Source organism: Lathamus discolor, chromosome 2 (assembly GCF_037157495.1).
Source record: "Lathamus discolor isolate bLatDis1 chromosome 2, bLatDis1.hap1, whole genome shotgun sequence".
Taxonomy (NCBI): Eukaryota; Metazoa; Chordata; class Aves; order Psittaciformes; family Psittacidae; genus Lathamus; species Lathamus discolor.
In genome coordinates this window covers 18055927-18344284 of record NC_088885.1, presented here as the reverse complement: position 1 = coordinate 18344284, position 288358 = coordinate 18055927, and the positions used below count along the sequence as shown (strand labels likewise).

The following is a 288358-nucleotide window of genomic DNA, read 5'->3' as shown; positions in this document are numbered from 1 at the left end:
AATGCTTTTTCTTTGATCCGTAGAGTTTGAACTGCAATGTAAACCAGATGGAAAATTCCCAGCAGAGAATTTTCCCTTCTTTTGACCGTTGAGGGCCATCAATCCAATCACATGAACTCAGAGAGCCCTTGAACAGCTATAGCATATTTACAAAATGAGTTGGACTGAGAATTTCGTTGTTTGAACCCAGTGGCTGCATGGAAATAACTTAATGTTGTACCTATCATATTGTCTAAGGAAAGGCTGAATTGTGTAAGAGACCTTTCACTCTAACATGGATCTGAGACAGGGTGAATGGGGCCAAGAAGTCAAGAAATTTGTGAAATCTGTAGTTTGATATGCTTTATTTTCAGTTGCTCTAAACACTACAGGCAGCTCAGTGCTTCAGCGTCTGCTGTACTTCACAATTTTGTCTTACCCTACTGCAAACAATCTTAATAAAATGTGTATTAAATTAATCCCAGTTTTACCAAAGCGGTTTCAAAAGAACATAAAACAAATTGTAAACTGAAGTGGAACAATCCTGAAATACAATCAGCTTGTAACAGGCTGTTTATCACACACATATGTTCCACCTTTCAGTTTTATGTGCTGTGTAGAGTTTGTATAGATACATCTATGCTGCAGAAAAAGTACGGGTAGAGAAGAAAAAACATACTGATATGTAAGCAGGGTATGTAAATGCTTACATCACTTAGTGAGCATTCTTTAAAATGTCTCCCTTTAAGACTGGTGTACACTGGCATTACTCCTGCTTTCTTAGCTCTTTGATTATCTAGGTATACTTTACTGCACTGATGCTAAAATCTGTAGCAGTGTTCTCATTGTCAGTCACCAGTTAATAGTGAAGAGCAACATCTTAGATTTGCTTTGGTTGTGTCCAGGATCTCTCATACACCCTTTCTACCTCATCAGGCATGAGCATCCTAAAATCGGGCCCTGCTGAGTTTATAGAAAACTTCTGTATAATGGGGTAGTTACTCCAAAGCTGATGATGCCTGGTCTGTGTCTGCTTTAGCTGTCTGGCCCCACCTGTAATTTTCTGATTAAAGATTCAGCCAGTAAAGGCACTGGCTCCATTGCAGTAGCAGGTCCGGATTTCTGTCGGTCTCAGTAGTGACCAGCAAAGGAATGTGACCTCTGTTTTAATAGATGAGTCCACCGGAGATAGGCAGACTAGGCTTATGCTGCTGTATCTCCACAGTTATTAATGGATTTATTACAATACTGGCAGGAAGCAGAGCTGGAAAAGATTCAGGGCCAGACACAATCCTGCATAATGAAAATACTTCAGTGTGGTCAAACACTTTCTGTAGTATGGCTGTTTGTTGGCAGCACATAGACTTCAGACCTTGAAGAGGTGATCACATGCAGGCAGATGTATCACATAGAAACTGCCATGCTTGGCACTTCAGAGTAGCATCTGTTGTCTTTGCAGGAGAAAAAAATCTTCGCTTTGATAAAGCTTTCTGATGATAATTCTGTGGAAAGCTTATTTACCTGGAATGGCTGCTGCATGCTCCAGTGTTAAACTTGTCAGTGCAGGGACAGCTGCATTCCTGCATACAAGCACATAAGATAACTCATCTGCCTTTAAAGCAATCTTGACATTTATTTTGGAGACTCATTTGATTCTGCGAACACAGGTGTTCTTAATGCTGTCATTCTCAGCTCTTCAAAATTCTCATTAGTGCGTGGATTGCAGAATTTGACCTTTTTCATTAACAAACTAAATTTGTCCTGCCTAGATCCTCATAGATATTAAAGAAAGCAGCCTGTATTCCTATAAACCCTGTTCTGTTTAAGTAGATGCTAATGACTCTCTAGCAGGTGGCTTAGTGATCCAGTACAGCCAACATTTGCATACCTATTTTGAGCTAAGTTACTGCTTCGTGACTGCTCTTGTCCTTGCAAGTGAGTTACAATTATAAAGATGCTGCATATGAATGCAGGACTTTTCTCAAAATGTGCCATCTAACTGATTTATTAGCTTGGCAAACACGTTAACAACTTGTTCGGTCCTTTGGAGTGCAAAAACCAGACTGAAATAGAGATGTTTTCCAGAGAAAACCATGGATAAATTTAGAGCTTGAAAAATAAGCTTAGGACCGTATTTGTTATTGAATAGATGAGTGATACCACCAGCCCACTGGAAGACAAGGCAACTGCACTGTGTCTAATTTCATGAAAGATATATGCTCATATGCCTGCTTGGCAAGACAAAGTTAGTTTTGAACAATAAGAGAGGATGCAGAATAATGTTAACTTCCATTTCAGTCATGGTTTCTGCAATTGGTACCATAAGGCTGAATTGCAAATTGTGAAGTGCTTTGCCCAGGTGTTTACGTGAGAAAAGTGTTAAGCCTGCTAGTAGTTTTTCCATGCTGGAATTACATGGAAAATCTCCGTTTGTTTATTTTTCCCTTGCAAAATCCAGGTATTCCCGGGTTTGCTGTGAAGAAAAACAGCAGTTCAACTGGGCTAAAAGAACAACTTCAAGCGTTTCATCTGGATTGCCAGAGAGGTCAAAGAGAGGAGACAGCTGTGTACCACGAGCGAAACGTGTAAGATTTCCCATACTCTCTCACCTTTTTTTCAGTGTTTCATTCCGTTGTTCCCCATTCTTCTTGTTCACATCTGCATGATCTAAACACTACAGGTTTGGTACTCAGCAATGTTACGAATGTCATGATCAGACGGGTTTTGAGGTTTGTCAGAAAGCTTTTGGTGGCTTTTCTCTTTGAAGTTATAAAGCTATAGTACACGACAATTTGTTGGAGACTGAGGGTTTTGCCCAAGTCCCAGACTATATTGCAGTTCAGCCCAGGGAGGCTTTGAGATTAGTTGCCATATCTTTGCAATTTTCTTTCTGTCAACACCAACTCCCTAAACTGCAGCTCATTTCTTACCCTTCCCATTGCTGCAGCACCAGATTCAATTGACAGTTATAAGGGGACAGTTTAATGAGTAGTGACCATTGCAAGATCCTCTCCACTGCATTTCAGTTTTCTCAGTTGTTTGGGTAAGGATAAAGGCATTAAAGTATGGCAAAGAGACATGGATTCTACTTCTACTTCTTTGCTACCAAAGTGTCACATGATTTTGGATAAGCCACTTCACTCTCTGTGCTGCCCTCTTATTGTTTACAAAGTGGAAATGCTGATCTCCACTTTTCTTTGGAGAGTGCATCGGAAACCACAGATACCGGTTTCTGTACAAGAGCCCTGGATGAACAAATAATTTGCTTTGTGCCATGTAATATGATGATCTTAATAATCCTGCTTTTCAAGAAAAAAATGAAAAGAAGGTAAAGGTAGTTCATGCTTCAGAGCCCCTCCTCCATTGGAGCATCTGCTCTCCAAGGTTTATCTCCAGCACACTACAACTGCCTATAAAAAAGATCCAACCAGTGTAATTTGAAATTCTTGCTTGCTTTGATACAACTGTAATATGTGATGTTAATATGTGGGTAGTTCTAACCAGCCCCAAAGTATTTATATACTCTGAAAGTGGGTTTGCTTTTGACTAGTTACAGTGTACTTACAGGAAAGATTTCTCATCCAGGAAGATATGTTTGTAAGACTGGTGCTTGAAATGAATGTCTTCCAAGTCCTGATTCAAATTAGGGTTGCTCTGCCACAAAGAATGCATGTTGTCCCTCTCCTCACTGACCCATCCCCTGCTGAAATTTTTGAGTCTAACCTGTTCAACACCAAGATGATCCCTAAGACCGTGCCAAGGATAGGATATGCGAGTGTGTTAAGTGTTTTGTAAAGCAGCCCAATTTAACAACTTCTAATACAGTAGCTGAGGCAAAGTCACCGTGTGGAATAATTTTAGCAAACGCAAAGATAGAAAATCTCAGTTAGGTTTCCAAAAGGCATTTAGTGTTGGGAAAATAGGCTCAGGCTGTCGCTCTGTTGAAGAATTCTTCCTCTCACTGAAGTCCTAGAAGAAATAGAGGTGGATTTGGGGAATCTCTCTTTCTAACTGAAGATCCATTTGTCTTGTCCTGCACCTTAAAAAGTGAGAAAATACTTATGACACCAATATTTTTAATACACTGGTTATATTGCTGCAAAGAAATGTATATTTTTTCCTATTTCACCTGGTCATTTTTTATTGCATACATGGCCTTTTTTATTCTTTGAACAACTACAACTAGGGAGCTTTTATTTCCCCTGTATTTTTTGATTCAAAGATTCCCCCACAAGTTAGCCAAGCATTTGAGAATTCACTGCTTAGGTACTCCGTGTATTTTATTCCTGCTTCAGTTTCTCTTGATCTTCTTGTTGTCTTTGTCAGCTTGTGATCAGCTCTCTCTCTTTTTTGATTTATATGTTTATTTTTTCTTTCTTTCCCCCCTCTTTTTTTTTTTTTCTTTTTTCAACCCAATTTTATGGCTTTGTCCTTTCTCTTAGCAGTAGATGGATTTCGGAGCATTTTTGCCAGAGTGCTGACTGTCCTTCATAAATCAGCCAAAGTCACTGGCTTTTGAGTTGGTGCAATCTGCAGAACAACCACAGGACCAGGAGTAAAATCCAAAGCAAAATATTCCCTTGGCATGGTAATTTTCTAATATGTATGCAGGTGTAATTTCGGAGTGCAAGTCAGTGGTGTGGCCTATTAGATATTGATTCAAGAGAAGGCTTCAAAATGTGTAAAGATTTTAATCTTCCTTGGAAAAATAACTTTCTTTACAATACTATTACCTGCATCTCAATTTTCAAGTGTATCTTGGTCTATCCTATAGCTTATTTGTAACATAATTTCAACATAAAAGCCAAGTCTTTGAGCTGGAGTGTAGTGCTGTTGGTGCTGGTCAAATCCAGAACAAGAAAATCTTCTTGCTTCAAAAACTTAAAATTCTATTCTCTTCAAAATGAGTATAATAGATTACTGTACTTTGTCTTGTTTTCCAATAAAGTACAGGGCAAGTGGTGAAGAAACAATAGAAATACATCTGTAGTGAGAACTGAGAGGCAAGAAAATTGTATGTGATAGGATGTGCCAGCCTGTACAAGCCTACCATGCCAAGCAGTTCCTTTAAAATCAATGCAGTACATCAGTATAGATCTACAGATCTGGTTGTTAAACAGCAATTTTATCAGCAGACCTTTTACTACCACAAAATACCCCCATTTTAAAAGCAAATTTTTAAATAACATTTTTTGCAGAGTAATTTTTTAAAAATGCTTGGATAATGGTAGAAAATAGCTGAAATATGTAATTTTTCCTATCTGTGGTAAGAGTAACTGTAATTCTGAGGTTGTGAGTAAACAGGAGAATTTATCCTAAGAAAGTTAAAAGAAGCTGAAGAAAAGGAAATACCAAAGCAATGTCATGGCTCAATCCTAGTCACAAATAGAGGAAACGGATAGTATGCAAAAGCCACTTTAAATACATGTGAATGTGTGTGTCCATTAAGTAGATATTTATGCACATTTATAATGATATTTTTGTACATGCTTTAATGATTCAAGCATGTAATTTAAAGCTGTGCACAAGACTTTCCAGGATCTAAGCAACTTAGACCTTATTTTCAGCAATAAAGCTGGCACTCGTGAGCCCTTACTTCCTTGAAAGTTAATGGAGCATACAGTCCTAGATGTTTGGAGCATTAACATTTGCAAAGAGAACTTTTAATTCATGCTTGTTTAAATGCTATTTAAAAATGAATGATGTATCAAAATGTACATGCATGAAGAAGCAACATTAAGAATGTCTTTTACCCGAGAGCTGCCTCCTCCATATATCAGTGGTACAAAGCAACCTGAACACGGTCGAGACTGGGGAACTTAGTCTCTTGGGTCCATCCCTTAGGCTGGAGGCAGATTAGATGTCCGGAGCCACAGATCTGGAACCCACTGGAAATGGTGCAGCTGTGTGATGGTGACACCTTTGCTGCATACTTTGTCCTTTGTCATTTCAAAGCAATTCAGGAAATACTGTGGAGAAATACTGGGGACTGTGAGCCAGAGTTCATTTGGCTGTTTCTGCTCTGGTGGCTTTGCTGAGAGCTGCTCAAAGAACCAGCCCTCAAAGGGGGGCTGCCTAGTGCTTTCTGTTCTTTTTCCAAACTGTGCTATCCATTTACTTCCACTGAATAAGCATGAAGAGCATAGCCCATCCTTGATTTCAATGAGAAATGTTAGCAACAAGGTTTAGAAAATACAAGTGCTAAGGCCCTTAACAGATCGTCTGCTGATCACCAAGTCCATTTGGAAAGTGAGGGCACAGACACCCCACTCAGGAATACCTACTGCTGCACGGATTGCTCTGCAAAGCGCACCATGTCAGTGGCAGTACACTTTCTGTGGGAGGGGAGCTAGCCCTCGAAGGTCACACAGGAGGTCAGTGTGCAGATATTCCCACTGTGCATCAGGGAAGACCAGGGCAGGGGTGGTACCAATGCAGCTTATATTACTAGCATGCTGTGTCCATAGCAATGGTCAATAAAATTATCGAGAAGTGCATCCTCCCCAGTTTTACAGACAGGGTTGTGGCAATTGCATAGATGAGATGGTTCAGACTTGTCTGCCTGGTGACTTCGGAATGCAGGGCTGCTCTACCGCTGCAGCAGTGACCACAGCATCAGCCTAAAACAGATTCTGGCAGACTGTGTGCCACATTGTCTCTCCTCCCGTATGGCATGAGAACCCCACACAGTCCCTTCTGAACAGCACCAGGCTCACCAGTGCCTGGGATGTGAGTGGCAGGAGCTTAAGTCTCTACCACCTACACTCTGCTTCAGGAACAGAGTAACTGAGAACTCACCAAACTCAGCCATGCATGCAGGAGGGGCAGGCACTGGTACCTTGCTTATCAAATCTACGTCAACTGGATTAAAAGGAACCATCAGTGAGATGGTGTGGCACACCTTCTTAACTTCGTTGTTGTCTTTCTGCCAAATTTCAACTTCCTGCTCTGAATCTTCACAGTGATCTGCGCAAGTGGATGGGGAAACCTGCCTTTGTTGCTAGTTTTTGTTCTGGAAAGCATCTGAACTTTCAGGGGTATGTTGTAATTGACCTTAGGCAAAGAACAAGCATGGAAGACTTCAGACCTTTAAAATTGAAATCTGACAAAGTTACAAGCAACTGGAAACAATGGGTATGATGGAAAGTATTAGCCTGGTATAACAATGGATAGAGCAGTAGCAGCACCTATGACTGTAAGTGACAAAACAGAAAGGCAAACTATGTTCCAAGGGATTTAAAAGGTTGGGGATTTTTTTAAACCTGGGCCAGATTGCCCCTCCTGTGTTAAAACCCACAGGAGGGGATTTCTGCTTCAAAACTGCTACATGGTGATCTGCAGATCAACTCATCCCAGAGGAGGAACCTCTTTCTGCTCTCCAAAGGATGCAGATTTTCCCTTCAGAGTGGACATAGATTCTCAAGCTAACTTTGTTTCAGGACCTACCCTAAGGGTCTTTCTCACCCCTCACCTCACCCTTACCCCCAGTTAGCCTATATTCTTTGGAGATACCTTTGTAGCTGTCTTAGTTTGTTGGGAATAGTCTCCAGAATGGAAAAGGGAGAGATACAGAAAATACGCAGCCTCTGGCCTCTAAGCTGCACAGGTTATACAGAGAAGGAAATGGACAGCAGCGATGGGTCTGGTTGGATGCAAGGAAGCATCTGCACAGTGTGAAGAATACTAATACCTGGCTGCTGGCTTGCTGTTTTCTTAAAATATTACAACTGCCCTTCTGAGGTTGCTAAAAGACCTAAATAAAACAGCACAGTGCTATAGCAACACTTTTTCTTTTTTATGGTATGATATTTTTAATATAACTTTTGGCAACATGTGCCAGGAAACAGAGATTTGCACTGAAATGTGGGACCTCAGGAGAAAGCCTGTTTGTCCCAAAGAGGCAGGTTGTTTCATGACCTTTCACAGATGTTTCATGAATTTGTCATCCTGAGCTACAGGATTGCTTTTGTTAGGATGTAGAAATAGCTCTGTACTTGCAGAGCTGTTGGTGACATGACTCACAGTCCCACTGCATAGACTTGGACTAGTGCAATAGCTGGAGAGAGGGAGGGATTTATTATTTTTTGCAGTCTGTTGTGGTAACAGAGCAGAGGAATTGCAGTAACCTTTGCTTTCTCCCTCTCCAACCGGTAGTAAAAGTCTTAACTATATTCATAAGAAAAACGAGTGATGATCTGTAGTAAGGATTTATTACCTTACCAGTTACTTGAATTTCTCCCTTAAGATTACACAAATGGCAATTAGAGGGGTTTTTTTTTTCTCATTTGTAGAGAAGGGTCTAGGCAAAACCAGGTAACAAAAAGCAAAGCTCAAAACAAATGACAACACCATGAAAGAATCTGCCTTCAGTCGCTGAAGAGTCCTACACAATCATCTAGTTTATCACAAAGGCACAGTCTGGGATTTATTACCCAACAAATGTTTATTATTTTTAATATCCAGTCGGTGTTTTTCAGATACATGCCCTAGAAAATGAGCAAAATGTTTTTTCAAGGACTTGCTGAAACTGTCCTCTCCTTACTGACAGCAGGGACCCTTTAAGACAGCCAGCTGAGATACTTAAAGTTCCTTTCTTGGCTGTCCAAGTTGCAGGACAGAAATAAAGAGCAGCCCAAGCCACTCTTCTGGACTGCAGGGACCCAGCTGAGGACAGAGTTGAGCACAAGGCTTGGAGGGTGGAGGGACATCTTTAGACCAAACTATAAGGGTCCTCACTGCCTGAAGGCCCCTGAAAAAGGTGCAGCGAGGGAGAGACAAGCTTTCCTCCAGGAGAAAAGTTACCCTATCCTTGTGACAGGCACATCTTTAGTCCTACCTGAGGCAAGGCAGCACTGATATCAACAGCTCCACCACCTTCCCAGCCACATCCTTTTATATCACTGCTAGGTCCCTGTTGTCTTCTCTTTTTCTCTCAACCTGCATTTTGGGGAGGGCTGGGGATCTGACAGCCATTGACACCCTGAGGATAAACACCACCTATGGCAATAGTCCTAAGGAGTCTTCCTGTAGTTACCCTCCATGCTTTTGTTGTTTTGAGCTAGAAAGGTATACTGTACTAATTGTGGCTCTCAATAAAAACAGGCAGAGGCTATGTCCAATTGCCCAAAATTCATGTGGCATGGATTGTGGCACGTTGGTGCTCTTACTGCAGTAGCCAAGGACATTGTGTACTTTAAAGTTCATTTACACTCTCCAAGGTAACTAATGTTGATTTACGTCTTTTCACTGTGAAATCCTAGTCTTGCAGTGTCAAAATGGCAGGCAAGATGCTATTAAGACCAGACATAAGCACAGTCAGCTTGCCACAGTGCACATCTTTCATTTGCCTTTACAACATTCCTACAAGGCAAAGAACAAAGCCTATTCATAGCCTGCCCCTCAAACCTTTTAAAATCCTTCCTAACAAAGGCAGCAGGGCAAGGAAAGCAATAGCTGTAGGAGCCCCATCCATGTCTGTCAGACTCTTTATTATAGAGTCCAGCCTCTCTAATGCCACTAGTCAGCAGAAATCAGTGCAGTGTCAAGCCTGGTGGCTTTTTTGGGAGAGACCTCCTCAGAGCAGGACGGACCCTATTCATCCCTGTTGCCCATAAGGACTCCCTTCCCAGTCCTTGGAGCTGCTTGTTCAGCAGCCATGTCAGATGAGCAAGCTTCCTAGCCTGGGGAACTTGAAGGGGGAACGTATGGGACCATTTTTAGCAGATTTGCTATGCTACGTGCCCCTTGCAGCACTGCCATGAGGACTTGGGCAGCATTGTGCCTGAAGGAATTTTTAATCCACTCCAGCTAAGATAAATCTCTGGGTCTTTTCTCCTTGGTATACAGGACCGCTGTGGGAACAGGCAGTTAAGAAAACAACATAAAACAAGCCATAGGAACTGCCATGGTAGGTCAGACAAAAGCCTTTCTGATGCAAGGAAAGCAAAGATACAGGGAGGCATACGGCAGTGTTTCTTGTGGTATGGGCTCTCAGCTTTCTGGCCGTTGGCCACTTAGGGACATTCGGTTCCTGTCACGCTGCAGCCTGCACCTCCTGGCACCACTTTGGTCACACATAACATTGTTGTTACACTGACTCCTGGGACTGCAAGGATGGATGAGCACTTGGCTGTGTTTACCAGCAGAAAGATTGTAGAAGGCAGTTTTGCCTGTGAGCTTGGCATGCAGGTGTCATTCTCTGCAGCAAGGAAAAGATGGGAAGAGTCAGTGTTTAACAGAAAGAATAGACAAGTCATAGGAAAGGAAACAGGAAAAAAAGTATGTGATTAATTTTGCATCTGTTCTTACTTATGGACTACGTTCTTGTGTTGACTGGGTACCTCAGAATCAACATTCAAATTTAACACATGAATTATTTCTAACTCCAGCCTGGTAAATATCAACTATCTGCTGCTCAAACTACATTAGTAGATAAGTTGCCAGGCTAAAGTGAATTCATTAACCAGCAACAGTAAAAGCATTTACAGGACAGGAATCATGAGAGGAGGAGGGAATTAAGACATCCCAGAGTGCAAGCAAACACACCCTGGCTTTCACTAGTAGAAAAATTAGTCAACAGGACTATGAACTCCTGAACTGGTCTGCGTCCCCTCAGCTTGGCCTCCCTGATTTTAAGCTGGAAGAAGACTCCATTTCAGCCTTCTTTGAGGCTGAAAACCTCTGCTGCACAACAGGAACTTTTCCCTGCACATCCACCCGCCTCCATTTTCCTGATTGCTAATCTTATATGCATTAACTGGAAGTGCAGCTCTCTCTCAGACAGTCTCTGCCCTTCAAGAGAGCTTTATGGGCAAAGCATCTGCACATTCTGCACGTGCCCAGACATTTTGGTGAATGTTATGTGGTGGGCGTCACTCTTAGGTCACCCTGTCTTTTGCCCATAATACATCCTTTGCATTCAAGAGCATCCCACAAATCAAAATAGGCAGTCCCAGAGACATGGCCCTTTCCATAGTCTAAATGTTCTGTAGCATGCTTTTTTAATTAGATGGTAAGGAAAACAAAATGATTCCTTCCTTCTTGCTCATATGGTTCTCCTTAGAGCCACCTTCTTTCCACCATCCCTCCTCCTCTTCCTCCAAAACAAAGAAACATTCCTCGTTTTGCTCAAGGCACCATTTCCAGGAGTGCTGCCTGCTTCCAGAAAGCCACACAGCCCCTCTATTGCGTATTTCAGACTTCTGAGATGGACTAGCTGAGTTAGAACTTTCAAATAGAATTTTTTTCAGTACAAAGAGCAGCATTTGTGTTGTTCCTTGTACTTGCTGCTGCCAGTGGGCTTTGCAGGGTCCCCAGGAGCTGTGACAGCAGGCTGAAGCACTTAAAAGAGCCAGTGGTTTCATTTGCATCTTGCTGCAAGTGTGACTGTTCTGAGTCGCTTCCTTTGTTTACTTTGCCATCCTAGCTGTTCTTCACAGGACAGTATCAAGAATTTTTCTGCCAGCTACACAAAGACTTGCCATCATTTGCCTTTCTTAGGGAAAAAGTACAGCTGAAGATCCTAGCACAGAAATATAATGCTTCTTAGTTACCTTGGGTGGGCGCAGTGGTTCACAGCTGGCTCCCCAGGTGATGCTGTTTCTCAATTAGATTTGTTTAAAAATGAATAGTTTAAGATCACTTCCCCTGTCGAAACCTTGAAAGGTGAGATAGATGTGCTTGGGCTCAGCCTCACACAGATGGATACGTGTCCTTTGGTGCAGCTGGGAGCGGTGCAGGATGGCAGCACCATTCTTGCACGTCTGCTAGGATGCTGATCTGCTTGGCCAGGTGGGAGGAAAATCTCTCAAATGATGAGTTATGGGCCTCTCTCTGGACAGTGATGCCACTCCTGACTTGGAGCACTTGGATCCAGAGGCATATAGTCCAAAAGCAGGCTGGAAGAGGTTTAGATCTGTGAGTGGGGTGGTTCAAGGCTTCCTGTGTGTAAGAAATAAGACCTTGAATATGTTTTTACACAGAGGGAGTTATTCAGATGATGTCTCAGTCCATCTCCAGTTCTCCTTCTGGCTTGAATAGACAAGATCCTGAATTTCAACTGGTCAGATCAAAAGGGTAACTCCAGTCACAGCATTGCAGCTGAGGGTTGAGTCATGCTTTTTTCTTCATCTTGAAACACGTTATTAGAGACTTGGGTGATGATGGAGTCTCCATCTATAACTTTGGAGACTGCTATGATCTGCTATATACTTCTATAACCTCTTCTCCTCCAAAAGCCGCACGTTTTGTCAGGTGCTGGCATTCCTCGTTAAATAGAAGTTCCTCTGCTGCAGGATCTCCTGACAGGTTTTTGCTGCTAATAGGTCAGAAGCTGAGGAAACTCGGTTAAGTGCTTGTATTTCACATATAAGGTCTGTTCCCACTAAAACACCCACTTGATTTGTACAGAATAAAATACATGGAAATAAAAGGGGATGCTAGAGGTGCAGGGGAAATTCTTTGAGTCAGGAAAAGAAATTATTCATTTAATTTTCAAGGGATCTATATGAAGACATGGCCTTTCCTAGAGACAAAGTAGTAATATGGAGCGTTCATTCAAAATGAAAACGGCTAACTTGCTAAAAGATTTTGATTAGCCAAAATTTTATGCTTGGAAATTTACATCATTTCTTAATCCCGTTCCATAAAAATATACTGCCATACGTAAGTGTTTAACATCACATTTGTAGGAATTTGATCCAGTTTCACACATAGTAAATTAGTTACATGAAGGTTGCTTGCTTTATGCTACTCTGTCTGTTCCTAATACTCTGCCTGTCTGACATTCCATTCTGCCCATATGTTCCATCCCTGGCATGTAACAATATAAATTCAAGATGGGAAGATTAGGACCACCCCGGAATATTCTGCCTTTACTCTTTTTTCTTTTTACTACAAATCCTGTATTTGGCGTCCAAGCAAATCAAGAAAAAAAAGAAGATTGTAAGAATTCATTTGCAGATGGCATGAATATGTACCTGCATGGATTTGAAACATGAGTCTCTTTGTGTGGAGTTACAAGGCTCATGGCATGTTTGCAGGGCCTGGCCAAAGAGAAGAGTGATGAGTTTGTTTTTAATACAGCAATCCTGTCAGTCAGAAGTAGAGACAAGTTCCCCAGGTGATCAAAGTACATTTTAAACCGGCTGACTTAGGGAGCTAATATTAATTTTGGGGGTATTTGGGTCAGATATGAAAGGATTTAATCCCCATATAGCTAATCCTCCCAAGAGCTAATTTAAATGGAGACTGATCTGTCAATTACAGCATTGCTTCACTGCACAGTAGAACTTCTGAATTACTGAGGCTTAATTTAGCTTGAAAATTTATTAAAGTACTCTATTAGTAGTTCAAATAACGTGGAAACAAACAACTGAATTGAGAAAGAAGAAACCTAGTTTTGTTCTCCCATCATTGAAGGTGGGAGAAGATTCTGTATGGGGAGCTTGTTCAAGGGTGGATCTTGGTGATGGTTTTGCATTTTTTGCTCAAATGTGACCAAAAATGCAGATTCAAGGCAAAGAAAATTACCTTTGAATTCATCAATTTATAAAGCAAACTTTTTAAGGTGGCTCACATCTAGATCTTCAGTATTTTCTCCTAAAATCTGTTTTTATTTTGAAGTAAAATTTAGTTTTTATACCCAAAGAACACGTTGAAGAGCCTACCACTCCCAGCACTCCCAAATGAGGCATTGCAGATCAGGCTGACCAAAAGAATCTGTTTGACCAAAGACAAAACATTATGGCTATTAATTCCTGCATCAAAACTTAGCATGTTTTATTTGAGGTCCCAACACGTTCGACTTGAGGGTTCACTCATCAGCCCCAAATGCCTGTTATTTGTGCAGCTCCTCTCCAGGAGTGTGACAAGTCAAATGCTGAGATGAGACTTCAGTAAGAGCTGAGCTGTGGAACCGGCCGGACAGATGGCAGAAAGCATAATTCAGTTATGAAAAGTGTTCTCCTTACGTCCAAATTTGGTTAAAATTTGTGACTTTTGAGTCGTGTTCCACACAACAAATGTTTTGTCAGACTCCATAGGGATAACGTAGCAGTGTTTTAATAGCATTAGAGAAGACAATGACATAAGCATCTGCCTTGAATTGCCAGAAGTTTTGCATTCACTAATAAATACAGCTCAGTGTTGGCTGATTAAATGTGGAAGTAATTTATTCAATTGAAATGCTCAGTCTTCTGCCAAGGGTTTTTTGTGTGTGTGTGCTGGATTGATCAAGAGTATAAGGCATGCTAAGATGGGAATCTTTGCTAGGTTTGGGATAGTATTTCTAGTTTCTAACCCCTACTTGCTCCTCTAGTGCTGCCACTTGGCATAAGAACATTTCAGAATGAGATGAAGAAGAGCAGAGTGCAGGGTTTCTCAGCCTGTTGGTGTATTCCGTCTTTTGAGTCCCTGTTTTCTGCTGGTTCTGCCTCATACTTTGTAGCATTGCTTTCTCTGAAAAAAATCTGGCTGCCATGCTTCATTTCTCCTTGGTCAGCTTCAAGTTAGGCATTTATCAAATTCCCCTTCAAAGTGGTGTTAATGTTCCTGTCGATTTTAGTAAGTGCTGGAGCAGATCTTTGTGCTATATTACCCCCTTTGTTTTATGTTGGCAGGTTAGTCTGGGCGCTTGCAAAAAAGATTTTGAAGGATGCCTCCCCCTCTTTTGGTTTCTTTCCTGTGACCAGCTGCGAGTGCCCTATTGGCACCAAAAGGTCTCAAACACATACCTAAAGCATTGCTCAATTATAGGGGACATTGGCTCTCCTGCCCCTCTGGCTGTATAACAGAGAGGGGACCAAGGCACACAAGGCCCACTGAGCTCTTTAGGGAGAGATTGCTGGAGGCACCAGTTTTTTGCTGCTAATAGGAAGCAGCAGCTCTGCAATTGCCACAAGAAGGCCAGAAAAGCCATCAGCTGCTTTAGTATCCCAGTGAGTAAAATTACCAGGCAAAGCTAATGAAGTTTTCTGTCTGACCCAGGGTAGCTGAACATTCTGCTCTCCACTAAGTGCATTAGAGCTTGACTATGGGATGAGGGCATGGCAGCTCTTCTCTGCCTAACTGGGGCACCAGGCCACTGCACATTGCCTCACAGGGCAGTCCTTGCACTGGGGCACAACGCACCTCTCCTTGGGGCCATTAGGAGTTCGACGGGAAGAGCACGCAGTACTCAAATTTGCTCCATGTGTCCCAGCTGAATACACCCTTCTGGCCAAGTACTTGCTATTTGTGTACAAGAACACAAAATTTGCTATGTCAGTCCTTTTCCCCTCTTCCTCCTCCGTATTTATTTGTCTTTTCTGTAGTTTAATGCACTGTAGCCAGTTTAATAAATATAACAGTAAAGATCCAGGCTTGCCTGTGTTACAATTCATTGCTCTTACTTAGCATTAGAAAATTCCTGTGGCTGCTAGACAGATAAAGGACAAAGTGGCTCTGAAGCCAAAGGCGTCATTCTGTATTATCCAATAATTTTTCAAGCTATTTTGCTAGACACGATTGTTCAAAGCAGCACTGCTGGTAAAACCAGCAGTAATGTTTATACCAATGTAAAGCACTGTTAATGATGGACTCTGTTATATAGGATAAACAAGGTTGGTTTTCTTTATTTGTTCCACTTCCTTTAGATAATTTGGGATCGGAGGTTAAGAAAAGCTTGGAACAATACTTTCCCTTTAATCCTTAGACCTCTCAGCTGACTCTACACTTTGTTTTCACGCTGAAGGAGAAAAAATATTTTCCTGGCAGGTTAGGAATGATTTTTCCATTAATCTTCTCTTTTGGAGCCAAGATGCATTTTTTCACAGAGATCTGATGTGACATAATGCTGTACCTGGAATTTCACACTAAAGGGAGTAGAAAAACATTCTCACCACAGCAAGCACTCGCAACTGGGCTACAAACCCTCCAGCAAAACCAAGAAGCCAAAAGAGCAATTTAAAAAGGGGACAGGAAGGGAATATTGGGCATAGTCATTTCCCATGGGGAGGAAAGCTCTGAAATGTCATGCTATTTATTAGACTTTTAAACTATTAAGCTGATAGAATATGGTATGCAGTGGCACAGAGCAAGAGTTATCTTGCTTGAAAGTTATCTTAGCAGTTTGAGATGCTATTACTTAAAAAAGCACATTGGGGCAAAATCTCAAAGTGTAAATGTGAGGAGCAATAAAAATGTTTCAGATTAACGCAATTCAAAGCAGAACAGAAATGGCTTCTGCAATTAAATACATATGTACATGATCTTGGATTTATGAAAGTTGATAGGATCCACCCATCTCCTTATTTTTGGTTTATCAGTGTTTTCTTTCAGCGTTTAAAGTGTTTCCTTCGAAGCCCAGGGCTGGAGCACCTCCAGGCAGTTTAATTGTCCAGATGTGGAGTGGATTTCCTAAACATTTGCAGCATGGGGATGATATGATGGGGTTTGCTTGGAAACCAGTGAAATGAGGAGAAATATTTTCAAATTCTGACTTGGTTTTCAAAAGGACTTGCTGGAATGTATCTTGAAAAATTCCCAGGCCCCAACAGACAAGTACATCTGCCTCAATATGCATCTAATCACGGCTCTGTGCTGAATGTCTGTGGTTATCACAAGACACAGCCATTCCTGGGCTGGTTTTGTACCCATGGTAAAACACAGTAAACTAACTATTCAAAGGACTTCTATGTGAGTACTAGATGGCTGCATTTCTCTTAAGCCTGATAGAGGTCTGTACTGTTTCTTGGTACTAGAAATCCTCAAACAACACTGCAATGGGAAGTAGAGTCAACAAAAAGCTCCTTCTGGCAAATATTTTTGCACCACGAGGAAATTTCTTGGTTGCAATATGCCACAGCTAGTGCTTACCTGGAGTGGGGTTACCCAAGCTCTGCCTTGTCCTCCATGACAGCCAAATCTGCGGTCTCCCAAGAGCAAGCTAGGTATAGGGCACTTCGTGCTTTCATGCTGCACTGCTATTGCAGTATCCTTGCAGTGTCACTTCTGTGTAGGACAGCACCAGAAAAGGCAGGTGTTGCTTATCTTTTTAACAGTGCTCTGGCGGCATCCATCCTACTAGCGAGACTTATTTTGTGGAGAACAGTACTGACTAAAATGATATTCTAGAAATCTTCTAATCACAGGACGTGATGTTTTAAAATCAGTTTCGATTTTCAACTTTACCTCAGTTCAGCTCCCAAATAAAGACTAGCGAGCCCTAAAAACTGTCTCTTCCATTTAGCCCTGATACTTGTATAGTATCTGCTCAAGCCATTGCTTTGTTTAATGCTTCATTTAGCACTTTCAGGTCACAGGGCAGACCCAGCCTTGGTGTAAGTGAAAACCACCCTCTGAAACATTATTTCTACCTGCAAATAACATACCTGAGCTTGGCCTGACATTTCTAGTGACTAGCTCATTTCCAGAGGTTTGGTCCACTGAGGCAGACAGGAGGGTGCAGGTGACTTCCCGGTGGGACAGCACTTAATATACTGGAGATAGTTGCTTATATGGAGATGGCATAAGACTGCTCAGGCATGTCACTGGCAGATACCAAAGAAGGAACCTGGAACCCTGGTTACACAGGATACTCTTTCTATCATAATTACATTTTTTGAGCTATTCAGCCTTGACTGTACTGTGGAAGTACAGAAATTATTGGTCTGTGCTCCATTGCCACCTGTACAGGCAGCATTCTGCAGCAATGGCATGGAGGAAGAGCTACCAGCCATAACAGCTGCTCCTCTTTTAAAATACCCACTGCTAGGTGGGATGCTTGAGGTTTTAAAGGGCTGTGAGCTGTGTAACTGCAAGCCACCATTGCTGCTGTGTGCAGTGCCCTTGTGTGAAGCTGGCCTATAAAGAATATGCATTGAGTCATAATCTTCATCTTATGCTCAAATCTTATACGCTGCTTCCCTCTCCTAAGAAATGCATGCTCACAGCAGGGATGCTGCTGGAAATGCTTCACCTGTATCACGCAATGAAGGGGGCTCAACTAAGCTCCCCTGTCCACTCTAGCTAAGGGAAGCAGCCACTTCCCACATATGAGTAATGACAATGTTTTTCTTACATTAAAATCTCTAATAAATCTCAGCCCTTATGCTGTATGCCCTGGGCTCCATGTAGTCTCACTATGCTTTATTTGTATGACTCTTTGCCGAACTATTTCTGGGAATTTTAGGTATGAAAACAAATAGAAAAGTTATATGTGAGGGAAAATCTACTGCCTGTGTTTGAAATCAGCTCCCAAATCCGTGGCTGACTAAACCTCACCCTGATGTTATTGTGTGGTTATGGGTTTTGGATGTTCTTTTTGCTGGAAGCAACGAAGCCAACATGAACCCGTTCCGATCTGCTAAGGGAAAAAACAACTGTGTACCACTGCTGAATGCAAAAGTCAAACCAGAGGTGGGAGCCTCTTCTGGCAAAATCCATCTGGCTCCACCACTGTTATAGCGGGTAGGGAAACGCTGGGGAACTTGCGTAACATTGCAGCTCAAAATAGGGCCATAACACACAAAAATACTAGGAAGCAAGACAAATATTCCTCAGTAGTCATTTTCCTCTCCCCCCTTCCATCTGTCCTCTCTCCTTAAACCTTCCAATTTTCCTTCCCCTTTTAGCTTTACATCTCTTTTAGTCTAATTTTATTTTCCATCTGGGGAGAAAGCAAGTGATTTTGCTTTGTTCACTGAAAGAGCTGGCACTCTGCTGGGAGTGATCAGGGAGCAGCCTGAGCAACGTGCTTGCATTGCTAGGTATTCTTATAAAGTTAATCATAGGCTCTCTGGTTTCATAAGGATCTTTTAGTTAAGCTATAAAACAAAGGTTGTGTCTACTTTGATCCTTAAAAATCTTTCACCATGACCCACTATCCAGATCAAATGCCAATACTTATTTTCCAGGATCCTGTTGTAAATCATTGTGTGTGGCTAATTGTGACAGTGTTACAAGCTACATTTGACCCCAGGAATGCCAACACTGCAGTTGCAGGTGACAAAATACTCAGTACATAAAATATGTCTGTTAATAAAATAGTGCTATGCCATCCTTGTCTACATTAGCAGCCCTCTAGCAAATGTACTCCTGTGCTGGGAAGACGTAGTGGCCAGCAACAGGCACTCATGAAGTAAAGGACTTTTCTCCCATTTACATTTCCCCTTCAACCCAGCTTCATAAAGGGGCTTCGGTGGCATGCACTGCCTTCTCTAGCTACCTTCCTTTCAGCATTATGTCTGCTTCCAGATCCAATTTATTCATCCATGTTGACTGGCATCTCAGTACCTGTGCCCTGCCCTACAAGCCTGTAACTTCCCTGTGACCACAAGCTGGGTTTATCCCACTCTGACAAACTGCTTTTGTCCTCAGGAGCTGGGTGACATTTCCTCACACCCCTGCAGGGCCTCCATGTAGGTACTGGGTGCTGCAGACCTCTCCCTCTGCAGGTCCCAGAGGCTGAAAACACCTCTTGCAGGTCTGTGCCTGACTTTCCCTGGGCTGAGGGACACCCATCAGGGTCCTGGGCAGGAATTCAGTATTTTCTCTGGCAGCAGGCACAGATGTCTTAGCACCACTTCCACAGCTGAGTCCCTCCCCTTGTCAGAGCTGTTGCAAGTGCTTTTGAAACAACATATTTCAGCCCTACTTCATGCCCACCACACTTTGGCCATGGCTGTCTCATCTTCCTTCTTCCTTCTTCCTAGTTCTGGCCATGTCCTTTGGCAGCTCCTATACATTTGTTCTTCCGAGATGATTAATACAGATTGCTATGGTGAAAGTAGACAGTGAGCTATTATTTTAGTGGATCATTTCTTTGCTCTGTTCAATTTGTCTAGTGAATGCAGTCTGCTTTGGCACTCCCTTTCCACAACAAAAGCAACAGCCTTAATGCTCTGGTAGTTTGCACTGCTCTTATTTCATAGCTACTGTTACTAACGGGCCTGGTGCTTTTAATATTTGCTGACATGACTCTTCACTGTGGCAAGAAGCATTTGTGAAGAAAAAGATTTCAGGATACGCTTGTGAAAGTGTATCTTGAAATCATGTATGCAAGGTTTTAGTCAACATTGATAGCATCATTGTGCAGGAAGAGAAGACAGCGAGACTGCAGGGAGAAAAAGGGGAGTCTGAATCATAGAATCATAGAATAGTTAGGGTTGGAAAGGACCTCAAGATCATCTAGTTCCAACCCCCCTGCCATGGGCAGGGACACCTCTCACTAAACCATGTCACCCAAGGCTCTGTCCAAGCTGGCCTTGAACAATGCCAGGGATGGAGCACTCACAACCTCCCTGGGCAACCGCTTCCAGTGCCTCACCACCCTAACAGGAAAGAATTTCCTCCTTATATCCAATCTAAACTTCCCCTGTTTAAGTTTGAACCCATTACCCCTTGTCCTGTCACTACAGTCCCTGATGAAGAATCCCTCCCCAGCATCCCTATAGGCCCCCTTCAGGTACTGGAAGGCTGCTATGAGGTCTCCATGCAGCCTTCTCTTCTCCAGGCTGAACAGCCCCAACTTTCTCAGCCTGTCTTCATATGGGAGGTGCTCCAGTCCCTGATCATCCTCGTGGCCCTCCTCTGCACTTGTTCCAGCAGTTCCATGTCCTTTTTATGTTGAGGACACCAGAACTGCACACAATACTCCAGGTGAGGTCTCACAAGAGCAGAGTAGAGGGGCAGGATCACCTCCTTCGACCTGCTGGTCACGCTCCTTTTGATGCAGCCCAGGATACGGTTGGCTTTCTGGGCTGCGAGTGCACACAGAAGCCGGCTCATGTTCATTTTCTCATCGACCAGCACCCCCAAGTCCTTCTCTGCAGGGCTGCTCTGAATCTCTTCTCTGCCCAACCTGTAGCTGTGCCTGGGATTGCTCCGACCCAGGTGTAGGACCTTGCACTTGGCATGGTTGAACTTCATGAGGTTGGTATCAGCCCACCTCACAAGCGTGTCAAGGTCCCTCTGGATGGCATCCCTTCCCTTCAGCGTAACAACCGGACCACACAGCTTGGTGTCATCGGCAAACTTGCTGAGGGCGCGCTCAATCCCACTGTCCATGTCAGCGATGAAGATGTTAAACAAGACCGGTCCCAACACTGATCCCTGAGGGACACCACTCATTACCGGTCTCCAAGCCGGACATCGAGCCATTGACCGCAACTCTTTGTGTGTGGCCATCCAGCCAGTTCTTCATCCACTGAGTGGTTCATCCATCAAATTAATATCTCTTCAATTTAGAGGCAAGGATGTTGTGTGGGACAGTGTCAAACGCTTTGCACAAGTCCAGGTAGATGACATCAACTGCTTTACCCTTATCCATCAATTCTGTAGCCCCATCACAGAAGGCCACCAAATTGGTCAGGCAGGATTTCCCCTTAGTGAAGCCATGCTGGCTGTCACCAAGCACCTTGTTGTTTTTCATGTGCCTTAGCATGCCTTCCAGGAGAATGTGCTCCAAGATTTTGCCAGGCACAGAGGTGAGACTGACTGGTCTGTAATTCCCCGGGTCTTCCATTTTCCCCTTCTTGAAAATGGGACTGGTTTCCCAGTCGTCGGGAACTTCACCTGACTGCCATGATTTTTCAAATATGATGGCCAGTGGCTTAGCAACTTCATTTGCCAGCTCCTTCAGGACCACAGATGGATTTCATCAGGTCCCATGGACTCGTGCGTGTTCAGATTTTTAAGATGGTCTCGAACCAGATCCTCTCCTACAGCGGGCCCAAGGTCTTCATTCTCACAGTCCCTGTGTCTGCCTTCTAAGAACTGGGTGGTGCAGTCAGAGCCTTTGCCAGTGAAGACCGAGGCAAAGAAGTCATTCAGAACCTCAGCCTTCTCCAAATCCTGTGTAGCCAGTTCTCCCGAAAGCTTCCTCAGGGGGCCTATTTCAGGCTGGAATTTTGGTGTAGAGACCCCTGTTACAGAGATTACCTCACAGTTTGGTTAGAAAATGAACTCCAGTGCAATTTATCTGTAATTTCTGTAGGGGTTTTTATCTGCCTTATTTTTTACTAAAATGTTGCGCCATTGTTGGCAGAATGGCATGGTTGAAGGAGTTGAAACACTTAAGAGTAATTTGGGGCAGGATGGCCCTTCAGGTAACTTCTTCACTTTAATTCACATACTCAGTTTAGAGATGAGAACATCTAGAGTTTCTTACCCCAAAAAACTTCTCACACTGGGGCTGGGATCCTCGACTTCTTAAATTTAACACATGCTATTAGGTGGAGTCTTCAATCTGCCCTCTAATTCCATGTTTTCCCCAAATACTAACTGCACATTCATTGAAGCTAAGGCTGTTTCTCTGTTGTTCCTGAAGTGCTTTTAATTGCTGTCTGTTTTTACAGGTTTGCAGTCTTTTTATACCCTCCTGATGGATTTATTTTGCTTTAGTCTTTGTTGCTTAGGTCCAAGGCTTCCTCTCTTTATCAGACTGTCAATTTGGTTATTCTTGTACATACGATCATCGCCTCAGCTACTATTTGAGCTAGATACACATACACATGTGCACATATAGTCTAGAATATGCATCCAATGCCTGTGACTTTTGACCCTCACATCTCGTTGACTGCCTGTTCCTGGCTGCAGTTCACCCCAGTTCAGCTAGTGGATTGTGCCCCGCTGGGAGACTCAAAACAGCCTTCTCAGCTACTGTCCTCCAACAAGTTCCCTAGCAGGACTTACAGATCTGCTGTACCTTCAGTAGCAGGGTTTAACTCCAGAAGGACATTCGTAAGACTCTGTGTTTCTTTTCTGTTCCAGAAAATGCCATTCACCATGGCCCCTTTTCATTCTGTATTCAGCTCCATCTGTTTAAAATGAGGCTTTTGGTTTAGGGTTTTCTACAAATGCATATCTGCTCCAACATATGCAGGGTCTTTGCCTGGCTTCCCAAACGAACTTCACAATAGGGATGGCTTTCTTTAGGTACACGTTACCTAAAGAACATGGGTACTACCTATGTTCTACCTGCTTAGTACCTGCATCTGAAGGAGCCCACCTCAAAAAAGTGCCACTCCAGCCCAAGTCTCCCCAAACTTACAGGCATATGCTGTATTGCAAATCTGGGTGTACCACAATGTGCAGCGGATATGACCCCATGGCAAACCCTATATTGGTTGTAGCAAGCCCCACAACCTGCAAGGCTATTACCCTTTCCTGTCTATCTGCTTAAAAATCATAGCTTGATATCATGCCAAGGCTATTCAGCAGGCAGCTAAAAGATCTGTGTGCTGGTCTGTATGAAGACCAGGTGACTTTCAAGGCAACCTCTTTTCCAGGCTTTGCATATCACCTGGGAGGCAGCTGATATTTGTAGTCTTCAGCCTTCTTAAAAGGCCTCCCCATCCTTTGTTTCATAAATTTAAGCCCTTCCCATGAGCTTTTTCCAGGCTGAGTGCTTCCTAACACCTTGCACACAGGTCTCACAACCCAATATGAGCCAGTTCCAATGGCCTCTGCTCTCTTTTAGTGGGTCAGCTCCCACATCTCCCCCGGCATCAGCTCTATGAAATAAATAGATGCTACAGACACAGCAAAGTATGAATGCTTAAGTAATGATACTATATACTTCCCTTACGCTGAACTTCTTTCCAGGGTCTTTTGTATGCTAGCTTGGATTTGATTGAATATAATTGGATGTGTCGTTTGCTCATACATACTTATCCTAGGGAAACAGCAGCTGATACACATTCAAAGGGCTGTGGAGACCACTCCAAACCAGTGGGAGTTAGACACTTGACATCTCTGCAGATCTGGACCGCGAAGAGTGTAACACAGAGTTAATAGCAGGCAATCCCTAGCGCATCATCCCAAAGATGACGTGGTGTGATGCCAAAAAGGTTCATTCATCTTACAGCCATTGAGGAAATACATTAAATGCTAGTGCATAAGAGGATTTAGGGCCTCCCAAGTGTTGGGGAGCCGGTACTTCTCCGGCTGCCGGACTGTGCAGCCCGTGCGCGGCCGGACAGACTCCGTTCCGCTGCCCCCCTCTGCTGTTCAGCGCAGAAAACAGCACACTCCTCTCCCAGTTCCCGGAGTATTTCCTGTTTAGCTGCTTTGCTTCTTTCTTTGACCAGGTCTGGGAGGGGGGGCGGCAGAGGAAGGGAGCCTAGCTGCAGCTCGGTGTGTTTATTGTGCTTGGCAGCTGGCTGCACATGAGAAAGGAAATAATGCCGATTTCCTACGCACGGTAATTCTCCTTTTTGACCTCTTTATAGATAAGGAAGAAAAAAGATAAGTTGCTGGAAAAGCAAAATAAATGGCACACAAAACCCGAATTGTGGCAGGAGAGATACGTGTGCAGCATGTGGAGATGGGGTGAGGCAGAGAAGCTTTAGAGGTTTAGAGTCAAGGTCGAATGAAGGCTGTGGTTCAGTTCAGATTTTGAAATACTAACACATTATCACATCTTGCTTTTTCAGGATGTCAGTTCCTTTTTAAATAAGAATTTCAGATTAAGGCCTTCGTGGGTTTAGATTGGACTGCAAATAAAAAGAATTCACATGCAACTCTTCCCTCTCCTCCTAAAAATCTCTTTCAAATGGTTTGGCTTTGAGAGTTTGGATTCCAGTTTAATTCAAATACCAAGCAGAATGAAGGAAAAGGCACTGCAACATTAGATAATTATAAAGGATAAAGTGGCACCCTTGGAATTTTTAAGCTTGCCAGTTTAAGCAACCGATACAATCATCTAGATTGTATTGACTTGCGTTTCTTTCTTCAAATTAAAACCTGCTGCCAAGTCATGCTTTATGTTAAAAAAAAAAGAAAGAAACAAACAAAATATCCACCCATTTTGCTCTGTGGTCCTGATGCGAATAAACAAAACACACAGCTTGGAAAGAAGGCAGGCTTTGCTTGCTATCTTCATCGTGTTCTCGCTTTTTGCTGGATCAGCCATGGATTCCTGCATTTTTCTAAAGCCTGGCTAGCATTTACAAGTTCTTCACAATGGGCCAGTATTTCTGCAATTCCTGACTACCTCCGCTCCTCCTTTGTTTTGTCAGGAGTAACGCCAAGAAACTTGGAAGGGGCTCAGATGTAAGAAGTTGGTACATCCTCTGCATTAAACCCTTTCAGGAGGACTGTAAACAATGTGATGGCATTTTCTCTGCCCACCCATAAATGTCTAAGACAGTGAGGGTTGCAAAGGCCAGGGCAGTCTGACGTTTGGGCATGAAAAGCAGCGGCATTCCCATCCTGAGCAAATAAATAGGGAGAACTGAAAGGTCTCCTTCTCCGGCTGCTGAGTCAACTGATGAAGTGCCGGCAGGCAGGATGTTAATTTTCTGTGTTCAAGTGCTGTGCCTTTTGTAGCTATCTGCTCCATTTACTATTTTATCCAGGACAGAGGTTAAAAATGGGCCCTAAGATTGCAGGAGGAGCTGTGGAAGGACATGGATTTCCTTTTGGATCATCACACTGAGGGCCATCTTCACAGAGAGAAAGAAGCTGATTTCAGCCTCCTCTCATCCCTGCATTAGGCTCCCATTCACAACTAAAATGGCTGCACCATGACTTAATTTAACTCCTTCAGAAACAAAGAGAACTTGATCAGATTCAAGAAGTTTAACTCCAGATAGGAGCATGCCCATGGGAGTTCAGTGTGGTTAAATGAATCCTCTGCAATTTCACATCTTTGACAAATTTGGAAGGATTTTCCCATATATCCTGACATCCATAAACCTCAATCTAGGGATCTAGGGAGCATTTTGCTACTTGAGGGACCAGGAGGACTTTCCAACACATACGTTTAATGTGAACAATCAATAAAGCAAAGAATTAATAACAATATGGCCACAGGCTGTAAGCAGTGGAGTCATGTATGTTATACTCCCAGGTTTCAGGTATTCCATAATTCATTACTCAGAGTGAAGATCAGACTCAGATTTGTTCTTTGAACACACAGATTGCCGGAAGCAGTGTGAGCAGTGATTGCCAGGCCTCTATTAATTAACGTAGGCTGCATCTTGTCTTTGTGACAAGTTGCAGTCAGCATAATGTCAAAAACCATGCCTGCTGACTGCACGTATTGAAAAGGGAGGGTGCACCCTCCCCTTCCTTCTCAAATCATAACGCTGCCTCTAAGTCAGCATAGCAGGGATTGCTTTCGTTTCTTTTCGAGCCTCTGAGTTTCCTGTGTTCAAGCTTTTCTCAATTGCAGATCAAAAGAGAGAGATGTCCAGTAAAAACTTTGTGATCCCATGATTTGAGGAGCAGGAGCTTTAAGTAAATCGCCACATTTTCATGTGGAAATTGCAATTCTGGGACTGCCTGTGTTCCAAACAAGCCTTCCTGAAGCATTTCATTTAGATAGGTTATCATTCCTTATTATCTACCTAGCACTGACAGTAGCTGTAAAACCCCCAGAAATTGTGGCATTTCCATTTATTCCTGTGTTCAGCTTGTAAAACATACTCATGACATGAAAATACCATAGAAATGCAAGGTAATTATTGTCATTATGTAACTCCTTAGCATTTGGGAGCAGAATGAACAATTTGAGTAGCGCCTATAAGAAAACCAGCATACATTTCAGTAAGCCTGTCATTTTTGATCTCTTAAGTAATCTTAAATAAAACTGCACTGCCTTAGTCAGTGGGGAAAAAAATAGCAAGTTCTCATAATCTTCCCTGTGATGATAATACATGTATTGCTTCATTTAAATAAAATCTCTGAACAGCACCTGGAATTTTATGGAGAAATCCTGCACTGGGGATTTGAATGCAGCACGCTTGCATATGAAATGTCAGAATTGCAAGGACAAGGACAGCAGTGAAATTTAAAAGGTGACAGATAAGACAGATGGCTGAACAGAAGTGGTCTGCATTGCCATGGAGAAAAGCCTGATGCCATCCTCAGCAATCAGTGCTCAAGCTTGCAAGAGTCTGGCTGCTATGGAAGCATCCGAGCCAACCCTGGGTGTTGCAATATGCCAGTTTTCCAAGAAACAGATTGATGTACAATGTGTACTACTTTTTATTTTCTTGAGGGAGGAGGGGAGAACTATCTATGGATTTAGGGCTGTGATTTGGCTTTGGATTTTGTCTTATCAATGCATTTATTGACACCTCGGAAGATTTCTTTGAAATAGAGATGATATTGTGCATATTAGCATATCCTTCTTGGAAATTACTCCTGCTTTTTTCCCCACAGGGAAAGCAGAAAACCACTGTTTGTACAGAATATACTGATTTCTACTCGCTGTTCTGTGTTTAATCTGTGAGAGAGGTCCTGTGTTCCTCTCTTGAGACTTCTAACAGTGTTGACCTCTGCTTTTCAAGCAGTTTCATCACCTTTTGCAGGCTTGCCTTTGCAAGGGAGCTGCACTCCTGAGTGGTCCATGCAACACCCAGTTAGAGCTGATGCCCACACTCTGCAGAGGTTCTTGTGGGCTGGGCTCAGAGCTGTGTCTGATTATAACTGGGACTGGGAGGGAAGCAGTCTGGGAGCCCAGACGTCAGGGTTTGCAGTAATTGCTGAGCAATACAGGGAACCAGGATCGAAAGGAAGTGAGAATACTCCCTGAAAGGAAGTGTGAAAGCTTTCTGCCTCCCAGGGCTGAAATTCTCTGGAAATATAAAGAGCTACCAGAAAGAGTTTAAACAGTGACTCAGTCTGTCTGTAACTGCAAGCAATGGGTGCCCAAATAAAGATAGTTAAGCTAAACTAGCCTAATTTCTAACCATTGCTTTTTCTAAAGCATCTGATGATTGTGAAAGTCTCCATTTAATTCAAGAGAATGCAGCTGGATGTGAAACTGTCTTACAGGCACTTGAGTGGTACCGGCAGCACATGAAATGTGAGCAATATGTTTTTAAGTGTCAGCCAAAAAGGATGTTGAAAGCACAGAAAAGTACACCATTGGCCCAATGAGCCAAGGTTACGATTTTGAGAAGATGTTGAACTCTTGGTCAGAGACGAGGCTGAGTCCAGAGTACAGCAAAACAATAAAGGCTAAACCCTTGACAACATAATTAAAACATAGCCTGAGAGGAAAGTCCCCAGCTGCAGTGAAGCTCATGGAGAGCGGGCAGGTCTCTGAGATCGGGTTCCTGGTAGCAGGCCCGAGGCAGAATGTGGTGTGAATCTCCAACAGGCAGTATATAACAAATGTGAGCTGCGCAGACTATGCAAACTCCCACCCCCAGCCAATGCCATGTGCCTGGGGACCTGCTGTGGGTTGTACTCCCTTGGAAGAGATGGCAGCCCCAAAGGGGTGGCAGCAACACTGTGGGCGACCAAGGGGACTCAGCATTGCAGTGTGCAGAGCGGATAGGATGTAGATTCATTTTCAGTCGGGTGGGAGCATGCAAGCTAGCATGGTTTCAGAAGTAGAGATCTTACAGTACTGGATAGGCAGCCATAAGTGGAAAAAGTATTGTCATACAGTGGTAGGAAAAGCCAAGCCCTTCTAAGAGTCTGATATAGTCAGTATCAGCTCTGGTGACAGATAGTAGAAGGAAAGGCCATATGCTGGAGAGATGGGGGTGGAAATGACATAAACAGCAGCTCAGCAGTATTCCCTTATGTTGCTTGGGTCTGAACTGTTATAGCTGAGGTCACTCCAGTTTCTGGACTGCAGGATGTTGCATCTCTCCCCAGCCCTGAAACTTGCCTCTTCTCCAAGGAGTAGATCCTGCAAGAGGAATATGCTGGGTTGGGGGATGTTTCTCTTCGCTTGTTTTGACAGAGGAGAGAAGACTTTGCCTAAGAGCAGCCCCCAGTCTTGGCTCCTGACCCGGTCTTTAGGAGACCTCTTTGCCTCATTGCAAAGAGAGATGAGGAGAAGTGTCCTCTTTTCTTTACAGCCTCCTCTCTCCTAGAGTAGGACCCCAGACAAATCCAGTGCAGGGCCCAGGAGAAAGACAAAAGAGACTGGAGGAGGTGACATCTCCTATGCAGGAGAGGGGAATGCTGACACAGACAGCCCTTCGGGGCCCAGATCTGGCCAGCAACTGCGATTCTCCTATTGGGACTTCTAAAAAACGTGCAGCTTCAACAGGGAAATTAGTGCTCCAGATGGGAATATGGAGAAGAGAGCTGAGAGAAAAATCAATTACAAATGTGGCATAATCATGCAGTAGTAAAACTTCAGTGTCATTTAATTTCTGTGTAAACAGAGCACGGTTTTGTGCTCATGGTTAGCAGGGGATGGATTCAGGAAGCAGTATTAAATTCTTGGCACTGTTTCTGATTCACTCTGTGGCCTTCAGGAAATGACTTAATTGTGGGGTGTGCAAGGTGCTGAGCACATGCTGAGGAGCATTTCTTTCCTCTGAGGCGAAGGGGGTTTCTGGAGGAGAACAAAAGCTCAGTACCTCAGAGGGTCAGGATGTGCTCATTGAAAAAGCACAAGCTCCTTGTAGCTTGCATAAAATTGGAGTTCAAGAATCCAGGGTGCAGATATCCTTATCATTTGCAAAGCAAAGAGGATGGTTTGCTGGGGATCTGTGAGGAAGCCAGATAAAAAGGGCTCTCACTGAATTAAAGGATGGACTGTCTTTGTTGAAAGAAAGGGGAACAGAGCCACTCAGGCATACAGGCTCACATCATGAAACAAATTACAGGCTGACACATAGGCTAATAATCTGCGCTTCGGTGCAATAGACAGGAATAACTCAAAACCTCTGTGGCTGGCAAAGGCGAACTGAGAGTAATGGGGAAACTGAAGTCCGTCCCACAATGGCTGACCAGGTCATGACCTGATATGGTCCTGTGAACCTTCGTGCTGGTGCTCCCAGTCTGAGTGGCCCAGGTCAGCGCTCATCAGAGGAGGGAATGGAGTTGGCTACCCTGCAAAATGTGAGAGCGCTGCATAGTGCAAGGTTAAGGTCTGCTCCTGGGCAGATCACGGGACTTTCCCTTGTATTTTCACTGCAACTGCCTGCTTTTTTTTAATGGTTTTGCACCCTGGGAAGCTACCTACCATATGCCTCCAGATAAATCCCTGCTGGGCAGTATGGGTCCGTGTTACACATGCTGGAGTCCCTTCAAGCAGAGCTGGGCTGCACTGTCCTTAGATGTAGACAGCAAACGTGAATGTCAAGAAAATATATATATTCAGCTGTGTGCAGGTCATGTTCAGAAGATCAGCCACATAAGTATTGCTAAAATAAATGCCCATAAATGCTCTATAAAAATACAATAAATGGATTTGTTCCAAGACATTTAGTGAGCAAGTAATATTTTTGTTGAAACCCCGGTTACATGTTTAAGATGTGGTGCTAATTTCACGTATGGGTATATATGGGTGTATATATATATGGGTATACATACACATACACACATGTTGGTAGACGTTCTGTGTGTTCATATTAAAGAGGCATAAGAAACTGCTTGCTTTTGAAAATAGAAGGTATATTGCAGCTGAACAGCAAGTCTCCCTTGTCTACGTAAGCTCTGTTGCTCTGTGGTATCTCTGCTCCTGTTTGGCGGGTCTGTGGCGTCTTTCTGTTTTCCTGGCACTCTCCTGTGCACTACCATTACCCTCTGACTTATTTACTGTATTTCCCTGGTTTTTGACACTATCTATCCCATCTTCAAAGTGTGCTGGTGATAACATCTTTTGTGAAAGTGACACCACCATACGCTGCTTAAATTGTTTCATTTTACTGGTTGTTTAATCAAAGAGGTTTGAAAGCATTCATTTGCCTTTTTTTGCTATTAAGCTGTGATGTTCCAGGAGCTCCAGAGACACCTCTTTTAACTGTGCTAGGAGCTGCTGTCATTGAAATAAACAGAGTTAGGCGGATGCAAATGAGAGCAAAATTTGGTCCCATCTGTTCTACATAATCTAATTCCTAAATTGGGAAAAACCAGTCACTAAGAAATGACACCCAGTATTTTATTTTTGTGGGAATTTGAATTTTCACTTCTAAAAAACACTCAAGCTTGTAACACAGGCTGGTGTGCTAAACATGTTGGTTTCATCCAGGATGACACTGGAGACTTTTCTTTCTTACCTTTTTAAATAAGAACGTATCTAAAGCATTAAAATGGTCATTAGTTTTAGTTATTGGAAAACAAAGAGACTGAGAATAAGTAGTCCTGAATGCTGTGAGTTTTAGAGAGGATAATTAAAGGTGAGCAATAAAGAAACAGATGTAGTGCTTAAACACTGAAGAATATCATACTGTTTTAAAGAAAGGAAGAGCAATGTTATTAATGAGTAGACCCAAATCTACCTCCTACCCATGCTGGCTGTCCCTTTCCAGTGCCTGAATGGGCTTCTCATTGAGGTCTGCTCTGTCCTGCTGTGCCAGAGGTCTCCGCTTAGTGGTGAGCAGGCTTCATGTGGCGGTTGCATGTGGCTCACATTTCTCTTCACTTTTGGAGGTGGGTGCTAGAATTGCTGTGATATTACCCAAGTTTGCTAAAAGACTATGAGACAGAAATGTCCACACATGTGAAATTCCTATAGGAACCAAGGGACATGTTAATGGATTGTTAAATAATCTGTTTTGCAGCAGTGGGCATGCAAGTGCTGTTAAAGACAGTGTTCCAGCCACTGGCACCTGGGAATAAGGAACTCTCTTAAAAATCACAGTTCCCCTGTAGTTTAAAAAAACACAGAGATGGTATTAAAATGGCTCACTGGGAGTGGTGGTGTCCAGGCGTGTCCTCCTGGGGTGGTTCTTGCACACATGTAAAGTGCTGGCCAGAATTTCCAAGCCCACACGTATGCATGGAATATGAGCAGCCTAAGTTTTCAGAAGATGCTCTGTATTGCCAACTGCTCTTGAAGTAAATGGAGCTACTGCAGTTTTCTTCAGCAGCAGCAGAATGAGCCCAGCTCTTGTGTGCATGAGGACGTTCGTTCAGGTTCCTCAGACTGACCAAGGTGCCTGGTTACAGGAGACCAAGCATGGATCTCTCCGGTTTTAGTGTTTATCAAATGCCATGAACAAGACAACCAGCACATCAGATTTAGGAATTTTTGGGGGGGGGAATGTAGATTTAAAGGAGTTAGACTGTCACCTGTCACCAAATATCCTCAGGCAGGGGCAGAACTTTATTAACTTTTAAAAGAGGCTTAGAAATTGAATGTCAAATTTGCTATGTAAGGGATAAATTCCTTATCCTTCTGAACTATGGGGCAGATTTAGGACCGCTGCATTTGGATTCCAGAAATGAAAGGCTCAGTTTTGTAATATCAATATATGACTGTTTACACTTCTTTTCAAAGACAAGAGCCTCTCAGAAATGCTCATCTTACTGGAAATTATGCTTTATGAAATGTCAAACCTGTAAGTGAAATTATTTATGAATAATTTATGTTTATAATACAAGAATGTGTTAAACTTCACAGATTCTGGAAGATATTTTCAGATAAAAAATACACGGTGTATTTTAATCAATACTTCATATCCCAGCACCTCTACAGTTTACCTTCAAAAATGTTATTGGAATATATTTACTTCCATGCCAAATTAAACTGGAAGGACTGGGTCACTTCCTGATACTATACGATGATATCCACTGGTCCCTTTAAATTACAACAATCTGATTTTGGATTTATTCGTTAAGTTTCTTTGCACTTAGGAACCCAGTCGTTGAAAATCTATGAAATTTAGCAGCTTGTAAAATGTAAAAATGGCCACTGGGTTATATGGCATTGGGGTATAAGTTCTGGTTTACTTTCAAACAGTCTTTAACAAATAGTGCCCACCTGCAGTAGGAAGATCATTCTGCCCTTGATCTTGGAAACACTTCCACACTCCTACTTAATTTACCAGCATGGTCAGGAGTGCATTATACAATGGGACCGAATCAGACCTGTGTATATCACAGAAAGAGCATGGAGGACATAATTAAGAAGAGGAAGGTTTTTGATTAGAGGGTTGATAGTTGTCATAGGAATTATTGTTTAAAAAAGAGATTGATGCTCTGTTGTTGAGAGATGAAAAGAGAGAAACTGAGGCTCTGGAAGTAGAGATGTGCAGAGTTTGGGCAGTGCCAGGACCAAGGTGCAGTCATGTGTTGACCCTGACTAAGCCAGAGCTCCTGTGGAGATTGAAATATTTCTTATTAAAGTAGCTATGAGGCCCCTCATGCAGAGAAGATTCGTTTGCAAGCACTCAGCATATATGCAGAATATACGCATTATTCTGTTCCTCCATCTTTGTACAGAAAGTAATCATTAAAAACCTTTCTGATATAATTAGTACTCTATCAAATTTTCCAGGAGCTCTCATTGCTCTTAAGCACCCCAAGTAATTACTGTGCTGGGGATGTGCCATGCCCATGAGCTCACCTTGAAATCAAATTATTTATAGTGGGACTGATGCTCATTTGAGGCAGTCTTTAGGAAACTCTGACTGATTGCTTTAAAAGCTACCAATAAAGGAAAACCCACATGCATCAGCCTGCCTTCTTGCAGTAACAGGTTATCTGTTACAGAAAAGATGTGCTCCTGCCCGTCATGTGTGAGGAGGAAACACGCAGAAACTGCAGTCGCTATGTAGAACCCAGGAGAACTTGCAGACATAAAGACTACAGAGATCACACAAAACCAGTTAATGTTACAGCTGGGTGTCTTCCTTGGCTAAACCCCCTCAGTGAGCTGTGTAATAAAGGTGATCTTAATTTACCACTGCCTCTTACCACCTGAGTTATCTTAAAGGACAGTTTCAGCTCCTCAGCCAGGCAATATGGAAATGCAGCCTTTTTTCTGGGAAGATCATTGCATCTAGGGAAGTGTCTGAGTAGCAGCATGTAAGATTTCCCAGACTCATTCATACTGGGCAGTGCCACAAGTGGAGCAGAGAGTGGTCACTAGTGCCAGAAGCTAAAGGCCCAAATATTTGGATATTTAATGAAAGCAAAGACAATATGGCCAAATGCAATGAGACGAGCCTTTACATCTGTCAGGCATCATCTGGGGTCTTCAGTGTGCTCAGAGATTTCAGGTACTCAGCTCCCTGGGCCATCTCTGGACCATTTCTGCATAGCGCAACCCAGACAAACCACTTTGCTTGTCACAGACAGATGGAAGGCAGAAACACTGTGTGGAAAAACTCAACTACCTCTAGATTCAAACTCATCTGGAGACAGAAGGCTGACACAAAGCTGCATCGGTGGGACACAGATGCTTCCAGCTGATTTTCCGAAAGCATGGACCTGTTCCAGTGCTCAGCTTAACAGTTTGCTTCTTAACTGAATCCGTAGAAGCTGAAGACACTTGGCTTTCTGGTTCATAAATGCATGATGCTTACTTTATCAAGCAAAATATTAGCCACAAATTAATGGGCCTGATTTACCTCATTTGGGAATCAGACACACTTGAGGACATATGATGGGTTACATACGCATCCCTTAAGGCCTATTAAAATTGATTTCACAGTTTAAGCACTGAATAGATCTGGGCAAATTATTAGGGCAGATTTTCCATGAAATTAATAAAACAAACACCCTTTGGCAACTGGATCACCGAGTAAGAAGGAGTAATTGGAAGCCTACCATTAAACATGATTGTTAGTATGCTGATTGCACAGTGGCAGAGAATCAAAGATAACTTCTGGGAAACCCTCTGAATTCAGGAAGTGAGTGTGAAAAAGAGCAGGCCAAAACTGTGGACAAAACCATACAGGCTACCCGCCAACAAAGTCTGCAGATCAGCCAGCAAAGCAAAACTGGACATGTCCGGGCCACCAGGGAGAAAAGAGAGGCTGATGCCAATTTTCCTCAGTATTTATCAACACTATTATAGCACTGTAGCAAGAGAAAATCCAGTCAAATGAGTGACAGGGGTTTTTTACATCTTTCTTCCCCTGAAATATATGCCAGGGAAGTGTCAGCTGAGACATCTGGGAACATCTGAAGGGGAAACTCTGCAAAAAGTTTAACCACAATCCATTAAAGCTGGAAAAATCCTGCTTTGAGTGGTATCAAAACGCCAGCAAATGAAGCTGTATGTGAAGCAACCGGCTCCAGATAGCTGGACCTTTCATTTCAGACTTGAGTGACCAAAAAAACCCACAAAAACCAAACTGAAACGAGACCAAACCAAACCAAAAAACAACTCTGAGAGGGAGGCATTTTCATGAAATGCCGTTTCCTTGGCATCAAAAATGCTTTTGGAGGGGCTGGGAGATCCTACACAGCCAGACAACAGCCGGCACTATTGGTAAGAGCGAAAACAGCCTTCTGTGACCTGACATGTGTTTTATTTCTGGTGAGGGAATGAAAGCACTTGTGATGTGCTATGACATTTCTGTCAGTTCTCAAAATGCACTTGACATTCCCACAGAGAACATCATGTTTACGGCTTGCGGGGGGGCAGGAAGGAGGGTCTGTCCCCTCCTCTCTGCGCTATCCCTGGAGCAGAGCTGCAGCAGCATTGCATCCTTCGGGGGTCCCCGGTGGGTGCCAGCAAGCTGGGGTGGCACAGGGTAGCAAATTCTGCTGCTGCTCGTCCTCAGTGCCACCCGAAGTGAGAAGGGATTGGATACAGCCTTCCCTGGACTAGAAACTGGGTGCGCTTGAGAACTTCCTGCAGCGTGTTCTCATCTTGGCGAGAAAGCCTTCTGGCTTTTACATGTGGTCATTTTACAGTCCCGCGAGAGCCAAAGATGCATTCACAAGGGTCAGACCTGCCCAGCACTGCAGCTCCAGCAGAGAGTATGGGAAACAGCACAAGTGGTGGAAAGTGAGCAAAAAGCCTACGCTCTTTTGTGTTGCAGTAATCCCTTCTCCAGCACTGTTCAAACCCCACATACACAGTTTTTGCTAGATAGATGGGGTCAGATCCTCAGCTCTTATCAGCTGGCGCTGCTCTGCCAACCGCAGTGCAGCTGACGCAGCTGGGCTAATTTGCTCTCACCGAGGGTTTGACCTGCTGTTTTCTTCTTGACAGCATCCCTTAAAAGATACATGATGTTCTGCAGGGCCCTGCTAATCTGCTTGAGGAGGAGCATCCATTGTTCAGCCCGCCACCCTTATCACCCTCTCTTGTCAGAAAAGAAGCCCAGGCTGGATGCTAGTGACAGCCCTCTTCAGGCATGGGTCTTGCTGTGACTGTGAGAAGCCTCATGCTGCAGAAAGCCCCCAAGAAGATGGAAAGCAGCAGTGGCTATGAATCACCCTAGAAACAAATGATTCGCTATGGGTAAATTCATGGAAATGGCACAGTACTGTAAAGTGTGACTAAGGCTATTATCTCAGAGCAATGGAAAGTCTTCCAGTCCACACTCCCATCTCCGTACCCTCCCTTCCCCCCATGCCTTCTTAAGAGTGTGTCAGTTATTGCTATGGGTGAGAATACACCACGTCTGGAACAAATTACTCTAACCAAGCAGGTCCATTGCCTTTTCCATGCGAAAAAACACTGGATTGTCTAGAAAAGACTGTTGAAAACATCTGTCAAAGCATCATTTTAGTGTTCAAACTGCTGTGATTCAGCAGTAACCGATGGACTTGAGGGTAGCTGATTATTTAATTAAGGGTGTTTCCCTGCTGGTTTTGCTGCAGTGGGGATGAATACGATGAAGATGGGCAGTCTGGCGGAGCTCTTAGGCTCTCCTAGCTATGTGTTAGGACAGGAGACATGAACTCTGCTGCTCTAATGATCCTTGGTCCCTCAACTGTGAAAAGTGATTTCTTGGCTCCCTGTCAAAAAAAAAACCAGCAAAAAATTGGTACAAGTTCTGTCCCTACCATCATCCATGAGTGGTGTGGGCACTGAGGGCCTGGAAGTTAGCATAGTAACTTAAAACAAACCATTTAGGACTGACTGACAGGCAATGTTGCTGATGGAAATCCCACCTTGTGATGATCCAGCAGTGCTTGGCATCATTCCCAGATCCTTCTGTGTCCCCTCATATTTCAAGAGGGAAAAAATTCTCTCCACAAAATTGAACCAGATAGTTAGGAACATGACTGGAGTTTTGCTCTCTTCTGAACTGTGTGTTTCTGGGTGATGCCATGGGTTTCTGAAACTCAAGTTGATATTGAATCATCTTGCACTTTGCTGTCTAAAAGATGAAAAAGTCTGACATAGGCAAATGAGTCCAGAACTGGACTGCTTCTGCTCATGCTGGCTTTTCTGTTCCTATTTTACGGCCCTGCACTTTCAAGGGCACCCTTCAATGAATCATTTCATTTGTTTTAAGGCCTGAATTGTCCTAATGGGCTGAACATTTATATAGAGAAGCCAAGATGATCACTTCAGGGGGAAAGGTAATGTGTGCATGAAGAACTGGGGTACGCACAGGTTTTCTTTACAAAGGCTAAACACCTTTCTATATAACCTTGAAGCAAGAGCATTACCAAAGCAAGACCTTCACCAATGCCTCCTTAAATGCCTATTAGTAGACTGTATATATGATGTGAACTACAACAACATTACTGCAATTCTGCTTAGCTATTCCAAAAGAGAATTCAGGCCAGGACTAACAATTATACTAATGCAATGTGTTGGTTAATTGAAGGAGTTTATGACACAAGATAAATGTCAGAGTTCAAAGCCAAGTGTGTGCATGTGTGAGAGAGAGAGAATATATGCAGGTAGGGATGTCGTCAGCTGGAGCACTAAATATAAGCCTCTGTGATTTTACATCTGGGAAAATATCCAGAAATCCTTTCTAAGCAATAAATTATATGCTTGTGGGACAGCAATGATATACAAGCAAAGCAGCACCTGTAATGAGCCTGCAACCGTCACTGAGACCTGGGAACGTTAGTGCCAATTAATCTGGGAGGGAAGAGTTAGAATGTGCCAATGAAAGTCTGATACCCACCTTGTCTTCCACCTGAATAAGAGCACAGGCTGTTAATGAGAACACTGGTTTTTTTTCCTATCTAGCTTCCTGGAAAGTATTTGCTTGTCAAAAGTAGTTCACAGGGTCATGGTACAATAATTTTCACTAGTCATTACTGCTTCCATCAGCTCAGTGACAACAACTGTACTGTGAACTTGAAAGTGCATTAAAAAAACTAATGATGAAAATATGTCTTGATCAATGTTGACTCATCAGTTGCTTAATATATGCAAAAAATATTATCATCTTTAATTGTCTCTATGATACTGCACGCTGAGAGGAATATCCCTCAAAGGAAACCCTTGGGAGAAAATGCTACTCTCAGGTTTTATGAGACTAATGTGGCTTGGACTGAATTGATCAAACTCACATTCCACAGAGTAGCTTAAAGTGCCCATTTAGCATTATTTCCTGTTGGCAGTTTGCTCTCTCTGTCTTATAGATCAGGAAAATGTTTTCCTTGGTTTTGGTTTATCCTGCATTTTAGCCTATATTAATATTTAAATTTACTTGGAACAAACAACTTCCCTTTGATGATAACAGGGAAGTTTTGCCAAAACTGAAGTGAGGTAAAGACAACTGGGATTTATTCTTCCATCTTCTGCCTGATACATGTTGGCTTTCTCATTATAGGTCCTATAGAGAAACTCACTGCACAGGTTGGTGTCAAATGCCACATGAGACAATGGCATTGCACTACTTGGTGAAGAAGTCTCTAGTCCAAGGGTTTAATGCAGAAAAGCACTTCAATAAGTGCCTAACTTTCAGCAACAGCAGTAGTCTCCAGGTTCTTTAGTGCTCTGGGCCTGTGCTGCACTTACAGCTCCCAGAGTGCCTGGAGATGGGAAGGGCATGCAACCTCGCTCATGGTCAACAAGGTATGTCTTCATGGCAGAGATTGCCTGGTAAACCCCCCTCTTCTAGGGCACCTAGAAGATGCTCTCTGCCCAGCCCCATCACAAGAGGGCTCTGTGCTCTCAGTGCATGTGGGGCTCAGTTTACAAGCCTCTGGCACGTGAACTTCATGCCTTGGATTGCTTGGACAAGCGTAGGGATTGATACAGGCTTTCCAGCTAACCTGATAGATGTGTGTCCATGGGGTCAGTCTGCTGGCTAGTTCCTCTGTGCATTTCTTACACACTATAGGCATGGCACAAGGAGTATATCTGGTAGTAAAACCGTGCTGGTATTGAGGAGAGGCCAGTCTTGGCAACAGTTGCTCAGTGAAAGGCTTCTCCAACAGTGAGACAGCTCAGGCAGCCCAGAGAGCAGCAAGAGCCGCAGTCTGGCACTCCAAAAAGGTGAAGTCGTGGCACCTCCATGGAGTCCAGGCAGACAGGAGGTCTGCTTGACAGATTTCACGCAAAAGGACAGCAGAGACTATGATCTCAAAACGTGGAAAAGAATCTATACCAGCCTATACTAGGGTCTGTGCATAAACCTTTTCATAGCACATCTTGTTTTCACTCCTACGCTAGATGAGTCCATTAGACACTGCATTAACCGCCAGAAGGTATATAATTTAAAGTGCTTTAATGTATATCCTGTATCTGGGATGCTATTTTATACAACCTATAGCCAGGGAAATAGCTTTTATTATAAAAGGGGTTTGCTAGAACCTGAGGCATATGTAGTTAGCTTTTAGTTCGTAAATTTCTTCTTATTGAGGGAAGGAGAGTTTGCTTTAGGGTAATCAGCAACTTAGGCCAGAAGAGACTAGTCTGGTCTCACAAATAACACAGACCAAGGAATGCCTCTCTCTTAATTCCTAAGCAAAACTCATTAGTCGTGTCTGGTGCCAGAAAAACAACCAGTTATAATGTTAAGCTTTCCAATTGTGGAAAATCCACTACAGCCCTCATTAATGTGTACTTACTTTCATTGATAAACAAAAAAGCCTTGGCTAATTTGTAGTCTGAACTTGTCTGGTTTCAGCCTGTATCTACTAAGTCTTATTATACCTTTCTGTTCCAGAAGTGCCCTTATATATGAAACTGTAACATTAACTAGAGGAAAAAGTGCAAGGATGATATTCCATGGGAAATTAAGGTTTGGGCAGATAATGATGATGCTCCTTCAGTGAATACATGTAGCAACGCATGTCACCTTGCAGAACATAGCCAAGAGCTGCATTTTGGGGTAATATGTGGCAACCTCCTAGTATAGGATTTACATTCTCTACTCAGAGTCTAATGTCAATTACAGTCACTGTCTTTCAATCTGTTGAAACTACAAAAAGGGTCAACATATGAAATATTCATGCTGACATTTCCTTATAGCACATCCTTTCCTGGCTCAGCCATTTCCTTAGCAATACACTCTGTATTGTATTGTGCTCCCCTGCTGCCTGTCTTCCCCTAAGCCCTGTCAATTCACCTGGCCTTGAGGCTCCTTTTGTCTCTTTCCAGGAGACACTGCATGATGTTTCTTATGCTACTGCTCTGCCTGATTTGTTCTCAGCCTGCACAGTCTGCAACCTGTCTGTGTGTCTAAACCTGTGTGATTCAGTCTCTGCCACCCAGCACTATCCTGATCCTCATTCTTGATGTTTTCATACCTCATTGCATCACTTTACCCAAAAATTCTGTCAATAAGAATGCGTTGTACACCAAAGCGGGGTGAAAACCAAAGATCCTTACAGTTTACAGCAAGTGCAGTTATCACAAAGCTTATTTGTGATCACTCTGCCACCTTTCATTGACTCTGTTAGAACTGATGGTGCATTTTTAACATGCATCAACTTACATATAAGAGCAAAAGGCTAATTTCACATGCAAATGTTTTCATTTGAGATGTCTAAAGCATTCCCTTATATCAATGTTTTCTTTCAACAAAGTTACATGTGAAATTCATTTATGTAAATCTTTCTCTTCAAAACCTTTCCCTTTAATAAATCGGCATTTTCCAACAAATATAACAGCACAATGCAACAAAAATAACTGACAAAGAATCTTCCAATCTGATTGTGCTTAATTGTGGTTAACAGTCTTGTGCTGCAGGGTTTTTATTTTTCCCTTTGTCTGCTAAACACCATGTGTGCTTCTGGTGATAGATAAATAACAGCATGCTGAATGAGATGTGACTGCCAGTTCATATGGTGGTTCCTCATTTTAAAGTAGTTCATTTCCTAATGTAACCTTAAGTATCTTATAATGCCATCCATCACTGCAGTATTTCGAGCACTTCCTTTAAAATCACAATATAGAGAGTATTTTCTGAGTGTCTGGCACTTCTCCCTTTCTGAGGTTGAAACTTTGCAGAAGAGGTGGCAGAGATGTTACTAATGATGGTTGTTGTCTGCACTACACATTTCCTCTTCTCTCCTGCTGGATCTGTTGTAGAAGGAAACTTCAAGTCAGAGTTACCCCAAATTCTCTGAATATATAGCTGTCATCTTTCAAATGGTATTCACTCAAGCCCAGGATTTGGAGGGGTTGTAAATGAAGGCTTATTTACCTGGGGAGGGTTATGGAATCAGACCTGGATTTAAGTTGCTCCTCTCTTTGATGGCTGTTTTGGCTAGCTCTTATGTGAATGCTTGTGGGGTGATACCCTGACAGCTGAAGGGCTGATCTGATGTGTTTACGAAGGCAGTACTCAGGCAGCCTGCCCAGCCACAAAGATCTGCACTACATGCCATGGGTGAGAGGACTGATTCCACGTTAATCACCAAAAGTGCAGATGTGATGATTGGGATCAGTGGAAAAGTGGATGCACACCACAGTGCCAGGAAGCCCAACTTCCAGCCTCCACTCAGCCATTAAGCCGATGGATGCTTGTGAGCAAGAACCCTGCACCTTCCCTCCCTCACATCCTCCCTTTAGCCTCCAAGACATAGGGAGATCATCCCCTCTTTGGGGAAGGTGTTTTTACATTCTGTATTGCTAGGAAGACGGTGCCCTGGTTGTGGTGGGGTCTTTGAGGTGCTGCTGAAATCAAAATGATTAAAAACAACAGCCTTGAGCACACCAAAGTGATAAAACATGTTCGTTCAGCACAAGTTGGCTCACAGAGGGATACAGGGATTGTTTGTATTACCCGCAGGTAAAGCATTGAGTGCTTGCATCCTCTGTGCAGAAAAACAAACTGATCCAAATTCCTTAAAATTCCTTTCACTCAAGCAACCCCAGCTGACATCAGAGCCATGTGCCAGCACTGCAAGAAGCAGCATCAGCAGTCCCTTCTCCAGCTTGTGGGGCAGCCCTAACCCTGTTGTTTGCTTCCTTTTCAGCACCATGGGTGTCTTGGCATGATGCTGATGTGCATCGGTGTGGCGGAGAGGGCTGGCCAGGCACTCTGGCCAGCAGACAGTGTTGCTCTCACCTTTGCTAGGAGCTCTGCCCCAGCTCAGGCACATGTCACCGCTGTGATCTAGACTCTGGTAATGCCCATTTCCAATGCCAGTTTCCTCCTGAACTGCTACCCTTTAGACAAACTTAGACATGAACTTGGGACCTGAACACATCCTTGTCCAGCTTACTTCTTTTAGCTAGCTCCAGCAACACCTGATGAGTCACCTGTGTTTGCTCCCGCACACATCTGTGCAACAGCAAAGCCAAGTCACAGGTCTACATCGGGTATTTCCTACACAAAACATACACTGGAAGACACAGCCAAATGCCCTATCACCAACATAGCAAGGGGAAGCCAAACAGCCTGTGTGAGTCATTCTTTAACAGGAAACAGATTTGCTTTCTCCTCCTAGGTACTCACTGAAGTAAAAAGGGAAAGCTGCAGCCTGTGATGCCAGCCAGCCCTGTGGCAGAGTGTCTGAGCTGGTGGCACTTCAGTGGCTTTAGAGGCAGTTGAGAGGCTCTTCTCATTGGTGCCGAGGCTCCCTCCTCCCCAGGAGCAGAAGTGCGTTAATTAAGCCAGTGAAGCTGTGCGAGCCAGGCTGTCAGGCTCTTACAAACTGCCTTGTCTGATCCCCTCAACAAAGGAATTGCCTCGGCACTGTCGGGCTTCTGTCGGTTAACGAGGAACAAAGCGCTCCTTGGCACTCAGAACGTGCTCAGCTCCGCAGCTTTGCTCATTCAGTAAGCAGGTTTCTAGTATTTCTGTCTGAATTTGTCCCAGCAACATAAACAAGTGAGGGGCAGTTGCAAAGCCTGTACATTCCGCTGCAGTTTCTGGGGTTAATTTCTGCATTAGCGTAGGTTTTAATTAGCAGCAACTCTCAACATTTTCAGATCTCAAGATCAGAAAGCAGAAACTGAAAACCAGAGAAACTACTTCTAGCAAATGACCCTAAATGACAGCTTGCAATCACCCAAATGACAGGTTTTGCTTTCAAAATCTTCTCCCGTCCTTTCTGTTTTGTTGCTATTGATGTGTAATCAACAGCTTGATCGTTCAAGCTTTTAACTTGGAGACACCTTTGAATCTTCATTTTTGCTTTCTCAGTACCTCCAAGAACTTCCTGGAAGTATTTAACGCTTGTAAATACAGTCTCATAACATAGAAAATCAGCATACTGTAAGGTGATCAGGCAGAGATCCAGCCGGCTCCATGGCTCATCTCTGACTGTCGGCAATAATGCAAGCCAAGCAAAGAATATAATAGGGCAACCTATGTTTCCCCAAAATACTCACATAGGTGCCAGCAGCGTGCTGTGACTTCTTGACCCATAGAGAGTGCTTTTGCAAAGACTAGCTCTTTCTGGCTATTCTCCTGCATTTATTCAATTCTTTGTAAACTTAGTGAACAAATGTTAGTGTCCCATTGACCTGTGACAGAAAATTTAGTCTTGTTTGTGGCACCCATCAGTGAATGTAGTTTTTTTAATCAGTTTTATCTTTGAAGAGGACTCTTTCTTTGCCAGTTCATCAACACTGGTAGCAGGACCAGAAGGCACTGCACTAGGGACCTGAATCCTGGAAAGGCACTGACGCCGGTGCCACCCCCAGGCACAGTGTGGCCAGAAGTCAGGTAAAAAGTACCTGAATATGGGACTCTGGGTTCAGGTAGGCAGTCGTGCATGAACAGCCGCCAGCAACCATATGTCCAAAGTTGTAAGACAATAGTTGAAAGCCAGTCAAGAAGGAGAACTTGGGAGATATTTGTGTTGACTTACAATGAAGATTGAGTCTTTGGTACACAAGGGTGGGAAAAGTGGATGGGCACAAGGCAAAATGGACGGACTCACTAGACTGTCAGGGTGCGAGAATTGACGGTCTGCATAATAGCGATCCTGCATAAAAGTGTTGAACTGTTGATTTACTGAAACATTGAAGTAGCAGAGGCCACCATACTTGAAAATTACACTGCTGCTTGCAGGGAAGAGCTCCAGACAGTGGTATTGCAGTTGGCCTTCCCCAAAGAAAAATGCATGGAGAGTTAAGTGGCATTACAGAAATGGCAAGAGGAAATGCAGCAGACAAGCTATGGTAGTAAATGTCTGTCCTACAGATAGAGTATCAGTGACCATTGTAGGGATTTCCAAGGGGAGAAGATACCAAGGAATAAAATGGCAGCAAAGGAAAGTGGCCTACAAGCACTCACTGATCTGTTTGAAAGAACTGCCTTGCAGCAAGGAGTTGGTTAACAAAGATCTTGGTTAGAGTGATGCAGGCAGCACCTGGTATCCTGGATAGCTATACATGGTGGGACTACTCTGGTTGGAGGAGACAATCCCAAAGGTATTTGGAGGGAGTGTGAGGACAGGCTGGATGGAAAACCAGCAGTACTGGCTGAAAAGTTGTGAAACTGATAAATGACTAATGTTAGAGAAAGCCTTTGGAATGAGAAGGTACTTGAACCCCATGGATCAAGAGTGACTGAGTTGGAAGGAAGGGGACAGGGCAGTGAAGCCCTGAACCCAGAGACCTCTGTGATATGAAAGCATTCACACTTGAGAATCTGAGACACAGTGTCAAAATAATGGGCACCAAGTCTGGGAAAGAAGTGACAGAGTTCACCAAGAGATGCCTCCTTGGAAGCTCAGTAGAAGATCCTCGAAAGAGGATAAAGGCAGGAGAAAATGTGCAGGTGGGAGGAGTCAGAGTAAGTGCCCTGCTGTGCTTGCTATCACCCAGCTCCCTCTGCAAAAGGGACAGCCCTTGAAGAACATGCCTTTTCCCAGAAATAACCATTTCTCTGTAATTAGAAAATGGGGACACTGGAAGGACCACAGTCCAGATGGGAGGACGAGCATGGGGCCTCCAGGGACAGCGGGGGGAGGAAGCCCACTCCAGCCCAAGCAGGAGGTAGGCTGCGGCTTCTGGCAACTGCCCTGTATAAATGATTTAAAGCTGCGATCAGAGGTTGCAGGGAAGCACCTCCATGTCAGCATGTAAACAGCCATATGATCAAGCACATCTGAGTCTAGCAAATTCCTGATACAAGAACTTCCTGTATACCTTACAGAACTCAGTTTAGACAAGGGACAAAGTAATCAGGCTGAAACTGGCCTGCTTTAGGAGACAGGTAATATCAACACTTCTTGTTTCTTTGAGAAGCAGTTTGGCTAGTGGCTCTCCCACAACAAGTTCATTATCTCACACCTTCATCGCTGTCATAATCAGGTTCTAAAGCTCTTTGCTTTACCTCCATTTCAGTTTGTTAGGGTTAGTCTCTCAAATGTTTCATACACAAGTTCAAAGACTCAGCAATGTTAGTAGCACACAGTTCACATCAAGTATAGTCTTGCTTGTTTTATTGCAACTGATAACAATCTCATTCCAAAGAGTGGAAACACTATTTCTGACTAATCAGGTCACACGAGATAATATGCATGCTTCATTCTGTATATGATTACAGTTAAGCATTACCCCATACAGAGAATATATTCAGCAAACTTATTCAATCCTTGTAATTGTGCCTATAAAAGTGTGTAATGTCCTCATATAGTTGATGCATTGTCATGACCATGGTACTCTGAAGGAGAGAGATTCTATTCTTGCAAACAGCTAATTGCTACAATAAAGCCGATGCCATAAGTGATAAAGTCCTGAAACTACCTTACTGGGATTTGGTCTTCTGTATGTTGCACTGTAAAAATCAACTGAAGGGCACCATATACAGATTCACAGAATGGTTTGGGTTAGAAGAGACCTTAAAGCTCACCCAGTTCCAACCCCCTGCCATGGGCAGGGACACCTTCTACTGGACCAGGTTGCTCAAAGTCCCATCCAACCTGGCCTTTGGGGAAGGGGGCACACTAAATATGTGGTCCAAAAAGGATTGCAGACAATACCACGTAACACTGCAATACTGTGTCAATACTGTTCTGCCACTTCAGTAATATATTTTTGCAGATAAACCCTGTTTAGCAGAGTTTCAGCATTTCTGGATGTGCACTGCAAGCACAAATCAAAAGGGCTGAGTCCTTCCAAAGCTCCTAGGTCATTCCCACTATGCTCTGATTGTGTGGTTGCTTTAGCTCTTTGATGACAAACATTTCACAATTCTTTTAAGACTTTCTGCCAATCATACTGTTTGTTCTTGTAACCCCAAGAAAAGAATTGTTCAAGACCCTTTTTATACTCCAAAAGGCAATTAGTTGCACTCTGCCAGGCTTGCAAACCAATTGGGTAGGAAAGTACAAGCAGAAATAACTGACATACAAAGCAACAGTTTTGTCTGTGTGGAGATGCATACAACAATCCCTCTCAAGTTTAAAACTTGCCATTACACAGCTAATTGTTCAAAGCAGCCTGTACTGAATATTTTGGTGTTGCTTGTCTACTGACTGAACTTGTGAAAACTAGTCCTGATTCTGGCATGTTGAAAACTCTATTGACCAACTAAGAATGTAATTCATTGCTGATAAGACACTATGCAATTGGACATGTTAAAGAGTTTGTTGACTGAGACGGTCTTGTAATGCTTGGCAGGAATGGAATTTATTACCTGGCTCTGGTAGAATAAGCTGCATATTACCAATAAATTATCTTTATTTGTTAAAGGGAAATTTTGTTATGGGGAATACAACCCTTTCCTTTATATGCTCCTTTTTCCTCACCTGATTTTCCCTTTTGAAGGTAGACACACACACACAAAGCCAAAACAGGAAAAGAAAAAAAAAAAGACAAATAGATTGCATGATGACAGATTTATCTCTGGTTGCAATCATCTGAATGTCTTCTTAATGAGAAAACATGTGCATCCAGCCACACTTTGCATTTTGCATAATCACATGCTGGAGTTTTTATGAATTCGTGTGCTAGTGCTTGTTTTCCAGTCTTCATATTGCTTTCCTCAGCATTTGTGCCCTGGGGAGGAAATACACAGCACTGGCTGCTGGACTCCAGGAGCCCTTTCAGTCTAAGGGTCCAAGCTGACCTGGTGCAGCCCCACACACCGACTGCGCTGCCCCAGCCTATCTTGTAGCTGCATCCTCCATAGCATCTGTCAGGTCTAAACATGTGTTTGTATCTTTGCTGCCAAGATCCTTCCAAGCATGGATTATTCCCATTCCTTAATCATGGTTATTGTTTGCTGTTCAGGAATTATTCATGGATAGTGTGTTAGCCCTGAAGACTGCTGAATATACACCCAGGGTGAAACTCTATTAGGATACCAAGCAGTAAACTGCATCCAGAGAAGGCTACTGTGAGGGTATTGTAAGAGGATAATTGTACCCTGCTTTGCCTCCCAGTAGATGCCCTCTAGTTCTTTTATAATGCAGAGAAGTGGCATAAAGAAGAACAGATGGGCTTGGTAAAAAGCCAGTGCTTAAATTGGTCAGTGCTTAAAAATGCCAGTGGAGATAGGGGAGCAAAGGCATTACCACCTTAGAGCTGTGCGTCTGATCTTCTTCAGAGATTACTACACAACAGAGCTGGTGAGAAAAAGGCAGAGACACCTACTCCAAACAGGAACTGCCTGCAAGCCTTTTGTGACCATTCCCATTCAAGGAGACAGGAGCAGGGGGGAATTTTTCAGGAATACCTGGGTGTACATCCCCAGGTGATGAATTTTATTGCTTCTGCTGTGCTAAGCATCAAATTCTCTACCAAAAAAGGTGCACCTTTTTCCAGGAGGGTCATAAGCCTTAAACTACACTCGAACATGAAGCAAAAACTAGATTGGCAAGATGCAGACACTGAAGATTTTTCGCAATGCCTCAGTTTTCATGAGACCTGTAAAGCAAACAAAACTTTTAATCGATTTGCTCTACAAAGATGTGCACAGAAGAAGACAGCAAGGTCAAATAAAACCCTACTTCATACTGCACAAAGGACAGTGGTAACACCATGGCTTTTAAATTAAAGAGCATTGGGTATTAATCAGTTGACTAAAATTTCTGTGTTGGAAAATAGACCAGAGAGACCTCTGGGGAGGTTAGCAATCTGACACAGGCTGGGAGAACAGGCAGCCTGGAAAGCTTTCTAGCTCTATTAGCCTATCAGCCCCAGGCTACCCATGACTTTGAGTCCAGGGTATCCAGTTCAGCCAAAGAAATAACCTAACCAGTGAGCTAGAGAAGGGAATCAAGAAGCAAATGAGTTGGCAAAATTGCATTTCTGTCTCCTCCTCCATTTTTATTCTTGTTTCCTGCTCCTTCCCTATTCTCATTTTGTATGTGCCTCTTGCTAAGAGTTCAGCCTTGCTGTCCAAGGTTAAACCTTTTTAGAACAAAGTTGCGAACTCATGAGAAGAAATGATGTAAAAAAACACTCTTTGCTTAGTATTATATGTACAATTAGTATATATGATGCAATGGCTGATCGGACTGAGCTGAGTCCTTGCTTTTCTTCAGCCCTGACACTGCAGGTAAATGCCGAATCTTTGGAGATCTGTGAAATCTCTGGTACCAGACCAGAAGGGCTGTACAGCCATGGTGCCCTTCAAAGCTACTTAGTCTGCTCGAGAAAGGTTACACTGTATAATGTTGACATGGTTCAGAAGGCGTTGGCTCAAAGAAAAGGTCCTTTTGCTACCTGCTTTCCTTTTCTTTGCCTCTCTTCCAAGTGTTTTATCTCCTCTTTGTCAAGAACGAACACCAAAAATCTGAGTATTGAGCCACTCCCCAAGCCCAAAATAAATCTTTTACGGTCTCCATTACTCCATTACTATCTAAAAAACATTGCACATCCATTATTAAACAGAAATAATCCCATAAAGTGCAAGAAAAAGAGAGAGGCATTAAGTGAAAGGTCAGTACACAGTTCTTCCTCCCAGGACCTTAACTCCTAAATCTTCATTAAAAGTTTCAGTGGATTTGTAGTAGTGGTTGATGATATGACTAAGCAGCTCTCCAGCCTGACTGGAGAGCAACGTGTCCAAAGCACACAAGTTGTGCTGTCAAGCACACATGATGTCAAGTGGCCATCTGGACTGCACTACCACCCTGACACCTGAGAAATACCCCCAAATCCAGACTTTTTGCATCATATCCTGATGTCTGGCAAGTATGCCCACAAAAGAGTGGAGCCTGCAAGTGTTTCGGGCATTCATAACCATCTTTTTGCTAGAGCAGGGCCTGTTGCCAGAATTTGTGCTATCTTCTGCTGGCATAGACCAGTATTTGAATCCAACCCTTGATATTAATTAAGAACAGTATTTGGAGCATCTGTTTGCAAAAGCAGTCAGAGTGTATTAGGATACCAAATAATGAGCACTTGCAGCACGTTGTGAGGCCATACATTTTATCATTTAGAGCTTTCTTGGAACTAAATTCCTTGCAAATATACACAGGATGAATTAGAAAAAGCATGTAAATGTTCTTTCTTCTTATGCCCCCCCAACACAGCAATGACTGTATAGAAACCACACTGCAGAATCACTCAAAGAAAATGTCTTTTAGGCCATATGATAAACCTAAAATTAGAGCGCTAGTTTAGCTAAAGAATTGGCTTAGGAAGTCAAAGCACTTAAGCTGAACAGAAAAGAGTAGAAGGAAAGACGCCAGGACAGTATGAAACAAAAAGTGTAGCTTGAATTATCTTTCCTTATTCATTGTCATAGCCTTGACTTGATGGTTGGGGTTTTTTTCCAAGAAAAGTGGATGATTATGCTTTAAGCTACAAGAACTTAATTATTATTGTATCCAGTGAATACAGTATGTTTTACACTATTGAAGTCCTACTGAAATGTAATGAGAGCTATTTCAAAGCACATGACATTAACCTTACACACTACAGAATAATAGAAACGGCCTCATCCAGATTTTGTTTCTCATTATAGCTTTTGGTGAGCAGCAGGATTTGATGGACTTGTCATTAACCCAAGAATCAGAAATGCTGGTTAATAACAGAATAAACCCTGCTTGCTCCCTCAAATAGCTATTAGTGAATGCACTTTGACATCTAACTTTGATTCTTATGCCCATTCTTTGGGAAATTGTGATGGGGACCTTTTTCGTGTGTTACAGTGCATAACAGGATTGAATAGCTGGTGAATAAGGTAAAAATATGCCAGAGATGAGCTGTAAAAACACTAAATACTTCCAGACAGGTCTTTCAAGAGAAGTTAGTGATAATAAACATGAGATGCAGTAACAACCTTATATTAATGAGAGAGGACAAACCATGATGGGACTTCATAGCGCATTTTATCAGATGTTCTCACAAGGCTAGCAGCATTTTCAACATGCTGCGGGGAAACCAATCTGCAGATACCAGCCATTTCCAGAGAAGTGTTGATGAGGCACAGAATCAGAACATGCAGAAAGACAGGATATAATCACTCCAGCCTCCAGGAGCAGGGAGGGACAGATAGCATCGAAACACAGTTTATCCCCAGGGACAGAATGGAAGTGGTGGGCCAGACCTATGGGGAAGGACAATCCAGGAAGCTATCCTCAGCCATGGGTGTATGGGTGTGGGTCTGGGCAGTTTTGGGGAACATTGGGAAGGGCTCTTTCTGCATCACTATTTGAGCACTGTCAGTGCCTGTTCTTTACCTGGAGTGTACACAGTAACAGCAAGGGACTGCCCAGATGGCTGTGTTGCATCTTCAGCTCCTCCAAGAGCAGGCAGGAGGCTGATAAACTATGTTAATAGCTTTTGCCTCTGTCAATAAATGTCAGGCTGGGATGTGGCATTTAAAGTGCTCTGTAAGAAGGAAGATGGGAGATCTTTATTTTCGATTACATGGAAATGCACACAGCAGTTTTCTTACTTAAACTGGCATATATTCAGGAAGGTGGAAGCACAGGAAACTACATTCCTGTAAGAGGGACAGAGGGCTTGTCTTTAAGGACAATACATAAAGATGAGAGTTCAGGTAAAGTAGCTTAGTCTTGGAGTCCAGGGGAATATCAGCAACATGCAGAGCAACTCTTCCTAGGACTAGATTTCATCTCAGGTTCTTGACTTCCTACAGCCTGAAGAAGACCCCAGATTAGTCTGTGCACATGTAGGCATTCCCTTTTGGATGCTACTGGTTTATATGCATGCTTTGATGCTGGGGAGACATTCCCTTGCACATAAGGCACCATTTTCCAAAATAACGCAGATATCTGGGAATGTAACTTCATGTTCCTATCTCCTCTCTCTGGCTTGAAAGCTGTATTCACCATCAAGGTTAAACTGTTTTTATTAAACCAAATTGTTGCCTGTGTTTCTAAAGATTCATTACATTGCAAGCTTCATTACTTTGCAATGTCAGTATTAGACCTATTTATTATTATTAAAGTTATTTGCTTACCATTTGTGTTTTATTTACACGGGCTATTAAGCTGTATCAGTTATTTAACCTGTTTCTAATAGGTTTCATTTTATGATGTGACTAGCATAAAGGTATGTTATTTAAGGGTACACATTGTGAGATAATGGAGGAAAGTTCACTCATTACTTTAAGATTAATAAAAAATAATTCCCTTAATGTTATCTTAAGAAAAATGATGCACTTTTTTTTTTCTTCTTTTTTTTTGCATAATCCTCTCAGTGACCCTTCAGGCTACAGAAATGAATCTACTGCTGAGCACCCAGCCTCTAACCTTCAAAACTGAAATAAAGCAGAGGCATTCTACTAACAGGGCTCTTGATAACTCACAAATTTCTTGAGTTAGACCACAGCACACTCAGAAACAAATGATAATGAAATGATGGGTGCAATGCTCCACTCCTCAGATAACTTCTAGCCACATTTGCTCATGTATCCCACGAATAAAATGGGTTTAACATGGGAACTAATGTTGCTGGTCAAATTAGTTACAGAAAGGCTTCCCAGCATGATGAATCTCAGAATCACACTGAGGAAGGCTGGAAGGGAATCCAAGAACTCAAGAGTAACGTTTGACTTTGCACAGCTTTATGACATTGTTGATTTTTATATAATTTGTGAGATATTTTAATTGGAAATGGTGCATGTTAATTAGTTTGATTGCAATTATTAGAATTAAATTGGGATAAGTAAACAATGAACACAACAGACTTCTATTTTTGATTGACTTTCTAGTAGGACCTACCACTCTCTGTCCAGTTTTTGCTATTTACAAAGAAAGAATTTGTTGTTACTTCAATACTTGAATTCCTGGAATTTCTAAAGCCTGTGATTTTTTGGTTTCTGTCCTCTTTTATTAGGGTAGATAGTGCCATCATCTTCCAAAGGTCTGCTGTAACATCAAAACCTATTCAAATTTATAATTCTTATAAAGTCAAGAAATATTCTCTTTCATTCCTAAAAACTAAGATGAGAAAAAAGTTATTCAAGGTAGACCAGCCTGTAATATACTTGCTTACAAGTGGCTCCCTATGTGTATTTTACTGTATTGCATCTTGCTGCAAGTGTTTCACGTAAGAGAAAAAGGGACAATTTTTTTCAGTAGGTGTCTAGAAATAAAATGCATTTGGGTTCTTATGTTAAAAGAATCTGAGTCTTTGTAAAACCGCTCAAATACCTTAAAGAATCTGGACCCTAGGGAGATTTTCCAAGAGCTGAGCTTGGCAATTTGGAAGGTCTTTTTAGCACCTGTCAGTAGCCAGGCAGATGTCCAGAGCTATTTTTTGAGCAGTTAGACTGTTTTGATTCTGCTCAGTGCAACGAAGGGGCAAAGCACCAAAAGACTCCTTGTTCATTTCTTATGCCTTGAAGGAGCATTTGGCCCACCCAGTACTGCCTTTTTCCCAGACCTCAGTAATACACTGTACCTTACTTGGCAGATTGCAGAGAATTACCGAAAAATGTATAACCCGGAAACATAAAAATATAAGCAGTAACACTGGATGCTGCAGCATGTATGAAAATAATTGATGCCAATTCTAAATGTCTAATGCAAATTGCCATAACTAGATTTGTAGACACTAAAATGACATCTGTGTCTGACTTTCAAGATGGGAAAATGGAACGACGAGAGGCAAAACCATCTCACAGCAGAAAACAAACTCAGTGTTGAAACCGGTCAGTAGTGCTTTCAACAGTCGCTTGCTTAATTATTTCTTGCTTTCCTTGTGCTGCTGCCAAGACCAAAGGTCATGTTTAACGACTGCCTAAATCATTTGCAGTATTTTTTAGACTTGCCCTAGAGGTAGCTGATGTAGATCCTTTCGTACTTGGTGGGAAAGTCTCCTATGGATTACCCTGTTAAAGAAACATTTTCTCTATTTTTCTTTCTAAACTGATTTGAATCCCTTCACATCTCCAAAATACACACTTTTATTCCTTTTCTGTTTTCCATCAAATGTTGTAGTGACAGCTCCAACAAGGCAACACTGGTTGTTTCAAGATTATAGAGCACTCAGGACACCCACACCACCTTTGAAGTAAATTAGTGGAGCCACAACCACTTTCCTCTGCCAAACATGGAAGAATATATGTCATCATAGCATCATTGTAATGACACACAACCTTAACCAAGAGTCAGAGACAACAGCATGAATCTGAGGACCTTATTCTCCTTAGTCTTGTCTCTCAAGTAGCAAATGTCATGACTTCACCAGTTGGAAGTAATGGTTCTAGAAAGTGAAATTAAACACGACCTGATTGTTTTTAATGACAGGACACTCCTAGTTGTTTGCATTCACTTCTCTTCTTGCTTCTCTCAGGGCCAGTAGTTGAGCAGTAAGCAACAGGAAAGTATGTTATAACACAGCACTTCATGATGAGGTGGAAATAGAAGAAATAACAGAAGAAAACGGAATATTAACTTTGTAATACTGGGGGCAACCTGAGACAGACTGCTGGGTGCCTGCCATCAGGCCCAGAACTGCAGCACGTATGAAGAGCATGCCACAAGAGGGAGGGTTGGCAGTGGAAAGCGCTGAGGCTCAAAATAATGAACTTCATTCCATCTGAGGAACCCGGGTCCTATTACAGAAGTGACCTTGTACTTTCTACAGTTTTTAAAACATCCCAATAGGACACAGGGTGAACACAGGGTTGATGCCTACGCTAGCATTATACTGACATCAAACCAAGTCAGTTTCCCTCCATTTTCCCCTCCCATCAATAAAGATGGTCCTGCCCCACAGAATAAAATGAATCCCACATTTTTTACTGCTTCTTTGAAAACTGGCCCTTGAAATCACAGGCTAACTACTTCAATCTGTCCTGTTTGTTAAAATACAGGCTTTAATATTAGTGTATGATGGTTACTTCTCAACACTGCTGAAATCACAGAATCACAGAATCACAGAATCCCAAGGGTTGGAAGGGACCTAAAAAGATCATCTAGTCCAACCCCCCTGCAAGAGCAGGGTAACCTACAGTACATCACACAGGAACTTGTCCAGGCGGGCCTTGAATATCTCCAGTGTAGGAGACTCCACAACCCCCCTGGGCAACCTGTTCCAGTGCTCTGTCACTCTTACAGTAAAGAAGTTCTTCCTGATGTTAACGTGGAACTTCCTATGCTCCAGTTTACACCCATTGCCCCTTGTCCTATCACTGGATATCACTGAAAAAAGCCTAGCTCCATCATCCTGACACCTACCCTTTACATATTTGTAAACATTGATGAGGTCACCCCTCAGTCTCCTCTTCTCCAAGCTAAAGAGACCCAGCTCCCTCAGCCTCTCCTCATAAGGGAGATGTTCCACTCCCTTAATCATCTTTGTGGCTCTGCGCTGGACTCCTTCAAGCAATTCCCTGTCCTTCTTGAATTGAGGGGCCCAGAACTGGACACAATATTCCAGATGCGGCCTCACCAAGGCTGAGTAGAGGGGGAGGAGAACCTCTCTTGACCTACTAACCACTCCCTTTCTAATGCACCCTAAGATGCCATTTGCCTTCTTGGCCACAAGAGCACATTGCTGGCTCATGGTCATCCTCCTATCCACCAGGACCCCCAGGTCCCTTTCCCCTTCACTACTTTCCAGCAGGTCAACCCCCAACCTGTACTGGTACATGGGGTTGTTCTTCCCCAGATGCAAGACTCTACACTTGCCCTTGTTAAATTTCATCAAGTTTCTCCCCGCCCAACTCTCCAGCCTGTCCAGGTCTCGCTGAATGGCAGCACAGTCCTCTGGTGTGTCAGCCACTCCTCCCAGTTTTGTGTCATCAGCAAAATCTGCTCTCGTGTCCATTATCTCTTAGTCACAAAAGCTGGAAACCAGACTTCCTTTTGTGTTTTAAATGCAAGCTGATATTCTGAAATCATTCTTTGGCCCAGGAGTATGTGCCGGTAACACATTAACCAACGTGAGAACTGGTAACACTGCATCTATACCTAGGCATGCTTTCAGACCTTTCAGTACAGAGGGAAGAGACAACAGCTAAGCTGCGCATATGCTCCTTGTTTCCCTCAACATGACTATAAACCAGCAAATTGTTACACAAACTCACATATCAAGATATTCCATTGAAATGATATACTATAAGCTTGTGACTAGCTATCAACAGATTGTCACTTAAATGCCATCCTTAAAGAGTTATTTACAACGAAATAGCTTTAGTAGAAAATCAAATCACAGTGGGGATGTTTCGCTTGTAGGAACTTGCTGTCCTACTATGTGAGAGCCTGATTTGTTTTTAATGCAGTGGGTAATGACCTGGGTAAAACTTACCCACATGTTGTATCATGGAGACCCAGCAAATGTTAAAACCTTTTAATTAGTCATTTGTACTGAGAGCAAAAATATCCACAATTACTTCTAATAAGCCTAAACTGGAAAGCTGGCTTTCATTCCTCAGGGAATAGAATCATAGAATCAATACCAGATCATGAGAATGAGGAAAAAACTGCTTTCCTGAGCGCAGTCCGCATTTGTTCATTATCAATACAGCTGTCATTCCCCCAAAGCATGACAAAAGATCCAAATGCAAGAGGAAGGCATGGGAGGGAGAGACTGTCAGGGCATGCACTTGCACTAGCCTGGCACTTCCTAACACACATCCATAAGTTCTACTGGTATTAACTAGCATGAATCCTTGATTCAGAATCCGATGCTTTTACTTATACAGGGCTGTTCTGAAGTTTGTTATGCTGTGTCCAGCAATGCCCATTCTCCCAAGGAATGGCTTGCCCATCTCACATCTTTCCTCTGGGGTGCTGTCTCCCCATTGCCAGGTCCTCCTGGCCCACAGCAGGGTACACGTGTCTACTGCAAGGGGCACTATTATCTCAGATAAAAATTGTGGTAACACGTGGTGGCAGCAGCGAGTAGCAAGCAAGGAAGGATGAAATCGCTACTCGAACTTCAGATAGCATAAAGCATGGGCAAATCCCACACAGCTGAGTTCTGCAGATACCTTTACTCCTTCCTCCCATTGTATACCTCTGCATTCTTTGTACGCATCTTTGCAACTCCACGTAGGACATGTGAGGTTTTTCTGAGGGCATTTTATCCAGAGCAGTTCAGATCATACATGCAAACATGATCCTCACAAACACATGAGGATGGGAGGCTGCAGCCTGCAGTGAAATGCAGAGGGAAGGCTCTACCTTGCTATAGTGGGATGTCATGTCCTTGCTTCTCTTTGTCAGATGGAGACATTTCCTCCTGAGCATTCCCTTGGGTACTGACAGCTGTTTGCCCCTTTGCTCTGGAGTCAAAGGCAATGCTAGAGAACACAGCTCTTTTTTTCTAAGCAAATCCTTTGCTTGGAGTATTAAGCAACACGGCAAACATAATTAGGTTAAAATAGAGCTGTATGTAAGACAGAAATACTATTACAGAACCAGTTGAGCAAATAATAAAGGTGTTCGCTGTTGTTTTTTGCTTTGTTTTGGGGTCTTTTTTTAGAAAAACAGGTATTAGTTTTCTGAACACTGCCAGCACTATGTGGTAGTGTCAGTGCCCGGAAACTTCATTTTGGAAATTAGCCTGTCTTTGGGGCATCTGAGCAGCCTAATGGTCAAACATTATGGAACATCTCTGGGCTCTAACTCAAGAAAAGGCAGAGTGAATGTTAGGACAACCTGACAAGATTAGTTTTTCTAGCTCGTTTTGAAACTGTGAAGATGCATTTTCAAGTGGCAGACTGTAAATGACAAGGGTTTAGGAACTGCTTCATGAACAGCTCTGTAGCCTATGGAGTGGGGACAGAGCAGATGATCTGCGGGTCATGAGTTCAAGGATGCCCCACACTGTAGGCTGCCTTTGCCCTTTAGCTAACATCCTGTGAAGTAAAGGAGGAACATCAGCATGGATTTGCAGGCACAACAGAGAATGAAGTCTATCCCCAGAAAAGCCGCCCTCCACTAACTACAGTGCTAATTCCAAACATCCGTTGTTCATCATGGAATTGGTGTCATTAGTGGGATGTCTCTAAAGGCAGCTGAGAGGATAGGAGAACACAACAGCACACAATTGTTTTATAAATGGTTAACATCTGTAGGTTTTCATTGATTTTACAAATGATTGTGGACTGCAATAGTCACGGTCTACAAAGCGATGACAGAATTGAAGGCAGATACATTTGCACCAGTGGTGATTTCAAAGCTGTTTCCATAAGGCTGTAGCATTTGTAATAAGTGTGCATGAAGAAAGGACAAAGGGCTGCTGAAACACTGCAGTCCTGGAACTGTAGTGATGCCAATTGGATTTACTGCAGAAAATAAAACTAGTAAAGAAGGACTTTCCACCGATGCAAGAAGTAATAGCCCAATAATGTAAAGACTGGTCAGTCTTGCATTGTGATTTTCTCTTTTCCTGACTAATCATGTGTAAAAGCTTTTCTTCTTGATGAACCTAAAATCCTGCCTGTGTCTTCTCGTGATCTATGTTAATTATTCCCACCACACACTAAAAGTGTCCTCAGCAGGATCTTATAGTAACCTTACTGATGTTGTTCACATAAGCTGATTTGTACTTTGGCCCATGATGTACTACAGAGATGATTATAACATTGCCAGGCTGTAAAGACATTTCTGTAGTGCTGATGAAAGAACTCTAAACCCTAAGTATATACAGGTCCATATATATATATGTACTGTCCATCTAATATGCAAATGGATATTGAAATTACAGCCTGAGGTGATGCACTGAGGCCACGTGCTCCTACCCTCTGCTGAAATTTAAGTCTTTAGCTTGAGCTCCTTGGCCTCCTGATTGAGGCATTTATTTTGAAGTTATGGCTACAGAAAGCATGTGCAGCTTCTATTCAGAGGGCATTGTAAGGGGGAGAGGAATGTAGGTGTTTCAGTGTGTCAACTTTGAAACCCGCACTTTGTGCTTGAGAAGAAGTTATCCTTGTGCAGAAGCCACTGAGTGAGAGGACACCAGAGAGGAAAAGAGAAACCACATGTGGCTGGTCCTGCCAGAGCCTAAAGCGATGCTCAGCCAAGGCATGAATGACATATTTGTGGACGAGATCTTATCAGCCCAAAAGAGGAAACGGAGCCAGGATATTAAAGATGTGTCTTTGTTTTTCTCAGGGGCATCTTTGACTTTTGCTAGCTTCCTATAGCTTCCCAGTGCCTTCTCCTAGGGATGCAGCAGTGCCACGGAGAGAAACAAGGAGCAAGAAAGGACAGTATAAACATCGTTTACATTAGCCTTGCGTCTTCTGGAGACGTGTATATAGGAAAGGTAGAAAGGTGAGCATAGGCAAAACATTCCTAGATTTTCTACAGTTACCTGTTGCTTGCTTTGCCTTTTTAGGACACTTAGGTTTTAGGCACATTTGGCATCACCTCCACCATGCAGTAAGTTTCAGTACTCTATGCGGTTATATGCTACACAAATTTAGTTGCTGAGTGTAACAACAGTTTTACAGCGCTGTCAGGAGATGGCAAGAAACACGGTCCCATTAGCATAACTGGCGTCCGTACTTATATGGATTCAGCATTACTGAAGCTGTTTCAAAGGGACTGATTATGTGCTGTATCCCTTGGAGCAGTATTTCAGGCGGAGATCCCACTGGGATGGTGCAGACATAAAAAGAAGCCCTAAATTTTATAGTGCTGTGTCAGTATTACTACAAGAAAAATGTAGTATCTAAAGTAAGGTTATCACACATAGACAATTACCAGCTTAACAGATTTACACTGTTCTTTCAGATTTATTTTGATCTGTTTGTTCCCTTCCCTTGATCATCTAATAGGTTTGTTCTTTCCCTAGAAAAAAAACTTCAGCATTTTCTATTACTTCCATGAAAAATATAGTCACTATGTGATCTTGGAAATAAGGTGTAGCAGTACTCTAACCACATTGAACTGTACAGCTTTTATAAACATATATATATAGGTTATATATATTTTTATGCATTCTATGCAGATATAACATCTTATATATGTTTGTGTATTATCCAACAGGGAGTAGTGAAATGATGAAAAATGTCATTTTTGCTAGTGTTACCGTATGTGCTCATGCAGCTGTGTACAACCTGTGAGACCTGAGGGCTGCCAAGGTCCCCTGTCCAGGTTGGGACACTGACTGCGACTGACAATTTACAAGGATGAAATCTAACCCAACGCCGGCTTTTGCTTCCACAGATAGAAACCCAGGCATACGTTCTGGAGAGCAGCCATGACTTCTTTATGGAGAAAGGACTCCAACAGGAGGTCCCTGCCATTCAATTACCCAAGAATTGAAGGGATTCATCCTTAAGTCACAGGGTTTAGCAGCTACAGTATTATACCCAGGTTTGTTATGGCCTACAAATCAATAGATGTGACAGTAATGAAGAGCTAATTGTTTTTCAGCTAGTCTTTTTTTGTCCCTTGCCACCCCCAAGTTAATTTATCCCTTCCCATACCTTGACCATGCAATTAAATTATTTTAATGTATTCCATGTTTTCAAATTAAGGTTTTTTGAGGAAAGGGTGGCTCTTAACCCAAAGGGGACTAGGAATGCAAATATAAAACATAATCTCAGAAAAGACCACAGGCTCCCTTACACCGTCTTTGGGACATATACTGGAGGAGAAAATTGGGTTCTCCATTTTCTTTATTATACTGCTGTTGGAGACAGCAAAGAAAGCATCCCATATTTCTTTTGATATATTATAGAAAGTAAGCTACAGGGTGCTGTAAAACACTGTTAAATGTAAATATATTTTGGGAGGATAATTAGACTTAATAAGAGTATTTAAAAAGAGGCCTAAATATGTCAGTGTGAATGCAAATAGAATACTTTTTATTTTCTAAATTAAACTGATACAAGAAAAAGTATTTACTTTTTTTCTTTAATTTTGAAGAAAGTAAAGAAAAATTAAGTTTATATTACAAAAGGGACAGCAAGGATTTCCTTTTCACTCTCGAGTTTTCTTAAGCCTGACGTTTTGAATCAATGAGTTGAACAGAAGCAAGATACCTCTGGATCCAAAATGAGGAAACACATACACGTGGAATTGGTAATTAATATCACTTTCCTGCATGTTTCAAAGGAAATTAATTGTGTCCTCCACAAAAGTGTTTGTGATACAAACAATCACTCACTATCTCACAGCTTCTTCACGTTGTTTCAGTAGGAAGAAGAATGGCACAGGCTCTGTCTACCACACTCACTGAAGAGCATGTTTAGCAAGGACTGAAGGGCCCTAGTTCAATCAGTGAGCACCCGGAGATGTCCCAGCCTCACTAACGAATGTGCATTACACACGTGCATTTTGGCAGCAGCCAGCAGAAGCAGTCCCATGGCTCTCAGCCCTGTGCTGTCCTTGACCACTGCCAGTAGGATTATTTCTGTGGCTACGCAATGCATTGGCTCATTGGACAAAGCTCAGCTAAAGATCACTCAGGGAAAAAGGGAAAACAGAGTAAAAAGGTGTTTATTTTTCAGCCAGGCTGACCAGGCAGCAGAAGCGGGTGCATGGTGGTGCATCTGGAGATGCTCGCATCTCCAGTGAGGGGTGGGGATGCTTACACCAGTTCATGTGAAGCCAAAGCCTCACTGTGAGACTCCTCTGCTGAGGAATGGGAAAGAGTGAGGGAAGAGCTGGTAGTGCACTTCACACACCCTGGCATTTCTCAATGTGGAAGAGCACCATGCTGGTTCCAGGGACGTGGTGAATGGGGCTGTGTGATAATGGAAATGAGGGTAGTGCCAACCCCAAGAATTCAGAGTCAGGTGGAAGTCATGAGATCTTTAAAACTAAGAAAGGTGGTATCCTTTTTATTTCCCTGCTGCATTCTTAGACTTCAGGATACATGAGTTACTGAACATACACATTCTTAGACTTTTCAAACACAGGGACTAGAGTCTTTCTTTGATACAATCATAAACTGAAATTTTCATTCTGTTCATAAAATACACTCAATCTTATCTCGGTGACTGTTCCTTTACCAAGCACATCTGACACTTGTGTATCAGAAAAATGAAGCTGGAAGATAACTCAACCAACACTTCCCAGGCTGCTGTTGTGGGTGCTGGCTGCCTGGGACTGGCCATGATTCCTTGCTGCCATCCCCAGGTGAGCTGCGTGGTCCCCAAGCTGCAGACATCCATCTACTGATGTGCCATACACACCAGCTTGGATCATGTCCTGCTCTAGATCCTGTCAAGATGGTTATCCCCAGGAAATACTGCTTCCTCCCACTCTGCTGATTTAGTTTTGCAAACCCTCTGAAGATCAAAACCTTCCATGAATAGTAGAAGTTTCAGATAATGGGTATCTCCTCTTGTCTTTATGGTTGATCAGAGTATGCCCATACATACTATTTCTTATTCTGCTGAAGCGTTTGGACAGAGCTTGAAATTCAGCTACCAGGAGACAGTTCCAGCTCAGCATAGCTGATGGTCCAAGAGAAATCACAAGAATGATTGCACTGGGTGAAAATCTGCAGCTTAGCACACGCAGACCTACCAATATATATACACAGCTCTTATATCCTGCATTGAGATATGTGGCTTTTTACTACCATAATTGAAGCACCAACTTTCTTCTTCCCTCCCATTTTCTCCTGTGTGTCCTCACATGGCACAGCCTCATGCAGGCCTGTCCAGAAGTGTACTGAAAGAAAACAAACACTGATTTAGATGAATGAATAGGTGATACCCAGCCAAAATCATTTTGCCTTGCACATTATTTCTGCTTTGCCTTGTGAGTAATCGTACATCCTTGTTAACAATGGGCCATGGGCCCATTTATGCAGGATCTGGCCATGTCAGTGCAGAGGGCATTGCTGGGTTTCCATCCTGAGAGGGCAGTGGTGCAGTGTCCTCAGCCCTGAAGATGTACATGTCTCTACCAGATGTCACGTGAAGGGGTTTGCATTGGATTTTCCATGGAGAAGAGCAAAAGTGTTAGCCAGAAAAAGGCGTCTGGAGCTACATTTCACTTTGATCTGTTCGGCACATGGAGAGGTACAGTTCTAGGTGGTCTCCACAGGTGATGTTATTAATAATCTCTAAGAGCAGATGTGATCAGACAGCAGAGCTGGCTTGTTGCCCCAGCCAGCTGAAATGCCAGGTTAGGGAGCGGCTGGATGCTCAGCAGGACTGGGGAACGTGCACCATGGGCTGAGGCACCATGCAGCAAAACAGCTTGCTTTCCTCCACCAAGAGCTGCCAGGGAGCTGTGGGTTCAGGGCTCTTTATGCCCTGTGATGCTGATGGACGTGTTTATTTTCTGGAAGTGTTAAAAGCATGCCAAGATTAATTCACCTCCATCTCACTGGTTTGACCCCACCACTAATGCTTCAGACCACTGAAATCAGGCCTGGACAGGTCAGCAGCTCTGACCTTCTGCTGGGCAGTGCAGTAGCTATTCCCTCCTCCATCCAAACACCCAGCAGGAGGGATCCCCACAAGCCTTGTCTGCCATCATTCAGGTGCTCCTCCTCCACTGCAGCTGTCTGCAGTTGTGCAGCCCTGCCTGTCATAGTGAGCCCACCCAAAGCTAATCCAGCCATTACCTCAACCAGTCATCACGCCTGCAAGCACCCAGAGCCGCTGAGGTTACCCTTAGCTGACACCAGCCACCACTGCTGTGGCCTACCTTAGGCTTGCAGGGCATGATCTCTTGGAGAGAAAGTGCCCTTTTGTTCTGCGCTTGTACGGTGGCTACTGCTAAAATGGACTCTCTTCAGCTGGAAGTGTGCTGCTTTGATATTTGTAACACGTTGCAAAAGAAACTAATTGCAGGAAATCTTAGCTATAACACTAATGCAAATAATAATTACAGTAAAATCAAAACTTTCATATATAGGCAAATGCCCACTCTAAATGACAGCAGTAAGGAAATAGATACGTTTATGGAGTATAATGGATGTGTGGGTGGGTGAGTCTGAGCCACATTTCAAATGTGAGGAGGATGCTATGTGGCATTGTATCTATGGCAAGTCTAATGGCAATTCTCTGCCAAGATGCGTACTTTGGAAGACATTCAACTTATAGCCTACTGTGATAACACAAGGTATTTTAAATTCCACAGTAACACTGCATGACATCATTCTCAAAAACCTAATAAATTCATTTTTAAATATTTTATATGATTGGAAAACCTGCAGTTCAGAAACAAAAATCCAACGTGTGTACAGCATTTTCAATACGTGTTCATGTTCTGCTTCACTTACTAATAGGCATGTGTGCAAATGCAAGGTCTTTCTCTAAATCAACACTGCACAGACCAGTTGCCTGTGCAGAACCATTGCCAAATATGTTACATGGAACTTTTCCAGGTCTTCAATTTAATTATGTTCTTTCAGTGTATATAGATTTGAATTTACAAAATTCACCTCATGGCAATGTAGAACTCTACAGTCAGTACTTTAGGGAATATTTGGTGTTAATGTCTTCAGTGAAAAAGCTTTAATTACATTCATCTCAGTGCTGGCTGATCTGGAGGTTATTCTCTCCCCTTTTCCAAAGTAAGTATAATACTTTGCTATTTTAAAAATGAAAATACAGGTTATGCAGCATGCCCTACAAGATATGAGACTCAGGCTGTGGCCGGTGAGGAGGGAGAGCATGTTCACCAGTACAGATCCTGAGCACAGAACACACCGCCTGCAGCCTACTTACGCTCAGGGCTCAATCTTTTCACCTACTAAAAGAAAACAAACACTGATTTCAGCGCTGTAGTGGTAGACCCAGCTATCACAGAGCTGAAACGCCTTTCTGATTTCATTTGTCATAGCATATGTTTTAGGGGAGGATGGGGGGAGCAAGTTATCAAATTGTAATTAATAACAACGTTGTAGGCATTTTAATGCATTCTCTCTGTGCATGTCAACTGTCAGGTCCCAAGCAGCTCTAAAATCAGTGCTAATGAAAACCCTCTAACTGCTGCAACTGACAAGAGTACTAACCCTTACCTGTAAGACTCCATGCCTCTTTAATATTTTATATGATGTAAATCCTTTAGCATGAGAATGAAGACAACATAATGAAAACAGGAATAAGGTTGTCTATTAAGATGCAAAGATAAATGCAAACTGTTTGTTTCATTCTCTCTTCTTTGAGTTACAAATTTCTTGCTGTCATGAAAAACCTTTTCATCTTCCGTGAAATTCGTCACTGTGGCACTCGGTTGACAAATATATTCATCACAGTAGTGTATTTCCCAGAGATTCCTGTCTTCTGCCTCAAGCACCTTATTCCTTTGGATGATAAAAGTATTTATCTAAGAGTTTACATACATATCAGTGTGTCTCTGGGCTCTCATATACCATCAAAGTACTCAAAAAAAATCATACTTCAAGAAAAAAGCAGCTTTAAAGACAGATATCCTTCATGACAGAACCTTTATTCCACAATGGATGTAGAGTGATTATCCTTCCACTGTGTTTGGACAATTAAATGCTCTCTGCTGTAGCAATTAAGGAGCCTGTAAGTGTGTTTTATGAACTTCAAAGTTTTATCTGAGGTTCTCAATGTGTGGCAATGCAGCTGCATCACCACATTTGTATGTGTACTCGTCATTTACATAAAGTGGCAGAAGGCAATAAATTATTGCATGAGAACACATGTGTCTAGTTGCTGCATTTTGGTTTATATTGCAGTCTTGAGGGGAGCAAGAGCTCAGAAAGTTGACTATGACTGTGGTATTCATAAATAAAGCTTTTCTTCATCTTCACCTTCTTTGCAGGACACACTGTCCCTGTTTTTGTGGCGCTTACTCCTGCAGTACTGGGTGTGGAAAGGAAATTTGTGAAAGCAGAATCCCTAACTGTCCTTTCTGAGCTCATGTTGTGTTAACATGTAGCTAACTTTCACAAGTCTCATTTCAACTGGAATCTGGCCATTTGAAAAAAATGGTTTTTCCTCCATTCCCACACCGCCTTCCCTGGTGACCACTTCAGTGCTTTATAACCAAATATGTAGACTACATGTATATGTAGACGATACACTGGAAGTACTTTCCCACAACTGAAACCAGACCACTCTGAAATCAAAAAAAACAGAGGACATAGTCAATAAGGCATCTCTAGCTCATCAGGAGAGGAAACTTATGTATGCAGAAATCTTCTCTAAATGAGCAGCTGGCTGGGATATTAGAATTACATCATCCATCATCAGAAAGTAAGGAGTTTGGATGCTCAGAAACGTACTGTTCAGGAGTTAGGAACTTTATTTTGCTTCTCACATGAAAGTCAACATTTCCACTTTAATGCTCCCATTACTTCCACTCACTATTCCATTTAATACTTTGCTAGAGCGCTGGCAAAATGCATCTTTAATAAAATACCCCTGAGTAGCATGGCACATAAAACCTCCCAAGACTTTTACTGTGCATTAAGCTTTTGGCTAGCCAAGATGACTGACCAAAACCCATTCCTTTCTGTGCTTCCCTTTGGGTGTTACTCTTTGAAGAACTGGCCAAGCCAGAAAAAACAATTTGCAAGATCACATCCCACTGGAGTTTCCAGTTAGTCAATACTGTCCATTCTGAGGTGCAATGAGCACGGCAAAAAGACATTTTCAGGGACTTGTTTATTTATATAGACAAACCAGAATATTTTATTACTAAAATATTGATAAAATATTCTGTTCCTGCAAAGAAATATGTAACAAAACATTCTGTTCTATAAACAGTAATTCAAGGTAAGCTGATGTGACAATGTGTAAGGCTGATGACATTCACAGCATTTTAAGAAGGAGTCATTTTGGGATATATTAATACTAGAAAATATGATAATTATGTCTTTTTCTGTTTCTTTCCTTGTCTCAGTTAAGTTTAAAGGTACGCTTTATTTCTTTATTTGATTCATTTTGGATTTACAGATACTCAGAATTAATAGTCTTTTATGATTGCGTTCACAAAGGTGTACAACCTCTTTTCACTAATTTTTGGACAGTTTTGAGAGTTACTAAAAAAAGAAATCATAACAAGATTTGGGATAGAATTCTCCTCTGTGTAAAAGTTAGCCCAGAGCTCAGGGTCCTTTATGCCTTCTTTATGCCTCTTTTAGACTATTATCCTGCTGAAGTAGATAATATTTTCTTTTTTTTTTTTGGGGGGGGGGGGGGAGTTGCATATTATTTACACTAGAAGAAATGTGAACAAGATTTCCAATATGCAAGCCAAAATTGCTGTCTACATAAAAGGCACCTTTGTATCCCCTTGATGTATCATTTACTATTAATACTGGCAATTATGCAGCATAAAGACACCCCAAATATCTTGCAAACACCCCACAACACTTTTTCCATCAACATGCAAGTGATATAATTTCTTACCATTGTTGCCTCACTCTATATATCCTTAATTTTCTGTTTTCTCTCACTTCTACTTGAATTTTCCTTAGAATACCTGACTGATAGGAACTCAGAGCTGTTTGGCAGGTCCCTGCTGCTTGCTGGTTGTGCAAAGGACACTCATATTTTCCCTACCCTCCTCCTGATATTAAATTTGTTCTTTGAATAAGAAGGGCACATGAGTTTCTCTCCTCCTGTCTGCTCCAAACAGGGACAAAATTGGTCAAATGAGCAGCCATAAACATAATGGTGCTTTAGAAATGCCAATCGATGGTATTTGATTGATGATGCCATTATGGTATTCAATATGTTTCCATTACAGTCAGTAACTAAGAACAGCCAATTGTTCAAAATGGGAAAGAATTACAAAACCTTGACTATTTTAGATTTTGATGGATAAAATGTGTCACAGCATGTGCAAAAACCTTTATGGTGACTGTCCCAGCATACCATTATGAGTGTGGCCTCCATTGGAAGACCAGCTCCCAACTAATGCTGATTCATGGTCATAAAGATAAAAGCATCCCTCCATAGGAAATGATAACATTATATTGATTTCAGACACCTTGTATTCTTTGCAAAAATAGACTCAGCTCTCCTTTGATTTAGGAATACAGGACAGTGTTTGGAGCAGGGCAGAGGCAATCAGTCCCTGGATTCTATTCCTAGCACAGCAGTGACTCATGCCATGACCTTGTGTAAGTCTGTCGACCTCTGTGCCTGTTTACCCATGTATAAGAATGAAAAAAGAATAAATACCTGCTTCACCGGGGTTGAAAACCTGTTTAGAAAGAGCTAAGTATACAGGCATTCCTGGCAAACTAAATAAATCATGAGCATGTTACAGATGAGCTCACAAAACATCTCCAGTATGAGGTTTCCATGGTCTCTTCAATTTGATCCCATTATGTATTTCAGTGCAGCACATATGGTCCTATCTTTAAAACACTGGGTAGTGTTACATGCTGTGGGATAAGTTACAGAGTGAAGATTTAACATTAATGGGAGCCATGCAGTTAAAGTGTGGTGCTCTGCTGAAAGTGTGCTCTAAGGAGAGCAGTGTTGCTAATAATTTACAAACTGTCCCATTTAAAGTGCTGTGGAAATTTCTAACCTTGGCGAATGTATATTCTGAACATTATCAGAAGTGCTGTGGCTTTCACTGTGTTTGTCTGGCAATACTCATAGAATTCTGTGAAACATTCTGTTACTGTTCCTATAGGATGCCTCGGGAGTTACCGACCTTCTAACACAGCTGCATTTAAAAGCAGCATAGGTGAAGTTACCCTGGAATATAAGGTAATAAATAAAGCACTCACTTCCTTACAGCACAGTTACATTTAACTTTTGAGGTTTCATTTCTGTTATTTCTATCACTCTACAGTCAAATAATGCACTTTGTGGTACATTAGCAGATCAGACGATATTGTTGGTGATACTGTCATATTTTTTTCCAGTTGTAGTAACCTCTTGGACTGTTTTACGCAAAAGAAGAATAGGACAGTAATTTATATTGTGACACGAGAAAAAGTATCCACATGCAACTGATTGTTACTACGGAAACACCACCCAGAAAATTTCCTACTTCTGTGTTATTCACCTTCATGTACGGAACCCACCTCAGCAACCCCTCGTGCTTAAACTGGATCAGGATCTCCAGGATCAGCATTATAACTTCCATGTTTTACCCCTTAAACTTTTTCATATTGTTTTCGTATTTCATTACTCACAGGGAGGGGGAAACAAAACCAACAATGATCTGGGGTCAGAGTTCAGTTGGTTGATGACATATTTAAGTACAGATGGTAAAACCAACAGGCCTGTCCTTAGCTATAGTCTTGAGTATTGGAGTAAGGAGCTGGGAAACCAATACAATAAAGATGCACCCTTCCCTGCTGAAACAGTGCCTGGCTCCAAGCTGCAAGAGGTGCTAGTGATTACAGGTACCACGTTTTGATGTGATGACTCATTGCATACAAAAACTGCTCTAACTAGCAGGTGAATTGAAAGTAGATGGGGTTTTTTTCTGAGTAACTCCATAAACCGATAAGCTTCACAGGAGGAAGCAGAACTTTATCAGCTCCCAGACATTCCCTTCACTTTGAAAAGGAGCAGTCTAATTTGTGGACAGACAAAAGCAATGTTTCCTGATGTCATTTTCTCCTTCACTGACTGCATTGATAAAATTATCTCTAATTTCCACAACCATCAGCCTCTTTACCACGTTGTTATCACAGTCCTAGACGATTTTGCATAGTGTCAAAATCAACCTGTTTGGTATTTGCATACAGTATGTTCCTATTCACAAACAAGTAGGTAAAAGGCACAAGCACTAAAGTAGGGGGCTATCTGAAATTAACTAAAATATTTACTTACCATAATTACAATTTCTGGACATATCTGGATGTCAGCAAAACTTATTTAGAAAGCATGACAATGTTAAGGCTTTTTCCTTTGCTGGTGAAAAAGGACTGCGATCTGAACTGGATAAAATAAAGTAACATGTTGAGCACACCCCATCAGGCCACTAGTATTCAAAGGTAACGAAAGATGAACCTCAGCTAATACCTATAGAAAACTCTCATTTTCTCATGTTGCCCCGTCATGTTGCACCCCATCAGGAGAGTTTGTTCCTCTGTCAGGCTCCTGCTGGAATCAACAAGCTCATGAATAAGGGAAAAACCTCACAAACGGGCGTTCACACAGAACACACGTAGTTGCTTCATTAAGCTGTCTTCTCCTTGAGGTAATTCTAAGTAGATTTAACTACATGTGGAGTGTTAGGGAGAAGTCACAATCAATTCTGAAGCCCTTAGCGCTGTCTGTAGCAGTATGCTATTCAAAAAAACCCGTCTCTTCAGTTTGTTCTGGTATTTTTGCGGGGAGGGTGTCACATTTCAGGAGCAAACACGCCTTCGACAGCAGAGGCATCTCACTGGGCTGTGCGTTACGTTATGGAAGAGCTGCACTTCACCTAATTTCTGTACTGTATTTTGTACGATGCTTTTTGCTCCGTTCGCAAGCAGCTTTTAAATCCTGATCTCTGAAGGTGTCCATTCTATTTACCGGCCTACCGCCAAGCCTGCAAATTACTTCCCAAAGCACACGAGAATCACACAGGTGACATCTCTACTCATCCTCTACCAGACATGCACATGCAGTACGCAGGTGCGGGCGGGTGACGCCTTTTCCTCTCGGCAGTGAAGGGACTCACCCGCTCGGGGCTGGCAGGCGGTGACCGCACCCGGCAGGGCCGCAAGCAGTAGCCGGACCCTCCCCCAGGGGCCAAGCGCTGCCCCTGGCCGAGGGGTACCGGGGAACTCCTGCCTCGGACCAACTGCCGAAAGAGGCGGCACCGAAACGCCGCCCCGGAGCTCCCTTGTCCCGGCACTGCACCGCGGCCGGACCCGACTCCTGCGGGCACGGCGGCTTCCCCCTGCCCACCTCACGTTATCTCCCCCTGCCGGCCCGCCCCGCCAATCAGCGCCGCCCTTACTCCGCCCAGCCTCTGGCGGGCCAATCAGCACAGCCCTTGGTGGTGCGGGCCGGGGCCGCGGGCGGGCTCCTTTGATGTCTGCGGGCGGTTAATTCAGGAAGCTCGCCGGGAGAGCGAGGAAAGGGGGTGTGGCCGGCCCGAAGGGGGCGTGGTTAGACCCGGCCCCGCCCCTGGCGGTCCGTCCGCGCGCGCTCGGCGCGAGGCCGCGGCGCGGGGTGGCGCCGGCGGTGGCGGCGGGCTCGGAGGGGGGCGTGGCCGGCCCGGGGGGGCGGAGCGGCGCGGCGCGGCGAGCGGAGCCCGTGGTGGCCGGAGGCGGCGGCCGGTCGGTCGGTCGGTCGGTCGGTGCGGCGGCCTCGCCATGGTGTTCCTCAAACTCCGCGAGCAGGTGGGTGCGCGGCGCCGGCTGCTCCCCCTTCTCCCGGCCGCTCCGTGCCCTTCCCCGCCCCCTCCCCGCCGCGGTGTGTGTGTGACAGGCGGCGGGCAGGGCAGGCAGCATGGCTGCTTGCCGCGGCCCGGCGGGGACCGGGCCGGGTGGCGCCCGCCCGGCGGCGGCAGGCGCCATGTGCTCCTGGTGCGGTCGCCGGTGCCCCCTCGGTGGCCCCGCTGTGCTGGCGGGAGCCACCGCCCAGCGCAGGTATCGGGCCTAACAGGTGGCCGCGGAGCCCGCCCGCCCCTGCGCTGCTTTCCCCTCCCGCAGCCGCGGCGGGCCGGCTGCCGAGCGGAGCGAGGGAGGGCAGCGGGCGCCCTGCCCGTGCGGGGCTGCCCCGGCTGGGGTCCCTGCCGCGTTTCGCGCCGGGGGAGCGGGGCAGGCCCGGCAGGGGTAACGGCGCGGTCTGCGTGCTCCCCGCGCCGGTGTAGCGGGAACGGGAAGGTCTCTGCGGGAGCCCGGGCCCCAGCGGCTGCCCGGCGTGAGGGGACCGGCGGGAGCCGCCCGGCTGCGGCGGCTCGGGGGCCGCGGTGGAAGGCGGCGAGTCCGGCAGCGGGAGCTGGCTGCTCTCCTGCGGGACCTGGAGCAGTGCAGCCCGTGGCAGTTTCCCGTGCCCGGGAGCCGCCTGCTTGCCCCTTCACGCACCACCTTTCCCTTTCAGGCCTTTAAGAATCTTTTGTTCTGCTGCTGTGTCTCTTGCCTCCTCCATGGTGTTGACAGACCTTCCCCGAGTACGCGCTCCCCGTCTGAAAGCAAGAAGGTTTCTCGTTCCTTCAGTGGCTGCTTTCATCACATCACACCCTTCTTTGTTTGCTAGCCTCTTCCTTCGGTTTCCAGCCCTGCTCATGAAAAATACTTGTCTTGGCTGCCCTGTCCTACCTATTGTCTCCTGTGCAGTACCGAGATACAAAGGTGGGAGGGTCTGCTCTGCCAGTTTGCCGCCTGTAGAAAGGTGCTTGCTGGAAAATGTGTTTTCTCGTGGTTGCATGTGGGTTAGACCAGATCCGGTGTGGAAGCTCCCTCACCCTGCTGCTGGTGTCCTTGGTACTCCAGGTAACCGACTGTAACGCTTGGAGACACCCCACCCCCCAGAAAAAAAAGGCACTACAGGATAAAAACCCACCTAGAAACTTGGCAGTGGCTGGCAGCTGGTATCCTGTGCCTGGTTATGGTGCTGATCAGTATCAGCCCATCCTTACCTGTTAGTCCTTTCAGCAGTCTGCATCCGCGGCTGTCTCTTTACAGGTTGCATGGTCCCTTTTCATTTTTGTGCTAAAAAATGTTTAGCAATGTAGGTCTGGGATCTTTATGTCCTGATGTATTGTATGCAAACTTAGTGAAGTCTCGTAGTATTTTACAACCTCATCTATGAATGGATCGAAATACACATAGTGTCTTTGAGTTAGGTTTCTTGTAAGGCTTCATTACTGTTCAACATGAGGCTCTCCATAGGAATGAACACTTGTTCACCTGTTAAGTAATTCCTTCTGTTAGAGCCAAGGAATACAACTCTTCTGCAAGTAATCAGTGTGAGATAACTTGCAACCCCCCCCATCTCAGTACGTTAACATGAAATGACTGTATCTTAGAACTCTTCTTCTGAGAAGGGTCCTGCTGTTTGCTGATGCTGAGGTGAGCTACTGCAGTATGTGGGACCACTGGTCTGACAGCGTAGTGCCTGTGAGGATTTTGGCTTCTGTTGTAACGCAGGTTTTAATCCAGAAGTATGAGGTGGACTGCTTTAAAAACTTCATGGACATGTAAAGGTGCATTGATACACTGGGAACTGGAATATTCTTTCACCCAGAGGGGCTGTGCTAGGGGCAGGGAAAGGAGGCAGAGGAGGGAGTGGAGTGCTGGTTTTGAAGAAGCCTTTATAGAGGCAGTGATTTTTTAGTAGCACCTGTATTTCTGCTGGATAAGTGTTGGTTTCTTGATAAATCTGTTCTCACAAACTAAATTCTGTTAAAATTGTTTTCTTTAAAAATGCCAAAAATCACAAGGAATTACCATGAAATATCTCAGTTATGTTAACTGCAGAGAATTCCTCCAGGTCAGTGTTCTGCAGTATGCTGAGAGATGTATTGACTTCAGGACAAGATGCTGCACTAAGATTATAATACCACCTGCTCATTATAAAAACCACTCTGTGATACTACCTGAAAGTAAAGGTGTTTGTCTCTGGTATTTCGTGAAATACGCTTCCTGTCTGCTTGAACCATATACTTTGCTTCGCAGTGATAAGTTCATTTAGAATAACGTAAATTGTCATGTGTGTTTGTAATCCCTATAGTAAGTCTGTCTCTAAAGTGGTGGCTGGGTTTCACATGCGAGTGCAAAGGCTGCTCTGTTGCTTGTACTGTTCAGCTAGTAGGAAGTGATTTGCTAGTTTCCATCTACAACAGCCAGATCAATAACTTTCTGGAACAAAACCTCTACTAAATAAATTGTTACTTTAATATAGTTCTCAAGATGTTTCTTTGTTTTTTTTTTTTCCAGAATCAACAGAAACCTGTTGATTTAGTTCTTTGGTAAGGCATCACTTAGTTCAATGTCAGGATTACACCCAGGAGAGGCAGTTTTAGGGCATACAACCAGCTTGTTATGTTCTTACACTTGATTTAGTTTAGTTTTTGAAGTTACTGCAAGCTGGTATAAAAGCAATGCTTGTGAGCTTACAGTGAGGTGAGAAACTCTGCTCTGAGGGTCTTAGGTGAGCCCAGAGGGTGAAGTCCCGGTTCCGCTCGCAGTTGATTTAATTTACTTAGTGCACTGATAAACAAAACTTTGATCCTGTGGATGCTTAAGGTGTTTGTGAAGCTCAAATATTTGGTTATCTTTGGAGGCTGATCTGATACGCTTGACTTTCAGAATAAAGGTTTTCCGTGCACTGAGAAGAGTAGGTCTTACCTTGGGTTCAACAAACAGCCGGCAGGTACATTACCTACAACTTGCGTTAATGCTGTTTGAGCCTTATTGCTTTGCAACCCTACGAGGTAGGAGTATCTCTCAAAGTTTTGAAGTAATCCAAGGTGCACTTTCCGAAGTGACTTACCTTTGCTTTTAGAGTATATAGGTGTAAAAAAACCCCATAAATCATATTTGCAAAAATTGCTTTTGAAGCTAAGTTGAACTATATCGAGCAAAGTTGCTACCTGTAATGCTGAGCAAACTTTAACTCTGGCATAGAAAGAACAGTCATTCAAGTGTCAAGGCAGAAGCTGTAGACTGCTCTTGTTGCTCTTGGTTGGATGTGCAACTTTGAACAGAAATGTTTAAAAACAAGGCAGTAAACCTGCAAGTGCTGTCACTGAAGGTTAAATTATTCAAGGTAGAGATGAAAAATATTGTGAGATGAAAAATATAGTAAGTGTACCTTATGATTAAGGTATTTGCTCTTCAGTTTGCCTTCCTACTGTCTTTATAGATTGGTGCGTGTATACCAGGTTCTTCTAGATCAGAAGCTGCTTTAACTACTCAAATGCCAGGTGAGAGGGAAGCTGTAGAAGTTTGCTTCTTCCGGAAACACTGTGGTACTCTCCTGAAATCAACTGCCTTGAAGGCAAAGTTTAGGTGAAGGTTCACTGGTGTTTTATCAGGCCTTTTTTTTGGGGAGGGGGTGTGGGTGGAAAGAGGAAAAGGGATAAGTTGTGTGTCTCTGTAACAGTATGCCTTGGTGTCCTGTGTAAAGCCCTCTCAATTCCGCATAGCTAACTGTGAATGGCTAAGTAGTGTCTTCTGGGTTTTTTTCTTCCTATTTGTAGTTTCCAGGTACACCATCTGTTTCCCAGGACAAGTAAATTTTCACTTTAAAGGGTTGTGAGTTAGTCTCTCCTACATCCGAGGAGTAATTGACAGTTTAGTTTTTCTTAGTGAGTAGGTGAAATTTGGATTGCTTAACAACAGAGGGATTTGTTGCTTCTCTCTTACAAACCTTGTCTGTGTATGTGCCTACAGGTTGTCTTCTAGGCTAACATAAGCCTGTATTTCAGTATGCTTTAGCTCTGATCAAAACCGCCTGAATTTTTCTTTAATTTTGCGGCTATAGAACTATTTGGGACAAAGCTCATTGGATGCAGTGTCATGATAATTGATAAAGCTTTGTTTTCTTTTTTCTTTTGGTATATCGTAGTTTTAATTATACATTTCCTGTTTTCTCTGAATCTGAAATACGTAATAGGAAGAAATCTTAGGGCTCACAGTAATGAACATTGGAAAAGAATTTGTATGGGATTTTTCTGTGTGACTAGTAACTCTGCTGGGGGCAATGCATTTATTCCCAGAGTCAGATGTGAGTGGAAAGGATCGACATATGAACAACTACATGAAGATATTAGAGTGACCACTTATCTTGAAAGTCCTTGAACAGTAACAGCACTGGCTTCTTTATTGCCCATTTATATCTTTCGCTTAGCTAAGATGGATCTTGTTCAATTGGCAGTTAAACAAATGTTTGCAGTGTCATAGTGAAGGCTCTGAATGCCTCTATGGTTGCTATTTTCATTACTGCCAGCGTTAGAGTTCATTCTTTTAGAATTCATGCCAAGAATAAATGTCCCAACTAGTTCCTTGTTACACTTAGAGGAGGAATGGTCTCCTGTGGTGATGAAAAGGAATTGCTGCTGTTTGATGAAGGAGGGGTATGGCAGGAATGGAATTATGTGGTATTGCTCTATAAATTCTGCTCAGACATAAGCTAATGAGATATGTGGGTTTGTGTTGTTTTGGGTTTTTATGGGTAGAAGTTACTTTAAAGTTACTGTTCTTTAAAAAATATTTCTTCGGGAAACTTGTTGAAATCGAGAACCGCTCTGTTCTCTGTTCCACATCACACCTTCTTCCTAAAACTTGCACCTAATCTGTTTTAACTGTATACAAGATAAATAAATTAGGAAGTTGTAATACTTACCAAGGTACCTTAAGTCTTACTGTTAATTGTCATGTTCCCAGGCTAAGAGCCCACATGTGCTGACAAGATAAGTTTCTTTAACTGGTGGACAACTTTGAGTAACTTGAGCTCCATTTATCTTGTTATACGAAGTAATTACTAGCCCTTCCATTAGAATGTATTGAGAAAACCTGGTTCTACCCCGTGTTCATTTTGGGGGATCAGATTGCCTGATGGTAACTCGGGAACTTTTGACTTGTGAGCGAGCAGTTCTCAGTCGAGAAAATAAACTTCTTTATTTTAGAATAAAAGGTGGGGGAGAAACAAAGCGAGCCTTGATTCTGCAGCCTGATCCTCAAGGCAGATCCTGTTAACTCTGTGGCCTTCTGTGGGGGTATAAAGGTCTATTCATGTAGATAGCATTGAAGGTTTGTGACCATACGGGGTGGGGGGGGGTGGGGGTTGTGGGTTGGGGAGCAGAATTAGGCAAATGTGCACTTGCCTATGAAGAAGAGACTTCCTTAGCACTCACAAGAAAGTCGGTGATTCCTATAGGAAAGTAACAGTTGTTTAGACTGAGCTAGCAATCTGCTATCTGTGTGGATTGTTACATTCCCAAATTTCTGTCGCTGTTTTCATTCACTGAAATGGGTTGTGGAATAAGATGACTGAAATCAAATATCTTCGGTATTCCACACTTCACATCCTCCGCTTCATTTTTATCAGCTAGTTTGCTTCTCGGATGCTGCACGTTTTATTTCTCTCTGGTCAGCGGGGCCTTCCTGAGGTCAAACTAATACCCGATCATTTGTTTTCTTGCTCCTGCCAACTTCTTTATTTTGTTCTTACCTCTATTCCTCTATTCCTATTTCTGGAAATTGAGTGGGAGACTCGTTGCCTTAGTTACAGCGAATGACTGTTTCAAAGTTATTTATAATGTTTGTGTTTAAATAACCTGTATCATAATACAGATCACAAAACACTTCAGTAAAAAAATAAACAAAGCAGCCCATTGCTGAGTGCTGGGAGCAGTCTTACAGTGCTGAGTGTTGGGGGGCTTGTTTTCCTTTGTTGGAGGTGGAGGACAAGTTCTAATCTGGCATTTGATGATGAATCTGGAAAAAGCTGTCTTGGTGTTATCCTTTGTGCAGATACGGACAGAATCTTAATATCTAAGCTCTGAAATTTTGGGGAATGTTATTCTTCCTGTCCTTTGTAATGGCAGTGTCAAGGGGTGGGTATATACCATTTTAACCGTGTTACTTCAGTTGTGATTGCTCAGGTATTGATAAATCGTACAGCACCGATCCATTTCAGCACAAACCTAGAGCTAATACGAGAGTGGTGGGACTGAGCAGGTGGGAGAGAAAGGAAGATAAGACTGGTAGCCACGTGAGTGAGTGCAGAGAGTTAAACAGGAAGCACCAGCAGTGATATGCAAATGAAACAAGGGCAAAATAGTTGGTCCTTAGCATCCTTGTAGATTGAGGAACTACTTGTTAGCCGAAGCACCTAATGTCTTCTCTCCTGTGATAATGAGATGATCTTTACTGTGAATTGAATATAACCTATGATTTTCATTGATTATTTCTACAGTAATGTGTGTATGTGAATTGGGCGGACTATACTAGTAAACAGATTGCGTACGTGACTAAGCCTCCCTATTTAGGACAGCCCGAATACGTGAATGCTTTTCTCACAAAATTAATGGAACTATATTTGAGAAGTGTAAAGCAAAGGTCTACCTATTCTAACACTTCGCTTAAGCTTATGTTGTTATGGGGATGGAGAAGAAAGAAGTAGGAAAGAATGGCTCTTAATTATAAACTGACTCGTATTAGGAGAACTTAATGAATGCTAGGTTTTGTACATAACTTTGCCGGTTTGTGTGGGTTATGCTATTTCTGACCGAGTCCTGAACTGCTGTGAAGCCATACTAAATATTTAATGTTTCTATACTCTCAAGCAACGAACTATCACTTAATGGGCTTCCTAATTCCAGCTGAGCATTTGCTTATAAGTTATTCTTGGTCATTCTGCAGTCATACTTGAGGTTCACTCTCACTTTGTGCTGAAATCCTGTACTTTCATCCCATACAGAGAAGAAAACACGAGTACATCTCCGTTATTATTTAGTTATTTAAACTTCAGGAAAGCAAAGATAACATTACCTTAAGGAAGGAAGAGAAGGGAGCACAAGCAAGGATTCTAGTCAGCATGACAACATGAGAATGAAATTGCAGTAGTTAAAGCATCGAGGCCAAAATGAGCAGTTTTAATGCTTACAGAAATTCTGGCAATCAGGAGGAATTCAGTGTTTCATTTAAAAATGTTGCTGTTTGTCCTACATTTTGATAGCTCCAGCTGTACTTGTACCTCTAAACAGGGAGGAGGTCGAACCTTCCATTCAGGAGCATGGTCATCCAGCAGCTGGCAGCACAAGAGACCAAGGATCTACCTAACTTATAGCTGAAGGACTTATTTGAGTTATAGACAGCTGAGCTGGGAAGAAAAAAAGAAATAACAAACCAGACCCCCTTTCAGGAAGTTCTGTAGTTATTTATATACTAACATAATCTGTAACTAATGCGTAACGCAGTCATTTAAATCCATTGCTGCAGACACAGTTTTGTATAATGTTAGGGGTAATTGGTATTCTCTCCTTCCATGTCCTTTATTTAGGTCATCTGCTTCTTGTGTCCATTGCTCATGATAGTGGTCAGGTAGTCTGTGCAACGCCTTTCTTTTCATCCTAAGCATTCATGTCTCTTTCCTGTCTCGGATCTCTGTGTGGTGTCTGCTGCTTTTACTCTGCCTCTACTAATACTTCATTTTCTCACCAGCGTCACCCCACAAAGTATTGTTGGTAGGCTAAAATGAAGGGAGAGCATGCATAAAATAAGCAGGTGAAGAAAAACAAAATGCTAACATTATTTTTTTGGTTATGTTATTACTCATTGCTTTGAATTAGTGAAACATCCCAAGTCATGGTTCAGGGACAGTTCAGATATAGCATGTTAATGGAATTCCCTCCCCTTTGCCTCAGTTCCTTTGTAACTACAGAGTTCTGTTTGGTTCTTGCTAATGTTTGCTAAAACATGAGGATCAATCGAAAGTGGTCGTATGCTTAATAATGTGTTGCTGTGCAGTCTCTTTGCCAAATTAGAACCATGCATTGGTACCGTCTGATAGCTTTCATTTCTTTTGCTCCTGTCTCAGTTCCAGGAGCAATATTTTGTTTTATGGCTCTGCAGTATCTGTTGCCTTTATTTTTAATAGTGTTCTTTCATTCTGGGGGAGGTCATTTTCAGTGTTAAGGAGGACTTGTAGAACACTTTTTCTTCTCACTTCTCTGTCACCTGAAAGGCTGCAAATGCCATTAACGTCCTGCATCGTTCCTGATCCCGTAGTAACCACCCAGCTCATCTTTTTTTTTTCTCCCACTTCTACCCCATGATGCTGTGGTCTGTTTCTTTCCCTCCACAAGCACACAGCTGGTGAAAGATTATTGTCTGTGCCCACAAGTAGAATTTTGCCAAAAAATAGGCATGAGCTAAAAAGCTGTTGATGACATCTGTGTAGTTCAACCTAAGGTTGCTCTGAAAGTCTCTTTAGCTGTTGCAGGGGCTGTAAAAAATACCGTAAGTATTTAGGGTATCACACTGGTTTCCTGTCTCGACATCCAGTCCCTTACATGGGGGAGCAGTGAGATACGTTTCCTTCTATAAAGTTCTTCTCTGGAACTTACATAAGCCAAAGAAACAGTATCTGTTCGAATGACAGGAGGAATAGCAATGCCAGCGGTGTCTGTGGAGACTGTCAGAGGAGAAGTTCAGCTCCCCTTCCCTGGAAGCTGGCCATACTGGTATTAGCGGTGCTCTTCTCCATGCTGGTCGGAGGTGTTGCAAAGTTGTTTGGCACTGTCAGTCTGGAGTAGGTTCTATAGAAAACTGGCTCTTTGCTTTCCGAATGACCACGAGCAGAAATAAATCTTCTAGGCCTGAAGCCTGGTCTTGTGGTAGCTGTCAGCACACTTAACTGGACCCAAAGAAAGAATGAATGTGTCTGCAGGAAATGTCTGCTGGAGTTGAGCCTTCTGCACTGTGGGAGCCCTTACTGCCTCTACTGAAGTACGTGTGTTTTAGACATGCTCTCAAAAGCCCCCTACTCACTTGGTTTTTATGTATCATAACTACACTGCCCGCTATGTTGCCTGACACCACTTCTTTCTGGGCAAAACAGCTTGTAAAAGTAGGATGAATGATTCAAGAAAGGAGGGGTTGTTGGAATGATCTCATTTGACCTGAAGATTTCATGACCCGGTCTTGTGTAGAGCGCAGTGACATGGCAGTGTAGCATGGCTGTGAAGCAATGACTCATCACAGGGTGCCTGTTCAGAATGCCAGGTTCTTAGTTTGCATACTGTATGGTGTGGTTGCAGAAGTGAGGTGGCAACTGCTTTGGTGTGTATTTGCACTGTCATGGGGTTTTTATTAGGTAAGAAGCAATGAAAATGACCTGTAACAAGGAAGGTTCAGTGCAGGCATAAACATCAAGATACGTTTTCCTTGTTATTCTGTTCTTCTTTTGCAAGGTTAATTAACAGCCAAAGTGTTGCTAATTATGTGACTTAGAAATTCTTTACCACAGTGAAGGCCAACTGCCAGATAGGAGAAGGAAATACAGATACACGAAGGACTGAATGCCTGTATTTCTGGTAGGGAGTAGGGTAGGACTGTGTGTAAGAAATGGAGTAGTACATTGCCTGAATGAACCTCAGTCTTTATAGTCAGTGGATAAGTACATTTTTGTGAAAGGGCAGGAGCTTCACAAGTTTAGGATGGAGTTTAATGACAAGCTGCTTCTTGGGTTATATTTTTTCATTTGCAAAGTTTCTAACAATAGTGATTGAACCTCCTGCCTGAGGCCACGGTTTGGTACTTGGTTGTAGCTGAGCTTAAGCAGTCCCTCATTCTTTTCTTCTGCAAAGTGGTGAAAAGGGAGAGGACTGATGAATTATTTAGGTTAGCAAATGACTGCAAAGTTATTCCTTGAAAGTTTTGCTGTGTAGGAACTAGAAAGGAGTGTTTTGGCTCAGACAAACTTACCCTAATGTCTTCCTTTGTAACAGCAGTCAAGAGGTGTCTTCTGTGAGTGTCCTTTGGTTTGGGGGCTGGGAGAGGAGTGGGGGAATTTGAATGTGGTCTGCCTTGAGCCTCCCTGGGAAAGTAGCTTCAACACTCTTGGCCTGGAACTTCTTAGAGTGTGTTATGGAAGTCAGGAGTGTGCTTAATTTTCTTGTCTGGTTCCGGATTGTTTTGGGGTTTGAGTGTGGTTGTGAATTCCTCTTTAATTGTGGGAGAACCTAGGGTCTTAAGGATGCCTGCTTCTGTTTAGAACATCTTATGTTGATTACACTGACTGTGAAAACACTGAAACAAGAGAAGTTCTTCTGTAACATACTTGTTTACCACGTGCTGCCTTTCATGGTCCTCGCCTCTTTCCAGTCTCATGTATGACAACTGCATGCCAGCTTTCTTTAACATGCAGCATTTTAAAGTAGTTTTTCTCCCTTATTAGGATAATAATGTGCTCTACTACTCATAGTTTTACATTAGAGCTCTGAAAATTACATCAAAAAGGCTTTTTCTTCCCTTTATCTGTTCTCAAGAGGTTACAGGGGAAGTGTAAGATCGTGTTTGCGTAGTCCAGTTAACTGAAAACTGTATGGCAAAAGTAGTCTGAACTTGCTGCAGCCTTTTCCCTCAGAGAAACATGTATGCCCAGAGAGCCCTTCAACTTCTTAACTCCCTTGTATGCTTCTGTATGTGCAGTTCTAATTCTTGGAGACCATCCAGTGACGGCTTGGAGTCATGCCTGTTGTGACTAGTGATCCCTCTATCTCCCTGCAGGAAGATACATGCTTGGGGCAGGGAAATATCTAGTAAGAAAATACATTTGCAGAAAAATTACTAAGTTGGCATAAACTAAAATAGTAATTAGTCACTTCTCTACAAACAATAATTTATGAAGCATGTCAGCCTAGGAGTAAATTGAAGTCTTCTGTAATGGAAGAAAATATTTCATCTCTGCTCTGTGAGAAAATGAATTATAACCAGTAGTTAAAGTTACTGGTTTATATTCCACATATCACCTAGTATGGTTGTATGGGATACCACAACATAAGCACATTGGCTGTGCAAATATTTTTATCAGCAGCTGGAAAAGATAGTGTTTCCAATTGCCATTAATGAAAACCTTATCAAAATGGACTTCCTCACTTCATTCTGCTTCCCAGTTTGATCCTGCTGCAAAGCTCTTTAAATCAGTGGGGTGCAATTGAGGGCATTCGTGTGTTTGACTCTGGTTTAATTTTCTGGCATAAACAATGATAAAACTACAAAGCTTGGGTGTTTGGTGGTTGGTTTTTTGTTGCTGTTTGTTTTAAATGTCTTGACTGTAAGATTGCACTGGGAATAATTATTTTAGAAAGTAAAAGTATAATGAAATTGCACTTATCAGTCTTCACCAAAGAGTTGTATATGTATCACTTGTATGTTTCTTAGGAGATGTTGTTGTTATAAGTAGTTTTAGTTAAGAAGTAAGCAATACAGGAGGGTTGACTTAGAGCCCTTGGCCTTCATAATTGTTTATTTAGAAGCTGGGAAGACGCAGTGAAGGTCAGGTTACAGCCTCTGCTGCATGCTTGTTCTTGAAACTGCTCCGCAACAGCATTTTTGATTTTTAGTTTTTATGTATTTGCTTTAAAATCATAGTGCTCCAGGGGCTGCTCCATGAGCGGGTCATCTGTGCCTGCTGTGGGCTGTGGAGCAGGTGAGTGGAGGATAATAGTGTTAGTGCTGGCTGTAGCAGGTGTCAAAGCCCACATAGGAGACATAACAGTGTAAAACACACAAATGGAATGCAGTGGTAGGGCAGGCACACACATGACACCAGGCTGACAAACATTCAATAAAGAAGTATTTTGCAAAGTGTTAATTAAAAAAGTAATTTGATATTTAAGAAACCTTACCTAAGTATCCAATTCTATCTTTTCTGTGTCAGAGGAGGGAGTATGACATGATAGCAGAATCTTATTCATCTACGCTGAAATAAATGAAAGCTGTTGAAAGTATGCAAAGTCCTGAGAAGACCTGTGGCTATTAGTGTTTAAAAATCAGGTTCAGTACTGTGAATTACATGGCATTTATGGTAATTTTCTTGCTCTTCTGTACTTAGTGTTCTCTACATTGTGGGAGATACGCTGTGCTTTCTGTTGTGCTTTTTGTATTATTTTGTACAAAGGTTCTTAGTGATAAGACTAGACAAAAGGTTAATCTATTTTCAGTGTGGTTTATTGGCGTGGATTGTGGGAACTTTGAGGGAACGTTCAGTCGAGGATGTAGAGAACAGGACAGGGAAATTTCTAATTTAAAAGTTACATTAGGGAAATACATGACTATAACTTGTTAAGATCCAAGTATACCATCTACTTGTATACAAAGGATTAAAAAAAAAGATGCTTAAATAGTGTATATATTTGTTGCCAAAGGATTAAATTTGAACAGTTTCACGGATGGAAATCATGAGCTAAGCACTTGGAACGAGTTTATGAAAGTTCACTGCTTGAAAGTGGTATTAGACAACAGTAGCCTCTTCTGGAACAAATGGTATTTTCTTTACAATTACTCCTCTTACTTGGTTTGTTCAGTGTTGAAAACCAGGAGAAGCTGGGGAAAAGAAAAGCTTCTCTTACCAAGTTTGGCACAGTTGTGCTTATACTGAAACTGACAGCTTTGTGACCAGCCCCAAGTGATTGATTCAGCTCCCTAACTGTCCATAGTAGTTCCTTCATGTGACTGCTTAACTCAAGACATTTTTTTGAAGCTTTTTAATTAGTGGCACGTGTAGTCAAACCAACTTCAAATATTTTTCATTATTTTCTGGTTTTATCAAATGCCCTTATAAAATCATGCATTTAAGTCTAGCAGATGTAATAAAAGTGAAGTAATTAATGCATTGTAAAGATTGTTACATGCTATGTAAATGCATCCAAAGAGCAAAAATAGAAAACAGGATAATTTACTTTGATTTGGCTGCATCTGCCCTTCATCTAAAAATAGGTAGAAATTAGCTTTTAAAGTGTTAGTATAGAGCAGTCAGCTGTCTGTTCTGAGGAGGGGTACACCTGGTAGGGAGGTGTATTCCTCCCAAGTATTTACTCGTAGTTTGCTTGTCCTTCTCCCTGTGTGGAGGGATTTAAAGAGTCCAGGGCAGAGGGCAGAGAAATTGCTGCAGCACTGCTTCACTGCTGTGGAGAGATGTGGTATGCTTGCTGGAATATTGTTTTATAGGGTGGTTCTTTTGTCCTGATTTTGGTTGTTTTGGATTGCATCCCGTTAAGTGCACATCAGTTTTTGGTTCTGTGTTTGGAAGGTTGACCTTTCCCAACTGTTTCCCATCTGACCCCTATCCTCATCACCCCTGAAGAAGTAGAAAACAGTACAATTCTGCATGGCACCATTCTGCTTGGGTTCCTGTCTGTCAAGGAAAAATCTGACTTGCTTTATTTATTTTAAAGAGTGCAGCACCTAGGTATTCGAGGGTAACCATATGTACTTTGGAAGTGAATTCTGTTTAGTCAAGCGTGAGGCCACTTTAGCTATAAATGAGCAAGGTCTCGGTTTGGTTGAAGTGATCAGCCTTAGGTTGGTGGCATTACTTGGGACTGATTTTCGTGGGAGTGTCTGTGTCTACCCTGCGGGTGAGTTTATCTCTAGCAGTTAACCTGTCTTTTCACACCCCTTTCAGTATTCCATTGTCTGTGCAAATTTAATAGCATTTTAAAAAATGTTTTCTTTACGCCTTAATTTTCCTTGCAAAACCCCCTTTTTCTTGTGTAGTGACTCATACTGCTGAGCTTAAATGTTGTGCCCTTACACACAGTAGTCTTCTCACGAGATAGAGAAGATGACCAGCTTCTGGCACCTGACTTTCTCCCCCTTGCAGGCTGTATTAATGCAGCGGTCGGCTATGCCACTTCTGCATAGCAGGTAACAGTGCCAACTTTGCTCTTGCATTCATGTGGAAGTGACAGTTGTGACTGAAGCTTTAAGCAATTGGCAGAGTGCAGGTAAAAGAGATGTTTGGCTGCTGAGCTCTATATCCTGTCCAAGCAACGGGGTTGTTCCCTGGAGGAAGTCCTGGAGCATGTGGAAGTGTCATCTGCATTTCCCATGGAACCGCACTGAGCTGTAGAACACAAATCACACTTTTTGCTCAGATACCTGACTTGTCATTGACTCATTTGGGCCTCTTGTAAGGTGAAGTGCTGCTACATCCATATGCTGAAATTATGCAGACCTTTTTTAGGGCTTGCATTTTGGGGACATAAAAGCTATAGATCATTGAGCTGTGTCAAAAGCTTGACAGTTAACACCTCTGTTTTGAGAGAAATAGTTGATGTGTCCCACCTTAAAGTCATGTTTTTGTCCTGTAACAATAACCTGGAGGCTGGTAGGACAACAAAACCCCATGTGCATCAGCAGTTCTGGAAATGTTTATATGAAATTGCATACTCGTAAGTTTGTTCCAAGAGCTGCTTATTCCATATATTTTGTTACGGTTTTCTGCCTCTTTTATTTAAAAATATGCCTTTTGAAGACATAGTCAGTAGGATTAAGTTGACAGCTGCTGCTTGGGTTGGTGGCCAAATGACCATAGGCACTGTTACTCCGTATGTGTTAACAGCACTTTCTCATTAAAGATCCAGTGGGGCCATTTCGATGCACTTCTGTTTTTGCTTTCGAAAAATCACTCTAAAGATAGCCTTTTAAAATGTATTAGTTTCCTTTCGGGGGGTGGGAAACTCCATGGAGGTTTTTACCTATGATGATTTGCTCGTGTTAATGCAGGAGCTGAATGTTTCCAGTAGACATTCTTTTTATGCCTATCACTTAATTTCATTTCCCAAGTGCGTATTTTTTGTTTGAAATAGAATGATAAAACATAAATCCTTTCTGATGGGTGTGTAGGTCCACAGTATTTTCTAAAATGCTCCTAACCCTCTGTGTTTTTCCCACCCTTGTATTAGGTTGCCTGGAAATGTTAAAATTCAGATACATGGAAATAAAATAGTGGTGGTTGAACCCCATTAATTAAATACAGAAGTTCTTAAAGGTGATACAACTGGTACAAGGTTCCCTCAGCAACTGCCACCCTGCTATCCTAGAAATACTACTGATCAAGTCTGATCTTTGCTCCTTGGCACATAGCTGAAGTATGTGATGCTTTCCTCCCTCTACCCAATAACCATTTTAACTGTTGTTTTCCAGTGGCTGTTCTAAAACATGTGACAGCTGTGTACCAGAAAGGCACTGTTCCGTTAAAACCTGAGGGGTTTTAACTCTTCAGTTCTCGTGTGTTTTGAGCACTGAGGTTTCTGTGAAGCCAAACTGCGACCTTTTGAGAAGTAACTCACTACGGACAAATGTGTACTCAAATAGCTCTGAACCCGCGTTTTCTTCTTAGATTTTAACATGTGTGAACATCAATTCTTGAATTCTAATCTCCTCTTTGAATGTGACAAGCCTGTTCAGGTTGGAAAGCACGACTCTGTTCTGGTCTTACTAAAGTACAGTGTGTTTGAAAAGTAGCTGTAGGTTCTAAAAAAAAACCTGTCCTGGTTGTGAACTTTCTCGATGGATTGATTCACATCTGAACTGCTGTGACTCATGGCACGCTTCCTTATTTTTATCCAGATAATTACCTTGCTAAAAGATGTGTGAAACAGTATTTTAAGATTTGTTCCCTCAGCTTAAGAAGCAGTGCTATTGTCTACCTTTTTATCAGTCCTTTTAATGTTATGTCAGATCAGAATTCATCTTCTACTTGCTTTCTTTTCTTCCCCAGTTCTTTTTAACTGAAATGCTTTCTGAGGCACTTAAAAAGAGTAGTAAAAATGAAATTGAGGACTGTAAAACTGGTACCTGAGCTGTTGTAGGGTTGGTTTTGTTTGTGTTTAAACTCTGTGTCAATCCCAGGTATATAAGGAACTTTGAAGTTGATAATAATGACTTTCTGTGCATGCAGTTATTGTTCGAAGAGATCCATGTGCACACGCTGAAATAACGTGTAGGTAAAGGTCTCTGGAATCTCTGGAGGATCTTACTCCTCTTCTGCCTTGATCATGTTTGATTTTCAACAGTATTGTGAACATCAGAGGATCAACACGTGTTTTCGCTTAGGTCTTTTGCAATACTTCATACATTCAAGATTCTCCAGGCTTGCAGATTCATTATTTCACCTCTTGTTTTGTGCTAGGGAGCTGTTCTAGCTCAAAGCTTTTTTTCTGGATAGCAAATCCTTAAGTAGGATCCAACAGCAGGAGTGCTCTTAAATCTGGTTTTGAATCTACTTCTGTTTAAAAATGGCGTAATACTTTTGCCGTGATCTCTGACAGTTCTGCCAGTTCATAAGGAAACAGCTTTGAGTTACTGCTTCATTTGCCTGTGAAGCTCCTCTGAGTGGTAGTCCTGGGTAAGTAGGTAGTCACTGAGGAAGTGGTATGGTTATAGCATCCTCCACCCCCCCCCTCACCCCCCCCCCCACATCCTCTCCTCCCCTCAAATCAACTCTGTTCACAGCTGGACATATATTTTAATGATATTTGGTTTATGTTAATGTGCCTACTTGTGAACCATGATTACTGGGGGCAGACATCTTTGTGAATAGCTGCTGCTAAACCTACTGGGAATTGTAAATGCTATTAATATAACCTGCAGAATGCACCACAATAACATGCCTGATTTTACCAGCAAAGAAGTTAGAGGCTAAAGTAGATAAACCAACATGAGTTGGTTTATTTCTTCTTTTCCAGATTTTTTTTTTTTTTTTTTTTTTTTTTAGGATAGTGAACAATTTTCTCAACTGAAAGATGAAGGCAGGAAGAGAAAGTGAGAAGCCATTTTAAATTAATTGTGCTTTTAATGCTCCTCAAAGCCTGGTATAAACAGATTATCAAAAGGGTTTTGGGACAGTAAGTGGATGTCTGTTCTCCCCTCTTCTAGCATCTGAGATGTCAGGAATATCTTTGGGAAAATTTGTTGTCCTTCCTGTATGTATTCTACCTTAAATGTAACCATCATAAATAAGCTATGTCTTTGTGCTATGTTGAAAGTCTGTAGCATAATTTAGTACTGCAGACTCTGAGCTGATGTAAAAAATCATAGAATCGCAGAATGGTTTGGGTTGTAAGGAACCTTAAAGCTCATGTTTCTGAACCCCCTGCCACGGCCAGGGACACCTTCTCCTAGAGCAGCTTGCTCAAAGCCCCATCCAACCTGGCCTTGAACACTGCCAGGGATGGGGCAGCCACAGCTTTTCTGGGCAACCTGTGCCAGAGCCTCACCACCCTCACAGGGAAGAGCTTCTTCCTAATGTCTCATTTCAATCTACCCTTTGTTAGTTTAAATGTCAACTAAATCTAAGTCTAAATCTACCCTCTGTGAGTTTGTATGTTAACTTACGTATCCTGAGATTGAAAGTAAAGCTTAGGTTTGTATTTTTAAATGTATTGTTTTTATTACAACAAATAATGTTCAGCCTTCCATGTAGTTTAGGGACTTTTAAAAAGAAAAACCCAAGCTTTGCACATTTTTCCAGTATTAATAATTTGTTTCATGATAAGCCTTTACACCTTGGTTATGGTTTCCATGAATTCGGGTCCCTCGCCCACACAGCTCCGTTTTGTTGGGATGAGAGCTCTGAGGCACGTTGCTGCAGATGTTGGCACTGGCTCTGTCCGCCTTCACTCAGATACTGCCACGACGCATCTGTTTGGATGAGACCTCTGCCCCCTTTGCTGGAGTTAGTCTCACACAGCATCTTTGCAAGGTCCCTTGTTTCTTCCAGTGTGGTTGTTGCTTTACTCTGATCAGCACAACTCTGTTTAGAAGGCTGCTTGCCAGCCTTGATTCTGTTGGTTATTTTTTTTCCTTTGTCGATGCATTTTGTCTTGCCTTTGTAACAAATGGTTATCTTAAATAGCTTCTCTCTGAATTATTGATGTTGTGGAATGACTTCTTGCTACAGTCTGTTTGCTTTCTACTTTGATCGTCTCTTGCATTATTCTGTGGGATAAATATATTCATATGAAATACAACATTAATCAGCCTCTGCAGTGTCTTTATATGTCAGTCTGTAGTATCTCTGTAGTGCTATAGGTTACTGTGTAGAATTCTACCAATAATTCAGATTCTGAGAATAAGGTGCGCAATGTCTTGTTAATGTGGGCAGTTCCTGTTTTAACTGGTAAGTCTTCCTCTATTCCCCAGTTTAAATGCTTCCATAACATTAAGAGCGTCATACTGCTTTGTGTTCTCCCTGCTATCTTGCCAGACTATCCTTTGAATGTGAGTACAGATGGTATGACTCATTTACACTTGTCCTAGGCAGGCGAGGTACTTAACACCAAGTATGTTCCTCCAGCTTTTGATTCCTGTGAAAAAGAGTGTTTCCCTCCCCCCCGCCCCAAGTAGAATAATTTTGCTGTAAATCAGGTTTTAGTTCACCTTCCTTTCTCGATTGGGCTTGCGGGGATTTTGTTTGCATTTCGTTTTGGTGGTTTGGTTTGGGTTCCCTCCCCCCCTTCCCCCCCGACTAAAATGTAGTTGATTTAATTTTGAAAAGCTGACTTTCATTTTAAAAGGCGAATTCTGCTGATTTTGTGGAGGACACTTTTAAATAGGAAAAATGTAGATTACCTAAGGAAGTTGCTCTACCATTTGAATGTAGCAAATACTCTGAGGTACTGTAACCCTACTGTGCTACTTCTTCAGTACCTTTGAAATACAGGTAACTACCTACCTAGTGTTGGGAAGCTAATACATTCTGCACCTTGGGCCATGAGTAAATAGTCAAACATTCTCCCTTCTCAACTAGGCTGAGCCTATTAGAGCTTCAGTATTAACTAGACCTCATCCAGTAGGTCCTGAATGTGCTGAGAAAAGGGTTATCTCTTCCCTCTCTAGCAGCAGGAAGAGGAGACTTGGGAACTTGTGTGTTTGGTTTGGGGGAGGGTGGGTGTTACTTTCGGTTTTGGTAGGATCGTTCTCCCCTCTTTTATCCATGCCTCAGCTGAGGATCTGCTTTTAACAGGTAATGCAGAGGAGGTTACTGCGTGTTAAGTCACACCTGGCACTGAACAGCAGCAAGGGAGAAGTGAGAGCATGGGATAAAGCACAGGCTGATGTACAGATGAGTGCCTTAATTGTTTTGCTTGTCCCTTTTCATTTCAGTCAGACCCAAAATCAAGCTCCATATGGCAATACAGTATCCTTTTGTACTTCTGAAGGCAGTAAGCTCACTGAGAAAGCCAACCAGGACCACCGTTTTCCTAACTTTTATTTAGTATTACTTATTTAAGTGGCCAGATCTTGGAAGCTGTTGTTCAGTATCCCATAGCTGTGTGTCTCTGTATCAAAACTGTTATAGTAGCTCTGTTTTACAGCTCTCGTTGTTTTGTTGCCGCTGTTTCCCATATATGCTGTTCATCAACAAAAAATGTGGAGGACCAGCCCTCCCTTAAACCGGTGTAGGTGTTCATAATCGCCCAGGAGCTGCATGTCTGCTCTCCCCTGGAAGCTGAATGCCTTTGTTTAAGGCTTGTACTCCCTCTGATGGCAAATGCCGTGCTAATCTTGCTTTCTGTTTGCTTTCATCTCTCGGTCTCCATTTTATCTTTTTGCTGTTATGATGGATGAGGCTGAGTTGTTTCATGTGTGTGTCTGTGTCCTCCGATGAAAGTGTAGTTTTAATAAAGCTGATCAAATTGAAGGGCCATACCAGACTGCATATATACTATATAACAATAAGCTATTTGGTCAGGCATGAGGAAGGGAGGGAAAGCTTATCCTCTCTATTTGAATTTATTTTATATTTTTAAATATCACAGTTGCTTTTCTGTGCTTCATGTGGAGTGTATTTCCTTGTGCTTAGCTTAATGTGATGACTCAGTCTCCCTAATGCTTCAATAATGATAGTTTGTTCCCTGAAATTCTTTGTTTCAGATGTCAAGTATTTGAATAATATCAGCTTATGCACAGCACAAAAAAAAAATCATGATACTATAAATACTTTATTGCTTTTGCATGGGATCATTATTAAGAAATGTTTAAGATCTTGAAATTATGCTGATCGACATTTAATACATAGAAAATACATCTAAAAACTTCCATTTTAACTTGTGTGATAATGATGTGATGGCATATGGTAGTATCTTATTAGCCATAGGTAAGTCTGGCATGTAGGTACAAATAGTGCAAAATCAAGCTGTTTATCATCTATCTGGAGAAATAAAACAACTATTTGCCTGGCTTTGTAAGTGTTGGTGTACAAGATCAGTTTGAGAGAAACTGTTTCCCATGTGGTAAATGAGCCGTTGCTACATTAACAAGGGGACAAGGAACAGCAGATCATTGTGTTCTCATTGCATCTTCTTCCTGCTTCAGTAGCAGTAGTTTCAAACATTTCTTGGATGTTTGTTAAATTATTAAATTATTATGATCTATTATTAATTTAATCTGACCTTTGCTTAGCATAAATTATTTAAATGGGTAAAGACTATCAGTTCTGGTTCGTTGTCATGGTTCATGGTAGCACTGTCAGGTATTTACTGCATGTGGTACTGCCTTTCATATGTAATGCTTGCAATGGTATCAGGTGGTCAAAGAGATGCTGGTAGGAGAAGTTTAAACCACTGTAGGGAGTTTTCTGGTGTGTTTGTAGGCCTTTTCTGGCAGCATGGGGAGAAGGTAGAACCCAAACAGATGGTGCATCTGAATCAGAGTCCCCTATTTAGTTCTGTTTGAATGAAGAGTTAGAACCAGTGGGATGTCAGGCTTTCAAGTTTTGCTTCTGTTTGCTTGCCCATGCTTGCACCTGCTTGTGAATGTTATTTAGCATGCACTTGGCAATGCATGCCAAATCTTGGTGGAGGCAGGTGAACCTGTAAACATTAGTCAGAAAGACTGAAGTAGAGCTCTTTTAATTTTGAACCTTTAGTGTCTTCTCGAACGTGAAGTCACTAGTCTTAAAAATTTAGGTGCCCATGTTAAATCTGTGAACCTGATTAGAGCCTTCCAGGAGTTCTGGCTCTTGTATGAGAGACGGAAAGGAGTATGTGCTGACTGAGCTTTGTGCTCTTGCCCGAGTGTTTCGGTTTTCTTTGGTGTGCTGCCACCAAGTGACAAAACTTGACATTGCTGCGCTTTTTTGGAGTGATTCCCGGCGGTCCTGCTCTTTTTCTGTCTTTCAAACTTAAAAAGTTAAGAGTATTACTTTGCACTTTTTGTACATTCGATGTAATAGTCCAAATTATTATTTGGATTAACAGGATTGTTAATTAATAATTGGACTGCTTGGACAGCCTGAAATTTAAAGGAAACAAAAATCATGAAAACAAAGCTTTTGTGTTTCATCATTCTGTTGTTCAGCTTAGAGATTCTGGATTTCTCTCAGTTGTAGGAAATAATCTACAGTTCAAAGCAGTGTAATGCAAGGACAAACCCGAACACAAAGATCAAGTTAAAAAGTGCAGAGATCAGAAAGCAGTATTTGTGAGATCTGAAAATATGCAGTGTATTACAGAGACAAAGTTTGAATCCTGTTAGACATTTCTTCTCAGGGTATCTTTTGATGAAAAATCTTATAAAAATATTAAGTGTATTAAACTAATGCTCTGACCAGTACTCAGAGGGCTCAACATACTTCATTGTGCTTATCTAAGCAGAAATTGCTTACCAAGTATGTGGGTAACAGGAGAGTGTTGCAGGTGGAGTGAGGGTGGTCGTGCGATGCTGAGGGTGACCTGCTGTCTGTGCAGCTCACACATCTGAGGTGTGCTGTCTACTTTACCTGCTGCTGAGCACTGTATGTGGACTGGAATGATGGGGACTATGTGTGCAGAAAATACAGAAAAGATGATGCATCGTCCCTGGTTAAGTACCATTGATTATGTTGCACTATTTATTGTCTAGTCTTTATAGACTTTTGTTCTGTAATTTCACTGCTCAGCAATTTTTGTACCTTCCTTCTAAGAACGTAAAGAAAGTAAGACTTTATTTACAGCATAATTTGGGAATATGATTAAAAGCCTGAATTACAGATGAGACCAGAAGCCAAGATGCATCTGCACAGATGAGCAAAGTTAACTTTAAGTGCTGTTTGAAAAGACAGTAAATTCAAGCCCATGTTACAAAAGTAGTCTCCCTTAATATCCCTCCTTTGTGAGTTTCCTCGCCCTCCTCTTGCACTGCTGTTCAGCTGATCTTACAGTCACTCACTTTGGGGGCTGAATTCGCAAAAGCATTCTAGCTTTCTGCCAGTTGGGCTTTAATAGGTCAGTTTATGGAACAGAAAGGTAACTGCGGTGGCAGCACAAGGAAAACACTGGGGACATGTAATTACAGCAGTAGTCCCTTTTTGCCCTTGGCTATATCGGGGATCAGTACATCACCTGCTGCTCTGCCCAGTTTGGAAAGGTGACTGAGGATTCTTTTTTGACCTGAGTAAGATTGTTGTAATTATACAGTTATTTTGGAAGATTCCGTACCTGCTTACCACAGCTTTAACCTCTCCATTTGCCCTAATTCGACAAACCCTCTTAGCTATGAAAACTGAATCTTGAGGTTTGCTTCACCCATATCACACACACCACACTCCCCAGGTGTAAATGAGGCATCCACAAAGGCTAGGATTCCTTTGTAAACATCCCAGATAAGAGGAGTAGGGAAAACCAGATTCCTTCATTTTGTCCTCCAAAAAGATTCATCAGCAAAAAGTACACTGGCAGTCAGGACCACAGCTGAATAAGTACATTGAAACTTCCACTGATCTCCTCTCTGGCTTGGGAAATCTCATGCGTTGCTGACTACAGTGCCAGTTCTGTCCTGAGAAGTGCTGGCGTATCAATATGCCACTTGTGCTTCTTATTCTGCAAACAAAAAACAGAATAGCAACCCAAGATATGGGTTTGTTTGCCTCAGTAAACAATAACAACAGTTTTAACATACTTTAAAGCTTTAGTTCTGAGGTGACAGTGGTAGTTTCTGTAAAATACATCCAGCTTGTGATCTGCTGGGTTATGTTTAATCCTAGTGAAAGAGTATTTAACTTCTGATATTTTTTCATGTAAACTAGGAAATAATTTTGCCTTCTGGCCATTTCTACTCCATTGTTAATCTTTCTTTGTTATGTTGTGTAAACGCTACTGCAGCTAGTCATATGGCACTTTTCACTGTAAGGAATTTCTATATTCATTTAAAGCTGTCTGGCATTTCTGCTTTGTATTTCCTTGTTCTCCTGATGTTCTTCAAGTGCTCGGGTTATTTATTGAAATAACATAATAGGAAATTTAAGGAAATCCAGCGTGGGTTGCATGATGTAAGTTTTATTGGTCTCCCTCACAGAGCTGATCTATAAAGGGAATGTCTGAACTGTTTAGAGATCTTGGAGAACTGGAATCATGGACAGACTTATTAATTGAAAAATACCTACTTCCCTAACTCACCAAGTAATAAAGACGTGTAATTAAACAGTGTCTTTATTCCACTTAAGCTAAATGTGGCAAGGTTGCATGTTACTGTAATTCTGCCATTTTCTAGCTTGGTTTAACTGGTGGGCAGCTCAGCCTCGCACAGCGGTTGCTTGCTTCCGGTGGCTGGATGGGGGAGAGAACTGGACAGGTAAAAATGAGAGATGAAGACAGATTAACAGGTAAAGTGAAAGCCACACACAAGCAAAGCAAAACAAGGAATTCATTCACCATTTCGCATGGGCAGGCAGGTGTTCAGCCATCTTCAGGAGAGCAAGGATCCATCATGTGTAACATTTACTTGATAAGACAAATGCCATCACTTCGAACATCCCCTGCCTTCTTCTTCCCCCAGCTTTTATTGCTGTGCATGATGTCATTTGGTTTGGGATATCCCTTTGGTCAGTGAGCCAGCTGTCCCAGCTCTGTCCCCTCCAACTTCTTCCATATCACCAGCCTTCTTGCTTGACGGGGCAGTGTGAGAAGCAGAAAGTGGCTTGGTGCTGTGCAAGCACTATTCAGCAGGAACTAAATCATCCCTGTGTTACCAGCACTGTTTTCAGCACAAATCCAAAACATAGATTTATACAAGCTACTGTGGAGAAAATTAAACTGTACCCCAGCCAATACCAGTATGCTCAGTAACCTGAGCTAGTGTTCGTATGCAGTATTTCTGTCCTTTGCATGTTTGGAAAAAGGTAACTATAGCTAGCTACATATAGCTAGCTATATTTATAAATACAAACAGCTAGCTATTTTGGCATGTAGATAAAATGGGTAAGCAAAATAAAGGTAAAACTTGTCAGGAAGTGATGCCTCTAATTTAACTTTCATAGCCTGAAAACAAGCGAACTGCGTAAGATCTTTTGGTTTGTGGCGAGACTCTTTTGTTGCCTGTGTTTATTTTGATAGTTTCTGGGTTGTGTAAGGCCGTGAGAAAAATTCTTTTAGACCTTGTATTGATATAGCAGGTGGTAGAAGTCTTCAAGAGAACACATATAGACTTACGCTACTGCTGTAGTACCTTTGATGTGTTTCAGCTTTATACCTGAAGTTGCACTTGTGAGATTTTTCTTTTCTTTGCTTCAGTTTCATAACTGTTTTATGTGTCTCCATTTCAAGACTGAGCATCACTGTTCCGTTGGAAAAGTGAGGTTATTCTTTTTTCACTTGGGTCTGTTCTGTTCATTCATGACAGTGACTCTTGAGTGGGACTGTTGCCTTTCAGTTTAGGCTCTAGCTCAGCTACTTCTGTGCCTGGCAAAATCTTGGAGCGCGTTCTCCTGGAAGGCATGCTAAGGCACATGAAAAACAACAAGGTGCTTGGTGACAGCCAGCGTGGCTTCACTAAGGGGAAATCCTGCCTGACCAATTTGGTGGCCTTCTATGATGGGGCTATGGAAGTGATGGACAGGGGTGGAGCAGTTGATGTCATCTACCTGGACTTGTGCAAAGCGTTCAACACTGTCCCACACGACATCCTTGTCTCTAAATTGGAGAGACATCAATTTGATGGATGGACCACTCGGTGGATAAAGAACTGGCTGGATGGCTGCACGCAAAGAGTTGTGGTCAATGGCTCAACATCCAGCTGGAGACCAGTAACAAGTGGTGTCCCTCAGGAATCAGTGTTGGGACCAATCTTGTTCAACATCTTCGTCGCTGACATGGACAGTGGGATTGAGTGTGCCCTCAGCAAGTTTGCCGATGCCACGAAGCTGTGTAGTTTGGTTGATATGCTGCAGGGAAGGGATGCCATCCAGAGGGACCTTGACACGCTTGTGGGGTGGGCTGATGCCAACCTTATGAAGTTCAACCATGACAAGTGCAAGGTCCTACACCTGGGTCGGAGCAATCCCAGACACAGCTACAGGTTGGGCAGAGAAGAGATTCAGAGCGGCCCTGCAGAGAAGGACTTGGGGGTGCTGGTTGATGAGAAAAAACATGAGCCGGCTTCAGTGTGTGCTCGCAGCCCATAAAGCCAACTGTATCCTGGGCTGCATCAAAAAGAGCATGACCAGCAGGTCGAAAGAGGTGATCCTGCCCCTCTACTCTGCTCTTGTGAGACCTCACCTGGAGTATTGTGTGCAGTTCTGGTGTCCTCAACATAAAAAGGACATGGAACTGCTGGAACAAGTCCAGAGGAGGGCCACGAGGACGATCAGGGGACTGGAGCACCTCCCGTATGAAGACAGGCTGAGGAAGTTGGGGCTGTTCAGCCTGGAGAAGAGAAGGCTGCGTGGAGACCTCATAGCAGCCTTCCAGTATCTGAAGGGGGGGGGGCTATTCATTAGGGACTGTAGTGATAAGACATAGGACAAGGGGTAATGGGTTAAAACTTAAACAGGGGAAGTTTAGATTGGATATAAGGAAGAAGTTCTTTACTCTTAGGGTGGTGAGGCACTGGAATTGGTTGCCCAGGGAGGTTGTGAATGCTCCATCCCTGGCATTGTTCAAGGCCAGCTTGGACAGAGCCTTGGGTGACATGGTTTAGTGTGAGCTGTCCCTGCCCATGGCAGGGGGGTTGGAACTTGATGATCGTAAGGTCCTTTCCAACACTAACTATTCTGTGATTCCTTTTTTCCTCCTAGCATGGGAAAATAGGTTGAGACTGTTTGCACTTAAAAGTAGTTCTGAAATTACAGAAAGAGCATTTGTGTCAAGTCCTTCCCAGTGGGAGATTATTGTGTGCTAGAATTGCTAGTGTAGCGTCTATGGATTCTCTGAACAAAGTAGTCCATGTTGGCAAAAGTTGACATTAGAGTTTGCTTGCATAACTGCTTCAGTGGTATAAAGCCAGTGTCCTTCCCAACTTCCATAGTTTTACTGGAAAATTTTTTGACATAGGTCTGAGCTGAAAAGTCAGCTGTTTGTGGTTGAGTTTTTATGCTAGTTTTTGTTGATTCCTTGTGGAAAATTGAAGCCCTTATGGAGGGAAGGATATGTAAACCTGGCATGGTGAAAAAAATCGTAAGAGCTTAGAGAGATGTAAATGTGATCTTTTTCAAGACAATCTAGGAAGAACTGTGTATATGTAGACTGTTTTGATTTTGGAAAAGTGTTGGTTTGTGATGCTTGATTTCAGAAATGAATTTACCTGAGAAGCCAGTGTACATTGCTTCAGACTCTACTGCTGAGTAAAAGCTGAATAAGGCCTTTTTAATCAGCAGGCTGCATGTTCGTCAGTTCTGATTTGGTTCTTGGTTTGGTTTTTATTCCTAGCTGCACTGTTTTGATATTGAAGGAGACTCCTACCCTGAAAGAAGCAGCACTTACATGGGTTTTTCAGTCTTGCTACCACCAGGTTAGAAAATAGGAGGCTGTTTACCTTCAGCCGAGTCTCACCCTGTTCCTCTTACCTTTCACGTGAAATTAGATTAAAAACAGGCACATGTTGATACATACGTATATGACATATACATGAGACATATATATATGACATACATGTCAGCATGTAGGGAACATGCTGAGATTTGCAGAGCCTCTTCCTGCTCCCATCTGTCTATTCAGTCAACCTTTGCATCCTAATTTGGGACTCTTGTGAAACCCAGCCTGCTTAATTTTTAAGATACTTTGTGCCTTTCTTAGGATTAACTTTAAGTTGATCCTTACAGGGAGAAAAGTGGCTGCACTTTCACTGTGTTCCAGTAGTAAAACTGTTTTGTTGAAGTGCCTCAAATAACCTGACTTGACCTCATTTTGCCCAAGAAGTTCAATTAGTCTCTTTCGTTGTATAGTCAAGTGAATTTTGTACCTCTAATCATCCTGTTAAATCTTCATAGGTACATGCAATAATCAAGTGTGTTCTGTTCTGTACTTCTGGTACCAGCTGGATTTTTACAGTTTTGAAGAGCTGCAGTTTCTGTTAGTTCCTTAACCTCATGTGCTAGGAATCTGGAGGCCAAGCTGCTTTGTGGTGTAGATGTGTGAAGGTTCAGGTTGCAGACCTGTCCTCTCATCTGATCTTTACCACTTTTATATGTTTGTTGGTTTTTTTTTCCTCACCTGACCTGTCCTGAACAGGAATCAAACTGGCACAACTTAAAAGCAAATCAATCTGTTAAGGCAAAACATCTTGACTTCCAGGTGGTGGAAAGCAGCATTGGTTTCCCCCTTTCCTCTTTGTCTTTCTTGGGGATGAAGTGCCTGTAAAGGTAATGGTTAATAGTGGTTTAGTTAGAAAACTGAAAGTCATGGTGGCTGATACACCTTATCTTGCTCTTGTGCAAATACAAAAGCAATAGACATCCATGTTTAGAACTACAGTGCTAGCTAAAATAGTACCAAAAAGTGCACTTGATGAAGGATGCGTAGTCTTTGGACAGAGTTTACTAGTCCACTTTTAACAGGTTATGGCTGAAAATTATTCTCTGGGATAAGCAATTCAGAAAACTGGGCTGCCAGACAGCTACAAGCTATCTGAAAACACATGTAGTATGTAGATAAGAGACTTCAACTCAGGGGCATTCGGGCTGATTTTGACAGCCCAATAATAATAAAACCACAAAACGTAAATCCATTATTTGTGTGTAATGGATACCAGAATAGTGCATGTTTGTTTGATCTTCCAAAATTTCATGCAGCAGCTCCTAAATAGTATGGTGCTGTAACTTGAATTGCTATCAGCAATGCTATTGATGAATATAAAATGAATTTTTCTCCTAATCTTAGTAATAGATGATTTATTTTTTATTTTATTGTTTGCCCTGCCTTGTGGTCTTTGATTCTGGCACCTGATGCAGAAAGCCTGCATCTGAAGCTTGGCTCAGTTGCAAAGCTGGATGCGGTAGTTAGTATCATCTTATCAAAGCTTATAGTAGTTAGTATCATCTACCATTACTGCACGTGTTGCTAGCACTCTTTCATATATATGAGTGGAGCAAAATAAGCTTTAGTTTTATGTGCGTTACATTGGATTTTTTTTCTCAAGTGTGTGCTTCAAGATGACCTGATTTTAATCTTTTATAAATGAGAATAGGTGCGGTATTTCCCTTGTTGTTGACCCAGATGGTGATAGCGTTGACTGAAAAGTATACTCTATTTCACAGTGAATGGAATCTACCAGCTGCTGCTTTTTGGCTGGGGTGGAATGGAATGTGTTGGGAAAATATGCTGACTGGCAGTTTGGTTGTTCCATCTCTGCTAAAAGCCAGGAGCCCTGTGGGACAAGGAATTGATGGGATGTTTTTTCTCTGGGATGCAAAGTGAATTTTTCTGTCCTTTTTGGCTTGGTTTTAATGCTACACAAGGTCCACTTGAGAAGAAATGTAAAACAAAGTTTGCATAAAGTAAAGAGTAGATACTTGAGAATCATTTCCTCTTCCCTTAGGCATGGAAAAGAGATGAGGTAAAGGATTTTATTACATTTGGGTTTTATAGTTTTATTTATAAAAACTGCCAAGCCTCACAGATTTTGTCAAAATATTTGAATATTGTGTTTAGGAATGCCAGGAACACTTCAGACGGCAAAATTCAAGTGTTCTGTACAAGATCAATAAATTTGAAGTAGCACATCTAAAGAAAAGACATAATGGAGCTTCTTTTAATTTTCTTAAGAACTAACAATATCCTTTGAAGTAGTTTTGTCTTCAAGATTTAGGTAAAGATAAATATTTCAAAAGAATTAGTTGGGTTTTTTTCCCTGTATATTAATACTGCATGGATGTCTTTAATTAAATTTGCTTTGCAGTATTTTGGAAGAGAAGTAATACCCATAGCAAATAAGCGTTATCAGCCTATTGCATTTATATTACTCTCATGCTTTTCAGTGTTGAAGACTTCATCATTTTATTTAGCAAGGAGTGGTTTGTCAGGGTATCACACTTGACATGTATGATGTGTGACTTGACAATTTACATGGATTGCTACAGACTTTTTCCTTGTCAGACGGGGTTTTGGTTTGGTTTTTTTGGTGGTGGAGGAGGTTGTTTCTCTGTCTCAAACAAGAAGGAAGAAATAGCAGAGGATTGGTTTGTTCTCTTCATACATGTTAGCCTGTTGGGAAAAGTGAAGGATAACACACTTATACTCCAGAACGCAAATCTGTAAGGAGCCTTGCCTTTTGCATATCCTCCTATGGTACAACAGTGCTAAATAAAGCTCCTTGCTACTTGGACATAAATTAAACTGGAAATGGTGAATTTTGTTGACATTCTTAGGTAATCATGCAATAACAGAATGGTTTTGGGTTGGAAAGGTCCCTAGTTCCAGCTGGAGAGAGATACCTTGTCTGTCTGTGTTCCGTGGTTCAGTGTCTGGGGAGGCAGGCCCCCTGCTCATCACAAACAAATGCTAAGTATTTTGTTGAGAGAAAATCAGCAATAGACCAAATGATGCCCTGGATGTTTCTAAAGAGAACAGTGAGACATAAAAGAAAAAGAAGTTATTGGATTTCTAAAACCAGAGAAAGACGGCACCAAGAGAGTAGACCCTAAAAGTTTTTTAAATGTCCATGAGGTGTCAGTGTACATCAAGAAGAAACCTGAGAGATCAACACGGCCTTCTGAAAAAATAGTTGGTTGTCTGTGGGTTTTTGGAGGCAAGGGTGTATAAAAGTTAATCCTCATGTTCTAAATAAGTAATGTAGTGTTCACATACGTTATGTATTCTGTTTTGATACCATCTTTCTGATTCTGTATTATAAGTACTCCTTTATAAAGCATTTTGTTGGCTTCTAGGAGTGCCAGAACTTTGCAAGTTCTCCTTCAGGTGTCATCTTAATTAAATAAATCACTGATTGAAGCCAGTGTTAGGAAGATTTTGGAAGAAATGAACCCAAAAAAATCCTGTTTGGAAAACAAACGAACAAAACCCAACAACAAAAACCTAACATCAAGTTTAGTTTTTAAGTCATTTAGGGATAACTGTGTAAAGCTGTAACTGCCTTGTTGTGCCTGTATGGTGATACATAACTTGTTCATGTGGATTCTGCACGCATAATTGTTTCTACGTGCGTTTATTTAAACTGGGCCCTAAAATTCTCTATCCTGTTCTTATTGCCATGTGCTTTGTAAATTGCTGTTAGCGCTGTAGGGATAGTTCAGTAACATAATCTGTGGCGTCTCTACCTGGCAAAATACTGTTTTGTTTTAAAAAGAAACTTACCAGGGGTGATTTGTAAATCATGGAGAAAAACTTGAGCGCTTCTCGTAAGTGGGTTTTTGTGTATTTGGAACGGATTTCACGAGAGATACGCGTGTTTGTAATAGTGTGCACGTCTGGAGAAGATGAGGTGTCAAGAAGGCTGTTTTGAGGTACTTCCGGGAAAATGGCATGAAGTGGTTCTGATACATTGCTGGGGGAGGGAGCTCAGCTCATGGGTGTGGTTTTGCATAGCAATTGCATCGTTTTCTGTCCCTGTGAGCAGTTTGAATGCTCCCACTGCTCTGTGTCAGCTGTCAGCCTGCGGCGGGCTGGCTCCAATAATTCACCAGCAGAAGAACACAAACTAAGTTTGGGGCGCTTGAATCACAGAGGAGCCTGCGCTGGCTGAGGAAAGGGATATGAATGTGCATGGAGCATGTGGGGAAGGGAGGAGTGCAGAGTCTCTCTGGGGGACAGCAGTTAAAATCAGACTCATCCGCTTCCTCAGATGGCACTAAAAACCCCAAACCTAACATCCAAACCCCAAACATAAAAGAAACAGATTTCTAGGCTGATAAATCTTTAATTAGTGTTATAAGTTAATACTTTTTATAATTTGTGGAATTTAATTCAGTAATGAACTGCTCAGTTTTTTAAGGAGAGTGCCTTTAATCTTCTAAGTAACAGAAAAATTGATAGCAAAAGTAACTTAGGAGAATAAGTGTTGCTTACGTGCTCTTATCCTGAAGGGATGTGTAAGAGCCCTCCTGGGAGCTGCCTTCCTGCTGGGCATCGAGGGGAGGACTCTTTGCAAGGTTTAAAGCAGGCGAATGGGACTCTTGGCTGTGCTGTATTTCTCCTTGCTCAGTTTTGGGAAAAGCCATCCATTTTGGCAGTCGCAGAAGGTTCAGATGAGCTCTCTCATCCTGCAGCAGTGTGCGTGTATGTGTGTGAATGTGTGGATTTTATCCAGCTGTGTTTTCCAGAGTGTTTCCAGTTGCTCTTTCTTGGACATGAGGGAGGTGAAAGGGGATCCTAATAATTTCTAGGAAATTTAGCTTGCCCTGAATCAGAAAATCCTGATACATGAGGCAGCCATTGACCCACACTACTTTAAAGAGAACCAGAATAACTCTTGTACGGTGTTGGTGAGTGTTTACACACTGAAGAGAGATAAAATACATAAATGTGGTGGTATCCGTAGCAACCAGAAATCATTTTGTTTACTTGCATATAGTATTTTGAGTCCCCGGTATGTATGGAAACAAAATCCCACATGTGAGCAATCCAGCTGAACTGTGGCTTCTGTGGCCACAGTCTATTCATATCTGTCCAGAACTGTATTACAAGTATTGCACTGGTAGGAATGGTTTATGCAGTTTTAGGGTTGTACCAGTCAAATATTTCTCATCGTGTTTCGATGTTGTAACAGTTGTGCAAGAGAGGATCCGATTTAAAACATCTTCAACAGAAAACTCTCACATCTTTCAAAGAAAATTAGTCAATGTATTCAGGATGCTCCCCTCCCAAATCCATCCTGGAAAAACACCCTCACCCCCAAACTCCCCCCAGCACAGCCGCTGGCACAGCACTCTTCCCTGGGTGGGACAGGGAGGGGGAGCCTGGGCTGTGGGCAGATTATGCCATCACATGACTGATGAGTAGGAAAATCTGAACAGAAACTTCTAAAGGCAACAATTTTTCTTGTTTTTTTTCCTAAAGTTTGGGAATTTTGGAGCTATGTCGTATTTCAGCCTCTTCCTCCCCCCAGTGTTACTGGCTTCCAAAACTTTCTGCTAGGAGAGTCTCAGTAGTGACAAAACTGGAGAATAGTCTTTTTAGGGAGTACATTCTGTTGTGCTTTTCTGTCTGACAAGATCAGAGCTGTGTTCTGAATGGCACAAATCTCGTAGTCTTCTGAGGAAATACCTGCTGCTATTGCTCTGTCATTCTAAATACAGTGTTTCCTGTTGATAATAGTTCTTAGTGCTTTTATTTATCAGAATGTTATGCATATGAGTGAATAGCAGACATTCAAAGCCAATTTAACTTTCCTTTCCTAAGATGGCTAGACTAGGGAAGTGATAGACAGGAATTGCTTCCCTGCAAAGTGTCTGCTTTCCAATGCCCTTCTTGTAGGGAAAAAGCAGTCTATATTATACTATTGCACCAACTTAGGGTTGTTTTCCTTCCTCAGTCCAACACTTGTTATTTCCCCTCATGGTCATTTAATCACAGGAGGCCAATGACTGCTGTGTAATACTTCTTTGGATACACTGCTGAGCTCTGTTCTTAGCTTTTTCACACGCTGTTCGTTATTCCTTGCTTTTAATTGGTTATATCTTGTTGCCTCTGTGTCTGGATTAACGTTTTGTTAGTACTGGCTGCTGAAATCACGTAACAGTGTGAGCCCAAGCCAAACATGGGCCACGATGAATCCCGACTAATGTGGCTGAAACACAACAGGTAGTGGGCTTGCCGAAGCAAAAATTCCAAGCTCATTTTTGCAAATACAGCTAAAATCAAACTTAATAGGTGCAGTTATCAGCTGGTGGGCTTTCGGACTTTGACCTACAGAGATATGATCCACTGAGCTTCTTGGGGTTTGTGTTATCCTTTGGGGAGGCAAGAAAAACCCCTCAGCCCTTCTCCTTTTATTCTTTCTTTGACAGTTGAATGGTTCTGTTGGAAGCAGATCAGTCTTACTTGTTTTCTTCAATAGTTAACAGCTTATTTTCTTCAACAGTCTAAAGCAATTTGTTACTCGAGAAAAGCAGCCGATTCTGGAAATGTCCTAAGCTGATGTGAGTCATCACTGAAGTTTTTAAATAGTTGAATGTGATGTTTGTGTCCTCCCTTCCATGGCTCGCAACGGTATGAATCACTTTTTAGTGTTTCCCAGATAATAGTCTGAGCGGAAGTGGTATGTGTTTCTGACTCAAGTTCTTTAGTGTTGGAGGAGCACTCCCAACCACTGCTGGTTTTGGCCGTGTGGGAATTCCATAGGAATTTCAGACAAACGTATAAAAGCAAACATTTTGTAACCATGGCAACTTACCCACGAGGATTCATGTGGTTGGTGATACAAAACTGTGAAAGCCCTCTGCTGACTGGCATAACTGACTTAATTTTTCTGCCTAAATTCTGTAAGTGGTACGGGATAAAAACTCACTCGTAAGAATCACTTTTCAAGTTTGTAGAAGGTCTCATAGAACACCAGGGTTTGGGTTTTGTGGCTATCTGCTACTGTTCTTATCTCTCAAAAGTGAAATTTCTCTTATGAACCTGAATCTTTTCTGTCATTTCAATGCTTTAGTCAAATTCAGGTCTCTTTGTTCTTTCTACGTAACATGAAGCACAGTTCAAAAGTGATGTGTACTCCAGTGCAACTAAAACGGTGCTGAGAAAACTTAGTCATCTAATGAATATTATGGGAGGTGGAGAATGGGGAAAAGGAGACTGGCACATCTGCATTAAGTAGCAGTATTGGGAGGAATAACCTTGATGTGATTTGAAATGGAGTAACTGCTTTGTGTTGTTCCAAACTCATCAAACATGCTGCAGTGGCAGCTTTTATGTGTCATCATTTAGCGTGGAGATAGCAATAGGATCAGAGTGGTCCCTTGTAACAGGCAGCAGAGAGAGCAACTATTTTATTTCTATGGATGTGCCTGACTGGTGTTTGCTGCTTCAGAAGCTCAGCAGTATGGCAGTCCAGCAGAGTTTTAATGAGGAAATTATAAACTTGATTCCAGGTTTCTTGGGTCCAGCTAGAATTCCCTAATTTTCAGTCTCAACACCAGCACTGTCCAGTGCTGAACCTGGGTGCCTTGCATTGTGCTGCCTTTCTTCTGAGGGGGTTTCCAGCCTCCAACAAAAGAACCAAAGTTAAGGAAAAAGAAAAGTGAGGATAAAGGTTATTGTCTTGTAGCCCATACAGCTAAATGAGCCTCAGTGGGGAAGCTGACTGTCCCAGTGGACCAAGTATGATGTGTTCCTAATCATCCACTGGAGAAGCAGCAGTTTGTTAAAAAACAAACCAAAAAAAGCCTCTGAAAGCAGGGAAGCTGGAACTTGTTCTTTTCCCATGTAACAATGAATGATCACAGTCAGGGTTTGCTTTCCTGTTTGGTTTGGTTGGGCTTTTTTGATTAAGCAGCTGGTAAGTGAGAATTGCTTCATTTCCGTGGGATACAGGCATAGGGAATTGGTTTCAGTGCATCAGAGCAAGAAGAAACTGCTAAGCCTTTTATGCCATACTTCAGAAGATCTACTAATATTCAGGGCTGCAGCCTCTGAGGGGTGATGACCTTGTGCGTTATAGCACCTGTCCTCGAAGTGCAGACCATGCACTGATCTGCAAGCCCCAGAATACCTCTCTGAAGAGGGAAAAGCAAGCTTACTGTATGGTGAAAGTAGGACAATGTTATACTGACCTTTTATTATGTGGATTTGGATTTAATTTTAATAAATGATGAGCTTGATTCTGTTTGCAGAAGCAGTATTTCAGGAAGAAATTTTCGAAGGGGAAATATATGTAAGATCAGTATTTCCTGTGCTCATCATTACAGTATGACTGTAGATGAGTAGAAAAGTAGATCAAAGTAATTCTTGTTGGTGTATGTGTGTGCCTTTGTGCCCAAAGGGGATTCTCTGAGTTGTTTTACCAGCTGGCCTAATACATCTTATTAGGATTTTAATTTAAGTTGTGGTTAATTTATGAGAGTGTATGCACTATGGGTATAAGCACTTTCAAGGCAATGTGATAGATGGTATAAAACCGAGATCAGGTATTCTGCAGTCATGCATTTGCTCCAGCCAGACTACCTTTATCTGTTTCTTTTCCTTGGGAAGATGCAATAGCATCACTTCCTGAAGCATCAGGCTGTCAGTGCCAGCTGTGACAGTGGGTTGATGTCTTCCAGTGTCTCTGGGTTGTGTTCGCTCCGGTATTGGTGCGTTCCTGTCCAGTTTCACCTCCCAGCAACTGGCTGGGTACTGCTGGGAGAGCACAGTTGACACGTGAAAGAGCAAACAGGGGTTGCTGAGACTGGGCCTTTGATTTTTGCTTTGCTTGTTTCCTTCAGCTCTGCTCTCAGACTGGTGTGCACAGCTGAAATTGCTGCCTTCAGTAATTCTTCCTGGAAGGATACTGTGGTTATTATTGTAATTACAGAATCACAGAATCCCAAGGGTTGGAAGGGACCTAAAAAGATCATCTAGTCCAACCCCCCTGCAAGAGCAGGGTAACCTACAGTACATCACACAGGAACTTGTCCAGGCGGGCCTTGAATATCTCCAGTGTAGGAGACTCCACAACCCCCCTGGGCAACCTGTTCCAGTGCTCTGTCACTCTTACAGTAAAGAAGTTCTTCCTGATGTTAACGTGGAACTTCCTATGCTCCAGTTTACACCCATTGCCCCTTGTCCTATCACTGGATATCACTGAAAAAAGCCTAGCTCCATCATCCTGACACCTACCCTTTACATATTTGTAAACATTGATGAGGTCACCCCTCAGTCTCCTCTTCTCCAAGCTAAAGAGACCCAGCTCCCTCAGCCTCTCCTCATAAGGGAGATGTTCCACTCCCTTAATCATCTTTGTGGCTCTGCGCTGGACTCCTTCAAGCAATTCCCTGTCCTTCTTGAATTGAGGGGCCCAGAACTGGACACAATATTCCAGATGCGGCCTCACCAAGGCTGAGTAGAGGGGGAGGAGAACCTCTCTTGACCTACTAACCACTCCCTTTCTAATGCACCCTAAGATGCCATTTGCCTTCTTGGCCACAAGAGCACATTGCTGGCTCATGGTCATCCTCCTATCCACCAGGACCCCCAGGTCCCTTTCCCCTTCACTACTTTCCAGCAGGTCAACCCCCAACCTGTACTGGTACATGGGGTTGTTCTTCCCCAGATGCAAGACTCTACACTTGCCCTTGTTAAATTTCATCAAGTTTCTCCCCGCCCAACTCTCCAGCCTGTCCAGGTCTCGCTGAATGGCAGCACAGTCCTCTGGTGTGTCAGCCACTCCTCCCAGTTTTGTGTCATCAGCAAACTTGCTGAGAGTGCACTCAGTTCCCTCATCCAGGTCATTGATGAAAATATTAAACAGCACCGGTCCCAGCACCGACCCCTGAGGAACTCCACTAGTCACAGACCTCCAGCTAGATTCTGCGCCATTGACCACAACTCTCTGCCTTCTTCCTTTCAACCAGTTCTCGATCCACCTCACTACTTGATCGTCAAGCCCACACTTCCTTAGCTTATCTATGAGGATGCTGTGGGAGACAGTATCAAATGCCTTACTGAAATCAAGAAAAACTACATCTACCGCTCTACCATCATCCCTCCACCTAGTCACTTCCTCATAGAAGGCTATAAGGTTGGTCATACATGACTTCCCCCTCATAAAACCATGTTGGCTGTTCTTAATGACCCCCTCATCCTTGATATGCCTAGTGATGGAGTCAAGAATAAGTTGTTCCATCACCTTTCCAGGGATGGAGGTAAGGCTGACCGGTCTATAATTACCCGGGTCCTCCTTCTTGCCCTTCTTATAGATTGGTGTGACCTTTGCCATCCGCCAATCCTCAGGCACCTCGCCCGTTTCCCACGACTTACCAAAGATGATGGAAAGTGGCCTAGCAATGACCTCCGCCAGCTCCCTCAGCACCCGTGGGTGCATTCCATCCGGACCCATCGATTTACAGATGTCCAGATTGCATAGCTGATCCCTAACCCAATCCTCATCTACCAAAGCAAACTCCTCCTTTGTCCTGACTCCTTCTGGGGCTATAGAAATCCGGGGCCCTCGGCGAGAGTCTGCAGGAGTAAAGACAGAGGCAAAGAAGGCATTCAGCACCTCTGCCTTCTTTATATCCTCTGTCTCCAGGGTACCCACTTCGTTCAGCAGTGGGCCTATATTGCCTCTTGTGTTAGTTTTATTTGCTATGTATTTGAAGAAGCCCTTTCTATTGTCTTTAACCCGACTAGCAAGATTGAGTTCCAAGGAGGCCTTAGCTGTCCTAATTGCCTCCCTACATCCTCTAACAACTGTCCTATATTCCTCCCAAGCGGCCAGCCCCTCCTTCCATAATCCATAGATTCTCCTTTTCCACTTGAGTTTGCCCAGCAGCTCCTTGTTTAACCACGCCGGTCTCCTAGATCCCTTACTTGACTTCCTACTTATTGGGACGCTCCGATCCTGAGCTTGGAAGAAGCGGTCCTTGAATGCTAACCAACTATCTTGAGCCCCTTTACCGCCTAGTACACTTTCCCATGAGACTTCCCTTAGCAGTTGACTGAAGAGGCCAAAGTTGGCCCTTCGGAAATCCAGAACTGTGGCTTTGCTAGGTATTCTATTCCTCCCACACAGGATCCTAAACTCCACCATCTCATGGTCACTGCAGCCAAGGCTGCCATTGACCGTCACCACTTCGACCAAACCCTCCTTGCTGGCGAGTACTAAATCTAGCAGCGCTGCTCCCCTAGTTGGTACGTCCACCATTTGCATTAAGAAATTATCATCAATGCACTCGAGGAACCTCCTAGACTGTGAATGACTGGCTGTGTGAGTCTTCCAGCAAATATCGGGGTAATTAAAGTCCCCCACGACGACTAAGGTATGTAGTCGCGAGGCTACTTCCAGTTGCCTGTAGAAAGCCTCATCAACTCCTTCGTCCTGATCAGGAGGTCTGTAATAGACCCCCACAACTGTATCACCCGTGCCAGTCAGCCCCTTGATTCGTACCCACAGACATTCCACTTGCTCCTCATCCGACCCCGGACAGAACTCAATACATTCTAGTTGCTCTCTCACGTAAAGAGCCACTCCACCACCTCGCTTTGCTGACCTATCTTTCCTAAAAAGGACATAGCCATCCATGACCACATTCCAGTCATGTGAACTGTCCCACCATGTCTCTGTAATCGCCACTAGATCATAACCTTTAGCCCGCACACAGACTTCTAACTCCTCCTGTTTATTCCCCATGCTGCGTGCATTGGTGTACAGGCATTTCAGGGAGCCAGTCCTAGTACCCTTTTTCCCCTGCGGGACAGGGTCTAAAAAGCTATCCTTTCCCACAAGTGAAACAAGAGATTGATAGTCCTCCTTAGCCCGCCATCCTTCAATCCCTAGCATGTTCCTCTTGGGCTTGTCCCCAACAGGCCCTGTTAAATCCCCTCCCCCCTTCATAACTAGTTTAAAGCCCTGTCAATAAGCCCTGCTAACTCCTGCCCCAAAACCCTTTTTCTTCTCTGGGACTGGTGTATCCCGCCTGTCACCAGCAAACCAGGTGTCCCATACAGCAGCCCGTGACTGAAAAACCCAAACCCCTGCCTTTGGCACCAGTCACGTAGCCATACATTAACCTGCAGAGTCTTCTTATATATCCCTTCACCCTCGCTTGCAACAGGTATGGAGGCAAACACCACTTGCGCTCCAGAACCTTTAACCAGCCGTCCCAGGGCCCTGTAGTCTCTCTTCATCGCCCTTACGTTCCTCGTAATAATTTCGTCACTGCCAACCTGAAAAACCAGCAGTGGGTAGTAGTCAGACGGCTGCACCAGTTCAGAGAGCTTCTTTTTAACATCTCTAATCCGAGCCCCAGGCAGGCAGCAGACCTCCCTGTGGGGTGGATCCGGTCGACAAATGGGCCCTTCTGTTCCCCTCAGAAGGGAGTCACCCACCACAATTACTCTTCTTTTCTTCTTGGTTGTAGAAGTTCTGAGGTATGTGGGTGAGTGACTAGCCCTGGGTGACTCACTAGATAGATTTGCCTCACCATCTCCATTCACCTGGCCCTGAATTTCCAAGACCTCGTACCTGTTATTCAAGGGCAACTGGGAGGGAGGAAGGGATTGTGAGGGTTTTCGCTTACCTCTCCGAGGAGGAACCTCCCTCCATCCATCCTTGTCCATTAAGCTCTCTCCTTCTGTCTGATGGTAGGAGGGAAGGGGATCCATATCTTGTTGAACCACTTCCCTCTGCCCTTGCCTTAGGGTGTGGTTCCACCAATCTATTTCACTTTCACACTCTCTAATGGCTCTCAACCTTTCTACCTCCTCCCTCAGTTCAGCCACCTGCCTGAGCAGGTCATTTATTTGCTCACAGCGAACACAAGCAGTTTCACTGGCTCCCTCCAATACAAGTGCCAGGCTCAGGCATTCGCTGCAGCCAGAGACCTGCACAGCTGCATGTCTGCAGGAAGGCTCAGTCTGGATACCCACATTAGTACTCACTACAGCTTTCGATCGTGTTGTAACCATGATCTATCTGGTCAATCAATCCGTCTACGTCCCTCAGCACTCCTTCCCCCTCCTGTAATCCAGGCGAGTCCTCTCGATGAGGCGGTTGGAACGCTTCCTTGCCCGCTCGCCTGCCCGCTCGAACTGCCGCGCAAACTGCCTCGACCCTCTGCCTCGACGCTCTCTGTTTGCCGGCTCTGTTCGCCGCGCTCCTGGTCGCCGCGCTCCCTGGGAAGGTTTTTTAGCCACTCCCAGCTGGTGCCACTCCTCCTGGCTCCGCCCCCTGTGAGTCAGCCCCTCGCGGGAGCTGAGCTTCCGAGTCCTGGGCAAGTCCTGTTGAGGACTTGAGGCTCCCTCCTCAGTGGCTCTTGTCGCTCTGAGGTGAGGCTCCTGGACGCTGATCTCTCCCCTCTCCGCTCCGGTGTTGCAGGCGTCCTCTCTCAAGCTACTCACCTCAGCAACTGATCGAGAGTGGCTGTTGGTGGCCGGTTTGAATCTGCCACCGAGCCTCCTGGCTCCGCCCCCTTGTAATTGATGCTGTTTTCAGTGCCAGAAAGCAAAATTAGCTGTGGACATGGTCTGAGCTGGAAGGAACTAAGGGGACCAAAAGTATTCCTGGTGTCTGTGGCTTTTTTTCTGCCTTTGCTATGCCAACAGGTGAAAATAATGCGTAAACTATCAGTGAGGCTTGCTTCTTGTATTACAAAAACGTGTTTTAAAAGCTGTCATACTTGCAAAACACCCTTAAGTGTAGAGCTAATAACTGTGGGTTTGTGTGGGTTTAACAAATGCTGAAGTGTTTTGCCTGCTTCTCTCTTTGTGCTGGTATTTTGAGGTAATATCTTCATTTTCCAACAGAAGTTGTCTCCTGTCACTTCTCCCAAAAAGAAAAACTGCTTTAAAACCAACCCGTCACCTGTCCAAACCCCACACCATACTACCTGAAATAGGTTGTCTGTATCTCTTCTGTCTTCATGGATACAGGCTTATCTTAACTACCCATAACAATGTATATGGATAGATGCATTTTTTTTGTGGTCTCTCCTTACTGAAGCAGGAGTTGTTTTGAATTCTAGTTGATTTTACAAGGATGACAATTCCACCATCAGAAATATATGGTTGTTGTTAGGAAAGCTGTTGGGTTTGGTAGCTGCCTTCCATTTCAGTCAAAAGACAGGGAAGTGGCTGCGATTAGATGCAAATGCTGAATCAATAGAAGCCCCCAGCCAGAGCACATACATGTGAAAGCTTAGTGTACAAATTAAGTTTACATCTTAATCTTAAACAGGCATCTTGCATTGCAAACTTTTGTGCTGCTCCAGTAAAGTTAGGATGAATGCTAGACTGTCTTCTTTGTCATGCTTGTGTCTCAGGTTTTGTTGTGATGACTTCATTTACTGGGTTTTGTTAATTGCAAAGTATTAATTTCATGAAAATATCTCTGAGACTTAATAGAAGCTATATACTTGCATCAGAAAAAAGTAAGAACTGCCTGTGGTATCCAGGAAGTGCAAGTAAAGCTATTTTGCTTGTCCTTGGAAGCAGAAATGTGGAGTCTGGAGGTTAAAACTACTCTCCTTTTTCTGCATTCCAGCTGGGTTCTGGAAAAAACAGGGCAAAATTGGGAAGAAAGGTAGTAAATTCTTTTTGCTTTTGACTGTTCCTTTTGCTGACTCCACCTCATTCCCTCAGGAGTGGGGAGGAAACAGCAGAGGAGTTCAGATGAGTGACTCACGAGGCTTCTAGAAGTATTGTAGCTTATATTCATGGTGATGCTGAACACTCATCTCTGTCTATATGTGGGCAACACTTTAGTAAATATTCTAGCTAAATTATATAAAAATCTGCTTTTACTGGGACATGCCTATGTACTTACAGCTGTAGCTATTATAGGCAATCTTTGTCTTCTGAAGAAATCCATAGATTGAGGGTTTTGCCTTGCAGAACTCATAAGGATCGTTTAAAAAATAATTCACAAGACTTGGTTCTGACGTTTGCATTTTTTCTGGCAAGTGACAGAACAATTTCTGTCCTCTCCTAGATCCTTAATTGCACGCAATATAAAATTAAACCAGTTGCATTAATCTCAGCCCAAAAAAGGCCTGGTAAGTGCTGATTGACAAGAGAGAAATCTTTATTTGGGTAGGGTTTTTTTGTTGATACTGAATGTGCTTCAGTGAGGTTTTCAGTGTCATCAGCAGTGGAAAAGGATGCTATATTTAGCCAATTCAGAGTTCATGTTTTTACTGTCTGGTGTAGACATGGCTGCTCTCTGTGTTTTAACCTGCAGATTGCATTCTTGTAACATATTCAGTCTGGATGTAGTACTGATAGGTACTGGGTAATAGGTACTGGAGCCAGAGCAGAAAGGCTTTTTTTTGCAAAAATGCATATCCTCACTATTGTCCACATGAAAATTCCTTCTGTTCTCTCTCCATTGGACTTCTTAAAACTTTAGAGTTAATATGTAAATCTTACTTTGCTAACCATTTGATATTGTGGAGGCTATTGGATAATCACGCTCAAGCCCCAGCAGACATGTTATTTTTTCTTAAGTCAGGCCATTTTCAACCCTTCTTACCTACAACTCATTTAATAAGCTTTCTCATTGGAATTACGTGACACTTGGAGAAGGTGGATGCTGATGAGCTGTCTTCAGTTACTTTTAAGTTTTATGAAGATAAACTGAAAAGTTTTTCTTGGGAGATGCATCGTTCTTTCTTCATACCTTTGCGAAAATTCATTACGATCCCTACATTAGTTTGGGGAGAGGACACTTAAATTAATCCTCTCAAATTTACTCTGCTTTCATTCTCCATTACTGTTATCTCTTCTCCTGCATTGAAAGTTGTGTTTGATAATCTGCTGAAAAACTGAAGCCTTTGTTTGATTTCTTTTAGTATAATTGTGAACTTCAGCTGTTAGCTTTCAGAATAGCTGTGGGGTAACATTAGAAATCTGTATTTTGCACACCAGGATACCTTGGATTATTAGACATGGTGTTCACATTGAGGTGAAAGCTCTGCCTTCAGTTGAAAGGGATGGAAGCAGGGAAGGTTGTTCTTTTAAGTTCTTTTAAGTGCTCTGTCATTGTAACCAAAAGTTTAAAGCTTCTAGAACTGGGTTGTCCTTTAGTTATGGAAGTAATTGCACACATGCACATTCTTAATGTGAGTTGGGGGGGGGGGGGGGGGAGGTTCTGCTTACTTACATGGTTTAGATTGCTATCAAGATCAATGTAATATTGACTCAGTTGTGTTGGTTCTCTTCTAATGCAAACTATGATGTATTGGCTTTTAAGTCTGTGACCTTAGTAATGTCACCATTCAAAATTATATAATGTTATGCAAGGAGCATATTAACTTGTTTTTTGAAATAGTTTTAGTTACATGTAAGATTTCTAGAATAATCATCAGGGTAGAGTCAAATATTAACTCTTCTGTATTTTCACAGTTGACTGTGAAGTCATACACATTTTTAAGGTGACTAGCTGATTTTAAGTGTACTTTGGAACATTAGCTTTTGGAGAATTTGAACTAAATTGGGCATTATTTCTCTCTAGCAACATGTCCAGTTGGTAATTCCAAAGAAAGCATATGAAACCCTTAGCATTTACTTACTATATAAAGGTACTTGCTGGAGAAAAGTGTTCGTTTCACTAAGGATATGATCTTAGCTAGAAGATCATTATCCAACAAGGGCGTGTGTAGTATGAAACCCAAGTATGCATTTTGTCAGTGTACTTTGCTTGTAGACTTAAAATCTGAGGGGTTTTTAATATTTCTTGTTATTTTTAATGAGTGTTTAGTTATGCAACTAAGCTACAGCATCTATTCCTTAGAGCATTTTTCACAAATAGAAGGCAAACTGTTTTCTGGCTTGTGGTTGCTGTGTTCCTGAGCAGGCAGTAGGGTCTTGCAGTAGATGAGCCTTGAGGATGTCCATGGTTATATTTAAACTGGTTTTGCTGTGGCCAAGAACATGAGTTGTCATATGTGTTCATGTGAATCTGTGCTGTTTCTTGTTAATAAATGGTTGAAATGCTAGAACAAAGCAGTGCAGTGTACTAACAATGGGGCTCTATATAAGGAACCAAATACATTTGTAGAAATGTTTGTTAGTCACATGCTATAAATGAGAGCACTTGGGAAATCTGAATCTGAAATTTCATGGTGAATCAGACGCTGGTGCTATATTCAGCCAGGTCAGCAGTCCCCAGCTCAGGAAGCCCAAGGCTAAGGTGCTCTTTTGCATTTATAAATCCCTTCACTCGCATGAAGTGTCAGCAGGTGTGTGTTAAGCAATTCATTATGTTGCAGTGAAGCTATCATAGACATTATTTCAAGAGTGGTGATGTGAGCTTTTCCTGCCTGTGGCCTCCAAAGGTGGGAATTCAGTATGTCTATTAATAGTCAAGCTATTTAATGTACTGCTTAAACCTGTCTTTCTGCTGGGATTTATATGTGAAACCCGAGTACAAATGCTTTATTGGAAAGCTGGGAACTTGTTCACCATTGACAAAATCTGATCTCTCCAGCCACTGAAGGACAAGTGCCTTCATATTGCACAGCAGAAACAAAATCCCTCCCTCTGTTCCTGTAACACTGAAGCTTATCCAGCAACTTTGACAGAAGCCATTTACATAATACACCCACAAGCCAGCACTGTTTAGGCAGATTGAAACTGAAAGATTTATTCAGCAAGTTGTAGGGCTTTATATTATGTTTTATTAGCTTATATTATTATTATATTTAAATCATACTTAATGTAATCTTTGTCAAGCTGAAGGGATGTTTGTCTGTACTAGTTGCAAGTAACCGTGGGTTTGGTCATTAGTAGCTGTCTTTTTAACGGTCAGCCGATTGCATTGAGAGTGATTTTACTTTAATGTTCAGATTATTCGTGTGGGGAGTTCCTTGTCTTCAATGAGTTAAGCGAGGGCTATTTTGCTGCTCTGACCAGTGCCATCTGAGAGCAGTTAAAATGCTGGAGTTGTTTACTGCTCCAATTATTGTTAGTCAGCAGAGCCAGCACACCACATTTCCTTGCGGCTTTTAGTGGAAAATCTTAAGCAGTTGCTCCCAGTTATAGGATTTTTACGTTTTCGGCTGTGTTAGTCACAGGGCTGGCACAGGCGTAACTGCAGAGACTGCCCCCAAAAGAGGGAGAAAGGCGGCTTTTTTCTGTGCCAGAGGAAGTTGCGCTGGGAGCAGTGGCTGAGCTCTCTGGTAAGTGTGACATGTGAGCATTACTAGGCATTTCATCCCGCCAGGCTGCAGTCGCTGCTCACCAGGCTGCTGCTCAGTGGGAATGCTGCTGTGGCAGTGGTTTGTCCGCTGCTCCTGCGGGCTGTTAGTGACCGGCTCGGACGAACAGGCTTTTTCTAAGCTCTGCAAGGCTATCTGCTGATTGTGTAGTTTAACTTGTCAAGCAAACAACCTGATAAGCAGAAGCTCTGACTGAAGAGGAGAAGCAGGTTGGCACAGTGACAGATGTTTGGATAAAGAAGTTGGCTCAGAGAAGATACACGGAGTCTGATTTTTTTTTTTCTTTCCTCTCCCCATCAATCTGAATGAAGACTATCATGGGAACTGCATTCACATGGTGATCAAAAGAAACACTTGAGTGATGAACTGCTTCTGAAGAAGAAGTCTCAGGCAGTAATTCAAGCTTTTGTGTGCAGTAGCTGGCTTGTTTTGCTGAAGCATTCCTCCTCAACAGTATTTCTCCGTAGTGCGTTCTCTGATGGAGCTACTGCCCGGTGAAGGCGAAGCGAGCACTCCGCATTGCTCGTGTCCCTGATGGAGTAACACCGTCTGCGCTGCTGTCGTTTGGGGAGGCTGGATTCCACCGGCAGCATTATTCAAGGAGTTCATTGTCCCTGTGGTCTGACTCATCGCATGTAAATGTACTGCAGCCGCGCTGCACGTTGCAGATCTTTTTCTTGCATGGGAAAGAATTATTTTCCTCTAAGCAGGTCCTGAATAACTGTTGGAAATGAGATGTGTTTTTCTGGCTGGGCTGTTCCTGGCGCTGAGAGAAGGAAGCTGCAGAATGACAGGATGATCAGAAGGCGCGTTTATTTTCAGTCACCAGAAAGGCTGCGACGGTTGATTTAAAACTGACCTTGCGGGAGCGGGTATAGCTGCGGCCGTCTCTCTCAGAGCAATTGTTCCTTGTTCTGTCCTCAATAGGACGGTGTCGTGTCTTCTGCAACAATGATTTCACTGTGAGGGTAGAAGGACACCGTGGAAGTTGTGACATTAACAACGACAAATTTGCCTGTGAGAGGACAGCTGTGTGCGGCAGTGAGTGCTGCTCGGATGGAATTGCATCGTGGGATATTTTTATCAGCCCTTCCACAGTTCCATTTCTGTGGTTTCAATGCCTAGGGAAATCTGATTTTAATGAGAACAACTTTTTTGTGAGCATTGTCTTGAGCATCTCAGGGTGTTTAAATCTGGAAGATGAAGTGTACGGGGGGATTGCAGTGTCCTGTTTTAAATGCTAATGCACCAGCGGTAGCACTCACAACTTTGTGAGTGCATGTGAAACAGGTGAAGGTGTTTCCTCATACGGTCCCTGTTGTGATACCTGCAGTCTGGTTCCAAAAATACCATTGCTGCCATTTTTCCGTTTGCTTTTGCTTCCTCAAACGGATCGAATGAGTCGAGTCTGTATTGTTGTTTTGGAGGAGGAGGAAGATGATTCTCCCACATTCATTTCCAAATTACCTCAGGAAAATGTACCTTTGCGTCCATCGCCCCCTGCAAACGTGCTGGTAAGGCATGTCCTTTGTTGGCATATTTCCTGCTTACAGTACTGTCGCAAATACCAATGGTAATATTAACATGAATGTGCATGATGCTGAAACAAGACAAAATGGTGAAAACTGCTGATACTGAAGAGGGAAAAAGCTGAAACTTAGTTGCAGAGTTAATATTTGCAAGGGCCCATTCTTTTCCATGTAACTATTTATGGTGCAGCAATAACTGTTCTCAGCTCTTGTATAATAGCAGAGGGTTTTCAGAAGGCCTTGTAAACTGTATTTGAAATAAATGGTTTGCCCTGTTCCACTCTCTATTCCTCAATGGTACATTTATGCAATACTACTTTAGAAACTGATGTAACCATTGCATTGCAGTAACATGCTGTGTTTATTTTGAGAACTGATAGAGTATATAATGTACATCAAGCAAGAGCTATTCTCAGCTAAAACAAAAAATAGCATAAGTCAAAATCTTGATGTAACTGATTCAAATTCCCACTTTCTGGAAGTGATCAACACTGGTGACTGTGCTTTTATTGATTTATTTTGTTTTGTCAAGTGACTGACTTGACTTGACTTGCTAGCATACCTCAGCAGCTTTTCTGACTAAGAAACCCTGCTATATTTAGTAGTAGATGTGTGTGAGTGTGAATTTGTTACCATACTGATCTGATGCACTTTGCTTTCCCACTGTATCTGAACAGGTGAAAAACTTTAGTAACTTTAGTCACTTGCGAATGTAAAAGGGGTTTGCTTACTTATATTGTATAGAATTTGCAGCACATAAGAGCCCTAATTTTATTATGAGGAGTTCTGTTTTCACCTGTTATAAGCTAATCTTCTGGCCATTTTTTTTTCCCTCAATATTTCATTGACTTACATTATGTTCATGTATCTGAGGTTTTTGAAACTTGGCATTTCTTCAGTTCTAAATGCTGTTGCTGGTTTCTTTATTTCACTGCCTGGGATGCTTTATTTCGTCATCATCTTGTGTTTGTGTTATGTATCAAAAGAATATGTGTGTATCTCTGAAAGCTGAAATGGGTTATATTCTAAGATGGGTTTTTTCCTTCATTTCAGCCACCGTTGGTTCAAGCTATATTTAATGGAGATCCGGATGAAGTTCGAGCACTGATTTTTAAGAAAGAAGATGTTAATTTTCAGGTAAAAACAAACACTGTTAGCTTTGAATACATTTTAGCTTTGTTTTGATACAGCTTTCTGCTGTACTAATCACTTTAAAACTGCTAATTTGTGAGCCGTAAGTTTTACTGCTTTTACATAACAAGCAAAGTGTAAAGCCTATACCTATGCTTAATACTGGGAAGCAGTGTAGCTTTGTTGATTTGTGTTGATAGTAAAGACCTAATTCTATATTCCTTTCAAATGTTAGTTCTGCAGTGCCTGGGTAACTGAAAAGCTTGTTTATACAGTTGCATCAGACTTCTTAGAAAGTTAGACAAGAGTGATGCTATGTAGGCTTTGATTAAATACAGTGTATAGTATACAGTAGACTAGTATAAGAAAATAGTCTGGGCTTTCAGTAGGTAGTTTAATAGTGGGTTTTAAAAAGGGAAGCCTAATGCTTATGTTAATAAGTAAAAATGAGAAATTATGTGTCCTATTTGCGATGCTGCAAACCCAGACACTGCACTACAGAAATGAAATGGAGTTTATTTCACTGGGTGAACTTCCAAGATTTGAACAACATGCAGTTACTGTAGTTAATTTCTATTGAAATTCTAGTGCAAGTTTGACATTATGCAGGATAATACAGCATAAGCTCTTTGCCTTGATTAGAAGTTGCTTTTATTTATTAAAGCAGACTGACGTAAACTTTTTAGGCCATAAAACTATGGGAATATATGTAGCTGTTTCTCTTTCAAATGCATCAGAGCAAGAGTGGTGCTAAAAAGCAAAGGCCAACGTCCAGGTGCAATGTAGTGGCCAATGCAAGACCATGATAATTCTTTGCATTTTCTTCGTGAGAGATGTAAACCAAAAGAAAATACTTAGTTTGGTCTGCATATTTCGATATTTAAAAGCATTATGCAGAATTTATGTCTGACCAGTGCCAGCTGAAATACAAGAGAGCCCTCACATTATCTTGAAGAACTTGAGTTAGCACCCCCTGTAAGTCAACTTGATGTCAAATCTGAAGTTCTGTTTGATGAGGTTGGACTTCTTTTTCAGTAGCTTTGCATGTTCTGAAGCAAGATAGAATGATGGGTAATAAAGTATCAAAAGACTTGCTCTCATAACTGAACAGCAGATTATCAGTTGCATATCTTTCCAGACTTCTCATATGTTCACTCTGGTCATGTTGCCATTTTTGTTTTTGAAAGCTGGTTAGTCTATATTGTTTCATTTTTGTTCCTTCATGTGTAAGTCAGGTTTAGCATTCATAGCTGTAGTCCCTGTGAACAAAGTTAGGTTAGTATCTCTCTGCTTTTCCGATTAGCTATTACAAAAGCCTCTGCTAGACTTCAGTATGTGCGTGGTAGTGGTTTGGGTTTGGTTTCTGTTTTATCTCAAGTTTTGTCAAATAGTTGCCCATAAAGACAAAGTCAGCAGATGAGTTTAAATAGGAAAGCAGACAGTTGTATGATGTCTTTGAAGATGATTACTTCAGACTAATAGGTAGTTAACAGTGAAGAAAAATGCTGTAGGTAGAAAATTAAAACTCTGGAGGTTATTATTCCTTTCTGTGGATACATGTCCCTTTAACACAATGTGTGTGCATCTTAGGCTAGGAATACCCAAGGTGTGTTTAGAATCTATCCAGTGCAAATATGCAGCCACCTTGTTCAGTTTAGGCAGATGCTTAATCACACGTGACCACTCCTTCCTACCATGGCACTTCTAGTCCTACTACAGTATTTAATTCTACATTCACGTGTATCCCTTCAAATGCTGTTGAAACTAAAGGAGCACATAAATTCACCCATTGTTTGGTAGATATGAAGTAAACTGCCTAGTGGGTTTTGATTTGTGTCTGCCTCTGTGTTTTGTTCTTTTCCTTGGGTTTCCATTTGCTGTATGTACTTGGCTGGAGATTATATGTCCTTACATAGTCTAGATCCAAAGTTGTCCCCTTAGTTACATGTTATGAATTGGTGTGGACAGGAAGGAAAAAGTGAATAAAATGAAGTGGTTATGTATATTTCCTAATAAAGAGAAGGATGGCAATAAACTGCTTTGACAGTTGTGGATTATATTAGAGCAGTGTATATGTTAGATTTTTTCCACTTTGCTATCCAAGTGCTTCGGTACGGTTGTTTGAATTCCAGAGTCATTCCCTCCAATACCTCTGCAGAGTAATTTCCCCCTCTCAGGAGCAACTAATTATTTTGCAGTTTGTATTCTCATAGCTGAGATTCCTTCCTTCCTGCTGTCCCCAGAGCATGGGGTGGACTCTGCAACTGGAGACCTAGCAGGCTTCTGCAAATTACTTTTGCCTGGTAGTGAACTGAAGATAGAGCTGTTGTAGGTCTTTGTTGTGACGGTGACATTCATCTGGAGAAGTTGTTAGTGTCTTGATGAAATGTGGGTGTTTTTTTTCCCTTCTGTTATCCTTGAGCTTCTTTTACCTATTTATTTCCAGGGTATGTTATCATTAACTGCAATTGGCTCAGTCTCTTAAAGCTAAGAGAGCTGAGTTTGTACATACGTCTTCTTAAAGCTAGGCAGTGGCAACTGTTAGATATTATGGTAATATCTAAAGATTGCACCCAGGTTGGGCTGTATTGGAGCATTATTCCTGAGACAGATGATGTCTTCTACCATAGCATTATATTTAGAAAGATTCTGAGATAGGCAGCTTTTCACAGCATGAGTTGCTGTGTGCGACTGTAAGATGACGTACTTATAGCAAACAGGCTTTTTGAGGAAGAAGATTGTTCTCTGTTCATGCCACACCAGACTTCTTGAGTCACTGGCTCAGTCTAGATTTAGAAAGTATGTATTGTATGCCACCCTGCAGTTGTAATCTTTTGAGAAGAAGGAGCTAATGGAGGGTATCCCTAGCTGCTTAAACGGTGGTTCAGAAAGGCTTACCTTCTCTGCAAGTTGGAAGGGAGCAGCATCTTTATAGACATAACTGGTTTATAGGAACTTTGTTCAAACATGTTATTTGGCAAGTGAACTCTCTTGAGGCTTCCATTAATGGAAGAATGGAGGGGAAGGGGTTGTCCCCGTCTCCCCCCAGCTTCCCCAAGAAAGCTTGAGAAACAGTACCTGCTTTTGCTTCATGGATCAGGCTTAAATCACACGTACTGCATATGTCAAGCATGGTTCTTGCTATGCTCTCTGTGTGTATGTATATATGTATGTTATTTATTATTATTTCTTCTTACCATCCTGAGCTTTTTGAGACTTGGCAGTAAGGAAGACCTTGTGTCATAACTGACACATTTCATATCTTATCAGTTAATGGGGTTCGTCAACATTTCCTGCTCTTGCTAATTAGATTAGTGTGGCTGGATTGAATGTTACGTGCTTTTCAGCAGTTAGTTTCAGCTAACTAAATTATTTCAGCACTGCCTTTTTTCAATCAGGATTTGTTTTTCAGAGTTGGAGACCTCTTACTGTTGCAAACTGCTATTTCTGTTCGTAACCAAAACTTCTAGGGTGTAAACTCAGTTTAAATGATCATGAAAATGGAATATTTCATCTCACCTACTTACTGGTAATATAATTCTGTGGAGGGCATACAAGCTTACTGTTAAAAATAGTTTAAAGGTTTCCTATCTGACTACTGAAATGATTGTTCAAAATCAGAACAATCTGTCCTCCTCCTAGACCTATTAGGGTCATATTTCTTGCCATGAAAAGTGACACTTCAGGTAACCCAATATGCAGTTTTTATAATCTGATTGCACTTCATCTTGCTGAGGGGATGAACATCTGATCCTCTCTGGAACTGGTGTCAGGGTGCCCCTTGCTCTTATGCTAAGCCAAACAAATGCTCTCCTTGGAGGAATCCCAAAACCACACAGATCTCACTGGACAGTTCTTACTGCTCCTGTTTAAGATAGTGATATTGACATATGTGATACATAGATTAAACACAGAACACCTGTATCTTACTGCTCATTGTGCTTTGTGAGATGAAAATAAATTTAAACTACGAAATATATTTTAAAGCTGCTTTATGTGAGAGTTGGTGCATTGTTTTTTTTTTTCCAGCATAAGGTATAAGATGGGAAAGTGAAATTCTGCATACTGTACTGAGGACTGTTGGAATCAGGGTTATCTGTATGATTTCTATTGTGGACTACTTGCCATTCAGCACAGCTCTTAATAGCTTTTTTCTATAGTAAGCAACCAAAAAAAATAAATAAAGCCCACCTGTGCTACTGTTTTAGGAAGAAAGGAAAAGAAAACAAAACCATAAACCCAAACAATCCTGTCTGCCCTCCTTCCCCCCACCTGTACTAGATAATGATGAACTGTTGCCCATAAATGACAGGTTTTGTTCCTGGCACTTACAAGGGGTATGATTTGGTAGCACCAAAGTGGCAGGTACGAATAGGAGGGTAAGGGTAAGTATCTGAGTCTGTTATATTGAGCAACAGGGTTGCTGTCTGCTGGCTGTTGTAGTAAAGATGTGGGCTCCATTCCCAGTCCTGCCAAAGTTTGTGTAACTTCTGTGTGTTACTTGCATACTAGGAGAATGTTGCTGCATGTTGGTCTAGGGTAAGATATGACATCTTATTTGATTTCCTGTTGATGTTTTAGCTTATTTTACTCTGGAGGTCATTGCATATACTGAAAGAGAGCAAAACAGGTTTGTTAGTTTGGTGACAAATCTAGGACTTCACAATACAGTATTGGGTGTGGGTACAAGGAGAAATAGATTATTGAGAGTTTCAAATATCCTAGAAACTCAAGAATGAATAATGAAAATTAGAGCACGATTTAAAAAAGCAAGAAGGATTGTTTGTGATGTCAAGTCCTGAAAGAGGTTACATAGGACAAAAACTGGTAGTGTGTGTGAGCTCCTGGCTTTCATCTTAACCTTGTAGGGTTAAAAACTGGGTTTTTTTTCTGCAGACTTGAGAATGCCGTCTAGAACAGGGAATCCTGAATTACTTGGCTGAAATATGGAACATTCAATGTTCTGATCATACATTCAGTACCTATTTAATATATTAAAAGAATTTTTATATGTATCATTATGTGGAAAACTTTAATTGCTGCCTAATTCAGCAATTACGTTGAAATATCTCTCTGTGTCCAGAACCTTACAAATAAACAAAAAGCCTTAATGTCTAATGAAGTAAATGTAATCTTTAGGATTATTTTTACCCTTATGTTATCTTTCTGCAGCCAGTTATTTGCCCAGTGAGTAATGTGGATGTGGTGTTGTTTTTGATAAAAGGTGTGTGTGCATACAGCTACAGATGTAAACTCACTTTAGTTTGAAATACCTATGCTTTTAAAAACCTCTTTCTGCATTAGTTACTTTGCATTATTTGTTTGAATTATACCTTTCTTTTTATCAGTGCCTTTTGTAACTGGAGCCATGTTTGTGTAAGAATTTGCTGGTTGGGACAACTAGAAGTCAGTGCTCAGAGGAGGTTAATACATAATGCTTTTCAGATAGTGGTGGTTCCTCTGCAATACCATGTTTCTGTGCTCTTGGGGGAAGGTTCAGGGAGGCTGTTTTTAACAGGGAGCAGAAATAGCTTTGAAAACACTGGAGTTAGCTTTGACAGTTTTGCACAGAGATTTGCATGGGACAGATAAAAGCAATGGGAATGCAGGCGTGACAAATCTGATTCCTTTGCGCTTCGGGAATACTGTGACTATTGATCAGAAAAAAGGGTTGTGATGCTTCGTAACTGTGATTTGGTAAACCCGGAGAATGCTTGCAGGGAAATAATTTTCCAGGCCAATTAATCTGTAACACTCCTTGTTATTAGGTAAAGCTTTTGGCAGCCAGAGGAAAGCTACCATGTGGCTTTGGTATCCGAACTGGTGAGGATAAATAGGAGTTAAAAACCAGCATAATGCAGCAAAGGCTAAGCAGGAATTGTGCAGTTTTTAACTCTTCAAGCTGTTTCTGAAGAGGTGAGATGTTACGTGTTTGCCAACTAGTCTGTTTGTCCCAGGCGTGCATTGGACCCAGTCTTAGTAGCTATTTTGGCATGATTCTGCAGGCAGCATAGACTGTTTGCAGGACTTTTTTGTGTTGGCAGCTGGAGCTGGCAACAAAAACTTGCACTAACGTATTTGGTAGTGTGGAGCAGCCTCTTACTGTATTCCCTGGCAGGACAGACTGTGCAATCAGCGCTCTTCACTTCTGGTTTGCTGATGTAAATGTGAGGGAGGAATTCAAAAGGCATCCAGAAAACAGTAAGATATTCTGAAGAGCACAGTTTATTTATTCATTTGGTTTAGTTCCTATGTGAATAGGTCGGGCTGTGAAGCCTGCCTTTCTTGAGCAATACTTTTAAAAAAGAAAATAAGTACCTTTTTTTAATGGGTCTTTGCTAATTTTCAATTGCAGGCAAACATTTAATAAGGAGACGCTGTAATTATTGTAACTTGAACTGTCTAGACTGACAGTGTGAATGTGTAGCTGTAATAATGCCTTGGAGGAATGCACAATTTGGACCTATTTAAAACAATCTTAAATTTAAGACCTTCTCTCCAAAAATGTTGTAATATCTTGAGTCTGTAATCACAGCAATGTGACTTTTGATGTGTTAATAAAGCACAGAGAAATATTTGCATGTTCTCCACTATTGAGAACTCTTTTTTCTCGGGGAGATTTGGAATGAGGGCAAATTTTTGTTTCCCATCTTCTCTAATGTGTTAGTTGTAGCTGGTGTGATGCGCAAGATTTATAGCTTCAGGTTTTATCAAGGAAAGATTGTTTTAAAACTGTTTTGTTAATTTTCCAAATGATTTATCTGTTTAAAATTCTTCTCAACTTTCGTGTTGGTTTTGGGGGGCCTCTTTGTTGGTTTGGGCTTTTTATTTTTCCCCGCTAAAAAGGTTTCTGCTTGGTTGAACATTATTTGTGATCTGGTTTTATTTCCAGTTTAGAATGTGGCAGATTTAAGGGATAAAATTACAGGTGTTGGTGAGTTTGGAAGACTTTCCAATATGACGAGAACATAGGATGAATTACAACTCTAATTTGTTACTAGTAATTTAATCCAGTTTTATCCACTGGATTATCAAACACAATGACTTGCTGTGATTTTTCCCTGCAAATAAGAACTACATATTGAAAAGACACATATGTACATGTGTGTGCCTACATAGATACACAGACAAGTTATATATAAAACGTGTGTATAATCATATATGTCACAAAGTATGGTAGCTTATCAGATGCTAATGACAGAAAACATGTAATGAATCGACAGTGGGAACAGCCCTTTGAAATAACTGTAGGAGGTCAGAGAAGAAATAAAATATTCCTGTATAAACAGATGCTAATAATGAGAATCCCTCCAGTAAAATAACATCCATGAGAAGCACAGGCCTTGGCATAGTGCAGCAGTTCCTGCCTGGCAGCCCCTGCCTGGAGCCCAGCTTCAGATGCTGGAGCAGAGAGTCAAGATATGTTGGGCAAGCTGGGGGACAGTGAGACCTCACAGGGAGCAGGTGGAGTCGGGATGGACGTAAATCACAAAACAGACTTGGCCATTTTTATCGTTAATGGCTTTATTTAATTTGGTATGTTTTCATTTTGTGTGAGGTATGTGTAAATACATTTTTTGTACGTATGGGAGAGATAAAAACAGTATGTCGTCTGGGGGACTAATAGTAGTGCTCATCTTCTCTGTCCTGCTTGCTTATGGACTTCCAAAATTTTCTTAAATGTTTCCAGCACTAACAGGAACCCCCGTTTCCTGTGTGAGCAGCCTGGTGAAATGATGAGTCCTAAGGCTCTCCTGCTTTATAAAGTGTTAATTTCAGTGAAAATTCTTTACAGTTGAAGAATGACATGAAAATACTGTGAAGAATCCTATTTTATGAGAGTTTGTAATCCTGTGCAGACAGGAGAAGGTTCCACCTGCACAGAACTTGGAGCCGTACATCAGTCTTAATGTGGTGCTGAAGTGTCTTGTGAGCAAGAAGGTCTAGGAATTGTTTTTCAGAAGGTCACTATGTGACTATCACAGGCAAATCTGTTTGGTGTTTTATTAACAAGATACAGAGTTAGATTGTACAACATCTTGCCACCAAATAATGCTAAAGTTTTAATGAGGTATTTTTAAGGGATTAGATACAGTTCAGCACTACCATATGGGAATGTCCAGGGGTTATTTTGGTAAAGAATTAAATCAGTTCTTAAAAACATGAATATTCATGTTATGTATTTGAAGGGTAAGAAGAAGCTTTGCTGCAAGAAATGCAGGGAAGCTTTTCCTATAGGAAAGCTGCTTCTGCTTCTAAAGGATCTCTTACAAGGCTGTTTGATCCATGGATCTGAAGCCTGACTGATTCCAGAAGTGGGGCTTTGGAGACCTAATTCTTCTGAGTTTTATGGAAACTTGCTGCAAGTTGTATATTGTGAAGACTATCCCCCAGCTAATCAAAGGTTTTAATTCATAATATAGCAGTTATTTACTGTTGCTGAACTTTAAAAGTGGTGGATTTCCTGTTCATTAGTATGGAATGTTTTTTCAAGCATGTCATCTGTAATGAATAATCAGATGTCTTATTTCCTTTTAAGTGGTTTAGGGTGAATCATGTTTTTCAGCCTCAATATCAAGTGTGTCCAAATGGTGTTGAGTTTCTTTTCTGGTGTAGAAACAGATTCAGAGTGCTTTAAATACAATTTTGTATAATTAGGCATTTTTCTTCAGAATTGAAACTCTTACTGAGGGAAACTTGCCAGTCCAAAGAGGAATAATTCCTTGCTCTGTGTTGATAACACTGTATTTAGCCTGTGCAAATGATATTTTCAGATGTATTGAGTGTCTGTTTTTAGTGAGCAAACAAACCTTCAGCAGAATTGTGGGATAATCTGACTAACATCAGGAAGTTGCTGCTTGGTATGGTGAATTCTCTGGATTCTCTTCTCTCTCAAAAAAGTTACCATTGCAAAGGTTAGGACTCTCTGAAAAGAAGAATGTGGTTACTTGGTGTGGTGTTTACCACACCAAGTCTCATTACCTGTACCTGCCTTATACAGGCAATGAGAAATATTCTTTAGAGACTTCGTATGAATTCATATTGGTGTGGTCTGCTACTTAGGCTAATATATCCTCCTTCTCATCAGGTCTAGTAAGCTCGCTGGGTACTATGCTAAGATGGTTATACTGTTCGCTAAACGGGGCAAACAAGCTTGGGTATCTGCATGGCGGTGTTTTACCGTATTGGCTGCGCACTGAACTTGTTTTACAGTAATTGGGGATTTGACAGACAGGTTTTGTTTCAGTCTGTGTTATTTCTTTAACATTGAAAAATTGGCATTGATACAGAGAACCATGAATACTTGGATCAAATTTAAATGTGTTTCAGGTATTTTGTGTCTGGGTCTCCAGTGTGATTCTTAGTGATAATGATTTTGTAGATCATGTCTGATTTGCCGTATTACTTTTAGTGATTATTACTAAAGACTGTAACCTTCAAAGCATAACTGAAGTTCTGCATTTCCTGCTGCTTTTACAAAACAAGCTAGAGGCGAGGTCTTGAATAGTTAAGAGCTTACTGGGGTTACTCCTGGCAGTTGCTGTGCCTGTCGTGCAAAGGATTGGTATTTGAGAACAGAACATCCCCACTGAAAGAGCAGAGGGAAGAAAAAAGCTCAGTGGAGTTAATGTGTGTTAACTTCCAGCATTGACACAGTCCGTAAAGAATGCATTGCCAGTGACAGCAAGATAGGATTTCAATTCACTGATTATTTGCAGTAACTTTCTGCGTGAAAACTCTTAATGCATAGCTTTGAACAAGAGAATTTCTCCACTTTGCAAGTGGTTAAAGCCATCTTGTGTTATCTACTATGGAATATCTAATGCATGATCAGTAAACACCATCATTTCCTTCATCCAGTTTGGCTCTTGTACACAGACACTATGCAAGGCAGAAAAACCTTTTTTCATTTCCTTAAATCTGCTCTAATAAAGGATGGATGTATATCAAAAACTTGGAAAAGAAAGTGTTTCTCATTTACTACATGTTGTAGGGAAGGCTCTTGTTGAGTGTCAGTGATTGTAGAACCTAGACAGGCTTGTGCTGGTGTCGTGTCTGAGACCATATGAACTGGAAGCTCATTACAATGAGGGGTTCTCTGGGTTCTTGCTGAAGAGTGTGCCCCAAAAGTTCAGATACAGTGCCTGTCTGTAATACGAAGTTTGAGGGGGAATTTCTCAGGCCTGTGGTATCATCAGCCTGTACCTTTCTGTCTCCAAAAGCAATGAAATTCTGTTCTGTTTTCAGTCTCTTTTAAAATCCTGCTTTATTATGGCTCCTCCTTATCATTAATTAATTTCAGATTTTATTTGCATGGAATACTAGTTACGTATATATGTGATTATGGTAACTTATAAATCAGTTACATTATTCTGGCTTACTGTCTCAAAGGAGTGCAAATGTCTTGCTGTAGTTGCTCCTAGCTCTTCCTGTAATGACATGTATCTTCTATGCTTATCCCCTATCCACTTAGCTTAAGGAACAGTGTAAGTAAAATACTTTGGTCCTAGCTTACCAGCAGTTTTGGAGGAGTACTGTTCTAGCAGAGGCTTTCTGTTGGGTTTCTTTTCTGATCAGTGAGGGGACTTTATGTTTTGTATTGCAGACACTTACTGTGTGGTGGAAGGATATTTTAACTCTCACTCTTCAGAACAGATTTTTCTTGCCTAACAATTTGTCTCTGTATTAGCACAGACTGTGTTGTCTGCCAGTATGAGTCAGATGATCAGGATAGTTCAAGGATCTCTGAACAGGACTTTGAGTATTGCAGCCAGATGACCTTACTTTATGAAGCTATTAAACATAATGGTTTAGCTTGCTCCAGGAAGAGGTGATAACATTAAACTCACAACATGTTTTCTTGTCACCAAGACAATGCATTTAGTGTAAAGAATACCTGGCTTACATCAGGCAGGTATAGGATTGTCATTCTAGCAGTAGGCTTTGCAATGATAAAGGCAGAAACCCCAGTTTTTCTGAACAAAAGTGTCATGGGCCCAAACATAATGTGGTGGATTTAAATTGTGGTGGAGATGTGCATACCTTACCTAGCGTGGTGTGATCTTTCACTGGAGCATAAACAGAGCCTGTATTGTGCTGTTTTCTCTCTTGGCATCTCCTCTTATTTGTGTCCTCAACTGTTACAGAATAGATGACAGGGTAAGACGAGGCAGTTACTGTCCCTTGTTCGTCCTGCTCTGCAAGCACAGGCTGGGTTATGTAGATGTGCTCCACATCGCTGTACACTCATTATGGAAAGTCCTCTCTTTTACTGCTTCATGTTTCTCAAAAAGAGTTTCAGGGTTATTATTTATTATTTTTCTTACCAGCAACTGCATTCTTATTAAAAGCTGGGATTTGCTTCTGCCATACATGCCAGGTAAATGTTTACAAATCGTTTACTTGGTATTCGGGAAGTGTAAAGCCAAGGGAAAGGTTTTTTTTAATGAGACATTATTGTATCCTTTTTTTTTTTTAAATACAGCATAGTTAAAAATGCCACAGAGGTTTGTGGGTGGGTATTTTTTAAGTTTTAATGATAAGGTTTTTTGTTGTCACCCCTGCCCCCTCTCCACCCCCCAAATGATCTGGTATATTAATAAATAGTCTTGACCCTAAAAATTGTTCTAATTCCTGAGTTAGAGGAAAGAAAATACAAATAGAATATTTCAGCTGCACTGTGAGATCAAGTTGCTCTTATCAAAGGGTAGCAAATAGCTCTTTATTTGTTCCAAGTATTGGGCAAGAATTCATTAGCCTTTATTAGTGATAAATGGGACAAATTCTTGATGCTGGATCCTGCAGTGAAAGATTGCAGCTGACGAAACCTGCTTGGTTATTCAGGTCCTTATCCAATGCTTGAGTTCACTCACAAGGAGTCCCAGCCTTTATAATCTGTGCAAAAGAAGTTATGTAGACTTTTTTATAGAATAAACACCTAGACTCAGCTTTTCTTGCAAGCTGTGCTTGTTCTGTACGCAAGTTTGAAAACCTGACCAGTGAGAATTGCAGCAGTGACAGCGACATTACAGAACCTCCATGGAACATAAAGATTGAAGGGTATGAGAAGATGTGTGTTTCCAAAAAGCATCCTAACTAGTACTTTCAAAGAGAAAAAACTGGAGAGATGTTTTTGAGGTTAATTACTTGGAAGTAGAAGCATACACAGATGCTTGGTTGTTTCAAAATATGTCTCCTGAAATACTCACTACAAGTCTCAAAGTCTCCTTGCTGTGTACCTCTGGTTGTGAGAAATAAAGCTGCAGTGTCTACCAGAATACCTCAACTCCTCTTGTCCCTCATACGTGTTGTTATTGGTGATTTTTGACCTTTAGAAGTAACATAACTTCTAACAAAGGTAGGAGATTTAACTTCTTGTTCTCTTGCCATTGGCAGACAAAAATAAAGGTCTTCCAGTAGCCAAATAAAAAAACACCACGTATTTGACAAAATTTTGTCTGTCTTTCTTAGTAAAACAGCATAGTTTTTAAGATCTAGTATTCCAAAACAGCCTGCTTGAGAACAAGGCATGCTCATGAACTGAATCTCACTGTTTAAACATCTTAACTACATCAAAATAGCTTAGGTTTTCTTGAGTGTACATCTTTTACATGAGAAATATTTTTTGTGTCTTGCCTTTGGTGCCCCTCTTTTAAGCAGGCAGAGTTTCAGAGAGTCACAATTGGATGACGTTTCGTGCCTAATGCTCATGACATAAGACAGCATTTGAGGAGTTAATTTTGTTAAAAGATACTCAGGATAGTGTTATTGAACAATACGAATTCTTGTGAATTTCAGTTTCCTTTTTCATCAGTCTTACTTGTAATGTACTAAATCACAGTCAAGATTACAAGTTGCTATGGACATCAAGTTTTGGGATTCAATGAAAGATAAACCAGCAGATTTTCTCCCATCCCCTTCCTGTCAAGTTGTCAGTAGTGCCAGTATTAAAGACCAGGCTGCCTTTTGAACAAGAGCATCTGATGTTTGCTCATGTAACCTGAACTCTTGATATTATTTGTGTAATTTTTATTAAAGGTATTTCCAAGTGTTACTTCAAAAATACTGGAAAGATACAACTGAGCTACCTTACTTGTTCTTAAAAAGGATGTTTTAGTAAATGTAGTTGAATATAAGTGAGTATTCAAATAGAATATGTCACTACAATATATACATATGAATGCAGTTTTTTTCTCTGCAGACTTAGTTTTAATAGTTCCCACCAGATTACTCTGACTCTTCAGGCATTTTAGAAAGGAGCCAAACTTTTAATGAGCTTTTTATTTGTGAGATTTTAGTTTGTGTATGAACTGTGGGTAATGGTTCAGTGAGGATAGAGTTTTTAATCAGTTTAGTTTTCTTCTGTGAGTAGAATCAAATAATCATTAGCTAAGTAGGAGGTAAATTATTTTCCATGGATTCTGGTACTGTTCTGTGAACAGCAAATTCAGTTGCAGAAATTCAGTATAAAAAATGTCTGGAGGCATCAGAATAAATGAGGATGCTTTTGGGATTGCAAAAGATGTCCAGACAGCAGTCATGCAGCATGAATTCTTCCCTGCCTCCTCCTTTGTGGGGATTCCCATTTATCTTTGTGTCCTGTAATGTGGAATGATGCGAGACAGGCACTGTTGTTCTGCTCTCCTCTAGGTAAAGGTAAAACTCATATGTTTGACCAGCTGTTTTTCTGTAAGACTCCAATACACTTCATGTTAGGGAAGGAATGTGATTGTCTGGGGTGCTCCAATAACCTGAAAAGGAAAGGACAGCTGTTCTGTTATGAAGTGCATTAGTTGGTCACCATTGTTATAGTCTCTGAAGCTCCATGTAAAGGCATACCTGTGATACTTACATTTTTCCCCAAAAAACTCTCATCATGGCAGATACCTTCCTGTCGCATGGGTGGAGGCTTCCTGACCTGGGTTCATTCTCTTGTTCTTGGTCATTCACTTCTCATGGTGGAAATGTGGATATAGCTCAGAAGATTTATATTGCCAGATTTCTAAACCTTTTATCACAGCTGTTAGTGACAAAATCAGAATAAAGAAGATTGCCCAGTTCTGTAGTTTTTAATGCCACTCAACATGGGTTCCTCCTTTTGCCCATTCACCCAGGCCCAAGTTAAATGTCTGTCTTGGCTCTGAAATATGTCCATATGCAGAACCTGAACACCTCTACGGTTTGTCCATTTGCGGTTGCTGAGAGATTCATTTTGAGTTGAAAAACGAAGTTTTGAAGAGGAGAGTTAGTGCCTCCATTGCAATTATGTAGTAATAGTCTTTTCTTCTAACATCCTAAAAGTAGTGTGCTTGCCCTTTGTGTGCCAGTGCAGATCCACTAAAAATTACCTTGTTGCAGGACCTTAAAGATCATGCATTTCCAGCCTCTCTGCCATGGGCAGGGACACCTTCCACTAGACCAGGCTGCTCAAAGGCCCATTCAGCCTGGCCATGGGCAATTCCGGGATGGAGCATCCACAGCTTCTCTGGGCAACCTGTGCCAGTGTCTCACCATGCTCGCAGTGAAGAGTTTCTTCCTAATATCTAAATCTACCCTCTGTCAGTTTAAAGCCATTCACCCTTTTTTCTTTCAAATGCAGTACAAGTGTTTATGCAAACAATACTGTGATCATTAGTTCAGTAATTAACGGTGTCAGCCCTGACAAATCTCTTCATGTCAACTGCAGTGTATCTGTCATCTGGCTTCAAAGGATACTTTGTGGTTAGCTGTGTTATATGTGTTACTTTTGTGGTTAATAGCATGCTTTCCTCCTGGTTTTAAGCATGCAAAAGACTATTATTGTAGCTTGTGAGGCTTGCTTGTGGAGCTGCGTCTTAAATTTGAAACATGGTTAGAAAATAGAACTGTGCTTCTCAAAATTACGTTACTCAACGTTAGTTAAAGTTTGTTAATTTTTTGACAGTGTGATGTTTGTGTAATTGAGTTAAGAAACATTGTGGGGAAGAAAAAAAAATCCAAAGAAATACAGACTGATTGCACTCAAGGTAGGGATACAAAATTTAATTAGTCACAGATTTAAAAGTTTTGAAAGCCTGATATTTAGTCTTTTTCTGCTACTTTCAGTTGACAATCATACAATAAATTTTCAAGTTCTAATTAATATATGTGTAAGATAGCACTTTGTGGTAAGGCACTTCCAGAGAGATAGTGGCCTCCGTTACAGGATTACATACCTAACCTGAACTTCTGTGAAGTTTAAAGTTGGAACTTTAAAGCCAAATAGGTAAATATGTTAATTTAAAAAACAAACAAAGAAATTGACTGCAGTTTTTCTACCTTACAAAATGATAATTCTCAAATCTGTAGCAAAACCTGCAAATAAAATTCAGTGTTCTGGTGACTCTCAGGTGTGGCACTGGGGCTTCATGCTGGGTGAGACCTCTGTGGTTTTGGACACTCAGAGAATCAGAAATATTTTGTAATCATGTTCTTATATGTTATCTGTGAACTCAGGAGTTACAAATCATGCTGGTTGATTAGTCCTATCTCTCTAGCCTAACCGAAAAATACACTGTATGACGTGTTATACTAAAAAAAATAGTTTAACTTGCAAGGAAAGTTTATTAAGCTATTACGGGGTATGCTGGCATTGAAACTCTTTCAAGATTTAGAATTTTGTATTTAGGGTTGATTTCTGAAGAAACAGAACAGATGGTATTGAAGCAGGCAGCTGACAAGTGGTGCAGCAGAAAATACTTATTAAATGATATTTTGTAAGTGTGATCACGAAATAATGAGAGCTTTTTAAGTGTTACTGCAAAATTTGGTTTTGAAGAGCAGATCGCATAAAGAAGGGTTTTTATGAAGGGGGATGTTGCATTCATGCTTCTCCAAAAATACTTTAATTCAGAGATTTCAGATCAGTCACTGTTGAACTATTTGAAGGGCAAATTGAAGTTACAGTCTAATGTACTCATGGAGAAGGCACAGTCAGGTTATAGCAGTCTTACTGGATATGTGAGTGATAAGAGATCTGACTTTAAAGACATCTGGTTCCTTAAAGCTCTCTGTAGTTGCATGTAGTTATTCTAAATCAATTGCTGAGATAGAACCCAAACCAGGAATAAATTATTATAATTCAAAGGATACTTACTACTTTAAAAAGAGGTAGATTTGAATGCTGCATGTTTGAAATAGCCATAGACTAAACTAATGGTTATTAACGGTTAATAAGACAACATAGAAGTTTTGATCCATTAAATAAATGATGAAACAGTTAAACCCCATGTTTTAGGTAGAATAAAACAAGGGTGGCATTACCCTTTTTCTAGGTTAGGGGAGTTCAGAAGAATCTTGTAGCACCACTACCCTGTCACTTTATTCCACATTTGGTTTTAGTAGGGTCATAAGCTCCTGTGTATTTCTCATGGTGTAATCCTTATAGAAACCCCTATGTAGATGAAATGTTTTGAAAACCTGAGAAATAGAAGTACTGAGAATGGAAGGATTATATATTTGTTATGTAATGCAATCCAAAGGTGCGTATAAATATGATGATGGATTTTTTCAGAGCTGCTATTCTGAAAACTGATTTCTTAAAGACCCAGGCCTTTTGTTGCTTTTTTAGTTTATTGACACCAGTGACCAATACCTGGAATTAAAATTTGGCATTCCCTATTAGGAATATAAATTTCTTTGTTGTTTCTCCTGAAATGCCAACATTCTCTTTCAACTGTGTAAAACCTGCCTAATGCAATTAGGGTGATGTGTTTCTATAAGAGCATTGCAGCCAATTTAGAGTTGCAGTAGTCCCATTTGCCATGCAGATTTTTGAACTGGAAAATTAAGATGGCACAACACTTGCTTTTCTGTATTGTCAAATACTGCAGTGACACTGTGATATTTGGAATTAAATAGCACCAGCAGTGCTAGATTTTACATTTTGTGTAACAGTGCCTTTAATGTACAAAACTGCTTCTCTATTAGAATATTTCTTTTAGTGCCATTTAAGTTTATGAAATTAAAGGAACAACACGTAAAGGGTAGGTGTCAGGATGATGGAGCTAGGCTTTTTTCAGTGATATCCAGTGACAGGACAAGGGGCAATGGGTGTAAACTGGAGCATAGGAAGTTCCACGTTAACATCAGGAAGAACTTCTTTACTGTAAGAGTGACAGAGCACTGGAACAGGTTGCCCAGGGGGGTTGTGGAGTCTCCTACACTGGAGATATTCAAGGCCCGCCTGGACAAGTTCCTGTGTGATGTACTGTAGGTTACCCTGCTCTTGCAGGGGGGTTGGACTAGATGATCTTTTTAGGTCCCTTCCAACCCTTGGGATTCTGTGATTCTGTGATTCTGTAATGTTTATATTAGTATGGTCTAGTGTGGAGCTAGATGATCTTAAGGTCCTTTCCAACCCCAACTGTTCTATGACTGTATGATATATCAGCGCTGCAAGATGTCTACTTCCAAGGTTGCTTGTTAAAACTGAAAGCTTGATTAGCATTCTTTACTGTAATGCTGTATATGGAGTACTCTGTATTTGCAGATGAAGTTTGTTCATCACATCGTTACTGTTCTTCAGTAAAAAGTAGTTGGTCTGTATAGCAGTTCTTTAGTGGCATTTAAAATACAGAAATCTCTTTAATTTTTCTCAGATTTAATTTATTAAAGTTCACCAATAAAATGTAACACTTCAGATGGAACAAAATTAGGATTTTGTTTTAGTGGAATAAAAGACTTCTACATACTGCTGATGGCCTGCTGAATGCAGCATTTCTGTTTCTGCTTTTGTAAGAAGTTCTGAAAAACAGGGGTTTTAACTAAACCAAAAACTTTCTCACAGTAGTTAAATTTAAATAGAATTGTTTGGAAGCATCAGAAAGTGCCAGTTGTGAAACTAGGGGGAAAAAAAGAAAGGGTTTATGTCAAAGCACCCTTGGCATGCAGAATACTTGTGGTCAATAGAGACCCTTGGGCTTGGGATTGTTGAAATACCAGTCTCTGGAGTTGACCCAGAAGATGACGAGCTGTGAGCATCCCAGCAGGCATACCCTGGTCCACCAGCCTCCTGCATTCCTACACTCCCAGTTTGTACTCCCTGCTGCAGAAGTGGGAGTTGGGCTTTGAGTATTTTCAGGCTGTCAGTTTAAGAGTAGCATAACAGAAAGATTTGCATGACTGGAAACAGCTTGGAAACATGGGAGTGGTGGAGTGGAAATGGGTGGACTCAGTGATTGTAAAGGTCTTTTCTAGCCAGAACAATTTTATGACTATGTTGCTTGTGTTAGAGCTGCTTTCATATTTGTATCTTGGTGGTCTCAGAGTACCCAACAGTTTCTGTTCGTAGAGGTTGGATTTTTGGAAAAGTGTGGCTTGAATTTACCAGAAATTTGGACCATGGATGTTTCAGGAAAATATATTTGGTGTTTGGTGATTAGTATTTTTCTAGACAAACAGCTCCCTTCTTCCCACCATTTTATTGGATGATTTATGGTTGGTTATATCAGACTAGTTACTTGTGTGACTTCTGTCACTTAGACATTAAAAAAAACTCCAAACTGATCAACAAACCAACAACCCAACAAGCCAAACCAACACTACAATAAATATGATTACTATTTTTACAATAATGAGTTTTTGCTCTTTAAGCAAGGAATGCAGTTCTTGTGTTCCTGAGCAGATACTTTCTCTATGGAGGGACAAACTCATCACCCATCTCATTTTCTTGAATTCTACAGTGAAATTGCAGCCAGTATAATATCATACTTGTTTCTGCTTGTTCCTTACTCGTATGGGTTAGCTCTTTAGCATTATCAAAAAGGTTTAAAAGGGATTGCAAAATGTTAGCTAGCTGTAGTCACTCTACTCCGCCAGACTAGAGGAATGAAAACTGATTCTCATTGCTGGCTGGTCTTAACTGCCTTTGGGCTATAGGTATCAAGTTTTAATAAGTGTATTACATTTTCCCTTGTGCTTCCTGTCTGTCTCTTTATTTTTTATTTCCTTTTTTTCCCTAGATAGCAAGTCCTTGGTGCCAGGGGCTGTCTTTTTGTCACAAATGTGTAATCTGCAATTGAGACATGCTGGCAAGTAATTGGTACTGAGGCATTATGTGGTGTTAGTGATAAGTAGTATAGATTCCTCATTCTGGGTGCATCAGTATCAGGTTTGCACTGCTCAATTTGGGATTACTTGTGTGTAATTCAGAAAATTATGTTAGGAAATACTGATAAAATGGTGACTGTATAACTTTGGCGTTTTCTGAGCAGGTACTAACCAGGTACTAGTTCTCTGGGGCTAGGGATTATGTGTGTGATGTTGTCTTAGGGTACGTGGAAGTGAATGTTGAAGTTCTGAAATTGCATTTTATGTTTTAGAAGTGACTTCTGGGGTCTCGGCTCCAGTTTTACTATCAGATCTCTCCCGCGATTAGCTTTAATTTCCATTTTGTATGCTCCTAGCTCTCAAGTAGGGATTCACTGAAGAAGGGTGTTTTGGCAAGGGAGAGCAACGCTGTTCACAATAAAATGTCAAATAAAATGTGCATTAATTTTGCTGTAGCTGTGAATCGACAGTGGAATTAATAGAAATGTCTTGTGACTTAAAATTCTTGCTGTTTATAATCTTGATCCCTCACCCCCAGTGTATTTGCAACTCTAGCCATCTAAGCAGAGTTTAGGCCAGAACCAGGATGCTGATTGATGGTCTGCCTCTCATTTCTCATCAGTCTTCCCTTAGAGAGCAAACTGGTTGGTTCTTGTCCAGTTTAATCACTTGCTGTGATACGAAAGTGATCTTTTGATTAAGCTATAAATCAGTTCAGAGAAATTGGCACAGATGCTGAAAGAACTGAGGATTATTTTGTGCTACTCTTTCAGAAGTGAGTCTTAGTATATATTGTGTATGGCTTCAGTAAGTTCCCTGCTTGTGTCTTCAAAAGGACCTTAGATCAGCCAGAACTGGTCCATAGTGCCGGGTCTAACTTGCATCCTTCAGCACTACTCTGCAAAATAAATTGCATATCTACCTTCTCTTGGTTTATTTAGAGTATAGAAACCAGTTGAAATTGGATTTAGGTATTTTTGCCCCTGCTCACTCCAACTTCTCTTCTGTTTTATGTTTAGAAAAGTAGCTGCTAAACCTAACTTTAAACTTTCCAAAGAAAATGTTTCTCACTAATTGTTGCATATGAAGGTGACACACCCTTTCTAAAGTGTAGTTCAGCCTGAAGTGCCTGTCTCTAGAGACAAGTAAATGGTGATTTCTAACTGATGGGTTGATCTAAAGATGTGCTGAGCATCTGTCAATCTGTGTATGTCAGGAAAACACTAGTTGAATGAGTAGATATTAGTCAGTCCTAAGGGAGAAGCATGCTGGTCTTAGTTAATATGACTAAAGTCTTTAGCGTAATTGTTTTCTAGAATATAAAATGTACAATATTTGGAAGATGCACTTTTATGCAGTGTTTTTTTCATAACTCATAGAGAATGCTAAACCATACTTTTTTATTTTAAATAAAACCTTTTTTCCCCCCTCTTACCACAGGATAATGAGAAAAGGACCCCTTTACATGCTGCTGCCTATCTGGGAGATGCAGAAATTATTGAACTACTTATTTTATCTGGTATGTTCTGTTCCTGTTAATGGAAAAAAAATAACTCTATGCACATCCAAAGCAATATTTATGTACATCTTAGACTGTGTAGCATTTATTGAGATACTTAATGTAATAGAAATTAAAGATGTTTGTACTGGAATTTTGGGTTCAAAACTTATCAGTGTTATAATACTGTGTAGTCCTGCTCTAAAATATTTCTTTGTAGAAACCTTTCTCACAGCTATCTTTATTTGTAGCTTGATCAGCTTTAGGTAGTGTAACTCTAGTCTAAAGACATGATAATTTGTTCTAGGTAGATGTTACTAGCATTGCTTTTGTTTTCATAAAGATAAAATTGAACATAGAGGATGACATCCAGAGTTGATTGTATTATTTTTAAGTATCCTTTGCTGTTGGCTTAAATGCACAGAATAGAATCAGGAACAGCTGAGTATTTTAAAATTTCACATCTCTTTTCCGATTTAATTGTACTAAGACAAAGCACAAGTTCTGTAAAACAGTATACTTTGTCTTAAAAAAAAAAAAAAAAAAAAGGTAGAAAACCAAGAAACTAACCCAAAAACTTGGAAGCAGAAGTTCATCACTGATATGGATTGGTTTTGATCTTGGATAAATCTGCCTATCAGGTAGCTTGAGGCTGGATTCATGAGATGGAGATTTAAGGTTAAACAGAAAGATTAAAACTTGTTACAGCCCCATAGAACTACTTCAATCTTCAGTCTGCTCAAAGGTGCACCTTACCTGTGCAAAGCTGGCTATTTCAACACCCCACCACTATCCTCTCCATGAACCTTTAATAAATTTTGCTTCAGGGAAATACCACTTTCATGATTGTAGGTGTCACTCCATAGTTTCAGTTGACATTGCTAGGCCCAATTTAATTTTTTATAATTTAGCAAGATACAATTTTCTCATTACATATATTTACTCTAGAATTATATATACTTTAACTAGAATCACATTATGGTTTGGGTTTTTTTCTCATGGAAGTATTCTATAGTAATAACTTGTTGAGAAAATTTCACCTCTGTTACTGAGAAGGTGCTGGTTTTCCCTATCAAGAAAAAAACAAGTTCTGGTGACTCTTGAAAATAGAGACCCCATTCTTCTGAAGAGAGATCGTGGATTTTGCAAGGATATTTCTTTTTGTTTCGGTTTTCACAGTGATTTAAAACAATACCAAATAAAATCCCCAAACAACTAGTCATGTTACAAACAAAAGTTATAGTCGGGTACTTTTAGGAGTGGAGCTTCTGACTGGTTTGGGTGAACAGAGTCCAGTTACCAGAACTGCAGTTGGAAGAAAATAGCTCTCATGGACAAAGGGCATATGGAAGGAGCAAGATTCTAGTTCAGATATTAATGAAACAAGATCCTCATTGGGGGATGGCAGTAAGAGAAGAAAGGTACATCATGCTATTTGGGCACATAGCTTGAGTATAACTGTGACAAAAATAGGAGAACAAAGGAGGGAAGTGAAGAACTAAGAATTAGGGCTGTATGAATAGTCCAAAGTTGAGTTGTTGTGTGATGGAGAGATTGTGGGGTGATGCTGTGCCTGTAGATTTTTCAAGAAGACTGGGAGGCATTGATATATCTCAGCTAAATCTTGATTTTCGTTAAATGAATGTTACTTACACAAAACAACGTGTTAAATAGTTGCAAAATCAAGAGCTTCAAAAGCTGTGGATTGTATAGGCAATATCAATCTAACCTTTGCTCACATGCTGTGCTGCAGACTTCAATTACATGTTTGTGCCTTGCTCTAAAGCACAGCCTCATGAATTTCACAGGGAGGGGCTGTGCTTGGGAATGAATTGGGGTGGTACAGTGAAGGAGGCACAGATGCCAGTTATTGGTGCATCTGTATGTGAATGAAGAGGGGCATTTAATTGCAGGATGAGAAAGTGATGTCTGCATGTTAAAGCTGTTGAGTTTGAAAGGCTGTGCTGTACTTGGCTGCTGATTTGTATATTACCTGCTTGCAAGCTGTGATCTTAGACAAGCAGCTTAAACCAGACTCTTTAAAAAGCAGTTGCCAGTTTAGTCTTCCTCACTTCTGAATGCTAGATTTAAAATCTTTGAGGTTTGTGAAGTGTGAGCGCTCACAGCTGTATCTGAAGTGCTGTACCAGCTGCTTCTCTGAGAAATCAGGTCTAGGTCTTTCGGAATGCACAAGCCAAGATCTTTCTTTTAATTCTCTCAATTGGAAGATGGGGCACAGAGGTTTAGTGTATTTATCCTCTCCATTTCATAAAGATAGGGAAAATTCATCTATTGTGTTTCAGCTGGAAATCAAATACCTCCTTTGAGACAGATGTATAATGTTACATTTTGTCCTAATAGATGAGCATTAGGAAGAAAATAAAGAACATCTGTTACCAGAGCAAGGTTTGAAGAACACTTGCCATGTTGTAAGACCTCTTTTTGAGCGATGAAAAAATAGTTTGTTGAATAAATAACATTTCTGAACAGCGATCTCCTCTGTGCAGTAAGTTTCCATGTAAAAATTTTGTATTTAGCTTTAATTGCCCTATTGTAATATATGTGCACAAGGGAATGAATTAGAATACTTTCATCCTAGCATTTCTTACATTGTGAGAGCTTGGCTTTGCAATTTGTAATATCCTCTAATAGAGTTTTGCTGGAATGTTATCAGGAACCACTTTATAGTTTTCCTGTTGTGCAGGCTATACTACGAAGACTCTTTGCTTTGCCTTTTTTATTCTTCAAACTGGATCTCAAAATGACTGAAGTCAATATTAATCTTTCCATTACTCAGTGGCTTTTGCATGGTTCTTCCTCATTCTCTATTAAAACATGTGTATCCTTTGTTACTTAGACATAGGGCTTTTTTAATTTGATTGGAACGTCTTTCCCATCCCATTCCAGGGGTCCACACTGCTTTCAAGTATGTATTTTGGACCACATGTTGCTGTTACAATATCTTTATATTACTTTGCTACAGACGTAAGCGACCCATATTGCCCATTCTGAAGATAGAGCCGATTCAGCCTTTTTGCCGACTCTTGTGGAATAAGTTTTCAGTCTTACAAGCATGCTTACTTAGTTTCTGAATTCTTGAGATATATTGGCACCAAACCTCAAGGTTGCCCTGTGACCTCTCCTATTGTAGCCTTTCACCTGGGCAAGGGCCCTGAAGATGATGGTTTGGATACAGACTCTGAACAGCAAAGAAAATTGCTTCAGTAACTCCAGTTTGGGGCTGGGACATTTAGATTGCCTGTTGTTTTTCATCTTGAAACACTGATCTTCTCTGAACACTAATAAACTTGTCCTCTGAGGATGTGAATTTCTTGCCAGCAAGTTGTCATACCACTGTGGTCTGTGGAAGTCTAAGTATTCAAATCATATCTCCCTGTTAGATTGTACCTAGATAAGCGATTAGCATTCCTAAATTTGTTAGGTAAGGAGGTGAAAAATAAATAAGAGGCATGAAGATGGTTGTTTATAGTATACAGGTTGGTGGAACAAAGGTTTTAGTCACTTGAGAATCACCATTTTAGAAGCATTTTCTCTTTTGTATTACTCTGTGAAGAGTCGTTACACATCACAGTTCTGTTTTTATGATGTATGCGCAACTCTGCATCCCTGTGCACAAACACATCTGTCTACTTTGCAAAATTGCACTGACTTATTACAAGGGCATGTAGTGATAGGACAAGAGGGGAATGGTTTTAAGCTGAAAGAGGGTAGATTCAGATTAGATACAAGGAAGACATTCTTTATTAAGAGAGTAGTGAGACCCTGGAGTATGTTGCCCAGAGAAGCTATGGCTGCCCCATCCCTGGCAGTGTTCAGGTCCAGGTTGGACTGGGCTTGGAGCAACCTGCTCTAGGAGAAGGTGTCCCTGCCTGTATCAGGGGGGTAGAACTAGATGATCTTTAAGGTCCCTTCCAACCCAAACCATTCTATCATTCTATGATTCTGTGACTTTAATTGTGTAAATAATTGATGGCAAACTACTGAGAAGTAGAAGAGTAAAATAATTAAGAACTAACTGAAGGTCCAACTTTTTGTTCTTCCCAAGAAGTTCTGATTAAAAAATCAAACCCTTCTTTCAGTTAATTTCTGCATGTGAGCTGTTCTGGGGAAGCTTCTAGCTTTATAAAAAGTTAATCTTTCTTTGTCCTATGCTTTCTTCTAATGCCATCAGAGTCTGTTCTGCAGGCAAGAGACACGTGAGGAGCAGGACATGATTCCAGAATGTTTTCTTTTGATTCATGTTTTTGTGCGTGTGTTTTCTTTAAAATATCATGCAGACTGTTACTGCTTTCACTGGAATCAGTGCAGTTCATGAAAATAAACATCTGAATTATCTGCTGTTTTGTTCTGAATAGTTTTAGTTAGTGTATTGCATTGATACTTAAATAATAACACCATATTTCTGTTTATTTAACCAAATATTTTCACTGCGTGGAGCCCAGCATGAATCTGTTGTCAAACTCGCTCTCATTAAGGATTGGCAGCCCATGAGTTTTTGTTGTGCTTTCCTCTGGGTCAGCTGGAAAATGTAAGAATTGTGCTGATGCTGGAAAACTATGATTACAGTAATAACAGATTTTGGAGGATAGTAAAGACCCTTCAGTGTTAACTCCACTCTACCTGTGTTTTTCATCTAATTCTAAAGCTATCCAACTATTAAAGTACATGCAGTGACAGTCATGCACCTCAGCTGATGAAAGGCTGTAACAGCCGCATGAAGCTCCCTTTGTTTGGGTTGCAGATGTACCCACATGCCAAAGGCATTTCACAGGGGCTCCTTTTACACTGGCTGTATCTTTCGGCTGCTTCCTCTTCTTTTGACAGTGGTGTTGGCTGCTGTTTTGAGCTGTCCTGACTTCCTTCTGGCAGCAGTAACAGTCAGTTGTTGTGAAAAAAGTAGCCCTGATGCTCATTGAGAGGGATAAAATAAAGCTGACTTAAGAAATGGTAATAGCTTTCAGTAGCTCAAGGAGTCAGAGAACCTTGTGCAGCAATCTGAAACTTGAGGAGGTGATGGCTGGGTTGTGGCAGAAACTATGAAGTTACGAAAGGAAACAGACTTCTTATATTGACAAGACAGCAAAGTTCTGGAGATTGGCTTTGACTTGATAGTGGTTTTCCTCCCCTTTGGTGGCCAGTGTATCTCCATATGGTTTTTTTGATGGGGGAGAGGGGTGTTTATTTTGTTTCGGTGTGTGGATTTTTTTGTTTGGTTATTTTCTTTTAAACAGTAAAAGTAAAAACTCTTGTTGAAGCATCATTGTGGCTGCTCAAAAAGTATTCCATTCCTCTCCCCCTCAGATTTTTTTTTTCACTCTTCTATAGATCTACTATGCATTTAGCTTATAAATAAGAAGCTTTCTCCCAGTAAGGTCTTATTCTTTATTACTGAAGCAATAAAGTTTTCAGTAGGAAATTGTCTTAGATATTTAATACTGGTTGCTCCAATTTGTCTCAAGTCGTCTTTTCCTTTACAGACTTCTTGTGTGTTTCCTTCTGAATGTTCATGTATTTTTCTGTCTAATGAAAATCTTCTCCTCTTGTTCGTTCTGCAGTGTAGTCTGAGAATTTCTGCTTGCCACTCTGGGTACTTCCATGATCATCATCTTTAGATAAAAAGTGGATCATTTAAGAAAGAAAAAGTTCTTAAGCTAATACTAGCCCGTAATTAAATAGGATTTAATTACAGTAGGACTCCTGGTTATTCTCAGTGATTTAAACCTGAGATCTTCCTAATTTCTGCAAAGATCATTCCTGGAATTATTTCCATATACAAGTTGTTGAGACAAAGTTTGTTAGCTTTTTAAAATATAATCTAAAGATTTTACACACTTTATTCCTAAATAAACATTTCAGAGCTTCAAATACCAATCATCGGGTGTCCATATTGCATGTGTGGATGAAAACACTTCTGCTTTATTTGCTTATATTACATTGTTCAATTACTCGCACATCTTGTACAGTAACAAGGGAAAATACCATCAGTCTAAAAACACAGACTACAAACAGAAGATGAAAAAATGACTTGTCAGTTCTGTTGTATTTCTTTTCTGAATCTATTTCCAACTAGTGACACATAAGAAATGCAGCCACTGCATTCATTAGTCTTTGAGGACCTTTCCAAATAGGAAGAGTTTGGTGCAGAGTTGCTCAGGAAGAGAGTCTCAGCAAAAGTTCTTACAAGAGGAACACTGAGGTGCTGAGACATGGCTATATATAGTCACATGGCACTTTATGGATGAAGGAGGAGGTGTGTGGCAGTTCCTTGCAGCATTTCCTGCCCAGTCATTCATTGCCCGAGTAAGCATCACTGAGTTTTTCAGTAGCTTCTGTAATAGATTTATTAAATAAAACATGCTTTTGTAATTGTCAGTCTTGTGAATTCAACTTTGTCAAAGGAAATGTAAGATTCAAGGGGGAGGGAAGAAAAATATGTAAGCTTCTTCCCTCCTTTTTGCAGAGCAAAACTGCTTTTCGTATACTAGCAAAGTTGGTGATGAAAGGGAAGATCTTGTTTAGTATTTCAGTTTAGTGCACCAGCATGGAAGAATAAGTTGGTCTGGGAGGTGCAATTTGAAGGGAGTGTTATTCACATAATCAGTTCTTAAGTTCAAGTAGTGATGATGGGTATTTGTATTGCAGCATTCTATTTTTTATCTTTGGCAAGCCACCGCATCCTTTTCCTGTGAGCTCTATGACATTAAAGGAAAGAAATATAAAAAAAATTTACATTAAACAAATGAATATTTGAGCAGTTTAAGACCAGGCCCCTGAAGTCTGGAAGAACCAGTGGGGGCGGGAGGGGGGAAGCTTGAGTTTGGTGGGTTTTTTGTTGCCTTTTTTACAAATTAGGGATTGAGGTATCCTGCGCTGTGCTTTGAAAGAGCAAGCGGCTGCATAACTGGCATTTGAAGGCATTTGAAATGTGAGAAATGCCCTGGTTAACACGTCAGCAAGTTGAGCTTCACAGAGATAATGTTGCATCGGCAGTGTTGTACAGTGAATTATGTACATACATGTGTTCAAACTGTCTTCAAGCAAGCCCTGAAGCAAATCATCTTTAAGCAACAGATACTCAGTAAAGGTATAATATATTTTCCAACATTTGTTTCCAAATCTGGAAACAAACGTTGGAAAATCTGGAGTAGAGCTTTAGCCCAGCAGATTAAGGCTGTAACTTCCTCACTGTTGCATGGGAGGAGTATGATATGTTTGAGGGAGCTTTAACTCTCATAGAGAGCATCTTAAGGCAAAAGGAACAATTGTAATATTTTCCCCTAATCACGTGCTAGGGAATAACAAGCAACCTGTAGAGGGATTATGTCCTGAGATACAAGGCTGTCTGGAGAAAGGTGATTTGTGAAATTTAAATCATTCTTGGCAGCATTTCTTGAAGAAATTTAAGGGGGAAGTATGTCTATGTTCATTTAAAATACTGTTTTGTTTAACGTATCTAGAGCTATAGAACTCCCAATTCTCACATTAATAGTTCATACGTGTTTTTTGGTAGTATGCTTGTTCTGATTATTACTTAAAGACTTTGCTTTTCAGTCTAGCAATTTTGGAACTCCTGTAAGAATTTTTTTTGGGGGGAGGACGCACAAGCTTGGTGGTGGTTTCTTAAGTAAGTCTGTCAGAGTTTCAGATCTTTTGTCAAAAGTCAGCTTTGGTTTTTACTTTGTCAAAGAATCGACAATTTTTCTGTGCATTTGAAAAGTTATATTAGCGTCTGTGTATTGCACTAATTAGTAGATGTATTAGACCTAGGCTTTCTTGCTTCTTTGGGTGGAAGATGACTTACAGGGTGGGGAGAAGCTATTGTGGATTTTGTTCTTTTGAGAGGACCGTGCTACTTTTAGATATTGCTTCATATTTCCAGAGGCATTTCTTTGGCTAATGCTGATTTTCTTTCTCACCAGAAACAACAAACACTTTCAGATATTCTTTTCTTTTAGTTGTAGCTGTTTTGATTAATTTACCACTGGGAAGATCTTTTGTGCAGTATCTCTTGTATTTATTCCTGCTTGCTTCTGAGGAGATTTTTAGGCTGTATGTTAAAGTACCGAAAATGTCAGTGAACAACTTAGCTAACTCATAAACACAGGCTGGACCCTAAACACATTCTCACTAGGGGTTAGGTAACTGCTGCTTCTTTGGGGTGAAAATGGCCATTTCTCCCCTTCTGCTGGGCATGGTGCTTCTCCTGTCTCAGGCTTCATCTCCTGAGTGGATCTGACCTGATCTCAAATCTTGCAAATGCATTTTCCTGAGGACAATCGAGATAGTGGTTTGGCTAATGACCTAGGAACTTCTGTAATCCATTTAAAATGCTTCGAAAATATTCGTATCCTAAAATTAGAAGTAAAAATAGGTAAGGCTTTGAAAGTCTTCATTCCTTGGTGTTGGCTGTACACATTAAGTCAGGTGAAGCTTGGAGTACCATTTGGCTCTTATTTTTGTCTTGCCTGCTAAAAACAAGGTGTGGCTAACAACCTTGGAAGACAAGCAAGAATTACAAATACATTTGAAATATTGATTATATTCTCATTTACTAATTATTCAGGTTATTGTCTTTTGGGTTCCCAAGAGTCCTATGACATTTCTGGTAACTTCTAGACTCCTCAAATTCTTTGCTAGATTTCTGTGCAGAATTTTATACTGCACATTATGTTATGGTACCCAGTATGGTGCTGTACACTAGGTCCTTACAATGGCTGACAAAACCAGATATTTGTAATATGTGTCTTAAACTTTTGTTAGATTTTGGGGGTGGTTCTTCAGATGAACTTTTCCCATTCCTTCAAACTTACTTTTCAAAAACTTTTGAACTTGGATAATAGGATGACACCCAAAGCTTCTGAAATTTGGGTAAGGAAAGATGGAAGTCTCTGAAATCTGTAGCCAGTGATTAGACCTCAGGTTCTGTCTGACACTTGGAAGACCTATGGTCAAAGAGGAAGTTTGGATCTAGTGTCAGCTTCCATGTTGTGTTCTCAAGCCTCAAAGGGATGGATTGACAAGAAACTGATTAACTTGGAGAACTGACTTCAAATCTTTGGTTTCCTTAGTATATGCAGCCACAGTTTTATACAGACTGGTAAGTTTCTTGGTCAGGTTCAGCTTGATTCAGCTGGACTGGGAGAGACTTCTTTGCTGGTGCAGGTTTGGGAGACTTGGATTAAAATGCCCTGTCTCTCAGCTGAGTTTCCTGCTGGCAGCCTGTTTGACATCTTGTTGTTTTACTGGCCTTCTATCCTTTTCTGCTTTTTGCATAGAAAAAAAGGTGGTTCTGACACAACAGTATTACGTTTAGCCTGAGAAGTTGTTAATCTCTGACCATGTAGCATGAATGTTACCATGTGATGTGATATATATTGCTCTGTGAACTGTTTTTTCAAAACTATAGAATTTTGTTTAAGTTACCGCATCTCTCTAAAATCTTGACAGTTTTCAAGTAAAGATGGTTAAACTTCCACAGGAGGTATAAAAAACTTCAATTATATGTGTATATATACCCACATATGTCACAGAATGGTTGAGGTTGGAAGGAGCCACCAGAGGTCATCTAGTCCAACCGCCCTGCTCAAGCAGGGTCCCCTGGACCACACTAATAAGGACCGTATGTGTATATATATACATATGCATGTGTGTATATCAGTAAGAAATTGAATCACTGAGCTTAATCATTAGGTTTAAAAAAAAAAAACATCCCCAAATCCTACTTTCCTTTGAAGAGAAAAAGTTAACATCCAAACCCAGGCTTATGTCCGTTACAGATGTTTGTAAGACCTTTTACCTGGTGGGGGAAGAGACACAGCTCTTTCTCAGGTATTCATTTAGAGGCAGAGAGGTGTGGTTGTTGCAGTTGAGCTCGTGAAGGGAGATCCAGGGGGTTGTGAAGTGAGTTAGCTGACCTGGGGAGTAGAGAAGATTCATTCCTAAACTCCCAGTAGAAGCAGCAGCATTATTCTATATAACTGCACTTCAGACCCACCAACCACAAGGAAATTGGAGGCGTGGGGAATATATGTAGCCTCTTTATTTTAATGGAGAATTTCAACTATAGTTGGAAAGTATGAGATTTTTGTTGCTGAATGATGGCAAGGAGCCAATCTTTCTACCCAACAGTGCCTTTGGAAGTGCAAAAGATGGTAGAGGATTACCTAGTGTAAAGAGATGAGTATGCATTGATGGAAAACTATTATGGGTGCAGTGTAAAAACAATTTCCTCAAAGGATGGGTTTCTGCTGGAGAAAAGACTCCTTTCCATTTCTGGCATGATGCTGTGTTATGAACCTAAAATAAGTAGTTTCCAATAGTCCTGTCTCTGTACTTGAACATATTCAAGTTTTTCTATAAATGTATTACAAATTTCTGTTACTCTTATTTTTTGTTACAGGAGCTAGAGTTAATGCCAAAGACAGCAAATGGTTGACTCCTCTACACAGAGCTGTGGCATCTTGTAGTGAGGTATGCTTGGGGTTTATGACTGCTTTGTGTTAAAATAAGGCATCTCAAATGAACTTCTGTTCATTGTTTAGTTTTTACAAAGTGAAACTACTCCAAATGTTTGGAATTGCAGAACTTTTTTGCAAGACTGGTTTTCCTCGTGAGGCCCTGTGTGTGCGTATATACACATACACACACACACACATATACATATATGTGTGTATATATGTAATGTGCCTGAGTTGGAGGAAAGGGGGATAACTCTTACCTTTCCAGTTCATAGCTTTGCTCTCTACCATTTCCCTATCAGAGGGGTGTGCATGAAGTGTTCTCATGTCCAATTTACTTCTCTTAAGATAATTCGAATGGTTCAGCATGAAAGTAGAGATTAAAATCTAGTACAGCTTTTATAGCATGATCTTTGAATTTCTTCATTTTTTACATGCTTGTCTCTTCAGACATTGAAGAAATAAATAGTTCTGTAAAGCCTGCAAACATCTTTAAAAAAAAAAAAATAAAGGAAGTGATTAATAAGTACTGATAGTATTGAGAATCACCCTAAAATCTGTAAATTAAATATGTAGAAAATTTTTTTGAAGTCTACCAGTCACACAGTTGAGAGAATATAGTAATGTAAGAAAAGCCTCTGTTGTTGTTCCTCTGTTGTTGAGGTCCTAATAAAAATTTTAAATGCCTGTAGAAGATAAAAAACAGAGAAATGCTGAGCTTGTTATGTGGAAGAGTTTATGCAAAATTGTCTCCTTAGAGATATTGAGTCAAACCAATGCTCGTTTCAGTATGTATCAAAAAATGTTTTTTTAAAGATTCTGTGTAAATTTTTGTTTGAGAAGACAGATACTTTTGACAAGCATTGGACTTCAAATATTTCATCCAGCAACTATTCAAGCAAGTCTTGTTTCAGTTTTCACTTTTGAATTTCCTGGATAAACTGCAGTATTTTGTCACTAGTATTAATAGCTAAGTTTTGTGGAGACTGTGTTATTCAAAACAGTGTTTGAAAAAGGATCTTCAAGGGCGCCTTATTCCCAAATGCTATTTGTTGTTCTTGATGTATTTTTAGGCTGCTCCTTTGGGAGCTGACCAAAGCATCAAACGCTTCATTCTTCAGAGCTGAGGGACAATAAAAGCTCCTTTTGTCAGTAATGCTTGCAGAGGGGGGTGCTGCAGACAAACTGGACCTAAATTGTAACTCCAGGAACTCCAGCCATGGTCGTATTTTTTTAATTGTAGAATATTTTAAACAAAACGCTAATCAAACCTATAAACCAATCAGACTGTTTACCTAAAAGGCAGTGATAGGTGCTTGTCAGAATTCTCTATTGTAAACATAGTAAGTCGTAGGAGCCCACGTATGTGGTTGATATATGTAGACACTGTTTTCCAGCTGGCAGACATATATGGGGTTTGGGCATTAGATGAAAAAAGCTGTAATGAAAAAACTCTTGATTATTATTTCAGTAAAACAACTGGACTTACTCTTGAAGCAAAGACAGCTACAATTAAACAAGGACATTGAAACATGCAAAATTGTTGGAATTATGGATTTGGCTATCAACTGCACAAGTTGAAGCAACTCCATGTGAATCCTGTCACGCTCCAGGCATCTATATTTGTATGCCTGGTGTACTTCCTGGGATGGTACAATATACCTAGCTATTGTACCAGAGCGTAATTCCAAGTTTCCAGTAATTACTTGTGTTAACGCTTTAAGTTCAAAGTGCCAACTGTTTATTTGTATGCCAAGCGTTTGAGCTGGAAAGTCACTGAAAGCAGTTAGTGAATTGCGGTAAGGTGGCCGAGTTGATGCAGAATGCAGTATTCATCATTATGGTGATATCACCAACAGGTATTTTTTTTAATGCATGCCAATTGCGTGCGCATATTTTAATGGGATTTGTTTATCTTGCTGTAAGAATTACAGTCTTATTTGTCAAATTCTCACAGCTTGTACTTCTTACAAGAGGAAATTAATAATCTTTGTGAGATGGAATTGAGTTCAACATCAGAAACGGTTTGCAAGAGTTTTGCAACAGTATATGTTGAAACTTCTTGTGACCATGCTCTGTTTTATCTGAGGTTTTCTAAATGTGCATATAGTAAGCTGTTGTTCTCTTTGCATTTCTAAACTTTAACAGTTCAAAATTTTTGCTTGGCAAATTGATCAAAATGCATTGTAAGTTCATAGTACTTCACTAATCCTTAGCAATGGAAGAAATCCTAAGGAGGTTTATTGAGCTTTGGAAGTAAGTTGTGATGACAAAACAGTTTACCAGTTAGCTCAAGGAACTGGATAAAAGACCTGGAAATGGTTGATTCAGTTGAACCCGATAGGGAGTGTATTGCTTATGTTTTTGAGAACATGCCCAGATCTGGATTTATGGTAAAGTACAAATCCCAAAGCATAAGATGATGTTCACAGAAGAACAAACTGGAAATCATTCTATTCCATTATACTGTCCTTGATTTAAGGCAGGCATTTCAAATTACTGAGTGGCTTCTCTTTTTGTAAATGCTTCCAGGATGCTGTTCAGGTGTTGTTAAAGCATTCAGCAGATGTCAATGCTCGTGATAAAAACTGGCAGACACCCTTACATATAGCAGCTGCAAACAAAGCTGTGAAATGTGCTGAAGCTTTGGTGCCTCTCCTCAGCAATGTAAATCTGTCTGATCGAGCAGGTAGAACAGCATTGCATCATGCAGCCTTCAGTGGACATGTTGAGGTAAGAGTTATTCTTCTTAGCTTGTTTCTCACTTGTCATTGTGTCCCTCATATTTCTGATGTTTAGTTTCTCAGTTTAAAATCATGGTTTCCCACATCCCTTTGAAATACCCCAGCCCCTATTTTGTATTTGAATTTCTTTTGTATGCAACTGTATACAGAATGGTTGTGAAAAATACTTGTTACATGATTTAGATGGAAGGTTATTACAGCGTTTACCTTTCTTAAGATGGAAGCAGATTTTCTTGACTTAAGTGGAGTTAAACTAATAATAGATAAATTTTAAATGGGAAAAAGAGATATTTTTCTCTCCAGTAGATAGTGAACATATTGTATGTGTTTTCACTGAAATGTGGAGGAAATGCCTGTAAAAAGCTCTAACTCACTAGTTTACAAGCCCTGAAAAATCACTGCGGAGAAATTCCAATTGTAATTGTGTATAGGTGATTGGAGACAAGTTGGCAATAGGCTTGCTTTTAGAGATTAACTTTATTGATTTCCTTGGTAATAGCCTGCCTGAAGATACCAGAAATTCCAGAAATTTGCCATATTTAACTGGGAAGTGTTTCTGTTGAAAAGTTGTCTTCCTCAAGGTTGTGTCATCAGTGCTGCCAAAGTGGGCAGACAGTATCTTTAAGCTTATGGAATACTCAAAAAACAGTACCATGAAATCCTTTGAAAATGAATGTATTTGTTTTTCTCCTATGATTTTCTTTGTCTAACTTAAGCAGAGTTTTCTATTATGAATAAAGGATTTCTTTTCTTTCTATCTCAGATGGTCAGCTTACTGTTATCTAGAGGGGCCAATATTAATGCATTTGACAAGAAAGACAGAAGAGCCATCCATTGGGCGGCATATATGGGTATGTACGTGTTTCAGTTCATTACTGTTGTGGTAGTAAAAAAAAAAAACAGTGTGTATTTAATGGGTTTATATATTTCTGTGTAAATAACAGGTGAAAACTTTTGCAATAATGTCAAATAGAAAGTAAGCAATGAATAAAAGGAGCACCTGAAACAAGTTCATTACATCAACCTTTGGGATTGTATTTTAAAAGAAGAATATTTCATCTCTAAAACTGCAAATTCTTGCCTTGCTATTCTTATTCTAGGAGTGGATAATTCCTGTTCTCATATTATTGATCTGGCAGTACTGAGAATAATGCACTTAATTGCCTTTTACCAGACTTCCATTTTATTAAGTGGTAGGAATCATTTTCTTCAGCATAGCTATAATGAACAGTAGAGTTTTGTATCTCGAGCTTCATTTAAAATATGAGCAATATGAACCATTGGAAGGTGAATCATAGAAAATGCGTATTGAGAGTCCTAGGCTGACATTGACAAAGAGTTCTTTGACTAATCATTTTGTTTCTAAGTAACTCACATGCAGCTTCAGATTGTACTTGTCATTGCAGAATATGTTGTACCTGTTCAGAAGACATAAAAACACAGTGCCTCTTTTAACTTCAAGAGAATGTCTAAAAATGGCCTTGAGCACATGCAACGTGTGTCGTACATGAGCAGTGAACAATTTAAGTTTCAGTGTCAGTTTCAGGAAGAAGCCGGTGGAGATAATGCCATGGTCTTGATTGTTAAGGTGTTTTACCTTATCGCTTTGTAATTTTATCCAGCCAAAGGAGAAGAATAAAAGCAGTAGCATCAGTACTATATGAATCTGTGTGCCTGGGAATTTTTTTGAAGATGAAATGGGCAAACAGGACTTCATTATCTGTAATTTTTTGTTCCTGTTATGTTTTGATACGCCCTTTGTTATGAACCAGAGAATTACTTATAAATAGGCATAATGCTGTACAAAGTGTATATGTGTGGGGTGGCTCTTAAAAATAGACTTAAGGTTACTGCTTAACTCATCCATTATTCTGTGGCACTGAATAACATGTAACTGCTTTGGAGTTGTTACATTTATCCAAGCAGGCTTTCCCAGTCTTGCCAGGAAAGGGCAAATGGAAGCAGTAACTTAAAAGTGGGAATACAATTTTAAACTTAAATACTGAGCAAAACAAATGAGCAGCAGCATGTGGGGCAGTACTTACTTAAATACAGTTGCCAGATACCTTACCGTGAGTTTTGAGTGTTGATAATGAGTTGCTCATTGTATGAAATGTGCTTTGGTCTGAGGACTGAGAATTTGGCCTTTATAAATGCAAACCCACACATTTACAAAATTGGGCTTGTTTGTAAGACCTCAATGGTGATTTTCTCACACCAAAGTGGAATTACTAACTGCTGCCTTTGCACAACTGTGTTTCAGGCCAATTTCACATTAGTCTTATGTCCTTGACAACACAGGTCTGAAATAACCTGATAGCAATGTAAAATAAGGCTGTGAAATCCATATGTGAAATACTAAGAACAACAGAACCCTGCTGTCTTAAAAGGAAAAGTCTTGGATGTGCCAGTGAATTATGAAGTGACTGTCACAGCATTACTGTTCTAACTTATAATTGTATGATACTGCATCTCAAGTACTAGTATCAGTACCTGAAACTAAGAAGTTAAAGACCAATCTTCATTATTGGTTGAAGGTTCTTTGTGATATTTTTGTTAGTATTTTCTAATCTACTTTCAAATGCGAAGCAGTGTCTGTGACATGCTGTCCAGCCACCTTACTCAAGGTGATTATGTAAATTTTGTTGAATGAACTTGGGCATGAGATGGCAGAGATCTGATGAGTGTCGGTCAGAGAACAGAGATGTTTTCTGGCTTGTGCTTAACTAGAGGAGAGCAAAGTCTTCTGTTTTTCAGATAAGCTACATTTTTCAAATTTTAGTCAATGCTGCTTCATAGGCTATTACCAGGAATCTCTGTTAGTGAAGTCTGTGGAAAAAATGTAATTTATCTGATGTTGGTCAACCTAAATATCCTTGCAGACAAAAAGCTTTTGAAAGTCTTCAAAAAAAGAAACGAAAAACAAAACCAAACCAAGTGTGTCTTTCTCTCCCCCAATTTAGAGCCATTTTATACTGCTCCCATTGTTTGAAGAAAGCCTTAAAGCTTTTCCGCCATATAAAACTGACCGTGGAATAAAAAAGAAGTTAGGCTTTCCGTCACTCTACTATAAATAACTTCCTAGGGTTATATCCATTGTTTTCTTTCCTTCCTGCTTTTAACCTGGCTCCATTGCTGTCTTAGCTGCAATGCTGCGACTAAAATGGACTTTCATTCTTGTGTGCTAGCGTTGCCCTCATTAGTGTATCGGGATGTCTCCTCAGCGCTTCCCACTTCAAGTACCTTCATCTTCTGTTTGAGTGTCTTCTACTGATTGCTGCTTGCGTTTTCAATGCAGGTCAGGGATTTTTTGGTTTTGTTTTTTCTTCTCTCTAAAGTTTTTCAGTCACTCTTCTGTTCAGTATCTCTAGTCCTTTCACTGCTTTCAGTATCTTCTGTAATTTTATCTCATATAGGGCTTGTTTTCATTCTTGTCTCCACTATACTTTGTTCAGAAGATGGTTATCATGTTTACATGTCTCTTTCTCTGCTTTCCTACAATATGAAGTAATTCGGAAGATAAATATTTGCAGCACTTCACATTGCACTGGTGAACTCCATGTTTTTTATCGGTATAGCTGGATGAAATGTCGGTTTGTATGTTGTTGGATATGCAGCATAAAATAGGTATTATGGTGACTGACTTTGTATTCCTTTGGGTAGACACTTGCTATTTAGACTTTTGCAAATTCTCTTAGTTACTGAGAAAGCAAAGACCCTCGCTTTTTATAAAGCACTTAAACTGAAGGCTGGTTTTGATACTTCTTACTTACATGTCTAGACTAGATTAGCGGTAAAGTATTCAGTGTGGTCCCCACCCGTTTTCTAACTAAAGTGTCACTTGAAAGGTAAAACAAGTAATCCCACATCTGTCCATATGCATCAGTTACAAAGGTAAAACACTAAATGTATCGTGGTCTATTCAACACAAGTGTGCTCTTTTATTCTGCAGATGTTTTCATGATTGTGTATTTTCAATGATTGCCCTGTTTGGCAGTTAAATTGACAATTGAGCAAGAATGATATTTTTTTTGCTTACTCCATTTTTATGGTTTTTCTCTTAGCATGCGGTGTCACAGCTGCCTTCAGACTAGTGGGGGAGCATGCAGGCAGGGTAAAGGGAACGCTCACTGCCCTTTGCAGCAGTGGTGAGGTGTTGGGGACCCTGGCCCAGCCACAAAGCTGGAAAAGGGAGTGGCTGCCCACTACTTCAGGGTGAGCTCCCTGCCCTCCTTTCCCTTTTCCACCCTCTTATCTGGAACTTCCCCCAGGTCATCCTTTCTCCACAATCCTACTCTAATCTTCCCATTCTCCCAGTGCCTTAAGGGAATAGTTGATGCTTTCAAAAGTTCCTCAGGGAGGTGGGTCAGTTGTGAAAATAATGCTAATTCCTGTATGATTTGGGTCCACATTTTAAAGGCTATGCAAGTAAAGGAAGTTGGATTGGGACTATGTGTGTATTTTTATTTAAACATAGAATTTTTTCATATTGTGTTACTATTTCAGAGTCTATGCTGAAGTTCTTAAAAACCTTAATGGGAGTGTTTGCATTTGAGATGAAGATGGAAGAGTGACAGCCACATTCTCTCTTAAGCTGTTAACAGAAATTTGCAATAAATGTTTAATAACTACAAAGTTATTTCACCTCCCTACTTCTCAAGTCTTAAAAAAATCCTGTGTAAACAGAAGACAAGATCTTATTGTTTTAATATACAAGATTATTATTCTTGTTCATGTTACAACAATTGTACAATTTTCAAGTTTGTAAAGTTGTGCTGTTTAATACAAAATGCAGCTTCATCCTTTTTATCTTTATTCTTTTAGGTCATATTGAAGTTGTGAAATTACTTGTGGCACATGGAGCTGAAGTGACATGCAAAGACAAGAAATCATATACACCCTTACATGCTGCAGCATCTAGTGGGATGATAAGTGTAGTCAAATATCTTCTAGATCTTGGAGTTGATGTAAGGAAGAATAAAACGAAGTGATACTTTTTTCTGCTGTTGTTTGAAATGCTCTTGTTAGTATTGTAGCACGCTGTTTATTTAGGGGCAGGATATGATGTAGTCAAATTAGTGTTTGAAAGATCTCTATTCACATGGGTTTGTGTTTTTTTGTTATAAAACCTCATTCCCCCAAGGAATTAAAGAGCCTTACAAATTTTGCACAATTATTTGAACATAAATTTGTATATAGTAGTTTTTTTGGTTCATTTGGTATGTCTTACTCTTAGCCCATTGTATCGGAACTCAGGAATTCTGTTCCTAGCTTTGTAACGCAATCATCTTTGAACTGCAGGAAATTAACTCTATTGCTTCAGTTACTTATAGAATGTAGACATTACTGACTTTCTTACACCACGTAAGTTTTGGGTAATACAGAAAACTGTTAGAAACTTGCATACTACAGTAAGGAAGGCCAAATTAATATTGAAATGCAAACTAAATTAAAAGGCTGTATGGTACAATACCTGCACGTAGAAAGTATGCTGACAACAGACTGTGAAACTGTAAGAAATCTACATTGTGAATTACATTTTAGCCTTACAAGGCTGCAGGGTGCTGCCAAAGTTCTATCTTGAGAAGTAGATCAGAATTATCTTGTTGTGCTTAAGAACAACTTCAGTACACTTTGCCCCTGCCCTTCAGTCTCTGTTCTTAACGGAAGCCCGCAAAGCTGTTGAAAACTGATAGAGCTCTGTGCTGTGCTTAGTTTGTGGTGTCTGTCCAAATTGCCACTGCTGGCGTTGTTTCCATGTGTGTGTTCTGTAAGGTTGCATACTACATACAGGAAACTGGTGTGGAGACAATTGCAGGAGGTTGGCTCACTTATAAAGTAATTGTACTCTTCCCCAGTGTGCACTTCTCGGTCAAACTACTACATCTAGAACTTGTTTGTAATTTCTGGTGTTGAAGAGTTCCAAAACATAATGAAAAATATATTCGTAACATGAGATTTTTCTTTGTCGTAACTAAATGCTGCTGTAACACAGGTTTTTGCCTACTAACTAATCTTGTTTTTTTGGTTTGCTTTGCTTCTCTGGTAGATGAACGAACCAAATGCCTATGGGAATACACCTCTCCATGTAGCTTGCTACAATGGGCAAGATGTTGTAGTGAATGAACTCATAGACTGTGGTGCTAATGTAAATCAAATGAATGAGAAGGGTTTTACGCCTCTGCACTTTGCTGCTGCGTCAACACATGGAGCGTTGTGTTTAGAGCTTTTGGTCTGTAACGGAGCAGATGTAAATATGAAGGTAGGTGAATCCAAACCATCCATTCACTCTTAAAGTTGCAGTTTGTCTTTGAGAGGTAATTTTTTTTTAAATCGTTGTTATGATAGTGTTTAGAAATTTCCACTGATTGATGGAGTGCTTCTGTGAAAAGCGCTGTAGAAAAATCGAGCCAGTATGTTATTTCAAGGAGCTTGATCTGAATCTGAAAACCTTGATGGGATGTAATAAGTAGCCCAGAAGGGTAAAGAAGAAAGATAGCAATACTTTCTGGTTAGTCTTGGTTATACTAAATGTTAGAATTCCACGTAATTGTCTTTCCCAGTCTTGTCTTCTTGAGTAAGAGCAAATCATGTGGAAAAATGCAAAAGAACGTGATTTTCATATAAATAAGCCACATTAAAAAAAAATCAAGGATATACCAGAGAAATGTGTATGGGAGTCTAATTGCTGGAGCAGTTGAAGAGCTGATAATGCAAGATCCTAAAATTTAGTTAATAAGGGAGAGGCATGACAGGTGTATTACAAATATAAGGATAAGTAGATTAGGCCAAAGTCCTAAACTTCTGGGTTTTTTTTAATTATGCCAACAGAACTTTGTGAGCAGAGTCAATGTATGCTTTACATCTCTGCTTGGTCACAAGTCTTAGGCTGCAGAATATTCCTCAGAATCCAGTCTTAGTGTGGGAAGAATTTCTAATCCACACACATATAAAAGCAAACCAAAACCTGTATCTTTTGTCATGTTCTCTGGTGTGTAGGGTAAGATCTTGAGATGTGAGAGAGGACGTCCTGTTTTGTATTAAGTTGATTTTTACTCTAGTAATAAAAACTTAACTGTATTCAGAAATACTCAGTGGTAGTGTCTGGTGCCTTGAGAGGTTTCAGGCTCTGAGGTAAGTGGGAAATGGGTATATGGCATGAGGAGTCCAGGTATTCCTCTTATAATACTGTTGCCCACATATGGTAGGAAGAGAATAATTTATCCTTTAGTTTCTGAAATAAATGAATCTGTTCACTAGTTAGGCCTGAATTTCAGCACAATCCGGATAAGAGGTGAATATTAGAATAGCTAATATTTCTGTTAAAAACCACAGGGTGTGTGGTTCACTTCACGTAAGATATTCACACTGATAACTGATTTTCAGTTAACTAATTCTAAAATACAATTTTATACTTCCTGTTAGTTCAAAATCTGTAGCTCATTGACAATTTGGGAGCAATTTAAAAATGACATATTTGATGTGGAAAAAAACATTAGATGTATGTTACTGCTCACTTCTATTTAAACATTCAGCTCATTTAATGAAAACAGTCTTAAATTCAGTTGTGGAAAAATTCGTCACCAAAGTGCCCTGGAGAAATAAGGAGCTGTGCTACAGGGTTTATTGTCAATTTGTCCTAAAATACACAGGTCACAGTCCATTTATTTTTATTGCCACCTTTCTGCTCTGCATAATGCCCCAGACTGGATATAGAATCATAGAATCAAGTAGGCTGAAAAAGACCTTTAAGATCATAAAGTCCAATCATTACGCCATGACTGCCAAGCTCAGCCCTAAACCACGTCACTAAGGGCAAACGGATCTCCCCTTGAGATCTCCCCTCATGGCTGCCTTTCATAATCTCCACTCACAGCCACCCCTCATCTGCCCCCTATAGTGGCCCACAGTGTATAGGTGCCGCCCCTACTCCTCATGGCCACCTCTCATATCCCCTCAAGATCTCCCTTCATGGTCAGCCCTCACACCCCATGGCTGCTTGTGCTATCCCCCAATGATGTCCTCTCATAATCTTCCCTCACGACTGCCCCTCACCCCTCAATGCCACCTCAAGATCTCCCGTCACCCTTCATGACCATCCCTCCTCTCCCCTCATGGCCTCCCCTCTTTTCCTTTCACAATCTCCCTTCATGGCTGCCCCTCCTTTCCCCGCACAATCTTCCCTCATGGCCACTCCTTCTCTCCCCTCACAATCTTCCCATACTCCTCATGGCCACCCCTTCTCTCCCTTCCCAGTCTCCCCACATGGCCACCCCTGCTCTCCTCTCATGATCTTCCCTCATGGCCGCCCCTTGTCTCTCCTCATGATCTTTCTGTACGGCTGCCTCCGCCTCCCGCAGACTGCGGTAGTGGCTGTGATCACCTGGTCACCAAGCTGGAGGTGTTTCTGCCCGTGAGCTTTGAACAGCCGTGCTCCAGTTGCACTTCGCACATCTGAATGATGTGAGAATTTTCAGTTTCAAAAGCTGTCCCCTTTACTGCGATAACGAAGAAATGGGAACGCTTGCCTAGCCTGTTCTGTGTGGTGGACGTTATGTTACACCAGTGTATCGCAAGGTTTCTCTTCTCCTCCGTAAGAACCGCAGGCGATGCTCCAGGCTTGGGGAAGAGTGGTTGGAAAGCTGCTCAGTGGAAAAGGACCGGGGGGTGCTGATTAATGGGCAGCTGAACGTGAGCAGCTTGTGCCCAGGCAGCCAAGGCCAGCAGCACCCTGGCCTGCATCAGCAGTAGTGCGGCAGCAGGACGAGGGCAGTGATCATCCCCCTGTACTGAGCACTGGGGAGGCTGCACCTCACATCCCGTGTTCCATTCTGGGACCCTCACTGCAAGAAAGACATTGAGGTGCTGGAGCAGGTCTGGAGAGGGGCAATGAAGATGGTGAAGGGTCTGGAGCACAAGTGTGATGGGGAACAGCTGAGGAAGCTGGGGTTTTTAGCCTGGAGAAGAGAAGGCTCAGGGGGGATCTTACCACTCTCTACAGCTACCTGAAAGAAGGATGGAGCCAGGAGGTGGCTGGTCTCTGCTCCCAAGGAACAAGTGATAGGACAAGAGGAAATGGCCTCAAGCCATGCTTATGCATGTATGTTACTTACACAAATAAGAACAAAAGTGTAATGTTTCCAAGTAAAGCATTGCTGTTTGCTTGTAGACTGGGTTGCAAGGGTTCAAGACTTCGTACATATTTCTGATGTAGAAATGGGGAGGACTTTATCTTAGAAAGATGTACAGCCAAGTAATGATGGTTTTTCTGGCTATTCATGTTCAAATACACCTTAATTGTAGGTTAGGAATGAAAATCAAAAACTTCCAACATTCTATTACGATAATAAAACACTGATAAAATCAGTGTAATCTTTATGTTTGAACTTAAAATAAGAATCTTATGTATGGTGTACACTGTAGTTGCTGAGTCAATTTAGTCGGAACACGAAGTAACCTTAGAAATTGTGTGAAGAATGGCTGATATCTTCAAAGTGACTGGCAAATTCCCCAAATTCTTTGAAGTGTATAATGTGGGTGTACTTTTATTTGGAGGTGACAAAAGATGTTTTAACATCAGAGAGATGTATTGCTGCTTTCTTTTCCGTTCAGTTTGAAGTTACGTGATCCAAAGTATAGATTTGTCAATTTCTGTAACATTGAGGAAATTGTTGGAAGATCTAGTACGGGTAAACCCAGGCTTTCTCTTAAGCTTACTCTCAGATGACAGAATCAAGTAGTGTCATGTAGGGATTTTAAGCAATTGCAGCTTGAAAACAGCATTTATTCCATGTTTCTGCACCAACATGTGTCTCCATTGTAATTCTTTTACGAGCGTTTCTGTGGATTTATACCAATATGGCTGCGTTTGGCCTGTGTATTTGTTTTTTGGGAACAGCCTTACTTTGTATATGAAAACTTACCACTTGCACGGTTGAAAAGTGCGAGAACTGAGGCAAACTAAAATTGTTTCCAAGTCAACTTCTGCTTCCTTGGAAGGGCTTTTAAGGGTAAATCATGGATTTAATCAGAAAAACAATCCCTAAAAATAGCAGAGGGAAATTGAATTAGAATAGCTAAAATAATTGTAGGGTTGAAATGGGATGCTTTTAGAGCATTTTTACCAAGTCTTTATTGAAACCAAGCCTTTTCAGTTTACAGATGCTAAGGCTGAAGCTCAAAGTAGTTCTTAAAATTGTTGAAAGATTTATTTTCCATCATAAATATGTTGCTTGTGTAATTTGATGCAGTAGTTCCCTCCATTGTGCAACTATTTTTGTGGGGTTTAGGGGTAACAGAGTAGGGAATGGATGATAATGTAGGTGTAGACTAGACAGTACTATTAGAGCACTTTCTGCTGTGAATGACCTAGTTGGGGGAGAGCAAAAGGGAAACATCTGCCATCTTACCCTTGATGGCAGATGGATGGTGTTTGTGCATATCTGTGGATGGGGGCCTCATCTCAGGAAGGGATATGTAGCAAAAGATAATGGAACAGTAGAAATATGTTGTATGCTTTTTATCACCTCTGTACACAGAGGGCATAATTTCATACTTGGTTTTGGAGTCTTGTCAATGTCCATGTAGTGCTGTAGAACAGTGTATCCTGTTAAGTACTGCTCATTACTGCAGCACTCTCTCCTCACTATTCAGGATTTCCATGCATGGAAGAGCACGTTGAAATGAGTTCGTAATGGGACGGTATTAATTATTTTATGGGCCCCTTTGCTTCTTGAAAATTCAGTGACCTAAATAGAAAAAAGAATTTTACTTCCTTTGGTGATACTAGAACATAAGAATTGTTGCCAGGGGGAGATTTCACTTGGAGGAATGCTGTGACATGATAGACCCACATTTCCCCTGAACCTCTGTAAAGCTCAGTAGTCTGAGTACAGTTAATATCCGAGTAATCCCTTGGTAAAACACCTTGTCCTGTGTGTTAATTTTTTCTGTCTAACAGCAATTACTATTCTGAGCAAATTTCGTATGATCCTAAGTATTTTGTGGATATGTTTTCTCTAGTGATAGAGGAGACTTGGGTGATCTGTTTCCTATTACTGCACTTAATTGAGTTTCAGTGAAGACAACAGAAGTTATCATTAGCCCATGGCTATTCTGTCATGTGCTCTGATCCTATCTGATCTCGTAAATCAGACTTAGTAGTTAATGTTTAGGTGAACCATAAAGGCATAAAAAAAAAACCAAACTTGAAGGTAGTTTTGAAGATACCTCTTTGCTTATGATGTCCAGCCTCCTGGCATCTCAGGAAATGGTGCTTTGTTTAACAAATAGAGCCTTCCTGTCTCCTTGCGTGAAGAACTCTGGCTACCGGTTCTGATTCTGTATATCCTTCCATAGTGAAGTCTAAGAACAGAATTCTGAATGCAATCCTATGCCTAGCAGTTTCGTTTCAACATGGAAATTATCACCTTCATATAATTTTATGCCTGTTCTGTGTTTTACATTGATAGGCAGTTGTGTGTTATGTTATTCCTGGGTAGTAAAGGAACTGGAGACTGTTAGACTAGAAAGAGGCACTGTGAATAATCAAACCCAATGTCTTAGAAATCTACATTAAGCGCATTTGTAAGTAAATTTGAGTGGAGTGAATCTAAAAATCCATTACTGATTGTACTGTGGTTTTAATTTAAAACTAGAAAACTATTTTTTTGGCTTATTTTGCTGTCCTTTGCAAGATCTTACTCAGGTTGTATTGCAAGGGTTCTCACTTGACTGCCATGCTCCTTAATTTCTAATATTGTTATTTTTATGTCCTCCTAAAATACTTTATTAATGTGCTACTTTATTAATGAGCAATACTTTATTAATGAGATTAATGAGATAACTACTTTCTTCTGCTCCATCTTACTCTTCATCGGCCTCCCTTTGAGATACAGGTTTAGCATATCTGAGCCAGTGAGATTGCAGGCTGCTTTATCTGAGCTCTTAATTTCTTCTGTCTATAATTACTTCACTAATTTATTTCCTTACTTTCTCAGAGTTTCCCCTTTTAAAGTTCAGAACATTAGTCACCAAAGCCACTTTTTAGTCACTCACTACAACTGAGCATATATGATTATTTTCCTTTTAAATAATTCTTTATCTTAAAGAAGGAGAAAAGTAAGGGAAAAAGATGCCAGATTTGTAAAGAAAAATGCTTTAAAGGAGGGGAAAAAATTTGACACAGAGAATATTAATGGTTGGATAAGGAGGGCAGAACTAAACCATGGGGAGAAAGATGAAAGGTAGACATAAGAAGAAAATTCTCTTTGTAAGAAAATCAGAGCATTGAGATTGCTTGGGGAAGTTGTCACTTATGATGTGTTTATTTGGCCTTCAGGCCTCTGCTGATAGGAACTGGGCAATTATTTTGCTTCTCAAGTGGATTTCAGCCCCATTTTCTGTGTTTCTTTGCATCTGCTGTGGGTATGTGGATGTGTCTTTTGGATTCCTTACAGTCAAAGAAATCTGCTAGTTAAAACATCTGGAGATCATAGAATCATAGAATAGTTAGGGTTGGAAAGGACCTTAAGATCATCTAGTTTCAACCCCCCTGCCATGGACAGGGACACCTCACACTAAACCATCCCACCCAAGGCTTCGTCCAACCTGGCCTTGAGCACTGCCAGGGATGGAGCACTCACAACCTCCCTGGGCAACCCATTTCAATGTCTCACCACCCTCACAATAAAGAACAACTTTACTTTTTATCTAACCTGAACTTTGCCTGTTTAAGTTTGAACCCATTGCCCCTAATTACAGTCCCTAATGAAGAGTCCATTTCAATGTCTCACCACCCTCACAATAAAGAACTTCTTTTTATCTAACCTGAACTTTGTTTAAGTTTGAACCCATTGCCCCTAATTACAGTCCCTAATGAAGAGTCCCTCCCCAGCATCCCTATAGGCCCCCTTCAGATACTGGAAGGCTGCTATGAGGTCTCCACGCAGCCTTCTCTTCTCCAGGCTGAACAGCCCCAACTTCCTCAACCTATCTTCTTACGGGAGGTGCTCCAGTCCCCTGATCATCCTCGTGGCCCTCCTCTGGGCGACTTGTTCCAACAGTTCCATGTCCTTTTTATGTTGAGGACACCAGAACTGCACACAATACTCCAGGTGAGGTCTCACAAGAGCAGAGTAGAGGGGCAGGATCACCTCCTTCGACCTGCTGGTCACGCTCCTTTTGATGCAGCCCAGGATACGGTTGGCTTTCTGGGCTGCGAGCACACACTGAAGCAGACTCATGTTCATTTTCTCATCGACCTATACCCCCAAGTCCTTCTCCACAGGGCTGCTCTGAATCTCTTCTTTGCCCAACCTGTAGTTGTGCCTGGGATTGTGATAACTTGGCTTTCATTAGTAGGTGTTTTATTTCTTTCAGTCTGGGTCTGAGAATACAACTTTTCCCATAATTGCATTGTTCTAGGTGGTGTATGCTGCTCTGTGCAGTGGCACAACTGACAGTTCCACATCCAAGTCTGCCTAAAAGGGTCTCCAGTAGACTTTCACAAACACATGTACAGAAGCTTTGTCTTTTGGTTCCAAAGGAAAAGTAAAGATGGGAAGACGCTTTTGCACATGTCAACAATGTGTGATATTTTAATGCATATGTTCATGTCATATTCTTCAAAGCCAGTGTTTAAAAGTTTAAAGATGTGGCATCCATGTACACCCAAGAGTGCTTTTATATTTTGTGAGGGTCGTGTTTGCATTTTCCTATTACCTGTAATAAAGTGGGTGTAGGGGAAGTACTCCTTAAGTAATAATAACGGGGGGGGGGGGGGGGGGGGGGAGCGAGAAAAATGGTTTCCCAAGTGCATTGTGATTGTGCTGTTAAAAATTGAAATTACCTTCTGCCTTACTGTTGGCCTATCTGAAGGGCATCTTTACTGAATGAATGACTTAAGTGCACATTTGATATATCTTTCAAATGTGTAGTACCAACTATGGTTGAATAGTTCTACCCTAGGATTACTTGTGGTTTATGATAAATTGCTTACAAATACGACTTCACAGAAAATTCTGTGAAACACATGATCTTTTTAATGTGATGTCTTCCAATATAATGTGTAAACCTCTACATTAAATACACCTGTTTTCTAAAAAGAAACAAAGAATCACTGTTTTGTTTTAGACGTGGGCAGAAGAAGAATTGGACATAGGTTTGTTGCTAAAGTTGTGTGCTGTCATCATCCTCTTGAGAGTGATTATCACAAAGGCATACCGTGAGTGGGCAACACTGAGTTGTCGCTCACAGCTAGAAGAGTGATTAAGAGCAGCTTGCCATGTCATGCTGACTTGTCACTGCCAGTATGTCTTGCAGAAGTTTTGTGGCTGTTACTGTCCATAAGTAATCATGGACATTTTCTTCTTTTCCAGAGTAAAGATGGGAAAACACCTTTGCACATGACAGCAATCCATGGTAGATTTTCAAGATCCCAAACCATCATTCAAAATGGTAAAAAAGGGGGGGTGGGAGGGGTGGGGTTGGGCACGGCTTATTATTACTAAATACCACTGAAAGGTGTATAGACTTTTAAATCCAAAGTACTCGTTCATGGGCAGTTGTTAATGCAAATCATCATCAGTGCTATGATTCTATTTTTGTGACAAAAGTATCTGTATGCCTACTTAGTAATTACTTTCTATTGTAGGAGCTGAAATAGACTGTGAAGATAAGAATGGAAATACTCCTTTGCACATAGCAGCTAGATATGGCCATGAGCTATTAATCAACACTCTGATTACGAGTGGTGCTGACACTGCAAAGTAGGTAACTTTACTGGCATGAATGCAAGCTGATAGAATTTAGAAATGTATTTATTAGATTAACTAGTATGATTTTTTTTAATATCATCTTCAACTTGAAATAGGAAATACATCATCTGTTAGACAGTAGTGTACTTTTAAGTAGCTACTCAGTACATTGGAATTTGCACAAAAGGAAAGAGAAATGGATTTTCCTCTAATGTGAAATAAAAGCTCTGAAAGTTTTAATAGGCCGTTGCACTGAGTTAATGCATCCTGCTAGCTTAGAAGAAAGTGTTTCATATGTGAAGTTTTCCTAAGGCTTGGTATTCTAATTAAGTGGTTTGCTGACCAAACCATGCATGTGTGCTTTGGGACACAATCGTGTTTGTTTTATTTTAATTGTAATGAAACTGTGATACCTGATTATGGTGTATCTTAGGCGGGGTATACATGGAATGTTTCCTCTCCATTTGGCAGCATTAAGTGGATTTTCAGACTGCTGCAGAAAGCTTCTCTCATCAGGTAGGATACTCTTTAAAATCTTATAGCTGCTTTGTACTATACTTTTTATTCCATAGAATAGCTTTTAATTAGGTCTTAATTTAGTAATAGATAACAATATTTATAGTTTGTTGTGTCTGTGTGTTTTAAGTTGGGCATAGAGGTGTGATGACTGGTTCAGACCAGAACTGAACTTCAAGGACAAAGACTAATGTTCTTTTAAATGACTTCGTGGAGCATCTTCCACTTCCATTCCATGATGTTTTTAGTTTAATACAGGTTAGTCTATTCCTGCATTTGGTGCCTAGTAGCTTTGAAGGCTCTGGACTGCTGCATTAAAAAAAACATCGCATTGGTGGTTTGTTGTTAGTTAAATGTAACCTGAACTTTGCTTTGCTTTCATTGTTGGATTCCTCCCTGAAGTTGAGAGAGCTGCAAGGTTATTACTTCCCTTGTTGTCTAGAGTCTGCTATGGTGTGAATTCTGAGCTCTTAGAAGCACTGCAGTTCTAAGAAAGTAGGTGTGTCTGTGTGGAACACAGGAACAGAAGAAGAAAAAATAAACTAAATGGTTGTACCTGAAACTGAAGGCACTTAATGTGTTTTGAAAAAAGAAAAGTGGGGGACAGAGTGTTGGGGAGAAGGAAGAGTCAGCACTTTCTTCCCCAGCTTTATATTGTATGCTAGGAAAGCCTGGGAGAAGAACTAAAGAAGTGTAACTAAAACTGCCACTGGTAAGGCTTTTTATTTCACTGCTCCGTCATGGACAAGCTTGCAAGGATTTGTTTCAGGGAAGAACTGTCCTGTAGTTTACAGTATTTCAATTGGATGTATTCAAAGTGAGGAATGCTCTGGCTCTTTCTCCTTTCTGCACACAGTGCTGTGCTGGCTGTGCCCTTACTGAAGATTCAGTATGGCAAAGGAAGCCCTGTGGAAGACTTGCAAGTGGTTTCTGTGACTTTTACATGAGTTGGGCAGACTTAGAGGTAAAGGTAGCCTGGAGCAGAAAGGGCTTAAAGTGTATGTTCAGCCTTCAGACTGGAAAGACTTAGATTCTGCTAACAGCTGGTTATTACACGCTGTTGGTGTGGTGATTGGTATCTGCAGACAATGTGCTCTTTAGGTTTTGGGAGGAGGAGTCTCACTTACGTAAATCAAGAATCTCTGATTTTTAAATTCAGTAATACTCATGGGCAGACCTTAAAGTAAAAAAAAATAATAAAAATTAAATAAATAAATAAAAAACCCCCCAGCAAACGTCAATCTGCCCTGTCCCAGTACTGTATGACATATAAGTAGTTAGTGGCATTAGACAAGTAACCTAGGGATGTGGAAAGGCATCAAAGGCTACTCTTCAAATCATAAATTGTTTGCTGTATATCACTGCCTTTTGAAATGGGAGAACAGAGTAGCGCATACAAAATCCATGTCTGGGGGCATATAGAGTAGGAAAAGAGTCTTGAATAACACATCCTGTGTTACCGATTACTTGTCGTTGTTGAACAATCCTTTAAAAAAAAAATTGCATTCCTAGGCAAAAGTACTAAAATTGGAGATTTAATGAGTAAGTTTTGTTACATAAAAGCAAGACTCTTAGGAGAATACGGTAGTTTTCTCAAACCAAAAATGTAGCTTTTAAACCTGACTGAAATAGCAATCTTCATGTCAAAATACATGGTTAGATATGGAATTGCACAATTAAATTTTGTGATCTTAAATTTGAAGTTATATAGTTCACACAGTTGGGGAAGAGAAAGCTACAGTGTTCTCTGAATGGTTTCTCTGTAAGTAATTACTATTTACAGCCTTTGCTCCAGCTTAGCAAAATTCTTTCTTTGGGACTAAAGAGCTAAATTCAGAGATGAAATGTAAGTAGCTTCTGGATTTAGTAATGCTGAAACTCCCTGTTAAATAAATAAATAAATCTCAGCAGAACACTGACAAATTCTAGCATATTCTTAAATTTTCATAGTGCTTCATATATTTTATATTCAATACTAATTTACACAGAGATATTAGGAGGTAAATAGGATAATAAGGAATATAGTCTCTTGCCTCAGTGCAGCTACTTGTGTTTTTTCTTAGCCTTTTCAGTTTTACTTGAATGCCTGTTTTTCAGGATACTGTGAATAGCAAGGATGTGTTGCAAATGAAGTAAATTTTCAGTGCATAAGTGCTTTTCTGCAAGGAGCTGTTAAGCTTGCTGAGTAAGCATTTCTCTTAAGGGTAGATGAGTACAGCTTTGTCAAAGGTGGTCTTACATAACCATTTTACAAAATACTTGATTTGTAGGTTTTGACATTGACACACCAGATGACTTTGGCAGGACTTGCCTTCATGCAGCTGCAGCTGGAGGGTATGTAAAAAAAGCATTCATGCTTTCATATTTAGCATTCTTCTTTTCAATTGCTGATCATTCCTGTTGTTTTTTTCTTACTTCCTTTCTGTGCTTTTCCTGCCCTCTTCTCTTTGAATTTATGTAAACATTAAAATAATTTCAAGATGGAGTCTATCTACAAACAATATAAATAAATATTCAGCTCAATAAGTAATTATTGGAGTGCAGTGTCCAAGCCTTACCTTAGGTTTATGCTTGGGGATTAATGGAATTTTTAGAATTTACAGCATTCAAAGATGGCATGCCCAGCTTAGGTCACCCTAGGGCATGAGGTGGAAAGCAGCAACTTTGGGAAATATGCTTTTACCAAATCCTTAAACAAAAGATCAATCTAACTAAATTAAAAGCCATAATTAAATTCCAGAGTTTAGGTGGCTGAAGTAGTCAGAACTACTTGCTCATCACTTGAGTTGTGATCCATATTGATTATTGTTATTGTATTGTAGGTTTTCTATAGCAGCTACTCAAAATTGCCTGGAAGAATTGGGTAATAAATTTCATGATACACTTTGTGGGACACAAGAACTCCATGATATTGCTATTTTCATTTTTCTGTTTCAATGTTGTTCAAGTAATACTGTTAAGTAATCATTCCAAGTCAAAAGATTCTTGATAGATACACCCCTGTTGCAAATGATATGGGTAAAATGCTATCTTTTCATATAAACCCACATAATTTGTGACACATTCGCTCATTCATCTCCAGTTTAGAAAAGTTACTAAGATAGTGTTTAAACTATAAGAACTATAGTACATGTATTATAATGACTGTATTGAATTGAAAACAAATTACACTAAAAAGTGAAATATTTATGTTGCAACTTCTATTTGGCCTTAACTGTATAGTGAAAACTTGTATCTGTGTTGGAATCCTGGTAGCAAAAAGCATGTGATATGCAGGTATTATTATTTGTTTGTTTTAAAGAATTTACATGTCTGTTGAATTAGGTTAATGTTTCTGTGCTTTATGCATGCCTTTTGACATCAATAGAATTTCTAAATATGGATTTGAAATAATTTATATTCTTTCCTGATTTGGCCCTGCAATTCTGAAATCTATTTTACATAGAGAAATACATTTCTCAAAATGTTCACACAATAGTTCAGTTCCATTAAAACCAACATATGAGATGTGTATGTGTAGCAGTTCTGATGTTTGCAGAGGCCACTATTAAGGAAAAAAAAAATATTTGCAATCAGAAGTAATATTGCATTAATTTAATAGGAATTTGGAGTGCCTAAATCTTCTACTTAATACTGGTGCCGACTTCAACAAAAAGGACAGATTTGGGAGGTAAGACGTTCTAGATTTGTATATTGCTAAGGACTGTTAAAAGTATTACAGAAGTAGCATATTGCTATGAGGGCAAGTCTAATAAACTGTGCTTTAGCATATGTTACCAAAAGTTACAAACATATTTTGTTTACTGTGTTGTATTAAGTGGGTGTTTAGTCTTGTTTTTAAAGACTGAGTTCCATATTAGACTGTAATATTTTTTGAGCCTCTTTTGCTTGTAACATGGATCTAATGAGTTTAAATTGCTCTCATCTAAGGACATTAGTAATGTTTTCCAAGTAATTTGTCAGTCAAATCTATAAATCTGTTTATATTTCTAGGCTTTTTTATTTAAAAAATCCATTATTTTATTACAACTGCTTCACCTTTTCCTTTAATTATATCCATTCCTTTTTGTTTCCTTGGTCATGCCCTGAAGTCTTTGGAATGACATTAATTTCTATTTTTAGTATAGGAATATTTAAGTTTAGATGGCATGATCAGTACTTGTGTAAAATCTCACATCACATCATGGAAAATATGACTTTCCAGGATGTGAATGGCAGGAATAGGATTTGAGGAGAATGTTCTGGAGTCAGTGATGTATTTTGCTTTTAAATTCCACTTCCATTCTTTCCTGAGAAAGGAACAATGATCTGTCACAACTGTTGTCATTGAAAGCTGCTTTTTTGTTGGTTTGGGTTTTTTTTATTTAACATGCATGTTACATAGAAAAATTATTTCAAGAAAGGAAAAAAAATAAAATAGTCAAAACTGGAAAGAAATAGGGAAAAGTAGTTTGAAGGGAGAGGGAAGAGGTAGAACACTTTAAAGTGCTTGACTTTCTCCTCAAAATTGAGATATAGTAGCAATCTCTTTTTAAAAATAGAAAATGGAATTCCGAGTCATCTTTGTGGATTTGAAATTTTATCCAAAGTGGTTTATTTAGAGAATTGTTTATGTATTTGAAGCTGGAATAAGTTTTCACTGAGAATATACATAAGTACTAATTTTTAATAGGTTTTTTTTTAAGTAGACAAGGCATATTTTTGTAAGTTTTCTTTACTAGCATAACAGACATAATGCTGTAGTTAAAAATAAATATGCTTGCCTCAGACAAAATTCGGATCTGTTTGTCAAAAACTTGTCAGTTGTTTCATTTTGACCCTGTTTAGTTACTCTGCAGTTCTTGGATTTGTCCATATTTTTTCCACGTGGCTTGAAATTACTTAACTGTAAAGAATATTTCTAATGTAAACTTGATTTTCCTCTATATGTTTGCACGAGAAAACTCATATAGAGCTTCCCTTAATGCAAAGTTTGTGCATATTTTGGCTGTCAGATAGATCCCCTAGTGGTTGTTTTGCATTATAGATTGGCCCCATTGTTTAATATTGGAATGATGCATTCTTCATCACAAATACTTGTTACAAAATGTGAGGAGGATTTAAGTTTCATTTTGTTTTGCTTTTTCTGTCTCTTTAATATTATTTTGCTGTTATTTACCATTGTACTTTTTATTTAAATGTGTACTAAAGAACTCCACTCCATTATGCTGCTGCCAATTGTAATTATCAGTGCCTGTTTGCCCTTGTGGGATCTGGAGCTAGTGTGAATGACCTTGATGAGAGGGGTTGTACACCTCTGCACTATGCAGCTGCATCAGACACAGATGGAAAGTAAGTGGCATGCTTTGTACTAAAGTCTTTCTCTTTAGAAACCTTTGACCTGTGAATTTTGTTTTTGTTCTGCCTTCAGACTCGCCAAATGCATTTTCTTTTGCATTTTTTTTTTACTTTTTTAAAGATTAAATCTGACAGTGTTGTATATAAAATATTTTTGTTGTATATAAAATATGTAACTAATATTTCTGTGAAAAATTAACCATAGGAAAAATTACTGTAATTTTTTGGTTATGTCCTAATTCAGTAATTCATTGGGAACAGAGTTTTTAATCCCACCTGCTGTGTAGTGGGATATTGAGGAAATATTATTTGTGGGGGGTATTATGACAGTTATGTGCAGTCATTTTGCTTTAAAATTAAATTCTGGTGAAAGATGGTGTATAGGTAGGGTTCTTAATGTTGTCCCAAAATCTGTGCCAGAAATACACTAGAAAACTAGACTGAGTAAACCTACATCAGGTTAGAGATTAACATTTCAATATAAGATGCTTTACCCATTTAGGGTTTGATTAAACTATTCATGTTTGGCATTAAAACTCTTGTTAGTGTAAATTTTTTGGAAGTAGATAGACTTTTATTAATGAAATGCATCCAGAAACTTTCATAAATTTACAAATGTCTCTTGCAAGTGGGTTTTTTCTGCAACTAAGTTATATTTAACATAGTTATCAACTACTTAAATGCTTACATGCAAAGCTTACATAGATAGCACAAAATCATGAGGTTACTTAAGCTCCAGATGTTGTATATATTGAGGAGATTTGGAAAAAGTGCCACTTTGGAAAATGTGTCCACAGTCACATACACAGGTCAGAACAAGCTGGTGTGCAGCATCATGTTTCAAATGCACTCAGTGACACCTTCAGTGGTAAAGAGTGCTGCTTCGTGCTACATCATCTTGTTTAATAAGGTACCTTTTAAAAGGTGAGGTAGCGATATGAAAAAGGTGGCATGTAACTTGCAGATTGAGTTTTGAAAGATGAACAAATAATACTTACATGGTCATTTAAAGTATAAGCCTTTTTATTTCAAACCAAAATTGCTGCTTTTTAGATACACTTTCAATTCCTGCTGGAGTTTGCTGAGACGATCTTACTTTAATTGCCCTCTTGCACGTTGAGCTAGTATTAATGTTAGCTTCACAGTTGCTCTGAAAACCTCCAAACTATAATGGTTTTTCAGATGACATCGTTTTCAGATGACATCGTTTTGCCATCTGTCTTATAAAAGGCACAAGCAAGAATGATGATGGCAATGCTGCAGAGCTTTGGGAAGTAACTCAAAGAATCGTCTCTGGAAGCCACATGGTATTGCCCTTCTGATTCACAATTGTCTTTCTAGAAGACAGGCTGCAAAGCAGAGTGGCCTGAGGAAAAGCTTTTTATTGATGCAGAAAGATGATTAGTAACAGCTGGAAAACCAGAACCGCTCAGCTCATATTCAAAATAGGAATGAAGCTAAAAATGATTACTGAGTTGGAATATAAAGTCTGGGGAAAAAAAGTCAGGAAATTATCTACATAGAAATGCCAAAGATATTTATGGGCATTTTATAGTCTTTGTTCAGACATCTTTAAAGACAGATTTTAGGGACAATGATGGTTTTGTTGAAAATTATTTTCTGGTTTGTTCCTGTTTAGAAGTGTTTCTTTTATGTGTTTAACAAATGCTTCTGATCTGGACCAAACACCAGTGAGCCTCATTTTGGCAAGACTAGGGAAAGAAACATCTTTGCAGAATGAGATAAACTAAGCAGCATTTTAGGGGAGAAAAGCCCACGCTCTGTCTATGTTAGAGTTACTTAATAGGCAGTACACCAGTAAGTAAATGGGAAATAAAATTAACTTATCTGGGCTTTCACACAAAGTTCAGTTATTTCCTTTAAGGAGGCCTGTTGAGGACAGTTAAGTATGCAAAAGATGCAAATTTAATCTCTTTCCTGGATGAGAAGAAACAGCAAAAATAGTTACATGGTTTTCATTGGAAAGAATGGGTACTCAAGGGATTTTAGTAGACTTTGCTTCCTGCAGTATTTAGTGTATTGTATTTTTTTTGTGAGCACACAAATAGAGAAAACAAAGAAATAGAGATTTAGATAGCCAAGGCCAGAAGTGTTTAACATTTATAAATGAGCCATGAATGTTAATACAAAATCACTGATTAAAATTAACAAAGAAAGTTAGATGACTGGACAAATAAAATGTAGGGACAGTAATTCTCGCTCAGTGGGACAAATTGTCGTTCTCTGGACTCTCAGAAATCTCATCCTGTTTCATTTCAAATAAAAACATGTGGGTTCAGTTGCCATTAGTGGAATCCAGGCATTTGTTTACCGGGTGAATAAAACCTGAATTAGTTGGTTACAAACATGCTTTACAAGTAGCTTTTTATTAGGTACATTTAACTTGGTTTACAGTTATTTATATCTTATGTTACGTTTTATATACGTATTTATATGTTATATGTATTTATATACGTATTTATAACGCTATGTTACGGCTACTTTTTTTCACTACCTACCTAAGTCCTTTATGCTGGGCACAAAATGATAAAAATGAGAGTACTCCTCAACTTTGTAATGAGACAGAGTATGTTGTAACTGGACATTTCCTTGTTCATAGTTTTTCCTGCAGCTTTTTCCCCCTTTCATCTTCACTCACATGGTTTGTACACTATTCAACCTATGACTGGAAAAGCAAATGTCAGGTCTTCAGCAAATCACTGTTGTTACACATGAAGTTACCAGGCCTTTGACCAAGTACAGCTGTCTCTTACTCCTGTTGAAATGTGTTTCTGTTTCATCACAGCTGGTACTGGACCTCACTGAGATGATGAACTTGTCCTGTTACATTTGCTGACCCCTTCCTTGAAAAAACTTATACAGAGTTCTGATGCTGCAGGGTCATGCTGTCTTCCTGCCAGCGATGGCTGCTTTTGTAGGATTTCACCATCAAGTTCGGGGTCATGATGATGACTTTGCAGAGTGTTGCTGAAATGATAGCATAAAATTATGAATAAGAAGTGTGATTGGTTGGAGTTGTCCAGTGTGCATACATGGAATCTCTTAGAAAAACAGGGAAAGAGAGATGACTTAATCTTTCATCCTCATGGCTGTCTGTATTTGAAATTGCGATGACCATGTTCTGCCTTATAACTTTGTGTAATGAAAGTAAGGAATGGTAGGATGTAAGTATGCCAACAACTGTTTATTGAGTAAATAAATGGATACATTCCATCATCTTTGGTAAGTCGTGGGAAATGGGCGAGGTGCCTGAGGATTGGCGGATGGCAAAGGTCACACCAATCTGTAAGAAGGGCAAGAAGGAGGACCCGGGTAATTATAGACCGGTCAGCCTTACCTCCATCCCTGGAAAGGTGATGGAACAACTTATTCTTGACTCCATCACTAGGCATATCAAGGATGAGGGGGTCATTAAGAACAGCCAACATGGTTTTATGAGGGGGAAGTCATGTATGACCAACCTTATAGCCTTCTATGAGGAAGTGACTAGGTGGAGGGATGATGGTAGAGCGGTAGATGTAGTTTTTCTTGATTTCAGTAAGGCATTTGATACTGTCTCCCACAGCATCCTCATAGATAAGCTAAGGAAGTGTGGGCTTGACGATCAAGTAGTGAGGTGGATCGAGAACTGGTTGAAAGAAAGAAGGCAGAGAGTTGTGGTCAATGGCGCAGAATCTAGCTGGAGGTCTGTGACTAGTGGAGTTCCTCAGGGGTCGGTGCTGGGACCGGTGCTGTTTAATATTTTCATCAATGACCTGGATGAGGGAACTGAGTGCACCCTCAGCAAGTTTGCTGATGACACAAAACTGGGAGGAGTGGCTGACACACCAGAGGACTGTGCTGCCATTCAGCGAGACCTGGACAGGCTGGAGAGTTGGGCGGGGAGAAACTTGATGAAATTTAACAAGGGCAAGTGTAGAGTCTTGCATCTGGGGAAGAACAACCCCATGTACCAGTACAGGTTGGGGGTTGACCTGCTGGAAAGTAGTGAAGGGGAAAGGGACCTGGGGGTCCTGGTGGATAGGAGGATGACCATGAGCCAGCAATGTGCTCTTGTGGCCAAGAAGGCAAATGGCATCTTAGGGTGCATTAGAAAGGGAGTGGTTAGTAGGTCAAGAGAGGTTCTCCTCCCCCTCTACTCAGCCTTGGTGAGGCCGCATCTGGAATATTGCGTCCAGTTCTGGGCCCCTCTGTTCAAGAAGGACAGGGAATTGCTTGAAGGAGTCCAGCGCAGAGCCACAAAGATGATTAAGGGAGTGGAACATCTCCCTTATGAGGAGAGGCTGAGGGAGCTGGGTCTCTTTAGCTTGCAAAAGAGGAGACTGAGGGGTGACCTCATCAATGTTTACAAATATGTAAAGGGTAGGTGTCAGGATGATGGAGCTAGGCTTTTTTCAGTGATATCCAGTGATAGGACAAGGGGCAATGGGTGTAAACTGGAACATAGGAAGTTCCACGTTAACATCAGGAAGAACTTCTTTACTGTAAGAGTGACAGAGCACTGGAACAGGTTGCCCAGGGGGGTTGTGGAGTCTCCTACACTGGAGATATTCAAGGCCCGCCTGGACAAGTTCCTGTGTGATGTACTGTAGGTTACCCTGCTCTTGCAGGGGGGTTGGACTAGATGATCTTTTTAGGTCCCTTCCAACCCTTGGGATTCTGTGATTCTGTGATTAGTGGCTGGTATTGGAAGCGTATGTGTGTGTGACTCATGGATACCGACCATGAAGAACTGAGCTATTGGTTCTCTTCCTTCTACATTAAGTACAGAAAAATGTACTGCTACAGAAAAACATACAAAAATGGTAATCATTTATATTAACAAAGGTAACTGCAATTGTAATAGCGAGGAGGAAAATAGCCATGAGATACTAGCTTTAACGAAGTCAGATAATTCAGAGGATGCAGGATGTCTGCAGAAAAGGATTTGTTCAAATTTTGGAAGCTTTGTGTTTGACCTTAAGACTTGGTGTAATGAGTTAAGTGTTTCTAGCTAGTATTGTACATTAAATCAGTGTTCTTGTGTGCTGTATTCTGTTTTCCAGTTGAATTTCAATAATTTGACACTTAGCATAAAGTTGAAATTCAACATTTAGATATATGGTTTTGCTTATGTCAATTTAAATAGGTGCCTGGAATACTTGCTAAGAAATGATGCCAATCCAGGGATCCGAGACAAGCAAGGATACAATGCAGTACATTATTCAGCTGCTTATGGTCATCGCTTATGTCTTGAATTGGTAAGAAGATATATCATAGATGAAAGCTGTAACAGCTGCTCTTACATAGGATGATAGAGGCCAGAGGATTCCTCCACCTTGATTGTTCATTTTTAAGCTAGGTCAAGAGTGGTTTTCAGCCCCTGTGAAGATACTTAAGCACTTGGTACTGTTAAAATTAAAAGGGGCAAGATGAGGAGCTAAAAGATGCTGGACACTGGTCTAAAAAGGTAATACATTGAGATAAAGAGATAACTAGTTGAGTATGTGGGATATAGTTTTATTTTGTTCCTTAACTCAGAATATACTGCTAGTTTTTTTCCTTATGGCTGAAATACAATAACCAAGTTTGTCCCACTTGGGAAGTGTTACGAAATTTCACAAATGTTGTTTGAAGGAGCAAATAAAAATGTAAGGAATACCTGTAAAGTAAGGGTGCCTTTTGAAATACTTCACGTAGTGACAGAATGGCCACATAATAGAATTTTAGATAATAAAGCCTCAGGTAGATATTATAATAATCCCTTTGTAAAATTGTGTATGTTATTTGATATGCTAATTTTATCTCCTCTGTTATACAACTTAGTGTTTTTATACAAATATACTTTTATATTGAGATGTATTCAAACTGCATTCTGAATGTTTTTAATTGCAGATTGCAAGCGAAACGCCTCTAGATGTTGTAAGTGTGCATTATTTCTCACTGTTAAAGTACTACTGTAACATGTGATTTTTAAAATGCTATTTATTTTTAGACTTATTCAACATTCCTTCAATGCATAGATGTATTATTTCATTTCAGTTGCAGTTTAGATTTAATTGCAATCCAGTATTTTAAAATAGGAAATTATTTTAAAGCTATTTATTTTTTTACTTAAACATTCATATGGCCATGTCATAAAAGTGTAATAACGGTAACATAGTGATCTGAATATATCTGGTGTTTTTCAAATGCTTTTAATTTTAATTCTACTAGTGTACTAATTGAAATATGGTCTTGAAAAGAGCAATAATTAAAACTTTACAACATATCTGAAAGTAACAAATAGAAATTTATATGCTTAGATATTTTCATCCTATTTTATAATGCTTGTGTCTTTTTTGCAGTCCATTTATTCTCTTTGGGAAATGTTTTTCTATTTGAGAAATCAGTCCTGCCTTCTGGCTTTTCATATTGTTTTCTCGCTGTCTTTTCACCTAATCTAAATGCTTACTTTTTTGGTTTTGTGGGGTTTTTTTTCTACTACAGCTGTTCTCACCTGTCCTTGTTGTCCCTTTGTATGCATTTTATCTATATTATTTCATATCACTGCTTCAGGAGAAGTAATCATTTTACATTAGTTTCTGATTTAATTATTGCATTGGTATGCAAAATTAAACAACAAATCTTGGGAGATGAATATGGGGGGGTTGCAGTCATTGCAGTTCAGACTCTTAAAGATTGAGGGAGATCTAGAATTGCTAAGGAAACTGTAATCCTATATTATTGTTTTTCATTTTCTTCCTTTATTTTTTCAATATGGGTATGCTGGAAACTGTAGCAATTATGCTAAATGTTTTTAAAGATATGGGGGGTTTTTCACTTACTCTGACTTTCTCTCTCTGCTAAGCTGATGGAAACATCAGGTACTGACATGCTGAATGATTCAGACAACAGAGCACCTATAAGTCCACTGCATTTAGCTGTAAGTATTTCATTCTTTAGTGATGATAGCTCATCTAATTGCACACAGTTGTTGACAGGTTTATTCATTCTTTTTTTTTTTTTTAATAGATCAATAATAATAAATGAAATGCAGAAGTATGTGCTACTGTTCCTGAATGAGCTCTACAGGACAGTTTTTGCATTTCACTTCAAACTTGCTTCACAGAACAGCTTTCACTGTTTCCTTTCTGTAATCCTGGTAAGAAAGGTTAAAATGAGAAGGACAGGAAAACTGAAGCATTTTCTTACTCTTGTAGGCCTATCACGGCCACCATCAAGCTCTGGAAGTGCTGGTACAGTCACTGCTGGACCTTGATGTGAGGAATAATAATGGCAGGACACCGCTGGATCTTGCTGCCTTTAAGGGACATGTGGAATGTGTAGATGTGCTCATTAACCAGGGAGCATCAATCTTGGTGAAAGATTATGTTGTAAAGAGGACCCCAATACATGCTGCAGGTATGCGCTAACCTCCAACCTCTAAAATACTGGCTTTTCAAGTGGATCATCTTTGTATTTAGAAGTCTCATTAATGTTCTAAGAAGTTGTGTTTAGGAATGTCCAGTGACTTTAAGGTATATGCTATGCTGAGAAAGGTGTAACAAAGCCATTGCAGGTACAAAACAGTATTAGCCATTTTGGTTGCAGGAGTGCTGTTCCACACTGCTCTCTGGAAGGGTGCATTGTTCTTGCCAATTCAGCTAGCTAGGCTAGCTGTGCTGACAGGTCCCAGTGACAAGTTGCTGTTTCCTCATCTTTTGCGCAGCCCAAACTGTAGGCCCAAATTTAGGTATATGAATTGTGTTGCCTGTCTTGGCAGTAAAATGCTTCTAAATATGACTGGAGTCTTGGAGAATTTTGCCAGTTTGAGAAGAGACATGAAAACTATCCTTTGGGTTTTTTCCAAGGATTTAAATGACTGCTGAGTGTTTTCAAAATAACAGCAATCCTTTACAATATTTTCGTGCTGGGTTTCCTAGAAAATGTTTATAAGCCTATTTTTCTCAAAGTCTGGCATTCATGATACATTCTTTTTTTCCGTCTTTGAAAATAGGCTTATTTAAATTGATATTTTTAGTTATAGTGTTTCAGAAATGTGGCAGTAAAAAGAGCATTATGTACAAAACATCATCATTCTAACCACTGAATTTATTGTCCATGAGTACAAGTTGTATTTTTCTATTTGATTTAGACTCTCCTAACTTCGGTTAACATTTCTGTCAGCTAGAGAAGCGCGAATTGTCACTGTTATGTGGACTGAATACAGCAGCTGTATGTCAGAAATAATTTCCCCTCCAACGAGCAATCATTTATCTTTCATGAGTTGCATTTAAATGTGATTTCTCAATTCTTAGTTTCTTTTCTTTTCCTTTTTTTTTTTTAACTGCTGGGTTAATTACTTCTGTGCATTACATTTCCTTCCCCTCTTTCTAAATGTGGTTTCAGTTAATATTTCATAACTATGCAAATGCTACACTCACTAACAGAATCTGTGTATGATTGACTACCTATGTGTTTACCTGTGCCTTAAAACAAGCAAAAGTTATGCTAATTACTGTATTTAATTACTCCTTCTTGTGGATGTTGTATAAGCATATATTCTAATTATGGTTAATGTGTGCAACTTCATTTATATGTAAAAAACAAATACCTGTTGACAGTTGGAATTAATTACTTTTAGTACTATACAGTTGAGAATGCCAGATTTCTGAAATCATTTTCTAGTGTTCATTTCTTTCTTTGTTTTGTAAATTGAAGTTGTAGCAACAGTAAAGCTGTACAGTGTGTTGTCAAGGTAACAGGCTTTAGTCAAAGCAGGTTGCCATTCTGTTTGAGCTGTATATTCAAAAGCAGTGAATGTAAAACTCATATTTTTATGATGCTTTACAGCTACCAATGGTCATTCAGAATGTTTGCGGCTATTGATAGGAAATGCAGAACCACAGAATGCAGTGGACATTCAAGATGGAAATGGACAGTGAGTTTAAACTGTACAAATTCTGTTCTTCACAATTTACTGCATTTTATAAAAGGAAAACCTAAACATTTTACATTGGTGCTTTTTAATTTATTACTTTAATAAATAGATATTTAATAAATAGATATTTCAACTAGGATAAATGTGGTTTTGTATTTTGCAATAAGCATAATATTGGTGGTGAAAAATGTTCTTGTTCAGTAGGGAGGAAACTAAAATGTGTCTTATTACCCAGATGCTGGGAAAAATGGATTCTAGTACCTTAATCAGGCCTTCTGATAGAGGTATATTTATTTTCTGGAATTTAAAAACGGAATACGACTGTCGTTCTTGGAGGGAAGGTAGTGCTAGAGAAGATCATTGATGATATAAATTTTAACAGTATTGACCGGAAGGATGGTAACTGCTCTTTCAGCTGAATGCTAGTCTGTTAATATCCATGTAGATTACACTTTATTTTACTCTCTACTTAGGACTCCTCTGATGTTGTCAGTTCTCAATGGGCACACTGACTGTGTTTATTCACTCCTTAACAAAGGAGCAAATGTAGATGCCAAAGATAAGTGGGGAAGGACAGCATTACATAGAGGGGTAAGAGAATATTCCTTTTCTGTCCTTTCCAGTTTCATACATATTAATTTAAAATAAAGACTTAATATGTAGTGTTAGTGAATTTATCATTATTCTCATCTTGCTATTCTTAGTTTTTAATTGTCTTTTTAGTTGCTTTCAAAAGTCTGACTTTTGCCTGTTTGCTGCGTACCCTCAGAATTGTTTTGGACTCATAGGGTCTCTTAATCTTGCTGTAAAGTGTTGACTTGAGAGGTCACAAGAGTACAGCTTGTTATGGGGTGGGGGCTAGTGTTAACAGGAGGAAGAAAAGGATGATGCATGCCATATGCCAGTACTGGTTGTTTATAGTCTCTGCCAGATAAGAGAATTGAATGAGCCCTGGAGATTAGCAGTTCATTCAGTATTATTGCAAGAAATTATTCTATCATCAATATTATAATACATTGCTATTTTTCCAACGGAATGGCTGTTTCCAGGAATAAAAAATATAACTGTGCTTATTTTGTCATGACTTAAAAATGTAAGAAATTGCCTGACATTTCTTGCTTTAGTTATACACTGTTGCTCTTACGAATATTTGCAAACTTGCTATTACCTGTCTGTCTCTTGCAGGCAGTTACTGGGCACGAGGAGTGTGTGGAAGCATTGCTTCAACATGGTGCTAAGTCCTTATTGCGAGACTGTAGGGGACGAACCCCTATACATTTGTCAGCTGCATGTGGACATATAGGTGTTCTAGGAGCTCTCCTGCAGTCAGCTGCATCTGCCGATGCAGTACCTGCAATAGCAGACAATCATGGCTATACATCACTGCATTGGGCCTGCTATAATGGTAAGATGCGTTCAAGTATGGGTCTAAATGTGTTCATTGATATTGAGATAGAAATTATTACTACTTACAAAAGCAACATGTAAAATCATTCTTCTTTCAGTTTATATTAGTCAATGTGACAAGATGACAGACATGATATCTTGAGGGGGAATGAATTACCATCTAATCCATAATATGAGGTGTTTATTTTTGTACTACATTTATGTTATGAACTGCCTTTTTAGTTTTATGCCTCAAGGAGTCTTTCAAGAAATTCAGCATAGTACCTGTGAATAGAAGTGTCACACATCCCCCAAAAAGTTACCTTCACAGTCATGGAAGGAATGGTTTCAGATTAAATCTTTTTTTAAACTTGCTTCAAATCAGTCTTGATAGGCACAAGAAGCCAAAGTAATGGAAGTGATTGAATAAAATTTATTTTTTTTCTTCACTGACATTTTTTTGCACTGATACTTTTCATGAATATGGGGATGAGGCAGGCTTTAAAAAGTAGGAAATTTATTCAGCTCCTTTGCTTAAGATTTTGTTCTGTGTGTTCATTTCCAACATAATAGAGGTTGTCATTTATTTCACCCCTGAGTCACATGATAGATCAAGAAGTAATGGTTTAGAGCTTCATTTTACCCATTTTATTTAATAGCTAACTAAACTGTCTTCACAGCTGAAGTAATTGCATAATACAATGATAATTTGAACTAGAATAACATCTCTTTATTACATTCATTAAATTAAACTCTAGCATCTTGGTCCATTTGAGTGACCAGTGTCTGAATAAAACAGAACTGAAATATGCTTGATTTGCGGAATGAAACTTTGACAGGACTTGTGAAAATGCAAATCTTCAGATATCAGTGAATGCTGAAGTAAGATTCTCTGCGTATATGCATCCAAGATCGAACAGTTACAATCATTAGTTACCTGTACAGGAGCAGGCTATAGGATTTTGCAAATAATAGTATGATAGGTAGAATGTGTTCTTCTCAAGCTTTTGTCATGACTATCAACTTGGGTTTTCTTTGGGTTGAGCAAGACATTGGAACAAAACTAAACCTCAAATAGTGGAGATGTTTTCATGTAGACTAAGTGATGAATGTACAGAACAGTTGGAAATGTGGACATGTAAAGAACTAAATTTAGTGTTCTGGATGTTCTTCAGACAGCATGACATGTCTTCTAAATTTCACAAAGTTTACAGTGTTAAACATTAGTTTGGACTTGGGGGTGCTGGTCGATGAGAAAATGAACATGAGCCGGCTTCAGTGTGCGCTCGCAGCCCAGAAAGCCAACCGTATCCTGGGCTGCATCAAAAGGAGCGTGACCAGCAGGTCGAAGGAGGTGATCCTGCCCCTCTACTCTGCTCTTGTGAGACCTCACCTGGAGTATTGTGTGCAGTTCTGGTGTCCTCAACATAAAAAGGACATGGAACTGCTGGAACAAGTCCAGAGGAGGGCCACGAGGATGATCAGGGGACTGGAGCACCTCCCGTATGAAGATAGGCTGAGGAAGTTGGGTCTGTTCAGCCTGGAGAAGAGAAGGCTGCATGGAGACCTCATAGCAGCCTTCCAGTATCTGAAGGGGGCCTATAGGGATGCTGGGGAGGGACTCTTCGTCAGGGACTGTAGTGACAGGACAAGGGGTAACGGATTAAAACTTAAACAGGGGAAGTTTAGATTGGATATAAGGAGGAAATTCTTTCCTGTTAGGGTGGTGAGGCACTGGAATGGGTTGCCCAGGGGGGTTGTGAGTGCTCCATCCCTGGCAGTGTTCAAGGCCAGGTTGGATGAAGCCTTGGGTGGGATGGTTAGTGTGAGGTGTCCCTGCCTATGGCAGGGGGGTTGGAACTAGATGATCTTTAGGTCCTTTCCAACCCTAACTATTCTATGATTCTATGATTCTAAAAATGTCTTAATTCCTAAACGTAGTCCTTTCAAATATAACAAGTGTGTCTTCGAAGCTTTCAAATAAAATACTCCTTAATCTGATTTAGATACATCATTTTTGTTGTAATCCATAAATAGATGTTTCCTTGATTTTGATACCTAACTCTTTAATTTGCTTTAGGTCACGACAGTTGTGTAGAACTCCTCCTGGAACAGGAAATTTTCCAGAAAATGGAAGGAAATTCTTTCAGTCCCTTGCATTGTGCTGTGTAAGGAAGTGCAAAATTATTCTTTATTGATTTCATTGCTGTATTTAACAAAAGATTTATCATTCTGTAAATAACAGCCTGTTTAATTCATTGTAGGATAAATGATAATGAAGGTGCTGCAGAAATGTTAATTGATACACTAGATGCTGGTATTGTAAATTCAACAGATTCAAAAGGAAGGTAAGAGTGTAAATGCACAGTGAAAGAATAATGGGGGGGTGGTATTTGTTACTTAGGTTAACTTCCTCTTCCCTGTTTTTATCCTTTGAAGATTTTATTTTTATTCTATGCTAGAAATAGATTTTAGATTTTTAAAAATGCTGTTCTGATTCAATAAACTTGACTTGGCTTTTTATGACTGCTGCTTTGGGCTGGAATAGGCAAGGTTGAGCATGTTAAATTGTATCACTTGGTAGGTAGTATTTTACATATATTTTATTTTTCTGAATCAAGTTGTATCTGTCTCTATATCTGTGTTATAAACTACATAGAGGAATTATTTGAAACTTGAAGATGACTTTCTGAAGGCAGCAGTCACAATTTAGGCAATACTGTCTTCAAAGATCAGTGGGAGGGACTTCCCAGTCTTTTGTATCTGCAGGATGACAGAATGCCACTTTAAATACAGTAGAAAGCATGGCTGAACAGGGCCATATTGTCTTTTGATCTGTTGTAGAACTCCTCTTCATGCAGCAGCTTTTACAGATCATGTTGAGTGTCTACAGCTTCTGCTCAGCCACAATGCTCAAGTAAATGCTGTAGATTCTTCTGGGAAAACACCTTTAATGATGGCTGCAGAAAATGGACAGACGAATACAGTTGGTAAAGAGAAAGCTTTACGTATTTCTGCTCTTATGTTTGTTAATCTTACTATGGGTAAAACTGCCTCACAGTTAGTGTTCTTGTGGATATATTTTGTCAAAATTATGTTTTCATTTTGCACAAACATGAGACATTAAGGCAATCTTTTATTTCCCCAGAGGTGCTGGTTAGCAGTGCTAAGGCTGATCTGACTTTGCAAGACAGTTCTAAGAACACAGCACTCCATTTGGCTTGCAGCAAGGTGTGTATGTAGTCTGACTTACCAGTGCTGAATGTTATTGAGCACTATTTGCAGATACTAACTTGTTAATGTTAAAAGGCATCCAAAGCAATTTTTGAAGAGTATTTGTTATATGACAGATGTTTGTTCTGTATTAAGGGTCATGAAACTAGTGCCTTGTTAATACTGGAGAAGATTACGGATAGAAACCTCATCAATGCCACCAATGCAGCCTTGCAAACGTACGTATCAGCAGTGAGTGTGTTTTGCAGATGAGGTTTTGGTGTGTGTCTTGTTCATAGAGAAAGGAGATTTTTCAGAATTTTTTTTCCATATTGGTTGAATTTTAAGTGCTTAATAAGTACCAAGAGGTGAACCGACTTGAAGTAAAACAGTGTTCTGCTCATACTTAAAGTTCTAGTTTTAGCTGGGTGAAAGGTATGATAAATAAATCTTACAATATTGTGACTCAGGGAATCCGGTGTGGAATTAATGTGATCCACTGTAAACCCGTATTTTCTTGGTTTATAAATTATTGCATTTTTTCAAAACTCATTTCAGTTTGCAAGTCGTTCGAGGCAAACTTAAGACTTGCTCTTCAAAGGTAGCTAATTAAAACAAAAAACCTAGATGAAGTATGCTTTCATTCTTCAGCATGCTTTCTGGTAGCAAAAGACACCTATTCCTACTAGGATGAAAGACTATTTTCTATATTATGGATAATACAGTATTCTTAACATTTCCTGAAGTTCTAGTAGAATTAAGCCTATTTTGTTAGCACAATTGTAAAGAAAACTTAAAAACATAGGGGTACATCATACTAAGGAATATATGTCAGGATAAGCTATTAAAATGGCTGCATTTTTTCCTTTTAAAGAATGTGTTTGTGTTACAGGCAGTATTTGACACTTGATATGTAGCTGAGTTATGTACAGGAGTTGTTAGATTGCTATAATAAATGCTATCACAGACCATTTAGAAATAATAAACAGTAATTTATTATTACTGGAACAAGTAAGCAACTCATGTATTTTTCTGGCCTTACATGACTTCTGGAATGTGTCTTGTTCAAACTCCCACAGTTCTTCCAGCTGTTCCCAGAAATCTCTTGAACTAAGGAGTTAAAAACTTCTTCCTCTGCTCTTGCTGCTCCCCGTAACATACCTCAAGCAGCATGAAATAACCAGAAAGCAGGAAAGGGATTGATTGCCTCGTTTCTGGCTCTAAGTGAGATTCAGAGAAGAGAAAGCAATAATGAGATGGGAACAGAGCTGGGAAAGTATGCTACCACAGGCTCATGTAATTCCACCCACATGCCTTGGCTCATGTAGTCTGATCAAGGGATGTCATGGGGAAAAATAGGTACATATTCACACCTCCATGAAATGTTTGTATAAATTGCAAGATTTTAACAGTTGTTTAAAATATTACTGGTTTAACAGATGTGTTTTAGTAACTAAACTGACTTTCTAATAAGCTTAAACAATGTCCTTCTTTGTGGCAAGATAAGCTTTAAAACTGTTTGCCTCTATATTAAAATTATTTTAATTACAGTACATTTTTCGATATATCTGGTGTGCAGTGGTTCTTGAATTTTAATACTTTAATATAAGCACCATGGATACTGCTGCCCCAATTTGTATCTTTTGCATTTCTGGTCTAAGTGAGTCACTTGTTTCCAAATCAAAATACAGGTTACAGTTAGTTCAAGCAGTTTTAAGAATCTCAAAATGAATGAAGAGCACTATAAAGCAGAAGGGAAGTAAGCTGATTATTCTGTTCCTGCTGACTGGTGGTAGGGTTTTAAATGAGTGGGAACCAGTGCTTAAAAACTGTTGCATTTGAAAAAGATACAGTTAGAATACTGGAGGTAAAGTTACACTTTCCTTGATGGATCAAGTCACCGTAAAATGGAGTTATGGTTAATAGTTTCAGGTTTCTAAAAGTAATCTGCTTTTCTTGCTTCTTGCATTATACTTAAAATATTTTTTTAATCTCAGTCACAATGGAATATAGTAGTTTCTAAAAGGAAGATTAAATACTTCTGTGTTCTCTTAAAAGCATTTATGTGCAATAAAATATGACTACAGTTCTGCTGTTAGCATGCTAATGATTATTGCCAGTGATGCACAGTAACTCTCAGATGTGACAATATCTATTACAAGAGTTCAGCGAAGGATTTATCAACAGTAGGGTCTTAACACGATACATTTCACAAGCAGACAGATCTTTTCTAGCAGCTACTTCCCCACTGTGTGCTGCCATAAAAAGAAGAAAGTGCATAATTGTTATTGTAGAGCTCCTTGGCAGTGAGAAGAGTTTTGCTGGTTGTCCTGTTTTAATTGTTATATCTATCATATTTTTATAATGTGTAAATAACATACAAGTATAAATAATATTCATTTAAGTAGATGCAAGCTACCTATCTTACTGAATATCTTGTTCTAAGGTTTATATAAGAGTTTGCTTGTCTTCACAGACCTCTGCATGTTGCTGCTCGGAATGGACTAACGGTTGTAGTTCAAGAGCTTTTAGGGAAGGGAGCAAGTGTACTTGCTGTAGATGAAAATGGTAAGAAAAACTTAAAAGTTACTTCCTCGTAAGGAACAGTGATCTTAAACTGAGCTCGCTGGAAAGCAGTAACCTATTGGAAATTTCACGTGAGCCTTGCAGTGCATTCACCCATAGGAAAGAAATGTCTTGGTGATGGGTCATTTTACTAAAGCAGCAGAAGCGTAAGGAGAGTGATAACTTTCAGAACAATGCAGGTCACAGCACAGAAATATTTGGTTTGCATTTGTAGTTAATATGTATGCCCTATAAATACACTGGCTTTGGCATACTGAGAATGGTCAGAAGAACCACTGAATGATTCTTAAAGTAAAGCATAACTTTCAGCTACTAAGAATCTGGATTGAATTGCCATTCATTTTGTCACGGTAGGTATACTGGTGTTATCTTTTACAAGCAAGTACAAATTACAGAGCTCAGTTACTGGTCTCAAGCTTCTGGCTCTTCAATGTATTTTGGTACTTAGAAGTAAGAAAAAGTAACTGCTTTCTCACAGAGAGTAAATCCTAACCCTTGTAAGAACAAAAAGAAAATTAGATCTACTGACTTCTTATTTGCATATTTTCTTGTAAGACATCTCTGCTCCTCCAAAGCTGTGCTTTTAAAAGCATTCAAGAGCTCCTGCTCTTACACCATACCCCAGTGGGTCCTAAATGAAAGCAGTAGCTGGTATTTGAGGGTGGAGAGGGAATGTTCTTGCTTGTTGATTGGGGCTTTTTTTGTTTGGTCGGTTATTGGTTTGTTGAGATTGGGGACTGGTTTGGGGATTATTTTTTTTTGTTGTTGATTTGCTGTGGGATTTTTTGTTTGGTTTTTTGTTTGTTTATTGGGGTTTTTTTGATCGGGTTGGGATGTACCTAATTAATAGTTCTAATTGTATTTCCAGTTTGGAAAATTTTCCCTTTCTTAATGTTTACTGTGACTTTGTTTCTCAGATTACACTGCTTAAAGGGATATGGGTGATCTAGAGATCATTCCTTGCCTAAAATAGTGGCCAGGGGTAACTGCTAAGTGAAACTCCCTAAAATGGAAAGATTGGGAAACCTATCTTTTGATTCTGTTTCTCATCACAAGTATGCTGACTGAAGGTGTTCATATTTATGTGGCCTTTTATTGTGCAGCTGGACAGACTGTTGTTAGGATGGATCTTTGACCTAGCAGAAAAACTTCGCTTGTATAAAACTCACGGCTCTCTGGCAGCCTGGGAGGGTAACTGCAACATGTTAAGACTTCTGAATTCTGCTCATATTTTAAAGTAACTGAGTGCTGCCTGATCTTGTTCCTCGCCATGATTTTCTTTCTAATAGCAATTGCTTTGTTTATAAAATTTTAAGTATCCTTGAGAATATTCATAATGAATTCTTTTTCTATTGGATGAATGTACCAGCTTGAAGTACAGTATGTGCAAAGTGATGGATACTTGAAGTTGTGAGAGAGCAAGGGAAACATTCATCTGTCACTAATTTTATTTCCTAATTCTTGTAAGTCTTAGTAAGCCAGCGGGCTTGCAAAACCTCTTGCGAAAGTCTTCTTGATTTTCCATAGTTGTACCTTTAACATTAGATGGAAAAGCTGGCAGTAGTGATAGGCAGGTTCTGCTTTAGGTCTGCCTATCTGGGATTTTACCATCTACTGCTGGAGTGTGTTTCTAAAAACAAAAACCAAAACCAAACCCATTAATTTATTCAGTTCTCATAAAGTAAAAATATCGGATAAATTTGTATTTTAGTGGAAAGGAAATACGATTAGTGGTGAAAGCTTTGTGTTTAGCAAAGCAGACTGAAGAAATACTTTTGAGTATTTTAGCTCTTCTTAAGAGGATATAGAGACCTTCTTAAGAGGATATAGAAGGTACAGACCATGAGGTACCCTGTGATTTTACCTGCATGACCACAGAGCAGATATGAGGAAGTGGGATGGAAAGTCTGCCTTAGCTCTAGAGACATGGGTATGTGAGTTGCAAGGAAAAGCAGTTACAAAAGCGGGTTCTTCCAAGAAAATTGCTGCTCCATTGGGCAGTTCCCCAGAGGGAGTAGAAGGGCTGATCCTATGGAAAGAAATGCTAAGAAGTAAATGGAAAATGCTGTGACTGGGACTAAAGGGCCCCTGCCACCAGGCAGGTAGAGGAGAGGGACAACCGGATTTGCTTGACTGTGGATCCGATGGCCTGGCACATCAGTCCCACAGGAATATAAGGCTCTAGTAGATACTGGTGCACAATGCACTCTGATGCCATCAAGCTGTCAAGGAGTAGAACCCCTTGTATTTCTGGAGTGACAGGAGGATCCCAAGAGTTGACTCTACTGGAGGCTGAAATCAGCCTAACTGGGAAGGAGTGGCAAAAGCACTCTATTGTGACTGGTCCAGAGGCTCCATGCAGCCTTGCCATAGACTGTCACAGGAGAGGGCATTTCAAGAACCCAAAAGGGTACCGATGGGCTGTTGTTATACCTGCCTTGGAGAAACTATGATATTAAAATAATTAATAATGTGTTATTAAGGTTTAAGAGTACGATTCATACATTTCGAGGGGAGTCACATCAGTAGCAGTTCTCACTCAGATCTTTCAGTTCTTTTCCCATGTTTCCAAACCTGTCATGATGGAATTTTGCCATCACCCACATCTAAAAAAATTGCACTGAGTTTGTATTATTTATGCAAGTTTACCTGTCTTAAAAAAGATTACTAACTTCTTGTTTCATTTGACACCACCTGAGGGTTGGTTTGGGGTTTTTTTTGGTCACTTAACCAACTTCCCAATTTCTTGTTTGTTTGGGGTTTTTCCTTTGCTGTTTAACTTACTAGGCCAGCTGCATTTTCTGCTACAATCTGTCTTTTAGTTCTCATATTAACGTGCACCACAGCAGTGAGAAGGAGGAATTCTCTACAACTCCAGAGAATGACATAGCATGGAGGTTTCTCTTATTTTCTAGGTTCATCATTACAGTGAAAAGCCTTTCAAGCTTTTTTAAGAAAAAAGGGAGGACATTGTTACTATTTTTTCCCCTGGAAAAGAATCCAGTCCTTCCTTTGCTGATATTCTGGTTTATGTTGGAGATCTCCAGATTTCTGGAAGGAATTTTTCTTGTAAATGCTTATGAGATTACTCATGCCTCAGATGACTTTCTTCTCTTTCCCAAGTGTGAGACTTCATTCAGTTTATCTTGAGAGCTGTCTTTGCACTGACCACATTAACAGCCCTCTGATTTTCCTGTAGGCACCTTCATGGAACCTTTCAGGCCTCCAGGGGAGGGAGCAGCTCTGCGTCTGGGTTGGGGGAACCCTGCTCTTAAGGCAGTGTCCACCACACAGGCTCTGTTTTCTGTCGTGCGAGGTAGCTGCTTCACCTCACTCTGCTTCTATTGCCCCATCTACAAGTACAGATTGTGGGGAACTTTGTATGATAACCGAGTAAGAGTATCTGATTGGAGTTGGTACCTTTACCAACATCTTAAGTATTTATACCTATTGTTGTCCTGACGTATAAATGATCACTTTGCAGTTAAGAGACATAAAAATATAATTTGTTCTTATAATTTTAAAATAACAGACAAAAATGAAGTGGTGGAGGATGCAGATGTCAGTTTTTCATGGTGCAAGCAGTTACTTAAGGCAAGAATAAAACTGTGATATTTCATTCCTACTTGTGAAAGCCAGGAGCTTAAGACCTACCATCAAATATTAGTATGAACATTGGTTTTGGAGAACTTTTAAAGGAAACAAGTAATCTGTTTAGTCTTTATGTTGGCCCTTAATGTTTTTTATGATGAACTGGGATGCTCTGTTCCAGAATGAGCATAACTGTGAGTATTCAAGATCTTAGCAAGAAGCAGTCTCTTTTAAAAAAAGGGGAGGGGAATGACATGACCCAGACTGGAGTGGAACCAAACCAAAAAACCCAAAAAGGTAGCAGATAACTGCTCGTTTTTCTTCTTTGAACTTTTATCAGATCACATTAGTGAAAGAAATGGTGTTGAATATGGCCAGCTTGAATAAAGTTTGTGTGTCATCTTACCTTCATACAACTTCCAGCAACTGTAGATATTGTATGCATATGAATATCAATTCTGAGCCTTCTGTTGTGCCTTACGTGCCTGAAATGCAGTTTTCACCCACATGTAGTGAGCGCTGGCCCTTGCTTCTGAATCCTCTCAAAATGTGTCTCTTCTGCAGACTGTTAACTGAGCTGTTTAAGTGCTGTGATACCTTACTAACAATGAAAACATCTGCTGCGCTGCACTTCTGTACGGCCCTATCGCATGGTCAGCTGGTGCGTTTTGTGCTTGACATACCCGTGTGTTTCCTTGGACTGTATGCTCCTGTGGGCAGGGACTGTTTCTTACTCTGTTCCGAGCATCAAGCACAAGGTCTGTCCTGAGCAAATAATCAACTGCAAGATTGTCCTTGCTTGCCATTTCTCGATTTGCATCTACAGTTATTTCCCATAATGTGCCTACTGGTTTAAAACTTCTGTGCAGTTGTACAACACAGTAACTACTCATGGGCTCTATCCTAAAACTTGGCCTGGATTTACTTCCGCAATAAAGATGATTCCTTAGCAGTTGAAATGCTTGTGGTAGAACGGGCACTGCCTCATTTTCCATGCCTTCCTAAGATCTGGATAGAGGTCCATCCTGCGGTTTGCTTTAAAGCCACATATAATTTTAAATTACTTGTGTGCCTTTTACCTGGATGTTTAACCACCTCTAAGATGTGGACTGAGGGTGGTGCAGGAGTTTACTCCCAAATGTACCCAAATGCGAGTCTTCCTGTTCAGCTCAGTGTGGGCATATCTATCACATGAGGTGAGAGGTACAGCAAGGGTGCTACATGGTGATCTGGCCACCCGCTTCTGTGTGGGTCTTGGCAGCAGAATCAGCTGTTATGTGTGGTTGTACTTATGTGATTACCCTGCTTCTAGAGCTGCTATTGTCACCACCAATTGCAGTGCCTCAGTGTTGTAGATATACCCTAAGACGTGCCAGAACTAATCCTCAGGTGCCTTGCTTGAATGGTAAGCCATAAAGCCAGAGACAGGAACAATGCAAGGATCTCCAGTGAGGAGAATTGGAAGCGTTTTTCCTGACATTTAATAGTAGACGCAACTACGCAGCAAAGGGGGAAGCTGCAAAAAGAGAAATGTTGGAGGACTGTTAGAGCCACAGTTACCCGGAAGAGACTTCACAGTTACATAACCTGACTGCAAATCATTCCACAGCTGGAGCCCCCCTGCATATGGGGCTTGTCACAGTAGCATTGTCTGGCACGAATTTGGCCACACTGGTTGGACCATCAAGTAGTTCCTCTCTGCAAGTTGTAGCCCGCTGCTGCTAGTCCAGCTGACATTTCCTTAGACTTCTGTGGATTTCTTAATTGATATCCCTCAAATAGATGTTAGACCCTAGGTTTATAGTTTATATTACTATATATTGCAATAAAGTATAGGTTGACTGAAAATGGGCACTTTGCCTTTTCAGTTAACTGGCCTGATGCTTTAACCAGCTTGTTACTGAGATAAGCCAGTCTTATAACTGTCAGTGGTGAATGTGGAAACTTCCGGATGAAGAAATCCCTGACATGTTGAGCTGCAGTTTCTGCAGTGGCTCTCTAGTGAATCCCTTCACACATCACTCCTGGCTGCCTTTAGCTGCCTCTCCCCAGCCAGGTGACTGCCTCGCAATTTTCATAGCCAGGCTTTTCTTGCTGGCCTGGAGTGTCTGACTGTGCTTAACAGAACATCTGTATTCCAAAGCCCACTAACTCCTAGGTTGGTTTTGTAACTCAAAGTTAAAAAAATCTAATTGATAATAACATTCTATTTTATGGTGGTTGTGTTTTGATTTATTTCTAAAAAAGGCAGTGCATAACTAAGCAATATAAAATACTTTTGCAGCTGAAAGATGACATGATCTTGGGGAAACTTGACATTATCCTCATTTTAAATGAAGGTTTTGTTTTCTCTTGACTTCCTAGGTTACACACCAGCTTTGGCCTGTGCGCCCAATAAGGATGTGGCTGACTGCCTCGCACTCATTCTGGCCACGATGATGCCTGTTTCATCGAGCAGCACATTACCTTCCCTTACGTTCAATGCCATTAATCATTACACCAACACCTCAAAAACTGTCACCTTCGATTCCTTGCCCATCATGAGGAGTGACCATAGCTCGTACTGTACTTTCAACAACATTGGCAGGGAAGGTGGCTATCCATACACAGAAGAAGACGAACTCAATGACTCAGATTCTGAGACCTATTAGAAGCTGTGTTTTGTAGGTCTGAAGAGTTCACTGTCACGCTGGAAGGTCAGACTTGTGCTGTCATAAAGCTATCAGTGTCTGAATACAAAAAGAGGACAGACCTTTGAGAAGACGTTTTTTATGTGGTTGCATATTAAAAATATAAAAATCTGTGAGACTCTAGGAGGATTTTTAAGAGCTTATTTTGCAGAAGAAGCAGAAATTCTTGAATAAGTACTTGGAATCCATGGCAAAAAAAAAACCAACAGGAATGTCAAAACTGTTTTATTTAACTGTATTCTACCATTCTGTTCCTGGTGCCGGGAGTAATTTCTGCAGACTGGGCACCCTACTTGATGTAAATGAACGACACTATTGTACAACACAAAGGATGCTAGATTGAAACATTATCAATGAAACTCAAACCATTTTGAAGGCAATAACTGAGTTTGGTACAGGAGGCATTGTTTGTGCTGCAAATTGCCAAAGGACCAAATAACTTAAAGATTTTTTTGTTTTTAATTAAGTTTTTGTGAAAACTGGAATAGGTTATTTGAGAAGTTGTTTCAACCAAACCGTAATTACTTCTGGAAAAGAAGCTTAGATTTGGTTTTAAATGTTGATTTATTTTTTTTTAATCATCTGAAAGCCTTCCGACACTATTAAATGTACCATGAAAGAAAGCAGACGTGCTTTTAAGTTTTATTTTCTTTTGGGTGAAATGAAAACAAACTTGTCATACTTTTATAATCCTAAATTTAAACCAGCTAACAAGGTGAAGTCAGGGTGAAGCGTGTACAGTGTAATAAGCAAGGGGAGGGGTGGGAGCAGTGGGAGGGGAGCGGTAATTGTTGCACAGTTTTAGACTTCTTTGGGGGTTTTAATTTCTGGGGTTTGGATTTGAGATTTTTCTTTTTTAATTTAAAACGACGCGAGTAACCTGGAAATTCCGAGCCTACGTAGAAATTGCAATGTCTCAATAACCCTGCTGCGACTGAGAGTTCTTTGCAATAATTAGCCCAATCCTCACATCATAAATTCGTGTCTAAGGTTAAAACTTTATATCCCTATCACTTCTTTCTTTCCTTATCCTGGAGTTACAGGGGTGGGGGAGGTGAATTTTAAAGTATATTTCCCTATAGAGAATAAAGTGCCGTGTCTGGTCTGTGGGAAGAGCTGTGTATCTTTGTTGTGCTCCATTTAGAAAGCAAACAGCAGAAACAGGTCCCTGTAAGGTAGTTCAGATGTGCCCGGAGATTTTTATCTTTTTTAATTTATAACAGACTACTGTGGGGTTTTAATTGCCTGAAGAATGAAAAAACTGACATGAGTAAGCTCAAGTTTTGTCTGTTAAATATGAATATTCACTTTATTTGGCTCTGCTTTAACTATAACTGTTACTTTTCAAGTGACTTTGTCTATGTACATGCAAGGAATCCTTGCATGTCCTGGTAAAGTACAAATAAATTACTACAAACTGATCCCAATTTCCTTTTTATCCTTTTTGTATTGTGAAACTGGAAATCTTCATGATACTGTAAATTATCAGCTGGTTTTCTGAACATAGTGCGGAAACACGGGACAATATTTTGATCTATTTGATAATTTTGAGGGGTTTTTGAAGAATTAATGAGCATGTACATAGAAATAGTGACTGCTTGAATACTGTATTTACCTGCACTCTTTCAGTACTTCAAGATTCCTGTATATTTTACGGTGTATAATAAAACCCAAATGTGAGTTCTACTAATGAATAATTTATTTGTATCTACAGAGCATAAATGACAAAGTCTCTTTTGTTGAATTGTTACAGTTTATAAATCTACTTCACAAAGGCTTTGCCAGCATTTTCATTCTGAACTGAAGCTGAGCTATTTACATTTAAAGCGTTTTAAATGTCAGTTACATCATTATTCCTTTAGGCTTCCTTTTAAGTACCACTTTCTTCGCCATTTGTGCCTGTGCTCATTGTTCTACTGCAATGTTTGTGAGCAGAATTAGATGACCTGGGGGAGATGGTGATTTCTGTACTTTGTTCCCTCTGACTCTTTCAAGTATGGGGCAGTGTGGGAGTGACATACGTGCCTCAGCTGAGCATGCAGGCAGCACTCAAACTCCATACTGGTCTGTCCTGACATTCACGGCATCTGTTTAAATACAAAGGCTAAGCAGACCCATTTTCCTCATATGCTTATGGAAAATCTGATTCCAAATGCCAGGTAGCATGCCTGTTACTTAAAATGGTAGCAACGGGATGTTTCTGTTAATGGAACTGTCCAGTTTTTGTTGATCCAAAGAAACTGAGAAAATGTGATATTAATATACCTTTATCGTCTGCACTAATTTCTGTTTGACTTCAAGATGACGTTACCTCAGTGTGTGGTGCTTGTAGCCACAGGGCAGTTTATAGCAGGGGACTCTCCTTACTTGAAACATTATCGGGGAGCAGAGGTTGAGCTACATACATCCACTGTGTGCCTGGATGATGGAGGTGTAAAAGAGATTTGGATATGGCATACAAGCAAATACAGGAAACAGGGCTGTCGAACACCTTTGTTTTCTTATGTCAGTCAGAAACTATGCCTCTTTTCCATTTCACTGCTACTCACCTTTTGAGGAAGAAAACATTTTCACTGCATTAAATTGCATTATTTTTAAGTTTTGTGAACTTCTAAAGAGCTAAAGATATGTCCTACTACAAACTGTTAATGTTCCATTTAGGAATTCAGAGTTCTGTGATTCATGTCTCATCTATCTCATCATAATTTACATAGTGAGGCTGTAGATTGCAGTTTGCAGGTTATTTGGTTGCTCCTATTTAAAACCAAAAGAGAACGAAGAAAATCCTTCCATTACTACCTGGCAGCATGGGTAGGACAGTAACTGTCCCTTGTTAAGTGGTAATTGGGACTATTACTAGAATGTGGTCTTACTCCAAAACTGGAACATTACTTGTTTAAAGAACACGCTACTGTGGTCAGAGACAGCTTACTTAATGAGAGGTCAAGGAACAGAAGGTCCCTTGTTTCTGTGGAACAAGAACACTGCTGTCTGTGGCTGGTGAGGGGTTTGTATTTAGAAAGAAGGTGTTCATACCTCAGTGGAGGGCTGTTCATTTCTGGAAAGTGATCCTGGAGCCTCAGTCTTTCCAAAAGAAATCCTCCTCTTTTTGTACCAATGAATAGGCACCACGAGTGCCACAACCTTTGTGCAAGCAGTCTCTTGGATTTTCACTGAGAGGTCAGTGAGCCTTGGCTGGACCACTGAAGCAGTACGTTAGAATAAAAGAAACCTTTTTTATCCTGAAAACACAAAGTCAAACGGACTTCAGGAATGAGGACAACCAGCTCTGCTCAGCTTTCTGCGTACTTGTGCGATGTTTTACGTGGTTTTAAGTTTTCAAGATAAGTATTCTGCAGGAGCAAGTGCCAAATTAGTATTAATCTCCTAGGCTGGGCTGTCACTATGTGGTAGCATACATACTGGATACTGTTAAAATCACAGAATCGTAGAATGATCTGGGTTGGAAGGATCTTAAATTATCATCCAGTTCCAACCCCCTGCCACATGCAGGGACACCTTCCAGTAGACCAGGTAGCTCCAAGCCCCATCCAGCCTGGCTTTCAAAACTAACAATCAGTCTGCCTCTCCCCCCCTGCCAAGAGTGTAATCAAAAAGGTTTTTCTTGTAATCTCTTAACAAAACCTTGACCTCTCTGTGTCTCTTGCTTTGTGTTTATTACTCTTTATTGCTTCGCCACACGGATATCTCAAAAATAATCACGTATTTGGAACAATCAGAGCTAGAAATACACACTTCTTAACTTGGATCTTGGTTGTGATTGGTTGGTTGGGTTTTTCTCCTGGTTGTGTATTTTCTTGTTTAAAATTCTGACATGTCTACCAGGCTAAAGAGCTAATAAATGGTTGGTTAAAAAAAGTTAATATTTAAAATAAATTACTTCAAAACTTTGCTCCTTTTAACATCTACCCAAAGGGCACTAAGGATGCCAGAGCTGTTACTGAATCTATAAGGAAGATGACTAAAAAGGAGCATGAGGTTATGCTTACAGATACTTCAGCCTAATAATTCTGGTTTTGAGAGGGACTGGCCTGCCTGCTTTGCCTAGAGATTGTCCATTTAAAGGCAACAACTACTGCAGTAATCCAGAATAACATACTCTGTTTATGTTCTAGTTTACGTTAAATCTAGCGGTTGGAGACGTACACAAGTGGTGTTCTGGGAGCTCAGCTTCTTTACTGTATGTTTGTGGTGAACTTTGTTAATCATGCAATAACTGGGTGAGAGGATAAGCCTGTAGACAGATCATAAGCAACAGTGAACACTACAAAGGGCTGCTGTCTGGCGTATATTGTGTGAAGTTGTTTCATGTGCGTCATCCTGGAACACTTCTAGCAAGACTGGATGTGTCAGGGGATCCCATACTACTGAATTCCACGCTTGGATCAGTGAGGTTCCCATCTTCAAGACTGAAACCTGAATAAAAAGGGTGAATGTTGATGGAAACGGCAGCTCTGGAGGATGTGCTCTCCAGCTCGATGTACCACATGATGGGTGAGAGAGCTCCATGAGCTTCCCTGCCTGCAACTGGAGGAGGAGCCAGCAGGAGAACCACCAGTCTCCCCATCTCCTGCCACTTTGCTCTGTGGCTCTGCCGATGGTATGTATCCACTTCGCCAAAAATGGCATCATACTTCTGGTTAAAAAGCATGGATTCCTGGTAACAATAATTCCTGGTAATCCAGTCCATGCTGGAATCGGACTAATAGCCTTGGAGAGAAGTGCCTTTCTAATCTCTTCGTAAGTAAACTTTTACCACCACTGCCAAAGTCTGGACTTGAACTCAGCAAAATCTGTTCTAATATCAGGAAAAAGTATTTAAATGCTTGAAGGTGGTCCAGCAAATCAACACAAATCCTTAAATCTAAGACTGGTAATTAGTGCCTCTTTTAGTAATCTCACAATGATCTGTGATAACTTCCTCATAATGCTTTGATCTGCTGCAGAAGCTGATGGGATGGTTGGAGAAGAATTCTTTCAGATTAGGATTAAAAAACTCCATATAAATCTGTAGCTGTGAAAATTAATAAATAAAACAATATATGTAAGGAGTTATAAATCCCGGGTCTCCTTTACAGACTGAAACCTGAGACCTTAAATGTGAAGGGATGCGATACAAGCCTGAGTTGTTAGCTGGTAGCACTGGCTCTTTTCTGCAGTCCTTTTCTCACTCCAGTTTTCTCACATCCGTATGTTTGGAATCATGTGAAGTGTAAAGGGATCACTGTGCATTAATCTGAAATGGCAAAACAACTGATTCTTAAAACATTTACAATGATCTATAAGCCTTACCACAAAACCCCTTTGTTTTACTGTTTAACAGGAGAAGCGAACGCCTGGCTGGACGTCGTAAATGCCACCCAGGCCACTTGTTTGATCCATGTATTGTGCCTACTGAGAGAAAGACCGAACTGGCAGCCTCAGAAAAGAGCATTTCTTTCAGTTGTTCAGTTACCCAGAGGCCAGGAAAACTGCAAGTGTTCTCGTTTCCTTTCCCTGGGGGAAAAATGGTTACAGGTGTGACTACAGTTTTCAAGCTGTGGGCTTCTTCCCGTCTCTGTAACTCATGTCGCAACAAACACTACTGACAGGGAAAGAAGATGAGTATCCCTGCTTGCAGGACTTGAAGATTTCTTGCCACTCTTCCCAACATGGTATCCCGGTCTCTGATATCCTAGTCTTCTGGTATCATAGTCTATTTGTCTTCAAATAAAGCAGTATCTGACTTACCTGTGTTTTTCTGGTGAGTGTGCTAATTTACATGAGAATAAACTGAACGCGGAATGGAGGGAGCTATGTTTTAACAATATTCAAGGTTGGGAAAGGAACCTTGCAGTATTTCACCATGTAACTGTAAACACAGTTGAGTAATATGGAACCTAAAGAGCCTTTCAAGCTGTCTTAATATTGTTAGTGCCAGCCAACATTTAGAGGAGAAAAACACCTTACATTCTTTTTTGTCATTAAAATCGAAATGGAGGCAACTAGAAATTCTGCTATTCAGACTCACAACAGAACAAAAACCAAACCCCAGCTTCCAAGCCTTGTCAGATGACAGACGTGCAGGCTTGCTTCTCACTGTACCTGGGAGTTGACTTGGTTCAGAAAGCTAAAGACACTGAGGTCTCAGATGTTGTTTTTGGAAGAACAGATATGATACCTGAAACAGTTTTAAGGATTCGCAGCCCATCCTGGCAGGTATTTCCCATCCCTGGGCAAACTTTGTTATTCAAGCTGTCTGCATGGCTTTCCTGAATCTTAAAAGTCTTTCTAAGAATCTGTTGACTTCCTGAATTCAACACTTCTCATCTTTTCTACCAAGAGTTCATTTGATCTGCTGTGGGTGCCACTAAACAGTTGTCTCTGACTTCTGACCTGTGTTGCTGATGCCGTCCTCCCAGTGAAGGGAGGAAGGAGAGCACAGTGGGTCTCTGAAGGACTTGTGCTGACCATTCAAAACTTGATTGAGCAGTAACTCTCACTTCAACCTGTGACTATTTGGGGGTTTTAGGAATGGCATTTGTCACTTTATTTTTTAAACCCACATAAATGGAGGAGGAGGGAGGGGGTGGTTCTTTCGAGCCACTGAATCTGTGTGCACGCCATAGTGGTGGTTAGGCACTGTTCAGATCCTGTGGCAGTTCTGAAAACCTTGTTTTCTTCACTTGGCTCTTCTATTCACTTTAGATGGTACATCTGAAGCAGCCAAAGAGGGCAGTTAGTGGTTTGTGTTGGTCCTCTTGGGTCTTCTGTGATGCTGGGATGTTTGTTAAATACTCAATGCTGCAAGAGACGTCAGTGCCTGGGCAAGACTGTGCTGTGCCTCATAATGATGGCTTCCTTACTACTGCATTGGCTGCAGGAAGCCCTTGAAGCCCAGTTGATTCATACTGGTTCATTTTACTTGTAGAGATCCAACTTCATGAGCTTATGCACACTCGTGCCTTGTGAAGATCTCGTCCCAGGCTGTCACCAGTCTCTTGGGCTGTTCCCTTGCCTCTCAGCTCCAGTGTCCTCTTTGCTAGATGTGCCCTTAGCGTGCTTTCTGGTGGTTTCTCTCCCTGTAATCAGAGTATCCCACATCCACCTGGAAAACTCACTGGTCATGTGAATCCCAAACCAGCAGATCCCTTATGAGGAAACTCCATGCTGCTCCCCCTACCTGGACAGTTTCTGTGGTTGTCCTCCCCTTCCTGGGGGTAGCGTCAAGGCCCTTTAAAGACATCATCCCCTGCTGTCTGTATCAGGCAGGATGTTCTTTTGGTGTCAGTACAAATTTCCAAATCCTGGTTTCACCTACAGTCAACCGACTGCGTGACTTAAAGCTGTCCTAGGCTTCACCTGTACTTTATGTATGTCTAAAGATCCTTGTGCTCTGGTTTGGTTTTGTTGCACTCACAGATGGAAACAGTGCAAGAAGCTTTAATAAAACTGTTGATGTCTGTTGAAGAGATAAGAGATGATGGACTGCACCTCTTCAGTAAATGGTATGTAGTTTTGTTCACACGGACAGTAGGTTGGTTGGGAACAGTGCTGCATTCAGCAGGGCAGTTCTGGGACTGATATTCCAGTGCAGACTTCTAAAAGCCACCCATCGGTGATGGTGAGTGTCACAAGTTACTACCCAGTCACCCCATTTCAGAACAGGATACGTCTGTTGTCACTCAAAAGATTGGGATGGTGGGGAGTAAGTTAGTGACTAGTAGTTCTCCACTGTGTCTAGTACTCTGTTGCACTTTCTCCAGTGTTTTTCTGCTGAAGGCTGCTCTTTTGGCTGAAAAAAGTCTGAGAACACACTTATAGGGAGGAGACAGAGCAACATGCCCCATGCAAACAGGATGGCCAGAACATCTTGTTTTCTACTAGTTTTGACATATCCATAATTAGAACACACTTTGCAAGTATCTCACAAATACTTTTGCTTTCCTTAAGAATAGAAAATACATGTAACACTATTTACTTGCTTAGCCTAATTCCTTGTGATACTGGTTTAGGACTAAATCCAAAACATAAGTTAGTGCAAAAGGATGCGTGTTTTTCAGCCTACAAACTAGAGTGGGGAGGCTTGTCCTGAGAGCTGAAATTCTTCTTCCTTTTAGACTTGTTTGTACGGTACTAGAACCAGAAGCACAAATAAGCACCAAAAATGCTCTCCTCTTTTACCCAAATTCCTGCTCTGGAATTTGTACAGCATTTAGCAAGAACACTGCTATGGGTGCTAAAGAATGAATGGTTAGTAACCCTGCAGTGGGATGGCCTCCTTTTACATCAACATGTTTATAACCAATGAGATACAGATATTCCACTTTCCACATTTCTGTCCAATATATGCTGCAGGATAAACGAACTTGTGTTGCTGCATCAAAGCTGAATGTGACTAGGTCCTGGCTCACAGTAATGGAACTTGGAATGGGGAAGGTTTGATAGAGCCCAAGATCATCAATATTTATATACTTTGTGTAAATATTTCAGAAACCTTCAGGTAGAAATTCAGCAACTTCTTGGTTGTCTTGCTTTCTGAAGCCAGAAAGTGAACTCATTCAAAGCAGGAGCTTATTGAGCACCTTCCAGTGAACATAGCTGTAGCTGCCACAGTGGTTTGAGCTTGAACACAACTTGGAACTGACTCAGATCACCCAAACGTAGACTTACAGCTGTCCTGTTAGTGCTCTGCTCCTCTGGGCTTGACTAACAGACTGAGCAACTGGAACATAGGGACTCACCAAAGGAATGGCTGCATTTATTCCGTTAGTCAACAGCTATTATGTAGATTAAGTCATAACAGCCAGTACGACCACACAAAAAGAAAAAGTTTAAATTATCTTATCTGAATTTAACCTCAAATTTATATCCTTTGAATATTCTCTTCCCAACTTCTTCACTGCAGGAGCACAGTTTGTCACTGCAGTACAACAGTTATAGCACTTGCTAGCTGCTGCTCTGGAAAGAATGGTGTGTTTTACTTATTTAGCAGCAGGATCCTGCCATCTGGCACACAAAGTATTTATGTAACAATCTTGCTGACCCACAATTCATTATGTGCTTTTCATAGCTCTTGTTGAATGAATTTATGAACAATATGTAAGGCATCTTAAAGTCAAAACAGTCTTGAAATCATCTCTCAAACAGGGAAAGTTAAGTGTTTAAACAGTACATAACATAGTCATTGATATTCACTGCTGCTGTTTTCTTTAAACACAATTTCTTGCACAGTAGGCTGAAAATTGTGTCTTAATGCAGTCTTGTTTTTCCCAATCATTTGATATCTTCCCCAGATTAAGTGTTCACAACTGTAACTCTCAGTTACTGTTAAAAGTATACAAAAAAACTCACAGTTTTCTAACAGGATTGCAGACAACCCAGTGGCCAGTGCATGGCTGTGATTTCAGCCGAGAGGTTTTGACTCATCAGAAAAGAAAACCAAATCATGGCACCCTAACCAAAATTCAGACCCTCACCATATACAAGCTATATGTATGTATACAGATACATTTTCATGCACAGTATTTCTGTCTCCATTCCCTTTTCTATTTTTCTTCTTCTTTGCAATGGCTTTCCATTCCATTCCTTTCCATGCTCCTAGTCAGGACCCCAGAAAACCAAAGGATTAAATTAAAAGAAACAAATTCAGTTGAAATGAGAAATGTTATTTTCATTATATAAAACATCTTAATGGATTACAACAAGCCTTTATCCTCACAAGGCAGTTCTTTCACTTCTGGTAGGACTTTACATACCAAGTTACAGATAATACTTACAGCCTCTTAGGTTAAGTGCTTCACTTATCATTTCAAATGTGAAATCCAATCAGTAGTCATGTACAAACACACCTGAAGCTTTAGGAAGTACAGATGTTCAACAACTTAAGATACATGCTCTCAGCATACAGGCAGTTGTTTTCTGATTCAATCAAGTATCTCTGTTAGTCCTTTTCATACCATCGTCCATATAGAGCAGCTGTCAGTAGGCCAAAAGATGTTCTATTTTTGCTTATGAAATAGTGGTTGTTTTTCCAGCCCATGTGATCAGCAAAGTCCAAGGTAATACCAGATGTCAGCAGTAAAGGAAAGATGTAAGGGGTACTCATATTTCCCCATAGCTGGAAATCTATCAGAGCAGTGGCATGTGTAACCTCCTCTCCACAAGTGCTGAAGTTGAGACCACCACACTTTACTAACGCACAGGCCTGGACATAGTATGTGCCGTGCACTGTATGGAGCCCATCAAAAACTCCTAGAGCATAAAATTCATCAGTTAAAACAGCTCTCCGATAGTTTAAGTAACAACAAAGGGTATTGGCACAAACTTGGACCTCTCCTTTTTCCCCCCATACAGGAACAAAAGTAAAGTTGTCATACATCATTTCTGAATAAAATACAGGGAGGAACTGTTCATTTCCCTTTTCCGACACTCTGCTGGGGGTCTCTTCTCCCTCCTTAAAGCAAACTTCATCATCCAGTGAGGTGCCTATAAAAGTCTTGCATGAATGATGCAAGTTTTCTCTGACTCTTTCATTACTCTCCACATTGGTTTTATAATCTGTGGTAATCACAGGAATTTCTGCTACTATGAGCTTGCCACCGTAACTTTCCATGTTGTGGTAGATGAATGATTTGACTGGAGTATATATGCCACTCCCTGTCATGCCCAAGGTAGGGTGGTGGATATTAGCTGCTAAAATATTGATGTTGAAAGCTGTTGCAAAAGCTTGTTGAAATTCTACAGCAGCCAGGAGTGGGAGCTGGTTCATCCACGCAGTTGGATATACAATTTGTTTCAAATTGTATTGTGTGATGAGGTTCACTGCAGGCTCAAAAAAAAGTATATCAAAGCAAGTGAACATACCAAACTTGCCAGCAAAAGGGGTATCAAAGAACTTATAGTCAGGTTCTGGCGGGGTATCAAAAGCATATTCATAGTACAGATTGTGTTTGCGGTATGTGGCTACCAGCATACCATCAGCATTGAACGCCACGTTGGTATTGAACTGGTACCTTCCATCAGAGGGACAGTGAGGATCTGTGTGCTCACAGGGCTGCTTAGTTCCTAAGTTTGCCACAAGGAATATTTTGTTCTTCAGTGCCATGCAGCTCAGACGCTGAAGAACCTGGAGAACAGCAGAGGGAAATGTAAGCACTTAAGAATGTGGACAAGTAAGCTTTACTTAAGCAGCTGTGACTTATTTAATACTTTTCAAATTATTATTTTCAACTGGAACAGAACACATTTGACCATATCTGTAAAATTTAGAAGTTCTGATGATCTGGAACCAGTAGCTTTCTAGACTGAAATATATTTCAGATACTAATTTAAAAATAGCACTGACAAAAAAAAAAATATATATCTGGGTTTTATATTGTGAGAAGTAAATCTTTCTATTTCAAGGGTATTCATTTTCAGAAACTTCTGACTGTTGCAGGTTCACCAATGATTTAAAACACCACAGGTCAACTGAAAGCTTTGACAAGGCAGCGTAACTCACCTGTGTGTCTGCCTTTAGAAAAGCAAACATCTAATTGTGATCATCAGTGGCTTTAAGCTGACAGAGGAGAGATTTAGATTAGGCATTAGGAAAAAAGATTTCCCTGTGAGGGTGGTGAGACACTGGCACAGGTTGCTCGGAGAAGCTGTGGCTGCTCCATCCCTGGCAGTGCTCAAGGCCAGGTTGGACAGGGATTTGAGCAACCTGGTCTAGTGGAAGGTGTCTCTGCCCATGGCAGGGTGTTGGAACTGGATGAGCTTTAAGGTTCTTTCTAATCCAAACCATTCCATGATTCAGTGATTTGCACCTGTAATGGCTTGTTCCTACAACTAGATATTTTTACTCTGTAAATATATTAAAAAAAAAAAAATCTAGGTACAACTTGAGAGAAGCAGAGATGGAAATGGGTAGCCTTTGCGTAGTTACAGAAAGGAAATACAAAAAGTCACAGACTACAGTACTACTGGGGTGGTTTTTTTCCACACCATAAGCTGTATGTACCAAAGACTACCAGTACTGCAATCTCCAAATAGGATGTGAATGGCAAACTCAGCTCTTGCTTGCTTGCTCATCCACAGTGGTAGTAAAGATTCACAGGGTGAAGTAGGTCACCATTTATAACCTTGCTTCATGTTTGCACACAAATTCTGCTTAGTAGGCACCTGCATGACTACTTTCATTGTATTGACTATTGTAACGTTAGTAAGAATAGTCTGTATTACTAAACATGGTTATTTTTCACTTCAGGTTCAGTACAGCCAATGAAACTACCAATTCTGTACCCGGCAGGTCACACTTGGTATGTACCAAGTTGTGACCTCTATTACATTACAGCAGGTCAAGTCCTGTTACTTGTGCTGATCGTTTCACACACGATCACTAGTCAGAATGTTCTGATGTCATTAGGTCATTAAAACTGCATAATGGGAATGCACTGAAAATGAAGACAGTGTTATCTTGTTTTATATAAAACAATATTGTTCAAAATTAAATCACACAATGTATCCTATTAGAAAGTAATCACCATTTCATGGGTTGGGGAGGATGACAAATTCAGATGGTTCATAAACAAGTTAATCTTGCATGTAAAACACTCCTCTGCTAAGAATGAAACCTGCATAAACTTGTGAGTCCATGAAAACAGAACCTAGTACTATGAGTTGTGGAACTTCTTGCTCACCTCCTTAAGCAAAACCACTACAGTCACTTTCCCACTAGCATTCAATTATTGCACCTCTGCAGAAATCACTCCTACATTTACCTCTGTGTCATTGAACAAATACGGCTCTCTGCATGGATTCCACTTCACAGACTGTGAATGCAGAACGAAATCTAAGTAAGGATAAATGGAACTTCTGGTGAAATTGAAGCCATGGATTCCATCTTCAGGAAAAACAATGATCTGTGCCCCCTGTATGTAAAACAAAGACATGTTTTGTAGGCAAAGGAAAACCAACCTAGATCCAAAAGAGAAAAAGGGAATCTTATAGGTAAAAAGAGTTAAAGAAAGTAAAGGATAACCCAAGCATGTTTTGACAAAAATGTAGTTTCAAAGTATCTCTTCCTTGACTTCATAGTAGGTATAACTATCTGTATAAAAAAAAAGCTTATTTAACCTGACATATACCTCTTACCTTGAAAAATAACTTACTGGACATTAAAGGCATGCAAATAAGAGCAGACTTCATCAAAAGTCTTACCAAAAGTATTCTCCATTGATATGAATCATGAAAATGACATAATTCAGGTTAAAAACTAATGATGTTAAAAACTAATGATACTAAAATTTGCCTTCATTTTCTTTTCAGAATTACACTATTAGCACATGAACTTTGTCAAAGGTGCTGTACCCATGTCAAAGGTGCAAGCAGCATCATTTAACCCAGTCTATACACTTTGATTAGGTATATAGGGTTGGATAGAGTACTGGGAGTACTGATTCCAGAAACACCTTGCCTGTGGCTGGATGAAGCTTTGAGCAGCCTGGACTAGTGGAAGATGTCCCTGCCCATAGCAGGGGGGTTGGAATGAGATGACCCTTAAGGTCTCTTCCATCCCAAACCATTTTATGATTCTATGATTCTGGCAGAAACTTAGCCATGCCAGAGCTAGGCTGGCTGTACCTGAAGGTCAGGGAGATCTGAACTGTTCCTAAAAATTGGGTGAATTCCTCTTAAATCAGACACAGCATCAGACACTGACTTTCCTGTGACTTTTCAAAAGTCAGATCAAATGTGCTATGGCTCTGGGATCATTTATGTGTCCTGGATGCCATACTGCTTACTATTATGCTTCTGGACTGTGATGCTCAGTCACCTGAACATCTAAAAAATACATATATATAATGGAAAAAGTAATGTTTTCAAATTGTATAAAAATGGTAATTCTTCTGTTCCAGAACAACTCTTGTGTGAAACTTGCAAGTCAGTTCCTCTCTGCTTCTTCTGACTAGAACCAGCTTTGGATTTTCTTGGGGAGGGAAGGAAAGGAAGCTGTATATAAGAACAGCCAGAAACACTAATCTCTCTCCTCTAAATATATTTAGACTGAGAACCATTCCATGGAGGGCAGGAGAAAGGAATGGAAAATTTTACTTCCACGAAGTTGTTAATGGTGGAATATTAAGTTCCAAAGCTTTTGACTTCTTTAGTTTTTAGAAGCATTCAGGAATTTCCATTGAGAGCACTGGAATAAAATCAAACCCAAAGACAGCTGCCTGTAAGACAATCTTTCAATAAAAACATTCCACTTAGGAAAACAGAAAGTAGCTGGATATTCAGACCAAAATAGAAAATTAATTCCCCTATACTAAATAACTATAGGCGTGTTTTTCCAAGCTTGGAATAACTCAAGCCAGGCAAGCTGCTAATTGGCCTGATTTTTTTCAGAGCTGCTGGCAGGTCAGAATGTCTGAAAAACCAGACCGTAGTTATGTATATAAATATGGCTTTAGTTGCCTGGGAACACAAATGTGAAAGATTATCCTCAAACAGCACTTACTCTACATAAACACAGGACACATGCAATTGCTACTAAGCTGTGGCATACCTGTCTTGCAGCAGCCACTGCTTGCTGTTCATAGATGTCTAGGTTCCTGCCCATTAGCTCCAGCGCAGACTGTCGATCAACCAGGGCTGTTGGGTTAGGACTCAGTATGGACTCGTGTTCATACACAGCAGCAATATAATGCCCCTCCCTCTTAACTCTTCCTGAGACAGCTTGACAGCAAAAGAAGCAGATGAACAGCTTCCAGCACAGATCCACCATGGTGCATGCCAGAATTCTAGAGCGAAAAAAAACCCAAACAGGTGGGGTGGAGAGAGCTTAATCAACAAATCATGCCAGGAACTAAAGTTTACTATTAAATATGGACTGTAACTGAGACTCTCAGCAGCATTTGAACCGGGTGTGCTGTTTTTAAGTTCCTAACTTACCACATGCGTATTGTTTCTAAACCTTAAATCTAACTGTGTTGGTGCTTTAAATAACTGTGTCCTGTTTAAAAGCATTTTCAGCAAAGTGTCAATATATACATACCTTCAAGGGTAAATTTAAAGTTACCTGAAGCACAACAAAAACAGAATAAAGTCTTGGCATCTCTGTCAACATGAATTAAAGTTACTCAATTTATATAACCAGTTCTGAGAAGTGATGTACAATAATCTACCCTTGCTCTTCTGCATCTTGAGGAAAACACTTGGTACTTATGGGGGAGGGGGGTGTGATATCATGAATAGAGGATCCTACTTTGTCCTGGGTAGCTTAGCTCTGCAAATGAAATACCAAAGTACATGTTAAGATATAAAGCAGTAGCACGGGAAGGGAGAGGAGAGGCAGAAAGTTGCTCACAGTTAAGGAAGCCACTTAAAATAAACAGTGTTGCACTCCACTGACAAAACCCCTTTCTATTTCTGTCATCCCTTTAGAGCCAAAACACCTATTTAGGACAGGAATGGGTTCTAGTCAGCTGTTCCTCAATTAAGTTGTCAACTAAGATGTAATTAGAATTCATCATTAGTAGTGATGGCAAAAGTTGGTGAGTTTCAGATCACAGGATGGAACCACTGCAGGCTACAAGATTAGCCTTTTGGCCTTCTAAGCTGAAAACACCAACATAAAGAATTAGCAGTTAATGGGCTTCCACAAAATCTGTTTTACAGATGTGCTTGAAGAATTCTCTTTTTCTTTTTTTTCCCTCACCATGTCTTATTTTCTAGTGGTCTGAAACACTCAAAAGTATTACCCCAAACCCCTTCCTTGTTTAGATGCACAGGAGGTTTGGCACTGAACATCCAACTACATGGTCCCATCTGGTTGAATCTGAGCCAACTAAAATAGTTCCTCTGGGTCCTTACCCTTGGTAGTGACTACTGCTAGTACTACTGATGGTGTCTGAGCAGTTACATGAGTGCTCCCTATTGCCTTTCCCTTTAGTTGACAGCTTAAATAACAGAACCCCTCTGTCTAATGAGCTGCTTCTAATAAGGAGAGCTGTGACAAGCCCAAAGCCTGAGCTTGGAGACAGTAACCCTTCCAGCCAAAATTAGGATGCCATCAGGGTTTCCTCAGCCCTTATAGGCTGTTGAGGCTCCAAATAAGTCTCAGCCACATTCTGGTGGGTTTTGCTGGTTTCTGTAATGCAAAATGCTACACTAATAAATCATTTCCTTGAAGAGAAGTTTATTTGCTTAGGGTCTACAGAGCTGTCACCTCACCTGAGCCACGACTTTAAAAGAAATTTGCATGAACTGAAATGCTTTACAATTTCATATTTTTCTGTCCCTTTCTTGTGACCTATGTGGGATTTTGCCTGGCAGACATGTTTTAGTAGAATGATTTCACTCAAATATGAGTACTTCAATGCAGTATTACCGTCGGGCAGTCACAGTATTCTAGTTACAGTTCTATACAAAAGGTAGAAAGACTGGTGTTTAACTTTGGATGTCAACCCAGACAACTTCTCCCAGTGCTGGTGCAGACTGTTTTCCTATTCAGTTTTCCAGAACCAACTAATCACAGTACATTGTGAAGCAAAGCATTCAGTCATTCACTTTTGAACAACTCTGGAAACTTACAAGTTTGTCAACTCTCACCATACACAGATGTATACATAGCGCAAAGCAATACATACCCTGCTTCTGAGCATGCACTTTTGTACTTGCAAGAATCCAATAGACTGAAAAACAGAAATAGCACATTAGTTTGGGTCCTTTTACATGAATAATAGCAAATGCTTGTTAAGCTATACTAACATTATTAGTAAAAAAAATTGCTATGGAATTTTTTTTTTTTTTTTTTTTTTTTTTGCAATACCCATGATGTTGCTGTCATTCTGGTATATTGAATATATAAAACAAGGTCCCCTACATAAATGTATTTTTGTATACAGTTTTTGATGAGGTTTGGGGGATTTTTCTGCAATGGAAACATAACTCAATACAAACAGGTACCTTGTATTTCCTTTTCTGAAAAATGTTCCTTCTGTGTACAATGCACTATATAACTGTGCTCTAATTTCCTGGCTTTTACCCAGAGTACAATCCATTTTTAAAGAATGCTACCTATTCAAGTATGTTTGACAGTAAGTTCTCTATATTTCACAGGATTCCTGATTCCTTGTCTCATAATTAAAAGATCTACGTTAATGAATTTAATGAGCGAGAATAACTGAACGCTGCCATTATTAGTGATTCAGCCTGAAAAACTCCAGATGGTAGGGCAACCTGTCAGCAGGTGGGGTAGAACATTCTGAACTGTGTCACTTCTCGAACACCTGCACCTGGCATGGCCCAGATATGTGCCGTCCTTCAGATAGGATATGAGGTCTAGTGGAAGGTGTTCCTGCCATGGCAGAGGGCTTGCAACTAGATGATCTTTAAGGCCCGTTCCAACCCATATCATTCTGTGATTCTATGACCTCAGAGAAGTGCCTCACGCTATGCTCCCGCTTCTCCTCAAAAACGCTGGCGGCCGGTTTTCTTCATCTGAAGCAGCCTGTACTTCGCCCCGCTGTGTGTCGGCAATCTCCGACCAGCTCCACAACGCTTCAGGGTCACGCTGCACGGCCCGCTGCCCTACTTATAAGCGCGCCTGGCCCTGCTGCTCTGCTCCCACAGGCCCCGAGGTCGAGCCGCCGCACGCCAGCCGTGGGGCACCCTGGGGCGGGCCGCGCACCCGATCACCCACTCCCGTCCCCCCGGTTCGGGGCTGACCGCTCCCCGCAGGCCCCGCGCCCGCCCCTCAGCACCCCCGGCTCCGCGCCCGCCCCCGCGCGCCGCCGCGTCACCAGCCTCGCGCAGCTCCGCCGGGCCCAGCCGCGCCCGCCCCCTGGCGGCTGCTCGGCGCTCGGCACCCCCAGGCGTCTGCGTCCGCGCGAGGGCGGCGGGCACCTCGCGGCCTCTGATTGGGCGCTCGCTCGAGGCGACGGAAAGCTCCCCAGCCTGCGCCCTGGTCCCCGCCGCCAGAAGAGGATATTCGCGTACCCTCGGGCCCGCCCCCTCCGCTGTCTCATTGGCCAAGCCCGCCCTGTCCGCTGTCTCATTGGCCAAGCCCGCCCTGTCCGCTGTCTCATTGGCCGAGCGAGGTGCCAGTCAATGGCTCCCGACCTTCGGCCGGGGGTCCCAGCACTCTTCCCGGTGGGTTCTGGGGTTGCGTGCGGCCGGCATGGCCTGCGGGAGCGGCGCGCAGGAGGGAGCGGTTAGCGGTGCTCAGCTCATCGCCGAGGCCCTCAGGGCTCAAGTAAGAGGGCAGGGGAGACCGGCAGCCGGGATCCCTACGGCAGGAAGGCACAGCGGGGCTGGAGGGAAGCGAACGTGCGCGGCCGGACTCACCCCGAGCGCCGCTGCTGTTCTCCCGGGGCGGGTGGGAAGGGTTTGCCGTGCCGCTGTGCGGGGAGCAGGGAGGTCCTGCCGCGGAGCACGGTGAGAGAGCCCCTCCCGGGAGCGGCCTGGCCCTTCCCCCGTGTGCCTGGGCAGCCGTGAGGCCGTGACCTCGTGCGGCTCGCTCCAGCCTTTCGCTTCGCTTTGGCTTCTTAGGAGCTTGTCCCCTGCCGAGCTCAAGGTCCCTGTTCCCATCAAGCAGAGGTGACCGCACTGTGCGGCGGTACCCGTGGCGGCTTTATGCGCCTGCTGCTCCACCTTTACATTCTCTGAGCTTGGGATGGTGCTGAGCTGCTCATGGTCTCCACAAAGGACTTTTTGTTTGGCCTGTCATACATGAAAAGGTAGCTCACTTGTAACAAAAGTAAGCATAGTCTGTGTCTGAAAGCTTCTTTGGGCACGGTGCTGCAGTTGTTTCCTGGCGCCTTTTTGGTGTTAGTTTTCTGTGAAAGCATGGAAACATGAACCACAGCAGGGAGTTCCCAGAGGATATGAAGGAAGGGGAAAATGGTGTAGCAGAGACTCCCAAGTAAGAAGTGGTCAGTAAAAAGCACAAAGTATGTATTAACTGGGGAGCTGGGCTGAACAGTTGCTCCGCTGCTTGTCGGCCCCCAAAACCCAGTGCTTTCACAACTGCACAGGACTGAGCTGCAAACATCAGCTGGCATTGTGTATATCATACAACCGTGTGCTCCCACAGTGGCCTGTGAACATCTGTGAGAGTGTATGTCTGTTATAATTTACTTTTAGACTGCTTGTGTAGTTAGTATGATTGTGTTTGGTATGTGCTTATTAAAGCTGTCTTTTGGAAACAGTTCTGATTTAACATTTTTCTGTTTAGAATATTGAATACATGTTTGGCATTGTTGGTATTCCAGTCACTGAAATCGCAGTTGCAGCCCAGGCGGTTGGACTAAAATATGTAGGAATGAGAAACGAACAAGCTGTAAGTATGCAATTATAGTAGGACCAAACCTTTAACTATTTTACAATGGAATGAAATCCAGTTTACGTTTTCTTACGTGAAGAGTGTGGTCTCTGAATGTTCCTTTAAAACAACCTGTAAAGAAGCAGTTACTGTCATTCTGGAATAAGGGAGAGGATTGGTGCGATCTTTGCCCTTTTTGGGATAATCTCTTTTTTTCTCTTTTTTTTTTTTAAACAGAGTTTTAGAAGCTCACCAAACAGCAAACCATTGAAAGTTGTAATGTTTCTGAATGCTCAAAATCAAGCATGATCGTATACTTAGACTCTCTATATACGTATATTACCTTTGTTGTCTAGGTACTCAAACTTTGACTGAAGCTCATTAGCATTTTGATGTTATACCAGTACTTCTGGATTTGTTTGGTTTTCCCCAGTAGTAGCACTGTAAGGATTCAGTAGTTTCTTAGGTGGTCTGAGGGAGCATATTAAGAACCTCAGGTTTATACCTCACTTTCAAGGAGTGCTCACTTGGGCTGCTAGCAAATGGACCATCAGTTTTTCATACTCTGATGCCCACAAATAAGATAATAATAATGCAATTTATTTATCAGGAGATTTTTCTTGTGTTTTAACTTGTTTATGGGTTCTGTCTCTCTGTGAACATCCTAAATTAGAATTTTACTGTTTTTACAAGGAATTCCTTCTAATATTCTGGACCTGCACAGTATTTAGATGCCTGTATTTTGCAGCAGTATTCTCTTTTTGTTTTCCACCATGTAGTTAATAGCCTTCATTTTTCATCCCAGGCACAACCAAGTATTATAATAGTAGTTCTTCTAAATCAGGTGGTTACAAGCTGTATGTTTTTGCTGTCTAATCCTTACATCCTTATATTGAAATATGAGAATTTATAAGGGAGTGCTTGTCTTTACATGGAAAAATCTTTAACACATGAGAGAGGCAAGCGTATACAAACATGCTTAAAATGTGTATTTGATTCCTTTGAAGGACTGGGAATTCAACAGTCTTTTTATTCCTATAGGCCATTTAGCAAGGATTTGAGTTTTAGCTTTGGTTATTAACATGATTCAAATTAATTTCCTCATGTGTCTGTAATTAACAGAGAAGATTACTTTGCACTGCCAAATGAGATGCTGTCCTACTTATCATTCTTTACTAAACTCTTCTACTGTAGTGCAGAAGACAAGAAACATCCTACTGTGTAAATGGTGAGATACTTCTGCTTAGGAGAATAACAATAATATGAAGACTTGTTTTAACATCAGAATGTCAGGAGATCTCTTCTTTGTGAACTGGAAAAGGATGAACAAGGATATATTTTGGAGTGGGTTTGGTTATGTTCTTTATCCTCAGTGGAGACAGAGTAATTGGTTGGCAGAGAAGAGGATAGAAGATTATGCACAGTATATTCAAGATACACTCAATATTTACATGTCATAGCTTTAATTGTCTCAGTTTATTAGTTGTGTGGTCTGGTTTTGGAGGATGTGTATACAGCTGCTTCCTTTATTTGTGAAGGCCGCTGTATATGATCTGAGGGGTTGAGTTTCTGCCTCGTTTCTGGGCCAGATGTAGCAGAAGCCCATAAAACTGTAGAATAAACTGACTAGAAAAGCCAGGTTAAAGCATACAGTTAAAAGCTAAATAGTACTACCAATATCCATTAGCTTGTCTCCTGTGGTCTATAATATGTTGTAAATTTGCTAGAGGCAGTTTAACTCGTGTCCTCTATGCACTCTGAATAGTTATATTGCAATTTGATGGGGTGTGTGTGTTGTGTATCTGTCCCTGGGTGGTTAGAGGCTGCTGTGATAGCTTAGAAGACTGATAACTGGGTCAGCTTTAGACTTCAGAGAAAATGCTTATTGTTATGATTGTTGCTCATTAACAGCACACTTTGCTAATATTTAGTTCTTAATCTTTCATAATAATTATTAGTATATATTCAAAGCAGTCTCTTGATAATTATACCCTAAGTTAGTCGTGAGCATATAATATGCTAGAGGTGGTGCAGTGTGGTTAGTGCTGATGGTGCTAGCTGTCAAGGGGATCAGGCTCGAGGACCCTTCAGTAAGGGCAGCTGAAACCAAAGTGGGCATTTTTTTTCTCCACTCCTTAGATTCAAGATCTTTTATGTTTTGGTCTCTGAACAGATCTTACCCCTTGTCCTTTGTGCCTGGGCTATGGACTGTGTCATGCTGGATGGTGCTTTCCCAGGCCAAGACAGGTGTCTTATCCTGCTGCATATCTGTTGGGGCTTTTTGTTGTTTTGGTTTTTCCCCTTGCTTAGCTATTGCCACTTTACCTAAACCAAAGCCAGTGTCATCTCAGATCTCAAAGTTACACTTTCTCAGTGACTAGTAATTGGCCTTTAGTAAACTATTTATTATTCTGAGATTGCTGCTTTCAATCTGTGGCCTGATTTTCCTGGTCCACACTGAAGTTGTATGTAGTAACAGAGGATACCAAGTGTTGAGTTCAGTTTCATACAGCAGGTTCTTGTGGTAAGTTGATCCCAGGCCCTCTAGGCCAGTCATGGAACATTGAGCATTAGGTACAATTAACATAAGGGCCTCAGAACTGCTCCTATGCATGGCTGTACTGTTTCAACTGGGCCACTGGGTACAGAAATGCCCAAGTGCTGTTTACTTGTTATGTTGTATTAGTTTGCTTACATTTGAGTTGAAAACAGACTAATGAAACCCTCCTTAGTGTACTTCTACTTATATGGAAGGAAGAGGCCTCTGCTTTGGCTGCAGTTCAGATCCAGCACTCATGGATGGTTGCAGATTTTGAGTTTAGTGCCTCTGTCTCAGCTTCCTACGTTTCTTTCTAATGCGGATTGTGGTTTTGGTAGAAAATTTCACTTTATATGCCTGCACCCTTCTTGCCTGTCTGATGAACATCAGGATCTGGTGTATGCTGATAAACTGTGTTGTGACCTTAACAGATAGAGTGCCATCACTCACATTTTAGTGGTGAGGGTGCAAGGTTCATCAGTAAAGTGGGGTTTTGTCCACGCTGTTCACACATGCAGAAAAAAAACTTTTAAGCATACCTTCAAAGTTATTTGCTGTCTCCTCTACATACAGATAGCTTTAGTTATGTTGCTTCCTTGCAGAGTGAAGCAGTAACAATTTTAATGACAATGACTGTACATGAACCCAAATTCTATGTACTGCATTATTTTGCCACTTAGTTCTAAAACCTGATTGCCATGGAGACACAACGCCATGCTTTGAGCTCCATTAACAAGATTCTTTTAGTAACACCTACTTCAAATATTTCTGAATTTTTGCACACACATATGTCATCAAATTGTTACCTAATTCTTGAACATTGCTGGCATTTTTCCTCTTTATGTCAGGCATATGAAAAGTAGAAAAAGATTTTATTGTCAATGTACTTTTTTTTGTCAACAATTCCTTATCTTAATGCTGCAAAGAAAATGAGGGTTTCTTCTCATTCTTCTCTATGATTTTGCTCACACAGTTGTTCTGTATCTGTGGGAGCGTGAAGATACCAAAGGCTGTTTCTCCTTCCATGCAAAAGCTTATAAGATATCTGTGTTTTCACTCATTTAAGCTGAGATTTCTAGCATGCTGTGTTACCTAGAACTATTCTTAGGTTTGAGGAAAATATTTTTGTAAACTTTTAGGGGTTTGTTACTTATTCTTCTTGCCGCAATAGTACTCAAAACTGAAACTCAAAATCTCAACTCTTGCATTTTTAAATAGAGGCAGGCTATAAGGCCCAGGACCTTACTTTGAAAAAAAAACCCACAAAGAAAGTGTATATATTAAAGAGAAGAATAAATTGCGAAAGGAGTTTTTTCCATTAAGTGATAGAACTTGATGAATTCAAGACAAAAGCATGAGAATATGAAGGAGTTGGCAGTGTCACAGGTGTGAAGCCTTTGATGTTTGTGGGTCACCTGTAAGCTTCCTTTCTGCTTGATCACATGTTGTCTTGTTACCAGGTAAAATTTATGCCTGAGTGTTTAATAGATAAATATGCTACAGCAATAGCATTGAAACATACCCTGAAATAATACTGGTGATAAGCTAGGATAACACAAGTTGTAACTTTTGTGAAAATCGTTCAAAATACAGTTTTTCCTTAAAATGTTGAAGTAGCTAAAGCTAAGTGTGGTACTAGGAGTGAGAAGTACTTCAGCAGCTCAGCTTGTAAAAGACAATTCCTAACTTCTAATTAGTCTCTGCAGTGTGTGATTTCAACCTTTTGCCAAATTTCCGAAGTACAGTGAGTCATTCCAGCAATCGCTGGATTTCTGCTTGTTGCTTTTCCCTTTCAAATCCCTCTTCTGTGCTAGTCCAGAAGGCAGAAGATTCTTGCTGTACTCATTTTGTTTCCCTGGTTTTAGGGGTTTTCTTTTATATGTGGGGCTTGGGGTTGGTTTTTTTTCTTTTAATCACAAATATTTCCTGATGGAAAAGCAGGAATCTGAAATATAGAGAGCAGTCATGAGATTTTTCACATAAACCTTCATGAACAGACCTTATGATGGGGAGGGTGAAGGGGTGTGTTTGCTTATATTTAAGCTCTGATGGTAAGGGTAAAATCTGTGTCTGCTTATTTTCAGTACTTTTCTTGAAAGTTATGTACAAGATTTCATTAAATGTGTAAGTAATAATAATTTTATCATTAACTCCAATATTTTCAATAGGCCTGTTATGCTGCGTCTGCTGTTGGATATTTGACTGGCAGGTACATTCCCTATTTATTAATATTTATAGTAACACATTTTATAATAGTAACTGTTAGATTCAACAGAAGCTAGGAACATTTCTCTGGTTTGGAGCTGGGTATTTTCAGTGTGTTCAGATGGAGGGCACCTAAGATGAAACACAAATTTTAAAACTGTCAATAAGACTTACCAATATTTCTGTTGCTCTGATTCAGGGCAGAAGCAACGAGGTGCTTAAGCTCGTGTAATATTGCCCACTTTATAACTTTTCTCCCTGTCCCCCCTTTTAATATCTGAAGAGTAGCTTAACACCATTGGTATGAGCAGCAGAAATGCCACCATTGCTTTTTGCAGCTTGGTGGACCTCAATCTCATCATCTGGGCTTATTGTTAAACAAATACCTTATCAGTACAGAGACTGATCATATGTCTTACAGTCTCCCAGACAAGGTACTGGCTTTTCCTTTTTTACTGCATTTTGTTCTTAAGGTCTTTGGGAAGCATTCTGTGACCTGTGAGGTGTGCTTCTTGGGTGTCCCTTGGATCCTTTTCTAAAGTAAACATCTGGTGTCTGCTTGCTCACAAATGCACACCCAAGGATGCAGGTGACCATTCCTTATTCCATCTGCAAGCATGACACCTGTTACATACAGTTTTATAGTGTTTCATCCTTTGAATAATCCTCTTGCATTAAGCTGGGGGTTTTTGGGTGTGGATTTTTTTCTGGTATGTATGAAGTCTGTAAAGCTACTGAAGACAAAAAAAGTCATTCTTAGCTACTGAGCATTTCTTATCACTTTATGGAATATGAAGTGCTTCTGCCTGGAATTAAACTGTGATAAAGTTTGTGTTGGATTGGAAGCACTTCTTCCTTTGTGAGCTTTCTTTATGGATATCTAGTGCTGAAGTGAAATTGAAAAAACTGCAAACGTAAGCATTCCATAAATTCCATATAAATGTGATGAAAGAAGTAAGGAGCTGTGTTACAAGCCTGTGTACGTTGCAGATGTCTGTGTGGGTAGCACGTAACAACTGTTCACTTGCTCTTTCAATTAGGTTGATAACTAAATGATATGATTCCCATGTCTGTCTTTAGTTCTTTATAAAAATCTCTTGCGTTCATGAATGTTGATGACATGATTAACATTTTAATTTCAGGTTTTTTTTTTTGTTTTGTTTTGTTTGTTTGTTTTTTTTTTTTTCTCCAGACCAGGAGTATGTCTTGTAGTGTCCGGGCCAGGTTTTGTACATGCCCTTGGTGGGATGGCAAACGCAACCGTGAACTGCTGGTAATTTAACTACGTTTTTCCTTTAAAAGTCTAATAATTGTTTGCTGCGATTTGTTGCAGATGTTGAGCTCCACAGTATTTAGTATAGGGCTTTTATTTCTTTCATGTGGGTAATGAGAAGCAAATTTCTGATTTATCATCCCTAAAAGTCATTTAGTTCCACATTTTGTATTCTCATGGATAAATTCTCCTTTTTGTCCTACCTCATGTGCATATATTGGGAAATCTGTTAGTATACCTGATTGTTTGGATGCATTTGAAAACAAAGTTGATACTCAGCCTGTAATGCTTTATTGGTCATGAAGACTTTTAAACGTTTTTTCCTAAATTTAAATACACATCACTGTTGAATTAGTCTTTCATATGTGAACAAATTGACAAACTGCCTTGTTAAAATCCTTATTTGCTCTGCACACAGACATTTAGAGCAGTCATTAAATATTGAATTAAATGATGTACAGAGTGATAGCATTTACTCCCATAAGCTTTCACTGAGGCATAGCAGTTTTAGCTGGTTTGCCACTCAGAAAGCTGTATGCAGTATTTTGGGTAGAATTTCTGGTAATACCAAGCACACCTGATGGGAGGCATAAGATGAGCAGTGGCTGATTGACAAGAATGGTAACAAATCAAGTCTCTGGAAAGGAAAGATCTCTAGTGTTCAAATACTTTTTTTTTTTAAGAAAAAAAATTATTGGCTAAAGTTTTGATGCCCCTATGTGACCTTAGATAAAAAAAGTCATTTGAAAACCTTGGTTTTGGGCAGTCATGGATTTGGTTATAAGAAAGAAGCATCTGTAGCACTTGCTTATGGATTTGCAGGATTTGTTTCTGTTTTCTCACACTTATTTTTGCCTGAGAACAGGTAAACAGGCCTTGTTTGTTGGGTAAACAGACCCGTGACTTGATATTGCATAAACTGGTAAAAGGTGAAGGGAGTGACTTATCTAGTTCAGCAGATTTCACAATATAGCAAGAAACTGGTTTTCAGTACAAATACTAAAGTATTTGCCCAGTGATACTTTCATTGGTCAGCCTTGCTTTTTGCCTGCTACTTGATGAAAGGAGCATTCACAGACCCTAAATTTAGCCTAATGAAACTTCTTCTTGGCTCGTTCATTAGTAGGCACCTCCATTGAGTGGCTGAGAATCCCAAACATGCTTTTTCACATTTACTTTTTAGCTGGCAAAACCATTGTAAGAAAGGGTGCCATGCCTTGAAGAAGAAAATGGGATTTTTATGTTAACTAATCAGCTTTCTAGCTTGCTTCACTAGACAGCAGCTTGGGCAGAAATTATTGAGAAGTGTTGCAAGGTAAGCGTAGGAGTAGCCCAAGCAAAGGAGGTGAAAAAACAATACACACTAGGGAGTTTGGTTACACCAGTCTTGCACAGTCTGCATAAAAAGAGACATAGGCCCGTGTCATCTCCACACCTTTCTTCCGGCCATGTACTGCTGCTTGCCCTCTTGACAGCTCTGACACTTGTCTGTCCCAACAACCACATTCAGTTCATTACACATTAGATCTTCCTCTTTCTCTGGCAACGAGGTGTTAAGTCTCTTGCTCTATACCATCCCCTGTGAAGAAGTGGTGGGAGTAGACCAATTTGTAAGGCAAGGTTTGCCTTCATAGCGATCTCCCAAGTGTCATGTGATTCTATGACACTACATCTGGCATTGGTTATGTGCTACAATGGCTGAGCTTTGGTTGATTTCTTACAGAAGTAAGCTAATAGTTGATCTTACTCTGCTTGTTCTGACATAACTCGGACTAAGGGGTAGTCATTAAAGCGCTGTCTGAGTTGCTCTCCTTGAGCCTGGAGTCCCTTTCTTCTAATCCTGTTCTGTTTCTTTCTCATTTTGAGAAAGAAACTTACTAACTGTAAGAAAGTCAAGCAGTCTGATAGCGTAATGTAATGCAAATTGTGCTTTTTGAATTTTACTGCCTGGGCACATCTAGGCTGAGTAGAAGAGCCTTTGGTTTATCCGGGAAGCTTGTCACAGTGACACTTGGACATGTAAATCTAACTGCCTAGGTAGCTAGTGAGGCCTTGGTAGAGTGGTGAAATACCATGCTCTTCACCTTAAGTTGCATCTGATTATTATTTTTTTTTTTTTCAGTTTTTCTCCTGCAAGTCCATAAGGCTCGCTATTCTCATTAGTTTTATTATAGTCAATGTTCTTCCTGCCTCACTGTTGTTTGATTTAATTTTATAACCACTGCTCTTTAAAGTGTCCACAGTATTGTGACATTAGTACAATGATTTCACTGGGGGAAGAACTTCTTTCTGGTTATAGCTGTGTAAACTTTAAACGCAAAACCAAATCTTTTCAAGATACAGCTATTGGAGTTGACTTTCTTATGAGTAAAGCATTTTAATTATAGTTCTGTATTGGGAAGCAGTAGTTGTTTTGTTTCTTAAAACATACTTAAATAAATTTGAAAAAGGTAAGTGAAAGGAATATAAGGTTTGTCACTGTGAACAGGCTGGTTATATATGGATAGTGATAGGCATTTTGCTCAGAAGAGACAATCAGCAAAATAAAATATCTAGAGCATACATCAAATGCATTTTTCCATAACGATTTTTCACAGAAATAAGCCTGAAGTTCTCATCTCACAGTGTCAGGGGATTAGAACTGTGATTTTTTTGATTTGTAGCAGAGAAATGGTGTGGTTATGAAGCTTGGCACTATGTATGGTTATCCCCAAATCTTAGGGTGACTAAATTTAGGATTATGCATTGAGCTTGCTGTAAATATTTCAGCTTAATACATTGCATAGATAAATGCAGTCAAAGGAAAGGCTGTATCTGAAGAGATTTTTTTTTTTTAGGAGAAAAAGCCTAGAAAGCTATTGACCCAATATTTTATTTATTTTGGAGGAATGAGCAGATTAATAAAACAGTTTTCTTTTATTGATTCCTCATTTAGCCCTTTGAGGATTTGACCTACAAACTGAATAAAAGACCGGTTGTTATTCACTTTAGGGAAATTAGTTATTTTGTGGAAGTGATAATAAAAATGTGCTCCTGTGGAATGTATAACCTGTATTGTAAATTAATGCTGCCTTTCTCACATGGCCATGAACTACTTAAAGAAAGAACAGGAATGCTTATAGGCATGTAATTTTTATGTTCATCTCTTTGGTCTTTGGGGTTTTTTACTAAAAACTGAATGCAGGAAGAAATGCTGTTGGATAGTTTTGCTAACTTCTGCTGTCTTGCAAAAAAATCTTTCTGAAAAGATTGTTTCCTACTGTATTTCTAGTGTTTGTGCATGTTACATTGCCTCTTAAATAGTTTGATGCTTTTTAGATCAATCAGTACTTGTCAGCTTTTTAGATTAGCTGTTGTCATTCCTCTCAAAACACTTTGCCACCCATGCCATCAAAAGAAAATTGCTAGAAACATGACTTCACTTTTGAATTTTTATGCTAGATGCAGATCACTTAAAACGTCCAGATTGTCCTAAAACTAGTGACCCAAAAGCTGCTAGGAAGTCTACCAGCTGACGCATCGATACTTAGAATCTACTCCTGTATAGTGCTGGTCACTTCCTGTTGCTGCTGAAATCTGTGAGTGCTGAAGGTGCACACCATGCTAAGAGCAGTAGGATTTGATCATAAGGAATTTAGAGATGTGATTGCAGTTATTAAAAAAATCTGTATGCTTAAGGTTGTTTTGTTTTGTTTTTTTGTTTTGTTTTGGTTTTTAATACACTTTTCTAGGCCTTTGATTGTTATTGGAGGCTCTTCTGACAGAAACCAGGAAACCATGGGAGCTTTCCAAGAATTCCCTCAGGTACACAGACATACAGTTTTCTGCAGAAAGGTTGCAGTTAAATAATTGATGTTTTTTCTTCATTAGTATGGGAATAACACCACCAAACACTAACATTTCCTAACAGATCTTATAATGCTGTTGACTTGCTCCATCTACTGGTTGAAAATTGACATTGTATAAATATAGCTGATAACTTGGAATGTCTTTTTCCATACTCATGTTAGAATTCATGAACCGTTTTAGGTTCTCAGTTGGTATAAATTGCCTTTGTTTGTTCTGAGATGGAAGACTGTAAACTCTCCAAGAAAAGTAGCACCAATTTCCAGGAGGAAAAAGAATAAATACTTAAGCACTTAAGAGAATGAGTATGCCTTTGACAGGTTCTATCAACTGAGGAACTGCATTTTTCTTCATGGAGGTTTTCAGCTTGTTGCTTTCCAGTTGGCATTTCTTCCATTTTATTCATGATGAAATGAGATGGAAACAATCAAATCACTTTGCTAAATCGATATAATAGTTATATGCATTTATTCAGGTTGAAGCTGGTAGGCTGTACAACAAGCTGTCTGTCCGCCCAAGCAGCCTAGAAGCTATTCCTGCTGTTATTGAAAAGGTATGAAAAATACTTAATTAGCAAGAGAGCATTAAATAACTGTCTCCTTCTATATAAGCTTTGAGGGTCTATATAGTTGTTACCAAAAACAGTTTTGCCCAGCAGATGTTAGGTGATGGAGTGAATTAACAAGCAGAGGGGGTTTTTCTATGAGCAATGCTATGGAACAGGTTAGAAACAGATTCTGGTCTAGCCTGATGCTTACTGATACCTGCTGCATTTTTTGTTAGTTTCAGTCAGAGTTGAAACATTCTTATGAAACAAAAAGCTTTTAGGGAGAGGTGCAATAACTAGAGATGTAATAATACAAACTTCAGCTCTTCTACCACTCTCATTACGTGAAGGAGATTTAGAGGGTGGGCAGAGGAGATGGCTATGTTTGAGTTTTGAGTTTGGTTCCAGTTTGTTGGGGTTTTTTGAGGGAGTGAGAGATAACACTTCCTTACCTTAGTGCTTCAGAAAGGGTTACAAAAGTCTCTTGCTATTGCTGTAGCAACACTTTAGCCGTGTCAGCCTAAATTCTGCATACAGTGCTACTGTTTTCCAGGAGTGTAAATTCAGCAGTTCATCTACCTGCAATAAAAGAACTGGAATGCAAAGTAATAGAAAATGGAGGCATTGGGTGTCTTATTTTTTCAGTGTTTGTGATATTTTAAATAGAATGCAGCCTGCGAGTTTAATTTAGGATTTCCAAACACAGCAGCTAATGCAGTTGTCTCACTGTGGATTAGGCAAAGAACTTACAGTCTGATACTGTCCATCTATTGAAAGGCTTCTGTTTGCATTTAGGGGAAAATGTGTCAAAACTTGAATTTACTGGAAAAAAATCAAGCCTGTGGTGGTTCAGCAGTATGAAATACATGTGTAAAAAACCAAGAAACCCCTTCTGCAGGCGAAGAAGGAACATGCTTCCTTCTTCGCCTGCGGAAGGAGTTTCTTGTTTTTTACACAAAAAGATTCTTAATGTCTTTTCAAGTGGTAGTTAACACTGATTATCTGTTTTCTAGGCTGTAAGAACCAGCATATATGGTCGTCCAGGTTCCTGCTATATTGACATACCTGGAGATTTTGTGAATCTTCAGGTGAACAAGAGCTCTGTCAAGTGCGTAAAGATTACATTCATTATTTTTCAAGTCACTGAATAAATTTTAGTTATTTTTGTATTTTCTTAAAACTAGAAAATCCAGCCTCTGAATGTGAACATTCCATCACAGTGTGGCATGGATTATAATTTGTAATGAAATATGCAAAAAGGAATGAAGTAATATGATGTTAATACAGTATGATGTCACTTTGTACATCTCTGGAACAACACTACCTGTGAGATGAAAGGAATATACAAGAAAAGCTTTAGAGCCTGTTTAAATAAAAATATATCATGTTCTGATAAATGCTGAGAGTAACATGGTGTGTAGCAACTGCGGCTTTATCTTTCAACATTTCTTGCTCTGAATTTTTTAAGAGCCTCTTTTGTTTTGCTTGACTTCCAGGTACGTGGAATGCTGCCTACCACCTCCCATCAGCACAGCTGAAAGCTCTGCTGTATCCAGAGCGACATCTATCATTGCTCTTTCCAAGCAGCCTCTGCTCATCATTGGCAAAGGTAGCATGCTTTGATGTTGCTTTGAACCGTACAAGTTCAGGACAAGAATAAGAACTAAAGTGACTTCTTTTCCCCATAAGTGTTAGCCATATCCTTTGCACTGTCTATTAAGAAAAAAAAAAGTACCTGAAACAAAACCTAGAACCCTATAAACTTCTTCAGAATTTGATGTTAAAATCTGATCTGGTTTTAGGGTATTTTTGTTCTGTTGTGCAACTGTTGCCTTTTTCATCTAGTGTCAGGGAAAAGCATTTCATCAATTGACAAGTTTGAGTAGAAAAAAGTGAGTAACCCCTCTCTTAAGACTGGAGCCAGTACCAGAGCATCACTTCCAAAACAAATACTTTTAAGAACTGGATTGTATTAAAATAACCTACTTATTTCACCCAGGCTGTTATCCTGCAGTTGCTGCTATCATCTGTATCTTGGAGAGAGATTCTACATTTAATCAGGGACTCAAATGATTGAGATGAAATAGATCTTTTCATTGATTAGGTAACAAAATAGTAGACAGAAGGTAGATCAGGAAAGGGTGGGGTTTTTTTTCCTGCCTCTCTCTGGCTTACTAGACATGAACAAAAGGGTGTTCTTTGGTAGTGAAAGTTAAGAGTATCGAATACATAAATGCATGTTTTGTTGATGTCAACAATTGAGAATCTACTTAACAAATACCTCTGGACTTTCTGCTATGTATTGTTGTTAGCAGAAGTTTATGAAGAAATACAGAACTTTATTCTTCTGGACTTAAGACTTAAGGACTTGCTATTGCATGAGCACCAGTCAGTGCTCTAGATTTCTGGATTTCCTGGGCACCTTTAATACAGCAGCCATGTACTGAAGGTAGCATCAGAGTAAATGTATGTATGGGCACACAGCTTTACAAGGTCATCTTTTGAGCTGGGTTGTTTTTTTTTTTTTTTTTCATTAAAGGCTTACAGTAAATCTGGGCAGATTGTTATGCATCATGTGGTACAACAGCATGCAGGGGGCAAGCAAAAAATGACATGACACAACACAAAGGCTGTCATCTGTTGCTGCTGCAGAAGTCTTGGCCCTATAATACCAAATTCGCCCACTCAAAATTATCATTTTAGATAAACAATATCTCCTATTTTTCCCTGCCCTGCTTCACAGAAATAGCTAAATACTTCAGCTAAAGTCTTAGCGGGCAGGGGAGGGAGGGAGAAGGCTTTTGTAAATAAATATAGGAAATTTGAACCCAAATACCTGTAGTTTGGCATACTATGTTTTGAATTCTCCAGAACGAAAAATAACAGGCAACTTTCATAATGAGAAATAGTGCTCTTTCTACCACTAATGTAATCAGGTTAATTGAAGTTCAAGAGAATACAGTAGGTTTCTGTAGTATTAAGCAGTCTCTTTCATTTCATTCAGGTGCTGCTTATTCACACGCTGAAAACAACATCAGAAAGTTGGTGGACCTTTGTGGGCTGCCTTTTTTGCCTACACCAATGGCAAAAGGAGTAGTTCCTGATAACCATCCAAATTGTGTAGCTGCAGCAAGATCAACGTAAATACAAAGCAAGGCTTCTAATCCTAACATCTAAGAATCAACTAGGAATTGTGGTGGTCTACAGATGCCAGGGAAGACAAAGTGCATACAAGAAATTTTTCAGCCACACTTTATACCTCGTTTTAAAGCACTGAAGATCTTGCTTGGAAAGAGACAACAGATTTAGGTGGATCGCTTTTGACAAAGCTCTAAGAGTGCTGGCCAGGAAGATACTTTATCTGATAGCTAATATTCCGTAACTGTGAAATCTTTGACAAGTAGATTTATCAACAGTCTTAGTATGTATTTCATAACATAAAGCTGGCAAACAGTTATGTTAAACATTTAAGTTGGTGCACTACCGGCTTTTTATTTTAAAACCATAAACAAGAGCTTAAGATGCACACATTGCAGTTGAAGTTTTGCTATCTGCTGTCTCTGCATGGTGTTTGCAATACACCATGACTAAATTCCACATTATTTAAAAAGAAATGTAAGGTATTTCAAACTACACTGAAGGACTGTGTTTAAAGTCATTTGTAAGAGGTGGGGTTTTTTTTGTCTTTTGGCAAAATTAATGTGAATGGACTATAAGAACCCTATTAGGTATGAATATGCACAGTTAGCTTACAGATGGAGCATTTAAATGCTTTGAAATTGCAATATTTCTGTTGTTGAGCATCTTAGTTTTATCACTGTTAAGCGTGCTGTTAAGAAAAATGGAGAATAAAAGAACAGACCAAATACTGTCTGCCCAGCTGAAAGGTAAATTAACAGGAGTCTAAGATAAAAGGTCCACAATAATCTTAATTTTGGTATCCACTGTTGCCAGTGTCAGAGTAGTAAGTCTTTTGCTTTAAGCTCAGCATAGTTATAGCATCTTGTAAGTCTTCTACTGTAACAATTCTTTTCCCAAACATGGTGTATCAGGAAAATAATAGAATCATAGAATGGTTTGGGTTGGAAGGGGCCTTAAAGATCATCTAGTTCCAACACCACACTGTGGGCTGGGACACCTTCCACTAACCCAGGTTGTTCAAAACCCCATATAACCTGGCCTTGAGCACTGCCAGGGATGGGGCAGACACAGTTTCTCTGAGGGCCTAAACTCAAGAATGGCTTGATGATTGGCTATGTAAAAGGATACAGGTTTTGGGACTAAGCAAGCAACTTAGAGAAGGGAAGAATTATATGTATATTCTGAGGATTGCTGTGGTGGTTAGGTTTACTTCTAATCTTGAAAATATTATTAAATTTAATCCTAATTCCTCCTTATCTAATTCTCTTCTTTCCCTTTATTAGGGCATTACAGCATGCTGATGTAATCATCTTGCTTGGTGCAAGGTTGAATTGGATTTTGCATTTTGGTCTACCACCAAGGTTTCAAAAAGATGTAAAGGTTATTCAGGTGAGCAAGAAAATGATTGTCACATGCAGAAAGTCCTCCTCTTCCTACATTGCCTAGAGCAATTGCTGTAAATTATTTTGGTAAGGCATTACTTGCCACATGAAGTGCACTATGGACAGTGAGAACAGTGCACCATAGTTACGGTAGTTTTCCAGAAATACTTCTAATTTCTTTCATTATTATTTTTTTGCTTTCCTATCTTTTTTTAAAAATGGTTGCAGTGTTGTTCCAGCTACCAAGGACTTGGTGCTGCTCTAATGAGAAGAGCAGACGTTTCCATGTAGCTGGCTAATACAGGGTTAGACTCATGATATTTGTGTGATCTTTGGAACACTGGAATTCCTGTGATTGAAAGCAAATTGTGTTGAAAGTGTGACATCTTTCAAACTGTTTGATTGCTTTCCCAGGCAGATTTTCTGGAATAGAATTACTTTCAGATCCAGAGTTGGTCATTATGAGAGTTAAGTCACTCAGAAATCTTAGTAAGAGGAAGAAAGGCTATTTAACTAAGTAAGGTATTTGGCAATCTGCCAGCTGTTAGACAAGTCATTAAATTGTTTATGTCCTTGAAATCTCCTCCCTTAAGAGTCTGTGATCAGAGAATAGTAGTTGATTCAGTGTGCTGACTGGCCTGCCTTCAGTCACCTGGAACATAATCTCAGGTTTCAAACTTTGCATCTTTTCCAGAGGAATAGCGTAATTTTCGTAAGCTAGAGTTCCTTTTGATTTATGAAATAATGCATTTTTTTATGTTTCCTTCTTCTAAAGAAGGCAAAGACAACTTTTAATATTATTTCACCTCACTTAAAGTGTATCTTTTCACTGTCAAGGGTTAGTATTAAAGTACTGGTTCAGTTCATAGCCTGTGTGACCTGATCATAAGTTAGTATTCCATGTAACAGAAGAGGCCTGCTACATCACTGATAAAGAAAATGGGGAAGTTGCTTCAGTGGTCACAATTTACTTTTCAGTTTCTTCATACTACCCAAGTTCTTGTTGCCAGGTAGCACACACAGACTTGGTAAGAAAATTACTGCTTTCTGTAGCCTTTAAGGGTATACTTAAGCCTAGATTTGTAGTTTCCATATAATTATTAGAATGTCAAGGAGAAGGTGGTGATGATTTTAGTGATAAAGTTCTAAATTGTCAGCAAGAGCCTGTAAGAAGCAAGTAGTTAATTTTAAGTCAATTTCATATATATATATATATATGTATAAACTTTTATTAAAATTGGTATGTACCACAGGATTTTCCTTTAAATAAAGGATTTCCTATGTCATGTCAATGAAAGACAGAGGGTTTATCTGTACAGCCAAAACAAGTGTGAAGACATTGTTAGACCGTGTTTTTCACTGTAACCGGAAAAAAAAATCTCTTCAACATCCTTGAGTTAATGGTAGTCTTTCTTTTTGAAATACAGATTGATATTTGTTCAGAAGAGCTGGGGAATAATGTGAGACCAGCTGCAACTTTATTAGGTGACATAAATGCCGTGACTGGACAGGTAACGTAATATCAGGTGTCCTCCTGTTTTGAACTGAATCTCCCCTGATTTATATAAAGTCACTAGAGACAAAGAAAACTGTTCAAGGAAAACCATTTTTCAGGCAACATATTTAATGTTAAAAGATTCTGATTAGTGTTACTGTGGTTGTGCTGGGATCTGTCTTTGTAATGTTATTCTTGATGCTCGTGAAAGTTTGTTATTTTTGAAACGTGTTAAAAGAAATCTCTGCAATATTTTGATGTTGTTCCAGCTGTTGGAAGAATTCAGCAAAAGATCATTGAAATATCCTTCTAATTCAGAGTGGTGGAAGAGACTACGAGAGAAAATGTTGAACAATGAGGAAAGATCAAAGGTAATGTCAAAGAAAAGGGGTTTCCTTCCTTAACAGGTACTGATGCATAGTCGGTTTTGTCACTGATTTATGTCCAAACTTCTCAATTACTTCTGGCAGTCATGTCACCCAGGCTTTGAAAATTTATGCCGTTCTGGCACATGCTTACTCTTGTCAGGCTTATGGGCTGTAAGTTAAGTCTTAATACTTAACTATAAGTTAAGTAGTCTAGGGTTTTTTTATAAATTCAAACTGTGTGGAAGCCACTGAACTTTGGGGCTGGGTTTTTAAAAGCAGTAGCAGAAGACCATAGCCAGAGCTGCTGTATTATGGGCAGTGACTTCTAAGCAGTGGACAGATACTCCAGGTACCTCAAAGTAGTCCAAGTGGAAGCTAGCTTACATGAAGATACATTCTTAATTTTCTTCTGTAATTGTGCTGGCTAGCAGAGTTGGTGGGAGTATAATTTGTATTAAAAGCAAGTAGCTATTCAGGCCAAAAGACCACAGATGCCTGGCATATGCCTAACTTTGTGCAAACTCATATTCTGCAAGTTCAGATGCATGTTTCTGAGATTGGGATCTAAAATTCTAACGGATCACTCTTTTGAACTACTTCCCAGCACACAGGTGACAGCTCACTTAGGGCTATCAGTAGACATATGTGCAAAAAAATTTAATGTGAGTCTAGGGTTAAACTGAGTTTTAATAGCTTCCTGTTAATGAGAGGACATACAAGGTTGCAGAGCTGAGTGAGCCTCTGATGAATACAGTGTGTCACCAGCATAGGAACAGAAGGAGTGATCTTGATGCAGTACATGGAAAACCAAATACTCCAGCCTTACCTAGCAGGGTGCAGTTTTATTTCCATCGTTATTTACATATCTCAGTTCTGCACTGTATTGTGAAGTCTACCCATAGGAGTTACTGATGTCTCTTATTTTTTAAGGGATTAGCATTACAGAAATCTCTGCCTATGAATTATTACACAGTCTTCCACCACATCAGAGAACTGATACCCAAGGACTGCATCTTAGTAAGTGAGGGAGCAAACACCATGGACATAGGACGAACTATGCTTCCAAATTACTATCCCCGTCAAAGGTGCAGTATTTTCTTTGCTGTTCTGGCAACAGGATAGATCTATGTATAAATGTTAATGTTTAGGTGAGGAGTATGATGGTCCAGATATTTATTTTTTTTACTCCTTTTTAAAGGTTCTAAGTGGGGGAGAGAAAAAAAATCCAGTATGCTGGGAGAGGGGTTAAGGGAAGTTTCCCACTCACTTTCTGATGTCCTATCATAGATTTTAATAATTTTCTGTGACTTTTCTATGTGCTCTGCAACAGATAGTTCATCACTCTTTTGCAGAAAGTGAGTGAAGAGCATCATGCTAAATTCCCTGATCTAGATATTTACTTCTGTGCTCAGAGTCTGGTAAATTTTGAGTTAAAATAAAAGCAATTGTTGGGTTCTCAAGTTGAAAAGAATACATACAAAGAGGTTTTCTTTGAAACACATGTAAAACCAGAGAAAATTTAAGAAGAATCAACTAATTTTGAAAATTGGATTGTATATTGGACACACTTTCATGTTAACCTGTAACCTGTATACCTAAAATATAGGCACTTAAATTTGTAAGTGTTGGTATGTCATTGCGTCTAGTCTAGTTTTAATGTAAAATGGAATTAAATGCCATTTCTTGAATGGGGGTGAAAAGTGAGCTCTGTCTGGTGAGGTGAAATTGCTGGTCTGACTGTGAAGTCTGTGCCTTCTCGTGAAAGTAGCCTAAAGTCCTAAATGAACCTAAATACTTCTTTGTGAACAGGAAAACAACTAGCCAGCCAAAAAAACCCCCATACTTCCAGTAAAGCTGGGGGAAGAGTTTGCATTTATTTAAAATAAAGGCACAGTAATGTTAATGGTTGTTTTTTTCAGGTTGCATCGCACATATCTGAAAGCAAATTTGTAAAGTTAACCCCAGAATAATCTAGCTCTTTATGTACTTTTGTATCCATTATGTGCTTCTGACTGAAATGATCTAACTTAATTACAGGATTAAATTTGATTTCAAAAGTTGAACAGAAGGCTAAAATTAGAACAGCAGTATTTAACCAATTGCTTCGAGGAATTAAACATGGAAAGATTTCATGTAGTCTGCCTATCTCTACAGTAATTGAATGTTTTTTGAAATATTGTTACTATGCAAGCTAAAAGCATGCAGTGAGAGTTCATTACTGTAGTACAACTAGTCTATGAGAGCTCTTAATTTTGAGTTCCAGTATGTTTATATCCCTTAAAATATTTGCAGTCTTATAAAATGCTTGACTGAATATCATAAGCTATACATCTGGTATCTCTTTGTACCAATTGTTTATGAAGCAGTATTTGAATACTATATGGAAGATAATTAGAAGTAAAGACAAGTTACTGCAGATTAACTTAAAAGCTTGAGCAGAAATGAAGGGATAGTAATTCTGTATTGCCCTGTTTAGGCTTGATGCAGGTACTTTTGGAACAATGGGAGTTGGACTGGGTTTTGCTATAGCAGCTGCAATGGTAGCTAAGGACCGAACACCTGAAAAACGAGTCATCTGCATAGAAGGAGATAGTGCTTTTGGATTTTCTGGGATGGAGGTGGAGACTATTTGCAGGTAATTGGTTTTTGCTCAAGACCCTCTTCATATATTGCCAGGATCAGTGTAACTAGGTAGCCAAGACCGCTGGTCTTAGGTGGGGTACTCATAGCAGCACATAAAAACAGGCCAAAAAATATACATGGTTGTGTTAATGCTGTTTTGACTTAATGTGTTATCACCAGTGATGGGTAGATCACATTTCAGGAGCAAGTGTTTTTTTGTTGGGTTTTTTTTAACTATTTATTTTCCTTTTAAGGAAAAGTAACACTTTTAATACCTTACAGAAAGGTGCCCGTATTTCAGAATTCTTCCAAATGCATCTGTTTGTAGGTACAACTTGCCAATCCTGATTATCATCATAAACAACAATGGGATTTACACTGGTTTGGGTGCAGATGCCTGGAAGGAGATGTTAAAGTTTGGAGATCCTGCTACATGGTGAGCATCTTCAAAGTATGTCCTGTTAATTAAGGAAGAAGTGGCCAAAACGGTCATTCTCTTCACTTTTAATGCTTTGTGATCTGGATTAAACTTTTTCATGAAGTTAATTTAGTTCTAGGCTAGGTTCATGTAAGTAAGAACCAGTTACTAAAGGTAAGCAACCAACCTAATTTACACAACTGCAGCAGAGAGATGTGTCTCTGTTAGTTGTCTCAGGATTCTGCATCAGTTCAGACCACCTGCATCAGGCTAACCTCCAAAAACATGATAATCTCCAAAATTACCTGAGACTTGTACTCTGAGATTACACTGGGCTTCTGCTTCTGGAGCTGAGAACTCATGACAAGAGAACTAGGCTAAAGCTTTGCTCGGGAATGCCTCCAGAAGATGAAAATTAGTATGCTACCTTATAAACATAGTATTAATGGTGTAGGAAACTTAGTTCTTCCAGCCCAGAAGAATTCATCAGGCCAGGACAATAATCATCTTAGCACTGATTTAAAAGTGTGAAGTAATTAAATTGGTGTCTGGCAGCTCTTCCCTGCCATTAATCAGAGGCTTTCCATTTTGTTACAGTGTGCCTCCTGTGTCTCTCCTGCCAAATTCACACTATGAGGAAATTATGTCTGCCTTTGGAGGTAAAGGATACTTTGTTAAAACACCAGAAGAATTGCAGAATGCTCTGAAAACAAGCCTGACTGACAAGCAGACACCTTCTCTTATAAATGTAATGATTGATCCACAGTCCGACAGAAAAAAACAGGTATGTATATATTCTTTCTTTTTCTGCAGACTTCATGTAGGCAAGCCTCTGAAATCCTCAGGTGGTATCACTTAGACCATAGAAAAAGTGTAGTGTCTTTAATTACTGTTTCCATAATGTATGGTTCTTCATACCTGACAACATGAGACCAAAAAGGTTTTGAGCAGTCTTTCTTTACTTGCTGGGGAGTCCATTGGGTAGTCAATACATATTTCTGTCCTGTTCCTCCTACTGTTTGTCCATTCTGATATAGTTTTTATTCTGTTCTGGTTTTGTTTTTTCTCTTCCAGGAGTTTCCCTGGCTGACTCGTTCTAACCTGTAGTAGAAGATGGTGGTGGTGCAAGGCAGTGTGTTAAGCAAAGCTAAATCAGTTTCCAGAAGTGGAACTGGTACAGCTCCATTTTACATAAACATTGGAGCAAAATGGGATTCTGGAACTGCTATTAGAGGACTCTTCAAATGATGAAAAGAAGTAATTGTAAAATGAAAGACACAAATGAATCTATACCAGGCTTTCTAGCAGATTGTACAGGAACAATGATGATACCATCTTACACTGCTCAGTGTAGAACTAAACAGGTTACTTTGTGTTGTCTTAAATGTACAAGAGGTTCTTTGTTATATATGTAAAAGGTAAAAATCTGGCTCTGACATGGGTTTCAATTGTTTTATTGTCTATTTTTCCATTGACTTTAAGTGCCGGTTAACTAGTTAAAGGCACTTGTGCAGTATCTGCTGCCAGGCCTACAGTTAGGTTTGTTGCAAAAAGCTTGGCTTATTAGTGCTTGGACTTCAGTCTGGGTCTGGCATGAGGCCATGGGTTACTCTTAGGCAGAGGACTATCTGCGTGCTTTTGCAGACAGAGAGCATCAGACATGAGCAAGAGTACCAGATTCTGACTTGGAGGTACCACCGCTTGTTATGGCTGTGGGAAGAGCCACATGGCATTAACTGCTTGAGTCAAGACAAGGCAATATCCTTAGGAGGGCTGCTAACAAGTGCAAAAAGATAAAATCTCCAGAATGGATAACAAGTGTACGGCTGCTGAGACAGCAGAGTTGCTGTGTTTCCTGGAGTACTCTGCAAAGAATGTAGAACGTTGCATCTTGTCGCCAGTTTTGTTTCATTCTTTTTAACTCTCAGAAGTTGATTTTAATGTTGCAGTGATTAAACACAATCCATTATGATGATGTAAAATATCTGTAAGAGTTAATGCTGGAACTGACCACAGGGGAGATCATGTGCGTTGGATACACAAATGCAAAAATTCTTGTTTTATATTTGAAAATTAATAAAAAGTGATTTTCATATGTTTTTGCCTTTAATGAGAGTATTTAAATGATATCAGTGTTTTGTGTCAGCTTTTGGAAATCAGCTTCCATTGGATGTTTAGGAAGTTGTTGAATAACCGCAATAACATGCACAATTCGTTTTAAGTCAAGATGCCTAGAAAATGGAAGGCAAAGAATTTGAAACTTTAAAGGTGATGAGGGAGGTGATAACATAATGAAATTCAAAAAGAAAAGAATTAACACTGCAGTGTTGGGTAGATGAAACTATGCGAAAGAAAACCATTTTGGAGATGAAAGAGAAACAGAGTATCTCCAAATTGTCCGAATTTTATTAAAAGGAACAAAATGTTACAGATGCTGTAAGTCTGGGACATGATGTATGTGGCTCCAGCTGCTGGAAATTTTTCTTCAAGGCGAGAGCACGGAATTAAAAGTATTAAACAGACTCAAGAGCTCAAACTCAAGAGGAAGAAAATGATGGGGCCTCAGCTGAGGGAAGCTGCTGTGGAAGAGGTACAGAGTGTAAATACTGAGACTTACCTGGGACCAACAAGTGGTTACAGGAAAAGTATTACAGAGATGTCCAAAACCCAGCAGGTAATTTACCTGTGAGACTACAGGTGAAACTGTCAGCAACAGCACAGGGGCCGGGAATAAAGAATGAGAAGTAAGGTTTGTTACTGTCTCAACAGCACAAGATAAAGTGTTGAGTGTGTGTTCTCAGACTCTTGGTGTGCTCAGCTTGCTAACAGGTTTAGTTTGTAATTACTAGCTTTATGATCAGTTTCTCATTTAGTTTGCAGTGAACTCTGTAGCCTGCCCTATGAACATTTGGGTATATGTGGTGTATGCTTGACTCTTATTATGCCATATAGCATATATCCACTTTGAGGAGGAGTGAGATGTATATTTGGTCTGGTTAGATTTGTCGTTAAGCATGCATGCAAAATTCCAAGTACACTAAAACAAGTAGCAATGCATCTTCAGGCCTGCCACTCAGTACCCAAGAAAACTAGCACATACTGGATATAAACTACAGTAAAAGTCCTATTAAGAAATGTAAATGACACTTCATTCCTGATGTTGTTCCTATATATTGGAATCAAAATCCCCGTTGCAGCTCTTTTTATGCTATTTAAAGAGCTTGATGGCTGTGCTTAGTAGAGAAAAGAGTGGTATTCTGAGGTGGTCTATTTAGTGGTGTTCTGAGGTCAGGCCAGGTAGCAGAGCTTATTGTCTTTATGACATACAGGCAGTGTAACTTTTGCCTATTTATTTACTTTAAACCAAATATTGTAATGAGTAAGAAAACAGCTATTTTGGAGGAGCCATTTGCTGTTTCTTTGGATGATTTAATTGAAACCAGATGGACAAAGTTTAAAAAGGCCCTCAGTAAAGCAGGCCCTTCCAGATAATTATGTCACACTAATATAAATGAGAATTAGTTCAGTGTCTGTTCTTTCCAGGAATCTTTAGGCTGACTGAAATAGTGCAGAAATAAGAGAATTAATAGAATGACAGTTTGCTTGCTTTGAGTCAGTATTCTTAGAAATCTTTTGTTTTCATCAATCTTTTCAAGGGGGTGATAGAGATACAGAAGCACCCTACTGAAAATATTGTATAAAATAGTTTAAGCCAGAGTTCTTTTTGGCAGCTATAGGACATCTGAGCAATCCAGCTAGCAATTAGTTGTGTAATACTCTGTGTCAAATTCTAAACTGGATGTGGAAAAGAGATGCTTTTGAAGACAGGATTTGAATTGCTGGATTTTGGAGTTGAAGAAATGGATTAGCAGCCCAGCTAGGTCATGTAAAAGACTACAGACACATGAATGTCAGCATTGTAGGATATCTTTGCACATAGCTGGTGGGAGTTTTCTTCTGGGACTTGGTAATGCTACCATATGAGGAAGATAGTGAAAGACCATATAAGCCTTTTTACACCTTAAGTCTACACAGCAACGTAAGTGTTTTGTGGCTTTTGTTTCCAGAAAGCAATCACTACTCCTAGGCATGAATTTTGGCAATGACTACCTGTAGCTGTTGCAGCATGAAACTTCAAAACAACCAGATTGGGTGGAGAGGCCATTCTGCTCTCCTTATCATGGCTACGGTGGCTTTGCCTACTTCTGCACCACCTTGGAGCTGCAGTGGTGACAACAAATCTTCAGGCACTCATCCAAGCTTGAGCTCCACAGTGTCTGGATCCTAGCCTCTCTCTAATGAAATCAGCACATAAAAAGTATTCAGCAAAAAAGAAGTTGGCACTTTCTGGAAGTGTTTGAAGAGCTTGTCATCTGTCTCCTTGGCACTGTCATTAAGATACTGTGCACGTGTCATTTTATAGACCTTCGCATTGGAGACACTGATGTCAGTACTGATGGACTTGAAGGTATACCTGAAGTTCCAGCCAAAGCAGTGCATCTGCCTTGCAGCAAGGAGGCACAGACAGCTGCTGGGATTTAGATATGTAAAACCTCATTAGCCAGGCCATAAAACTTCTGCTTGCTCTGCAAACAGGGGTATCTTTCAAGGGCTCAGAAAATATGTTAGGAAAAATTAAAGCTTCAGGCCTATCAGGGGTTTTAAGCTACCACAGGTGAGCAGCTAATGCTGGGCCTCATTCTGTGTAGCTGAAATCAGTGAGACCTTTGCACTAAAACTCAGTAGTGGGAGCTGGTTTTTTCCCCAAGTTTTCATCCCTGCGTGCCAAATTGCTGCTTGGTAAGGATGCCTTAAACACACATGATTGAAGCTTCGAAAGTAGGAAACGCTAATGCAGTCTTAATTACAGCTCCCTGATTCTGCAAAGGAAGCTGGGAAAATGCATTTGTCCAGTTAGATTAGGTTCAGCTGTCAGTCTGTGTTTGGAAGATGACAACCCTGGCATCCCAGAATGGCTGGGCAGTGTGCAGTGCCACAGTAAGACCCAGCACCCCTGGAGGTCAGCATGGAATCTGCCATCAGTTTACACTACTGTGGCAGTTTTAAAACACACGTGGGCTGCCCAACAACTATGGTGTTGGAGAAGTCTTACTGAGTTCTGCTTGCTGTAACATCATAGCACTCGTAGCCATCCATTTGCTGAAATGACAAAAACAGGCAAGCAGATTAGGCAACGCACGGCTACTTCCTCTTGTTCTACTGTGACCTGTTTCTTTACTCATCCCCAGCTTCATAATGTTGATCGTTTGTCAGGCCTTTGGGTACGTGCATGAGTGTTGTCTTCAACTACTGCTCCCCAGCGGGGCTCAGCAGCTCTGCTCCTGGTTTTGCATTCTGCAGGGCACAAGATCCATAAATATTTAGTTCCCAGAGGTACTCATGAGAGGAAAACCAGCTGCTGGAAAACCAGGCATCCTTCTATGTTGAAAACAAAGTATCTGAAGCTTTTTCAAGGCCTTGTTTGGCAAGGCACCAATACACATGCTTCATTTCGGGAGCAGCTTCATTGATTTCTCTTGCATGCCTGAGGTTGCTCTCGTGATTAAGTCTTTTCCTGAATCTCTGGTTCTCCGGCCAGCTCATCTGATAAGGATCTTTTACAGAAAGCCTCAGAGCCCTGTGAGGAGGCATTCTCCTAGGTATGTACTCACTGGTGTTTGGATCCATGTTTGCTTGCATCTTTAATGGGCTGTAATGCAGTATGAAAATTGGGAATAGGATACTGCATTGCCAGCATCCACTAAGCTCTCTGGAATTAAGGGTCCTGAGACTGGTGTGAGCATTGCAACAATGGTATTTGTTCTCCTGCAAGAATGTTAACAGAGAAAAAAGGAGGCTGTGCCTTGTAGTGTTTAATTCATTGGGCTGTTTGGCAAGCTAGGTGATAAATCACATAAATGAGGAGTCTTGAGAGCCAGCTACTGCCAGATATCCTTCTGTTCTGTGCCTCCAGCAGCACTGCAGTGATACTAGTATGGGCAGCGAGTTCTGCAGGCTTTTACTAATAGAAATAAATTGCAGCACTGAACAATCAAAATGAAAATAAGATGGAAGAATTACTCTGAGGCCTCTTTCCATCTCCTCTAAATATGAATATCAAGAACAGACTTGGTGATAATTGTGACTTTTCTGTGATTCACCACCCTAGGATGTTAAAAGACATTTATCTACTTACCTACTAGTAAATGTAGATCTCAGCTGGCCAGGACTCCCATTGTCAAGGCCATTGTACGTGTGGATTTCTATGAGCATCTTCCTTTTCCGGTAGAACATTTTTCTACTACTAATTCATTTGCCCAGGATTTCCAAATACCTGGCAATCCTGGACATACCTTTTTGACTCTGTGCAGGCTTGTGATCATGTGTGATGAGTGCATCTCATCCAAGAAGTATCATGCATTCAGCATGGTGGTCTGCTCCTGAGCAGTAGATACAGCGCAATGGGAATGTGTTTGGCTTACTTTGTGTGCACCACATACCTGAACATTGTGAGCAGCCATCAAATGTTTGCTTATTTGATAACACATTCAGGAAGTCCAGGGAACTCTTGTATAGATTTTTACAGCACGTGCATGCACTGTAGGGAAGCAGAGGTGTTCTGCATGTCTACCATATTATGTATATGGATTTATTTCAGCTGTGAAGGGTAGCGCTGCTGTTATGCAAAATCTCATACAATCCCACAGTGGATGCTAAATGATTTGCAGTTTGAAAGGCAGGGTCTAGAATGCAGCTGAAACAGGAAAGGGGAAGCAGAGTAATCTTATGAAGATCTGCGATTGAATTATTGTTTTAAAGTTGTTCTACTTTGTTGTGTCTTCCACCATTACAAGGCCACAGCGGGGTTTTGATAGCATTGATGGAACTCACTTTGCGTTATCCCATTATTTTTAATCATGTCCATAACTTTTCTGTTTGGTAGTTTGTTCCATTATCATCAATAGAAAAATAAATGATACATGGGATTAGTCATCAGAGGAGAAAAAGTGAAGGACTGAGTCTTTGAAACAGGTCTAAAAGTGCAAAATTAGAGTTTTAAGCTGAACTTTCTAAAAGTGGGCTGAGAGCTCTGAAAACAAATAAAGGTGTAAAAGCACTCTGAAAGGTGTAAAATAATTTGGATTCCCTGGCCACCTTTGTGTTTCTGTGGACATGGGGTATACAGGGAAGAGGAGGCCGGAAGCCCACCACTCATTGTGCCGTGTGTAGCATCCATTAAGCAGCTAATTTCCAAAAATGGGTTGCTTTTGGAAGTTGCTAGACAGCAGTGTCCTGCCTTCACCCTGTTCATCCAGTGGGTAATCTGAAGATTTACTAGCTCTGGCTTGCCTTTAACTGGCCACCTACCCTGTGCCTGATATCCAGCTGGGTGACTGGCACGGGTGGAGCTGTGGGGTGAGCCAGAACTTCATCATGTGGTTGAATTTACTTCATCGCACACTGTTAGTGGGTCTGCTCCTATAGGGGCTTCTGAATTAGATTTAAATACACCAGCATGGTGAAGCCTTTGTTGGTTTTCTGCACTATAATGTCCTCCTTACTTCAGCAGCTGCCTTTGTACTTCAGATAACACCATCCAAGTTGAAAATCCAAAGCAACAGTTACTTAAGCAGGTAAAATGTGTGGACTCCTTTTCTCCATCATGGGTTGATTGGGTTTTGGCTTTTTTAGTTGCTACTCAAACCAGGATTCTTTCAAACTGCAGTTGATTTGCTGCAATAAGACTGGGGGGGGTCCTTACCTTTGAACAGTAAACTGCAGATAACGTTTGGTGTTCCGGGGTTCTCACTGTAGAACAGTTTTTGAAATTAAAGTCCTCAAAACCTCTTGTTCTCACTCAGGCCATTAGGGTGCCTTATAAGGCTCGGAAACTGCAGTGTGAAATCTTTGCTGTGTTTCTTTCTTAAGCTAATATTACCTGAAACAGAAATAATGCTAAAGCCGTTATATTCAATGAATGCTACTCCTGGTATCCGAATCGCAGTTCTAGGTGAGAGAAGAATAAGAATTATAGATTACTTCTGTTTCTAGCAGTGGCATAAATTTGTATAAAAATGTAAATATTTTTTATTTATTTATTCCCTCAAAGATTCAAAATATATCTATTCCCAATTATTTATGGATTTTCTGCAGTGGTTGCACTGTGAAGTCATATTGATGTGGGTTTTCATTACACCCAGCCACTGAAGCTCTGGATAATAGAAACAACTCATCTCTAATCTCAGAGCACTGGCCTTAGCTAGCTGCTGCAGAGCTATCTGAAGGAACACAAGCTTTCCATTGGCTTTATGATCCCATGACAATAGCTGTAAGAAAGCACTGCTTGACTGAGCAAGTTCACAGATGACAGATGGCTCAGGGGCCTGGAAAGCACACGTCTGTCAAGTTTCTCACATCGTGTAAGACTCACTCTGCTACGTGACACTTCCCCTCCTCAGGATTGTCTCTGCCCATGCACCAATGCCACAGTGGTCAGAAACAAGCAGTGTAACCAGGTGTACACCCCTGTCATCTAGCACGGGGTGTCAGTCTTGTGAGTTGTCACCTAAGTCAAAAGCAAAAAGCCTGCAGCTATTGTCCATTTTATTTCCCACAGACTTCATTTATCTCCTGCTGAAACCATTAGCAACCTTGCAGCAGTTTCAGCTGGTGATGCCAGCACCTTAAAATGAGAGGAAACAAAACCCAGTGCTTGCACCTTGAAGTGGCCTGGCTCACTGCCTTCTAATGAGTGAGAGCTCTCCTTTGTGTTGACCTAATGATGGTCCCAGTAAAAAGCAATGGGTTGAACTACCACTACATCATGATGAAGAGGTCTCTTCAAACATAAATCCAAACATCTCCTTTTGAGTCTTTAGTGGATGACGGTGCTTGCCACAGCAGACTGTTTGCCTACAGAGCTTTCTTCTTGCATTGGCTAAAGGCCAGTTCAATTCAAACAGGCTCAGACTGTAGAGTGATGGAGATGCTGTGCCAAAAGAAAGGAGAATGTTGACAAAACATTCATTTTTAGTCATGGTTCTCCACTGAAAAAAAGCTGAGAAAAATTTTACCTAAGCATTGACTGCAAAGCCATCTATGTTCAAAGCCGTCATTTAAAATCTGAAGCAGCCCTGGCTTCTTACATCATTCCTCGTCCCCTCTAATACAGCATTCCTTCTTACAAGAAAAAGCTGCATTCCTTGTTCCTACCTTCTTTAAAGCAGATCAGAGGGTGGATGTGGTTTATGATAGAATTCCTTGCAACATTCTTTGGGGAAGATGTTGCATTCTTTCCAAAAACTATGTTTCTGGTTTAGGCTGACCAAGAACTGACATTGGTAAGGAGGTGATAGAGGAGGGGAAAGGTATGGGTCCTACTGCATGATCTTAGTTCTTTGCAGTATTATTTGATTTATTAATTTCCTTGTCAAATAGAACATATTTTACACTATAAATTTCTACCAAATTTTCTATTGCTAAAAGACTGCCGGAAGACTTCAGGAGGAACTGAAGTTACTCAATTGCTGCTCCAACTGCAGAGTTGGTCAAATGTTTTCAGAGGTGAAACTTTTGATAAATTTTTGACATTCTAACTTTTGAGCAATTTCTTTCAGTGTCTACACAGGCTTTCTTAGGGTTTGTCATGATAAACTCTGCAGGGGCTAAGCCTTTGCCTCTGAGATGCAGCATGCCTAAATGGCATGCTAATGGCACTTACTTGATCCATGGTCAACTTGGTCTAAGAAGGAAGAAGTTAAACTATTGTCTTCACCAAAAATAACCAACTACTAAAAAGTAACAGACAGGGGAATAAAGTGAATTAGATTAAAATAAATTCAGTTATCCGAAGTGTTGCAGTACTGGAAATAGATTTTAGAAAGCATTGTGGTTATATTATGTCCTTTAAGGACATAATATATATTAAGAATATATATTAAGAAATATATAAGGCAGATGTGATTGTTCCTATCAAACCATTGCATTTAGAAAGATTTTGTCGACATGTTTGCAATATGTAACAGTCAAGAGTGTTTAACTAGAATTGTGGAAATACATCACTTTGCCCTTTAGTGGTGTACCAGTAGGAATTAACCCCAGTGGAACAGCTCATTGTCTCTGCTAATGAGTACCTTACTCAAATGAAAAAAGCCCCATCAATTCTGTAATTAATCCAAAAGATTTTCATGTTAGTCTTGGGAGGAGCAATAAACAGCGGGCAAAGAAAGCCATCTCCATCTGAAAGAAAGGGAGTAATGACCATTTTGACAGCAAAGGAGTACCTCTGCTTTTCATGGAAACCACAGTCAGATTCCAGGCAGAAGGAAGATCCCTCTGTTAGTTATTCACAGGACAGAGATTTATTTGCAAAGCCCTTGGGAGCTGCAAGTGAGGCACAGAAACAGCAAGCTTTTGTCCAGGTAACAAGGGCATACATTGCTTTTCAGAGTGACAGAGGTTTGTTTTCTTCCCGCAGTGCTGTATAGAGTGGTAACCATCACCACCTTGGGAGCTGATAGCGTTTCGCTCACCCCATCATGACACATGTATTGTTCCTTCCACCTGTTGCACCCTGTCAGTAAATCCTTACGTACTACAATGTCTGGCACCATCAGTGATGATACTGTTGTTTTCACTTAAGCACTAAATAATAATCAGTTCTGTGGTTTGTGAAGCCTTCATGGCATCCCCCAGCCTCCGCTGCACTCTGTAAATGAATGTAACACTTGTAACTACCCGTGACAAGCAGATGTTAGGTCACGGCTCATCTCTCTCATTAAGGCAATTAGTGACCTGTACAAGATGATCGGTCAGGGGGTTTATCCATCTCGACATCGGTGTCTGGTTGCCTGCACCGCTGTTTATAGTCCCGTTCATAATTTCTCCCTCTCCTGTTCATCATTATTATTATCCAAAGTGCCTTTTTGCTTCTGTTAGCAAAACCGGAATCCCCCATGCCCCAGTTTTAGCAGCTAATGTCCACAATAGGGGCAACTGATCCAGCACAGGAGTTAAATATAACCGTGTCTAGTGCAAGGAGAAGATTTAATGGGAAATGGTTGTCATTCTTTCTTCCTAAAGGCACGGGAAGCGGGGGGAGAGAGAGGGAGACGTACACACACAGACACACACGCATCCCACAGCGAGGGAAGAGGCAGAGAGCAGGCAAGGCAGAGAGGGAGCGAGGGTAGAGACAGAGAGATCCCCAAAGCAGCCCTGCGCCTCTGAGGTGGAAGCTGCCAGGGCACAGCCAGCATGCTGGTCCTCAGCCCGCTTGTCTGGGGATCTTACCTGCAGCTTGTCTTCTGCTTTGCTTTATCTCAGACTGCGTACGTTGACAATGTCTTCTCAGTGTCAGCAGGTAAATTGCTTTAAGTCTTGTTACTTTTTCTTGCTTAGAGCTCTCTGCACTTTGATTCTTGCAGTCTCCGGTGATTGGGAACACAGGAGAAAAAGACAAGTAGTTGAAATTGCAGATCTTGGTGAAGGGATTTTGCACTACAGACCTGTTGTGCCACATGCCGGGATGTTTTGCTGCTTGGTTGTTTCTGTTTTTTTCTTTATAATCTCTGTTTTTTAACCCCTCCCTTCCCTTCTCCATAAGAAATAATAGACAAGATCCTCAGCTGCTTTAAAATGCCTTTTTTCCATTAGCTTCTATGGTGCTGTGCTAATACATGGATCTGGCCCAATTAGTATACTACTTGCATGTCTGCATGTTTCTTTCTATTTTGGATGAGTTTAGGTGTATTACAGCAAGGGAAAGAGAACGAAACTCAATGTATATCTGCTTCTATAAATAAAGCCCTGACCTCAATGAGCGCTGCCGGAGTCCAACTGGATGTTAGCAGAATAAACATCATCTGGCTCTGGCTATGACACTAACAAATACTCAGATGACTTACATAGCAAACAAGAGCCCAATGCATGGAAAATCCCTGCTAGGCAAAGGCAAAACAAATTAGTTGTCAGCTGAGCCAGGGCCCTGGAAATCCCACTTAATAGATTTTACAGTTTCATCAGCAAGATGTTCCTTTAGCCACGTTCTGTGCAAAGGAAGGGGAAAGCTGCCCAGAGCTCTGACTCCATCTCTCCTATGAGGAACTTGTACCAACTGAGGCAAATTGCGGTCTCCCACATTCTGTCTGTTATTCCGTATCTTGTCAACAGAGATGTTTTTGACTAACATCCTGAATTCCTTCGGAGTCAAATGTGAGATGGGTCAACTGAGACTGGTCAAAGTCAGCTATACCTACAGATCCCCCCTCCTCCGTGTCTTTCACATGGAGACAGTGCCCAAAAGGGTGCACATTTTAAGGGTATACATAAAACAAGCCTTAGACATGACACTAAAGACACACGGCCTTTCTCTCTCTGATCTCTGGTGTGACCACAGAGCCAGATGATTTAATTCAGGGCATTTACAAGAGAAGGGTATCAAGAAGGTAGCTTCTATGAGGTGATAGATTTCTGCACTAAGTTATAGAATGCATGATTTTTCTGAGGGTCTGGGGTTTTTTTAATCTTTTCAAATATGCAGAACCAGTACACTGTGTTTCACTCCAAAGAGTCTGTCTGAACAGGCCATTCATTTAAAGATATTAAAATAATAAGATTCTGAGGGCCAAAAGAGTAATGCAGATATCCTTTGGGGGAAAGCCCGATAGCATTTAATAATGCAGCCATTGTAGTCCTGTAGTCATTTCAGATAGCTTTTAGGATAGCATCTAGAGAAGCCTAATGTTTGAAGAAGTGCATGCTGTGAAAAACAATTTAATCCATTCTTTCAGACTTTTAGGAACTAGATTTTTTTTCTACTAGGCTCTGTAGGATACTAAAGAGCATTTACATTTGTTATTATTTCTATTCAATTGGGTAGGCTTTTTCCATTATGTTGAGATTAGTTAATGCTGAGGCATTGTCAAGATTTATTTTCACTCATATATTCCAGATCGTTTTGCAATGACATGTATGTTATTAGACCTTAAATTTGTTTATTTGGCACTTGTATGGGCCACCAAGTCAAACAAGAATGTCATGTATCCATCACCTGCATGACCTGGACTTTCTCATATGGCACATACTTGTGTGTCTAGAGAAGCCATTTTAACTGTCCCCTTAAAAAAACAACTAACTTTCCCCTTAGAAGAGGAGAGACTCATCATCTCTGCTGAAACCGTACTAGAACAGGCAAACATGAAGGAAAATGCCAGTCTCTGCCCTTTGCACTAGAATATTTTCCATAGTGCAGCCCCGGAGCCTTGCCTGCAAGAGATCCCAGGGCTCCCCACGCAGACTGCAGCCAGCCAGCAGCTTCTGGTTTTAGGCTTGGAGAAGGTGTGAACCTGATTGGGAAATCTGGTTCCCCATGTGATGGTTTGGGCAGACTGCCACCCCATGCACCGCTCTGTGATAAAGCCCCACACCATGCTCTTCTGGCCAAGCCACTGGGAATCACCTTTATACCCAGCAAGCATTGGAAGGCTTTTGTCACAAAGGTATTATAAATGTTTACTTGATAATATGTGGACAAAATAGCATCAGACAGATGATTCGGTTATAATCCCACAACTGAAGGCTGGATTAAGAGCCATACTTTGGAAAGCTGTTACATACCTGTGTGCCACTGTTGTTTGTTAATCAGGGCTATTTGGTATGAAAAATAATGTAATAAAAAATTCCTTTAATGCTTTGGTTGCATCTGCATTTTAAGAAATATCTCCTTAGAAAAAAGCTGGCTGAAATCTCACAGCAGGTACAGGAGGTGAATTAGTTCCCTTTAAATTCTCAGTTATTTTAATGGTTTCTGGAATGTTCTGTAACTGTCAGCTGTATCTGGCACCGGGATGTCATTTCCCATTTAAAGAATGGATTTAGCACTGCAAATTCTGTAACTAATCACATTTAACAGTGAGGATGTTTTTAAGCGACAACTTGTCTTTCCTACAGTTGGGAAATGCATTTGGGTATTCTCCAGGTATGCCTGAAAACTTCTGGGCTAAAAGCACTTTCATTTCTGCATAGCAGCAGGTCACATATAAAGAGGTTTACAGGTCACAAAGCAGTAAACTGGAAAGCTGAGATAAACAACTGGTAAGGGGGAAATAGATTTGACTTGTAGAATAATTGGGGAAAGAAAGATAATCTGGATCTTTGTTCTGCTGCCAACTCCACCTCATATTCCCATCAGCCTCAAGCAACAGTGCATCCTTGTTTCTGGAAGTATTTTTAATGACACATCAGCTCCAAAGAGTTGAGTCTTCTCGTACTGAAGCACCAGTCCTAGAGGAAATACTTCAGGGAATAATACTACAGCGTGCTCGAGCATGTTGCTGTGGTTCCACTTGGTGGTGAAGATCCCCAGGAATGGGTAGCTCAGCCCTCCTGGAGACAGCAGGTTTCTTTTCAGGGTAACCTCTTGTATCCCACCCTTACGCCACTGTGTTTATGGTGTCATTTATAACTGCCTTTCAAAGCTCTGCTCTCCGAGGTTCCTGCATTGTGCACTTGAGGAGGTTGCTCTCACATGATATAAACCAGGCATGAAGTTTATACTAATCTTTAACAGGGTTACACGAACCAGCCTGCCCCTTGTGAGAGCCAGCCTGAAGGGAGCCACCTTCCCATTCAGGTAGCAGAAAGACACTCACCCTCTCCCCTTCATTCCTTCTCCTCCCCTATTCAAATCACCCAGGCTGAAGGTTTCTGAGGTTTTGCAGAGAGATGGGGAAGTATTTAAATTACCAGAAACAGCTGGAGCGTAAGAACAGTATCTTGGTGCTTTGGACCTTGGCACACTCTGTGCTGCTCAACTAAGGGAAGAGGATGATTTTCATGTGTGAAAGAAACATCAGGAGAGACAAAACACAAAACTAAGTGGCTATTCCTGACACTGAGGGAATCACGGTCCCAGCTGCCTTTCTGTAATATACAACCCTCGCGTTTGTTTTAGTGTTTGGTTTGGGTTTTTTCCTCTAATGAAACAACATGTAGGAGCTTTAAATATTGCCCAAAAGGACAGAAGAGATGTCAGGTGGATGATTTTGTTTCTAAAGAGAGTAATTGTAAACATTCGTTTATGTAAAATCACAAGGGAAAAAATGATCAGGGTGCTTACAGGAGTAAGAAAGATTCAGAAGGGATTTAAAATGAGCCCAAATGTAAAAGCCAGAAGAGTCTCACAGAGCCTACTAAGAAAACAGCCCAAAGGCGACTAGAAAGCAGAGATGAATCTTTGAGAGGCAAAATACCAGCCCAGGAAAGGAAGCCTGGCTCTGCTCTGGAAAGTCAGCATGGGCCCAGGAGGTGCCCAGCATCCTGACACTGTTGCTCAAGGGTTTTCTCATGGAACACATGAGTAGGAAATCTTTGGTAGACTAAAATTCCTGGTGGAAATGAGCCCCTGGCAGAGGCTTCGTTAGAAGAAGGAAAGCAGAGTACCCCTGGCCATAGGACAAGGCAGTCATCTGGTTGTGAATGGGGCTAGGAAAAGGACTTGGGGCTGAACTCTCTTAGGGCTGGCCATTTAAAAGCTTTCTGTCTTGTTTGTGACTCACAGAAGCCTGAAAGGGACTCAACAAATCCTTTCAATAGAGTATCTCTTCAGCTTGAGAGAAACTAATAACTTTGGGATAGGCCCAAATGAATGGCTAGAACCATAAGCCAAAAAAGAGCAGCTGTGCAGTGGTTAACCTTCGAAGAAGGTAGTTCCTGAACAGCCTCTGGGGAAAGGCTTGGACCAGTAGCAAAACAACAGGCTAGTAATGGTGTGGTTGCTCTTACTTTAAGTAAATGAGTCATTAAAATAAACACAATTAGGTTAAAGAATCACTTGATTTGTCTTTATCCATAGTTCCACCCCCTAGTAGAGATGACCTGTGAGAATCCCAGACTGGGTTCCATGCTCAGGCCAATGCAGGTAATACTCAGGGATGAGACTACCTAAGGATTCATAGACCCTTCTCTTGTGGCACATGGTGCAACGCCTGTGCTGAGTCATGAGAGAGCAGAGCAGCCATGCTGGTGCACAGCCTGCCTTGTGTCTGCAGCCAGCTTCATGTCGGGAAGGGCAAGGGGAAGATCAATGCAAGTCACAATAGCAGAGGATCCTCAGGACATCCTGTGGAATTAGCAATAGACCAGTGATTAGCAGCCCACTTGATCCTGTGGGTAAGAGACAAGGAAAGGCTATCAGAGGCAGTTAAGGAGGCTGTGGCATTTGGCTTGGAGCAGTAAATAAAAACCAGAAGACACAGCCACTGGTGAGGAAGCTGGAAATTGTCCTTGAATCCAGCTCTGGGTTTTGAATCAGGGCAGGAATGGGGGCTTCTGACCTGTTTGTGGCATTACTGGATGATGAGGTGCTCAGCTTATCAAAAAAGGTTCAGTGACTATAATGAAAATTAAGGGAAAGGGTTCAGTGAAATGCTGCTTAAGGTATCATGAATGTTCACTTGCTCAAGAAAATGCATGTCAAAGGACCACATGGTGTGTCCTTCCCCTGGGTTCCCCTGTTACCCCTGACTGAATACAAAGGTGGACTTGTCTGGCTTCATGTGGTGAGCTGATGGGGGTAGAGGCACGCTGAAATACAGAAGGCACATTTCATACCTGGACTCCTGAAGTGCAGGAAGCTGGGACTGCACTGCTGGGCGACACTTGCATGACAAGTAAGGCAGCTGTCCAGCCTGAGGCTGGGGAAGCTCCTCTGGAGGCACAGCCAAAGCAAAGCCAGTAGTTGTTTTGTGGTGACTAAGTTGTCCGCCTGCCAGGGCCAGAGGTCAGGACCGGAGCTGGGGCAGTGCTTGCTTTCTTTCCAGCAAAGGAAGCAGTAACTGATCCGAAGGGTTTTCTATAACCTGTGAATGTTTCTGACAGCCAGCAGCAGGTCCAAAAGGGAACCTCAAGGCAAGGATGGGAGCTCCACTGACAAGCAATCCAAAGTGCTGAAAATCAGTTTATTCCCTATGTACTTGTAGACAGTTAGTGCTTGCAGACCTCTGCTCTAGTACAGACAGTTCATTTGTGGATTTGTCGATGTTACCATACCCCTGCGCAGGAAGGGAACAGTCTCTGACTTCACGTTTTAGCCTCCTTGGTTTCTACAGCCTGTTTCATATCTGATACAGAGACTCCCCATTGGGTAGGCTGTATTGGCACAGCAGCACCAGCAGCGCGATTGCAGGAAAAGAAATGGCTAATCTTAGTTAAAACTATAGAAAAATATCATTTGTGTTTATGCAGGAGGAAGTTTGTTGTCAGGATAGGTCATGTATCCCCGCAGCCTTTAACTCTCAGTGCTAGAATAGAATGTGATTGCAAAATCAGGGGGCGCATTCAGCTGTACTGCAATATTGGACCCACTCAGGACACGCTCAGGAGACCTACATCGTGCTGCCCCTTAGCAACTAGAAGAGAACTGGGAAAGTCCCTCGATTCCGGGGCTTTGAGAAAGATCAGAAGTAAGCAAGAGATAAAAACCCCACAGGAGTTGACAGACCCCAAACTAGATGTGCTGTTTCTTCCCTTCTTCTCTCCAAGGAATTGCTGTTTTAATGGCGAAGGCATTGGGAGGGTGCTTTCTGTAGTCACACAATTTTAATGGTACAAAGGCATTTGGGCTGAGAAGATGGATATAGGAAGAAAACAGAAGAGGACTGAGACTGTGGGGAAAAGAGAAAAGTAGCTATTAACCATTTTTCTCAGCAGCTAACAAGTGTGTATGCATAAATACATGTGCCCGGGGAATGCACACCAGTAAAGGGAGATGCTTTTTCTAAAGAAGGCAGTGCTACGACTTCAGTTTTCTTCTATTCAGGGAAAATGTTGATGGATTTATTTTCTTTAGCTTCTCGAGACACAAAATGACTTTTTACAATACCGAGTCAGAGCAGAGTTATTTCTTGTGAAGGGTGGGAGAACAAAGTCAGCTGGGCTGCGAATCTGTCACAGCAAGGGAGTCATGAGGAATTAATCTAGTCCATGGTAGCAAAGTCTCAAAGAGGAATTTGAAAGCCTATCTCTGAAGTGTTTCTGAGCACACAGCAACACCCACAGTCTCATAGGGATTGTCTGGGACTCTCTGAGCATACAGTGGAGCAACATCAAAGTCAAGTACATGTTTGATCTGTGCCAGCACTGGCAGATTATGATCTTGCAGTTGCAGAAGGGTGGCACTGGTGTCTCTCGGCTTTGTGGCTACTGATCTCACAGATAAAGTGGGAGAGGACTGTGCAGCAGTGAATGACATGTAGAAATTTTGGGGCTGATGCAGCAGCTATCTTGCATTAATCTTTTGGATTTCAGGCTCTTCTACAGATCATAGAAGGTTCTTAGGCTTTGTATAGAGTATATATATTACACTGCTGGTATGACAAGCAGTTAAGTTTCATAATCCAGCTCATAAAATGACTGAGATGAGATATTGTAGTTTACCAGAACGGAGCTCTGTTTGTAGTACTGTAATTGACTTGTCTGTGGCTTTGGGGGAGTTACTTAACTTCTCTGTGCCTCAGTTTCTCATGCACTAAAGGGGAGCATATCGAGTTGCCGACATTGTGTAGCAGCGTCTAGAACTCTGGACATCTGCCAATGGAAGGCAATAGAAAGAAAATAGCACAAAATAGCGCTGTTGTGATGGTAGGGATTTATATGGCATGGGTTTATTTTATAAGCCCATATAATAAACCATGTTACACCCATGACAGATTTTACTGGGATTTTCATGTTCTTGTGAAAGTGGAGTGCATAACCAACCTGAGCAAATGCTCTCTCTGTACTGAGCTCAGCGTTTTTCTACTGCAGTCAACCTGAGAGAACAGAATATAATCTTTTGGTATATGCATTGCCCTCATACATGCACACGCACCCAGATTAAATATCTGAAATATTTGCATGTAGGGAATAAAAGGCCTTTCCCTTGCTTAGAAATCTTGCATCTTGCTGTTTCTGCAGCTTTTTCTAAGGCTGTCCTGCAGCGATGCAGCCACCTATGACTGCTGAGCCAGGCTGCGAGGGGCTCACTGGGGCCTCACTGCCTGTGAGCACATGGGAGGTGCTTGGAGATGCTGGGGGACGTGGGCTAAGTATTAGGTGGGGACATGGGACACAGTGTCCTTGCTCCTCCGGCCGGGTGAATACCGAGATCCGCTGTCCAGGCAGTGTGCCAGGGTCCTGCTATTGTCAAGCTTGTTGAACGTTGACTGATTTTACATACTTCTATTTATTCATTTATCTGTTTGTTTATTTGTTTGTTTATTATGACAGCTTCTGAGTGTGAGCCAGCTGCTAAAGTGCACATTACTGCTGCCATAGCCTGTAGCCACTCTGGGGACTAAAAATGGAGTATTTTCAGATTTGTGTGAGTTTTTCTCGGCTGAAAAGAGACTTGCAAAGGTTTCAGCTGGATTTGTTTAATTTTTTGTCAGAAAGATGGGGAATTATTTTCTCACCAGCTTTTCTCTGTTGCTTAAATACTCTGAAGCCCCATTTCAAGCATAATGAAACCAGGAACAGGGGAGAGCTGCAGCTCTGTGTCTCATCCTGTAACTCCCAGGGGAGCTTCATGGGTCACCACCTCCTTCTCCTCGCAGACACCATTACCTAAGCTGTAGGGCTTGGTAGACTTCTTTAGCACGTTTATGTTAGCTGGGTTATAGGGAAAGATATTTTTAGCCCAACAACTGTAAGGTCTAAGTTCTAAGGTGTACTGAGAGGTGCAGACCCTTTGCCAACCTGACCCTTCAACCCATCTCCAGACACGAGCTCTATTCCATGCTTCTGTGTAAATAAGGCACATTTTTGGTCACAAAGCTTTGTAAAACATGTTTTAAAGAGGTATGTATTGTTAATATGCTGCTTCATGTCTTTGGGGTTTTAAAGAAGAGCTTAGCTCCTGCATCTGCTCTGTAAATAAAGTATTCTGACCTGTATGGCTCTCAGAAGGCACCTTTGGCAGGCTCTTAAACTTTCCTAACTTAAAAGGACCATGTGCTATGGTAAACTTGCAATAGATGTACAGAAAGGCACCTGGCATGCTGCTCTTCTTGCGAGGAGAGTAAGAGGAGCCTGAATGAATGACAACAAAGCAGATGAAAGCAGATGAAAGTCTCGGTTTCAGCTGTGACAAGCCCACAGTCATTAACTGGCTGGTCTGCCCTGCTTGTTTATTATTAATTCTGAGTGCCATCCAAGCAGGAGAAGCACCTGTGATGGGGTATCAGCCATCAGAGGTCCCCGTCTAGCAAAGCCCTGTCCATCACAAGCAGGGCAGGCCACCGGCACTGCTGTCAGGGTGACAAGCCTTTGGATAGCAGCTCGGCTTCCCGTCAGGGCTTGCTGGAAGAATGTGGTTGCAAATAGGAAGGGAAACACATGTTAAGTATCTCTTTCCTTCCATGCCCTTTCCTCCTGACAGTTGGCCTACAGCTTTGTGATTCATAGAATCATAGAATGGTTAGGGTTGGAAAGGACCTTGAGATCATCAAGTTCCAACCCCCTTGCCATGGGCAGGGATGCCTCACTCTAGACCATGTCACCCAAGACTCCATCCAACCTGGATGGAGCACTCACCACTTCTCTGGGCAACCCATTCCAGTGCCTCACTGCCCTCACATTAAAGAACTTCCTTATATCTAACCTGGACTTCCCCTGTTTAAGTTTGAACCCATTACCCCTTGTCCTGTTGTTACAGTCTCTGATGAAGAGTCCCTCTCCAGCATCTCTATAGCCCCCCTTCAAATACTGGAAGGCTGCTATGAGGTCTCCACGCAGCCTTCTCTTTTTCAGATTTTAATGTAAAAAGTAACTTTCAGGGTTTATTTATGAGTTTTTTTCAATGAAATCCTACAAATCCAACTGTAACCCAGAACAGGACTTCTCTGGTACTCCCACTGTAGTGTAGCTGAGGGGGTTTGAGGGTTGAAGGATTAGCTCTAGGAGAGCTCAGAGACCTCATATGAGCCCCATTCCAGGGGGCTCAGCATGGGTGACGGCTTCTCTCTGGCTCTGTCAGATCACCTCAGATAAGGGTTCCCAAACTTCAGTTATGGTCAGAAGGTAGCAGCCTGCAGGAGCAAAATGAAACATTGCAACAGCTTATCTAGAATATGTTATTTTATAAAGCAGCCATTGGCAGTTTACCCGTAGATATATATAGTTACTTTCTTGAGCTACATTAATATATAGTGTGGACTGTAAAAATAGACCAAGTTTGAAAAGGGTACAGATTTTCTATTTTAAAGCTGACTATTATGAGTTTTATGTTCCTTGAAAACATCTGTCACTTAGACAAGTCTTAGAAGGAGTTTTTAATTTTGTTTTCCTTCTCTTATTGAACACATTCTTTGATATTGAAGTTGTTGACAGAGCAATTTCCATAGGAGATATGTAAACACACACTCTGTGTAGGCAGGGTCTTCATATTTCACAGAAAACTATGACAGTCCTATTCTTGGGCTGAGATTTTTTCCACTGATGGGACTGGAGTATTCTGAAGCTGTGTTTAGCAAACAAAGCTAACCTGGAACCTAAAAATACACATTGCATTTGCACAGGGCCTGTAAGCCTGTCAAGGTAACCCTGTTGTGATATAAAACAAGCCAATACTGAACTGGTTTGTGTATCTTGGACCCATCATAGTTACAAAATCCATACCAATGAGATGTGGTGGTTATTGGAAGATTAAATTATAGCAGTCATACCTGCAGTCCTTCAGTGACCTGCTTTTTTTACTCTATCTGCTGTCCTGTCACCTCACACCTCAGTGTGGGAGGTCCTTGGGTCCAGGACCAGCCTTTTCTTATATATTTGCTTTACAAATACACCTTCCAGAGCGTAGCCGTAGTTAATGATGGAGCCCCTGGAATATTGTCTGCCCACGTCATTTATAATTGATATCTATCCTACATGATAGAAATTAGATACTTTTTTCTTGTTTTGACATCGAGATCAGGACATGCTATCACCACTTATGCCAGCGAACCTGAATTGGTTTGGTACAGTAGTATTAGAATAAAACTATAAAGACTGAAATCAGTGGCTGTTTTGCTACTAACTTGGTTAGCTAGGGTGTTTTTCACGATAAAACCCATTCCACAGAATTTCAGACTTTGCTGCTAAGAAAGAAAATCCAAACACTTTATAACCCAGGACTTGACTTTACTCATAAGGACATGATAAATTGAAACTATTAAGACTATAGATGTACATCTATATTTAATCTTATCTTTGCAAAATAATCAAAAGACAACACTTTAATCTACTCCTTTTTTAAAAAAAGAAGTAGCAGTGCAACTGCAGTAACTAAAACCTTTTTCTACAGTGCCTGGTAGTGATCTCTTAGCAACTAAACCACATTGAGCCTGCTTTGATGTTCTTATTCTTATTGAACGATAACAATCCTATTGAAATTTAGCTAGATCCTGGCATAAAGTAATACTAAAAAAGTCATTATATTGGAATATAGCCTAAAATAAGATAATAAGCACATTTTAGATCTGTTAAATTACCAGCTGTCCATTGTTTTAGTAATATGCAATTTAGTCCCAATGCAATACGTTCAGATACAGTCCTAAAATTAAGACAGAAGTATGTGTAGTAAAAATTGAAGACCTTAGCTACAGCTGCATAAGAGTGACTGAGCTCAGGATAAGCCAATACAGAACTTAGCTCTACTTATCTTTCCATTTTATCGCTTGTGAGACTGGAGACAGGCAAACTCAAACCTTTGCTACTTTTTAACAGGCATTGGCATATTCAGTATGTATTTAAATTTTTAAGTGAAATAATATGGGTCTATTTTTAAAGTGAAAAAGGGTAGGCTTTGATTAGATGTAAGGAAAAAATTCTTCACTATGAGGGTGCTGAGGCCCTGGCACAGGTTGCCCAGAGAAGCTGTGGCTGCCCCCTCTCTGGCAGTGTTCAAGGCCAGGTTGGATGGGGTTTGGAGCAACCTGGTCTAGTGGAAGGTGTCCCTGCCTGTGGCAGGGAGTTGGAACTTGATGAGCTTTAAGGTCCTTCTCAACTTAAAATGTTCTATGAGTCTATAACTTTTTCATTATTATGATAAATCTTCTGCCTTTCTCTTAAATTTAAGTTTTTGGTTCAGTTTCAAACTTGTGAGGAAAAGTTGTGAAAGAGTCTTCATTACGGAACATTTCAGACTTTAGTTGACTCACCCCTCAAAGGTATCATCACAGATAGTATTTTGTTAGGAAAAATATCTGGATGACGTGAACTATCCCTGAACGCTGCTGAATCACATTCCTATAGGCATGAACATTTTCTGTGCATCAGGACTGAGAAAATGCTGCCCCCATTAACAGCATAGGGTGATAGAACTGATATAATACGTTTTCTGAGACATTTGAAAAATCTCAGAGTATCTCTGTCCCTTGGAAAATTTGCCTTACCTTGAGACGTGACCAGTATCCAGCTTGTGATTGATTTTTACACAAATCTAGCAATTTTATCCAGTTTGCTTTCCTTGAAACTTAATTTAGGGATTTTCTATTAATACCAGATACTCCACCATAGGCTTTTCTTCCTGCTGTGTTTGGCTCTCTGCCACCCTTCAGTTCATTCCAGCTGCCATTTGCCAAAGGAAGAAACCAACAGACATAAATAAATGTTCGCTGTCCTTGGCAAAACCTTTGTAGAAGGCCCCCACCGTGATTAGAGATGTATTTCCCAAGGGGTAAATTGATGCAGAACCCCCTGCCCCTCAGTATAAATGCATCATCTTCATACCCTTTCTCTGTGAATCTTTGGTCACAGCTTCTCAGATAGTTGATGGAAGTTTACGTCTTAGAAAAGGTTGAATACACTGGTGAACACAGCTGAGATCCTGCCTTACCAGTCAGCTGGTGACAAAGCTACCAGCTAAATCTGGGTTGCAGAGTATTTATTCTTAGGAATGGTGCATGAATCAGAAATAAGGCAACCTGATTTCAGTCCCAGGGGAAATATAAGCAAATGTGCCGTAGAACAGCTTCCCACTCTGCTGTCACACAAGTGCCTGAAAAAGTTTGGTCCACAGGGAATGTTAGTGGGCAACAGCACAGAGTTCCTGGTGGCATGCAGGCTATAGTGGGAATGAGAAGATGCTATTTCTAGTAAACTTTTGGAAGAGGAGAGAGAAATCAAGAAATACTTCTATTTTCTAGTGCTGTCTATCTGAAATTTTCCAAAATAGCCACATTAAGAGCTTAAATCTCCACACAGCCTTCCTTCAGCACAAGAAGGAACTTATAAACTTGAAGGACCATCTGGTTTCTTAAATCCCTGCTTGGATTACAGTGTTGCAATCAATGCACACAAGATGTAGGACAACCCTGTGGAATGGAAACTCCTCTTATGCTGTAAGAAATGTTTGTGGTGTTCAAGACAACCCATGAGTGTTTGTATTGAACAGATCTCCCTTGTTTGGAACAGAAGAAACAGCTCAACCTCAGAGCGTGCTGCCTCCTCATCCCTCCTCCACCGCCCCTGTTCCCACCACCGTCCTTCAGGCATGGCTGGAACACTGTAAGTGCGACCCTGGAGCCTTTCTCTGTCTTTTACATGACTCTTCATATATGACAAAGACTGAAGCATCCTCTCAAGCACTGCTTCATGGTGTCACTCAACAGACCTCTCTGATCTATCTTTATTGATATGGCTCTCTTACGAGAATCATTCACATCCCAGACTGTGGCTTGAAGTGAATCTCAAATAGATCAAGGCATGAAATGAAGTAGGGTTTGTTCAGGCAGTTGATTCAATTAACTTAAAATATTCTGTTTTGGGAACTTACTTAGCAGAAGGCAATCCTGAACTAAGGGAAATGGCAATGCAATAAACCAAGTAAGGACAGGAAGGCAATTTTTCATCCCACACAATGATTTCAGGGTGTATGTTATGTATGTGTCCTGGTTTAAATCACATTTGCCTTATCCAGCAGGTGAAATGAAAGTCCCGAAACCCTCCAATGGAATCTATTCCCACCATTTCATTTTGCAGAAACATGTTTGAGTTGCTGTATGCAACTTTCACTCACCCACCTACGCACATACCTGCTCTACATGATACGTATGCATATGCATGTTAACATATGCAGCATACAGGACACTATGGGTATGTTTGCCCAGTTACTCTTATTGCTAGGGTCTGTTAACTCTGATATATTTTCCATCCCAACATTAAGAATTTTTCTACCTACTCCATAATTTCTTTTTCTTAATTCTACTATTCATTTACCATATACAAATACTGCAATTATTGCTACTGGTATAGAAATAATCATTAGCAAGATGTCTGACAAGAACTAACCCAAGAAAAATTACAGTGTAAGATTCTCCATTGCCTTCAGAGAGATCAGGCTGGAGCCCAGGCTGCTGTTTCCCCCAGACCAAAATCTAATTGCTTCCACCTTCCTCATCACCTCCTTGTGCCTTGATGTCCATAGAGAGGAGACCCAGAGATAAGATTTCCTTAGGAATGTGGCATACTCCTTCACTGAGGATGAAGTTGGGACCAGGCCCCTGAGATTTCCCTGGGCAGCCCAGAGAGCAATCTGAGCATAAATTTACCCTTCACATCATCCCCCTTATGTGGGGGAGAGAATAAGACTAGTTACTATGAGGATGGGCGCCACATGAATTCACTATGAACTTCATGCTTTGGAGTCTAGTTGGAACTTTTCTGGAGACTGGCTTTTCACTGGGGAGCTGAAGATCAGTTTTGTTAATCTGGTGTTTCTGGCTCAGTGTTAGTCTACATTTCCAGGGGATATCACTTCTGTCACAAGCCATAAGGCAGTTTACTCATGCAATCCTAATTTGTAAGTCAAAAGATTAAGCTTTCGTTGATTATCAAAGACATCTGCTCTGGTCTGGACTGAATGAAAACCTATGGGCTGGTGTCTTCTGGATCGAAGTTCACACTGCCTATACCCTCGCTGAGCATAGTCTCTATTATTAGAGCAAAGATGCTATTTTTGGAGATGTGCAGATACATGTAAAGTGGAACAGAGAGAGCAGGGTCAGGTCTAAGAATAGGCCAGGATCCCATGCTGGCTCTGAAAGGCGTATGGCAACCCAGCTGCTGTGTGCCTCTGGGAGAGGATGAGGAGGAAGTGTGGGGCAGGACACTATGCTGAAGTGCTAATGTTCAAACATGCGTGAAGTTAACCTTGTGACAAACCCTGGGCTTCTCCCTAAGGGGGCAAATAAACTCTCCTGGGGCTGTAGCATTTTGTGGCACTTTTCTTATTGCATTTCTCCAACAGGCTACATATGGCTGCATATTCACTCCTGTGTTTTATTTTATATAGAAACTCCTTGCCCTGGATATGAAAGAGTTGCGTCAGGAGCACCCGATAATACAGGCTCCCTCTCTGCCCAAATCATATTGCCCTGCAGGGCCACCTGGCCCCCAGGTGAGTGATGCCTTTGTGATTAAACCATGTTGTTCTCTCACTTGCTCCTAGGTCCTTACAAAGCTGTAAAACATCTGCAAATCCTTTTTGCCTCTCAAGTCTTGTGTATCAAGCTCTAGCTTAATTTCATTGTGACATGACTATGCATAAATCATGTAGGCATTCTATGCTATGTTCTCATCTCTGCCTTGTGTACTCTAATTGGTTTCAAGTTCACCCTTCATTTGTTGTGGAGTTTATAGTGGGTAGCACCCATCAAAAATCACAGAGGTGCAATAGCTTCCTTCAGAGGCTCTTGTTACTTTTCTATTTGCTTTAGAGGCTGTTGTCTGTGTGAGCCTGTAAATGGATGCACAAAAAGTGCAATGAACTTGCATATTAGTGGAGTACATCCTTGAGATGGCAAAACCTACAGGAAACATCAAAGACAAGGAGAGGCTTCAGGAGGGCAGTGGTGTGGGATTCAGGAGATGTGGGATCTAGCTTGTCCTTCAACATCTCTGCCTCGGACTTGCTGGGTAGCCTTGGGCCATTCTTTTGGACCTCCCATTTCATTCTGTACAATTTGTGTGTTCAGAAGTGTTCTGAGTGAGGTCAGAAATCTTCCAAGGAAATGGTCCATCTCTAGGGGTAACGTTTTTGCACACATCTCTGTAGCATGGAGAAGATCACCCATCTGCCCTTCCGTTCCAGTTCATACTATCCAAAGAAAAGATAATGGAGATGTAATGCCAGTTTCTCCTGGGGCATAGGAGTTCCCGAGCTACATGCTGCGCCTGGTGCACTGGGACAGTGATCTTCCTCAAGGTCCCCAGGTGCCGATTTTATTGCAATACAGCTAATAGCAGACATGGCACAGGACCTTTGCTGTAGCAAAAGCTGTGACAAGGGCTTGGGCAGCCTGAGAAGTTAACAAGCACCCAAACACTATTTAAAGCGTATGGACAATAGGTCACAGTAAAGGTTCAGTTATGTGGAAAAAAGCTTAGCTTAAATTATTTAGAAGTCAATACTTCAGAAGGTATTTGTAAACAGTCTAGAAGCTGCAACGTGAAAGCCACAAAATCTTGTTTTACCAACTTCGACTTTATTGTTCTGTCATTTTGTCTTTGCTGGGATGCAGGACAAGGCAGATTCATTTAGCATGTGAATGATGTGAGAAGTGATAGGAAGTGTTTGTCCTGTCCTGCATTATGGAACAGCCCTGCAGTGTGGTTGGCAATGATCCAGAGTTGCAGTATATGTTAAAGAAGCCGTTGTTATTTCAGTCTTCTCTAGACTCTCTTTTTTTTAAGGAAAATCCTCTTAATGCTCCCTCTGACTGAAATGGAAGAACAGAACTATTAATTCTATCATTCCACAAGGTCCATTGCTATAAATAATACTAATTTTGCAACCAGATGACCTACAATCCCTCCAAGAACATTTTTCAATGGAGTAGGCCGGCAGATTTTATCACAGCAGCAGACAGTAGGGTGGGTATAACATGGCTTTGGAATTTTTAATTATAAATGATGGGACTGTGTCGTGTAATGGGCAGTGTTAGAGCCAACAGTCCTCTGGGCAATACTTTATGGCAATGGCCACCCGAAAGGAAATGCTACCATTACAAAAAAGAAAAAATAATCTAAGAAGTAATTTTGAATTCTTTTCTGCTGTAGCTTGCTTGGCTTTCCAAGCTGTTCTAAAGCCTCCTGCTATTGACTCAGAGCTACATTTTAACACTTTTTCTTAAGAGAAAGAACTAGAATTGTAATGGTTTAACACACAGTTTAATAACCTAAGGGAAAACGAAAGTAACAAGATAAAATTTGGCTCTGGCTCTGATAGGTTGCATTCTGATTTACACTATTGAAAACCTAAACTAGCTCCACTGACAAAAAGTAGTTGGAGTAATTTGCATTTGAGAGTACACTTTGCTGCTATTCATGTGCAATTTGTGTTGTATTTTGGACAGCATAAATCAGCCAGGATCCAAACCTGGAGTGATTTGTATGGTGAATCTAATACTCCTCTGATACAGGCTCATAGGAGTTTTTTCCTTGGTCATTCACAAATGAAAGGTGATCTGTGACCTGGAGCACTCTAGAAACAGCACTGTTTTTCTGATTTCTTTTTCTCTGAGACGGGGTTCAAGGTCTGTCTGGATTAAGAAGTCTCCTGAAAGAAGAAAACCATCCTCATTTGAGAGAGAGAAATAAGTCCAGGATTCAGAAGTGGTGGCAATACGCTGTGTCCATACCACACTGCAGAGCCCGTCCCACATGTTTTATGCCACTTCCTTTACCACCCTTTGGCTGACCTGCTTTGCTAGCTCACACAGTGTCTTCGTGTCCTCATTGTCACTAATTCTTCAGGACTCCAATAACTTCTCATCTTTCCTTTGCCCCAGGCCTTTTTCCGGCTGGTTTTCTTCATTTAGAAGATGCCCCTGCACTTCTTGTATCAGTCCAGTTCTCAAGCCTGCCATGCAGCAACAACACAGGCTTGGCATTTAGAGGCCATGTTCAAACACCATATCCAGCATCCCAAACTTTATTCCCAGGAGACACCTACAGGGTCAGGGGCTGAGGGAAGACAGCCACTAGTGCCTCCTAACTAATGTAGTTTAATAACAGTATTCACTTTTCTCTCTAGGGCCCACAAGGAATTCCTGGTATAATGGGACCAAAAGGGGAGAAAGTAAGTGTCTCTTGTTATGGAGTTTGGTGTGGTTTTGAGGAAGAAAGAAGGGGATAGGAGCATGTTCATTTTTTTCCTTTTGTTTAGTGAAGGGTGAGCCTTACTGCTGTGGGGGTTTGGTTTAATTTGAATGTAAGGTTGTGAATTGGCTTGAATCTATAATTTAAAGCTTCATCTTTCAGTGTACGTTTTCAGTCTTTATGCATTTTTTATGGCTTCTCGCCATAGCTACCTCTGTCTAGAGTATGTGTTAAGAAAGCAGCTCAGGTGTACAAGTCTGCGATCATACTGTTTCAGAAGCCTTTGAATGTCCTGTCCTTCTGGGAGGACATGAAAAGCGGAGCTCTCCATGTATGTTAATTGTATGGGTCAGCTCAGATGTTAAAGTTGGCCTTATGTTCAATTTGGTCATTTGCTCCATGATGATGATTTTAGGGGCCTTATACCTGAAGCTGGACACATAATTATGTGCTTTACTATACAAGGGGATGAGAACACAGGAAAAACCAAGGAGCTTTCTTAAAGTAATTTTTCTCATTTTACCTTTGGAAGCAAAGTCCTGAACTCAAAAGTATTCCCAAATTATTATTATTTTTCATATAAATGCATTGACAAATGAACCTCTGTGTTTCATGCGGTGCCTGTGGGACTAACATGTTCCTTTCTCTGGCAGGGGGAGATTGGCAGGCCAGGAAGAAAGGTATGAACAAAAGTGCTCTCTCAGAACCCACCTAATACCTGACATTTAACAGCTGTCAGAGAGGGGTTCAGACAATAGTTAGATAAAGATTAGCTAATGTTGAAGTTTAACCTGTATGTGCTGCTTCTCCTGGTATCTGGCGGGGGGGGTGGTAGGGAGCTCTGGGTGAAGGCTGGAGAGCTCGGCCCTCTGGTTTGGAGACCTGTCCCAGCTGGTTTGAATTCGACAAATTCCCTCATTAAAAGCATACACTCTGGCCAGACAATTAAAACAGAATGGGAAGTTACTTGACCTATGCCTTCTGTGGACAGGGAAAGAGGAGTTATGCGAGCTATCACAAAAGGTGCATGAAAAAAAGTCTAAAACAACATTAAACTTTTTACTTCTCCAAAGTCTAAACAAGGCTAAACAAGGGGGATGGCCATTAACGATTACACTTCCAAAGTTCTGGCACCAATACAATATGCTGACTACAGTCCTATGCTTGGTGACACATGAGCCATGATATGCTGTCCGAAATATGTGTCCCTACATGTGATGAAACAGAATACGTTACCTCAGTCACTAAGTACCTCCATTTAATGTAATTAACTTTGAAAGAAGACAGCAATGCAGGATGAAATCAGAGATAAGCAGAGGGTAGTCACTAACCAGGAAAAGAAATACCCTTCTAATAATACACCAAGGATTTTAACACCTTTTAAATAACATACAAAGGATTTTAACACGAATCAGTAATTCAAATAGATATGAAACACATAAACAAAAGAGGTCTTTTTCTTTAATCTAAATTACAAATGCCCTACAGTAAACAAAGATATTACTTATATAGATTCAAGAGTTCAAAACAATAATGTCTCAGAGAGGGTCACCCATCAACCTACAAGAAAGTGCAACCTTAAATGTAGTACATCAGTACTTACTCTTCTAAAATAAATAAATAGGTCCAGAAAGAGAAGGTGCTCAAGTTGGAAATAAAACAGTTTAACCCTTGCTAAAAGCTTTCTGGCTCATAGGAGGTCATTTATGGCCCCAGATATCGTAAGGACATTTCTAAGATAATATTGTCAAGTGGCATAAAGCGGTGGAGTAGCACTAATCTGCAGCATTTTAGGAGATACTCAAACAGTGATTTACAGACAGTAATTAAAATAGATAAATAACTGTATATATGTATTTATTGCTAGTCATAAAGTAGCTAATAACAAAGCTGTTATAGTTAGTAATATTCAAAATAACAGTAAACAAATGAAGAAATATCTCAGCTAAAAACCTGGTTCTGTCCTTAACATAGATATGTACTGATATAACTACATACAAGTCTTTCTGATTTACATCATATTATTAAATGAAAAGAAGATTTAAGTTATTCACACTGGGGTTTTAGGATAATTATTTTAACTGCATGTAGATTTACTGTGTAGCTGAACTGCTTATTTAAATCAGTATAATTTGGTATTTCTGTAAGCCCACACTTCCTCCAGCAGCATCAACATAAACTGTACTATGAATATAATATAGTATTTTTTTTGTATAACAACAAGGTAATAAACCATTTTCAGGTCTTTTGCTGAAAAGACTTTATTCCTCCATACCTCCTGTCTGCAGTGGAGGCCTGTGTGTAGGAATGATGTTGCATGAATTGTTGTAATTGGTGTTTTCCGTTCAAGGGTAGACCAGGTCCCCCGGGTGTCCCTGGAATGCCAGGACCAATAGGATGGCCTGGACCTGTGGGACCGAAGGTAAGACTAAAATTCACAGGGAATAACCTGTTCAACATCATGATCTGAACATGATAGTTGTCATGAGAAGTCATTGGGAAGTCTCTAAGCAGTTGTCTGCTAGAGGCTGGGAAGCTGCAGCAGTACAAGGACACTCTGTGCCTGTCCTGTTTCTTACACTGCTCTGCAAAGACCTGCCCAGTCTAGGGTTAGGTTTATCCACCTTCAGCCTAGCCCCTGTAGCACTTCTTATGTTGATTAAAATATGCCAGAGGGAAACTGAAAATCAGTCTAATGAAGACTGCTGATAACCACTGGTGTCTCACAGTCACATTGATCGGTGCTTTAAAGCTGATCATCATCTTTGTGAGTGTTCTTTATGATGATCTCTGCCTGAACGTGTACTTCTTGGCAGCACAACTATGTGCCCGTGCAATCAGAGGGAAAACACCAGGCTGGTCTCAGGGGAAAGAGATTACAAACCATGTGGATTACTGATCACATCTTTGAAGTTAATTCCCGTACAAACAGACATTTGTTCCTGTGACTTTTAATAACCAACAGCAGAAGAAATGTCAGGACCAGCTTTGCTACTGCTGAGTGGTTGCTTCCTCTGTATTTATTATGAAAAAACTTCAGGACAGTCCTCTGCTGAGTATAATATCGTGTGAAATCTATACAGCTCTTTACAGAAGCCACAGTATATGGCGTTTCTACTGGGACTTTCGAGATAACTTGCTTTCCTTCAATTCAGTACGCATCAGGCAAAAGGACTGCTCACAATGTTTAGTTCAATGCTACATTTTCCAGTAAATCTTTGACTCTTCATTTGCTCCACGGATGCTTGTGCCACCACCTCAGAGGACTGCAAGAATTATAGTATATGACTTCTGAATTCAAGCCACATCTGGAAAGCAGACCCTCAACCCTGACACATCTTCACTGTGTTAGATGAAAAACGTCATGTTCATAGAATCATAGATTCATAGAATAGTTAGGGTTGGGAAGGACCTCAAGATCATCTGGTTCCAACACCCCTGCCTTGGGCAGGGACACCTCACACTAAACCATGTCAGCCAAGGCTCTGTCCAACCTGGCCTTGAACACTGCCAGGGATGGAGCACTCACAACCTCCCTGGGCAACCTGTTCCAGTGCCTCACCACCCTAACAGTAAAGAACTTCCTCCTTATATCCAATATGTAGGCAAGCAGCAAGAGTGTTGCTTAAAAGGGGACAATGTTCACTTTAAACTGTGAGGTAGGAAATGGCGTCCCCCCTGAAAACGCATTGTGTGCTGTGATTTCTGACAGCAGGGGCAGCGAGGGTAGAAGAAAGCTTCAACTACCTCCTTCTCTCACAGTCTTAGTACTAAGAGCAGAGCAGTCAGAAAAATCATTCACTTGGCCTTTCCTTGTGTAAGCTCTAGTTCTATTTACAAAGTCTTCCTAATTTTGATATTATCTCTTCTTTGTCTATTGTTATGCTTTTTCATCACACTTCCAGAAGTGTCCTTCATATTCAGGAGTAATACTTTTTCCTATACTTTGACTGCAAATGATACTTGCTGTTTGATTCCAATTCTTTTGCTTTTATTGTCTGCTCTGATGCCTGTCTCCTGTGTTCCTAAGATGGGTTCACATTTTCCTTTCTCCTGGTCTTTACAAATTTCAGATTCCTGCTTGTCAGTAAAGTCCTTTCTCTCCTTCTCGTCTCTCATCTTCCCAGACTCCTGATACTCATCTTCTCTGCAGTCATTTGCTGCATCCTCTTCTTGCTGTAAATCTCCAGTGCGATGATCTTTGTTTTGTTTTGCTTTGTTTTTTTCTCTCATTCTGATCTCTGTGCCTTTTATTTTTTAGCTGTGTCTTTTTACTTCTCTTTCTTTGACACAATGTTGGTCTAATCCTTACTTCTATTTTGTTTCTTCAAGTCTTTTCTGAACATCTGCTGGGGCAGCATTTCTTCATTTCTAGGACAGTGAAAGCGAAGGAGAATGAGAGCCAACTGTATTCTGCTGTAGTGCTACTGCATGTCTGCGGGGACTACTCTGTATTTCACGCTAGATATAATTAGCTGGCAGCAGCCAGAGAAGTTGTTGTAAAGCCTTTTCATGATTTACTGGCTCCAAACCACTGTAAAGCACATGATGTCTCAGAGCTGCAATAAACCTAGTCACTATGTTTTCCCGATCCATAAGGACTTGCAGCAAGATACCTTTATTTTCTGCAATTTAATTTTCTGCAATTCAGTGGAAATGATGCTGGGTGGAGATAATGCACCTTCATGCAGAAAAAATGATGCACTGCTGCTTCTAATTTGTTTGCATGTCCTTTAATAGCATCTGGCAAAACTAAAGCACAAGTTATGCATCCAAGAAAATGCCAATAGAAGGATAACATAAGAGGACTCAGGCAGGATATAATTGAAATATAGACCTCTGACTACAATACTACACCAAGGTCAGGCTTGTCTCAATCATTTGACATAAAACCTCAACTGCTAAACTGTCAGACATTCAAATATGACCTCATCAGAGAGCCACAATGAATAACTCTCTTTATTGACCCCTTTAGGGTGAAAAGGGAGAGTTGGGTGTGATGGGATTGCCAGGTACAAGAGGACCAATGGGCTCCAAGGTTTGTTAACCAAAATGCTGCATTTTCAGACATTGGTTTCTAACGCTCTGCTGACAGCTGCTTCCCTCATGAATTGGCTGGAAAGCATTTATTGAGATGCATCTTTTCTAATACAGCTTAAAAGATGCGTTCTTCAAGCAAGGTTATGTTGTCTGGTTGGGCTTGGCTGTGTTTTTGGCTTTTCATAAAAATGCTTAGGTATAAATTGTTCTAATGAAAAATTTACATTACAAGCAAAACTCATATATAATTGTATCCCACTAGAAAACAGGAGTTGTTAAGTATATCTGAAGCATTAAATCATGTCTGCAATGTTTCCCACCCACCTCACAAGACTGGAGATCATTTTGGTCCTCTACTAAATCTATACATCTGTATTGACAGTCAGATAGTAAGCACAGTTTGGTCTGAATGTTGTAGTATCTGCACATCATGGTCTGTAGCATTGCCTTTGCCTTTACAAATTTAAGCCACAACATTTTTAGGTACTTGAAAAAGATTGTGCAGTCAGTTTATTCAAATAAAGGACTGGGAAGAAGAATTGAATACCCTTGTTTATTGTATTTTTCTGAAAGAAAAACTTGGTTTTATAGTAATCTTCACATTGGAAGATTACTTACATATAATTTAGAGATGTTCCGGGGAGGTGGGGGAACCTAAACACAACAACCCAGAAGAAGAAGAAGATTATTGTTAAAAATATTTTAGATTATTAATTGTGTCATCTAAGGCTTTATTCAGCTACATTTTATCTCCCTTGTTTCAATTTTAAAGCAATATCAAACCTGCTGGCTTTACCTGGCTTTTTCATGTTGGCTTTTGGGCTGAGTTGTCTTGCCTTTAATTCATGTTTCATAGTTCTGTTTCAGTGCAATTTTAGAAGCTATAAATATTCATTCGCATTTACAAGTTGGTGCAGTTAATTATTTGTGCTTCACTCTTTTTCTTCACTTCAAAGTTTGAAAGTTCAGCTTCTTGGGTGATGTTGAAAGCCAGAACCACTAAAGTGTCTATCATTCCCTTTAGGGTTTTCCTGGAACTAGAGGAGAAAAGGTCAGTGTGACAACAGAATAATGTGTAATTTAACCATTGGAAACAGTTATGCAAAAAATGTAACTGTAGAAATGAGACTGGGTTTTGATGGGGTGAAGTCCAAAGGTCCCACTGAGAAATGAAAACAAGCATCAATAAGGAGCATAGTCTTGTGGTTTGGGCTGGGATGCTGAAGAAGTGAGTTTTACACCCTGTCTTGTGAACAAATTGCTACAGAGCACCTCACTACAGCTTCTCTGTCTGTAGAATGGGTATAATAATTCTGAAGTTGTCCCTCTGGTTTATTTAGGCTACATATATACACTTTGACACACAGAGAGTTTTTACTGTAAGACCTTACAGTGGAACCTCAACTTAGACGAAGCCAAGTGGGGAAAAAAAATCAAGTTTGGAAGTATTATATCCAGGAAAGCACCTATTTAGAGTAATTATCTGGGGAGAATGAGTCCCTTTTCCTGCAAGCCTTACTTTTAATTCTGTTGTAATGTCAATAAAAGTAGAAAGGAAACATTTTAGGGTATCAAACCATATGCCTCACTCTGAAGATAATACTGTATCATGTGTGACTTCAAATAATGCCTCATGGGAGAAATATTTATTGCTTCCTCATGAAATGGTAGTAATTAAGCTGTTATTATAATGTTATCTCCTTCCAGGGGTCCAGAGGTGACAGGGGTGACAAAGGAGTCAAAGGAGACCAGGTAATTTTCTTGTCCAAATAGCTGAGAGATTTAGCTGAATATGCACGTGAGAACTAATGTACTTCTGATGGCAGAAACCAGGAGTGGCTTGGAGGAACGGAGCCTGGAGGCATCTTCCTTGGAGGGCAAGAGTGGGGAATGAAAGCAGTGTCCCTGCCTGACGGGAGGCTGGTGGGGTAGCATCCATGTCCATGTGCCCTCCAGTGCCAGCATACAGGGGGACTCATGAGTCAGTCTCTCCTGGCCTGTGCAGTCCAGAACCATAACAGCTTGCCAAAATGGTTTTAACTGGTGAATGATAATGCTGAGGATAGGAGGCAAAAGAAGGGGTGAGATTTGTGGCTTGGGGGTTCTTTTAACTGAGAAAGGAAAAGTAAACTGTTTCTGATGTGAATGGAGAAATGCTATTCCAAAACGCAGGAGCTGTCCAGGTAGCAGAGTTGCCTGCAGACAAAATACGATCAGGTTGTTCTTGCTGAAGGAGAGGAAGCAGGTGGCAGAGGAATAGTGCTACTGTGCAAGGGGATTTACAGTAAAATTGTGCTTAAAATTCTCCACCTACTGTATCACCCACGGTGCTGAATCACAGTGTGGGTTTCTTTAACTGGTATCTGTACACAGCACTTGTCCTTGCGTCCAAGGAAGGTGCTGCTTTGGCAAAGATGACTCCACATTTTTTTATCATTTTTGTCCTTTTACTTTGTAGGGAGAAATAGGCTTCCCTGGAATGCTGGGACAAAAAGTAAGTGGGTGTGATGTGTTGGGGAGCTGTGTTAAGTGTGACACAAGGTCAGTCAGGGGCTTCAGGGACATCCTGGAAAGTATAAGACATTGAAAGTCATACCTGACTTCTTGGACTGATGATCAAATTCTTCAGACCTTTTATCTTAGGAGAAAACCCTGAAACTTAGCCATTTCTTGTTTCTCTTTTCTCCTCAGAACACTGGTTTAGTTATAATTTTCCTCCTGTTTAATATATTTAAACCCTTGTTTACAGATTCATAACTGCCTTAATTGTTTGGAGATTATTCATTTGAGGCTAATAAACATCTCCTTCTTGGTACTCTGAATTCCAGTGGCACTACTATAAATAGCAGTGATAACCCTGACCAGTTTTTATGTCATCATAAGTCTGTACTTGAAAAACAGTAAAATTTGGATGTTGGCTTCTGGATAGAAACTCTAAAGAAGGATAATTTTAAGATGCAATCAGATTTTGTCTCTGAAATTAGGATAAGGGAATAATTGTTGCTTCTAAGGAGGCTAGAAGATGAGTTAATTCACTTCCCTTTCCATGAGTGATTTTATTATACATCCATCTTAACAGCAAAGCAAGATATTGCCAAGGCATCAGAGAGTTTTGCTAGCCTTGGCCTCTCCAAATCTCCGAGCACGTTTCTGATGTTTCCATTTGGCCTCCTCTTTAATAAAGGATTCTTCAGGGAAATTTTAAGCAATATTTTTTACTTTATGCTTGTTTGAAAATATTTAATTGAATTTTGGATTTTTGAGAAAGAAACAGTGCCAGCATTATCTAGACGAATCATGTGAATGAAAGCACCATCCATCTGCTATCTTGTATAAGGCAGGTACAACCATGTACTCATGTCCTGCTTCCTTCCCTTTGCATCCGCCAAGGGAGAGATGGGCCCGAAGGGACAATCGGGAGTACCAGGACACAGAGGACCCATAGGAAGACCTGGAAAACGAGGCAAACAAGTAGGACCATGGCTTTTCCTTTTCCTGTGACTCGTGGCATATGTGTGGTGTGTGCTTGTGTGGTACCAGGCACTTTATCACATGAGGAGCAGACAGAAACTCTGAAGCCCCTCATACGCATGTACAGGCTATGCAGGTGGTAAGGCCTCAGCTTTAGAGCTGGAAACTTATCTGTAGCATTAAGCTCTCTGGCCTTGCAACATGGGGAAAATCATATTTTTCCTGGCTTGGTAACGAGCTCATTGAATAGAGCTTGAGCAGACCATGAACACCTCCTTTGAGTCCTAAGCAAGACAGAGCTATAGTCTCAGCCCCACCTGATAGTTGATACAAGGTTCAGGTCTTAGTGTGGGATATAATATTGTGGTGCCTTACACTTTGTAGATGCTAACCGTGAAGCTGACTTAGGGAGCAGGGCTGTTTGATTTACAGGCAGGCTGCAATGGCAAATGGGATATATCCATCATTCAACACCCAATGCCATACTCTATCCCTCACAATAACAGGTTCCTGGGATGAGTGAATGAAGGTTTATAGGGAAACGCCTTCTTTCTGAGCCTCTGAATGGGGAGAGGGATTGCTGTTGATGCTACAAAATCTAATTCTTCCTCACCTTAGCTTTGGGCAGAAAGGGCAGCATTAGCATCCTGCAAGGGAGGTCACATTGCCTGTGCATGAATTTTCTCCCTGGCTCACCAGTGTCAAGAGGTGCACTACTGCTAACGAAACCACTGCTTGTATGCACTAGCAGGAGCTGCCTGTACGCTAGGAATGGTGTGCTGTAATGGATTAAACTGGTGTATGCGGGGTGGTGATGAAAAACACTGGTCTATATGTCCAACATGCAGCCATGTATTGCGTTGTAATGCACTCTGGGTTTCTAGCACAGGAAGTGTTTATCCAGTGTATATTCAGGCTCTGCCCTTGCTGCCTAGCCTGCCCGGAAGATGCTTTCTGTCCACATTATCCAATTTGGTTGATTCAGGCTTTGCTCAGACCCAAGTGTTGCTCAGTACAGATCAGTTTTCAGAGCCACAAGGTCTTGGAGGTGTTTGGCATGCAGTGCAAACAACCAAAGCACTAAAACACCCTCTCTGTTTCTCCCGTTTCCTCTGTTAATTCTAAATCAAGATTGATGTGTTAGGCTAGATATTTATATGGCAGTTCTCACCATAGTACTGCATGCCAGGGACAGATTCTTCTGCTCTGAGAAAGGTCAGGAAGACACATAGTGACTTTAAGGAATGGTAATCTTGCACGGAACCTGTTCAGGAGTGGGATAGCTGACAAATGGTCCTTATTTAGAGTTCAAAATAATTATGCTGGTAGAACTATTTTTTTCAGACTTTCAGATGAATTGTAAAGACCAGGAGTTGCGTGTAAATTTGGTATTGACTCCTCTGCTATAGCATTTTCCAAGGAGGAGGTAACAACACTAGTACAGTTACCTGTTCAAGTCACCAAATGGGCCTCTTTGAGTGCACCTTTCCTTTTGTATTCATTTTAAACAATGATACTGGGGGGTATGAAGGAGACCAGTTCCTGATGCTCTGAATTGCTGCCTCAGAGCCTGTTTCTTTCTGCTGTGCAACAGGAAAGGGAACCTGTTCTCACTGCACTGACTTGGTGTTAACGTACATCTGTATCTGCTCAGGCACAGGAGCTTGTACATGAGGGGATTAATGGGCTTAGCTGAATGTATTTTATTTGCAGTCTGGTTGTGCCCAGCACTGCAAACAGAGGCACATCTGCTTCTGGGGCTTTGATGCTGTCAGCTAATATCTGAAGTGAAAGAATAGCCAGTGTGGGGAAAAATTGAAAGTTGGGTGTTAGGAAAAGAAAACAGGCCACCAAGTAGGGAAAGTCTGTGCAAAGTACGTCTGCTTTGTGACCCACAAGAAATGGGGTTTCGTCCTTAGTTTGTCAGGTTTTAAAAGCTGATGTGTGCTCTCTCCTCTTTTGGTTTTGCTTCTTGTTTTTATGAACTGTGCTCATCTGTCCTGCCAAAGTAACACACACAATGTCTTTCTATAGCACAAGGCAAAGAGAAGCCACAGCACCTGTAGATCAGCCTGGACACAGTGTGTTCCTTACATCTCCCTTATGAGGAGAGGCTGAGGGAGCTGGGTCTCTTTAGCTTGGAGAAGAGGAGACTGAGGGGTGACCTCATCAATGTTTACAAATATGTGAAGGGTAGGTGTCAGGATGATGGAGCTAGGCTTTTTTCAGTGATATCCAGTGATAGGACAAGGGGCAATGGGTGTAAACTGGAGCATAGGAAGTTCCACGTTAACATCAGGAAGAACTTCTTTACTGTAAGAGTGACAGAGCACTGGAACAGGTTGCCCAGGGGGGTTGTGGAGTCTCCTACACTGGAGATATTCAAGGCCTGCCTGGACAAGTTCCTGTGTGATGTACTGTAGGTTACCCTGCTCTTGCAGGGGGGTTGGACTAGATGATCTTTTGAGGTCCCTTCCAACCCTTGGGATTCTGTGATTCTGTGATTCCACATTTTGTCACATTCCACCATGCCTTAATCAAAAAGTGGTGGCATAAGGCATGCCATAATTTAAGTCAACAATCAGTGTAACTGAAATAACTATAGTCTGGCCCTAAATTTGGATTTCTAGGCCCACGGCTCAATACACAAATCTTTCTTATGCCCTGAAAGCAGTTTTAGTATTGATCTTCTGCATGAAAACCTTTCTTTTTTCTAATCCTTTGAAAAAACTTGAAAGTGGCATTTTAAGGCTCGGCAGGTCTGGGTGCTGCCTTTAAGTGCTGTAGTTGTCTGGCTGTTTGTTCAGCTGAGAAGATAGTTTCCATCAACATGGGGCCATTTCCTGTCTCTTGATCCGATGACATCCCTAGATAAAAGCAGCTAAATTAGGAAGGTGTCACTTCCACTTCCATTTCAAGATGTCTTGATTATCTCACTGACTTCTTCAGCTCTCCCTTGCCTCTGGGCAGGCTCTTCCTAAAAGGTGACCAGGAGGTGGGAGTCACAAGTCACTGCCTCACTGCCCTCTGAGCTTCCCAAAGCTTCCTAACCTGGGACTTGACCCTAAGGAGCAAGTTTAGGGTTTCAGTCTTGATAAGGAGGAATGACTCAGGGCTTTAGAAAATGTTGCTTTGAAAGAAAGGAAGTGAATATAAATATTGTCCCTGCGGAAAGCTTCTCTGAATGCCATGCGTACATTGAAAAGAAGCAAGCAAACATGTTTAATATAAATCTCCACCATTATTATTTAATCCATCTGTGCTAAGCAAGGGAGCATTAAGCAATCACACCTCCAAAGCAGGAGGCATAGCAGACAGCTCATTTTCAGGCAGTACATGCCCAACTGGCACTGGCTTGCATCTGCCAGATCACTGTTCTGTGAGGGAAAGAGGTTTCCCACAGACTTCTTTGGGGCTACAAAATCCTGGTCTGCTCATTCTGTATTGCATAATGTAAGAAGTAATTAGGGATCAGCATCGTTGACGTTCACATAAATCCTGGAAGAGTTTGATGGCACAGAGCTTACCTAATAGGATTAAACAAGGCAAATATTCGATTAAGTTCTTTATGGGCCATGGCAAAATCAACCTTCCTCAATATTCAAATGTATCCATGGGATATGACATGTTATATAACAACAGATTATTCTAGCATGCATTACCCCGTATGCTCTATTACTCTGAAACCAGACATGTAACCACTCATCGTAAGCCCGTGAATTTACATTAACCTAGAATTACACCATCTTTGAGGAGCTCATTTCCCTTCTTATTAAAAGAAAGCTTACACAACACACACCAGTTTTGTTATGCTAAATAATGTATGCTGTTACATAAAATCAACTCAGATATTTAAACTTCAAGCTATGTAATATGCTTCCGAAATATAAAGCTGGGAAACCCAAGCCTTGGAGAGTGCATGAGCAGGAAGGTAAATGTAGGTATTTTTAATAAGTGTCACCATATTAAATTCAGGAGCACAAATATGAAGGTGCTGAATAGTTGCAGGGTGAAAATTCCAAATGCCTAAGGTCATGGTTGCAGAAACAGGCTCCCATGAGGCAAATTACAGCTGATTTTGCAGAATATCAGCTATTTTATGGTAACTGTGTGTAAGCTCATCTCCCATAGATAATGTTACAGCACTTTGACAGATATGGTACTGGAAAAACACTGCTTGTCAGTATGGGGTTACCACACACTAGCTTGCACTTCTTAAAGCCAAGCCTTTGCTTGCCTTGTGATTTGTTAACGTAGCTATACGTGTGGTGAAAGTCAAGGAGATACGGGAGTCCAGGCGCCTAAGGTACTTCTGGAAACAGTGTGGGCTTCAAAGTCATTAGCGCCCTTCTGAAAGATGGCACCCTAAGACTGGGAAAGGTCACTGTGGAAGCCCTTGCTGTATGCTTAGTGAATTGTCTCTTTTTTCAGTGTGTATTACTCCAGTAACTAAGGATTTCCAGGATCAGCTATTTCAGCTCCACCAGCCCTTTCTGTCCGAGCTGCACTGACAGCTACCAGGGGTAAAAGGTATCTTTGAAGAAAGGCTATCAAATAATTGAAGTCAGGGTGATTCCTTACTCCACACAGAGCAGAACTCTGGGACCATTCACATTTAGGAGCAGAAGCCCTGCCTGGACACACTTTTCTGTCTCCAGGTAGAAAAGGACAGCACCTCTTCCTTGGGGTGGTGGCTATGAAGCTTGTGCTGCATGCTTCTAGTGGCAAATCTCTTGGTTTCCGTGAAAGGGAAGCGAGTGTGGCTGGAAGAGGCTGTGTGTTATGAATAGTTTATCAAACAAATGGATGTTTCCTCTCTCCTAGGGGCTGAAGGGAGACACCGGACCTGCGGGTGTCATGGGTCCACCTGGAAGGCCTGGTCCTTCTGGTCAGCCGGGACCCCCTGGACCTTCAGGATCAGGTAAGTAGTGTCCCTTCCTCCCTATATGCCTCTCATCATATATGCCTGCATAGGCCCTTTTACAAAAGTGTTGCAGGGATACATTTGATTCTGCACTGACAGCAAGCAGAGGATCTCTCCTGAAGGCAAGTCATGCCATCCTTGTCCATTTTAAGGATTCTATACCTCACTTTAAAGCCTACATTTTGGCTTCTGATGTTTCAAAGAAAAACAAAAATATGGCTTAAGTGGTTCCTGTGGGACTTTGGTAGATGGGGATGATGGAAAGTCATCTGGCAGCCTTGGAGGGGCTAGTTAATCTCAATCATCAAAGGTCTGCTGCTTCTCCAGATATCCCGGCTTACAGTGAAAGGCTGTGGTTTCTAATCAACATACTCTCCCTGTGCAGCTCTGTAAAAGCAAACCAGATAAAACTCAAGTCACAATGGCATTAAGGAAAGCAGGGAAGAGAAGGGACAAGAGTCAGAGGAGAAAAAAGGCAGTGGGGAAAAGCTTTAAGTGCTGGAGACCTGGGCTTGCTGCAATTGTGCGTGTGGTAGAAACCATGAGAAAAATCTTGTAACTGGTAGTTGTACAGCTACAAAGCTATGCATGCACATGAACTCTGGGCAGCTTGTAAGAACAAGTGTAGACATGAAGGACAATACACAGCCCACCCTGTTCAGTGACTGGATATATACTAAGGCATCTGAAAACAAAAGCAAAGCCATCTGGAAACTACTGTTGCTTCAAATGGACAACAGCTGCTTCTACTGCAGCTGATCTGTTCAATGTCCTCTTCCATTTTGCTTTCCCTTTTTCTTCCCTTGTTTACATCTGTGAGCATAAGGTCTCTTCTTGTGGTGATGTGGAAATGGTACATCTGTGAAGCTGGGGTTTGCTTCAGAATCTTCACATACTTCCTGTCTCCCATTATGAGGCATCTTTGTCTTGAGTAAATTAGCTGGAAGTCGTTTTCAGAGGAGAGAATTTTCACTGTGCCAATGGGAAGGCAGCCATGATCTTGAGACTGAAATAATTCCACCCATGGAAAGTTTATGTGGTGTCAGGCTTGTTAATCTTCTTCCTCTAGAATATAAATTCTCACCCTAAAAGACCTTGCTGTAATGATGTCACTGCTTGCGGTATGAATGCGTTGACTCACAGTCTAATTCTGCAGAGTAGCGCAACCTTGCCAAAGTTTGAAGTCAAAAAGCAGCATTTTTTACATTTTAATGTGCAGCTCTCCTGTATTTCTCATTGTGTTTTCTACCTCTGAAACAGCATGACTCAAGTGGTTGTACAAATGCACAAGTCCAGTGCGTTGTGGATGTATACATAGACTGACTGCTAAACTTGGTGCATAGGTGCTACAGAGTGATCTGTGCGTTCATTGTGTCCTAAATTTCTATAGCTTCAAACAGGCTGATATTTGTTCTAAGCAAATGGTGTCTCTTTCTCTGCAAACCTCATAGAAAATTTAAGAAGAGAACTGAAATAATGTGGCTGTGGTACAAACTTGGGTCTTTCTCCTGAAGTGCTGGAATTGGTGGTTCTGCTAATCATAGAATGATAGAATTCATAGACTCAGAATGGTTTGGGTTGGAAGGGACCCTAAAAATCATCCATTCCCAAGCCTATGCCATGAATAGGGACACCTTCCACTAGACCAGCTTGCTCCAAGCCCCGTCCAACCTGGCCTTGAACACTGCCAGGGATGGGGCAGCCACAGCTTCTCTGAGCAACCTGTGCCAGTGTCTCAGCATCCTAACAGTCAAGAATTTCCTCCTAATGTCTAATCTAAATCTCCCCTCTTTCAGTTTAAAACCATCTCACCTTGTCCTATCACTACATTCCCTTGTAAAAAGTTCCCTTCCAGATTTCTTACAAGGTAATCTCTTCCCTCAGTTCCCAGTGAATTTAGCTGGAGATATGCATATCTGAAAGCTTATATCCACCTGACCTGTACTTTTTCCACTAAGACTGTGTTTGTGTTTTGTGTATTAACTTCTCAACATGGGCAACCTGGTATTTTGCTTCCTAGGGCAATTTGCAATAGGACCAAAAGGGGAAAGAGGACTTCCAGGACTTCCGGGGAGATGTCTCTGCAGACCCCCACAACACATGAGTAACCCACCATATGAGGAATCTGTGTTTGGACACAGTTATCCAAAAGTCCCTGTGGTAAGCAGATTTTCTGGGAGATGGTGTGAGCAGTTCTTAAGTAGTTTTATTGTAAGAGGTGGTGTACTCACTAATATATTTGATTTAACACAGAAGATGTCTGTATGTGAGCAATGTGTTATTTCTACTATTCAAAACTTCTGCAATCCAGTTGGTGCAAAAGAGTTTGGTCTCATAACTGGTCGGAGGGTTTTGGTGCTGAAATGCAGCTGTTTCAAACCATCAGGAATGTAGCATGTGTTTAGAAACCTTTTTCAAGCCTGAGGATGCTCTCTTTCATCTTCTACTGTACATATGTAAACTGTTCTTTTTATTTCAGTAAACTGAAATATATTTCAGATTGGTCAGTGAAGTCTCTTTCTTGCTTATTTTTTGTATCTTCTTCTGCAAAAAAGAGCGATTTTAGAATTGAATATTGGGATCCCAAAGTACGGGCCACCTACCTTGAAACAAAAATGAGTCTCTACAAACCGTGGCAGTCAGATTTCTGAGCTCCTGTCTGCAGACATACACTTTGTATAGCTCATTTCAATATCTAGCATCCTTGAAAGCATTTAAGTAGGCAAATTGGACACAGCAATTTAAAGGAGAAGTCATTGGTGGAAGGTTACTTAGCAGTTTTTCATCTCTAATTTCTTTGGACTTTGTAAATACTATTCCTGCACTTTTTCCTTCTGCTGAGCCCTGCCTTATTATTCTGTGCATTGTAGCTCTCAATCAGCAATGAAAATGTTGCCTTGCTGCTGTGTACCAGCAGAGCCCAGCCACTCCACTCATGCATGGATATTGGTGGTGTCTGGTCCCCTCTGAATGACAGAAAGCAGCAATTAGCTGTGTTAACTTTCCCATCTGTCACGTTGTCAGAAAGCCGTTACAGTGTGTGAAAAGGACCTACTCACAACACTTCCCATTAAACCGGGTCATTGAACTCAATCTTCTGCTTGAGTGTACTGCAAGTCTTGTCAGCTGCTCGTTCATCCCTTTCTGTGCTGCATTACAAAAAAAAGCCCCATTGTTTTGAAAATGTAATGGTGAGAAAAGAAAGTGCATGAAACAAATGTGCATATCACATCATGCTGCATGCTATTGCAGAAAAACCTATCATGTGCTTCATGGCTGGAGAACTTGTAGGAAAAGGTATAAGGCTTGCAATATTCTGTGTAGGTCTTCCTTCTCCATCAGGCAATTTCATATTAGATCTTAAAAGATGGAAATGAGAATGCAACCACCTAATAATATAATACTCTGCCCTGTCACTGTGTACCCTCATTTGATGATGACCAAATGCCATTTTGTCCTCAGAAATGTGGGATGACAAAGCAGCAAACCTCAGCTCTCTGGAAGTGGAGAACACACATAGCAGCAGTCCCCGTACTCCTGCCCCATTTGTTTTACTCCCTGGAGTGTCAAGAGCAGGAACTTAAACATTGCTGTTAGTTATTCTGTTCAGATCCCCATGCAGCAGCTTTGAAGCCTGCCTTGTACCATTTGAAAACTATTGTCAGGGTTTCTATAGCTGTACATGGAAAAGACCCAGAGACAGTGCTCTGTGCCCCAGTCCCAATGTCGAGTGGTTTGCCAAAGCAGCATCCTTCTGCAACAAGTCTTCAGTGCACTCACCTGTTTGCCCATCAGCTCCTCCAGTGCCAGCAGTGCCAGTGAGGGGAGAGGCCAGGAAACAAAGTGCTGTTTTTCTGACACTGGCTAAGGTTCTTTCTGGGTTTTAAATCTTTTGCAGTTTCAAAGGCCAGCGTCTGTAACAGAGAGCACAGATCTGCTATTGATTTCAAGGGAAATTAGAGCTCTGGGGCTGGGGCTTGAGCTCCTGAACACAATTACGGGATCAGTTCTTTGTTGGCTTTCTATTTCTTTGCTTTCTTTCATTCAAGCTGAAGGCAATTTTATTCAGTGCTTCTTTAATGAAATTGGCCTTTGTTGAGGGCTATGGGAATATTCTGCTATGTAAAAATTTCAGGGTATTTTGCTTTAAAAAGAGACAGTTCTGTTTCTGCTGGTGGGAATCAGGCTCAGCCCTGAATCCATTTTGATCAGAAGCGCTCCATTTGCTTTTTCTTAATTTAAAAATGGCTTAATCTTGCTAAAATTAATTTGGCTGAACTGCTGAAGGGAGAGACTGCTTCCTAATGCCCCTTACAGCCCATTGCAGTGACTGAGCCCTTTTAAAAAAGGGTAAGAGAGGAGCTCATCCTCATTTCTCCATTTTAAACTTCTTTTTTTCTGTTTAATTGAAGACCTGGCATTAGACCAAAGTGCATACATATGAAGAAACATGCATTTCAATGCAAATTAGGTCTAAATAAAGTATAAGGTAGTAAAAGTGAAGGTTGCATTGAGCGATGAGTTATTTATTTTGTACACATGAGCATGCCTAAAACATTACAGACGAACCCCCAAAAAGCACATATGCCCATGTGGATTTTGCAGTTGTTCCAGCCTTTAACCATTTGAGCATCTGACTCAGCAATGACTGTGTGTAAGTGCTTGCATGCTCATTACCTGTGGGTAATGCTGTAATAGGGGCCATCGGAGCCATAGCTGGGTACTCAGGAGAGGTTTCACTGACCACAAAGGAGCCTCTTATGGTCTGGCAACCATGGGTGTAAGTTCTCACACCATTCTCTATCTGGAAACAGCAAAACCGTTTTTCTGTGTGATTATTTAACTATGTGCAGATACATGTGTCTGTTGGCAAAACTAGATTCTGTGAGAAGCCAAAATACTTCAAGAGGGTCGCCAATCACCTCTTTTTCTGTGCCCCAGATTTTTGTGGTGAATAATCAAGAAGAATTGGACCGGTTAAACACAGAAAATGCCTTAGCTTTTAGAAGAGATCAGAGATCTTTGTATTTCAAGGATACCTTTGGATGGCTCCCAGTCCAGGTGAAAATATGACTGTGGTCTCAGAAAACTCGTGAGTGTATGTTTCATTTTTAAATACGGAACATAATGTCTGTACTTGAGGTGTCGTATGTAGAACAAGCTCATTTTTGAGCACTGCCACAACTGCACGTAGTTCTGTGACTTTTGTTTACAGGAGTCTTAATGACTGAGGCATTAACTCATCAGTGTTGCAGGTTGTGATAGCACTGCTGTGAACCAGGCTCCACTGGTGAGCGAACTGGGGACAGTTTGGGGAATTACAACAGTAAAGAACTTTTTTTATTTAACACAAAATGAGGCAAAGCTCAGCAGGGTACAAAGTTACAGAAAAACACAAACCCTGCAAACCAAACCTGTGGATTTCATTTTTTGCTTCATGTCACTAAACTGAGTCCTGCTGGAATCAGGAGCAGGATCTTTCTTCTGCCCACTGGATATTGAATCAGATTCTGTACAAACTCTGTGAGCCGCCAAAGAGCGGGATATGAAAACCTGGTTCTGGGATCTGCTTCCTACAGCCCTTCACCTCAGCTTGCTAGCCAGGCGGCTCATGGTCCAGTTCAGTAACCGCTGTGTGTTTGTTTGGCCAGCTATCCCCTTTCTATCCCATGGATTACCGCTTCGAGGACGGCGATACTTGCGGAGATGGGATTGTACAGGATGGGGAAGAGTGCGATGATGGCAATACGGTTGTGACTGATGACTGTATAAGTAAGTTACAGCACATCAGGAGAAGCCCCTTTCTAACTGAGAAGGTGCATGAATTGTTTCCATAGGGTACACTGCTGTGTAAGTCACGCAGGTATTTCACTTAGGGAAGCTTGTATGGCTTGTGGATAGAGTGCAAAGGAGTTAGGCACAATAGCCATAGTGTGAAAACTGAGGTCCTTTGTGCATATGGATGTCACACACCAGCACAAGCTAGATCCTGGGTCCAAGAAAAACCACTTTGGATTTGTTATCACTTGCATATGGACGGTGTCAGCCTTCACTACCTTCGCTGTTTGGTTTATAAACATTTGATTCCTGTCTAGTTGAGCTTCCTTTCATTTTGCTGGTTGTGGATAGCAAACAGCATGTAAGCATACAAGCAGCTGTGGCAACCTTCATATCTACCTTTCAGTTACTTTTACAGCTTGATTCCTTCCCCAGAGCACAGCTCTGTACCCTGTCTACAGCTGACACACAGCAGGTTTGGTACTCTGTTGGTTCTAGCAAAGGGATGCTTCTTCACATTTCAGAAGCAGCATCAGCTGACACGGAAAGATTTAGGTTTTTTTGATCATTTATATAGCACTCTGTTCTTTAACCTGACTTTGCAAATGCGGTGCATGCAGACACGCTCTATGTGAGTTTGTACATCCACCTGTCCGTCACCACGCTTCCCCTTGTAACTTAGGAATCCCAAACAACTTCTCAATGACAACAGGAAAGAGATCTCAAAGGCAATACAATTGCAACAGGTATAGGAAGACATATAAACAAATGCCCCTCTCGGCTTGCCTGACTGCAGAGTAATCCAGCAAGAGACCATGAGCTCTCCAGTGTCTGAGCATGAGAAAATGATTCAATTAGAATCTGCAATTAACTCTGGGGAACAAGCATTCAGGAAATGATGTTCATTAGTTCTAGTGCCTGCAACATTGTACACTGCTTGTCTGGAGGCACATCGTGTTACGTTGTGCTATATACTGGGCAAAACTTCAGGTCAATCCAGGCCTTCTGACAATGATGTGACCTGAGGAGTTATCACTGAGTTACTTGGAAGTGAGCACGTTGTCATCCTTCTGCTCTTGTGACAGAACCAAAAGAAAAAAGTTAACCAAATGTTAGGTAGATTCAACTGTAAAATAGGCTTGTTTTCCTTGGAAGCATCAATTTCGAATAAACAGATGCTTGGTGAAATTAATTAATATCTCTTTGTAAATAACTCACATTACCTCCTACAGACTCCCTGCTCTGGAGCGTCCTCTTAATCTGTAGCTCAACAGTTTTCCAAGAAGATGTCAAAGGGATTTTAACTAAATGAATCTGTTTTGAGTCACACTCAAAAATCTGAAGATGTCAAAAGCAAAGTCCGGTTGCTAGCACAGCAAACAAGCCCACAAATGACAACAGCCTACACTTCAGTCACCATGAAAACATGCCACAAGGCCCACTCACACCCCACGCAGTAGGAGTCAGCAGTGGGAAAAACACCTTTTTGGCAATCATAACATACTCTGTTTTAATTCTGATAGACAGGCAATAGGTCTGCATAATTCTGTTGGTATGTGGGAACTCATTTGCAGTAGACACACGCAGATACCGTGCAATATTGGGTAAAGGTCTAGGCTGGGATTTTCAAACCACTTAAAGACCTCCAAGTTCTTTTGAAATTATTTATGTTAGCTCTATTTTATGCTTAACTTATTTAATTTTGACAGTAATTATCTGTGGTAATAAGAATTGTTAGAATGCTGTTGTAATTAGTGTTTCTGTAGTAAACAGCATTAGTAGTTAACCATTCTTTCATATTCTTTATAGTGAAGAATATTCCTCCTCCTAAGACAGTTTTTAGAGGATGCCCTCCCCAAAATGCCTTGTTTTATACTTTGTCCTTAAAAATCTAGTCCCACTTACCTTACCTGCTTCTTGTCCATATGAGGTGCCTTGAAAGTATTTCTTTCTGTGTTTTTCACCAGGATGCCGCCGTGCTTACTGTGGAGATGGCTACAGACATGAAGGGGTTGAAGACTGTGATGGAAAGGATTTTGGATATTTGACATGTAAAACATATCTCCCTGGGTGCGTACGACCTGCCTTCACTTTGGTTCAGGGGTTTTGGTTTGGTTGGCTTTTCTTTTTTCTCTTTGCCAGCTTTAACACAAAAAAGTATTACCCACTTCAACCTCGTTCTGCTGGGACCACTGCAGGCAGTGGGAGAGAAAGTCTGTATCAGATTATTTCTGTGTATCACTGACTTTAAGAGCCAAATCTCATCTCTCAGTGATTACCACATACCTCTTATTGTACAAAATGAATGAAAGTAAATAGACATATATTTGCTCAATGTTGGCAAGGTTTCCTCATTTTGTGGCATTATCATTGCATTAATGTTCACCCATAACATGGCAGGAGTAAGGAAGACCATGATATGGAATCGATCACACTGAAGGAAAAACCCCAACAAACCAAACCACAACCTGCAACTGTTCTCCTGTTGCCCTTACCTTTAATGGGTACTCGTATCTTTGTTTCTGAATCAACCCGTTTCTGAATCAACCCGTCATCTACAGACCTTTCCAAACGCCAGGAAATTCACTGAGCTCGATGCAAAGCCATGCATCTGCTTAGCAATGGCCTTCATTTAAAATGCCTGCTTATTGTTGACTTGCCTTTTCTGCCTTTGTTTAAGCAGCTTCTTCTGGTCAGCACTTCGCCTCCTACAGCAGTACACCTATTTAACTGTCAGGTATTGTTACCCGCTATCAGGAAACATTTAATTTGCAAATGAAATTAGGCACAGAGCTCTCATAATTCATGGAAGAATAATGTGCTAATTGACAGGGGTAAGAAACCACAGGATGTCTGTAAATCAGGTGCTGTGCTAATCCTTCCACTGTAATTGTTGTAGCACTCCTGGTGTAAGAGATTACCAACATGGAGTACCAGCAAACCTGGCAATCTGAAACATTTTACAAGTATCTCATCTTCAGAGAGTGTGGATCTGTTCTCTACTATGAAAGCGATTCCCTTCTAAGGGTGCAAAGTTTGGTGCCAAAAATAGCAAGCTTTTTCTTGAGGTTTCTTAACAAACGTCATGTTCCATGTGTAACCGAGTAGTGAAGAGCAACTGAGATACATAATTTTTGTGCGTGCAGTCTGCAAATTATCTGCTAAACTAAAGAAAAGGCTGTGACTCATGAGTGAAATGGAACGTCAGCAGGCACTCCTGGGGGAGTTTAATCCCAAAGCACCCTTCCCTTCAAGAGCTCTGCTACAACTGTTTTTCCCATTTTCTACTCTTTCCAGCCCCCAAATCCATCCTCTTATTTCACACACCTTCACTTGAGATTTTATGTCGGTTTTCTGAGAATGTGGGTTATCCCAGGACACAGCTTTAAGGACCTGCTTAATGGCTGCTTAATCAGCAGTTTGTGGATGGATGGATGTTTGTGGATGTTTGATGGATGAGTTATTCACTTACACATATGTTAGCAATAAAAGCTCATCAAAATGCTTATTAACATCTCTGCTCAGGTCTTCAGTAGGTAGAGTCACTGCGCTCAATTTTAGTCAGTAGAAAGACTAAAATCACTGGGCTTCCTTATTTTGCAAGGACCCTGATATTCCCCTTTTTTTTTTCAATCTCAAAGGTGTGCAAGTGTCACTGTCATTATTTCAAGCACACAAAAAATAAGTTGAAGGACAGGCACAGTCATGCCAGCCGGAGATATTGGAAGTAACTGGAAAAACACTTAACTCAAAGGCTCAGATATTTCATTACGCAGTTCCCAAGGCCTCCTGCACACCCACCCCTGCTCAAGTCCCAGTGCCCACAGGGATTTTATTCTTTAATTGACATTACTGGGAATTATATCCTCACTCATAGTTTCTCTAGGTCTCTTGTTTTGCTGACAAGTGGGAGCACAGTGGAGCACTGATGAAATTACCCTCTATTTTGATTCCCGTATGTTGCGACTCCATATGGCATTTTCTGATGTTCATCACTCCTACAGAGAATATATCCGGAATCCACATAATGTGAGCTATAGCATACTTTGAAACTGAAATATTCTCTTTTATTTTAGGTCTTATGGAAAATTGCGATGCACTTCTTATTGCTACATTGACTCTACACAGTGTCGATACTTCACATGAGGGGAGCGGAGGAGGGTAGCATCCCACATGCAGCGGGGTGCTAGGTGCTACACTGTCATCTATCCAAGAAGGACTGGGACAAAATAATCCCCCACCCTCCTCTGTGTGAAAGCAAAGAAAGAGACATCGTGCTGCTGATGGCCATTTTGAGATGTTTTTATTTTGTTTTTAGATTGTCAGATTGGGAAAAAAATAGGACCACTGCACCCTGTCTTAATAGAGAAATGTCAAATGGTGTTTGCCAGTAAGACCTCTATGTGGCTGTGGGTGGCAACTCACGCTCCATCACAAATGCCGTGTTAAGCTACTGAAAACTGAGTTTCACTAACCAGGAATATCATGTAACAATTACCTCGTTTTAGCACTGTTAAACCTACATGTAAGATCTTCAGGGTTTCTGTCTTTGAACCTCCTCAGCATAAACACAAAGCATATCTTGGATGCACTGTTTATAGAGACTTTCTCTTTTATTACAATGTGAACTTTGCAAGTGTTGTATCCATGAGTGATGGCTTCAGCGACATTAAGGGTAACTGTACACCTTCGTGGGTTGAAGGAGCAGATGCCCTTCAGTAAATGCTTTCAGGATCAGCAAATCAGCCAAAAAAGCTAGTTATCTTCACCTTTAGGCTAAGACGTTCGGCTGTGTGTGTCTGCGTGCATGTATAGCAATGCAATCACAGGAGTCCTGAAACTGCAGACCCGAAGGCCAAAAGGACAAATGTCCTGTGAAATAACCAAAGAGATCTCTCCCACGAGAGAAATCAGACAAGGAACGAAGATAAAGAAGGAACACGTTTCCATATTTCTCACCTTTGTGCTAAGTTGGCTGGGGTCTGTGTGACCCCAAAGGGGCTGGGACAGCATTGGTCACCTGCCTGAAACTGCAGCGTGACCATGTACACATTGCCTTCACTCTGGTTTCTATACTGGAAGGTCTTCTCGTTTTCATCCCCTTGTCCACCCAACCTTCATCATTGAATCCCAGTTATACCCTGTTCTCTCCTCTTTGTTGTTTCCACCGTTGTGTCTGGGGTACCCCCAGTGTATGTTCTCACTTTTGTATTGCTGTAAATCAGACTTTGGAATAAGGTGTTCATGGATGCTCATACGTGCTGTGTAATGAACAGTGTAATGTACATGTATTTTTGTTTTCAAGAAAGTTTGTTCAACTATATTAGCTCTGATAGGAGCCAGGGTAATTACATATTTATTAGTAAGCATTAAATACCAAATTTCACATGGGAAGTATATTAAATGTTACGTGTGAAAGAGTCTATGACAGAGGAAAATGTAGCAATGGATGTGCAGAATACAGGACTAAAAGCCTCAAATCAAGGTGTTATTTTCATACAAGCCCCTCTTTCCTGCTTCACAATCAATCTGCACACAACTGTGAAATGCAAGAGTTATCTGTACGAGTGACAGCACTGCAACAGCTGCACTCACACTGGTACTGCTGTAAAGGTTAAATAAAGGTGGGTGCTGTGTTACAATGATAATGCATTAAAGCAATCAAGAAATGCATACAGCTTTCACCACCTGTATAGAAGACTCTAACTCCGCATGTCCAAAGTGATCCTGGAAACAACAAAAACCACACTTAGCGTGCTCTTTGTGGCTGTCACTCACTTGGGCTATTTATGT

At 40.9% G+C, this 288358-nt stretch overlaps 4 protein-coding genes and 1 long non-coding RNA gene across 14 annotated transcripts; 4 read left to right on the top strand and 1 right to left on the bottom strand.

Annotated features, from left to right (window-relative positions):
* Positions 1 to 52950: 52950 nt before the first annotated feature.
* LOC136007770 (uncharacterized) lies at positions 52951 to 69175 on the top strand. Of its 2 annotated transcripts, none has more exons than XR_010609844.1 (3): positions 52951 to 53018; positions 67864 to 67940; positions 68099 to 69175. It is a non-coding gene; the product is annotated as an uncharacterized LOC136007770 (long non-coding RNA). The 2 variants fall into 2 exon arrangements; XR_010609845.1 differs by lacking the exon at positions 52951 to 53018 and adding an exon at positions 60269 to 60354.
* A 1236-nt stretch (positions 69176 to 70411) lies between these two features.
* ANKRD28 (ankyrin repeat domain 28) lies at positions 70412 to 196775 on the top strand. Of its 2 annotated transcripts, none has more exons than XM_065665996.1 (28): positions 70412 to 70522; positions 118226 to 118309; positions 138812 to 138890; positions 149290 to 149360; positions 151880 to 152080; positions 152855 to 152942; positions 156916 to 157058; positions 158141 to 158353; positions 166470 to 166548; positions 166745 to 166859; positions 167281 to 167363; positions 169634 to 169697; positions 170965 to 171033; positions 172554 to 172694; positions 177850 to 177961; positions 178596 to 178622; positions 179551 to 179625; positions 179903 to 180104; positions 181536 to 181623; positions 182097 to 182214; positions 182809 to 183028; positions 185090 to 185177; positions 185274 to 185357; positions 185854 to 185999; positions 186158 to 186240; positions 186379 to 186461; positions 188699 to 188790; positions 194764 to 196775. In XM_065665996.1, exons 1-28 carry the CDS (start codon positions 70496 to 70498, stop codon positions 195048 to 195050), a joined length of 3162 nt encoding a protein of 1053 aa, XP_065522068.1. In that variant the 5' UTR covers positions 70412 to 70495; the 3' UTR covers positions 195051 to 196775. The 2 variants fall into 2 exon arrangements, with proteins under 2 accessions (XP_065522068.1, XP_065522067.1); XM_065665995.1 differs by lacking the exon at positions 70412 to 70522 and adding an exon at positions 115951 to 117157.
* A 7961-nt stretch (positions 196776 to 204736) lies between these two features.
* On the bottom strand, positions 204737 to 213461 carry BTD (biotinidase). Of its 6 annotated transcripts, none has more exons than XM_065665989.1 (5): positions 213423 to 213461; positions 211724 to 211768; positions 209641 to 209875; positions 207854 to 208003; positions 204737 to 206217 (listed from the first exon to the last, which is right to left on the bottom strand). In XM_065665989.1, the coding sequence occupies exons 3-5, from the start codon at positions 209857 to 209859 to the stop codon at positions 205033 to 205035; spliced, it is 1554 nt and encodes a 517-aa protein (XP_065522061.1). In that variant the 5' UTR covers positions 209860 to 209875; positions 211724 to 211768; positions 213423 to 213461; the 3' UTR covers positions 204737 to 205032. The 6 variants fall into 6 exon arrangements, with proteins under 6 accessions (XP_065522061.1, XP_065522066.1, XP_065522065.1 ...); XM_065665994.1 differs by lacking the exon at positions 213423 to 213461 and adding an exon at positions 212982 to 213000; XM_065665993.1 differs by lacking the exon at positions 213423 to 213461 and adding an exon at positions 212883 to 212972.
* HACL1 (2-hydroxyacyl-CoA lyase 1) lies at positions 213156 to 236344 on the top strand. 3 transcript variants are annotated; one of them, XM_065665986.1, is made up of 17 exons: positions 213156 to 213227; positions 214312 to 214416; positions 219106 to 219146; positions 220335 to 220415; positions 224147 to 224219; positions 224737 to 224814; positions 225822 to 225916; positions 226305 to 226417; positions 227813 to 227948; positions 229233 to 229338; positions 230759 to 230842; positions 231096 to 231197; positions 232125 to 232279; positions 233671 to 233829; positions 234145 to 234252; positions 234832 to 235018; positions 235309 to 236344. In XM_065665986.1, the coding sequence occupies exons 1-17, from the start codon at positions 213186 to 213188 to the stop codon at positions 235339 to 235341; spliced, it is 1698 nt and encodes a 565-aa protein (XP_065522058.1). In that variant the 5' UTR covers positions 213156 to 213185; the 3' UTR covers positions 235342 to 236344. The 3 variants fall into 3 exon arrangements, with proteins under 3 accessions (XP_065522058.1, XP_065522057.1, XP_065522059.1); XM_065665985.1 differs by having other exon boundaries at positions 213183 to 213330; XM_065665987.1 differs by lacking the exon at positions 213156 to 213227 and adding an exon at positions 213275 to 213330 and having other exon boundaries at positions 214349 to 214416.
* A 339-nt stretch (positions 236345 to 236683) lies between these two features.
* COLQ (collagen like tail subunit of asymmetric acetylcholinesterase) lies at positions 236684 to 287233 on the top strand. Its single transcript, XM_065667799.1, has 18 exons — positions 236684 to 236908; positions 242164 to 242245; positions 258647 to 258759; positions 260546 to 260650; positions 263288 to 263332; positions 264006 to 264032; positions 265703 to 265774; positions 268328 to 268390; positions 269417 to 269443; positions 270100 to 270144; positions 270851 to 270886; positions 271783 to 271863; positions 276688 to 276784; positions 278808 to 278947; positions 281729 to 281848; positions 282439 to 282559; positions 284533 to 284635; positions 286642 to 287233. The coding sequence occupies exons 1-18, from the start codon at positions 236684 to 236686 to the stop codon at positions 286709 to 286711; spliced, it is 1572 nt and encodes a 523-aa protein (XP_065523871.1). The 3' UTR covers positions 286712 to 287233.
* The last annotated feature ends 1125 nt before the right edge of the window (positions 287234 to 288358 follow it).

What these genes read in the sequence shown, in the direction of transcription:
- HACL1 (XM_065665985.1), top strand. Translation starts at nt 213,256, where the DNA reads ATGGCCTGCGGGAGCGGCGCGCAGGAGGGAGCGGTTAGCGGTGCTCAG. An exon ending in TTCCTGCTGTTATTGAAAAG is followed by an intron (nt 224,815 to 225,821) that starts GTATGAAAAATA and finishes TCTGTTTTCTAG; the next exon opens with GCTGTAAGAACCAGCATATA. An exon ending in TTTGGAGATCCTGCTACATG is followed by an intron (nt 234,253 to 234,831) that starts GTGAGCATCTTC and finishes ATTTTGTTACAG; the next exon opens with TGTGCCTCCTGTGTCTCTCC.
- BTD (XM_065665989.1), bottom strand. Translation starts at nt 209,859, where the DNA reads ATGGTGGATCTGTGCTGGAAGCTGTTCATCTGCTTCTTTTGCTGTCAA. An exon ending in CAGTGGCTGCTGCAAGACAG is followed by an intron (nt 208,004 to 209,640) that starts GTATGCCACAGC and finishes TTTTACATACAG; the next exon opens with GGGGCACAGATCATTGTTTT. An exon ending in ATTTGTTCAATGACACAGAG is followed by an intron (nt 206,218 to 207,853) that starts GTAAATGTAGGA and finishes GCTGTTCTCCAG; the next exon opens with GTTCTTCAGCGTCTGAGCTG.
- COLQ (XM_065667799.1), top strand. Translation starts at nt 236,684, where the DNA reads ATGATGTATGTGGCTCCAGCTGCTGGAAATTTTTCTTCAAGGCGAGAG. An exon ending in AGATGTCCAAAACCCAGCAG is followed by an intron (nt 236,909 to 242,163) that starts GTAATTTACCTG and finishes TTCTTTCTTAAG; the next exon opens with CTAATATTACCTGAAACAGA. An exon ending in TTGGATGGCTCCCAGTCCAG is followed by an intron (nt 281,849 to 282,438) that starts GTGAAAATATGA and finishes TTGTTTGGCCAG; the next exon opens with CTATCCCCTTTCTATCCCAT.
- ANKRD28 (XM_065665995.1), top strand. Translation starts at nt 117,041, where the DNA reads ATGAGTCGAGTCTGTATTGTTGTTTTGGAGGAGGAGGAAGATGATTCT. An exon ending in CAGAAAGCTTCTCTCATCAG is followed by an intron (nt 167,364 to 169,633) that starts GTAGGATACTCT and finishes CTTGATTTGTAG; the next exon opens with GTTTTGACATTGACACACCA. An exon ending in AGTCCCTTGCATTGTGCTGT is followed by an intron (nt 185,178 to 185,273) that starts GTAAGGAAGTGC and finishes AATTCATTGTAG; the next exon opens with GATAAATGATAATGAAGGTG.